The following is a 288,358-nucleotide window of genomic DNA, read 5'->3' as shown; positions in this document are numbered from 1 at the left end:
TCTATTGGCTGGATGAGAATGTTTGATTTGCTCTACATTCCATCCATCATCTGTGTGTCTTTTGCATATATCCTCTGTTGGCACTTTGTGCTTCGTGGTGCTCTTTTTACTAAAATCTTTAAAATTGATTATTTCTGGCCCAACTAATTGGATTTTTGTTCTTTTTGTATTTTTGTATTTTATTTTTTGTTTTGATCTTGTTTTATTGATCAAAGAAGGTTTTATTGTGATGTTTCCACTTTATTACTGCTCAAAGTACTGCAAAAATACCTCACACATTGCCTCCGAATTGAGTTTGACTGCTCTATGACTGGCTACCAGAGGGTTGAGCACAGGTTAAGTGAGGGTTGACTTGTGCCTTACCCTGACAAAAGGTTGCTGCTTCCCCAGGCTCACATCCCAGCAAACCAGCAACCTAATTGTTCACAGAACACATTCAAGTAAATAACCAGAACATCTTACTAACTTATGTTGTGGTCCTGGTCTGGGGATAGAGCTTGTAAAATAGAAGGGCAGATTCACTAACATTTCACGCAGTGCCTTGCGTGAAAGAAAGCCATCAGAAATGTGCCATATTTACAAAGATATGTTGCATTTCTTCTGCCTCTTTACGCTAGTGCACTGAGTGCTGGCAAGCATCAACACAAGCACCCTTTTTTGTAGAGGAAGGTACACCTTCCTGCACTACAACAATCCTTAAAGGCATTTTCCTCTTTCTGTGCCAGAGAATGCATTACACACAGAGAGAGGATATAATGAGGAGAAATTAAGATATTTCTCCTTGTTAGATCTTGGTCTGGAAGGTGTTACATTTTGACAAATTCTCGGGCCTACAACCCTTTGTAAATCGGGAAATGCACCAAAATCCATGGGTACGTCCACACTCCACTCATGAAATGACTTTCTGCCGCAAGGTGGCGCAAAGCAGCAAATTGTGCTGACTTGCGATGCCTTTAATTTAGTAACCAGGCAGAACCACACAAGGAGGCTAAGGGCCTAAATTGTCTTGTGAAACAAGGCAATCACAGTTAAGGACTTTCAAGCAATACAAGCCTTTAGTAAGTCTGGCCCATAGTGCATTTTCTTGCATGCTATAAGCTGACATGTATTGCCTCTGCTCCTATCCATGACACCTCTGTTTATGTCTATGATTCCACATCACCAGGATTACACACTGCTTTTGATTTCTAAAGTCTGTGTCCATTTTGTGGACAGAATATATGAATTCCGAGGGTCCAGGCATTTAAGGCGAGAGTTGTGCAAAAGAGGTTCTGGATAGGACTCTGTAGAAAGGTCCTGATGGCGTTTACAGGGAGTGATATGTATGAGGCAGTAGCAAAGGGAGTGTATGGACGATGACAGGGCCAGTGCAGAGATAGGCTGTGTTAAAAACAATGCAGAAGAAGACGTGAATTGGGCATCACAACTCGTGGTCTGAAGGTGGCGAGCATTAAATGGTTCCTGATTTTCTTTCCTGGGTTCTCCAAAGCTCTCCAAATTATAAAAAAAGGAATCAAGAAGAAACAAATTCTCCAAAATGTATTCATCTCACCTTTTGACCAAAAGGAGTTTACAAACAAGGATAAGGAGTCAAGACCTTTGTATTGTATTGTATTGTGGTATATTTATATAGCGCAAGCCTGTCACCACCAAGGGCATCCTGGCGCTTTGAACATTGATCCAGCGAATTCAGCAGCTAGCCTGTCCTAGGGAAGAGGTAAGTTTTCAATGCCTTTCTGAAGGCTGAGAGATCTTCAAGACTCCTTAAGGATATTGGCAAGGAGTTCCAGAGTTTGGCCGCCGCTACTCTGAATGAACGACCACCCATCCTCACTCTCTGGAACCGCGGGACTACTAGTAGCCTGGATGAAGAGGACCGAAGAGCTCGAGATGGAAGATACCAGGCAAACATTCTTTGCAAAGGGATCGGGCCCAAGCCGTGGATAGCTCTTAACACAATGCATGCTGCTTTATAACGAACACGCAGATGGACCGGGAGCCAATGGAGTGCCTGTAACGCGGCCGTAGAGGAACTGTGGTAGGGGCGGGATAAGGCAAGTTTGGCAGCAAGGTTTTGTACCCTTTGGAGCTTGCCCAGAAGTGTTACCGGGGCTTCCAGAAGTAGTGCGTTGCAGTAGTCGAGTCGACTTAAGATGGTGCTCCGCACTACTTCAGGTCTGGCTTGCTCAGGGAGGAGGGGTAAAACCTTGCACAGCATGCGGATAAGCATCATGCACGTTGACGTAGTCTTGTTTACGTGCAGATCTAACTGCAAGTTGGGCCCAAAAATGACACCCAAATTACGCGCCGATAGTGCGGCTGACACTGTATCTGAAAATGACTGGGGCCAGAAGTCGTTAGGGAGATCTCTGGGAACTCGGTCATTAGAGCAGTGCAGGACCTCTGTCTTAGTTCCATTGAACTGTAACGAGTTCAATCGGAGCCATTCCGCTGTAGCCTGCATGCACCGGTGGAAGGTCTCCAGCGGGACTGCATCCTGTCCCTCGAGTGAAAAGACCAGCTGGGTATCATCTGCATAATTGAATGCGGAGATCCCGAAAGATTTAATGAGCTGGACTAAGGGGCGGAGGTAAATATTAAAGAGTATAGGGCTGATGGCTGAGCCCTGAGGTACTCCTTGTCCTACCCTCCGCTCCTCTGAGCTAAAGGGAGGGAGCGAGACCCGTTGCTGACGGTCGTCCAAGTAGGAAATTAGCCAATCCCTGGCCTTATCTTTGACCCCGCACTCTTCCAGCCTCGATATTAAGGTAGAATGGCTGACCGTGTCGAACGCGGCCGACATGTCGAGCAGCACCAAAAAGGCTGCTCGACCACTATCGACTCGCGCCCGCAGATTGTCTAACACGGTCACTAACGCGGATTCCGTCCCATGAGCTGGGCGGAAGCCGAATTGCGTCTCATCCAGCCAGGCGTTCCCTTCTAAGAAGCCGGACAGAGTGCGGGTGACCAATTTTTCCATGATTTTGACTGGAAAAGGAAGCAGGGAAATTGGCCGGTAATTGGAAAGACAAGCAGGGTCAAGCATAGGTTTTTTTAAGAGCGGGGATACCACTGCCTTCTTCCAACAACCCGGTACAGTTCCTGTTTCGAACGACTGGCAGCAGATGGAGTGCAAAGGCTGAAAAAGTTCCTCCTGAAACAACCTCCAAAATTTTGGAGGGAGAGGATCGAGAGGCGAGCCAGATGAGATCGTAAGGGCTAGGCTGCCAAACTCCTCCAAGGAGGGAAGGGGAAAGCTCCTCAGCTGGGGTCGACTGGCCTCACTCGCCGGAGCTCCCAGACTGAAGGCCTGGTCCGAGGAGGGAAGGGAAGAGCTACTCAGCTGGGGTCGACTGGCCTCAATCGCCGGAGCTCCCAGACTGAAGGCCTGATCCAAGGAGGGAGGGGAGGAGCTACTCAGCTGGGGTCGACTGGCCTCAATCGCCGGAGCTCCCAGACTGAGGGCCTGGTCCAGAGCGGGAAGGGGAGAGCCACTCAGCTGGGGTCGACTGGCCTTAGTCACCGGAGCTCCCAAGCTGAGGGCCTGGTCCAAAGCGGGAAGGGGAGAGCCACTCAGCTGGGGTCGACTGGCCTTAGTCACCGGAGCTCCCAAGCTGAGGGCAAAGTCCAAAGCGGGAAAGGGAGAGCCACTCAGCTGGGGTCGACTGGCCTCAGTCACCGGAGCTCCCAAGCTGAGGGCCCGGCTCTCTGGACGGGATCGACTGGAAGGCGTGGCCGGAGCTTCCAAACAGAGGTGAGTAACCCTCTGCGGGGGTCGACTGGCCATCACTTCCGGAGCTCCCAAACCAGGGGGGGAGTTAGCTGGGTCCTGCAGACCCTCCAGGATTCTGCAGATTTTCTCCTGAAAAGCATCAGCAAGTGAGTCACAAAGAGCTTGCGATGAGGGGACGAAGCTGGCCACACACGTAGGGTGGGCAAGGTCCCTAACGATTTTGAAAAGGGCCTGTGCCTTATTTGAGGCCTGATTCAAGGTCGCTTCAAGATGGGTCGCTTTGGCCATCTTGATCTGGGCCTTATATTTTTGTAAGGCGGTCCGGAACACAGTTTTCTCCGACTCTAAATACTGTTTTCTCCACGCCCTTTCTGCACGTTTACAGTCGAGTTTAAGCTGGCGTAGTTCACTCGTATACCAAGGGCTAGCTCGATTCACCCTCCCTCGTGACTTCCGGAGGGGTGCCAACTGATCCAGCGAGCTCGAGATAGACTGGCAGAAGAGAGTATAGCTCTCTTCAGCTGTATTGCCAAGCTTAAAGTCCCTACCTAAGATATTTGGTAGTGGAGAGGTTTTAAGGATTCGGGACCAAGGTCTCTCTAGCTTAGCTTGCGGTAATCCTACCTCACGCGAGGTGTGATCCTCTGAACACAGAGAGAACAAAATCAGAGAGTGGTCTGTCCAGCACTGGCACTTAATATCCTCCATTGAAACCCATTGAGGGTCAGCAAATATTAAGTCCAGGATATGACCATTCCGATGCGGAGAGGCATTCACCAGCTGTTCCAACTTAATGTCCAAGCAGGCTTGACTAAGGGAGAGAAGTGCATTGTCCAGTGAACCACCTGCCCACAAATTAAAATCACCAAGAATCAATAGCTTGGAATGGGAGCTAGAGAGTTCGTAGATCAGATCAATAAGGAGCGATATGGAAGGTGCCGGTCCCGGGGGACGATAACACAGGACACCCGAACAAAGCATCAGCTCCTGCTGTTTGACTGTAAAGCCCATCAGTTCGAATCCAGGTACCTCTCGGATCTTTAGCTGGGAGAGGGTCAGCGAGTCTTTGTAAATGAACCCGATTCCCCCTCCCCGATGGAGTGGGCGAGGGGTAAGGCTGATTTTATAGCCTGAGGGGCAGGCTAAGCCCAACTCAACCTCACAGTCCTCCCGGGTCCACGTTTCTGTGAGAAACAGGACATCGAGTTTTTCTGATTCGATTAGGAAGGCAATTTCCGTGTAGTGCTTGCAGAGGGATCTGACATTAAGCAACCCACAGGAAATTCGCCTGTTAGTTGGCTGCCTAGCCGGGTTCTGGCAAGGTCTGAGCCTGAGTAGCTCCGCTCGAGAGTAGGCAATACGAAATGGGCCGGAGGGGCCAGAGGCAGCGGCCCTAAGCGCATCCGTAGCGCGAACGGGCGCAAACGGGCTTACCTCTGGCGCACCTCCGGCGCGCCTACGACGCGCCCGCTGCGCGCGAGCGCTGCGCGTCGATCTATCCATCCTAAAGTACTATTACGCTGAGCGGAGGACCACCTACTAGCCTCTTGCCTTACGCAAGATGGCCGCGGAGTGCCTCGCCTCACTACCCAACCAAAGATGGCGGACCCGACTAAGTCTGTCTAACCCCGCCGAATGCGAGGAAGTGAGCAATTATGTGCCGGTATGCCTCAAAAGATTCCCCGGCCTACGGACGCCGACAGAATAAAGAATGGTAAGGGAGATCTGACCAAGAGGGTGAGCGCTAACAAGGTGAGCGTTAAAGCGCCGCGGGATCTAAAATGCAGATACAGATAGACTTAAAATTATAGCGAGTACTAGCAGGTAAAAAGCGCGGCAGCAAATGCGCTGGTAGACCTTAGGGGCCGATTATGAGTCGGAGGATCTCTTCTGCACCCATTCACAAATGCCCCAATTTTATCAGCCGGGACTCTTTCCCCTGCGGCACTGGACCACTTTATACTGTTTTCTGATCTTTCTTTGAATAATTAAACCTAGTTCTTTCAATTCAGCAGAATCGGCATTCTCATACATCAGTATGTCGAACTGATTGTATACATTAAACACTGTGCATATTCGCACCATGTCTCAGTCCTAAAATTATTATATGTTATGCGATTTACATTTACTATTTCAAATCAAACATGAGAATACATGAGTTAAATACAGTTAGCTAGGGCAGAGTCAATGCAAGAACCCAACTTTCTTCCTCTGCATTCCTTATATGTCACCACCACCACCAATGCTTCAGTCTGAAGATATTTAACGGCCCTTAAGGTCGTAAGGATTCCATTTGACCACATTTTTCCCACAGCAGCTTTCTGCTAGGGTGATCAAAGGCTTTTAAATAATCTAAGAAGCATACTTACAACACCCCATTCTACCAACCATTTTACCATGTAGGCATTAGCTATTGTTTCACAGGCAGCTTTAAAGCCTGCTCTCCCTACTATTGCCAATGCAGATAATTGTACCAAAAAAGGTTTGGCATAACATGTGCCTTCTAAAGTCAGTGAAGCTAGCATTCTGGAACTAGATGCAATGACTCTGTATAACTCCCCCCTTCACTCCGCATATCTTCAATGCACACATATAACAAAACCTTGATCCGTAAATATTGCTGTTGCACTCATTTAACACGGTTCTACTTATTCGATCTCTATATTGCACTATTATAACACCCCTGTGCTGCTCTTCCCTGTATCTTATAACACTGCGCTGATCTCTGTATCTCTTGCATTGACATGTAGTACAGCCCTCTCTCAGCATCTCTTTGTTGCACACATATATCACTACCTGCTCTCTGCATCTCTTTATTGCACGCATATACCACTACCCTGCTCTCAGTATCTCTTCACTGCACACATATATCACCACCCCGCTCGCTGCATCTCTTTTTTGAACACATATATCACTATCCTGATCTTGACACCTCTTCATTGCACACAGATATCACTATCCTACTCTCTGAATCTCACTATTGCACACATATATCACTACCCTGCTCTCTGCATGTCTTTATTGCACACATATATGACTACCACACTCTCTTCATCTCTATCTTGCACAAGTATATCACTACCCCACTCTCTGCATTTCTTCATTGCACACATATATCACTACCCCACTCTGCATCTCAATCTTGCACACGTATATCACTATCCCACTCTCTGGTTCTCTATCTGGCACAAGGTGCTCGATTGATGCGGAGGGGGACTGTGGTAAATAAATAAATAATACCCTATTTTTGACTAGGCATATATCATAACAGATAGCTCAATAAATAAGAGTCAAGATTCGAGGTAGTAGGAGTTTGCAGGTTTAATACAGCATAAGGACAGGAACAGGACGACCTGCACGGGAACAGGATGACAGGGCCCGGCAGGACAACTGGGGCCCAGCAGCTGCTGGGGCTGGGTCTGGGATGAGCGCGCTAACTTGTAATAACAATACATGAGCATTTATACATAACGCAAACACATAGCATTACATTGCAGTAGGCGTAGCAGTGGGTGGAGCAGAAGACGTGACGCGTAGCAGTCGCGAAAGATAACAGTAAAAGTAGGTGTAACTGGGCGTATACATAGACATGTGATGCAAACGTAACAGAATATGTCATGAATGGGGCGGAAACATTGGAGGGGGTTACCTAAGGAGCCGGGACCTCTAACCTGGTGGTGCGCGCAAACTGGCAATGACGTGTTACTAGGAGAAGCTGGGGGCTATGAACTCTGTGCTAGGAGCAGAGACTAAAGTCTGGAGGGTCGGAGCGACATGTACCTAAACCCTATCTAGTATCTGATGTTTAGGGAACATGTTGATATAAACTAGAAGTCATGAGGGAAAAGGCTAACTGACTCTAAGACTGGACCATGCATTATTCTACATGTAGTGCGTGATGAAGAATATTAAACGACCAGTAAATGCAGTATTTCTCTAACATGGAGCCGAATAGGCTAGACAATGACGGAAACTATTGATGCAGTTCAGTAGCTTAGGAATGCAGAGAAGGAGGACTGAACTGATAACTGGAACTATAACATACTTTTGGCAGACTCAGAGGCAGAGCCAAGCTGCACCGGGCACTGCGAGGCAGGAAGTAAGTGAAAGGTCGAGGATACAGGTGGGGGCTGTATCGCTCCTTAGCGAGGCTTCAGGAGACAGGAGCTGAATCTGATGTCCAGGCCCTTTTGAGGCCTAGAAACGGGGACTTTATAATGGAATAATGTGCACACTGGGAAACGTGGCAACGTAGCTTTACATAGGCCTGGTATTCGTAGTATTCACGAGAACTGGAAACTGGCATACTAGAGGTGGACACAACTGTAATTGCGCCTTGAATCGGACATGGGGAGTACATATGCATATTGGTCATGCACACATAACATATGATGGATGAGGCGTAGGGACACAGAACATGACAAAATTTACTTTTCCACATTCCCTCCTTGTCACTACGTTTCCATCAGGAAACATCAATATTCATGATACCATCTATCATTTCATACAGTATCATTTGCTCGTCTCGAATTATCTTGGAACGGGATTTAGAACGGGGCTTGGGACTAGGAATACAAGAGGTAGCACAAATGCCGCAAATCGCAGGGCCACATTGTATACAGAGGCAGCAGCTGAATATGATCGCTACTGCAATACTTAGAAAGGACAGGACTTTCCATCCCCATGCGGAAATTATATTCCAGAACCAACCGGACCATGTCCAGGTGCCTGGATCTTGGTGTAACAGATGGGCAATTTTATGGAGTCTGGTTATAGCTGAATAAACAGACGGCGCGTTATTTGGAATGAAAATGCAGCAACTAGATCCGAGGACTCTACAGGCCCCGCCCCTATCGGCCAGTATGACGTCAAGGACGAGACGATTCTGTAAAACGACAATTCTCATAAAGGATTGCTCTTCGGTTAAGTTACCTAGAGCGGAGGCAGTCTCATCTACTACTGCTTCAAGGGTTCTTGTTAACCTACGGATTAGCTTACTATTTACAACTGTACCTAAATAAGGGAAAACACCTTTATCAATATCAATGAATTGTTCTGCAGCAGTTTCAGTATAATCGACAATCGGGAGATTTCTCTTGTGTCTAGTATGTACTAGGAAGGAATTCCTATGGTAGTCAGGTGGAGCTAGAAAAACAGGTGGCAGTAGGAAGGCAATGTAACAGGTTCCCTCCCAATCGAGGGGCAGACGAACATATGCAGTTTGACCACAAACAAAATATGAATGACGTGAAGCTTCGAAAATAGATTTCCCACTGTCACTATACTTGACAACAGTAGTACATTCACTATGTCCTACATGTACGGAACCCTTATTTCGGACACATAATTCGCCTTTGACTGGTAGTACTGAAATAGCAGGTAAGTCTGGAGTAATATCAGACTGAACATTCAGGACCATGAAATTCGACGAATAATTACCTAAATTATACACTTCATTTTCTAGATCTAAACCTGTTCTGTGGAGAAGACCTTGTTTGTATGGGAAACATGTGCTGTTAAGAAAAGACATATCTGTTAAGGATGACGTTAACGTGGACCATGCTCCACACGAACCATTATGTGAGAATGGATAAGGAAAAAGTGGCAGGACTCCCTTCGGTGTCTGGAAAGGGGGGAGTTGACCACACACCCAACAATTAGTGGCATTGCTGGTCTGGTGTGAGTAATGTAACATACGGATAAATGAATTGTTACGCATAGCGAGGCGGTAGGAATATTCGTGAGGAGGTAGATTACTGAACGTGTGCTCTACTGTAACATTAGCAGACTTATTTACATGAGGAACTGGAAAATACAGGAAAAATGCGTAACTGGTGCAGGAAATCAAAAGGCTGAGAAATAATATGAAACTTAGAAAAACGATACATTGAATTGAGTTTTGACTGACTCTCTCACTATGGGGGTCTATTTTATACATGTCAGGAACAGTCTAACCGTTTCACCTAGGGGAGGACTTAGACAATCAAACTGACTGACTTATTTTACTAGACCGTAGTTTTAACTTATACTCCTGCTGCGGAGTTTTCTCTAACAAGGGAGGGGTTGTAGCAATGTCTTTTGCGGGACAGTCCTTTAAAACAATATTTTGGCAATCCTTCGAATCCTGGGAAATGTTCTTGGAAATGTTTTTAGGTTTTAGTCCGTGAAATGTTTTAACATGAGACAGGTGGACCCACCCCTTCCTGCCTTCCAGCTTGACGGCAGTACGGGTGGTCAAGAGGACAAGCTTCGGCTCCTTCCAACGGGGCTCCAGCGGACTTGATCTGTCAAAGTTTCGGACCATCACCATGGAACCTGGAACGACTTCATGCGGTGCCACCTCGGTATTGTCTGGGAATGCGGCGGCAACCTGTGAACGACATGAGTTGAGGGCAGACATCAAGGAAGCTAGGTAATCTGTCAGCATATTACATGAAACATCAGTAATACTTCGGGGTCTAGGAGTACCCCACATGTTAGGGGGGCGGCCGAATACGACCTCATACGGGGACAGACCTGATCTGGAATGTGCGACCATGCGCATATAAAACAAAGCGACTGGCAGAGCTACTAGCCAGTCCACACCCTTTTCTTTACAAACTTTGGCAATGCGGATTTTCAGAGTCTGATTATGTCTCTCGACTAGACCGGCTGCTTCAGGATGGCGTACACAATGGAACTTCCACTGGTACCCTAACAAAAGGGAAACGTGCTTCATGAGTTCAGATGAGAATGGCTGGCCGTTATCAGAATATACGACTCTAGGGAGTCCATATCGAGGGAAGAATTCACGAACCAACTGCTTGGCAGTGGTCGCGGCTGTGTAATCTGGGACTGGATATGCTTCTGTCCATCTGGACAAAGCGCATACAACTACAAGGACATACTTGAAACCTCGACATCGCTCCATCTGAATATAATCCATCTGGAGAACCTCAAAAGGGTGGTCAGGAGGCTGGAATCCACCTTGTTCCACCGGGACACTTTTACCTGGATTGAACTGACAACATATCATACAGGTGCGGACTTTCTGCTTAGCTGCAGCTCGTAAATGCTTGTTGAACCAAATGTTCTGGATACTGTCTAACATAGCTTTTTCTCCTAAATGTGCTGGACTATGTGCGGTATTAATAATGACTTGAACCATAGAGTCGGGGAGAAACCATGCGGCTCTACCCTTCGTTAACCATCCTTGATCTGTCTGGACCCCTCCTTGTTCAGACCATTTCTTGATTTCATCGGGAGTAGCATGTAACTGGATATCTATGACATCCTGTGTAGGGTCCCTAACTGTCATACATGTAGTCGGATCTGGAGTAAGTGTCATGTTAACTGGACTGTCTGGAGTCTGGGCTGTAAGCTTGGCTGTGCGGTCTGCTAGATCATTACCTTGAGAAATAATGTCAGTAACTTTCGTATGTGCTTTGCACTTCATGATAGCAATAGATGTCGGTAAATGTATGGCATCTAACAGAGCTTGAATAAGGAAACCATGCTGAATCTTGGTTCCATGAGAAGTCATGAAACCTCTCTCCTGCCAGAGCACTCCGAAGTCGTGTACAACTCCAAATGCGTAACGTGAATCTGTGTAAACATTAACTTTCTGGTTCTTGGCGTGTATGCAGGCTTGTGTCAGAGCAACTAGCTCTGCTGCTTGAGCGGACAGAGTGTCAATGCGGTGTGTTTCAATAACTTCGGTGTCAGTAGTCACTGCATATGCGGCGACTAATTCTCCTGTACTAGTTCTCATACATGAACCATCCACATAAAGTGTCAGGTCGGGATCTAGTAACGGAATGTCTGTCAGGTCTTGTCTTGGCTTAGTCATAATGTTAACTACTTCCACGCAATCATGTGTGGCTGGATTTGAATTAGCTGATGGTAACAGTGTAGCAGGATTCAGGATGTTGCAGCGTCTGATTTCTATGTGTGGCTGAAACAGTGTCAATTCATAACCTGTTAAACGTGCAATTGTCAAGTGCTGTGTTTGTGTTCGGTTTAAAAGAACTTCCACGGAGTGTGGGACTTGTACTGTCAGGGAATGTCCTAAAACTATGGAATCACTTTGTCTGATAGCTAGTGCTGTGGCTGCAACTGACTTGAGGCACGCAGGCAATGCCTGGCCGACTGGATCTAGTGTGCTCGAAAAATAAGCACAGGGCTTGTATTGTCCTGCTTGATCTTGTGTGAGAACAGATAATGCTGTACCTTCACGTTCAGTAACGAAAAGTGTAAAAGGCTTACTGTAGTTCGGTGTAGCTAGAACTGGAGCTTGGCATAAAGCTTTCTTTAACTCGTTGAAACTAAGTGTATGTTCAGATGTCCAAGGGAGGACAGTCGATACGGCTGCCTCCTGTGTCGTTAACTGTATCAGTGGCTTGGCTAGAAATGCATACTGGGGAATCCATTGTCTACAATAAGAAGTAAGGCCGATAAAGGCACGTACCTCCTTCTGGGTTCTGGGCTGGGGAAGACTCGCTATCAACTGGATACGGTCTGGTGTCAACTGCCTACCCCTCTTGGACATCAAGTGTCCTAAGTAGACCACTAGCTGGACACAGAATTGAAGCTTCGAAGGGGACACCTTGTGCCCCATCTTGGCTAGGAAATACAGAACCGTGAGTGACGCTCGCTCGCAGTCACGTTCAGAACGGGCTGTGATCAGTAGATCATCGACATACTGGAGCAGGGCAGTGTCAGTTGGCATGTGGATGTTGTCTAGTTGTCTCTTGAGTGCTTGACTGTAAATACTAGGGCTTTCTGTGAAACCTTGAGGAGCTCGTGTAAACATATAGCTCCTTCCATTTAAACAAAATCCGAAAAGAAACTGGCTGTCTGGATGGATGGGAACACTAAAAAATGCATTCTTGAGGTCTATGACAGTGAAGAACGTGGCTTCGGAATCAATGGCTGTTAATAGGGAAGAGATGTCTGGGACAACTGGGTACTGAGGAACAATACATTTGTTAAGCTCTCGTAAGTCAATCACTAATCGATATACTGGGGGTGCATTTGGATCAGTACGTTTCATGACTGGAATGATCGGAGAATTACATACATTGGAGTCAGTTTCTACAACTACTCCTTGAGCCATGAGCTCGTCTATAATTTTGGATAAGGCTGCTACAGCCTCAGGTGGCAATCTGTACTGTCTGATTCGTGGTAACACTACACCTGGTTTGAGAGTCACACGATAGGGTGTGATTTGCATATAACCTACATCAGTTGGACCTTGCGCCCATAAATGCTGCGGAACATTAGACAGTCTTGAATCAAAATCTCGTAATACATAGTGACCCTTAAAGTCACGTAGGAACAGACGTATTCCCTCTGGGGAACAGCATATGACTGCACCCAACTCTTTCAGTGTTTTAATGCCTAATAGATTTTCTGGACATGACTTAGTAAGTAACAGATCAGTAGTACGGGACAATGGACCTACTTCTAGGGTAACTGGCTTTGATATCTCGTTAACGATAGGTTTTCCTGAAAATCCAAGGGAAACATTTCTTGAGCCTGAGAGCGGAGCCCCTGGAACCTCGGCATGACTAATTGTGGTCCTACTTGCCCCTGTATCAATCAAAAACTTTCTGTCTTTCCCTAATACTTGACTGTGAACATAGGGACCTTCTTGATCTACAGGTATCTCGATGAGAGGCAAGCCTACCTCCCTCTCTAGGCTGTTTCATGAATATGGCTGGTACTCTGGATACTCAGACTGTGCATACTGGTACATCTGCGATGTAACATGCTGTGTTGCAGCAATAGGCTGCGGTGCTGTAACTGTCTGTGGTGCATTCTGTGGCTGAGGAGACTGTGAAACTTGTTCTTGTCTAGGCGGACGTGGTCTTTCTTTAGTCTTACCAGTAGCTATGTTGTGTTTCAGAACTGCACACTCGTTTATAAAATGACCTGGCTGTTTACAATAATTGCAGTTCCCTTTAACGGGAGCTGCAGGATGACTGGCTTGATTCGGACCCCTCTTCTGACTGTCTTGAGGAACAGATTGTGCAACTAGTACTTTCATTTTCGTGTCTTTCATACGTTTTCTTTCGTGTTCTTGCTCTTCCCTGATTCTATTCTGGTGATACTGGAGCATCTGGAGCATCTGGGACGGAGTATTAGCTTGCCAGGTGCTTTCGACTTTCAGAACTCGGTTTTTAATTGATGGACTTGAATTCTCAACTAATTTAGTAACGAAAAGGTGAGGGTATGACTCACTACTTGTCTTGAGACCACTGTTGATACTAAAACATTTTTCAAACCTAGAATAAAAATCACTAATATCTTCATCTTGCTTCTGTTTACAGGCTGAGATTGCATCCCAGTCTTCTTTTCTAGTTGTCAATAATCTGGGTAAAACTTGAATCAATAATTCCGGTAATTCTTTACATTTATCTCCAAGACCGGTACCTGGTACTCGTGCCTTGTCTTCAGCTTCTAGAACTGCCCAATCGATCTTTTTCTCTCCCACCTCCCATTCTTTTTCCTTTAGCTTTTCATACACCCCTGCGGGCAGCAGAACCTTTAACATTTTAATGATATCTGGGTAAGTATATTCTCCCATACGGAGCATGTCTTTTAATTCTCTATGGAACCCTGCTGGATCTTTGTCATGACAGGGAATTAATTTCTTCATCTCGAGAAGTTCCATCTTTGTTATTGGGGTGTAAACAAACACTCGCTGCATTTCGCCACCCGTTCCTTTAACTGGGTGGACTTCTCGTAACGGATTCTGTCTGTCTATGTAGAATGATTTACTTTCTGGGGGTGAGACATGAACAAAATGCGGGTTCAAGAATGTTCTATATTTGTGACGCTGTTCTAGAATGATACTAATTAAATCGGTACCTAGACCTCTCCATCTATACTGGAGTAACTCGTTCAGGATATCATGTAACGGGCCTGGATCAGAATGTTGACCCTCATACAGAGTAATGAGGTGCTGAATCATATACATACCCGCCAGTCGTTGCTCGGCTGGGGGCATTTTCAGAAACATTTGTGCCACTATTTCGTCTGGAAAAGTGGTAGAATCAGTAATCCATCGGACTGCTGATCGGGCTAGTTCCTGCTCATGCATAGTACTTAACTCACTATAACCGATTCGTGATTTCAGAATGTGATCGGTAGCTTGGAATACTTGTTCTAGAGAACCTTGTTCTGGTGCTGGATGATGAAAAATAGACTTGTGTTCTAGGCGTAAATGGCGGTCTGGAAATCTAGATTTTCCTACATACGCTATTCTGGCGGGATTCTCGTCGTCTTCCTCTTCAGGATCAGAGATACTTTCTTTCTCGCTTACTTGTGCTGCTTTACGCTGTTCGTGTATCTTTATTATCTCTCTACGGATTTTCTTGTACATACTTTCCATGGCACTAATGGTATTGTGCTTTCCTTCGGCTATATTATCACTCCACTTTGTCAGGAGTTTCATTTCGGCTGGATCTTTAGACGGGTAATCTTGTTCTCTTATTAGACAATTAATTAAAAACTTTAATATCATGCGCTGAATCTCGGCTTTCCTTTGAGACATGGCATCACTAATACTTTCTGGATCATCCCCTGTACGGATGAAACGATATATTCTGTCTAGATCTTCTTTCATATTCGGCAAGGTGACTAGATACTCGGTCACTCTCCTTACGCGTACGGAATATAAAACCATATTAAACTCGCCTGGAACTGGGTCATAGACACATTCGCCAAGGGCTTGCCTGATTTCTGTAACAGACTTATTACTTTTAGGAGTACGCTGTGATGCTTGAGCATGTAATTCGAGGGCTGATAAACGCTTGTGTGGCGGCGGGGTTTGAGGAAGACCTCCTCCTGCGGCCCCTAGACTGGAATCATCAACTGATGCTTTTCGTCCTGGCAGGGTCGGTAATTGTAACGTGGGCTGGACTTGTATGGCGGGCTGACCCGGGGGGGCTGTTAAGGGCACCCCGGTGTCTGGAGGAGCAGGAATTACCTGATTTACAGGGACTGGCGGAGCGTGAACAGGATTTGCATATTCGGGGACTGTGTCGTCCAGATAGGACGAAATAAAAATATCAGCTGCGGTCGGTTTGTGACGTAGCTTGGTCGGGACTAACGGTGGCGGGAAATTACTGGATGCCTCCGGGGTCGCTTTTGGCAAGCCCTCAGCAAGAAGAGGATACATACCCTTAATGAGGGCATGCCTCTGTCTGTCTGACTCTTCGGCTTTGACTCGTTCACCTATCTCGATTAATTCTTTTTCTTGGGCTCGTTCTTGGGATTCTCTACTTAGTTCTGACTTTCTGATTTCTTTTTCGGTTCTTTTATGAGCTTCTTTGCGCCATAACTCGATGGCATCTTTCTGTGACTGTCTGGCTTTCTTTTTCCATAATGCTTCTTCTACTCGCATGATGCACTCGGCATCCCATGTACCCGATACGGGCCATCTATACTTTTCTTCTAACTGTTTGGTATAATCTACCCATAAATCTAGATATAATATGGCGCTTATGCCATGCTTTTGATACATAAAATGACCTGGACTGTCCCTGGGCGGGACAGGAACTGCTTCCTCTAACAAACCCTTTCTAGTTTTTAACTGACGTAATCTCGAAAAGAGAGACATTGTAAACTTGAATCGGAACACAATACAATAAACGAGGAACAATAACAATTGGGAGAACAATTCAGGCATACCACGACATTGGACTATACATTGAACAACATCATAACATTACAGTTTGGACAGAATATTACCTGGAATACTGAGAACAGAAACACAAGAATTTCTCGAGAACAGAACAGACTAGAGTTACTGGATGCACTGCTGTAACAGTACGGAACATACCGGTCCCATAAAGGGACGCATCAAGACCCGTATCCACCTAGGTGAACACTTCGTTTGTGGGTCTGGGTACCACCAACCCACGGACCAGGAGTCAATTTAGACTGACCCTGTCTAGATACTACCCCAGTAATGGTACTCACCGGGCAGCAAGAACGGAAGCTTCGGACTGGACTGGACTGCTACGACGACGGACGACGAACTTCGGACTTCAGTTACGGGTGGGCCTCCGGATACCTCGGACCTTGGACTCTTGGCTTGGGCTCTGGTCGGGACTCGCCGCGTTCCTCCACCGTCTCGTTTGGATGCTGGACCGCCTCCTCCGTCTCCTCGGGGGCCTGAGGGATACTTGAAGCAGAAATATCTGCCGGTGCACGGTATGGTTCCGTCACGACTGCAGAGGGTCAGGGGGTCGGCGTGGCTTCACCGACGCGTGGGGAAAGGGCAGGTCCCTATTCGGGCGCCATTATGTGGTAAATAAATAAATAATACCCTATTTTTGACTAGGCATATATCATAACAGATAGCTCAATAAATAAGAGTCAAGATTCGAGGTAGTAGGAGTTTGCAGGTTTAATACAGCATAAGGACAGGAACAGGACGACCTGCACGGGAACAGGATGACAGGGCCCGGCAGGACAACTGGGGCCCAGCAGCTGCTGGGGCTGGGTCTGGGATGAGCGCGCTAACTTGTAATAACAATACATGAGCATTTATACATAACGCAAACACATAGCATTACATTGCAGTAGGCGTAGCAGTGGGTGGAGCAGAAGACGTGACGCGTAGCAGTCGCGAAAGATAACAGTAAAAGTAGGTGTAACTGGGCGTATACATAGACATGTGATGCAAACGTAACAGAATATGTCATGAATGGGGCGGAAACATTGGAGGGGGTTACCTAAGGAGCCGGGACCTCTAACCTGGTGGTGCGCGCAAACTGGCAATGACGTGTTACTAGGAGAAGCTGGGGGCTATGAACTCTGTGCTAGGAGCAGAGACTAAAGTCTGGAGGGTCGGAGCGACATGTACCTAAACCCTATCTAGTATCTGATGTTTAGGGAACATGTTGATATAAACTAGAAGTCATGAGGGAAAAGGCTAACTGACTCTAAGACTGGACCATGCATTATTCTACATGTAGTGCGTGATGAAGAATATTAAACGACCAGTAAATGCAGTATTTCTCTAACATGGAGCCGAATAGGCTAGACAATGACGGAAACTATTGATGCAGTTCAGTAGCTTAGGAATGCAGAGAAGGAGGACTGAACTGATAACTGAAACTATAACATACTTTTGGCAGACTCAGAGGCAGAGCCAAGCTGCACCGGGCACTGCGAGGCAGGAAGTAAGTGAAAGGTCGAGGATACAGGTGGGGGCTGTATCGCTCCTTAGCGAGGCTTCAGGAGACAGGAGCTGAATCTGATGTCCAGGCCCTTTTGAGGCCTAGAAACGGGGACTTTATAATGGAATAATGTGCACACTGGGAAACGTGGCAACGTAGCTTTACATAGGCCTGGTATTCGTAGTATTCACGAGAACTGGAAACTGGCATACTAGAGGTGGACACAACTGTAATTGCGCCTTGAATCGGACATGGGGAGTACATATGCATATTGGTCATGCACACATAACATATGATGGATGAGGCGTAGGGACACAGAACATGACAAAATTTACTTTTCCACAGGACAGACATCTTTGCTTGGGGGACTGCCTGCCTCGGCTGATACATCCACTTCTGGTTGCAGGAGGAGTGGCTAACATCTGGGCAGCAGGCCAGGGATTACCGCCAAGGCCGCTATTTAATCAAATGGAAGGCGCGCCAAAGGCAAGCCCGTCTGCGCACGTCCGCGCCTAGGCGGGGCCTAGGGCCAGTCATCCTGCCCAGTTTATTAGTTTTACATCTCTAGAATTACGCTAATTGGCACCTAGGGCAGATAAGAAAATTGAACCTATTCTCAAATATAAACTTGAACGGTATGGAATCTTAAACCCCGAGCCGGTCGCACCTCCGCTGCCCCTAACAACATTTGAAACCCTGTATCCTACTAAACTCAGGCAGGCGACCACTAATATAATGACCCTCGTTCTTGAAGAGCTTAAGGTAGTCTATTTAAACACACGCTCTATGGTCAAGCATCAGTTGGAGATTTTTAACCTTTTAGACACGATGGCCCCTGACATACTTTTGATTACGGAAACATGGGTGACCATGGAATCAACGCCCAACATCCTTGCAGCCCTCCCTAATACCTACTACTTGATGCAGGCTAATAGACCTGCTGGAAAAAGAGGAGGAGGGGTGGCTGCTGTTATCAAGAAAGAACTGTCAGCCTCTTCTATAGGCTCCTTTGAAATGAGTTGTTCAGTAGATAGTCTCACATTAAAACTCGCTTTGCCCAAGCTCACCTTAGTGTGCATACTGATATATTGATATATTGATCCCCCTATTGCTATGGGAAGGTTTGTCACTGAATTAGCTAATTATGTTACTTCACTCACCATAGACTTTGCCAAAGTTCTGCTAATCAGAGACTTGAACTGTTGGCCTTCTGAGGAAGGGGAGAATCAGGGCTCTAGAGAGCTCACTGACTTATTAACCAACCTGAATTTAGAAGGGCATATAACACAGCCCATCTATATCAAAGGCCACGCATTAGACCAACTATGGACCGCTAATCTCTCGGTCCTTGATCTACTGGTACAGCCATGCACTTGGTCAGATCACTACCTCATCTATTTCGTAATAAATGGGTTATCCACAGTTCAACCTTGGAGTGATACAATACCTATGACCAGAATTTGGAACCGGTCTCGCCTACCGGATTTTCTTAATATGTTGCAGTCCACTCACCCGCTTATTACGAAAAATTTTATGGAGATGGAGAGAGCCACCTTTAACTGGCTATTTTAAGCTTGTAAAGTGCATGCCCCTCTACAGCGGCAAGAAAGGTCCCTGAGGCGGCATGAAACCTCCAATTGATTCACAGAGGAGTTAAACATTGTTAAACCTAAAACGCATCAGGCAGAACGGAAGTGGCGGAGAAGTTATACTCCGTCAGAAAGTAAGAAGTATGATAAAGCACCTATTGAACACAAAGTGGCCATAGTAGAGGCAAAAATGGCCTACTATTCTTCTTGGGTGCTCAGCTCTAGCAATAAGTCCAGAGATATTTTTTACATTTTCAGAGAGCTTTCTAGTCCTGACCGAATTACCTTGGCTATCACACCCTCCCAGGTTTTGTGTGATGAGCTGAACACATTCTTTGTGGAAAAAAATCAAGACCATCCAGAACTCAATTTCCACAGGCCATTTGGAATGGAAATCTTATAAGTCATATGAAAATCCTATTACGATGACTAACTTCCAAAAGATCACTCTTGATCGACTGGAAGAACTCAGAAACAAGGTTCAGTCAGGTTCCCCCAATGACATTTGTCCTGTTAGGATACAAAAATAACTGCTCTCTCACTTCCCAGCCACCTTCCTTTCCCTTCTAAATACCTGCCTGGAGCAAGGGATAGTCCCACCCACCTTCAAAGAGGCAGTGCTACTGCCATTACAAAAGAAGGTGGGAGTAGATCCTAGCGTTCTGAGCAACTACAGGCCTATCTCGCTCCTTCCATAACTAGCCAAATTACTGGAGGCACATGTGACCAAACTCCTATGAGCCTTCATCGAAGACTCCAACTTCTTGGTTTCCCATCAGGCAGGTTTCATACTATTGCACTCTACAGAGTCAGTTATTCTAAGTGTCATGGATGACCTCAAAGAAGGTGCAGACAGGGGGTGCACTCAGGCCTTGGTGTTATTAGACCTGTCCGCTGCCTTTGATACCGTAGACAGCCCTATCCGTGCGGACAGATTGGCAGCAGCAGGTCTGAGAGGCACAGCCCTGGAATGGATGCTTTCATTCCTAAAGGAGCGCTCCCAGTCCGTCAGACTGCTACCTTTTAGTTTATCCCAGGTGAATACTACATGTGGGGTACCTCAAGGGTCTTCCCTCTCACCTCATCTGTTTAATATATACATCTGTCCCCTGATTCATGGTCTTCAAGAAAGAGGAGTGAAGGTATATAATTATGCAGATGATATGCAGCTGATCTTCCCGCTTGATGACACAAATGACACCCAGGGCACATTCCAACATACTGTGCTTTTCATCAAGGAGTGGATGACTCATAATCATCTCAAGTTAAATTCTGATAAAACTGAGAAAATTATTTCAAACAACAGAATAGAACAGTTGACACCAGCACACTGGCCAGCTGCATTGAGTATACCCCCGATACCCAAAAACTCAGTGAAAAGCCTGGGAATTAAGATAAATGCTAATATTTCCATGCAGGAACAGATTAGCCTGGTCTCATCTACTTGCATGTATTAATTGAGGATATTCAAGAAACTCAGGAAATTTTTCTCCAAGGAGGCAAGCATAGCTATTTTGCCGGCACTAATAATGTCCCAGTTGGATTATGCCAATTCCATATATTTAGGATTCCCTGCCAGCCAAATTCATAGGTTACAGCTCATTCAAAATCAAGCAGCTAGGTTTGTCCTTCAGCAACCGAGACCTTGCCACACCAAACCAATAATGAAGCAGCTTCATTGGCTTCCTGTAATACAGCGGTCTATGTTTGAGACCAGTTTTATGATTTGTAATGCTCTCCGTGAATCAGGAACCACGTTCATAACCTCCAAGATCTCAAGCTAGGGTGATCAAAGGCTTTTAAATAATCTAAGATGCATACTTATAACACCCCATTCTACCAACCATTTTACCATGTAGACATTAGCTATTGTTTCACAGGCAGCTTTAAAGCCTGCTCTCCCTACTATTGCCAATGCAGATAATTGTACCAAAAAAGGTTTGGCATAACATGTGCCTTCTAAAGTCAGTGAAGCTAGCATTCTGGAACTAGATGCAATGACTCTGTATAACTCCCCCTTTCACTCCGCATATCTTCAATGCACACATATAACAATACCTTGATCCGTAAATATTGCTGTTGCACTCATTTAACACGGTTCTACTTATTCGATCTCTATATTGCACTAATATAACACCTCTGCTCTCTGCATGTCTTTATTGCACACATATATGACAACCACACTCTCTTCATCTCTATCTTGCACAAGTATATCACTACCCCACTCTCTGCATTTCTTCATTGCACACATATATCACTACCCCACTCTGCATCTCAATCTTGCACACGTATATCACTATCCCACTCTCTGGATCTCTATCTGGCACAAGGTGCTCGATTGATGCGGAGGGGGACAGACATCTTTGCTTGGGGGACTGCCTGCCTCGGCTGATACATCCACTTCTGGTTGCGGGAGGAGGGGCTAACATCTGGGCAGCAGACCAGGGATTACCGCCACGGCCGCTATTTAATCAAATGGAAGGCGCGCCAAAGGCAAGCCCGTCTGCGCCCGTCCGCGCCCAGGCGGGGCCTAGGGCCAGTCATCCTGCCCAGTTTATTAGTTTTACATCTCTAGAATTACGCTAATTGGCACCTAGGGCATATAAGAAGATTGAACCTATTCTCAAATATAAACTTGAACGGTATGGAATCTTAAACCCCGAGCCGGTCGCACCTCCGCTGCCCCTAACAACATTTGAAACCCTGTATCCTACTAATCTCAGGCAGGCGACCACTAATATAATGACCCCCATTCTTGAAGAGCTTAAGGTAGTCTATTTAAACACATGCTCTATGGTCAAGCATCAGTTGGAGATTTTTAACCTTTTAGACACTATGGCCCCTGACATACTTTTGATTACGGAAACATGGTTGACCATGGAATCGACGCCCAACATCCTTGCAGCCCTCCCCCCTCCCTAATACCTACTACTTGATGCAGGCTAATAGACCTGCTGGAAAAAGAGGAGGAGGGGTGGCTGCTGTTATCAAGAAAGAACTGTCAGCCTCTTCTATAGCCTCCTTTGAAATGAGTTCAGTAGATAGTCTCACATTAAAACTCGCTTTGCCCAAGCTCACCTTAGTGTGCATACTGATATATTGTTCCCCCTATTGCTATGGGAAGGTTTGTCACTGAATTAGCTAATTATGTTACTCCACTCACCATAGACTTTGCCAAAGTTCTGCTAATCAGAGACTTGAACTGTTGGCCTTCTGAGGAAGGGGAGAATCAGGGCTCTAAAGAGCTCACTGACTTATTAACCAACCTGAATTTAGAAGGGCATATAACACAGCCCATCTATATCAAAGGCCACGCATTAGACCAACTATGGACCGCTAATCTCTCGGTCCTTGATCTACTGGTACAGCCATGCACTTGGTCAGATCACTACCTCATCTATTTCGTAATAAATGGGTTATCCACAGTTCAACCTTGGAGTGATACAATACCTATGACCAGAATTTGGAACCGGTCTCGTCTACCGGATTTTCTTAATATGTTGCAGTCCACTCACCCGCTTATTACGAAAAATGTTACGGAGATGGAGAGAGCCACCTCTACCTGGCTATTTTAAGCTTGGAAAGTGCATGCCCCTCTACAGCGGCAAGAAAGGTCCCTGAGGCGGCATGAAACCTCCAATTGATTCACATAGGAGTTAAACATTGTTAAACTTAAAACGCATCAGGCAGAACGGAAGTGGCGGAGAAGTTATACTCCGTCAGAAAGTAAGAAGTATGATAAAGCACCTATTGAATACAAAGTGGCCATAGTAGAGGCAAAAATGGCCTACTATTCTTCTTGGGTGCTCAGCTCTAGCAATGAGTCCAGAGATATTTTTTACATTTTCAGAGAGCTTTCTAGTCCTGACCGAATTACCTTGGCTATCACACCCACCCAGGTTTTGTGTGATGAGCTGAACACATTCTTTGTGGAAAAAAATCAAGACCATCCAGAACTCAATTTCCACAGGCCATTTGGAATGGAAATCTTATAAGTCACATGAAAATCCTATTACGATGACTAACTTCCAAAAGATCACTCTTGATCGACTGGAAGAACTCAGAAACAAGGTTCAGTCAGGTTCCCCCAATGACATTTGTCCTGTTAGGATACAAAAATAACTGCTCTCTCACTTCCCAGCCACCTTCCTTTCCCTTCTAATTACCTCCCTGGAGCAAGGGATAGTCCCACCCACCTTCAAAGAGGCAGTGCTACTGACATTACAAAAGAAGGTGGGAGTAGATCCTAGCGTTCTGAGCAACTACAGGCCTATCTCGCTCCTTCCATAACTAGCCAAACTACTGGAGGCACATGTGACCAAACTCCTATGAGCCTTCATCGAAGACTCCAACTTCTTGGTTTCCCATCAGGCAGGTTTCATACCATTGCACTCTACAGAGTCAGTTATTCTAAGTGTCATGGATGACCTGAAAGAAGGTGCAGACAGGGGGTGCACTCAGGCCTTGGTGTTATTAGACCTGTCCGCTGCCTTAGATACCGTAGACAGCCCTATCCGTGCGGACAGATTGGCAGCAGCAGGTCTGAGAGGCACAGCCCTGGATTGGATGCTTTCATTCCTAAAGGAGCGCTCCCAGTCCGTCAGACTGCTACCTTTTAGTTTATCCCAGGTGAATACTACATGTGGGGTACCTCAAGGGTCTTCCCTCTCACCTCATCTGTTTAATATATACATCTGTCCCCTGATTCATGGTCTTCAAGAAAGAGGAGTGAAGGTATATAATTATGCAGATGATATGCAGCTGATCTTCCAGCTTGATGACACAAATGACACCAAGGGCACATTCCAACATACTGTGCTTTTCATCAAGGAGTGGATGACTCATAATCGTCTCAAGTTAAATTCTGATAAAACTGAGAAAATTATTTCAAACAACAGAATAGAACAGTTGACACCAGCACACTGGCCAGCTGCATTGAGTATACCCCCGATACCCAAAAACTCAGTGAAAAGCCTGGGAATTAAGATAAATGCTAATATTTCCATGCAGGAACAGATTAGCCTGGTCTCATCTACTTGCATGTATTAATTGAGGATATTCAAGAAACTCAGGAAATTTTTCTCCAAGGAGGCAAGCATAGCTATTTTGCCCGCACTAATAATGTCCCAGTTGGATTATGCCAATTCCATATATTTAGGATTCCCTGCCAGCCAAATTCATAGGTTACAGCTCATTCAAAATCAAGCAGCTAGGTTTGTCCTTCAGCAACCGAGACCTTGCCACACCAAACCATTAATGAAGCAGCTTCATTGGCTTCCTGTAATACAGCGGTCTATGTTTGAGACCAGTTTTATGATTTTTAATGCTCTCCATGAATCAGGACCCACGTTCATAACCTCCAAGATCTCAAGATCTAAGCGACATGTACATTGTCGCTTAGATCAGCGACAATGAACATGTTGACTATTCCAAGATTTAAACAAAAGAGAATTGGTGGCATTGCGCTTCTCGGTATTAGGCCCCACTCAGTAGAATTCCCTTCCAATTGAAATCAGACTAACCTCAGAATATTCCAGCTTTAGAAAAAAACTTAAGACATGGTTATTCACCCAAGCTTACTGCTAGGGCCTGAAAGATAGCTCTCCTCTCCCCTTAGCGCCATGAGACAATTGGTATACGAGCGCTTTACAAGTCCCATAAACATAAACATAAGTACATCACTACCCCACTCTCTGCATCACTTCATTGCGCACATATATCACTACCCCACTCTCTGCATCTCTTGATTGCACATGTATATCACTACCCCACTCTCTGCATCTCTTCATTGCACAAGTATATCACTATCCCACTCTCTGCATCTCTATCTTGCACAAGTATATCACTACCCCACTCTCTGCATCTCTTCATTGCACTCATATATCACTACCCCACTCTCTGCATCTCTTCATTGCACACGTACATCACTACCCCACTCTCTGCATCGCTATCTTGCACACGTATATCACTATCCCACTCGCTGCATCTCTATGTTGCACAAGAATGGTATGCAACGGTTACCACGCATTTTTTACAACGCGGTACCGTTACCACGCTACTTTTACCACGCAAGTCGTTACCACGACTTGCGCTGGGGGGCGCTCCAGGATAGTAAATTGTTTAATTTACTATCCAACTCCTTCCCTAGAGTCCACGGGGACTGGAGTTGGAATAGTAAATTAAAAAATTTACTATCCAGCGCCCCTCCACGCAAGTCGTGGTAACGACTTGCGTGGTAAAAGTAGCGTTGTAACGGTACGCGTTGTAAAAGAACGCGTGGTACCGTCATACATCCCACAAGAATATCACTACCCCACTCTCTGCATCTCTTCATTTCACACATGTATCACTACCCCACTCTCTGCCGCTCTATCTTGCACAAGTATATCACTACCCCACTCTCTGCATCTCTTCATTTCACACATATATCACTACCCCACTCTCTGCAGCTCTTCATTGCACACATATATCACCACCCCACTCTCTGCATCTCTTCATTTCACACATATATCACTACCCCACTCTCTGCAGCTCTTCATTGCACACATATATCACTATCCCACTCTCTGCATCTCTTTATTGCACACATATGTAACTACTCTGTTCTCTGCATCTCTTTATTCCACACATATATTACTACCACACTCTCTGCATCTCTTTATTGTGCACATATGTTACTAACCCACTCTTTCATTGCAGACATATATAACTGCCCCACTCTCTGCATCTCTTTATTGCACACATTTATCGCTACACCACTCTTTGCATCTCTTTATTGCACACATATATTACTACCCTACTCTCTGCATCTCTTCATTGCACACGTATATCACTACCCCACTCTCTGCATCTCTATCTTGCACACGTACATCACTATCCCACTCGCTGCATCTCTATCTTGCACAAGTATATCACTACCCCACCCTCTGCATTTCTTCATTGCACACATATATTACTACCCTACTCTCTGCATCTCTTCATTGCACACGTATATCACTACCCCACTCTCTGCATCTCTATCTTGCACACGTACATCACTATCCCACTCGCTGCATCTCTATCTTGCACAAGTATATCACTACCCCACTCTCTGCATCTCTTTATTGCACACATATGTAACTACCCTGTTCTCAGCATCTCTTTATTCCACACATATTTTACTACCCCACTCTCTGCATCTCTTTATTGTCCACATATATTACTACCCCACTCTTTGCAAGTCTTTTATTACAGACATATATAACTACCCCACTCTCTGCATCTCTTTATTGTGCACATATATTACTACCCCACTCGTTGCAAGTCTTTTATTGCAGACATATATAACTACCCCACTCTCTGCATCTCTTTATTGCACACATGTAAAGCAACACCACTCTTTGCATCTCTTTATTGCACACATATATCACTACCCCACTCTCTGCATCTCTTCATTGCACACGTATATCACTACCCCACTCTCTGCATCTCTTTATTGCACACATACATCACTATCCCGCTTTGAAAGTCTCTATTCGGCTAAAATAACAGTACATTATTCTCATATAACATACTTGCGTTGTTAGTGGGACCCGAGTAGCACATTAGACTGTAAAATGAATTGTGCTAAACCCCCTCATTGACGGTCTGTCTTGAGACCGCAAAACATTTGAATCTGTCATTTCCAGTTAAAACGTTAAATCTGTTGACTTTTGGCTAGCATATTTAAACAGACTACAGGTCAACCTAGAAGGTCACTTCCCGAGAAGTAATTTTGCAACATGATTTACGTAGTAGGAGCCTGCCGATTGGTTACTTGCTGTCAGCTCTGGACCCCAGCCAGTTAACCCAGTCCCACAAAAGCTGAAATCCTGACTCCCAGAAAGAAAATCAACTTGGAGGCAGACGAAGAGCCAGGCATCGCTCTCAGTGCACAGGTGGGTGAACACATTTCATTTTACACCAGAGAGGTCAACTCTGGGATATCTAAAACTTCTAAAGTAAATAGTGTTTCCGCAGATGCCTGCGCAAGAGGCACAGGTCTGCACCTTCTCCCTGCTGGACCTCCAGTGCACAGACACTGGTGTGCTCTTGTGCGCACTCGTGTGACCGGGTCTCCGTGATTTGTGGAGTGATCCTCAGCGGAAACTAATTTGAGGGAATGAGTGAGCGTAACATAGAACAGTGAAACTGAACGTTTATCAGGGACATGCTGGGGGAGCCAAGGTCAGTGAATGGGTCATTGCATTATGTTGCATTTTCTAGCATTACAGTTTGTAGTTTGCTGGAAAAAACTAAACGAAATAGTAGATTCTAAGCACATTAGACTACTTTCAACAGTCGGATAAAGAACAAACATTAGAGGCTGTCCCTTTCTCCCTTTCCAAGAAGTGGGGGCAAATTGGTGATGCATATTCAGCTGACTGGAGAAAACATAATAGGGCTCTGGACAATATATACAATTGTATTGTATTTGAAAGAACGTGCATACTTGCATATATTATAAACCGAACTGTATTGTATTTGAAAGAACATGCATACTATGCACATATTATAAACGAAATTCTATTGTATTTGAAAGAACATGCATACTGTGCAAGTATTATACATGAAATTGTATTTTATTTGAAAGAACATGTCTATGCACATATTGTAAACTAAATTGTATTGTATTTGAAAGAACGTGCATACTATGCACATATTATAAATGAAATTGTCTTTTGAAACTGAATCAGGAGTAGTGAAAGCTGCAGATGAGTAATTGCAAGAAGAACCCACTCTTCCAATTTGCCAATAATTGTTTCTGAGTGAAGACCATGTGTTTGTCAAATATTTACCAGAGCACGGCCTGAAAGGCGCTTGTTGCAAGGTGGAATATTATGTGGCATGGCGGGGGGGGGCCTTACTATACACAGTGTATGAACCTTGGAATCCACAACAAGAATGCTTAGCTCAATCCTGGTAGTGCAGCAAAGAGCAGTCAGGCATTACTGGGGGAACATGTGTTTAGTATTATATAATAATAATAATAATAATAATATTCAGTATTATATAGTACAATTATGGTTCATAAGTAATTGAGACAACTCAAAAGAAATCTGACACCAATATATAAAATATAGAGTGTATGGTTACATACATATAGATACAAATACTAACTTTGTATCATATATACAACCTGAGTTGTGAACTTTTAAATAATTCAAACATAGATGCCTTTAAAATCAGACTGGTCCCTTTGAAAAGAAGGGGGGGACACTGGGAGTACTGGACCTCCTTCCTGCTCGAGCCTCTGTCTCCATTGTGGGGAAGTGCTACCACACCCCACTAGGAGGGCTGAATCTTGTCTTGGTGGAAAACGGCTTGGGGAAACCCATCAAGGCACGGGCGCTGTGTATCCTGGGGGGCACCCACGCAGGGTGGCATCCATGAGCTTTGTTCTAGCTCACTTTCGACACAAGAATTATGTGGTGGTGAAAAAGCACTGTGTTGGACACCAAACATGACACAATTTGATCATTCCATAACAGAACTGGCTATCTTGAGTTTCGTCGGTAGCCAGCTCATGTTACTCTGTGGCCCGCCGGTCACTTGCAGTCAAACCTTGCTTTACAGGGTTACTCTAGGAGCTTATAAGGGGGCAAAGAACCTTGCTGAATATGTGTACCAATTACAATCACTTTTAGAGGAAAGAGCACAGGCACTGAGGCCTGGTAAGCAGGTCCCAGTGCATTATCAGAGTTCAAAAAACAGCATCTAGCAGTTCTAATGGGGGCAAAAAGTGAGGAGGGAATCTGCAAAGAAGCCCAGTTTCTATCAGCTACGGTAACAACAGCCCTCCAAGCATTGCAATGTGTAGTGTAGCACAGACTGGCAGCAGATAGTATCACTTGTTTAGTATTTGGCTCGTTTGCCTTCCTGTAAGCTGTGGCCTAGGCAGAGGTTAAGCTTCTGCCTATATCAATATACCTACATTTTACAGCATTCATTATGGAGAACTGTCTCTTAGTAGTTAAGTTGTCTTCAAAGGTAAGATATTCTTCAAACACAGACGTACCTTCAGTATAAGTGGTTCCTTTTTCTACAGTGGCTGTATGATTATGCGTCACAATCCTTTACCATGCATGCTTTTACCACCCAGCCTTTACCACACATGCCTTTACCAAGCATCTTTACCACACATGCCAAGTATTATAAGGGAAGTAAAAACCCTGTATACACATATATGCACAGTATTGCCATCATTATTGACATAGAACATGTCATGAGTGATGTATTATGTGAGGTAATTAGCAGTGCATGGCGAGAGTGCGAGTTATAGTTACTTTAGGTCACAAGTTATAGTTACTTGAGATAACGATAACTAGTGAATTTTAATGGTTTTATTAATTTAAAATGATTTGTATTAAGTGACATTTTCACGTAACTATAACGTAACTATAATCTGTGGGTGGGGGGTTTCTGTGAATCTCTATTTTTTTATGTAACTTAAGATATCTAGCCCAGTGCAGGCGTGGGGTTGGCCATATACCCGGGCTTGAGGGTGTTGGGCGCCTACTCACCACACAGTATGACCTCCCCACCACGCAGGCCTGACTATGTCATGGAACAATATATAGGGTGTTGTTTTAAGTAGGGCAGATCTACTGGCTTGGTCACAGGGTCAAAATATAAAAAGTGTTGGGCCAGTTGGTTTTATCATGGGGTCAGCACATGAACATATATTAAGCAGACCTACTGTTTTCTTCAAAAAGTCATCAATCTCTGTAATCAAACCTAATTTAATAAATTTACATATTCCAATATTTAATAATAGAGACGGTCACAAATTATGTTGTGATCCTTGCACATAGCAGTGAATAATAAATGAATGGCTCCTACCACTCATTTATTATTCCTTTTAATAATTATTTCTTTTTTTTTTTGGGTGTCCCTGTTCTACCTAGCACACCCACAGTTTATATTAAGTTTGGGGACTTGATGGGTTGCTCCAGGTCCCTGCCGCTGTTCCACTAGCACCCATTCTGAGTGCAGTAGGAGCCGGCTCCATTCCTTTGTTCCCATCTAACGTGAGAAATGTTTTTCTGTGCTTTCACCAGGAAGGAGCAAAGTTGGCTTCCCTGTACGGGAGAGGGCAGACAGGGAATAAAGTATACACCTTAAGCGCACTCTTCTGGGCAGGGAACACAGTAGTGTCCCTGGAGATGAGGTCTCCAGGACACTACTTTTATAGCGTCCTGGGGCCAGACGGAGGCTCAGGTAGGGGGTCGTGATGTCCCTTTTCCTTAAAATTATTGGCCAAGGTTGACGGGGCTGTAGCTCTTCTCCCCAAAACTATTTGATTGGGCCGAGAGAATTGGGTCCCTGGGGCCCTGAAGAGACTCAGGGAGGGGTGGCGGTGTAAGTTCCCCTCCCCAAAACTATTACTTAGGGCCCAGGAGATGAGGGAGACAGGCTGAATGCCCCCTCCCCATAATAAAACAATTGATTGGAGTCCTTGGGGACACCTGGAGGCTCAGGAAAGGGGACACATGCCCCCTTCCTCAAATATAGGTTCCACCAACCCCCAGGGACCCTAGCCCCCACTGGGGGGGGGAGTTAGGGGCATATTTACAAGCCCCTATCGACACAGGAGCGTCACTTTTTTGGTATTCCTTGGGCAATACGGGCTTTGCCTGATTTACAAGGCAGTGTTAAGCCACATAAACAGCAAAACACCATGCATAATTGTTTATGTGCAGGAAGGGGCCCCTTCCTGCACATAAACAATCATTTTTAAAATGACGAGTTGCAACTTCTATGTTTGCTGCAAAAAGCAGCATACATAGAAGTTACAAATCGCCTTTTAAGATTGTTTATGGGAAGAAAGGGACACCTTTCTGCACATAAACAATCATTCCCACAATGAGGGCACCTTCGCACTATGGTGCAATGGGGCCTGCATTGGCTCTAGACAGATGAAATTTGCACCGGTGCAGAAGGAAACGCAGGGCTGCACCGTATTGTAAATGCGGTGCAGCCCTGCTTTACAGCAGTGGCGGAGTGTGGGGCACTCCGTCACTTCTTTATAAATATGCCCCTTATTTTTCCAAAGCTCAGGAGCATGCCCTTTTATGTGGATCCTCCGCAGATATGCATTTACTGTTAAAAAATTGCCATTGGGAGGGACTCGCCTGTGACCCCTGGCCTCCATCAGGCCTGTGGGTGCTGGGTAACCCATATTTGTTTTCCTTTTTTACAGGAGAGGGGACTGTGTCCCTGAGTCCTAAAATGGCTTCCGCCACATCTTTGTTGATATGGTGCAGCAAATCATATCTTATTTTTAGATGTGTCGGCTCTTGGTTCTTCTGTGGCATGATATGTACATGCATTATAAATCTTCATTTCTCAAAAAACTACTTAACTGATTTACACAATATCACACTTTCTGGACCAAGATATAGCTTTCTGCCAAATTTGGTGTAATTCCGTTCAGACATTTTGGCTGTAGCCATGTCTAATTTTCCTATAGAAAATTGCATTGGGAAAACAAGTTTTGGGGCCATCCCCTTTTTCTTAACCCTACTTCACGTATCTCTATGAAACTTTTGTCCAGGAAGGAGCTGAGGTGGACTAACTTTTCTTTATTAAGTTTTGTGAGGATTAGTCGGACGGTGCCACAGTTGCTAGTTAACAACAAAATGCCTTCCCATGCTAACGGGGATCTCCTAGCCTTACTATTATATAATATTATATATATATAGCACTAGCACTTTGAAACCCATATGCACGAATGGAATGGAATCAAAAATTAGAACTATTGTGAATTAGCATGTTGCAGAGCACGGGTACTTTTCACAGAGGTTTAATAAGTAGGAGTGGCACACAACAATAAAATGTGCAATGAAAAAGGTTTATAAAACATGTTAAACAGTAAATGAAAATTAGAAGAAAAAAGTGCAAAGGAGATAAAATAGAAAAAAGAGTGTCTATGATGTTCTTGAACTGTGACAAGGTATATATGTGGCAAGAGGAATGGCACTCATTGTGTGCGAACAAGACAGTAAGAACTGTTGAAACATGTTAAAATTGTGCAGAAAATCATCCTCGTGATGTCAGTGCCTTTTTCTTCAGGAGAGACTGGAATTGGTTGATATATATTGGTTTAATATAGTTATACTAAATATATGAAATTACTATGAAATTACTATTATATAGACTTTTAAACTCCTAACCTGCCTTTTCCAATACCCAGCTTTAAAGCTTAAAATTACCCATAACTTCCTTTACCGCTATCCACCCCTAAACCCAAAAATTACCATTGCCTCCTTTTACCACTCCCCATTACTAAACCCTAAAATTACCCATGCCTCGAAAAATCTTACAAATGTTATTAGACCTGCAGATCTGGTAACCTGAAGAATCTACTCAACCCACATGCAGTGTACTTGACCTAGTGAACTAGTCCCACATTTTTTTTAAACATTAGCAGCGACCCAAGTTTAACAGAGCACAAGTTTGGGGAAGAGGAGAGCCTCCCCTGAAAACCGAAATGTATTGCCATTATTCCTATGGGTGGAAAGCGCGGAGACAGGACTTCATTTAGAAATTGAAGGAACTTTATTGAAGGGGATGCTGATGAATTCTTTCAGAGCACTGCCATTTGGTGCATGATGGTGTGGCTGTAGGTTCTGTTGTAGAAGATGAGTACGTTTCTTTGCCAGGACTGTTCTTTACGGATATCCTTATGGTTCAGGAAGGACAAGGGGAAGAGATTTCACACTTAATCATTGTGCTTATGCTGTGGGTGCTCCAGATTGGAGCCAGATTCAGTGTTCCCTGCTGTGATAAGCATAGGTTTACACAAAGGCTGTGTGTCCGCAGACAGCATAAGCAGGACACTTGAATGAGAACAACTCCAATCTGCTTCTGCAGCAGGCAATAGTGTAGGCAAGACTGCATAGCGGTGGGTGAGCCACTGAAAGCCCGAGCCCGATGCCGGCCTCTGGTTCAGCTCAAGCACATGGAACCTCGAACTGCGAGCGAGCTGAGCTTTCACGTGGCTTCTGCCTGCCACCTTCACTCTGCCCTCAAGCACAAGGAGTTAAAACCAAAGCATTAGCGTGTAAGTCAAAAAAGATAGACAAATTCACACCCATTTAGTGTCTGATTTGTGCAAAATAAAATTAATCCCGGCTTCCCAGCTTCAACAAACTGTGTGATTTTAGGCAAATATTTCATTTCACCCATCCCCTACTATTTCTTTATTATCCCAATATGAACACCGTCAATTATGTTCAGTCAGAATAGGAGCTGTACAAACGGTTTCTGTTGTCGTTTTAGTTTGATCTAAAAGACTTGAGTGTAGCTCCTGCCATAAGACTTTCATCTGGTTATCTCTGGCTCCGTATCTCTCCCTTTAACACCCACGTCGACTGAGCACAAAATTACAAGGACAAATCACACGCACACTGGCATGAACAAAAATGATCCAGAGTGCTGCAAACATGCGTACAGCACACTTACAAACGACATGCACATCACCGCGGGCATACACATGTAGACTCCCTGGATGACGGGTCCAACACAGCAACACAAATAGGTCCAGCAGAGAAACAAACTGTGTTTCAGGTTGCACCTCATCCACAAAGGTCAGGGAAATAGGGGGAACTAACAGGCATCCCTCTGCAAAACACTGGGCCTCGGTAATATGCCACCACTTCACTAGGACCAAACCTGAGGGGGGCACTCAAGATTATTTGGAAGGAGGTGTGAGAGGCATGATTCGGATTCAAGCATTCCGTGCATTCACTACTATGGGCTTCTTTGTAACCCTGTCTGTTTTCACTTTCCTTACCGACACTATAGTATTTTCACCACGATTTCAACATGGACGACTCGACTTCTTGAACACAATGACTTGTCCTCCAGGTCACCCAGGTGCTGCACTAGCAGTTCTAGCACAAGTTGGTCTTTTGACTGTTAACCCGTAGAACCAGCAAGTAAGAGTTCTAATCCGGTTTGCTCTGTGCACTGTGTGATCCTGTGCAAATCAGTATTCTGGGTGCATTTTACAGGGTGTTGCTACCCAGCTATTTCTACACTCCCATATATAAGCAAAACGTGTTTATACTAGTTACAAAATCTCCCTGTGGTGTGAAAAACAACAATTCAAAATGTTGCTTGCAAAATGTTATGATCCGTGACTCCAGCCGTGGCCGCAGCTGTTACAATTACTCGGCAAAGCACCTGGAGGGAAAGGTTATTGGGCGGGAGCTAGTGACCCATCCTAACCAGAGGGACGTGCCCAGTGTGGAAAGAGATGGTACAGAACCCGCTTTGAGGTGCAAAGACGCAAGCCAGGGGCAGGGGCGTATAATATTATATTTCAAAAGCGCAGCCTGAGGCGCATGGAGGTTTCTGAGGTGGGATCTTCTGAGGGGGGTGGGAAGCAAGGACCCCAGACAACACTGGAGGCTGACTCTCCGACAGTTCTGTCCAGGCACAGAGTCACTGCAAGCAGGGGCTGACTGTGGCAGTGCACGCACACTCCAAGTTGCAGATCCCGACCAGGCTGATTGTAATGAGCACATGGGAAGCAGCAGAGCATGAGATGGAAACACACCAAGTTATGATGGATGGTGCTTTAAAATCACAAATGTGAGCTGCCCTCTGGTTAATTGCAACCCGGCTCTGCTGTCTGAGTCAGCTCTGCAATCAGCCAACCAGAACACCTGTCCTTTGTTTGTATTTTACATGGTTGAAGGTTTGGCTGCTCAACAAGGGCCTCCAGCCACATTTAGTGAGTTTGGAGTAAGAGGCTTTGAGTTATTGTGGCAGTTCAGGCTTCAGTTTTCTCATCATACAGTGCAAGTAGCTCTGAAAACTGGCTCTCCCTCAAATAAATTGTATCGCCATAGCAAGTGGGTGATTAGGCTTTTCAAGGGCTGTTTCCCGTACCTTCCTTTACCACTATCCACTCCTAAACCCTAAATTTGCCCCTACCACCCTTTACCAAAACCCACCCCTAAACTCTCAAATTACACTGACAACCCTTTTTCACTACTCACTCCTAACCCCTAGAATTTTTAACACTGCCCACCCCTAAATCCACAATTTACCCTTACCACCCTTTACCACTACCCAGCCCTAAACCATAAAGTTACCCTTACCACCTTTTACCACTACTCACCCCGAAATCCAAAAATTAGCCATGCCACCCTTTATCACTACACACTCCTAACCCTAAAATTACCCTTACCACTCTTTACTACTACTCACCCATAAATCCCCAAATTAGCCTTGCCACCCTTTACCACTACCCACTCATAAACCCTAAAATTACCCTTACCACCCTTTACCACTACGCACCCCTAAACCCACAATTTAGCCTTACCTTCATTGTTATAATTCCAGATTCAAAACTCACATGAGGCTTTGGCTGAAGTAGCAGCCAAGCATCATTTCCAGTTTTTTTTCTTCTGACATTATGGAACGTGCAATGCTTCCTCCTCACTAAACATAGTTCTTTTCCCACCGGTACTCTTCGTCCACTCTACCACAGCTAGAGGTCATGCAAATCCTGACATGGTTTGATATCCCTCTATGACTGAATGCTACAGAAAGAGGGACTTACAACTGAATGAGGATGAGATATCGGCGAAGAAGAAAGGCCTGATACTCCTGACTTTTTGAACAAGTGATGCCCCAACAGCTGTTAAAGGATTACTACATGCCAGAAGTCCTCTTCCGTTTGTTGCAGACATATTGTGGCTTACCAAGAACATAGAGGGGCCTGGAGACTGCCCATTGCTTTTCATTGGTTGGGCTTCCTGTCCCACACATTTGCTGCACTTTATTCGGGCCTGAGCTTATCAATCTTGTGTTTGCCGCTCCCATGGAGCATTTCCTCTTTACCATTTTTATTCAACTGTAGCCATGCTGCAGAGCAACAGGGAAGCTGTGCAGTGTAGCTAAAACCATTGGCAAAACCTATAAGTTGATATGTCGCAAACCTTTGACAAATCTTGTTTGTAGGATCGTATCACATTATAGGTTTGTATCCCACTTTTTGTCCCACTCAGCCTGAAGAATCATAGGAGAGGTAAATGCTGCCCTCAAGGAATGTGAAACAAACCAGTGGCCAATGTGATGTCCCAGCTCAGTGACTGTTAATGCGGCATGTGCTTGGAAAGGCTGCAGCATACAAGGGATCCTCATACCTTTAGATATGTTAATAGACAACAATGTGACCAATGGTACAGAAGACACCTTGAAACAGCAGAGGAGCTGCCATATTAAGCTAATGCCTAGTCAGCCTCTGAATAGTTAGGGCCTGATTTATAGTTCATCAGAGTGGGTACTCCCTCATCTTTGTGACAGAGTACCCTCTCCCCAAACTGAATGTACGCCTGTCTCGTTTACAATTGGGTAGACCATCATTATGTCAACAAAAAAGGCTAGTCTATCTCCGGCGCTGACTTAACCCTCCAGCAGCTCCACAGGATAAGGGAGGTCGAAGGTTTTGCCATGTGGCTGCCCACCTGATCAAGATTGTGCGAACACATCGTTATTTTTCACTGTCCATCACCATCAGGTAAAACATGATGGTAAGTGGCAGTGAAAACTGTAAAACGCCTCCCACACAATGACAGAAAACCTTTGTGACAAGGGGGGCGTTGCTTTTGTTTTATTTTTCAAAACCAAATTCCTCTTTGGGTTTTTAAAAGAAAAAGATTGTAAGAGTGTTGTGCGGCTCCAACATGTTGACATTAAACTTATAATGAATTGGCAGGCACTGCTGTGATGCCAGTGCCAATCTCAACAGTTGGCAAGCAGGGACTCTATCAGGGCAACAGAGTACTTTACACCATCGCACTAACAGAGTATACTCCCATCCGCCAAACTACAAATGAGCCCCTTTATTCATTTAGTTTTTTCCACAGTGAATTGATGACAGGCAATAGCATTTTTTTTTTGTAAGACCTTTATTACAGCATTTTGCATATACACAGCATCAGGCCTACAACCCTGAGGGCCGGCCGCAGCATTGGTAATCGCCACTCAACATTGTCATAGAAACACAGCCACTTAGCCGACAACCCGTGGTCCGGCGGCGTAATACATGAAATGTATACATAACCAGCATTACCTATGCAGCAGAATTTACCGTCTTACTGTTCCTTTTTTTTGTGTTTTTTTCCCTAAATATGAAGTGTTTGGTAAAAACTTTTGGTAAAAAAAAAAAAAAACGAACACAGGGGCAATACACAGTCGTCTGCATTTCAATTCACTCTTAAGACACATTGGGGTATCAACATATGTTGTATCAATGTATGAGGCAGGTAAGGCATCTATCATAACTATGAGGCACTTTTCTGTAGTAAACCGCATTATGTACCCGAAGTGTCTGTTGTATCCCTCTCTCTCGCATCTGGGAGTCACCAGCGAGGCACCGTGCATAGGGCACATATCAGCCACAGAGGCGGCAAGATGTCTGGAATCACCTTTTAGAGAAGCCCGGATCTCAGCACAGGACCCTCCGAGAACTTCTAACGTATACAGGTATATCTAGGTTACATCTGTCCCATTGTTAACGTTCTGCAGCTCACCATCCGCTACGTCGTTGTCCTCCACCCCCCGGGCTAAAAGATAGGTAGTCAACGGTACCCAGATGTCTTTAGGCCTACTGGCTACGGGCATGATCTCGGAAAATATTGCAGATTGCTCCTGACAGTAAGTAATATCCGCAATCCACTCTTTGAACTTAGGAGCCCTGCCCCGGCCCCATCGACATGCCACTCGTCGTTTCGCAAGGAGCAATGCAATATCAAGAAATTTTCTACAAGTTTTAGGGAAAGACTTTGTGTAACCGAGAATCATCAACAGGGGGTCAAAGACAATTGACACTCCTACCATCGCTTCCAGTGCACCATGCACCTGCAGCCAGTAATCCTGAACCCCGGGGCATTCCCAGGAGAGATGAAGGAAGCCAGCATGTTCTACATGACATCGCTCGTATCTGTCATTGTCAGATAGACGAAATCTGTACTTCTTAACAGGCGTATAGTACAGTCGCTGCAGGTGTTTATAGTGAATCATTTTAAGCCTACAACTTGCAGATATCCTTGCCGTAACGTCACAGCAGTAGAGCCATTGTTCGTCAGTGAACTCTTTTGCCATGTCAGCGGCCCAGTAGGAGCGGGCAGAGCATGGTCGGCGACTGGCTGCCGCCCCCCCCAATCCGGCACCCAACACCCAGAGACATGAACATGAGGCCTGTTTATCTTTGGAAGGCGGGGGCTAGTCCCCCGGCCGTATTTATTAAGATATGAAATTAAAAAAGGTTTTAATTGCATGGTCAACAATTTATACAAAAATCAGCAGGACATTAGATACAATATTGTCAACAAGTTTGAGAGGCTAACCTTAACAAAAACTCTAATACATGTTGTTTCCTAACCGAATCTAACATCCTCATCTTGATTTCTGTACATTTCTGGCCATATGGCAAGGTCGCTAACCGGTGTCAGGTCCTACAAGCTGCGCCTCACCTAGAGCTGTGCGCATGCGCAGCCGTGCCCCGGTAATTGCCCGGTCTACGCCGTGAACTCCATTTACCCACTAAAGGAGGGCCCTTACTCTGCGCCATCCGGTGACGTCATGAGTATGCGCGCGCGGGGTGGCTACCAGCCTAAGGAAAGCGTGACTACTCCGACCCGCGCCCCTTTGAAGCATCAATTACCTTGCCCCTGGAGTTCTAGGAGTGGCCAATGGCCCCTCCCCCTGGGCGGGAGCCTCCATAGGATGATGCCCGCCCCCTCAGACCTTAAAATATGTGCTCACCGGTCATGACCTTACCGCCACAGGCCAGCATTGTTAACCGACGATCTGGCCTCCCCCCATCTAGACCCAATTCAGGAACGCGCCTGTTTGGCAAATCCCTCCAACCAGGCCCAGAGATTGTCAGACCACAAGACATTCCCCGCCTCATTCAAGTGAACACCATCCCCCAAGTAGTACTGTTCACCCCAGATACACCCATGAGGTATCGTCTGCAACAGGGGGGCTCGAAACAGCTTGTCTAACTGTGTGTTGATCCTCTTTACCGAGTGATTCAACGCCCTGACCGAATCCCCCCCCCCGCCACTGCCATCGAGGCACGAGTTGCGACCATACTACCATGCAACCCGGGCAGGTCCTGGCCAGCCACCCCGCAGTTGAGATAATCTCTTCAATCAGAATGCGCCTCCCCAGTTTGGCCAAATCATTCTCCCCCAGGTGAAGTATCACCACTGACGGGGGGACGTGCCGGCGCGCTAATAGCCCCTGGTAGAAGTCCCTAAACTGGTTGAGACATAAACCCCCTCTCCCGAAGAATGAGATGTCAAACCCCAGTTGGGCAGCCCTTTTCTTACGGTCACCTGAAAGAAAAACACATTCGGCCCGTCTCACATAGGAGTGACCCACAATCCAAACAATTTTCCTGCATTTATCCCGATGGTTGGTCCGCGATGATGTAGGTCGTTGCTGCCCGACGGCAAATTCCTCCCCTGCGTAACAGGTCTGAGAAACTGCAAGAAACGGAAAACAACCAGGCGTACCATTTTATCACAACATGTCAATCCGCACATATCGTTTGTAACATTCTGAGGACCCTCTCCCAATTTTCTTCACTCTTTCCACTGGGAGGCCCCTTGCCACTGCCTCTGTTGCTGCCCCAATTCTAAAGGAGTGAGTGCCAAACTCTTTGGGGTCAAGACCTGCTTGTCTGACAGTGAGCTCCAATGCCCTCCTGAACTGGTACCTAGTCAAGGGCGTACCGTCGGCGTGACAGAGCAGTGCCCCGCCCGCCGCGCCCCCCAGCCGCCCCTGGAATACTTCCACGTGCCTCACTGGGCAGCAAGGATTTGTAAGAGCCCGGTGGAGCACTATGGTGTGACCCCGTGACTCCTGATCGGTCTTTGATTTCTGAATGGTCACCCACATGGTGTCCTCCTTGATCCTTACACCAGCCCTTTGTACGCCGCCCTGTAGATCAGACTTGGACCCTGCCACTAATTCACCAACTCTCAGTGCCCCATAAAATGCCAAGGAAAATGCCGCTTTGAAAAGAAGTACCTCCCACTCCGAGCTACAAACACTGTCCAGCGCGACCAGTAAAGCCGTCAGCCGTGTTAGCCCGATGGGCCTTCTCTTATCCACTTGGTGACCTTGTAAACGGCGCCAACCCCTCAAAGCCTTGCGCACCATAAAGGTGTTAGTAGGATCACGCATGCCCCTAGCTTGAGCAAAGAATGATATCGCTGCCCTATGCCTGTTCGCAGCTGCCACTGAGCGTCCTTCCTTATGCATCCATTCTAAGTAGGCCGCAAAGCCGTCCTCCTGCGCCCATAGCACCTCCCATTGCTGACCCAAGAAAGCACAGTAAGACAAAAACGCCCCTTCATAAGCCGTCTTGGTCCTGGGGGCTAAGCTAGCAACCACGAGGTCCTGTAATCTGGGGCACCAATCTGCCAAAGTACTGCTGGGAAGTGCGCTGGCGAGGGGTCTGCTGTAGGAAGATGTTCCCTGAAAACCTGCATTTTGAAGCGAGAGAGGGAGTCAGCTGCATCATTGAGAATGCCAGGGACATGCTTGGCCTTGAAAACTACATTCCATTTTAGGCACTGCAACACAATTTCTTTTATCAGACGTAGTATGAAAGGACATTGTGCCCCCTGTTGGTTTATGCATTCCACTACTGTCATGTTGTCTGACCAAAACACCACTGATTGATTACATAGGTGTTCAGGCCAGACCTTCAATGCCACCCATATTGGGAAGAGTTCCAGGAAGCCAATGTTAGTGGTCAGACCCCATGTTCTCCACATTTCGGGCCACCGTTGAGCGACCCACCTGTTCCCCAGGATGGCGCCGAAGCCCACACTACCAGCAGCGTCAGTCCATAAGCCCAACTCTGCTGATGTTGCGGGAGGACCGGGCCAGAGCACCCTGCCATTAAAACCCTCCAGGAATGCCATCCATATAAGCATATCCTGGCGAATCTCAGACGACAGCCTAGTGCGGTGATGTTTCTCTCGTAACCCTTTCTTTGCTTGGGCGATGGAGCGAGAGAAAGGGCGAGCCATAGGGATAACCCGCAGCGCGAAGTTCAGTTGCCCTACCACCTCTTGTAATTGCTGCAAACTAACCTTGTCTTTGCGCAAGCATAGACGTAGCGCTGTTCTGAATTTATCTACTTTGTCCCTGGGCAATCTGAAACATCCTTCCACTGAATCAATCTCAATGCCAAGAAATTCCAAGCAGGTTGTCGGGCCCACCGTCTTCCCGGGCGCAAGCGGGACACCAAAAGCCCGCATGAGCACGCAAAATTCCCGCAATGCCCATGCACACTCCTGAGATCCCGCCGTACCCAGGAAAAGAAAATCATCTAAATAATGCATGACCTGCTGGTGGCCCGTCGCTTGTCTCATGGCCCATTTCAGGAAAGAGCTAAACATCTCAAAGTATGCACATGATATAGAACAGCCCATGGGCATGCATTTATCCATGTAGAACTTGTCCCCAAACGTAAAACCTAGGAGATGATGATCCGCTGGGTGAACCGGGAGGAGACGGAAAGCTGATTCAATGTCTGACTTCGCCATCATCGCCCCGGGCCCCACGGCTTGCAACAAGTTAACCGCCTGGTCAAAAGAAGCGTACTTAACGCTACAAATACCCTCCTCAATGGCATCATTCAGTGACGCGCCTCTAGGTGCTGACAGGTTGTGGATCAATCTGAACTGACCCTTCTCTTTTTTGGGAACTACTCCTAACACCGATAATTGGTTCTTGCAGTGTGCGCTGCCTGTGTATCCTCCCGCAGGGATCCTAAAGCCTTGGGAGAAACCTTCCTGGAGTAGGGTGGCCGTTGCGTGGTCCGGGTATCTATTTAACCATGGGATCATTGCTAACACATCTACTGGCGTGGGGGTACCTAACTGGTTTGTGTTACAGCGGCTTTCCCCTACCCCTCTGACCTGTGTTCCCGTGTTTGGACCTGCAGGATGTTTCTGGGTGTGAGGGGTGACCACAGGACGAACCTGCATGTCTAAACTTACAGGTGCTCGGGGCCCTTGTGCAGGTGCGCCTATTAAAGTCCCAGCACACCCCCTTTTTCTCTGCCCCGCTGGCCCTAAACTTCCCAGGTACCTCACGCGCTTGGGGGGGCCGAAAGGGCTGTTGGGGTCTCGCGGAGAACACTCTGACCGCACTGGTGAACTGAGGGGGGGGTGAATTGTCTGAGAACTGCTTATGCCATGACATTGAGTCAACCATATCCCATGCCAATGATGGATTAAATTCTAATGCTTTCCTGAAATTCAAATCGTACCCTTTGCACGCCTCCCCAGAATACTGTTCACTCCATCACACAATCCTGCTCTGGTAGCATGCCAATGGCGCCTGTATATTGGGAGGTCGTTCGGCCTTGATAGCCGTGAATACTGCAAAAGCCCTGATCCAGTTGAGCAGCGTTTCCTCCACCCGAAATCTAGAACACTGAGCCCTCCATTCACTTGGATGCATCCACTCTTTCAGTGTCTTAGCATGCTCCATTTCCCTATTATCCAGTAACAATGAATAAATATACACATATTTATCTGCCCAAATCATCTCCTTCACAGTCTGCGACACATGTTGCGCTAAATTCTCACTCCTGGAAGGTAATGAACCATCCCCCAAGAGAGGCAGAGCCACCTAATTACCATTTGCGGGCACCGGGGCCGGCTGCCCACTAGCTCCATTCGGCTGGGCAAGACTGGAAACTGCAAGGGGAGAAAATGAGGGCACTGCAACACTGTCGGCCACTGCCGCCGATTTAATCTTTTCCACGAACCTCGCTGCTTCTGCCGCATGATCTGCAGAAGTCGGAAAAGCCCCCCCCTTCTGCAGCCACGGCATCAAGGCCGTTATCTGAGACAACAATTCAGGGGGCATAGAATCTAAGTTCCCTGCTGGGACAGCAGGTGCCACTGGGGTTATGCCCAGTGGTACTGCCGTAGTAGGCAGCAAGCCTGTAACCGGGATCGGGGCCACAGGTGAGGAAGCAGACCCTGCAGCTCCTGGCGGTATGGCAGGTACCGGCGCCGCGGGGGCTGGAAGTATAGGCATTGGTGTAATAGGGGGTTGGATGACCGGTAACGGCGTGGCTGGTACCGGCACTACTGGCCCTGTGGCAGGTGCAGCATACCTGGGTTTCTTGGGCTTAGATTTCTTAGGCGGGGTAACAAAATCGCCCCTTGGCAATGGTGCCGCCTTTTGGCGAATAGGCCTACCCGATGGGCCAGGGGCATCATCAAACCTCTCATTAATCAGTGCCTCCAATTCATCAACCTTCCCTAGCCGCTTATTAATTTCGCCCATTTCACGCATCATGGCACGCATCATAACTTCCATCTTGGACCCACCTTTACCACCCCGCAATCCTGGCATTTTAAAACTCCAAACAAAAACCCGCCGCCTACTCTCCTAATGTCACAACTGCCCAATTGGGTACCTTTCCAGATGGAGGATCTCCAGGGGGCTTTCAGCACCATGCAATGGCACCCGCAACACCACCGGCTTGTCCGGATATGTAAGGGGTGAGTAAACCTAGTGTAGACCCACCCGGCGGCTACCAGGAGCAATGAAATGCTAGCCCCCCGTTCTCCTCTTACCGATCAAGTCCTGCGCGTGTCCAGGGCCGGTGTTGAGTTCGCGACCACCGGCTACTCCTCTGGGCTCACTGTGCACAAGATGCCACGTTACCGTATTAAAATTGCCTGTAATAGAAAAAGTATTAGTCTCTGGGGATGGCACACTCACGCCGCTACGAAATAAGGTAAAACAATTTATTCACACTTATTTACGCCCCCCCCCCCACAAACCCCCAGAGCCTTGGCACAGTGTAGCCCCCCAATAATGATTGAACCAAAATGCAATCCTTATAAGTGTTAATTTACTTAAAGCAGTCTCTCCCCCTGAATCACCCAAAATTCTGTAGGAGCATCAACATGAATCTGACCCCCAAATTTAATTATGTTTTTCTCAGTAACAAAATACAGGCAACGACATGAATCTGACCCCAAAATTTAATTAGGTTTCTTTCGTTAACCAAATACAGGCAACCTTTCCTCCTGGTCTCCCATCCAGGGCCTGCCCTGGTCGACCCTGCTCCGCCACTTATTTAAACAAAGAGACAGCCGGCTAGACTCATCACGCGCTGCCCGTGAGAACTGGAATGCGATAGAAATAAATCTGAGGAGCGGGGAAGGCGGGGGCTCGGCGTGCCCACTCCGTACGGAGCACCACCAGCAGGCAAATAACACGGGCCGGGCAGCGGAGAACAAAGAGATGGCTCCCTTACACCCTGATCCGCTGAAACGAGAGGCAAGTCCCTCGTCGACCTGCTCTGCCGATGTGCAGCCCACCCCCCGACAAATACCTGGCACAGTTCTGCACACCGCCTCCTGCGACCTGTAACCTGCTCCCCCCGCCGCACGAAATCCTTCGATATGCTCTAAGATCCGACCGCACGGTTCCTCCACCGACCCCCTCCGTAGCACCGCTGCCGTCCGTATTAAGAAGCGGGAAAAAACACAAAACCTGAAAGAGAAAGGGGACAGAAAATTACAAAACAAAGAAGCCCCGAGCGCGGGGCACACCGTGCTGTGGGGGAGCGTCCAGGGACAAGGGGGTCTCCCGGGCGCTCCCCGCCTCTTTATTCCCAAGGGGCCAGGCGGGGTGGCGACGCCCCCCCGCCCCGCCCCTCCAGTAGCCCGCCCCCCCTGACCCGGACATCCTACACTGGTATCCGGGTCAGGAGGGCCGCCAGCCAATCGGTGGTGGGTCGCGCCCAAGGGCCCGCCCCCACCACCGAGAGGCACAAAGGGGGGAGGGGGGAAGCGGTCGCCGCGCCGCCATGCGGGCGGGGGGGCCGAGGGCCCCCCTTTTCATTCTCTTCGACTAGTCCGGATGCCCTGATTAGGCTATACATACCCGACACCAAGTGCGAGCCGTCCTGCGAGCATAGCATATACTGTAGAGGGTTAGAACCTCCGGTTCATGAGGGAAGTCCGGCAGGATCTCCTTCATCCCTTGGCGCAGCCTTAAATAATAAAATACCTTGAGCGGAGTAGGGCAGTATGTGCTAAAAAACAGATCCCTGGTGTTAAATTGGCCATCTGTGAAGAGATCGCCCCAGATGGCCACACTCAAGCGTTGACACAGTTGCTAAAATCCTTTTTCCTGCAGGAGTGCCAGCTTTGGGTGATACTTCAGGGGCATTGGTGCTGAGTATATCATAGTATGACCCAGCATTCTAGCTATGCGCCGCCATGCGTCTATCGTGCATGTGACCGTAGTAAATGGCGTCTCAATGGCCGTCACTGGACACAATATGAGCCTGGCCAGAGGCAGTGGGTGAGCTATCCAGCCTTCGACCGCCAGTTGTGGCATAAACGGTGTGGGGACTATCCAATGGTATGCGTAGTGCGCTTGGGCACAAGCATAGTAGGCTGCAAAATCAGGAATATCAAACCCCCCTTTGTCATACGGCTGTGTCAATATTGACCACCGTAGTCTAGGTTGTTTGCCTCCCCAGAACAAGCGGCACAACTCAGTCTTCAGTGTTTTGAAGAAAAAAGCACCCGGATAATAGGGAATGTTTAAAAATAAATATAAAAACAGGGGTAATACTATCATCTTTATAAGCAACGCTCTGCCCGCCATGGATAGAGGAAGAGACAGCCAGCGATCAACTGATTCGATAAGTTTCGTAATAGCCACCCCATAATTCAGCCGTATTGTCTCATCCCTATCTCTGGAAATTTGGATGCCAAGGAAAAGCAGATCCGAGCGACACCACTCCAATGGGTAGTCTAATGGAAAGTCACTGACCGCTGGTGTAAGAGGATAAAATTGCGATTTTGCCCAATTGATCTGCACTCCAGAAAGTCTGCCAAACACCACAAATTCTCGTAGCAGAGGGTTCAGATTGCTCATCGGGTCTGTAACAAACAATGTCATGTCGTCTGCAAATAGCGACACAGCGATGGGACGCTGATAGCAGTGAAAGGCTCCTTCCGGGTGTAATTGGTGCAGTCGGCAGGAAAGTGGCTCAATAGCTATCGCGAATAGGAGCGGAGATAGCGGACACCCCTGTCTAGTGCCCCGTGTGAGTGTAATCGAGTGGGATAAGCGACCATTAATGAGTACCTTAGCTGTTGGTCGTGTGTACAGTAATTGTACCCAAGATATAAATAGTTTGGGGAATCCCATGCGGATCAATACTGTAAATAAGTAATTCCATTCGACTGAATCGAATGCCTTAGTGGCATCTAAGAATATCGCCGCAACAGGGAAATCAGGACGCACGGTACGAATCAAGGAGAACAGGGTGCGAAGGTTGTGGGAAGTGGAGCGTCCAGGGACAAACCCTGACTGATCAGGCAGTACTATTTTCGTCATCAGGAGGGACAGTCTGGTGGCTAAGACCTTGGCTAAAATTATTACATCACAATTTATCAACGATAGCGGAAGGTAGGAGTCGCATGATTGAGGATCTTTACCGGGTTTTAAAAGGGATGTAATCATGACCTCATGCATTGAACTGGGCAGCATCCCCTCAGCTAAGGATTCAGTAAAGATCTCCCAAAGGACAGGAGCCATAACATCTATGTAAGTTTTATAAAACTCAGCTGGAAAACCGTCCAGTCCAGGGGCCTTACCATTTTTCAGCGACATTATCGCATCTCTGACCTCGTCAAGTTCAAAAGGCGCACTTAGAAAGGTTCTATGTACATCGCTGAGCCAGCATAATGCCACCTCCCCCAAGAAAGCATCATATTGTACATCATTGTCAGTGGCAGTAGTGTATAAGGCCCGATAATGCGTTGTGAAGCGGTTCATGATGCCTTCTGCGTCTCTGACAATCTGCCCTTCATCCCCCGTGACTTCTAATATCGTGTTTTGTCGGCGGGGGTTGCGAGTCAAAATAGCCAAGGCTCTGCCAGGTCTGTCACCTTCACTATACCTTCTTGCAGTCCAATACTTCCCTTTGAATTTAGCCTCTCTGGCCGCCTCTTCCTCGTATAGTGTTAGTTTCGCTCGGAATTCAGCATGCGTCTTTGTGTTTTCCCCAGCCACCATTTGGCGTTCCAATTCTTTCAAGTCCCTTTCGAGTGCATATATTGCGCGTTGTATATCACGTAGAACCCCAAAGCTTTTAGATATGTAATACCCTCTAATAGTTGCCTTGAAGGCCTCCTAGATAACCTCTATGGTAGCCACCGTACCCTTATTGCGGGGGAAGAAGTCAGTTATTTCTTCTCCTAATTCCGTTTGAAATACACTGTCCAATAATGCCGCAGGATGCATCCTCCACGGAGGTCTGGGAGCATCCCAGCCAGGTATCTCCACATGCATCAAGACTGGACTGTGGTCCGAGTAGGTCCTTGGTAAGTGTGTTGTCTTTATAAGGCCAGCCCCCAACCCTCTAGTTAATAAGAAGTAGTCAATCCGGGCCCATGTACCTGTCGATGAGGTGAAATGAGTACCCTCCCTCTGTATTGGGTGCAGGGCTCGCCAACTGTCTATCATGTCGCCCTCCTCCATCACCCCGAGCAACGCCTCCCGAGACCTGGGCTTGTACAATGGCGTACCGTCCGCTCTATCCAGATTAGGTACTAGGGCTAAATTAAAATCGCCCCTCCAGATGATGTGTTGAGAACCTATATTGAAAAAACGGTAATGAGGGTGTGAGGAGCACTCCTAATGTGGCAGTTTATCAATCTATTCTAATGGTGCTGCAACTGCTAAGGTTTGTCACGCCTGTTGAAAACCTATATTGACCACTTTTCCCCATAAGATCGTGAAGAAGATTGGTGTATCCACATTCGGGGCATAACAGTTCACTAGGGTGACGGTATCTCGTCCTATCCTACCCCATAATATGACATATCGACCTTCAGCGTCATGGGCCTCACCAACCACCTGGAACACAACGTTGCGCTTAATCAGAATAGCCACCCCTCTAGCATATGTAGAATATGAAGAGAAGGCCCAAGCCATAGCCCATTTTCTGGCAAATGTAGCCCGGATTTGCGGTGTCAGGTGTGTTTCTTGCAGCATGGCAATTTGGACCTGATGCCGGTCCAGGTAGGCAAGTACATTACGACATTTACGTGCATTATTGAGGCCTCTGATGTTCCAAGACATGCATGCCAACAATGCCTCATTTACCTTCCCTGCCAATCCCTTGAAAACAGATCAATGCTTTCATGTGCTGTGTGCATGTCTTGCACATATACATTCCACAGACAACACATGGCCCCATAAGGAACCTATTTCAGTCCCGCCCCCTCTGTAAAACAAACAACCCTACCTGTGGTGCCCACCCCCCCTCCCACCACTGCATCCCAATCATGCCAGTAGCCACCTACCTCCTCCCATCCACCTCCCCTCCCTGTGTAGCAACCCCAACTCGTTGGAATACTTCTTTCCCTACCCTCCCGCCCAACTTCCCTCACATCCCAGGAGGCCCTGAAGTTAGAATCCCTTAACAGGGGTATACCCATCGAGGAATCAGCACAGAGTACGCACAACCACACCCCTCCAAGCCTCACAGTCCTTGGCACTCCCGGACGAGGCTAAGGAGGGATGGTGGTCCCTGGAATATCTCACCTCTGGAAAAGACTGGACAGGTCCCAATTCTAGCATCTGGTCAGGGACTGCAATTGTAGAATACATAAATTCCATACATCACGTGTACCATTGGAATGATAGGTTCTACTGTAGCATATCCAGTTCATACGCCCCCAGTAGCGTCCTGCAAGTTCTCTTCATCCTCCGCATCTCAACCGTGTCCCCCTCTCTGCTTCTTCCTAAACGCCTTTAAGTAGTCTTCAACTTTCTGCGGATTAGTGAAAAAGTACTGCTTTCCTTGGTGTGTCACCCGCAGTTTCGCTGGGTATAACAGTGCATAGTCTATTTGAGCTTCGCGCAGTTTTTTTTAACACCTATGAATTTGCTTCTCTCCTCTTGCACCATCGGAGTGAAATCCGGGTAGATGGAAAATGTGACACCCTTGTAGGACAAGTTCTGGCGTGTGCGGGCCGCTTGCAGTGCTACATTGCGATCGCGATAGTTCAGCAATCTAGCTATGATGGGCCGCGGTGGCGTTCCCGGCTTTGGCATTGGGCCCAGTGATCTGTGCGCCCTTTCCACAATAAATTGTACTGAAAAAGCATCCTCACCAACAGAGGCCCAGAGCAGTTTCTCCACATACAACTCCATCCTGCCCGTGTCTGTTGACTCCGGCACGCCCGTGATGCGTACGTTGTTGCGTCTACTGCGAGCCTCCAACTCCTCGTTCTTGGCCACTATGACCCGCAGCAAGTTGTCCATTCGGGCAAGTTGGGTAGTATGAGATGCGGTAGTATCATCATTGTCCGAGATACGTTGTTCTGTTGTTGTTATCCGTTCCTCGTGTTGGTCTACTTTGTGCACTAGGGCATCCATTCTCGAGGACATTCTGTCCACTTTATCTACTACCGTGGCAAATCCTTGCCTCATCTCCTGCAGGATTTGTTGCATGTCTAGCTCAGCAGGAGGGGGGTCTTTGCTGGCAGAGTCCGCTCCGCTCACTCTAGATCTTTCCGTCGCCATCGACAGCACTTTCTTGGCTGGTTCGAAATTAATCTTCGGTTGACGGTTATCCTGTCGCACCATCGTGGCGCCTCTCTTCATCCAGCACCCTATATTTAAGTCCAGTATACAGCTCTCTCGCACTATTGCCTTGCAGTGATCTCACAGCTGAGTGTGTCACATCTATACCTCAGCGCAGCCTCCACTGAAGCCCTAGACACAATTGTATCTTCACTTACACAACCTTATGCCGAGCCTCCCACTGTTCTGTGCAGTCTGGATTGAAGATCTTGAGGGATATCGTACGCTATGTGGTCTTATCCTGCCACCCGCTCTCACGCAGCTGCTTTCGGCACTCCCGGCAACTGACTGTCTTCAATCAGTAATCATCGCATGTATCACGTGTAAAGAGATATGCCGGTACTTCGAGTAGTTATGGCAACCCTGACCCTTGTGAGTGCGCTGGGTATGTGTATTTGAAGTGTCCCACTGTCCGACAACAGTTGTTAGTCTTAATTCACCAGCACCAAATGAACGTGAGGGAGCCTCGTGGCAGGTAGGGCAATGGCGACTCCCATTGATTAATACAACTCAGCCTCAATGCCAGTTGTGCGCCGGCTTGCTTGACATCAGCTTCTCATGCTAGTTCTCAGCACTGCGCGTTCAAGTGTGTCATGCCCTTCAATGTGGTTCAGAAGAGTACCGCTTGTAAGTTGCTGCATCGGTCGCTCCCACGCGCTGCAACCGCAGCCCAGCCGTTGTGAAGCACTTCACCCGTCACCGTTACATGGCGCGGCTGCACGTACCGGGTGATTCTAGTGCGCCTCCCTGGAACTCGCTGTGCCTCTCCGCAGGCTTCGTCTCTCGGACCCTTGGAGTCGCCGCTACTGTTTATTTATACTGCCCGTGAAGATGTTTGCGGTACTGCCCGGGGTGTCCCAGCAGCAGCGCGGCTGTCTCCTCTTGCCCCCGACAGTACCAGGATCAATTGCCGCAGATACCACGCTGTCCCCGGGCATGGAGCACTTGAGGGTGATCCGGGGGAGGGGTCTGTACCTCTTCCTCTGCACTAGAAGCGAGCTCTGCAGCGTCCTCAGCAGAGTCCGGTGGTCAGGGCCTTCCGCCTCATGGCGATCCCCAGCCTGTCGTAGTGTCCGCTGCTCGTCGTCTACCTCCCAGCAGATCCGGCGCCAGCTCCGGGGATTATTTGCGAGGCTTTTGCTCGGGCACCACTGCACGGATTCTCATCAGACTCGGAGCGAGTCTAGATCACTAGGCGAAGTACAGGAAAATCTACTTTTGTGACCTTCAGCTCACCAGTAAGGTAGGATTTTTACAGGATATATGCTCCAGGGAACAGGAGCCTCACCGTTAGGCGGCCATTCTGTTTGTGCGCTCTCTAGCGCCCCCGATGACAGGCAATAGCATGGGAATAAGCATCAACTTTTAACTATCTATAGAAAAACAAAAACTTTCTGACTTTAGGGATCTCTGCCCCATGCATGCTGGCAATGAATAATGAAGCAATACCAAAGGGGAGCTCCAGGATAAAATGTATAATAATGGAACATGTTAAATAAACAAAGGTGAGGTGAGCTTTAGACAGCTTGGCTGGGTACTCTAGCACTTTATGAGGAAGGTGTTGGAAAGATGCGAATAAGGGGCGGAATTCCTGAAGTGGGTTGCTTCCTCTATAAGGACACATCAGCACAAGGGAGAACTAGCAAACAGTGTAATATACATTTTGTCTGGCCTAAACCTTTCTTTTTAATATATATTTATGTCACCCCTAGGGTAGGCCTTAACAGAACAAAGGGCAGGGTGCAGTATATTTTAAATGTTGCATATGCACATTGACGTGTTACATGTCCTGGTAGAAAAAAAACTCCTAAATAATTTTTTCCCTACTGTAAGGCCTACCTCTCCCATAGGATAACATTGGGTTACCTTATTACAGTTAATAAGTGGTAACGTTTGATTGGGAACAGGTAGGAAAGTCGTGTGCATACTCAAACAAATTGTAATTTAAAAACCCTCTTGAATGGTAAAGTCAGCTTGTAAGTCAGAAATCTGAAAAAATGGCACTTATAAAAAGTTGTAATTTTCTTGTCCTAATCAATGGTGCCAGCAGCCTGTATCCGGGGTCACATGACTAGGTGGAGTTGGCAGTTGGCTTTTGTTTATTCCTCCCAGACAGTGAGACAAAGGGGGACTAGGTGTTGTCAGGATGAGCCATCCTGTTAATATGGGAAGCAGGGGTGCAGCTTAGGCAGTAAGATTGAGGGGGTGTAAGCTGCAGATTTCTGAACAATCACTCTAACATAAAATGGTAAAAATACATTTTATGAGCAGCAGGACATGAGGATACATAAGAATGCAAATTGTTAGGGTGTAATTAAAAACACAAAAGTTTTCAAAATACCAGGTTGTAAGGCAGAGACAAGAGAGAGAGGAAAAGAGAGAGTTTGTGGGCCTTATTTATGAGGCCTTGCGTCAGTTTTGCGCTTCCGATGCGTCACTTTTTGTGACGCATTGGCGGCGTAAAACATGCCTCCTGTTGCGCACTATTTACAAAGTGACGCATCTAAGCAGATGCGTCACTTTGTAAACCCCTGCGCTACATTATACCTGCATCAGGTATAATGTATGCAGGGGGGGCGTTCCCCCACAAAAAGCCTCGTAGAAGTGACGCAGTGAAATCTATGAGATTTCACTGCGTCACTTCTAGGACGCCGTTGCGTCGAAATCTTGCGCCTGCCTCACAGCAGGCGTAAGACTGATGCAGGCCCTTTCACATGGGGCTTTCCCAGCAATGCGTCACTTTTGAGCTTACAGATACGTCAGAAATACTAACATATCTGTAACTCCTTGCGACATAATGCGTCATACATTAAAAATATTGCATCAGGTATGTCGCAAGGAGTGCGCACTGAGAAGTGACGCATCGCTGCTTTCACGCAGCGATGCGTCATTTCTCATTAATGAGGACCTGTGTTTTTGTCACTGTGGTCATGTTAAAATCGAGGGTGATATTCGACAGACACCTCACCATACCTGTCTAAAAGCACCTGTACCCAACTATTCACCAAAGAATACATTTTGCAGTGGGGTGTAATGTTCCAAATCTTCCCTCCCCTGAAACTACGCATTTGATGGGAGGGTCAGAGCTGTTCTCTGCCCCAATTAAATTTGAAAGAGCTGCTTCAGCACAGTCACAACGAACTTGCCACCAGGCTATTGTCACTCCAGATGCCTTGGAGCCCAGGCAGGGGATGGAAGAGAATTCCAGATGTGGGGGAATGTATAGATGTTTCTTCCACTTCAAAACTAGCACTAGGTATATATATTGCACCCTCAGACCAAACCTTCAGAAAACTCCAGAACCTGTATGCACTACAGAAAACTACCCTGCTGCCAGAGGACTGCGCTGTTGCTGGAGGCCTACCTGTTCACTGTGAAGGAGGGCTGGACCTGCTCACTTCATCCCAAGTTAGCCTGCGCGACTCCAAGGGTCTGTTGGCTGACCTTCTGTTTCAAACTACTGTATCATAACCAGCCCCAGGGGACTCCCTGCAACTGGCCAGCTAACCTAAAGCAGCAGCACCTCCTGTACCTGGAACTGGATCTGCCTAAGCCCTGCAGGCTTCTGGTGCAGTCAGTCCCTGACACCCAAAAGGTGCCTCCCCAGACCTTGGGCCATTGGAAGGCATCAAGATGCACTCCTCAAGTGAAAAAGAAGAAACCCTGAAGCTTCAGTCTCTTCGCGACTGTGAACAGGCCCATTCATGCCAAGATATTTCCGTTTGCAATGACCACCAAAGCAAAGCTCTGGTGAACCTGACTCTTCAGGCTGCAGGGAACCCTTTTCCCTACCGTACTCTGGGAATAGTCTTTGTCATCCAGGCCTGGCCCTCACTGTGCTGAGGGGAACCTGAACCATTTATCTATCTATCTATCTATCTATCTATCTATCTATCTATCTATCTATCTATCTATCTATCTATCTATCTATCTATCTATCTATCTATCTATCTATCTATCTATCAGGAGTTGGCACAGTTCTGTAAAATAATTACTGAACATGTGCCACTGCCAAGGCAGTGAGAGGCCTGAGGTGACAAATGTCCGAGATGAGAGGCAGTGTGTCCCTTCCCCTCTTTCTGTTTAAAAGGTTCCCTTGAACCAACTAGCTCTCTTGGGATGCACATGTGTGCCTGTGAGTGGTACTGCTACCTGTGAAGACTTGGTAAGCATTTCCAGCAAACGCAGATGACTTTTCATTTCTCTCTACTACTTCTGCCTTCTACTGATAAAGGGCTAAACCAAGAAACATGTGTCTAGTGATAACAGCACTATCTGCACCAACTGTGGAAAAAAACTACAGCAGTTTTAAAATAAGCTTTCTGCATTTACCAGAATGTAATGGGCTGAACTCTTCTGGGATGAGAGGCAGTGTGCTCCTTCCTCCCTCTCTTTTTAAAAGGGTTCCTTGAGTCAAAAAGCTGATAAGCTCCCATGGTATGCACCTGTGTGCCTGTGAGTGGTACTGCAAACTGTAGAGACTTGGCAGCATTTCCACAAACCCAGATTACATTTCTTTTCTCTCTACTACTACTGCTGTTGTACCGCTTATACTTTCTCAATAAGAACTGTGTGTTGGTTGAACAACACAAAGTCAGGATTGTGTGAGTCTGATTCCACGCACACCCTTAGGATATGTTGGCCATAAGTCCTGCTAGCTCACAGTGCACCATCTATACCCCTAATCTGACAAGGTAACAAATGAATTGTGCAACCTCAAAACATGACAATCCTGACTCCACAAGGAAATGTGGTAACAGATTGAGTATACTTTTGCTTAGTAACTCATGCACCCAAAGAGATACACAAGAGATACATAACATGGCGTTTCAATATTTATTAAAGCATTGTGTTTCTTGAGTATAAGACATGTGCTGCGATAATCAATAGAGCGAAACAGAATAATGTGATCAGCATAACGAAAATGGTGAAGAAGGTGAACAGTTCAACCATTGTGCTGTAACAAAGAATATATGCTTGCATATAAGTACTATAATATTATGTACTCCTACTTAGCACTACCTATCCTAGTATGTTTAGGGTGAGTGAATCAGCCAAATCCATGTACGGTGATCTAGCTTTCCCGTTACCTGAAGGGAGCGTGTCTTGGTGCAGAGCTGGGCAGCATCCTTCGCTGAGGTGAACAGGAATTAGCTGGGCTAGAATTCTGACATGGGCTCTCCTAAGATGCACCTGTGTGCCTATGAGTGGTACTGGGAATTGTGAAGACTTGGGCAGCATTTCCAGCAAACCCGAATGATGTTTCTTTTCTCTCTACTACTTCTGCTCTCTATTGATGGAGGACTAATCCCAGAAACACATGTCTAGAGACAACAGCACCCTATGTACCAACGTGGTGAAAAAGTACAGCAACTTTGAAGTAAGCATACCACGTTTACTAAAATATAATGGGGTGAACTGTGCTGGGATGAGAGGTAGTGTGCTCCTTCCCCCCTCTTTGACAAAAAGCTAGTGTTAGGTTTCTTTGCGCGTGGTGAAGGGAAACCCTTTCCATGTGCAAGTCTGGCAGGTAACACCTTTGCCCCATTCATCCTGTCAGGATGGCCCATTCTGTCCACACCTAAGCCCTATTGTTGTACTGTCTTAGAGGAATACACAAAGCCTAAGAGCTGGGCAATATGACTCTGAACACTGGCAGCAGGTACTAAATGGTAAGGACAAAAAAATGCAAAATTTCTAAAAGTGGGATTTTCAGAATTATGGCTTATGATCCGATTTTACCAGTAAAGAAGATTTTAGATTGCACTTCATTTGAGACCAAACATGATATGTCTACCTCTTCCCAATCAGAAGTTAACACTTATTAAAAGTAATAAGGTAAGCCAATCTTATCCTATGGCTAATGTAGACATTACAGGAGCGCAAAACATTTTAGGAGTCTTTCACTACTAGAACATGTAAAACTTGAATGCACCACCTCCCTTTCAAGAAACAAAACAAATTAAAAAAACTAAAGAAAATTATGAAGTTTCATGTTATACGAAATAAAAAATAATACATAACAGCATCAGTCAAAATCATTCAACTTTTTAGAAGGTTTTGCATTGAGCACAATTCTACTACCTCTTGAAGATCATTCACTTAGTAAAGTATTGATGTTTGGTGCACCTAAAAAATATTGTTATTCACATTATTCACATAACTTCCTACTGAATCAAAAACAAAATCTGGCACATAGATTTCATCAGCATTCACACACACATCTTTGTTAACTTTAGAAAATCTTGGTTCCAGCATGAACCAATATTAGGAAGACAATGGCGACGTTCCATGCCTTAGGTCTCCCTTGATGCCATGTCCAGGAATCTTGATCTTGACACAATCTCCAACTTGCAAAGAATTTGGCCTTGCACACTTGGAATCCATGTATTGACAATTATCAGATTTGTTGCACAAACGCATTACATTATCTATTGCTTGGTATAAATGGCTCAAACGGTGCTACCAGTAAGTCAACTAGGATTTAGTCCTTGTCTCACCTTTCTTCCTTTCATTAAAAAGTAAGGTTAAAGCCATTAGATGTATGAGGGATACAATGGTATGACCAAATTAACTCAGAAATATGTTACTTTACATCAATTCTAGACTTGCTGGATAACTCAACACCTTCCACAATCAATGTATTCAACCCTTCCACTAAACCATTCATGTGAGGTAAATACAAAGCTGGAATTTCCTCCTTTTTAAAACCTTATTGTAAAAATGTAATGACGTCATTATTATTGAGTGTAGAAATTCCTTTGGGTTTTGCTCTCTTGAAAAATAGTCAATAACCACTAAGGCATATGATTTTCCTGGAACAACGCCGTCATATGGGCTCAAAAGATCTATAGCCAGGTCCTTCCATGGCTCACCGGCCATCACTCTCCTAATATTATAGTCACTTAGGGGCAGATTTAAAAGGCCCATTGCTCCAGTTTTGCGTCACTTTTCCCATGGTAAAAGTGACGCAAAAGTGGCACAAGGGGCTTGTAAATCTGCCCCTTAATTTCTTCAAAACTTTATCAGAATTCTGACATAAATTAAAATTCTTAACAAAACGTACAATGTGAGCATCCATAATTGCTCATCAAAAAAACTCTCTAACCTTTTTAATGGCACCAGATTGCCCCAGATGGCCTAAATGTGCATTGCAAAAATGTCATGTCTGATATTTTTAGGTGGAATAAAATATTGGCCCTTCATAACTAACTCTTCAATGGATAGATCATTTTCGATCTTCCAAAATACTTGTAGTTAGATAGAAGCTCTTCTGAAGGTCAACTTTCCACAATGTATTTTCGAAGAGAATTAAGTTCCTCATCTTTCAATGAAGCTTCAATATATTCAGCTGTAGTAAGAATATGACCAACCAATAAAAACAGCATCATCAACAGATGCTACAAAACACTCTTCCACATCACCTTCATCAACTGGTTTGTCTTGACTCTTCCACAATCTTGATAAACAGCTAACTCCTACATTATGAATACCTGGCAAATATATGAATATAATTTAGCTAGGATTCTTATAACTCTTGACAAAGCCTTTTCAACACCATTCGTGGACAGTAAAGAAATAAGACGTTTATGATCTGTCCTCAGTTGAAATGATTTACCCCAACACATGTCTTGAAGACTCCTGTTTAGCAGCTGTAAACTTACATTCCGCAAAAGCTAAAGCCCTTGAGGCAAAAGTGATAGCAAATTCAACATCACCTTTAAACTAACTCAAAATAGCACCTAAACCATTAGCACTGGCATACAACAGTCACAACGTTGCCTGCTTTGCAAGACTATGCAGACAAAGGTGAAGAATTAACAATCTGTGTTTTCAATGTAACAAAGGCTTGTTCTTGTTCTCCACCATCTTCATATTTGACAACTTTTTAAAATACTAACCATAGAGCCAAAGAAATGCCACGAAATATTTTTACACATCTGGAATAGTACTCGCACGTTCAAAAATAAAGATCTAAGTTGATCTTTATCGCTGGTAGACTGAAAAGATGTAATTGCTGTTAGAAACTGGGTTTCTGGTTGGCAGAGTTATGCATCCTGTCCATGCAGAAACCACCATCCAAGCCACAAACACAGCCTAAATTAACCTGTGCTCACCCTCCGGAAGCTTGGTGCAGAGTAGTCAGGCTTAACTTCAGGGAAAATTTGTAAATTATTTGTGCAATACTTTAAACAGTAAAACAGTGAAAACACCACACAAAAAGAATCCACATCAGTTTAGAAAAAGAGAATTTAAACAAATAAATAAAACAATACCAAAAATGACAAAAATCCAATAGGTAGAACTTTTAAAGAATAACTGTAAATTAGCGCTTAGAAGCAATAGTATATCTGGTCAGGCTGGTCAGGGCAAAGTCAATAGTTCAGTCTGATGGAGCATGGGCCAGATAGAGGGACCTGCTTGGGCCTCCTTAACAAAAGTGCCTTGATCCTGTTTTGCATCGACATGGAGAAAGATTTGGAGTGCAGCTGAGGCACTGCTTTGGTCCTGATCCCACAACAGAGGTGAATACATTGGTTCTCCCCATGCAAAGGCAGCGATGCATTGGTTCAGAGGGTGATGCACTCGTTCCAAATGTGATGCGTTGGTTCTGCTCCTGTAGAAGAAGATGCATTAATTCTCAGGGTTTGGGGCTAACCCTGCAGAGAGGGACATTTTCCAAATTTTACTTCAAGGTTATCTTCCTTTGGTGAAATATCAGCATCAGAAATTATATGACCCAAATAACCCACCTCCGACCGTAAGAATTTACTGTAAGAATTTACACTTGTCCAACTGAATAATAATGCCCTTCTCTCACTTTCGCAAATATTTTCTGAATGTGTGGTAATAGATAGTAATCCACTACAATCTGTTTATTAAAATACTTGAGATATACACATATCCTCAACTTGCCTGTTTCCTTCTAAACTAATAGAATGGGAGAAACCCATTCAGCTGAATCCACATATCCAATAATGCCTCTTTGCACATACCTTTTATCATCATTGAAAATTCTTCCTTAACAGACAGTGGCACATGTTTTTGTTTATGTTTAACAAGACAATCATTATGTATAAGCTGAATCTGAAGTGTGAAACCAATCACTTTTCCTAATGCATAAGGAAATAATTGCTTTGTGAGTATTTAACAACTTTTCCAATTGATCATGCTTGAATTTTAAACTATTGGCTGTTTGCCCTCCTTTAACAAATAAACACTGTGGATTTTTATTTTAGCATTAGAAATTAATGGTATTGCTAACTTTCCCTGATGCTTCCAACCCTAATACCTGTTGACCATCAATAACTACATATACATTGCATAAAATAGCCCTGTGCATAAAACTAATCTCAGCCACAAAATACCCAATCATATTATTCGCTTTTTCACCAAAAGCAAAAACTCTTATTTAATTGGGTTCAAGTTTTATGGTAAACAGACTTTTATTTTAAAAAAATTATGTTGAAGGCGACCCATAATCTGGCACGACTTCTATTTTTTCCCTCATTACCAATCTCACACATTGGCGGAACATAAGGTTCCTCATCAATTGCAACCAACTTAACATAAACATTTCAATCATTGGACAAGATATGCTCATTCTCATCAGTGACCACATTTACTTTGTCCTATTCTACCCCACACCCTACAATATTTCCCCAAATTTCCCCTAATTGGAGATGTGTGGACCAGCTGGCAACTTTATGCCTAGGAGGGATGATTAAGATACCCCTCTTACTTGTGATACAGAAGATATTCGGGGCTTACTGCCCTATCCTAATGATGACCTCACATTAACGCGAGACCGAAATGCAGTTGACAACAGACACCTATAGACTCCATTCCTTCCACTTCAAAAATGAAGGAAAAAAACAGTAGTAATGTGTCTTTTTTAGCTCTTTTGATGCAATGTTTTTTCACTTGTCACTTATCACTGCACACTTGTTCAAATTTGTGAGCACTTTATCATTTGGAACATACTGCATAAAGTCACTTCTTTGTACTGCAAAAATAAAAAGATTTACAGTATAATCAGTTCCTGTCTTATAGACATTTAATTCGTTTTGGTTAATATGGGTAACATATGTACTATGTATAATCTAATAATATAGGTAACACTTACTATGTATATTCTAATAATAGTAAAAATACCTTATTTCTGATTCTCTACATATGATAGAGACATTACTTTTTTGCTGTGGTTAATTACATAATGAACCCCTGTTCCAAATGGTATCACCCCAGGTACTCAAACATGTTGTTTTCAACATTGCATACAAATTAAGCACTTTGGCTTCAACAGTGTTAGTTCATGAGTTGAGGGGTTATATCCTGAAACCCTTGCTCATTCTTACTAATAGAAGGTGGATGTGAGCATTCACAATAAGGAAGTGGTGGTTACCCATCCTATGACCACATGATGATTATTATCCAACGCAAAAGTAGTACATCAACAGATGAACAACTAACTTCCCGGCGCTTCTAGCCTAGATTCAGTCAGTTATAATGGTCCCTATTATTGGAAGCAATGGTCTGTGAAGACAATGATCATACACTTAATAGGTAAAATGACTTTTGTCCAGCCGGACAAGAAATTTTTTTTCAATTAATTAAAGGAATACTTTAAGAGAATGGGAGAACCATTCAGTGGCTCAGATAACAAACGGCTCAATGGCTGAATTTGTGCACCGTAACAGCAATGGCGAAGGGCAGATCTGCCCGTCGCCATTGCTGTTACGGTGCACAAATTCAGCCATTGAGCCGTTTGTTATCTGAGCCACTGCGCCCCACTCTTATATGAACGGAAATTCGTCCTCCTTGCAGTACATACTGCGTGCTGAGACTATAATCGCCCTCTGAGATGTCACAAGTATCATAGTGCACATGAAGAAACCATTCATTACTGTGACTAAAGCCATAGTGTAAATAATGTTTTAGACAACAATTGTCATTCCTTGTCCTGATGATGATGCCCTAGATCTTAATAAGGCATTGAAACGTCGTCGACCTTTGAACCCCCAAATGCAATATATGACAGAATTATTTATTGTAGTGGTGTGATGTAATGAAATTCAAAATCTGTAACAACTGACTAATAGTATACAGATGCAACTTTTGCTTTGCCTTATTGGCCACCAGTTCTTTGTTGTCTTGTCTTGTATTGTATAGGTCACGGCTGTGCCCGCTTGACACTGAATGGTTCTCCCATTCTCTTAAAGTATTCCTCTAATTAATTGAAAATAAATTTCTTGTCCGGCTGGACAAAAGTCATTTCACCTATTAAGTGTATGATCATTGTCTTCACAGACCATTGCTTCCAATAATAGGGACCATTGTTTCTTAGAATATGTTACTGCCCAAGGTCCCTTTGGCATACCTTCTGGGTTCCCTTGTATTTGTGTAAAAATAGATTCAGTCAGCAGCAGGGACCCTGCCCTTTTTTTCCACGGAGAGAAATTCCAAAGTGTGGGATCACTGTCTACCTGAAGTTCCAACACTCATCGCTTAAGACCTGTAAGATGGTGCCATATCCAAACCTACCTTCATTAAATACACATTTATTGCTGATGCTGACAACTGAGGATGGATTATTCCATACATATACTCCCATGTTCGAACGGAACAGGAGATCTCAAGTCATACAGTTTATTGCACATAATAACACTTGCCCTTGATTCTCCTGCAGGATGGTGGTGATCCGTCAAGCGGTGGTGTTTGTCTTCGCGCTTCTTCTTTCGAGTCATGGAGTTGAAACTTCAGGTAGGAACACTTTCTGTTGCAAATTTAAAAAAATGTGTGAAGCAGCAGTGCGATGGGGCGTGAAGCAGTGTTCTGCCTTACCTCAGAAGATAACTGAGACCTCCAACTGCATTACACTGTCTACAAATCTCTCAAGTATGTGAGCAATACCTGCCAAAATCCAACAGATTCCTTTAAATTCCATCCTGTTTACAAAAAGATGAAAGACCTAATTCACTGAGCTATGCCCAACGCAGATGCCCCAATAAAATAAGCTGCAAGGCAAAATGTCAGCACTAATTCACAGCATCAGACGTGGTTGGATCTCATCCTCATCAATAGGTCTACTTACACAGATAGTATACAAGTTAGGAGGATTTTCTTTTGAGCAAATCTAGTTGCAGGGGCGTGGGCCTTCCAGTCACCAACAAACACGTATGGTTAAGGAACCACAACCATTTGCAGACAGTTTCTCTCCCCAAAAAGACACACAAATCTACTCCTCTAAAGAGAATAAATAGATTAGCTTTCAAAATAGGAAAGAGAAACCAGTATCATCGATATAGTTTGTGGTATACAGGAATTTATTCCTACAGAGGCAAAATGTGAACACCTTGGAGAAACAAAAATAAAAATTAAATATACTGCATATTTTGGCTTAGAGATACTTTTCGAGTAAACTTTGCTACCAGTAGACTTAGAGAGACTATGGGGTTCTTTTCTGGATGATAGGTGATTCTATAAGTGTTTGATTAGGCCCTGATGAGGTGAATGGTTTTATAAATACCATGGCGAAACACACAGTGGCTGCCTGTATCTATCACGCAGAGCTAATAAATGTCAATTGGACCATACTCAGCTGATTGTGATTATTAAAGTGTTAAGATAATACCTCAAATACTTGTGAAACTGGGTAACTCCAGGTGTTGGAAGGTGTCGTCCTGCCTCCTTCCACCAAATGCGGTGCACCCTAGTGCTTGTTAGCCTGGATAGAATTATTGATATATAGAGTGGTGGGGCGGGGAGGAGGAGTGAGAAATGAAAAATATATTTTTTTCAAAACCCACCTGGAATTGCGCTGGCGGCCGCCTCTACCTAGTCCACTTGGTCTTGCTCGCGTCCGGCAGTAGGAAGCACCTAGGCTCCCAGTCTCCCATAGCCAATCACAACACTGCATTGCAGTGCTGAGATTGGTCTTAGACAGGGGCTTTGGGCCTGGGCATGTTCTTCACCCAGGCTGTAATGCAGCCTGGGATGAGAACATGCAAACATGCAAAGTGCGCATGGACCTAGACGGCCGGCCAAAGCGTCATGCACATTTACAGAGTACAGTTACCACTTACCACTCCTCCCTCTGCAGTGCTCTGACGTCACATAGCCTAGCTCCCCCCAACTGAGCCACTGAAGTAGGAAAAATAAATGAGAACAACGCTTTCCTCTTTCATCTGCTCAAAGAGGTGGGCCGATGCTCCTCCGCCTTTGGAGGAGCCGCCTCTGGATGTAATTGAAGAACAAAAAGGGTTGCCAGTACTGATCTGAATTGTTCACAAAATTAGATACCTATCCTATACAAGAAAAGAAATTCCAGAAAGGGAAGTGCTAATTAATAGCTTTTTATTTTATCAAATCGTAGCATCAATAATTAAATACATTTCTACAAGTTTTTATACACAACAACAAAAAAGTTTTTTGTTTGAGACCAAGAACACATGAAACATTAAGGTGTGACTGTACATTAGTCATTCATCCAAGGTTGCACACATATCACATTCAAACATTCTACATTCAAACTATCAACGACATGGTGTATAATACAAGTTATCTACATTCAAGAAAACACAGGAGGAAAGAAGGGGGGCCACCGTCTGCAGCAAATTAACAAAAGATGAAGGAACTAGTTAGCTAAAGTAGAGTACATTCCTGCATGTTATCTAACTAGAGCAACGCTCATTTGAATTTTTAGTCCAAGGTGATGTACACTTTAAACTGTGGCAAACATTCAATAAATGCCCAACAGTTCTTGCAGACCAAACTGTGGCAGGGCCTCCGCGTTTCGAATCCCGCCGAGTTCTTGGGGATTCTCTTCAGGGCCTGGTGTATTTTCCTAAGTGTGCATTATGACTTCCTAATTTAAACAGTGTCCAGTGGAACACGGTGGATGCTGGGATGAGGGCTTGGGCCCTACGAGTTGGATGTGGACTCTTTATTTATTCAGTTCCTCCTCAAAAGGGTTTCCGATATTGAGCCCCTGTTTCACGGAGGATACGTATAGATGACAGGTCAAATCCTAGGCGCGTGCCTTTTCAAAGTGAATGGCACCTCTAAGTCTTTGGGTGCTCAGTCTACAAGTGCTCGATGTGGATGGACGGTTTCATGCTTGTATAGCGGTGGGTAATTGAAATGCCCCAGTTCTGAAGAAAGCTTGAATTCGGGGTCCTTGAAAGTAAAACGTCCATATGAACGTGGCGTTCTAGCCGGCACTGATCTGTGGCGCATGCGTCCTAGTGCCAATATCGGCGCGCCCACCATCCCTCCAAATACACGAACCCCCATCAAAATAATTGGACAAGACAACTTGTTGTTGGGAAAAGTAGTCGCAGGTTTATTAGCATATCATTGCTAAAACATGGTGAGTTAACTTACAGATGATCCAAGGCAAGCCGCCCCTCGCAGCTTGCCACCTGATAGGCCAAGTAGCCCGCGGCCTTGGCCTTGCGGTGCTTAGCGGTTGATGGTGAGAGGGTAGCCCCTCACCTGTCCGGTGAACCATTGGTCCACCCTCTAGCCCACGCCCCCCCCCTACGAGGGGCGGAGCGTTCAAGCAACCCCCGGTTGTCCAGGTAACCAACCGCCCGTAGGATAACGGGGCGCCGTCGCACCCCCAGGGTCCACCGCACGGATCTCCCAGGGATAATAGGCCTCAGCACCCTTTGTGCTTCTGCATAGGGTACTCCTAAGTACCTTTCGCCTCTGGATCATCATGTAACTCCTCCTGCAACACAAATAACAATTCATTACATCCTAAACCCCCCTTGCCACCTGAGATGTAGGGTAAGCGGCAGGGAGGGCAACATCGAGGGCAGTGAAGACAAAAGAGACTGCTCAGGGGCGTGTAGGAGACCTAAATACCTTGTCCCCCCACGCCCCCCAATAAATACCGATGACGTCATGGCCCGGGCAGCGGCCTCCGGCCACTGGACCCCAGAGGGCTGGTGCGCCGGTTCTCCTGTGGCACTAAGGTGCCCGCCCTCTTATGAGGGTCACCTGCGGCTCCGTGTCGGGCGGCCTGCATAGTGCCAATATCGGCGCGCCCACCATCCCTCCAAATACACGAACCCCCATCAAAATAATTGGACAAGACAACTTGTTGTTGGGAAAAGTAGTCGCAGGTTTATTAGCATATCATTGCTAAAACATGGTGGGTTAACTTACAGATGATCCAAGGCAAGCCGCCCCTCGCAGCTTGCCACCTGATAGGCCAAGTAGCCCGCGGCCTTGGCCTTGCGGTGCTTAGCGGTTGATGGTGAGAGGGTAGCCCCTCACCTGTCCGGTGAACCATTGGTCCACCCTCTAGCCCACGCCCCCCCCTACGAGGGGCGGAGCGTTCAAGCAACCCCCGGTTGTCCAGGTAACCAACCGCCCGTAGGATAACGGGGCACCGTCGCACCCCCAGGGTCCACCGCACGGATCTCCCAGGGATAATAGGCCTCAGCACCCTTTGTGCTTCTTCATAGGGTACTCCTAAGTACCTTTCGCCTCTGGATCATCATGTAATTCCTCCACAGCCCTGTATGTGGCGACCGTCACAGGCAGGGCCCCCCACCATATCTACCTCCTATATGCAGCCCGAAGAGCTTAGTGCCTCCTGAATGTCCAGCAGAAACAAATCCATGCCTACGTTGGACAAGTGGACGCCTTCCTCGTCCAGGCAACCTGGGGCTTTGGCATGGAGTTCCCCGTGTCGGATAAAACCAAAGCCCATCAGCTCAGCGAATTTACGCATAGCGCAGTTTACTTTCCTTCGCGCCCCTTCCACTGCTTGCCCAGAGCGAGCACCTGCCCAACACCGGCGTGGTGTGATTTCCGACCACCAAAGATCACAAGGACCCAATAAATTGCTGATTTTGATGATGTTTACTTTCATGTCCCTTAAGAGAAATCTCTTCCCTAGGCAAGGTAGGTCGTTCCCTCCCACGTGCAGGATGAGCACGTCTGGGGGCTGAGCGTTCCCTTTTAATTCACGTGTCAGCAAACCAAGCACCCCGCTCCATCGTAAGCCAGTGACTCCATGCCAAACAAAACGAGTTCTGCTAAACCCATGCTTCCACTTTCTCTTCTCCGCCCACTGGGCCAACCTGGAAACCCCCTCGTGTCCCATCACCCAGACCGTTGTTCCTGGTAAATGAAGAGAAGTTTTGAATGTAACTATTTATTAAACACACAAAATCACACTGTTCATATTACCACACTTTAAACCAACAGTAAAACAAAATTACAGGTGCATGGCCCCGGGTGCCTCCTTATACAACTTTGTTTCAAGACCCAATGACCACATATCCCCCTCACATGTGCTCCAGCCCATCATCTGTTACTTTCTGGTCTTATATATCTCTTGTAACAATCAGAGGACCATCTCCCCAATTGCTTGATCCCTTCGACCTGTACCCCCTCTGCGGCTGCAGTCGTGGCTGCGCCTATGCGGAATGAATGGGAACTGTACTTTTTGCCCACCTTCGAGACACCTGCTGCGGCTAAGCATGCGTGCATTACCTGTTCTACCTGAAATTTGGTCAGGGGGGTACTATCTGTGTGTAAGAGGAGGTACCCCACCCCATGAGGCCGCATGGCCAGGTAATCCGACAGGAGGCTTACGGGGCAAAATTTTGGCGCGCCAAGGCTTTGAAGGCACAGTTCTATCCCCCTGCCCCTCTGATCAGTCTTGGATTGGCGCAGAGTAACAATGAGTGTGTCCCCCAAAACCCTCACATCCGACCTAGCCAATGCTACCCCTGAAACGTCATGTTTAGATTTGGCGACCAGTTCAGAGATCCTGAACGCGCCGAAGAAGGCAAGGCTAAAAGCAGATGCGAACAACGCAGCCTCGTAAGTGGACGAAGTGATCTGAGGCAAGCACAGTATCATCTTTTGCAGGGTGGCAAAGTCAATAGGCGATCTGCTATCTGGCACCTTGTGTTCCCTCCTGGCCCACCCTTTCAACGCTGCCCTGGTCACAAACGCCCTGGTAGGGTCCTCCTGGCCTAATAGCTTGGCTGTATGACTAATGGCCGCTATGTGCCCAGAAATCCAAGAGTGGCTCTTATTACTGTCTTTGGCCCACAAAATGAATGCCTGGACTTTCAATTCTGCCGCATCACCATCAGCCTCCCACTGTCCAACAGTATCACAAAACTTCCTTACACAGGCCTTGTATCGCTTGACAGTGTTCTGTGCCAGAGACATCTCCCCCAGAGCCCTCATCCTTTTCACCACTTCAGCAGGTACCAGAGGTGCGCGGGGAAAGGGTTCCTTCCTCTCTCGCTCTCGGCCAGGCTTCTCGGAACCGTTGCCACTGAAAACGAGAGAGAGCGTCAGCGGCGATGTTCTTGGTGCCCTGAATGTGGCGCGCCCTGCATTCAACATTGTTATACAAGCAAGTACGCACCAGTTCGCGCAGCAAACAGAGAACCAGGGGGCAAGAGGCCGAGTGGGAGTTGATGGCCTGTACCACTGCTAGATTATCAGACCACAGCAGGACCCTTTTGGCGGACAAGATGGTGGGCCAGAGGTGGAAAGCCACCACAATGGGGAAGAGCTCCAGTACTGTGATCTTAGCCGTCACCTTCTTCTTGACCCATGCGTTGGGCCACTTCTCCGCGCACCACTCCCTGTCTAAAATGGCCCCAAAACCGCACCTGCCCGAAGCGTCCGTGAACAGCGAAAGATCAGGGCTGCCGGCCCAGGGAGCCCTCCAAATCACTGCCCCATTGAAATTGCGCAGGAACTCCGCCCACATGGCCAAATCATGCTGTATTCCCTTGCTAAGCTTCACCATGTGGTGTTTGCTGGCCATGTTTGCAGTGGCCCTGGCAAGTCTTCTGGCAAAGACCCTGCCCGCTGGAATAATTCTAGCAGCAAAGTTGAGCAGGCCTAGGATGCCCTGGATGCAGCCCAGGGAAGCTTTGTCAATTCCTACCAACGCCTGAATCTTACTAGACAGGTCACGCACCTTCTCCTCAGGTAATCTGCATTCGCCTGCCACGGTGTCAATCTCTATACCCAGAAAGGTAAGAATTTGAGCTGGCCCCACTGTCTTACCAGGGGCCAGGGGGACCCCCAGGTGATCTGCAAGACGGACGAAATCTGCCAGGCCCCGTGAGCAATGCTGTGTCCCCTCGCTCCCGATGAACAAAAAGTCATCCAAGTAATGAGTCACCCCATCCACACCGAATGTGTCTTGGAGTGCCCATTGCAAGAAACAACTGAATGCTTCGAAGTACGCACAGGACACAGCACAACCCATGGGCATACATTTGTCAAAGTAGAACAATCCGTCCAGCTTGAAACCTAGCAGGTGATAGCTGCTCGGGTGGACTGGTAGTAACCTGAAAGCTGATTCGATGTCAGCCTTAGCCAACCAGGCCCCTCTGCCCGCTCTCCTGACCAGGTCCAATGCTACATCTAGCGTGGCATAAGACACTGAGCATGTATCCTCATCTAACCCATCGTTGACCGAAGCCCCTTTAGGGTAGGAGAGGTGGTGAATCAGTCTAAAGGCCCCTGGTTCTTTTTTAGGCACGACCCCCAAGGGAGATACAACAAAGTTCTCTAAAGGTGGGTGCAAAAACGGACCTCCCACCCTGCCCAGTGCCCTCTCTTTCTCAACCTTTGCCCTAACCACTTCTGGCTGGTCCCTTGCATATTTTAGGTTCTCAGCATTCCTGTTCCCCAGGGGACCGGAGTAAGGGATCCTAAAGCCCTCGTGGAAACCGGCTAACAACAAGCGTCTGTCTGCCTCTAAGGGGTACCGCCTCAGTAAAGGGGTAATGTTGTCAATGCTCACTGGGGACCCTCCCAGGGGCACCGTCCGGTGCGTACTTGTAGTGGGAGAGGCAGAGGCTGTGGCAAGAGGGCGCCCGGGAGGCTCACTGAAAGGCAACGAGGGGGGAGAAGAGAGCGTGAGCGGAGGAATCAACACCAGGGGCCTGGGACCTGACTCAAACTTACTGACTACCCTTGCTCGCTGGCTGGGAGGTCTGCTTAGATTGGCAAGAGGCTGAGGTTGCGGGGTGGGGCCCCCCGCAGGTGTTACAGGCGTGGACAAACTTACATGTCTTTCCCCAGGAACAAGACCCATTATTGAACAGACGGCAGGTGCCGGGGGGAGAACGCTTGAAGCCACCTCTGGCACCGCCTCCTCTGCGGCCCCCTCGAAAGGAATGCTTACCCTTGCCCCGAAAAAAGGAAGCTCCCCCCGAATAAGCCTGACCACTGGTACTGCTGCTAGCTGGACCCGCAGGAAGCTGGCCACGTGCTCCCATGTGCTCCATCCAGAGTTGTACCTCCTTCTGGTCCCAGTTTAACTCCGGGCACTGTGACATTTTCCTACGAAACTCCCTATCATAATTGATCCACCCATTACCACCCCATTTCAAGGCCTCGTTATGGATGATCCTGGAGTATTGAACAAGGCCTGGGCCCTGCTCAGGGAAACGTTCCATAGTAACGGACGCTAGGATAGAAAACGCTTCAAGCCAATTACCGATGTTCTTCTCAGGCCATGGCTGGTACTTGACCTTCTTCTCCTCTTCCTTAAACCCAAGCTTTCTAGCGTCCAAGCCTTCCTGCCCTAACATTAGAATGGTGAAAATGTCGATGAACTCCCGTCTCCAGATGGCCTCTTTAGCGGCCTGGGGTACCTGCCAAGCCAGAGAGCATCGCCCCGAGAGGAGTGGAGCATTGGAGATCGCGGGGACAGGAGTAGGCACGGGAACGGGCAAGGAGCTGGCCGCTGGTGGAGCATTGGAGATCGCAGGGACAGGAGTAGGCACAGGAGCCTTGGAGATCGCAGGGACAAGAGTAGGCACAGGCAATGGCAACGCGCTGCCGGCTGAAGGACCCCCAGAAGTGGCGCTAGCAGAAGCGGAGGGGGAGCTAGAAACCAACGCAGTGGGCGCAGCAAGTGGAGCGGGGGAGCTCGCCGGCGGCGGGCCACTAGGGGCCCCCAGAGATATCGTAGTAGCCACCGATGGTGAAACAACATTGACTGAATCCCCCTGCTTAGCAGCTTGAACTGAAGACCAAACAGGGGAGGCTGCCAGAACAGCACTCCCGCTAACCATGCCACTACCCCCAGCTGTTGTGGCGCTAAGGCCAGGTGCCCCCCTTTGAAAACGCTCCATGAACATGTTCAATGAGTCCAAAACCTTTGTCAGGTCGTCTTTGGTAGCAAAATTACCTTGCGACCCCAGAGTGTCCTTGGGGGGGGCGGGAGGCGGTGGAGTAGCACTTGCCCCCGGCGACGGGACCTCCTTGGAGGTCGCCACAGACTTGCTGTGAGTCAGCGGCAAAGCGTCCATGGGGAAACCCCTAACCGTGGGTTTTCTGATCCGCTTGGGCCTGGAAGGAGCCGCCTCAGCATTGTTCGAGTTGTCGGCCGCTGGGGATTCTGCCGGGCACCCCGAATCCTCTGGCTCTGGCGTGCTCATCAAGTTCTGAGCCCAAGCCAGGCCCTTCAATTTTGCCATTTCAAAAAAGTCAGCCCACACTGCGTCTTGGGAGGTCCCTGGCAACGAGTCCTCCACCTGGGTCGCTTCTTGGAAGAGGGGAGGGGAACTCTGTCTCTGGCTGTCCATTCTGCTTTCGCAACACTTGCTCTGAATCTGGGGATAAAAATTAATTGGATCAGCCACGGATACACCATAGGTGAAAGAGCCTGTCCCTCGTGAACATCCCAGGTGCGTAACCCTCACCCTCCATACTTACATCCCAGTGATGCGACCAGAAGACCCCAAGTCCCGAGCGATACGAAGTATTCAGAGCGTGCGAGTGCGAAGTGGCTATGGAGGGAAAGGCGGACGTTAGCTGCAGTGCATGTGCAAGGCATTTCTTTGGACCAACACCCATGTGATCACTTTCCCCTGCCGCCTGCCTGAGGTCTCCCTCCCATTCAACCCCAAGCTGTTTCTTCTCCCAGTATACCTGTCTCTGTACACCTACAGGCAACCTGGCTCGCTTCACCGGTCTTCTGCTGATTGATTATTTATTTAGCAATCTGTAAAACAAAGGACACAGTTACAACGTTCCTTCAAATTCCTTTTAATGTACTCCTTTGTCCGTTGTGATCCGTCCGCCTGTAGGCGTCTTGCAGCTGTATTCCTGTTCCTCTGCCTCCCTGCTTCACTAGCCGACTACATTCATTCCTGTAAAATATGAATATTAGTGTCACATTAAATTACCAGAAACCGCGCCTGGAGAGAAAGGCGGCATGTCTGAAGTCCCTGCACAACGCAATTGTGGTATATAAATAAATAATACCGGGACTATTTTTGAATTACATTAACAATAACAGATAGCTCAATAAATAAGAGGCAGGATCCGATGTGTCCGAGTCAGAAGGATTTATTCAGGCAAAAGGGAAGGGACTGGAACGGGACAGCCTGAAATAAAATAGGAAGGAAGGAAGGCAGCTGCACCATTTCATCGACAGTGTAGCATATATATAGTACAACATTACATTACATTACATACAGTAGGCGTAACTTGTGACAAGCGTAAGATAAGAACACATGGGCGGAAGAAGAAGGCGTGCACAGGGCGTGCACTGAGACATGTGATGTGAAACGTCATAGAAGTGTCATGAATGGGCGGAAACATGGAGGGGGCTACCTGAGAGTAGCTGGGACCTTTAACCTAGTGGTGCGCGCAAACGGGCAATGACGTGTTACTAGGGAGAACTGGGGGCTATGACTTCTGCACTAGAAGAGGAGACTAAAGTCTGCGGGGTCAGGACGACATGTACCTATAGCATATCTGGTATCTGGTGTTTGGAGTACATGTTGATAGAATCTAAAAGTTATCAGGGCAAAGGCTACTTGACACTAAGACTGGTGCATGCATATATTCTACATGTATTGCGTGTGCTATGAATATTAATACAGTATCTCTCTTACATGGAGACAGAAAGACTAGACCATAGCTGAAACTGTTTATGCGGTTCAGTAGCTTAGGAATGTGAAGACGAGAGGCTGGACTGATAACTAGAAGCATAACATACTCTTGGCAGACAGGCAGGCAGAGCCAGGCCGGGCACCGCGCTGCGCGGCAGGAAGTAAGTGAAGGGTCAGGGATGCAGGTGGGGGCTGCATCGCTCCTCGGAGTGGGTTCAGGAAACTGTAGCTTGAATCTGGTGTCCGGGCCCTTTTGAGGCCTAGAAACGGGGACAATTCAATGAATTAACGTGCACACTGTATAACGTGACAACATAGGCCTAATACTCGTTGTTTTCATGAGAACTGGATACTGACATACTAGAGTTGGACACAACTGTAATTGCGTCTTTAATCGATCATAGGGGGATACATGCATATCGATCATGCACATATGGCATAGGATGGGGAACACGTAGGCACATATGGCAAGGCAAAATTTACTTTTCCACATTCCCTCCTTGTGCCCTACGTTTCCATCAGGAAACATCAATATTCATGATACCATCTATCTGTTCATATAGCATCATTTGCTCGTCTCGAATTGTCTTGGGACGGGATTTAGGACTAGGAATACAAGAGGTAGCGCACATGCCGCAAATCGCAGGGCCACATTGTAAACAGAGGCAGCAACTGAATATGATCATTACTGCTATACCTAGGAATGACAATACTTTCCATCCCCAGGCAGATATGATACTCCAGAGCCAACCGGACCATGTCCAGGTGCCTGGATTCTGGTGTAACTGATGGGCAATTTTATGAAGTCTGGTTATAGCTGAATAAACAGACGGCGCGTTATTAGGAATGAAAATGCAGCAACTAGATCCGATGACTCTACAGGCTCCCCCTCTATCGGCCAGTATGACGTCAAGGACGAGACGATTTTGGAGCACAACAAAACGCATAGCAGATTGTTCTTCAGTTAAGTTACCTAGAGCGGAAGTAGTGTCATTCACTACTGCTTCAAGGGTTCTGGTTAACCTACGTATTAACTTACTATTCTGGACAGGACCTATGAAGAAAAAGAAACCCTTATTGAAGTCTTGATATTGTTCTAGAGCAGTTTCAGTTTGATCGACAATTGGGGACTCGGTCTCCCTTCTATGTCTAACGTGTACTAGATGTGTGTTTCTGTGATAATCGGATGGGGCTAGGAAAACTGGTGGCAGTAGGAAGGCAATGTAACAGGTTCCATCCCAATCGAGGGGCAGACGAACATATGCGGTCTGACCACAAACAAAATAAGAATGACGTGAGGCTTTGAAAATAGATTTCCCACTGTCACTATACTCGACCATAGTAGTACAATCACTGTGTCCTACATGTGCGGAACGATTCTTTCTGACACATAATTAGCCTTTAACTGGTAGAACTGAAATAGCAGGCAAATCTGGAGTAGTATCGGACTGGACATTCAAGACCATGAAATTCGAGGAATAATTACCTAAATCATATACTTCATTTTCTAGATCTAACCCTGTTCTATGGGAAAGACCTTGCTTGTCTGGGAAACATGTTCGATTCAGAAGGGACATATCAGTTGAGGATGACGTTAACGTGGACCATGCTCCACACGAACCATTATGTGAAAACGGATAAGGAAAGAGTGGCAGAACTCCCTTCGGTGTCTGGAAAGGGGGGAGTCGACCACACACCCAACAATTAGTGGCATTGCTGGTCTGGTGTGAATAGTGCAGCATTCGGATAAAAGTATTATTACGCATAGCAAGACGATAGGATAACTCGTGAGGAGGCAGATCACTAAATGTGTGCTCTACTGTAATATTAGAAAACATATGTACATGTGAAATAGGAAAACATAAATGTAAAGCATAACTTATGCATGTAACCATAAGACTCAGGAACAATAAAAAGAATAGAGTAACGATACATCTTTTAGAGTTTTGACTAACTCTCTCACTGTGTGGGTCTATCTCATACATGTCAGGAACCTGTCTAACCGTTTCACCCGAGAGGGACTTAGACAATTAAACTGGCTGACTTACTAGACCTCAACTTGGATTTATACTCCTGCTGCGGAGTTTTCTCTAACAGGGGAAGTTTAGATTCATTGTCTGGGCAGTCCTTGAGAACGGGGCAGTCCTTGAGAAAAGTTTTAGCTTTGAGTCCATGGAATTTCTTGACGTGGCTCGCGTGTAGCCACCCTTTTCGGTTTTCCACTTTCACCGCAGTCCGGGTGGTGAGTAGGACGAGACGGGGCTCCTTCCAGCGGGGCTCCAGCGGACTTGAACGATCAAAATTGCGGACCAGCACGAGATCCCCCGGAATGATCTCGTGTGGTTTCACGTCGGTGTTGTCTGGAAATGCAGCGGCAACCTGTGAACGACAAGATTGTAGTGCAGACATCAAGGAGGCAAGGTAATCTGTCAGCATATTACTGTCAACATCAGTAATGGTACGGGGTCTAGGTGTACCCCACATGTTAGGGGGACGACCAAACACTATCTCATAGGGAGATAGACCTGAATAGGAGTGAGCGACCATTCTCATATAAAAAAGGGCAACTGGCAGTGCTATTATCCAATCTACACCTTTCTCTGCACATACTTTGGCGATGCGGATTTTCAAGGTCTGGTTATGTCTCTCTACGAGACCGGCTGCTTCAGGATGGCGTACACAATGGAACTTCCACTGGTACCCTAACAGAAGGGAAACTTGTTTCATGAGCTCGGATGAGAATGGCTGGCCGTTATCTGAATACACGACCCTAGGTAATCCATAGCGGGGAAAATACTCACGAACCAACTGCCTGGCAGTGGTCGCAGCTGTGTAATCTGGAACTGGATATGCTTCTGTCCACCTGGACAAAGCGCATACAACTACGAGGACATACTTGAAACCTCGACATCGCTCCATCTGAATATAATCCATCTGGAGGACTTCAAAAGGGTGGTCAGGAGGATGGAATCCACCTTGTTCCACCGGGACACTTTTACCTGGATTGAACTGACAACATATCATGCAGGTACGTACTTTCTGCTTGGCTGCTGCTCGTAAATGCTTGTTGAACCAGATGTTCTGGATACTGTCTAACATGGCTTTTTCTCCTAAATGTGCTGGACTATGTGCGGTGTTAATAATGACTTGAACCATAGAGTCGGGGAGAAACCATGTGGCTTTTCCCTTCGTCAACCATCCTTGATCTGTCTGGACCCCTCCTTGTTCGGACCATTTCTTGATTTCATCGGGAGTAGCATGTAACTGTATATCTATGACATCTTGTGTAGGGTCCTTAACTGTCATACAAGTAGTCTGTTCTGGAATGTGTGTCTGTGTCGTGTTAACTGGAATGTCTGGAGTCTGAGCTGTAAGCTTGGCTGTTAGATCTGCTAGATCGTTACCTTGGGAAATGATATCAGTGACTTTCGTATGTGCCTTGCACTTCATGATGGCGATGGCTGTCGGTAAATGTATTGCATCTAACAGAGCTTGAATGAGGAGACCATGCTGAATCTTGGTTCCATGAGAAGTCATAAAACCTCTTTCCTGCCAGAGCACTCCAAAGTCGTGTACGACTCCGAATGCATAACATGAATCTGTGTATATGTTAACTTTCAGGTTCTTGGCACGTATGCAGGCTTGGGTCAGAGCGACAAGCTCTGCTGCCTGAGCAGACAGGGTGTCTATACGATGTGTTTCTATAACTTCGGTTTCAGTAGTCACTGCATACGCGGCTACTAGTTCTCCTGTACTTGTTCTCATACATGAACCATCCACATAAAGTGTCAGGTCGGGATCTGGTAATGCAATGTCTGTCAAGTCTTGTCTTGGCTTTGTCATGGTGTTGACAACTTCCACACAGTCATGTGTGGCAGGATTTGAAGTAACTGACGGTAACAGTGTAGCTGGATTTAAAATGTTGCAGCGTCTGATTTCTATATGTGGCTGAAACAATGTCAGTTCATAACCTGTTAAACGTGCAATTGTCAAGTGCTGAGTCTGTGTTCGGTTTAAAAGAACTTCCACAGAGTGTGGAACTTGTACTGTCAGGGAGTGTCCTAACACTATGGAATCACTTTGTCTGATAGCTAGAGCTGTGGCTGCAACTGACTTGAGGCACGCAGGCAGAGCCTGGGCCACTGGATCTAATGTGCTAGAAAAATAAGCACAGGGCTTGTATTGTCCTGCTTGATCTTGTGTAAGAATAGATAATGCAGTACCATCACGTTCTGTCACAAAAAGTGTAAAAGGCTTACTGTAGTTCGGTGTTGCTAGAACAGGTGCATTACATAAGGCTTTCTTTAACTCATTAAAAACAAGTGTATGTTCTTGGGTCCAAGGGAGGACAGTCGTACGGCTGCCTCCTGTGTCGTTAACTGTATCAGTGGCTTGGCTAGAAATGCGTACTGAGGAATCCATTGTCTGCAGTAAGAAGTGAGGCCGATAAAAGCTCGTACCTCCTTCTGTGTCTTGGGCTGTGGAAGACGTGCTATTAACTGGATACGGTCAGGTGTCAACTGCCTACCCCTCTTGGACAGTAAGTGTCCTAAGTAGACCACTTGCTGGACACATAATTGTAATTTGGAAGGGGACACCTTGTGCCCCATCTCGGCCATAAAATACAGAACTGTAAGTGACGCACGCTCGCAGTCACGTTCAGAACGGGCTGTGATCAGTAGATCATCGACATACTGGAGCAGGGCAGTGTCAGTTGGCATGTGAATATTGTCTAGTTGTCTCTTAAGTGCTTGACTGTAAATGCTAGGACTTTCTGTAAAACCTTGAGGAGCTCGTGTGAATTTATAGCTTCTTCCATTTAAACAGAATCCGAAAAGGAACTGGCTGTCTGGATGAATGGGGACACTGAAAAATGCGTTCTTGAGATCGATAACTGTAAAGAATGTGGCTTCAGAATCAATGGCTGTTAATAGTGAGGAAATATCAGGGACTACTGGGTACTGGGGTATGATACACTTATTAAGTTCTCGAAGGTCAATCACTAATCGATAAACTGGAGGTGCATTTGGATCTGTACGTTTCAGGACTGGAATGATAGGAGAATTACATACATTGGAGTCAGTTTCTACAACCACTCCTTGAGCAATAAGTTCGTCAATAATTTTGGATAAGGCTGCTACAGCCTCAGGTGGCAATCTGTACTGTCTGATTCGTGGTAAAACAACACCTTGCTTCAGGGTCACACGATGGGGTGTGATATGCATACAACCTACATCAGTTGGACCTTGCGCCCATAAATGCTGTGGTACATTCAATAATCTTGGATCAAAATCACGTAATACATAATGACCTTTGAAGTCACGGAGGAACAAACGGACCCCTTCTGGGGAGCAGCATATGACTGCTCCTAATTCTTTCAGTGTTTTAATGCCTAACAGATTTTCTGGGCAAGATTTCGTTAGTAACAAGTCTGTAGTTCGGGACAATGGACCAACTTCTAGAGTAACTGGTTTCGATATTTCATTAACAATAGGTTTTCCTGAAAATCCAAGGGAAACATTTCTAGAGCCTGAGAGTGGAGCCCCTGGAACCTCGTCATGACTGATGGTAGTCCTACTTGCCCCTGTATCAATCAGAAACTTTCTGTCTTTCCCTAATACTTGACTGTGTACATAGGGACCCTCTTGATCTACCGGAATCTCGATGAGAGGCAAGCCTACCTCCCTCTCTAGGCTGTTTCATGAATATGGCTGATAATCTGGATACTCGGACTGTGCGTACTGGTACATCTGCTGTGTAACATGCTGTGTTGCAGCTATAGGCTGCGGTGCTGTAACTGTCTGTTGTGCATTCTGTGGTGGCTGGGAAGTCTGTGAAACTTGTTCTTGTCTAGGCGGACGTGGTCTTTCTTTAGTCTTACCAGTAGCTATGTTGTGTTTCAGAACTGCACATTCGTTTATAAAATGACCTGGCTGTTTACAGTAATTGCATGTCCCTTTAACGGGAACTGCAGGATGACTGGCTTGATTCGGACCCCTCTTCTGACTGTCTTGCGGAACAGACTGTGCAACTAATACTTTCATTTTCGTGTCTTTCATACGTCTCTTTTCGTGTTCCTGCTCTTCCCTGATTCTGTTCTGGTGGTACTGGAGCATCTGGAGCATCTGTGACGGAGTATTAGCTTGCCAGGTACTTTCGACTTTCAGTACTCGATTTTTAACTTGTGGACTTGAATTCTCGACTAGTTTGGTAACAAAAAGATGAGGGTACGACTCACTACTCGTTTTCAGACCACTATTAATAATAAAGCATTTCTCAAATCTAGAATAAAAATCACTAGTATCTTCGTCTTGTTTCTGTTTACAGGCTGAGATGGCATCCCAATCTTCCTTTTTCGTGGCTAGTAATCTTGGCAAAACTTGTATTAACAATTCGGGCAAAGCTTTAGCTTTATCCCCAAGACCGGTACCTGGTACTCGTTTATTATCTTCAGCTTCTAATGCTGTCCAATCTATCTTTTTCTCTCCCACCTCCCATTCTTTTTCCTTGAGTTTTTCATATATGCCCGCAGGCAACAGGACCTTTAACATTTTGATGATATCTGGATACGTGTATTCTCCCATACGGAGCATGTCCTTTAATTCACGGTGAAACCCTGCTGGATCTTTATCATGACAAGGAATTAACTTTTTCATTTCCAAGAGTTCTATTTTTGTGATAGGGGTGTAAACAAATACTCGTTCTAGACCACCACCCTCTTTCTTGACTGGATGTACTTCTCGTAACGGATTCTGTCTGTCTATGTAGAATGATTTACTTTCTGGGGGTGAGACGTGAACAAAATGTGGATTCAGAAACGTTCGGTATTTGTGGCGCTGTTCTAGAATGACACTAATTAAATCGGTACCTAGACCTTTCCATCTGTACTGTAGTAACTCGTTCAATATATCATGTAGCGGACCTGGATCAGAATGTTGTTCCTCATACAGTGTAATGAGGTGCTGAATCATATACATACCCACCAGACGTTGCTCGGCTGGGGGAAGTTTCAGAAACGTTTGAGCCACTATTTCATCTGGAAACGTGGTAGAATCACTAGTCCATCGGACTGCTGATCGGGCTAGTTCTTGTTCATGCATTGTACTAAGCTCGCTATACCCTATTCGTGATTTCAGAATGTGATCGGTAGCTTGGAATACTTGCTCAAGAGAACACTGTTCTGGTACTGGAAGAGGAAAAGTTTTCTTGTAATCTAGGCGTGAATGTCGGTCGGAAAGTCTAGTTCTACCTACATACGCTATTCTATCGGGATCCTCGTTGTCTACCTCTTCAGTAGAAGAGTCATATTCTTTCTCGGTTGCTTGTTTTGCTTCTCGTTTCTCGTGTATACTTATGATTTCCCTACGAATTTTCTTGTACATACTCTCTATACAACCTTGTGTCTTGTGTTTTCCATCGGCTATATTGTCACTCCACCTAGTCAGGACTTTCAGTTCTTCTTGATCTTTATCTGGACAATCTTGCTCTCTTATTAAACAGTTAATCAGGAACTTTAAAATCATGAGCTGAGTCTCGACTTTTCTTTGAACCATGGCTTCGTGAATACTTCCTGGATTCTCTCCTGTACGGATGAAACGATATATTCTGTCTAGATGTTCTCCCATATCGGGCAGGGTGACCAGATAGCTGGCAACCCGTCTTAAACGTAATGAATATATGACCATGTGATCCTCGCCTGGAACTGGATCATATCGACAGTCAGTAAGACCTCGCATGATATCTACGTATGTAGACACTTTTGGCGTACGCTGAAGCGCTAGCTCATGTAGCGTCAGACGTCTTGGTTGAGGCGGGGTACGAGGAGAACCTCCCCCCGCGGCTCCTAAACTAGAATCGTCGGTGAATACTGTACGGGCTGGTAGAGTGACTGGCATAACGGGTGCATGTACTGTGGGCTGGTCCGGGGGTGCTGTAACAGGTACTGTAACATTAACTGGACCCACGGGACCAGCGGCTGGAGGAGCAGGAATTACATTATTAACGGGAGCAGGCGGGATAGGATTTGCATATTCTGGGACTGTATCGTCCAAATAGGACGAAAGAAAAATATCAGCTGCGGTCGGTTTGTGACGTAGCTTAATCGGGACCAATGGTGGCGGGAAATTACAGGGTACTTCCGGGGTTGCTTTTGGCAAGCCCTCGGCAAGAAGAGGATACATACCTTTAATAAGGGCATTTCTCTGTCTGTCTGACTGTTCTGCTCTAACTCGTTCACCTTCTTCGATTAATTCCCTGTCTTGGGCTTTTTCTGAGGATTCCCTACTTAATTCTGTTTTTCTGAATTCTTTTTCGGTTCTTTTATGAGATTCTTTGCGCCATAACTCGATGGCATCTTTCTGGGACTGTCTGGCTTTCTTTTTCCATAATGCTTCTTCTACTCGCATGATGCACTCGGCATCCCATGTACCTGATACGGGCCATCTATATTTCTCTTCTAGTTCCTTAGTATAGTCCGCCCATAAGTCTAATATATTATGGCATCTAAGCCATGCTTGTGATACATAAAATGTCCTGGACTGTCCCTAGGAGGGACAGGAACTGCTTCTTCGAGTAACCCTTTTCTGGTCTTTAACTGACGTAATTTCGAGAACAGAGGCATTTCGGTAGTACACTTGGGACACAATACACAATAATCACAGTAATAGAATAGCAAACAAAACACTCATACCACGACATAAAAATACATAAATAACAGTTCGAACAGAATTACTACCTGATACACTGAAAACAGAACACATGAATTTCTCGAGAACGAAACTTACTAGAATTACTGGATGCACTGCTGAAACAGTACAGAACATACCGGTCCCATAAAGAGACACGTCGGACCCGTATCCACCTAGGTGAATACTTCTGACTGGATCTGCGTACCCAAACCCAACGGACCAGGAACAAACTAATGATCCTGTCTAGATACTTCCCCCGCGACGGTACTCACCGGGAAGCAGAAACTGGAAGGCCTCGGACTGGACTGGACTGCTACGACGTCGGACTACGAACTTCGGAAACTTCGGTTACAGGTGGGCCTCCGGATACTTCGGACCTTGCTCTCTCGGCTTGGGCTCTGGTCAGGACGAACCGCATTCCACACCGCTTCGTCTGGATGTCGGACCGCAGTCTCCGTCTCCTCCGTGGGCCTGAGGGAGACTTGAAGCAGAAATGTCTGCCGGTGCGCAGTAGAGTTCCGTCACGGCTGCAGAGGGTCAGGGGGCCTGCGTAGCATCACCAGCGCGTGAGGAAGGGGCTCGTCCCTGTTCGGGCGCCATTATGTGGTATATAAATAAATAATACCGGGACTATTTTTGAATTACATTAACAATAACAGATAGCTCAATAAATAAGAGGCAGGATCCGATGTGTCCGAGTCAGAAGGATTTATTCAGGCAAAAGGGAAGGGACTGGAAAGGGACAGCCTGAAATAAAATAGGAAGGAAGGAAGGCAGCTGCACCATTTCATCGACAGTGCAGCATATATATAGTACAACATTACATTACATTACATACAGTAGGCGTAACTTGTGACAAGCGTAAGATAAGAACACATGGGCGGAAGAAGAAGGCGTGCACAGGGCGTGCACTGAGACATGTGATGTGAAACGTCATAGAAGTGTCATGAATGGGCGGAAACATGGAGGGGGCTACCTGAGAGTAGCTGGGACCTTTAACCTATTGGTGCGCGCAAACGGGCAATGACGTGTTACTAGGGAGAACTGGGGGCTATGACTTCTGCACTAGAAGAGGAGACTAAAGTCTGCGGGGTCAGGACGACATGTACCTATAGCATATCTGGTATCTGGTGTTTGGAGTACATGTTGATAGAATCTAAAAGTTATCAGGGCAAAGGCTACTTGACACTAAGACTGGTGCATGCATATATTCTACATGTATTGCGTGTGCTATGAATATTAATACAGTATCTCTCTTACATGGAGACAGAAAGACTAGACCATAGCTGAAACTGTTTATGCGGTTCAGTAGCTTAGGAATGTGAAGACGAGAGGCTGGACTGATAACTAGAAGCATAACATACTCTTGGCAGACAGGCAGGCAGAGCCAGGCCGGGCACCGCGCTGCGCGGCAGGAAGTAAGTGAAGGGTCAGGGATGCAGGTGGGGGCTGCATCGCTCCTCGGAGTGGGTTCAGGAAACTGTAGCTTGAATCTGGTGTCCGGGCCCTTTTGAGGCCTAGAAACGGGGACAATTCAATGAATTAACGTGCACACTGTATAACGTGACAACATAGGCCTAATACTCGTTGTTTTCACGAGAACTGGATACTGACATACTAGAGTTGGACACAACTGTAATTGCGTCTTTAATCGATCATAGGGGGATACATGCATATCGATCATGCACATATGGCATAGGATGGGGAACACGTAGGCACATATGGCAAGGCAAAATTTACTTTTCCACACAATGCTAGGTCCCCCTGCCTCGGAAGTGAACACACCACTTACAATCACAAGCAATAAGGGTTCTGGACCGATGCTTTCCCGGATGACGTCTTCTGGGATTTTGAAAAATTCGTGACATCATTCACTGAATTTATTATAGGCCTTACCTAAAACTTGCAGAGAAATCACCATTTCCACGCCCCAGAGCTCCATACCATGCGTGCAAGGACTCGCCCCCTCTCCCCACTCATGTGAAACGAGGACAGTGTTTGAAATCGTGGCTTCGGGGAGCAGCACAGTAATTTACCGTATCATGTTTCCCCTATTTCGGACAGCCTGTCACCTTCTAAAACCTCCCGGCGCGCTCCTTGTGTGAGAATCCTCTCACCCGTCTTCGGCTGGTTTTAAGCGTTGTCTCACGTAATTAAGAGGCACTTAAGAAACCCCGTGGCTATGCTTTTAGCAGGACAATGCATACCAGAATTCTGAAACAGCGTGTACAGAGAGTTATACAGCCAAGCAGGCAAAATCTCTGCGAGCGCTACCAAGAGGGCAATAATAAAATTGAGATGCTGTGCATGCCAGCTGCGGGCCGGAGCAGAAGAGGCTTTAACACCGACGAAACCCTTATCAAAGTCGCCGGCCCGTGCCTACACATGGGGCCAGCTGACCCCGCGGTGCCCCGCCCCGCCAAGCATCCCTGTCCAAGTAAGACGCGAGCACCAGGCCAACCACAAAGTTCCGCAAAGTATAGGCCCCTGCACCACAGGGAAGGCCTGAGGTAAAGGTGAACAAAATGGCCACCCAACCCCGCCCCCCCATGTCGGAACTGACCGTTCCACCACAAAATGGCCGCTGGGTGCTTGACCCATATGTCCGGCAATGACCGTTACACAACAAAATGGCCGCCTGGGTGCTTGACCCTCCTGTCCGGCAATGGCGGCCCCGACCCAAGTACACTTACCCATTACATGCCCACTGTGAGGCACGAACTCACTACCGTCACCTTACGATACTGACGCGCCGCCCACTGCGCTCAGAAGGCTCTAATTGGCCACCTATCCCGACGAAGGACCACAGGCACCCAAAGCCCATGTCACCGTGAAATAATTCGCACACTGGAGCAACAGCGCTCATCAAGCAGGGTGAAGCCAGATCCTATGTACTGCATTCTCACAGTGACTCAAGCGTCTTTACGCCCTCCGTCCCATCACCGAAGAAAATAACTGCCCCGAGGGATCTACGAGCAACCACTCTCCGCTCATACTGTGGGGCCGAATCACCGAGTGGAATGCCCATCTCGCTCGCGGGAGCATGCCAGGACCCAGCACGCGACAGCCAACGACCCGCAGAGAAGGTACCTCAAAGTGAAAAGTTCCCTGACCCCGCGAGTCAGGTCAGGCCTGCTGCCCGCAGTCCCCCCACCCCCAGCTCACTATTCCGGGGGAAATACCAAGCCCGGGAAGGACCAGGCTCTCTGAAGTACCCTGGCCCTCCGGACCCCGAGGCAGACGCGCACCAGGGTTCCGCAGTTGCATGCTCCGCACAAACCCGCCCCGCAATAGGGACAATTAAACAAACAGAAGCGCACAAGGCTTCCACAGTTGCATGCTCCGCACAAACACGGCCCGCAATAGGAACAATTAAATAAACAGAAGCGCACAAGTATTCAGCAGATGAATGCTCCCCACAAACCCGCCCCGCAATAGGAACAATTAAATAAACAGACGCGCACAAGTATTAAGCAGATGAATGCTCCCCACAAACCCGCCCCGCAATAGGAACAATTAAATAAACAGACGCGCACCAGGATTCAGCAGATGAATGCTCCCCGCAAACCCGCCCCGCAATAGGAACAAATAAATAAACGGACGCGCACAAGGATTCAGCAGATGAGTGCTCCCCACAAGCCCGCCCCGCAATAGGAACAATTAAATAAACACAGACCAGGTAGCGGAGCACCCAAAATAGAAACATAAAACTGCTGCACAGTAAACCGTTACCAACAGAGCACCACGAACATATTCCCCGCTAAGTGAGAAAACCCCGTGGCAAACAAAACCTCCCACATAGACGGACCCAAGCCCCCCAACGGCGCCCCCCCAGCAGGATGTCAGCCCCAAAACGGCTCTCACCTTAAGTCCGTGACGTCCTGGGCGGCAACCAACATCGAGGGCAGTGAAGACAAAAGAGACTGCTCAGGGGCGTGTAGGAGACCTAAATACCTTGTCCCCCCACACCCCCCAATAAATACCGATGACGTCATGGCCCGGGCAGCGGCCTCCGGCCACTGGACCCCAGAGGGCTGGTGCTCCGGTTCTCCTGAGGCATTAAGGTGCCCGCCCTCTTATGAGGGTCACCTGCGGCTCCGTGTCGGGCGGCCTGCATACCACTGGATGTAAGGCAGACTTTGGCAGCACGCGACACCAGTTTCGCTAGCCACTCTGCTCTATCAATTAAAATAAAACTATAATTTTTAAAAATCTAGCGCCACCTTTGCCCATGCAAAAACGTACACCTGGAGCAAATTCCTGTGCGTGAATGATTACCAATGCTGCTACTCCTGTGAATCTGCAACTGCCAGAGATCCCCTGGAGTGCAACGGAAATCCGTTGTAAATTCCTAAAAAGTCACACATTTACTTCAAACAGAGGCCAAGGCATATTGGAATAAGTGCTTTAACATTCAAGGAGCTGACTTGTGGTCATATATGTTGCTGTACTGTCGGTTGCCCTATTAAAATCTATTTTTGTGAAACTCGTATTATCAGTATATCGTTGAAGCATTCCCTATGTATGCAAGTAAAAGAAGAACAAGGGAGTCCTCTCGGATAGAATAAAGTGGTCAAGTGTAGAAAAAAGAATTTCAGTCTCAATTGCTAAACCACCACATTTGTTTCCAAGAGGTTAAATGAAGGATAATTAAATTAATAAGATACGTCTATAATTTTACTTCTTTTACATATAGTTAGGCTTAGCTAATATTGCCGAGGTAAAGCCATACACAAAAAGGGACAGGAAACATGTCAGCCCCTCCCAGCCCTGGTGTTTGCTTTATTCACATATTAATCTGCCCTCATGTATGTAGCTACTGCAGGTGCTAATTTGTGCTTGATTTTGAATGTGCTCCAAGTTAAAAAGGCATTGACGAAGTCATTAGGTATGACTTTTTGATCAGAGAAAGTTCTAGTAATGGATGAGCGAGTTAATGTGTTTAGTTTTAAGTAAGAGGGAGTAGTGAATATCAGTATGAATCAATAGGTGGATGAATGGATAGATGAGTGTTATGGTGTAATCAATGGATGAGTGCGTGTATGGATGGACAAATGAGTACATGGATGGGTAAATACATGGCTCCTGCTAGAGCCTAGCACGGCAAACCCTACGCTCTCAGCCTGTACTCGGGGTCCATTCAAATATTCAATTTGTTGGAGAAACATTACAAAACCCCTTTTTAAAGAAAGCATGTAGATTGCTGAATGGAAGGGATTCCATCTAGTGCAAACATGGATAATGTTTCAAGAAAGGCAACATGCGCCCCCTGGAGGGGTGGGATACATCAGGGCAGAATCCTGGCATGGGAGAATATTCTAATTGTGTTTTCTTTGGGACAAGGGGAAATTCCACCTTGGGGCCTTGGTTGATGAGAAAGAACCTATGCTTTGTGTAAAACAATGGTGATGTCTGAGGTCCTAGATCTCACTCTGGCTACCACTCCTCCCTTTCCCAGTAAACCTCTCCTATGTGCTCAACAGCTCATCTTGTTTTGTAGGTCAACTTGGGCTCACTAGTGGGGAATATTCAAACAACAAGAATCTGGCTATCAGGGCACTGTTGAATCTTTTTAGTAGGACCGGTATCGTGTGTTTTTACCTCAACCCAACAACTGTTTCAATAATTACACAGTCTAATGCGGTCCTCTACGCCCAGAAAAATACAACATATAGAAATAACATTAGAATATGTGTCCCACCAAAAATGTGTGTGAAAAAGAGAAAGTGCCTCACGTGCGCACCACCAGAGGAGCTATTGGCAAGTTCTCACCTGCTTGCCCACGAATTAATCATCAGCGGCAACTTTCTCATGTAAAGTGAAAAAGATGTATAGTGTCCAGTAAAATAAAATAAATGTGTAGAGGTGTGCTTAGTGAAAGAATCACTAATAAGAAAAAATAAAGAAGAAAAGACCCTGTGAAATGCAAGAGACAAGAATGTCTCAACCAAATATTAAAAATCTCAGGGCTTTACGAATTTGCCGTAAAGAAATACAGGCAATGAAACATGTTGGCCTACTTAGAACGGGTATATAACATGCTGTGTTAGCTCAGTTTTAATATTTGTTTGAGACATTCTTGTCTCTTGCATTTCCCGGGGTGTTTTCTTCGTACTTTTTCAAGCTATTGGTAAAATACACATTGTCATAGAAAGAAGATGCTCAACCATTTCAGTATGACATTTTTTGACTGAAAAGACATTGATCCCGGTTCCTTTCATCTGTTGAATCCTACCAGCATGGTGTTCTAAGGTCCTCTGCAATGTCTGAACCCCAAGTGCAAATTGTTCAGTATTGAAGAAGTATTTAAGAAACTATTGAGCAGTGAGTAGTATTGTGTATAATTCATCTTACAACCTCCCAATCAAATATGAAAAACACAAAAGGCCTCTGATTCTTAAAGGGATTTTATTAAATTGGCACAGTCATAGTAATGTCTCACACTCAAGATAAATTTCACTTATTTGACTGAACTCTCGCCCACTAAGGTGACCTGCTTCTTAATGGGGTCCCCTCCTCATGTTGGATAAGACATTGTTTAACCAGGGTTGCCTCCAAATAGGAGCTCTCTGTAGGAGACTTACTGGACTTTCAGTTTCCAGCCAAAAAATGTTTGTGCATACATTTACTCCTTTTTAGATCGAACCTAGCGTTGCAGTGCAAGCGCTGCTCGCTCTGCGAGGCATGCTATAGTAGGGTATGTTTTAAAAGTGGTGTGGAAGCCCCGCCCATATTTCTCATTGGCTGGTGTCATTTTCCATGGTAAATGCTGGCTTCCGATTGATAATGAGGCTTCTTAGTCCCTCCTTGTTACCGCCCTGTCTCCTTTTGCGACCGCCCATCAGGACTGGATCTTTTACTTGCGGCGTTACACAGTTTCCTTCGTTCATCGGTAGACACTTTCTTTTTCATTTCATTCAACTTTTGCAATGGTGGCCGGGTGTTTATATTTGCGAGTGCTGTGTGGTCCGGCAGCTATTGTTAAAGTGAAACAAGGGGCTGCCTTTGCACAATGGCGATAGCTTGTTTATTTTTGCATCACAGTTTCACTTTAACAATAGAGGCATGCAAGCACTTTTCTCGGAAACCCGCCTAGGTGTAGCAGTTGACGGCTGGCTGTCTTTCTTTACTTCCGGTCCCCCCTCAGGCCATGGAGGCTCTCTGTGACAGCTGTGTTTTCAGTTCTCAGCTGGGGCAGCTCTTTCCAAACTCTTTTGGGCCCTTTGTGGATTCGCACGGCTACAGAAGCCGTCTGAGTCTGTGCTAGGCCACGGGGAGATCCAAGTGTGGGAACCAGTGGAGCGGTGGGGGCAGGAAGGTGAGGTTAACCCTGTGCTGGCGGGTGCTACGGATATTGAGCAGCACATCGACAAGGCTATCTTTTATTGTGGGTAAAAGGGCATTTTACCGACGATTCTTCAGTCAGACATATCTAGGATTCACTTCCTTGTAATGTAGCCAAGTTGTTGAGCCCTGCACCACTTGGCCTGAGGCTTGTATATACCCATATTCTGATTGACGTACATATCCCTTAAAAAAAGTACCTCTTGTATTCAGCCACAACCTCCCTTCTGGTTATTCTGGTATTTCTTTCTATTGAAGGGAGTTAGAATGGTGGATTTACACGTGTTTCCTTGGGTGCTCATGTTGCTGGGCGGCTGAAAGGAATATTGAATACAAAATATGTTGTGTTTTTATATAGAGGAGAACCTACCCAAGTGCTCTTCAAGGTATTAACATTTCTGAAACTACAGTGTTCGAGAGAAAGCAACAAATCTGGTATCTTAAGACAGTTAACTACGTGTGCTAGTAAGCTGTGTAACACACTGGTGGAGATTTCAGCTGTACAGTACACCCATTAGCATTTTATAAGCCCTGCAACTATAACTATTTTCTCCTGCGGTCTTGAATCCAAGTAGATAAAGAAAACAGGTTATTTGTCCAAATTAGAATTTCCTGTTACCCCTACTCCCAGCGTTTCCCCTCACTTCCCTTCCCTACAATAAGTTAATTTGTCATTGCATGTCTCTTTTCCTCATCTCTTCTTCTCAGTGCCCCTTATTCACCGCTTCCTGTGTTAAAGGTCGGTTATCTTGAGACATTCAGCATTCACCCTTGGAATTTTTCATGTGTTCTTCTTCTGCATATGTGATATGGGGAGGATGATCATGATTCTTGGAATGCTTCCCCATCAGTCACTAGAACTGGCAGTGTTTGCAGCTTTCACAGGCATTCCAACTGAGGCCAATGAAGTGCAGATCACGGTTCATTCATTTTAATCTTACTTCACGGATACCAATGCAAAATCCAAAATACTATTTCAAAGCCTGGGAGGACCAGAGCAGCACACAATATTGTTTGTTCTAAAGCCTAAGTCAAATCTTCCTTGTTTAAATCGAACATCAATCCCCACTATTTATTCATACTTTCCTCCACCTTCCCCTCTGTGAAATTTCTCCTCCAGATTCTTTACCTTGTTTTATGTTTCAGTTTTAGGCTATTGATATCGTTCCACCATGGGGACAGTAAATTGAGATTGCAACACTGCAACTTATGCAATTGCCAGAACTGCGCTGGTGTTGGAGCACAGCCAGCTTGTTAGGAGCGAGAACCTGAGTACATTCCCGATTATTCTGAAGTGCCAGTTTTGGGTCAATTGCAACTTGGACCTTGGTAAGATCTTAGATTCAATTTCAGGGTTAAAAGTCAAAACGGTTCTGTGGCACTTTCCTTTCAACTCGAACTTCATCAATTGCAGAAGATAAAAGAAATGACTACATTATATATCCTTTGGATGCTGAAGTACAAGATCTTTGGCATACAAAAAAGGAACAAATTGTTTAATTGACGTTCAAACACCACACGTTTGGGTTCAAGCTAACTGAAGCAGCTCCTTGGGTTTCCAAAAGACCACCATCCGATCAATATACCTTTTACTCCAGTGCCTCGCGGGGCTGCTCCTGAATATTTTAACAGGAACCAGTATTTGTGTTTAGAATAAATCTACGTTTATTCCCCATGGGTCTTTGGATAATTCTCGGTACTCAATGTGTATACAAACTTCGATCTAGGGTTACTTTGCCAAACCCGGCCTCAGAGCATTTGAGATATGCAATAGCTATATCATGGTTTTGAACCTTGGTCTCAGTAGTAGTCCCTATCAGAAAATGGTTCCAACCACTGTTGGGTCAATGCAGCATTCAAGATTATTACGATTCCTTTTGAGGGCCCCCATTTATGGGCGACCTCACTGAATCTGGAAACTGGAGGCACCCATCCACGTCGGTAATACTCACAACCTGCTTAAGAACCACAAATCCCAAACTTATCTCTGCCGTCTCTCTGCACATCAGGACTCGAGCAGTGTATTCCAGCACCAGCCAGATAAGGCAACTGACGAAAGGCCAAAACTTGTTCCCAACCCTCAAATGTACTGTCAAATTCATGTGTTCCTTGCCTCTGGGTTCCAATATGCTTTGTTAACACCTACTGTATGTTGTCATTTTAACCAACACTGTCGACCGTAACACATTAAGCACTGTTAGAGCTGTCCTCACTTTTTAAGTCGAGCCTGGGCAACACATGTGTTGCACTGCGAGGCATGCTGTATTGGAGTATGGGACTGTAGCTCCGCCCACTCGCTGCCCATATTTATCATTGGCTTGTGTCATTGTCATTTGTAAGTGGTGGCTTCCGATTCATTAATAGGGTTGTTAGTCTCTTCTTAGTACCGCCTTGTCTTCATTTGTAACTTCCCATGAGGACTGGCCCTTTTGCCTTTGTTGATACATAGTATGTCTTATTTAGTCTGTAAGCACTATTTTGTTTGAGTTTCTCCTACTGCAGGCACTACATGCTTTCCTGCAACATTCAGCACGCCATGCACGCTTTCACTTTCAAGCAGCCGAGGACAATGGCGGCTGATTCTTTGAAATTAAATAGGTCCCACATTTACAAGAGTTGTAAATGTAAATGTAAATGTAAATGTAGTATACTTGTAAAGCGCACAGCTGCCCCAGCAACGGGGCGTCCCGGCGCTGTATAACTCTGGGGAACCCGTCCTGGCTTTCCCTGTGGGATGGTCCCTGCTGGGAGTCCCCAAGGTGGAGCCAGGCATCCCCGGAATTGGTGGGGCCGTTGTGGGGATTAGGCAAGCTAATGCCCAGAGTTGCCGAGTGTGATCTCTGATTAGAGTAAGCACCGAAGCGAGAATTATCGAGTCCGCTGACCAAGGTCCACGACCCTGCCGCGTCGGGAATCGAACCCTGGTCCCGGGCCGACTTCTGCTCTCGGGTCTGCCGCCTCTAACCAGTGAGCCACACTACTCCACAGTTTGAGCTATTGGCATTGTAAATGGCAATGCCTTTTATTTATGTGTTAAACGGATAAATAAAAGGCATTGTCATTTACAATGCCAGTAGCTTAAACCCTAGCAAAAGCGAAACCTATTGCATTGCAAATGGTTGTTGATATCTTCAATTGAGAATGCCACTGAAATGGCTTACTTTGATCCCAAGCTTCATACAGAGGCTGTAGTTGTGTCAGCCCTGTCAAGTTCGGCACAATCCTTGCACAGCCTTGATTGTACTGAACTCGGGCAGTGAACTAATCTGTGAGAGATATGAGTGAAGAATGTTTCTTAATTGAAGGTATTTGTAAAATTGTGTACAGGACAATGCAATTGTAGCTCGAAGTTACTGATAGGTGTGCATGTGTGTCCCTGAGTAAACATCTCGCAGTTGGGAGATCCTAATGAGGTCCCATCATCCAAATCCCTGTAAGGACACCACCTCTCACAACCAGATACCTTGCCCTGGAGGTGTTTGCTGCACGAGTGTGGCATTCCATCAAGTATGTCGTAAAGCAGCTTTCCAAGCTTGTAGGGCCACCTTGGTCGCTGAAGGTGTAGAGTTAGGGATGGGCGAGCCATATAGCATGGACCATATTTGGAGGAACCCCAGTAGGGCCAGCTCCAGTCTATTAGCAGGGTCTGATCATCAACCATTAAACCAATCATGGTTGACCAGGAGATGTGATGCTAAGTAGTAGAGGTTGGCCATCCCCAGCCCGCCATCATAGGGGCCTCGTTGGAAATGTGCAGATGCAAGCTGTGCCAGAAGAATGAGATTGCTACATGTAGGAGGCTAGCTTAGTATATGGTTCACACTTATTTAAGTGATGCACCTTGCACTAATGTAGGTAAACCTTATAGTGATTTTAGTGTTTTTTGATTACCATAGAACGCTTTCAAAGTGTTAGCTGTGGAGAGCAGCCTTCAGGCTTACCCTGAAGGAGTGTTAAGCAGCTTGTTTTACCAGTTTAATCATGTAGTGTAGGTTAAACGAAAAAGAACCACACATTGTTTACATTAAAAATATGGCTATTTATTAGAATACACTCATTAACACTACCCTGAGAAATCAAAATAAATACACAATACTTCAATTGCAATGAGGTAAGTAGCACAAATTACAGTGGTCTCCAGGGGGAGACCAAACCATATATTAAGAAAGTGGAATGCAAACTGCAGAAGAGGATGGGACCTGGACCAGAAGACCCAGAGCAGCCGGGGACACCTCCCAAGGTAAGTACACAGGAACCCCACGGAGGCTGTGTGCAGAGTGGGAACACAGCCACGTGCCCAATGAAAGTCAATAGAGAAGTCACTGTTGCAGTTCTGCAGAGGAAGTACCATTCCTGGAGGACTAAGAAGAATTTCCTTGGAGGATGAAAGTTTGGAGAGCCACCCCACCCGTGGATGCCTCTGAGACCAGGATACCTACACCAGGGAAGCCAGGTGCCTAGGGATGAAGAGATGTCAGAAACTTCAGTAGACGACAATGGAAGACTTGGAGAAAAGTATCTCTGGAGAGGAAGGTGAAGAAGTCCAGTGGAATCCAAGGGTGGATTCTGGAAGTGAAGTAGAGGGTACAGGGTCTATGCCACTCAGGAGTGACTAGGAGGCATGGAAGAGCAATGCTAACTGTAGTCAGATGGTTCAGACGAGTTGATGGTGAACATGCGCTGCAGCTGTGAGAACCAGGCAATGCTGAGGGAGACCAGGAGCTGTGCACAAGCTGTTTCATGTCAGATATCAATGACCAGGGGGTTCGCCGTCTGGCGGGAGCACGAACAAGCCTTGGTAGCCCCAACTGGTGTGGAGAACGAAGAAATGCCCAGGGTGCAGAGGATGCAGTGAGGATGTTGGACTTGGCAAGGAGAAATGCTGGTGGCTGGAGCTTCTTGTAGTCCCAAGATCTCTGGAGTGTAGAGCCAAAAAGCCTTGGCAACGGCAAGTCAATGTGGTGCACAGGGGTTCGGTCCCAGCGGTTCCAACGCGGGACACTAGCCTCAAAATTGCAGAGAGGACAGGCCAGCCCTTGCAGGAGTTGCCGAACCGCTAACTGTGTTTCTGAGCCTTTTGAAGTCTGTGGGACATCAGGAGCAGCAGACTGGACAACTTCATTGCGGTGCCTGCAGATGCAGGGGAGTGACTCCTTCACTCCTAGGAAGATTACTTTGGGTACCCTTGATCACCACATGTCTGGTGGAGATCCTGGAAGAAATATAGAGAGTGAAGAAGACTTGCAGAACAGTGAGACAATGAGCAGCAGGAGTCTTCCTTGGTGCAGTTTTGGTTTGCAGGCGAATTCCAAGTGTGCATACGGTCAAAAATGTATGTGGTTTCAGGCTTGAGTCTTGCCCCACAACAAATCTGCTGAGATACTCACATAAAATACCTTAAGTACCCTCAGGTAGAGTTATAATGGCTCAGGGGTTCCTCCCAGAGGAGTTTCTGGACAGAGGGGAGTATACTCCCATGTTCTTGGCCTAGTTTCACACCAGAGCGGGTGCCAAGGGCAACCTGAACTGGCTCAAACCTGAGTATGCAAGGAGGGAATCAAATATGCCCTTCAAAGACATCTGGTGGCTCTGGCAAGCACCCCCACCCCAGCCTAATTCACAAAGTCCTGTCTGCGAAGTGGTCAAACCTCCCTATGACAGGAAACCTAGTGTTCTACCGTCCCCTGCTTGGACTTGGCTCAACAACAGGAGGGCAGAATCGTGTCTGTGGTCAGCAGCAGCACTAGCTTGCTGCCAGACCCTCAAAGGCTGTTACCGGTAGTACAGGGGGGTACCCCTTCGGAAGCCCCCCAGTGCATCGGAATCATACTACCAACACCGGATTAGGTGTTGTCGTATGATTCCAACATGTTTAATACCAAACATATCGAACCGCAAACAGACGAACTAGAAGTCTCCAAAATTTTGGCCTCTTTTAATAAGGCATTTGTGAAAGCTCTAGACCTGACAATTCCAATAAAAAATATTCCTGGCTCAACACTACACCGAATCTCAGCACAATGGTACTCCACAGAATTAAGGCAGGAATCCTCCTGCAAACAACTAGAGGGACGCTGGCGAGTGAGCAAAACCTCCCAGAGTAGATTGGTGTACAAGCAAGCCCTGGCTAGCTACCACCGCAATGTTATGTTATGTTATGTTATGTTAATTATATTTTTATAGCGCGCTGATGCCCCAGCAAAGGGGCGTCCAGGCGCTCAGACAGGTACTGTAACATAACATGCAGAATAAAAAGGAGCAGCTATTCAGAAGCAGAGAACAGGAACGTTTTAATGGTGCGCCTAAAAATAGACAAATCATTCAAAGCTCGGATGTGCACTGGAAGCGAGTTCCATAGTCCCGCAGCAAGCACAAGAAAGGAGCGACAACCCATTCTGCTGAGTTTAAACCGAGGGCAGATCGCCAGATGCAGGGCCTCTGATCTTAAAGATCTCAGAGGTATGTATGGAGTAAGTAGATTAACAAGAGCCGGTGGTGAGGAAAGTTTCAAGATTTTAAAAGCCAGACAGAGTGCTTTAAACTTAATCCTCTGTCTAACCGGCAACCAATGGAGAGAAAAAATAGTGCCGGAGACAGAGCAATGTCTGGGAAGACCAACAATGGCCCGCGCCGCGGCATTTTGCACCCTCTGGAGTCTGGAAACCTCAGCCTGGTTGACCCCTAACATCAGCGCACTTCCATAGTCCAGCCGAGATAGTATTGAGGCTAGGACTACGAGCTGCCGAGTAGGAGGGTCGAAGTATTTAAGAACCGGCCTTATGCCTCGCAGTATACCGTAACATGTGGCTGCAACCTTCTTCGTATGCCCAATGAAGGTGAGCGCAGGATCCAGCCAGATCCCTAAGTTTTTGACTTCTGTTGCCGGTATAGGAGTAACGCCCAGTTCTGGAGGCCACCACTGATCTCCCCATAGCTCAGCATGTTTTCCTAGGACCATCACTTCAGTCTTAGTAGCATTCAATTGTAAACAATTGGTACGAAGCCAATTGGCTACTGCTACAAGTCCAGCTCGGAATCTGGGAGCCTCCACATCTGGGTCTCCACTCAGTGTCACCGCTAGCTGTGTGTCGTCAGCATATGAGGTCATCGTCAAACCCCACTGTTTGACGACTACCGCCAGCGGTTTCACATATAAGTTGAACAGAGTGGGACTCAACGAGGAGCCCTGTGGGACTCCCAGATCCAAGGGGTGGATAGTGGACTGGCAAGGTGGTATAGCCACTTTAAAGGTTCGATCTGATAGAAAAGATCGAAACCACTGAAGAGCGATTCCCGTGACTCCGGCTTCCTCTAAGCGTTGAATCAGTGTGCGATGGGACACAGTATCGAAGGCAGCGCTCAGATCTAATAAAAGGAGCGCTGCCGTACGCCCGGAGTCAAGCACCAGGCGTAAATGCTCGATAATGTGAAGCAGGGCGGTCTCGGTACTGTGTCCAGGGCGGAAGCCATTTTGACTAGAGTCCAGTATCTGATTGCGGGCAAGATGGTCAGATAGAATGGAATTGACATGCGCCTCGGTGACTTTAGCAGTCCAGGGCAGAAGAGATATAGGGCGGTAGTTCTCAGGCAGGAGAGGATCTAAATTAGCCTTTTTCAAAACTGGGGTAACCACCGCCTGCTTCCAAGAGGAGGGGACTATTCCAGTTGATAATGACAAATTGATAAGAGTCAGTATCGGACCACGGCACAGCGGAGAGAGCATACTAATGAGGGCTGGCTTCAGCGGGTCCAGAGGAGAACCTGATTTGATCTTGAGGCTAAGTTTGTTAAAAGCCTCCAGAGACAAGTCAGGAAGGAAGGTCAAAGTCTCATAACCCACGGAAATAGGGTCAGCTAACACTGGATCCGGCCGACACACGTCAAACCCCCTGTATATATTCTGCACTTTCTCCAAGAAAAAAACTGCCAAGTTCTCGCAGTGGGAGTCAGTGCAGATCTCTACCGAGGTAGCTCTCTTGTTCATAAGGTCTTTTAAGACCTTAAATATTAATTTGGAGGGATTAGTACTGGCTTGAAATTCCCGAGCATAAAATTTGGCCCGAGTTCTACATATTGCTCTGTGATAAGCTCTAAGTTGGGCAAAGTATGCGATTTTCAAAGCCGGATCATAAGATCTCCTCCAATTCCTTTCCGCTTTCCGGCAAGATTTTTTTTGCTCGGCAAGGGACTCATTATACCATGGGCTTGGTGCTTTAGAATAGAATCTAAAGTTAGCAAGACGCCTGTATATTCTGAATCAAATTGAGCGTTCCAGTAATTCCTCCAAAGCTCTCTTTGACATTGTCAGAGACTTTGTCTCACGCCAAGTGTACAAACAAACTCCCCTGGAATCTCAAGAATTCTGTAATTCCCTTGCTGTCTTCTTTCAAGAAAAAATCTCAACCATCTACTCTAATTTCCCATCATCGGCCATTCGAAACCTGCACCCGCTGGCCGGCCCTGAAGGACCCTTAAAGATAGCAGATTGCTCTCTTGACTGCTTTACACCTCCCTCACTGGAAGAAATAAGTAAAGCACTATGCCTGGCCAAATCGGGCTCTCCTATAGATACTTGCCCTCCCAAAATCATGGCTCTCCTGACTCACAGCTGCGCCCCGGCCATTCATAAATTGTTTAACGAAATCTATCCGATCTGGTATCATTCCTACAGTCTGGAAAGAAGCGTTCCTTTGCCCTATTCTTAAAAAAACCCTAGCAAACCCTCATGACCTTGGCAACTATCGCCCAATCTGAAGCGTTCCTTCGCCCTATTCTTAAAAAAACCCTAGCAAACCCTCATGACCGTGGCAACTATCGCCCAATCTCCTTGCTTCCATTACTGGCTAAAACTCTGGAAAGTATTATTAACAGGCAATTGAGTAACTACCTTGAAGTCAACACCATCTTGGACCCCTCGCAATCAGGGTTCCGCCCAGGTTTCAGCACGGAGGACGGTCCTACTAGACGTGACGGACTCCCTAAGAATGACAATAGACGCAGGTGGATCAGCTATACTGATCCTACTTGACCTCTCCGCGGCCTTTGATTCCATCTCCCATATAAGGCTCGCGGAGAGGTTAACCTCCTATGGCATTCAGGGAGTAGCCTTTAAATGGCTTCAGAACATTCTGGCGGATAGATCTCAAAGAGTTATCTTGCACCCTTTTCAATCGGAGAAAATACTACTAGATAAGGGTGTTCCTCAGGGCTCCTGCCTTAGCCCAACCCTTTTTAACATTTATATGGCTCCTTTGGCTAAGATGGTAGAAGCCCTGGGCTTTGAAACAATCTCATATGCTGACAACACCCACCTGCTGTTCACCATTGGCCCAAATCCTGAATCTGACAGGCTTCGTTTCTCCAAGGGTATATTGGCGATTTCCACCAAGATGACTAACAACTGTCTCCAGTTGAATCCTGAAAAAACAGAGGTCATGTTATTGGGAAATGCCTCAGCGGTATGGTCTAATGAGTGGTGGCCCCTACAGCTGGGTGTCGCCCCTGTCCCCAAGCAGAGTGTTAAGTACTTGGGCTTAAAGCTGGACCGATCATTGTCAATGAAAGATCACATAGCAGCTACCACAAGCTCTTCCTACTACAGCTTACGCTTGCTTCGAAATTTCCTTCCTTATATTCCGGCTGCCCATCGTAGAACGCTGGTCCAAGCGATGGTGATCAGCCGCTTGGACTACGGAAATGCCTTGCTGGCCGAGGCGGGTGTAACACTACTAAACAAATTACAGGTCATCCAAAACACAGCGGCTAGAATGATCTTAGATATGCCAGCAGGCTCCCCTTCCCTACCTCTGCTGAGAGACCTGCCTTGGCTACCTGTAAAAAAAAGACCCATCTTTAAAATTTGTTGTCTGTCATTTAATGCGTTAAACGGACGAGGCCCGCACTACTAACAAAAGAAATTGAAAAAACACATTCCTAGCCGTAATCTGAGATCTGGGTCCCTGCATCTGCTCTAGATCCCTCGCATCCGTCTTAAACGGACGGGTGGCAGGGCCTTTTCTTATCTGGCGCCCAAGTACTGGAATAGCCTGCCTAATGTCCTGAGGGATATTCCATCATATGGAACCTTCAGGAAACATCTTAAGGCTTTCCTGTATTAAATCACCATAGCTCAGGCCCCGCAACTAGTGATGTGTTTCTAGGAAGCGCCGAGATGCCCCCAGGTGATTCGTGCGCTATAGAAGAATCAATAACATAACACATAACAAACATGGCCGGGTTCGGTGTATCCACTATATAGTTAATACAAGTAGATGATGGACAGAACGCTGAAACTTTGCAGACACACACCCCCATTCACAGATCTGGGTCGAATCCATCATCCTTCTTTAGCTCACTTCACCACCCCAGAACAGAACCAGCCATATGCAAATCAGTCTTCACCCTGTTCCTCATAGGAACAGTCCAGCCTGAACTGCCAAGCAAGGTCTTCCCTCGACCGGAAACAAGCATCCTGGGACCAGTTTCGGGGTAGCACTTCTCATCAGCCAAGCTAGCTGGAATCCTGTGGTACAAAAGGGGGTGGTGATGGATGGAGCATCTGAACCAATAAAACACTCACAACCAGTCAACAGATCTGGGTTTAATCCATCACCGTTCTTCAGCCCACTCTGCCACCCCAGTTCAGACATGGCCATATGCAAATCAATCTGACCCTGTGCCTCATGGGAACAGTCCAGGCCGAAATGCCAAGCCATGCCTTCCCTGGACCGGAAACAAGCTTCAGAGGACCGGTTTCTGTCATTTCAGCCGTCTTCAGCCCGGCTTGCTTGAATCCAGTGGCAAAGTGAGCAAGGGACTCACGTCTGAGAATACCCTGCCAACTTACGGCGAACAAAGGGGTACAGAAGAGGTTGGTGATGGATGGAGCATCTGAACCAATCAAACACTCACACCCAGTCAACAGATCTGGGTTTAATCCATCACCGTTCTTTAGCCCACTCTGCCACCCCAGTGCAGACATGACCATATGCAAATCAGTCTGACCCTGTGCCTCATGGGAACAGTCCAGCCTGAACTGCTAAGCCAAGCCTTCCTTGGACCGGAAACAAGCTTCCGAGGACCGGTTTCTGGCATTTCAGCCGTCTTCAGCCTGGCTTGCTTGAATTCAGTGGCAAAGTGAGCAAGGGACTCACGCCTGAGCATACCCTGCCAACTTATGGCGAACAAAGTGGTACAAAAGGGGGTGGTGATGGATGGAGCATCTGAACCAATCAAACACTCACACCCAGTCAACAGATCTGGGTTTAATCCATCACCGTTCTTAAGCCCACTCTGCCACCCCAGTTCAGACATGGCCATAGGCAAATCAGTCTGACCCTGTGCCTCATGGGAACGGTCCAGCCCGAACTGCCAAGACATGACTTCCCTGGACCGGAAACAAGCTTCCGAGGACCAGTTTCTGGCATTTCAGCCGTCTTCAGCCCGGCTTGCTTGAATCCAGTGGCAAAGTGAATCAGCGTCTTCCTGCTGGTTGTAGGGAGTAAGTCCAGAGTTTTTTGCAAGCTCTTTAGGATGCCGTAGCATTTCCCGGCTACCCCTCTAGTGTGGTGTTCGAAGGACAGATTGACATCCAATCTCACCCCCAAATTTTTCACCTGCTCCGAGGGGCAGGGGCTAGACCTCAGTTCCGGCGGCCACCACGCTGAGGACCAAATGGAGGGAGCTTTCCCTATCACTAGGAGCTTGGTCTTACTCGCATTGAGGCACAGGCAGTTGTTACTCATCCAGGCTGCCAATTCCCCAAGACAAGCAGAGAAATTCGCAGCAGCCTCTTCTGGGGGCTGGGACAGTGTCACCCCCAATTGGGTATCATCGGCGTAGGACACTATCTCCACCCCATACGCTTCCACTGTCCTAGCAAGGGGTTCCATATACAAATTGAATAGGGTAGGGCTTAAAATCGACCCCTGCGGGACCCCTTGCCTTAGAGATCGTTCCTCTGATTTAAAGGGGGGACAGTGAACTTTAAATCTTCTGTCCGCCAGAAACGAGCACAGCCACTCATGAGCCGGCCCACCAATCCCCGCCTCCCTGAGTCGGGCGAGTAGTAGGGGATGAGAAACGGTGTCGAATGCCGCGCTGAGATCAAGTACCAGCAGCGCGGCCGTTCGCCCTTCATCTACTCTACCGCGCAACAGTTCTGTGGAGAAGAGGAGCACCGATTCAGTAGAATGGTTAGCCCTAAAACCTGACTCTGAGGGGTGAAGAAGTTGGCCCTCTTCCACATGTTTCACCATCTGGGCATTCACAATTTCCTCCACCACTTTAGCGCAGAAAGGTAAAAGTGAGATGGGGCGAAAATTGTCCAAATGCGCCAGACTACGATTAGTTTTTTTTTTATCGGAATGATGTGCGCTGTCTTCCAGTCCTGAGGTACATAACTGGCCTGGAAGGACAGCTCTGCCATATTCCCTATGTGATTTATGAGGAGTTCTACCAGATTCTTAAAAATCTTGGGTTGCGCCGCATCTTTAGAAGAGCCAGACCGAATGCTGAGAACTATCTTCCTCAGCTCCTGCTGATCGGGGACTACAAAGTTTCCTCACACAGGTCTGTTCCATAGGCAGCACCTCCGCTCCCTTCGGGAAAGATTTATATATCGCTTCGACTTTTTGAACAAAGAAGTCCGCAATCGACTCGCAGATCTCCTTGGAGTAAGTGTCCAGAGCTCGAGTCCTGTCCACCACAGTAAGCTCCTTATATATAGAGAAGAGCTCCTTAGTTGAACTCCCAGCTGCCTCAATTCTTTTATTTAAGAATTCTCTTTTAGTCCTCCTTACCATGCGATGGTACTCTTTTATACTATTCTTATATTCTATCTTGGCTGTCTCCTCATATTTTTTGCGCCAATTATGCTCTAAGCCTTTGCACACAGATTTGGCTACTCTTAACTCAGCGTTGTACCACTGTGCTGACTTAGAGCACTTTACCAGGTCTTTAATCGTCCACGGTGCCGTTTTATATAGGGCTTCATTCAGCCAGCACTCATACTCCTTCCATGCCATGTCAAGATTGTCCCTGATAGGGGGGCAGCTTGACCTCAAAGCAAGCTCTAGCTCAGCCTGATTGAACTTCCCCCATTTCCTCCGCTTAAGAGCCATAGGACTCACTCACGGGGGATTTTTAACCTGGCATGGTATAGAGAACTGGACCAGATAGTGGTCTGACCATACTACTTGGATTGGGGGTTGGATCTCCACTCCATCCCAATTAGCAAATATCGGATCCAGGAGATGACCCGCTTGATGAGTGGGCATCCGGGATTGGAGTTTGAGCTTGAATAGTTCCAGTGAGGTTATCATTCCTTGGGCTTCTCTGTTACCTTCCTCCTCTAGGTGAAGGTTGAGGTCACCCACGATTAAAAAAAAATTATAGCGCAGAGCCGGCTGCGCCACCACCTCCATCAGGCTTTCAACGAATTGTGCTGACACCCCAGGTGGGCGGTAAATCAGATAGCCGTTGATAGTCAAATTTGACCCATCTTTGATTGAGAACAAGCCTGCTTCGCTTTTCTTAATACTGGCCGCTTCAAGGGTACACATTAATTCTAACTTATGCACCACGGCGACCCCCCCCCCTTTGCTTCTCCCGATCAAGCCTTAGCATGCCATAGTCATGTGGAAGTGCTTCTAGGATTTCAGGTACGGACTCCATATCTAGCCAGGTCTCAGTTAGGAAGACTACATCAGGCTGTCTGTCCTGTAATAGATCGTACATTTCTAGTTTATGTTTCCTGAGGGAGCGACAGTTGATCTGAATCATAGTCAGTGTCTCTCCCATACCCTCCTGTCCCCTCCATTCCCTGAGGTTATATAGGCAAACCTTGCACCTTTGGGTCGTCTGTTCCACCCACAGCGAATGCTTACAGGCCTCATCCATCGGGGGCATAATTGTTCCAGCTGTTCTTTAGAGTATTTTATCCCTGGTGGGTGGTGAGGGGGTATTTGAGCAGGGGTTTTAGCCCCTGGCCCCGTCCGGCTGCGGACGGGCGCAGACGGGCTTGCCTTTGGCGCACCTTCGGCACACCCGCTGCGCGCGGCCGCTGTCCACTCTGCATTAAATAGTTGCAGGACGATGAAAACTAGAGCGCTAACCCTCCTTCCAGTCTACCCGGAAGTGGTGGGCTCCTCAACCCTCCGCAACAAACGCCCACAATGGACACGGCGGAACAGGGCGGGACTGCAGCGCAACTCCGATAAACAGTAAGTTTCCCCGGGCAACCCTTTAAAATTCTCCCTGACACCATAAAATTACAAAGTACACAATTTAAAAATCAACTTTTGGATGTGCAGTTGTTAACTCAGAGCGACTAGCGCCCCTGCACTAACACTGTTAGCTGTAGCGGTGGTGCTCGGGCCAAGTGAATATCGTCTGTCACTGCCACTGACAGACCAGTCCTCACCTTATGGCAAACAAAGTGGTACAAAAGGGGGTGGTGATGGATGGAGCATCTAAACCAATCAAACACTCACACCCAGTCAACAGATCTGGGTTTAATCCATCACCGTTCTTTAGCCCACTCTACCACCCCAGTTCAGACATGGCCATATGCAAATCAGTCTGACCCTGTGCCTCATGGGAACAGTCCAGCCCGAACTGCCAAGCCATGCCTTCCCTGGACCAGAAACAAGCTTCCGAGGACCGGTTTCTGGCATTTCAGCCATCTTCAGCCCGGCTTGCTTGAATCCAATGGCAAAGTGAGCAAGGGACTCACGTCTGAGCATACCCTGCCAACTTATGGCGAACAAAGTGGTACAAAAGGGGGTGGTGATGGATGGAGCAACTGAACCAATCAAACACTCACACCCAGTCAACAGATCTGGGTTTAATCCATCACCGTTCTTTAGCCCACTCTGCCACCCCAGTTCAGACATGGCCATAGGCAAATCAGTCTGACCCTGTGCCTCATGGGAACAGTCCAGCCCGAACTGCCAAGCCATGCCTTCCCTGGACTGGAAACAAGCTTCCGAGGACCGGTTTCTGGCATTTCAGCCGTCTTCAGCCCGGCTTGCTGGAATCCTGTGGCAAAGTGAGCAAGGGGCCACATCTGGGCATACCCTGTCAACATAGGGCGAACAAAGCAAACACAAGTAGATATAGTTAGACAACTCGTAAGGACTGATATCCATTATATGTATTAAAATGGCTGACCGCAATTACAAATTTTGGAGAATCTACTCCGCTGTTTTAGAGGCGTCCTTCTCAAGCAGGGTTACACTTATAACCAAGTACCCTGCCCTCGGGACTGAACAGCCAGCCATAGAGGAGACTCATAGGTTTTACTTGCAGTGACCACAGATATAAGGAAACTTATATCTGCCATGAGGGGTGCAAGCACCAACTCACACAGGCTGCAATGGCAGGCCTGTAGTCCCATAGGTGGCACATTACATGCTGCAGACAATGGGAGACCCCTGGTTTACCCATGCCCTGGGTACTTTAGTACCATATACTAGAGACTTACAAGGGTACACCAGTAGCCAATTGTGAAAGTAATTATCATGGTCGTATTCAAGTTTATTTTATTTGCTTTGGTACTCTACTGAGGACCACAAATTTTGTACGGTAAAATTCAGTTACAAATACTTTTAGAATTTAATATTAATACAAAGCTAAAAAAGGTTTTAAAAATTTATAAAAGTTATAACAAACTAATTCATTGGGGGGAGATTTACATACTGTGATCAAGTCCTTTACAGTAGTGATACGGCAGTTAATGTATATAGGATTCAGATGTTTTGTCCTTGCTGCCACTAGTTTTGGATTAGGGCATGTGAATAAAAGATGATCTACGTCCTGCTCCCCTCCGTAGCAGAGGTTACATAATGAAGATCCATTTAGGTGCCATCTTGATGTTATGGTTAGCACTAGTAGAATGCCAAGCCGTAACAGGATGATTGTTCTCCTAGCGCCGTGCGAAAGATTAAAATCTATGTATTGTTGCACTTGCTTAGGTGCAATTGTTTCCGCAAAGCTTTTGTACATAGTCAATTTGGCACAGTGTGAAAAATCAAGATCGTAACTGAGTCTGGGGGTTAAACATTTAAAAAAAGTTTCAGTTGTGATGGAGTCCACGAAAGCAACAGGTTAACATTGATCTCGGCTAGTTTAAATGCAGTGGACATGTTGCTGAAGAATACTTGTTTCGAAGCGTCACAGTCAAAGGTCTCGACTTTAAGTAGTGAACGGAGAGTTCCATCCTTTGCGTGCAGCAGGTTATATGCCCACCTGATGACGCTTGCGATGGCTCTTGAATATGAACTCGTGATTGAGAGTTCGAGGCGAAGAGCTTGCACCGGAATGGATTGTGATACCTTCAGCATTTTCCTCAATATCTTCCCTTCTTTTTGGTCCAAGAATGACCACTGTTTTATTGGGATGTATTCCAAAGCAAATGATAAAACTGGAGGTATCTTTGTACTATTGTGATGTATTCCTATAGGTTCTGTATCGATCCCCCTATTCCTGACCCTGGTCTGGTTAATAATTAACTAGCAGCCATCCCACGGTGCAAAAACCGTTATCTGATTAAGCCACACCACGGCACAGGAACGCGTTATCTGATTAGGCCATAACGCTTGCCATCTAATTAGGCAAGCACTATTCCTCCAGCCCCTGATAAGGCATACGGAGTTCTCAAAACAAATCAAACCTATGACAACCTGGGAAAATCCCTACAGCCATTGTTTTGATTTCACCGAGAACTTCAGTAAAGAATGTGCTAACGACCAGTTCGTATGACATCCTTATTGACGTATATATGTCCATCCTTACGTCAATCTCGGCACCTTACAGGTATAAATATTACCGACATTGCCTTAAGCAAACACACGCGGTGGTGACGAGATCGGAGCAGCGAGACTTGCCGAAGAGCCCAGCACAGAGCGAAGCCCACTGGCGCTGCCCCGCCTTCCTGAGAAGGAAACGCTGCCTTTCTCCTGCCGAGAAATCCAGCTCCGGCGCTTCCAAGCAGCCCTTGCAGGCAGCTGGAATATCAAGACCAAAGACGAGAGATACCAGCCCTCAACCATTCTAGATCTCAGGTACAGAACTGAATAACCCCTTGCAGAGAATTCTTGAGTCAGTCACTTGGCAAAACAAACTTAACTTAAACTGCTACTTATCTACTCCCGCCCACGTATTAGGCTTAGGTCAGGTACACCGGGGTAGGCGTAGTTAGAAGCACCAGTTGAGTACGATTAGTCAAATGTATATATGTATGTATCTATTTTATCCATTTTGAATATCTTATGGCTTAGAAACCATATCAATGCTTTTACAGTATTATTTTATAATTCTGCTTTTATTGTATGCACTTTACTTAACCATAAGTATTACAATAATATCGATTCATTTCTCTTGTACGAGAAAAGAGACTGATCAATAAATAACATTTTTTATTGAACACGCCCGTCTCTTCCTTTTCTCTACAATCTGGTGAAACTAAGAATGCACTGAACTGACTGAGTAAAATAAGTTGTCTTTTGTTTTCACACGACTCTAGAGATACACTCTTGAGTAGGGGAGAGCAAAGTTGTCATGTTCTATGGTTGTCAGAAACTAAATCCCTTCTTGTCTATCCAGGGAGGTTAAACTCCTCCTTGCCTATTCGAGAAAGTTTCTAGTGAACTCTGAGCTAGCTGGCAAACCCAAAACTTTAAGTCTAATATCGTCAGTAGAAGACCTAGTTAACCTCGGCCCTAGGTTTACACTATTGAAGGTATTATTCCAATGCGCAGAGCCTATTGGGATAATAGGAACTACACTACATGGCGCTCAACGTTTGGATAGGCGATAAAACTAACGCAAGACATTAGAGTAACTCAGTCGTGCTTTTTCACACAGAACCCCTTTTTCCCCATAATACTCCAAAGACGTCTGGAGTGGGTGAAAGGTCATATCCGCCAAACCTCGCAGGAGGAGACTCCTATGTATGGTTCTTGGTTTAGTCAACGTTGAAGGATACACTGTTCCAAAATAAGGTGCATCTAATCTTTGTTTCCATAAGAAACCTGATCTGCAAACAAACGGAAGAACCTTCCTGTCGGTAAAATGGTAGACAGTGAAGAGGAAAGAGAGACAGCTAGAATAACAGCTGAACTCATAGCAGCGGATACTACTCTGCAGGAAAATGACCCGGATATAATACTCATCCCGGTCAACATAAGAAAATCTATAACTTTAAAACTTATAGAAAATGGACTGACATCGAGAGGTGGTACAGTCATATTCGTAATTGAGGCACACGAATATCGGCAGACAGAGGTATTCTATTCATGGATAAACTTTCCAGCAGCAAACGCTGTAACAAAGGACTTCCACTATTACAAAACAGAGGAACCTCCTAATGAGTACACTCCTTTCGAGGAGGTGGAAGTACCACTCAAATTCCAAGAGCACCTGCTCTTGTTTAATGGCGCCCTAAAACATAATAATCACATCACCAGGCTTGGTCCACTAGGTAGACCAGGAGCAACGTGGCCGGTCCTAGCCGGATACACACCACATCCAGACATTGAAGAAATGCCTGCACCAGAACTTTTAATACAGCTAAAACAACTAATCGAAATACATAGACAATTAGTCCAATATGTAATGCGGACTTCAACAGTCCAACCAGCAATTAAAATTCCACAGCTGACCCCTCATCAGGGGAACACAAATAAAATTACACCACAGAACATACAGTCCTGCCTAGGTAAAGTACCAGCTAAACGGGAACAAATTCCATTCTGGTTAGCACAAAAAATCACTCAAATAGAGGCGGTATTTCCAGAAACCACTCCTCTTGAGAAACACAGGATTCTGACTATCTGTCTTCCAATGGGAATCGCACCACACGTGGAGGACTGTGACACTTGGGGTACAGTCTTTGCTTCCATTTACACAAAAACACATGGTGTACCATCCATGTCAGTAATACCAGATGTGCTAAAACAAATTCAAGATGAATACGGACCAGAATCCGCTTTAACTCTTGGTATGAAATTACTGAAAGACTTTAAGCAGGTCTCGGCAATATTACTAGCCAACATAAAGGGAGAAGCAGCGAATGTGGCGATCCGCCAGAGGTTAAAAGAGACAAATATAGCAGACCAACCAGCTGAAATTGCCAGAATTAGAGAAAAATCCTATGAAGAACTAGGTAGAGATAGTTTGGGTGGAATACCGGTAAAACCCCAACTAATTGAAAGTCCAGAAAAATTATTTATTAAAAATAATTTAAACACTCAAAAAAAGAGCTGGGATGGAAACAAACAATCCAATCCTAAAGAAAAAAGATTCCAGTCCAGAGGAAGGTCTCCTCGGCGGAGAGAAAGATCTCCTGACCAAGGACGCAAGTCTCCCCAAAGGGAGCCGTCTGTGAAAAAATACAACCTTAGAAATAGGGATAATATAAAGAAACCTGATAGATATCAAGATAATGATACACGTCCCTCTCAATCTTTTCAGACTTCCTCGCAGAAATCTGAAAGAAGAGGACGATCAGAACACAGGGAAGAGCACGTCAAGTCCAAAGACAAGGAACCTGCTCATCCAAATAAAAAGTTAAAATTTCCAAAAAAGAAGGTAGCCAGTATTAAAGTAATCAAAGATGCCGAGAATACTGAGGACACAGCTGAAAAACGGAGAATGGGCTCAGACAATGCTAGACAGCGCAGCAGAAGTGAGCATAGCTCGCAAAGTCCTTATGAATCATCTGGAGACAGTGGACACGAATGAATACATTCAGGTGGAAACTGCCGATACCAGAGTTAGCAAACCTCACAAAATATATGAAATAACATTACGTATAGAGGGGGATAAGACTAGAAAAATAAGGGGTCTATTTTGGGATAATCTCTCCAAGGGCTATGACATCCTTCTAGCTGAACGAGACTGGCCACCCGAGTTTGTCAGGGAGTGCCCTCATGGCGAAGAAATAATTATGCCTGCCTTCTCAAATCATATTCCAATTCATAAAAAATATACACTTGCAAGAAAGTGGGCAGTAGCTCTAGCTCCTGCTTTATATAAAAATCATGTAGGATGGGATAAGGACTCTCCTCCTCATAAAATCCAGTTAAAATCACAACCTACTGCACAGAGACAGTACCCAATTAAGCAAGAAGCTAAAAAACAGGTAAAAGAGATCCTAGATCAACTTGAATACCAGGGGGTGATTGAAACTTGCACCTCACAAATGAACAACCCTTTGTTTCCTGTCTCCAAACCAGACAATTCATATCGTCTTGTTTTGGATTACAGACACCTTAACTCATGTTGCAAAACTTTTGCAGTACAAAACTCGCATAGTGCTGCGCTAATGAATAACATAGTGCGCAAAAAATATAAAACAACTTTAGACATCTCTCATGGATTCTTTTGTCAGAACATAGCACCAGAGAGCAGATATTTGACTGCGTTCTCGGTAAATGGCTCGCAAAAAAGTTTCTGCCGTTTACCCCAGGGGCACAAGAACAGCCCAGGATTATTCTCAGCGAGAGTAACAGAGTTACTACAAACCTATGATGACGAGGCATTATCCTATGTCGATGACATTTACCTAACAGATGATGACTTGGATACTCACTTGAAGAGAGTGAACACCATAATACTTGGGTTCGCAGCAGAGGGTTACAAATTCAACTTTAAAAAGTCTAGAATTGCCCATCTAACAGTCCTGTTTTTAGGATATGAATTATCAAGTGAAGGCAAAAGCCTGGCTGACAATTTCCTAGAGAAATGTGCTGTACTCCAAGCACCTAGAACACTAAAAAACCTACAATCAATTCTAGGCTTCCTAAATTTCGGAAAAACTTACATTATAAATTACGCAGAAAGGGTCAAACCCCTTTATGATCTAATAAAACCAGATTTTAAAAGAATCAATTGGACTCAAAAACACACAGAAATTTTGAGATCTTTACAGACATGTTAATTAAAACAAAATTACAAACACGTGATAACACACGCAACCTTGTGATTCGAGTCATCCCAGGGAGATGCGGATTCACATACCTGACCTCTAATGAGGGAGAAAAGGTACCAATTGCATACAAATCACACTTGTACACAGAAGCTGAAAAGAAGTTCAGTATTAAAGAAAACATTGTTCATGCAGTTCAAACGGCTATAGCAAGAGAAAAAGACAAAGCTAACGGTAGACGTATAACAGTCAGAACAGCAGAATCAGCCTTTGAGGCATTAACAACCCCATGTAATTTACCAACAACAGCGTTGAATCCAGAATGGATACAATGGGTGAATTCTATTACAACGGACAAAGTAAAATACTACTTTGATCCAAAATTAAAGGAATTAAAATATCTAGAATATGAAATAACATACCCTCTGCCAATCGACATTCTGCCCTTACGACAGTACGCCTGTGTAATCTATACAGACGGCCATGCATAACCACCAGGGTGGGGAGAACGAGCGTACAACCCCACATGTGAAATTACAAAAGAAGTGTGGCACGGAGGGAAACTGAGACCTCTGCTAATAAAAACACACTCAGTAGAAACTAATTCAGAAGAACAAACTGAAATAATAGCATTGAAAATGGCGCTAGATAATGCAGATCGCGAATTCCCGACACTTATAGTGTCCGATTCATATTACTGCGTCAAATCATATAACAACGATTTGCAGAAATGGATTCAAAACGGTTACAAAGATGACACAGGTGCAACAATAAAGCAAAAAGTGCTTTGGAAACAAATAGTTCTTTTGCAGAAAGAACTACCAAAAACTCACGTGATACACTCACTGAGTCATCAGCGTGATGGCGTTCACGTTGCAGGGAATTCATTGGCTGAGAAAGCCACAACGGTAGCAACTGAATCGGCTTCCGTAGTTAGAAAAAAGCGTGCAGTAAAATACATTGACGGTGAAACAGTGCTGGCGGTGAAAACGTCATCAAAAGGCGACTGCTCTGCGCTACCGATCAACTATCCACTCAATTATACGTACATAATCGATGCAAACTCCGTCCCTTTTGCTCGAATCCCTGGAGTGGGGGATAGAGTAATTCCAAACACGGACAGGAGAGGCTTGTTAATAGCAGACGCATATATGGGTGAGGGTCTCAGACACCTCAAACTAAAAGATTCCCTGGAAGAATTACAATCAGTATACTGGTGGCCAGGCATGAGCCTGCATCATCACATCTTTGTAAAGAACTGCACAGACTGCAATAGAGATCGCAGTGGCGAGAGAAACGGTATATTACCATGGCGTTTCACTCCAGAATGGATCAACAATAAAAAATAATGCGTCCAATTAACATATAAAGACTAGTTTCCACTTGTAATGTAGACCCCAGCACTCGGCTGACGTCTGGACTGTTATAAAAAGATTTGCGAGTCTATAATGGCATATACGCTAGAAGCATGCTACGTTTGGCTAATGTTTTTTCCTCTTGCCCTAAAGCGTGTGGAAAAACATGGCCAAATGAGCATAGCATAGCGGGACTCTTCTCACTTCCTACCTGAGGGAACGGGATGGTGTAAAGAAAAAACCAAAGGCATAGAGCAATCTATAACAGCGAAGGTATTAGGTTCGGGAGCTGTGTGGGTCAAACATCTAATAAGTGTCCAACGTAGTCTAAACAACCTGCCAAGAAATTCTCTGAGGGGATTCAGTCTGTACGAATTATTGTTTGGGACCAGAATGATGATCTTAGATCTTGACAGTCAGACTTCAGTGGTTAAAGAAAAAAGCTTTGATATCAGAGATCGTTTGGCTATTTGCAGGACTTAAACGAAACAAGGAAAGACCTGAGCAACATAAAGTTGAAACAACAGCCAACAACCACTGAAGAAAAACCACCTGTCCCAGCAAGACCTGTCTGGATTCCAAAAGTCGGGGATCTAGTCAGAGAAAAGATCGCGGTAAAGAAGGAATTTGGGCCTTCTTACAGAAAAACAGGTCCTGTCTTGTCTATCAACGGGACAAGATCAGTAGTACTACCGCCTCTTGCTGGTAAAAAGGAGAACAGAGTTGTATCCATCGACCTGGTAAAACCACAATCATGTGGCCGATAACAAACAGTAGGCCAAGTGGACTCCCGATAAGTAGTAGAACACCAAGGTTTGCTACAAATACAGAGGTTCAAACTAAGAGGCTAATCACATTCGAAATGCCTACAGAACATCAACAAGGACTATGCAACAAAGCAATTGAACTTAAACCTCTGAAAACCCAAATAAAAACATTTAGTCGAGACACACCAACCTACAATGAAGTACCACATGACTATGCTGATGAAACAAAGGAAACTTCTAGAACAAAAACTAATCCAGAAGCAATTGGAACAATAGACAGAACAGCATCAGGCTACTTCATCAACTTCAATGATTCATCTGAAGATCTGAGTGAATCAAAGAAACAGACATCAACAAAAACTTTTAAAGATAGAGCTAAGGAACTTTTTCAACATCTGAAAGAAACCTATCTAATTTCTCCATGGATTGAATTTTGGGTGGCCTTAGGTGCATTTATCCTCATACTTTGGCTCATCATGGTACTATGTTTGGGACATTTCATTGAGGGAAAATATGCTAAAATGGACACAGCAAGCCAGAAAATCAACTTGGTCCTCCAACCACACACATCTTCACACGTCGAGAAAAGAGAACTTTCTTCAGTCAACTTCACAGCCAATCCTATACCCGGTGGGGTAGCATGGGACAATACTGATTATGAAATCTATGGTCCGGTTGAAATCCTGAAGTATCCACATCAAATTAAGATCTCATTGAGTGACTTTGTAAAACCAAGCTCATTTGCTGATGATTGGGACTTTGAAAGTATTAATGATATGATGTCTGATCTAGTGATGTCTGCTAAATTTACAAAACATGATTATTTGCAGGGTTCGTCTAATTATGATAAGATGTTCTGCTATAATCACTTTGGTAACCATTATCTGCATAAATCTGCACAACCTAGAAATGTTTTATATTATAATCAATGGGAACACTGTGCAACCCCTCCAAAAGGTAGCTCAAGAACTTTTTATGACAAATATTCATATTTTTCAGGGTTCAACACAAGTAATGCAGAAACATTTTATTTCAAATTGTCAAACAGGACAGGTACGAAGACCATGCTTACAAACACTAAATTGATATATTCAGACTCATTTTTTGAACAAATGAATACATTTGGTTTTGATTACTGGGACAAAAATGTTGAAGTAAAAAGTGTTTGGGGTACAAAAGAATGGCAAGTACAAGGTATGGAATCATTGTTTAGAGCCTGTATGATCCCAGAACAAATTATATTTTTGAATGACACTATTCAACAAACTACCTGTCATGGGCTAGCCAAAATCAAAGATTTAAACAAACCGTCTATTCCAAAGCCAACAATGAATAGTAATAGCTCTATAGATGAGGAGATAGACGTAAACCATGTATTAAGCCAAAACAGAACACATCCTGATTGGAAACAATGGTTGATCTGGCCCACAGATACTAATAACTGTCAAGACAGATTCCTGAACAAAATACAGGGGTTCACATTGACCAGGCCAGACCCTAGATATTCCCAAAGACAACACCCAGGGATAATTACCACGTACAGTGTGGGCAAGCTCTGCCTTCAATGGCTACAAACATCCACACTGGCAGAAATTAAGCAACACCTAACTTTACTTACTGATGGTGCTGACTTGCGTGATTTCATTATGGGACCGCGCAAACAGCGTCAAAAACGTTTCATAGCAGCCTCTGTATATGCAGCTTATAACGAAGCCTGGAAAATAACTCAAGTTGAGACAGCAGAGAGAATACGGGAAATTGACAGTATTAATTTGGAAAAATCACTTTCTGTAGTGGACAATGGGTTAATGACTCTGTCCTCCAGAATATACTCTTTGGACAGCATTGTGTCTTCAGCAATCGACATAATATCGCAAGACTTACTGTTGTTACAACACGGTCAGTCCCAATTGCGTTCTATTGTACAGCTTGGCTGGACGTTACAAAATGTGCCTTGGCGTTTAATTAACACAACGTCACTATTAAATATCTTTAACCTTACTGATAAACAAATCAGTATGGCACAGAAGGGTGCTGATTATACAATCCTGAGCATTGAGAAACTCGAGAGATTACCATTGACAATGTCAGAACAACCTGTCATTGAATGGATAATACATGGGATAATTAATATTCCAATATCTACTTTCAGGTTTCAATACTGCCAAAAATATATACAGGCTGGCATGTACGAAAAATTGGGAAAAGGGTACATTAAGTCAACATGGAACCTGCCCTATTCACATGCATGTGTCAGTAATAAAGGCCAGAAAGTGTTTCTTAGTGGCAATAATTGTGCGATGTCACTAAGCGGTACACTTCTGTGTAATGGTATTAGTTTACATGGAGCCTGTGAAGGGTCCTCAAATAACCTTTCATGTCACCAGCTAGGCACACCTGCAACACAAATAGAACCATTCTTTAGGAGACTATCGAACGGGAGTTACATTATGATTGTAGACCGCAGATGTTGTAGTTTGCTGCCCGGAACACCTTATCTCATAACTACGAATGCGAAGGTCATGTGCTGTGAACGGGTATTGTTCCCCAGCGCTTCACCAGACAGGGAGGCAAGGTTATGGCCCAAATTGAAAATTACTTCTATTCGAATTGATACTTTAAGCAGAATGAAGACAGTGCTCCTTCAGACGCCGACCAGGCTAACGTCATCAAAAGAAACGTATGATCTCCAAGTTGCAAGGACAACGGCAGAGATTCATTCATTGTTATCAACTAATTCCCCCATACATTTCGCAGAAATCCTGAACGAAATCTTAAATATTTCTGATACCAGTGGAGTCTCAAATGTATTTAAGACAGTGTTTTCGGGGGCTTTAACACCATTCAAAGCCATTCTGGGTATTTTTCCAGACTTTGTCCACTCCATCTTTGGCGGACTTCCACTCCTTTTGGGACTGGTAGCAGGAATCCTATTTTTGATCCTGTTATTTCGCTACGGCAACACCTGCGACAAGGGAAGAAACAATCCTAGCCATTGGATACCGGGACCGGATATCTAAAATCCTTGGACTATCCCGGCTTAGAGACCTAAACATGACTTGGTTTCTTTCATTTAGACCGATGTGGCAACGTTGTGTTATGCCTGTATTAAGGTGCTTGCTATGTGGCGAAGAATGCGTGTTGGACACCTGTCTGACACTACAATCGGATGTGCCAATGGACGCAGAAACCTTGTTGGGTCCGGTAACGGCTCATGCATTGTGCTGTCCCCAGTGGCTACCAATCCTGATGACGGCATTCGTGGAGACTTCACCACTACGATTGAGGGGTAGTGAAGTTCAAGATGAAAGCAGCATCGATCAGGTACGACCTTCTGTCAGCTATGCTGATCAAAACATCAATGAAGGCAATCATGCTCATGAATGCATGGTAACCACTTTTTCCGAGTTAGTGGAACTTTCACAGGAAGCTGTTGACAGCTTTTTCGACAGTCTAAATGATATGATGTTCTCACCAGAGCAGAAATAATGACTTTTGAGCAAGCTAGCACACGGCGTTCCCAACACCCTGAATTTGGCCTTCAACTTTGATAATAAAGTATCATGAACAATTTTTCTCCAGTTTACGGACAGCGAAACATAAATTTTTCAGCGGCCCCAAAATATTTTGCAATTTTTCGGGACACTTATCTTCTGCTTAAGGTAGAAACTATTCTTAGAGAACTAAAATTCTATTTTAGGAACTTTAGAGACATTAGCTGCCCTCTGGCATGTTCATAAATATTTTATTTTTGTGATGAAATGGACTCGCACCTTTGCTTCTGTATTAAGAGCCATTTCATGTGTTATTTTCATATCTTATTAATAATGATGTATGAATATGCGTAATTGATTTAGCATTACTATACTGCTTGAGTGCATATGGTGCATATAATTATCTTTTCGTATATTTCATGGTTTCAAAATGCATATGAATGTATTTTGGGGTGGTACGGTATACACGTGCTCTACTAGTATATTTACTATGCCTAGATTTGTAATTATGGACATAGTCTGCGTGGAGTGGGTGTGATGTATTCCTATAGGTTCTGTATCGATCCCCCTATTCCTGACCCTGGTCTGGTTAATAATTAACTAGCAGCCATCCCACGGTGCAAAAACCGTTATCTGATTAAGCCACACCACGGCACAGGAACGCGTTATCTGATTAGGTCATAACGCTTGCCATCTAATTAGGCAAGCACTATTCCTCCAGCCCCTGATAAGGCATACGGAGTTCTCAAAACAAATCAAACCTATGACAACCTGGGAAAATCCCTACAGCCATTGTTTTGATTTCACCGAGAACTTCAGTAAAGAATGTGCTAACGACCAGTTCGTATGACATCCTTATTGACGTATATATGTCCATCCTTACGTCAATCTCGGCACCTTACAGGTATAAATATTACAGACATTGCCTTAAGCAAACACACGCGGTGGTGACGAGTTCGGAGCAGCGAGACTTGCCGAAGAGCCCAGCACAGAGCGAAGCCCACTGGCGCTGCCCCGCCTTCCTGAGGCGCTGAGAAGGAAACGCTGCCTTTCTCCTGCCGAGAAATCCAGCTCCGGCGCTTCCAAGCAGCCCTTGCAGGCAGCTGGAATATCAAGACCAAAGACGAGAGATACCAGCCCTCAACCATTCTAGATCTCAGGTACAGAACTGAATAACCCCTTGCAGAGAATTCTTGAGTCAGTCACTTGGCAAAACAAACTTAACTTAAACTGCTACTTATCTACTCCCGCCCACGTATTAGGCTTAGGTCAGGTACACCGGGGTAGGCGTAGTTAGAAGCACCAGTTGAGTACGATTATTCAAATGTATATATGTATGTATCAATTTTATCCATTTTGAATATCTTATGGCTTAGAAACCATATCAATGCTTTTACAGTATTATTTTATAATTCTGCTTTTATTGTATGCACTTTACTTAACCATAAGTATTACAATAATATCGATTCATTTCTCTTGTACGAGAAAAGAGACTGATCAATAAATAACATTTTTTATTGAACACGCCCGTCTCTTCCTTTTCTCTACAATCTGGTGAAACTAAGAATGCACTGAACTGACTGAGTAAAATAAGTTGTCTTTTGTTTTCACACGACTCTAGAGATACACTCTTGATTAGGGGAGAGCAAAGTTGTCATGTTCTATGGTTGTCAGAAACTAAATCCCTTCTTGTCTATCCAGGGAGGTTAAAATCCTCCTTGCCTATTCGAGAAAGTTTCTAGTGAACTCTGAGCTAGCTGGCAAACCCAAAACTTTAAGTCTAATATCGTCAGTAGAAGACCTAGTTAACCTCGGCCCTAGGTCTACACTATTGAAGGTATTATTCCAATGCGCAGAGCCTATTGGGATAATAGGAACTACACTACACTATATACTTTGAGAAGGGATGAAAAATGTCTGTTACCTGAAGCCGTGTATAGTCTTTGAAGGGCTCCAGCATGCACCTCGGATTTCTTAGTCAGGTTATTAACATGTGAGTTGTTTTTTACTGTCTTAGTAAAAATCCTGCCCAAGTAGGTGTATTCGTCAGTTTCTTCTATTGTTCCAGCGCCGAGTCTCCAACGAAATTTGGTACTTCTTTTTCTTCCTGAGAAGGAAACTATTTTTGTCTTTGTGAGATTTGGAATTAAGAAGTTTTCCTGAGTGTATTTGTTCAGAGTGTCTAAAAGTCTTTGCAGACCAAAGGGCGTGAGATCTAACACTACAATGTCGTCTGCATATAAAAGAACGTGAACGTTTTGGGCAGCGATCTTTGGAGGCAGACTTGGCACTTGTTGCAGATGCTGAGGCAAATCACTAAGGTACAGTGAAAATAACAAGGGGGCTAGGAGACACCCTTGCTTGAGACCATTTGCTGTTGGAATTATGTTGGTCAGGCCTTTTTTACACCCCATTTGCACTTGGCACCACGTGTGTGAATGTAGTGTAATTATGATTTGTAATAATTGTTCAGGAATTCTTAGCTTCCTCAGTTTTTTCCAGAGAGATGGTCTGTCTACTCGATCAAATGCGGTAGAAAAATCGATGAAAGCTGCGTATACCGGTTGGGATTTTCCTACAACGTATTTGTCGAGGATTGTTTGTAATATCGCGATGTTATCAATAACCGAGTGCTTTGACCTGAAACCGGCCTGAAATAAGGGAAATAAATCCTGAGAAAATGCCCAGTTTTTGAGTTGGTCCAACACTTCAGCAGCGAAGATTTTCCCCGTGGCATTTAGTAATGCTATTTGGCGATAGTTGCCAGCCTGATGTCTTGATCATTTTTTAAATATCGGTATTATGATACTCCCCTTCCAGGATTTTGGCACTGTTCCTGTTTTAAAGATGAAGTTAAAAAGGGGAGAGAGCATCTTACTCCAACCCTTAGGGTCAGCCTGTAGGACCTTGATTGGTATTTGGTCTGGGCCGGAGGCTCCTGTGGATCTCGCCTTTCGGATATGCATTTCTATTGGGAACGGAGAGGCGTGTCCAATCGGAACGTTGTTTCCTTCACTATTATTTCCTGTGTTTTCGTCCGCTTCATTACTCGTGTTTACTCTGTACAAAGCTGTCAGGTAGATTTCCCATTCTTGAGGTGGGACTGGGATGGAGTGCAGGGCCTTTTTTGTTCCGGTTTCCTTTGCAATTAATGACCAGTATGATCGTTGGTTGCGCTTTTTTACCGCAATTTGTAAGTCGACCCAATTTTTGTCCTGCGTTATTCTTTTTAAACGACGCTTTTCTCGCTTGAGTTGATTTTTCAGTTTATTGATTTCTACCTGCCTTGAAATTGAGCGGTCCACATATTGAGCTCTAATAACTTTGTTTAGTCTTTTTGCAGTTGCAGAATTCGAGGTTTTATTTTTGTTTTTATTCTTTACTGATACAGCTTGTTGCAATTTGTTTTGAAAGACTTGCTTTAGATTCTCAATAATGGATTCAAAGTTTGTTATTAGGTCAGCGGAGTGTTCTATGGATAGAAGATGGTTTGTGTCAATTAAGGTAGTTATTTTGTCTAACATAGTTGAGTTCCAGTAGATCCGCCTTTGGTTTATTTTTGTCTCTACTGTACTATGTTTATACATGATTTGACTAGGTGAGCAGGTGCTTATTTTCCATTGCGTGTGTAATTGCAGGATTGCGTGGTCACTCTCTTCAGTGAAGTTGGTGCGAAGATGTGAAGCGGACTCAAATGACTCCATGCTGCAGATCATATAATCTAGGATTGAAAGGGTGCCATTTCCCCGTCTTGTGTGGGATGCAGGGATGTCTCCTTCCACGTTCCCGTTCAGTATAATTCCATTTAATAATGGAAGTGACGCTAATAGCATTTTCCCCCTTTTATCAGCCCTGCTTCTGGTCGGGAATGTCGGCACCGGTATTTCTAGAGCTTCATCTTTATACCAGTTCGCCTAGTTGGAGATTTCGATGTTTGATATTTTGCCGTTGAAATCACCCATGATCAGGTATGGGAGATAAGATTGAGCTTCGATTATTTGCTGAATGGCGTCAAGGGTTTCCTCAAATTGGACATCGTTCTTTGGTCCGGGGGGGACGTATACATTGAAAAGTAATAGACCTTTTTGAGGGTCTAAGGAATGAGTCTCCATCCTGATCTTTATACACTGGAATTGCTTAGAATTGGTGTCCAGAATCTCTTGGGCCCAGAGATACTCGTCCCTTAATAAGATAGCTATCCCTCCCTTGGCGTGTCCCCGTTTGGCTTCCTGCGCAGGGATGTCATAAACAAAATAACCGTCCTGGTTAAAAGTTTTTATTGACCAGGTTTCCTGTAATGCCAATATATCCGGTCGATTTTTTGTGGCTTCCGTCATTTTATCTGTAGTTTTCCCTGCCATGTTACAAGATGTTATCAAAAGGCCGTTGCTAAACGGATTGGGTCGTAAACTTCGCATTTTTCTCACCGTTCAGTGACTCAGAAATCCATGACCATGACTGGAGTATTTTTGCTGCTTCCTTTGCTTCCGCGTCTTGACTCCAAACTTCTCTTTCTCCGTTCTTTACCAAAATCCTTAGATTTTGATTTGGATTTGAATTTATTACTGAGTCATCTATGCTATAGGTAGTTTTGTAGTGAGTATGGGGTTTTCCCATAAGGCTCCTTTAAACCATTTTTTCGGATTGTTGACTGTGGTTTCCTGTATTGGGATCAAATCATAGCCATATTTATGTAAGGTCTCCTGTTCTCTTAGGATGATCCCTGGTAACACCGGTGACCAAAATACTACCACCGCTGTTTTGGTATTTTCTTTATCTGGGAATATTACTAAGGCAATCTCTTTACTTGTTAAGGTTTGTAACGGAGTAATACGTTGGAAAAGATTGACTATTCTACCACGATTTAGTGGGACACTATCTGTGGGAAAAAGCTCTGTTATTTGTAAATATTTTGACGATGTTTCTTCCCCGGGTGGGGCTTTTTTGTCGTAATCTTCTGGCCCTTTGAAGGGCTCCCTTGACCCTGAGGTTGTTCGATTGAGGTGACATTTTTTGGCTCTTGGATTTAAAGTGGTATTTTGTTGAGGAATTTTTATGTCTGCGGTTGCTTCCGTGTTTCAATTTGTTCCCTTTGTGGGAGTCGGTGTTTTTGTGCTTTCTTCATGGTCGTGCTGGGATGCAAGGGGGATTATTGCTTTCTGGAATTTGAGCCTACGCGCTTTCTTCTTTTTGATTCTTCATTGCGGTTTTCCTCTTTTTTTCCCTGCTCCTTCTTGGTTCTTCTTGGTTTTTTGTGTATCCCTCGCTTGTTCGCCGTCGAGGATGATGTTGGCCTTCTTTTCTTGATCAGTCACCGAATTGGACGTTGTTGGTTTATTTTTGGTGTTTGCAAAAATAGGATATTGGTTGTGGACGTTAATTGTATCTTCGCTGAAGAGTTTCTTTAGGGAATATATAATTGGCTCCTGATGGTTATTCTGAGATCCCTTCTTTGATATTCCTTTCGTTTGAATACTGATATCGCTTTTTCCCTGATCTTGTAGCGTGTTGTTGATATTGTTATTACTTGTTGCCTCTTGGATGGTTACTGGGGTTTCTTGTATTTTTATAGACTCGGTGTGGTCTTTTTTTCTTTTTTCTTCTACTAGGAATTTTAGAATTCCTATTTGGACATCGAGGGTTTGGTCTGAATTCTCCAGAATATTGCCTAAGAATGAAAGAACAGACTCTAAAATTTCTTGCAGGATGAGAAGTGACTTAGACACTGGTGTGTTGTGATTAGTTAGGCTGGGAGATTTAAACAAGTAGAGGTCTGGTGAATAATCGAGATCAAACAGGGATTTTTGTAGTGTACTAGTAAATATCTCCTCTGGCCTTATTAGCGATTCGAGCTTCTTATCGTCCTCCTTGACAATTGTTTCTGGACGTGAGTTGTTACAGTCAGTACTGCGTTGGATGTTTAATGGACTAGAGGTAATTAGGCCAGATAAGTCAGATTCCAAGGGGGATTCCTCTATAATTGATGGACTGGTTTTTTGTTCAGGATCAAATTCTGGGTTTGTTAGGTTTTGATCACTTGATTGGTCCTGTGAAACTCCCGATATATTTTCTCCACCCTCCTTCAACTCAGGTTTTATTCCTTCGTTTTGCGATTGACTTTCTGTTTGGTCATTGGTGGTAAAAGTGGAAAAATAATTAGTTATTGCAGGGGTCCTTGTTATCCGTCCACTTTTCACCGCTTTGTTGGAGGACTTCCTAATAGCCTCTTCAGTTCCCATTCGTTTCATAAAAATGGTACGCGACCTCAGTTTCTTGAAAGCCATTTCCTTATCTTCTTGGGGCGGCAGTTGTTCCGCCTTCCCGGGGGGTATTTATTTTAGGCTGCCCCACGTGTTACCTGGCAAGTTTGTGGGCTGTGAAGAGGCGCCAAAATCCCTCTAGGCGCGAGACAAATGGCTGAGTGGGCACTCTTCGAGCGCGCAGGGCGCTTTGGGGGGGGTCACTCGGGCTGGGAATTGCAGCGCTGACCGCTCAAATCACCACCACCCCCTTCCCCGAACCCAGGTGCCCCTCTCACCGTCCGATTATCGGAGGCCACCACTCAAGCTGGCCGTCTCCTTCCACAGAGTCCACCGGATCCCGGGGCTCCTCACCGACACCTCAAGCCACTTCAGTGCTGGTGCGCCACTGGCGCTTCGGAGCGCCGTCACTGGTCCTCTCCTCCCGCTCCGGTCCACCTCAGTCCGTTCCCCAATCTCCTCTGCTCCGCAGGTCGACGGTGGGTCTTTAACTGTACAGGTCACGTTCTCCACTAGGGCCGCCGCCGCCCTGCGTTTCACACTGTAGAGACCTGGATGCTCGGTCTCGCCTTAGGTATTGTCGGCTGATTGCGGGTTGTTGCCTTCGCTTGGGCTGCCGGCTGCACTTCAGATCGCGCTGCGGGTACCCAGCGGGTTGGCGGACAGGCGGGGTTACTTTCGGACGCAGAGTTGCCTACTAGCCTCCTGCTCTGCTCCTCTCTGCTCTGTGCGCTTGAGACCCGACTGCTTGGTCTCAGTTTTGGTGATCGCTGCAGGAGCGGGTAGGCACCGCTACTTGGACTGCCTACTGGTCGCATTGCAGGGGCCCCGTGGGCCGGCTGGCAGGCGGGAGTTCTTTCGGTCGTGGTGTTGAAGCAAGCCTCCCGCTCCGCTTCTGCTCCTGCTTCGCTCTGCTCTGCTCCACTCTGGTCGGCAGTCCGTCTCTCTGGTCTGCTCTCTTATCATGGTCAATTTAGGGAGAAAGCACAGTGACTGGGGTGCTGTTTAGGAGGATCCCAGTCAGACTAGTTAAAACCATACTGACACCAAGCAAAAAGTGGGGGTAAACATGAAAGCAGATCCTACTTTCCTATTCTACCCCAATTAGGGTCCGAAACCACCTCCATAGTATCAGAAGTGACACATTTTGAAAGGTGTAAACAAATCAAGGTAGGATCACCATTTTATAAAGGACAATGCGGCCCATGACAGTTAACGAGAGAGATTGCCATTTAACAAGATATGTTTTGGATTTCTGCAGCAGCTGTTCCAACTTAAGAGACCACGTGAACTTGGGGTGTTGAGCAACCCAGATGCCCAAATGCTTAAAGCTAAGACGACAGATGGGTATGTTATCTTGCCAATCAAAACACTCCTTGGAAGAGGCGAAGGGCACCAGGATTGATTTAGTGGGGTTGAACTGGAGGCCTCCACAAAGCAGCACAGGAGATGGAAACAGCAGGGTCCACTCGTTGCGGGGTTTGCCAAATAAAGCAGGACAAATATAGGGCTATTAGGTCTTCAAGGCCATTGCTCTATTTCCAAATATTTATCTGTGCATCTACTCAGATGAGCTGTGCCAGTGGCTCAGTCACAAGCGCGAATACGAGCAGGGACAGAAGACAACCCTGCCTGGTCTCTCTGCAGAAAACGTGTAAAAGGAATCCATTAATCTGAACTCTCGCCGTTGGACTGGAATACAGGGCCTGGACCATTCCACAAAATCAGGGCCCAAACCCAGCCCGCGCCAGTACAAGCCGGGTGTAGTTCCAGTCTACTGGGTCAAACGCCTTTTCAAAATCAATTAAAAAACCAAACCCAGGTCAGAAGATAAAAGATGATGGGGGGCCAGGCCCACATGAAGCTGGCGAAGGCAGTGTCGGGTACTACAAGTTGGCATGAAGTCGCAGCAATCTGGGGTAGGACTTGTTTGAGTCGGATAGCTAGTGGACCTTTATTGGGTGGCTAGGTCGCATTTGGCAACCATAAGGGCCATCCCAAGAAATGACCGGTCAGCCCCTGAACCCTCGAGGACACTTAACAGAGGCCTTAAAGGGGAAAGGTCACAAAGATCTTCACTTCCCGTTGATTAGGGATATTGGATGATATTCAACATAAGATTAACCCCGGGTGGAGCAGGAGGAGATGTTCTAGGGGCAAAAACTCAGTGGAGCTCCTCTCCGCGCCTCTACCCCCCACAATAAATATTTATGAAATAAAAATAAAAATGAAGGTAAATAAAACACACTTACCTTTATTGCGGCGCATCTGGGCTGCCCTCCATCTCCTCGCCGTGGTCCTGCAGAATCCCCTACATCAGCCGTATGTCGTGTAAGACTGCGCGTGCATGTGCAGTCCTACCATGATGTACGTCTGACATAAGGGATTCTGCAGGACCATGGCGAGGAGGGCAGGCGAGAGACGCTGCGATAAAGGTAAATGTGTTTTATTTACCTTAATTTTTATTTTTATTTGACAAAATATTTATTGAGGAGGTGTGGAGGCAGAAGGGTCCGGGGCTGGACTCCGCTCCGCTGCGGAGCCTGGAGTTTTGCATTAACTTCACGCACTCCGTGGAATGCAGAGTATGCAAAAATCTGCAAGCTCCGCCAGCGGAGCAGAGTTCCTGCCCAGGGTTACACATGATGTGGACGTAAGTTGTGTTTTAGGAATTAACACAATTGTGGCAGTATCAATCTCTGTGGGAAAGGCACCCACTGTACCCACCTCCTAACGGAGGTTTAGTGGACATAGGGTCAGGATGTCTCAAAAAGCCATGTAATACTCAGCAGGAAGGCCATCCGAACCTCTAGTCTTCTCTGGTTCCATCGCTGATAAAGCAATACTCACTTCTTCAGCTGAGAAGGGTTCATCCAGATCTCGAGCCTCGGTCTGAGAGAGGTGAGGGAAGGGAACACCTGTAAGGAATTACAATGAATAGTCTCTCCCAGGGTCAGTGTATAAATTATCGTAACAGAGGGCAAACGCTTCTGTGATCTCCAAGAACGGTTGGAAGGACGTATCATTACAATTGACGATTATTTATTTATAGTACTTGTATTGCGCAACAGCTACCCAAAGAGGGTTTCCCGGCGCATCTAGCCGCTTCTGTATAGATAAAAGTGTCTTTACTTATCAAACAGCCAGGTTTTTAGCAACTTGCGAAAGTTGGAGTAATTCGGCTCGTTTCTCATTGCAATGGGGAGGGAGTTCCAATGGTAAGGACCCAGGTAGGCAAAGGATTTTCCTCCAGTGCGAACACGCTTAAATTTAGGGATTACAAAACGGCCCTGGGTGGCCGATCTGAGGGTCCTAGTTGGGATATAGGTTTTAGCCTGAGTGCAGAGGTACTTAGGGGCCGTGTTGGCTTTAATTTTGTACATGTATATGAGTGCTTTAAATTTCACTCGATTTTCTACATTCAACCAGTGTAGCTTGCGTCGGAATGTAGAAACTGATTCTCTTTTTGGTACTTTACATAGCAATCTGACTGCCGCAATTTGGGCCATCTGTGAGCGGTGGGCCACTGTTTTATTTGATCCCAAGTAAAGTATGTTACCGTAGTCTAAGCGGGACGTAATTAAGGCATTTACTACCGTTTTTTTAGTTGACTCTGGGAGCATCCAGCAGATTTTTCTCAGCCACCTAATGATGGAGAAACAGGTGGCTGCGACTTTAATTGATTGTGCATGCATGCTCAGATTATCATCAAGGAGTATGCCAAGATTTCGTACTTGTGGTACTGGGATCGGGAGGTTACCCATTTTTTCTGGCCAATGTTTTTGGCTCCATAGGTGTTTCTGTTTTCCAAAGATACCTACCTCCGTTTTTTCTCCGTTAAGTTTTATGAAGTTATCTTTCATCCAAGTTGCGATGTTATTTAGTCCTGTTTTTAGCGTCGAGATATCATTTGCATTTTGAGTTGCAAGGGAGAAAATAATTTGTGAGTTGTCTGCGTAGGAATAAATCGTGAGTCCCGACTCCTCAGCTAACTCCCCCAAAGGCTTTACATAAAGGTTGAAGAGAAGCGGACTCAAGATTGATCCTTGCGGTACGCCATGGCTAAATGAGTGTGTTTCGGAGCAGGCATTTTGGGAGAAAACTTGGAACGTTCTGTTTGCAAGAAAGTCTCGGATCCATTTTAGGACATCTCCGCCTATTCCTATGTTGCTCAGTGTTTTTAAGAGCACATGATGTGAGATAGTATCAAAAGCAGCGCTCAAATCCAAAAGGATGAGCGCTACTGTTTCCTCTTGATCCACTGTCTGGCGGATTGTCTCCGTCACACCCAGGAGTGTGGTTTCCGTCGAGAAACCTGCCCTAAAACCGGACTGTGATGGGTGAAGTAAAAGGTGGGTATTGACATATTGTGTCAAGTGTGTATGAATGTGTTTTTCCAAGATTTTGGACAAAATAGGAAGTAAAGAAATGGGTTGGTAGTTTTTTGTATCGGATGTATCTGCATTTGGTTTTTTCAATAGAGGATGAATCATGGCATGCTTCCAGAGGGCTGGAACTTTGGCGTCTTTAATTGACGTGTTGAGTACATTGGTTATGTTTGACATCACTGAGTGATCAAGTTGTTTAAGAATATTTGCTGGGATCGGGTCCCTTGGAGATCCTGATTTAATTGAATTTAGTAAATCTCTTGTGATATTAGTTGTCAGTAGGGGCCAGTCCTTTAACAAATCGTCGGCCTTTACAGGATGTTTATGTGCCCGGTCAGATGTAGGAACTTCAAGTCTAGGGGCCTCGTCTTGTTGTGATCCGATTCCTCGATAGATACCGTCCACTTTATCTATGAAGAAACTCGCTAGTTCTTCACATTTAGATTTGGACAGCAGAGGTGGCTTGGCTATTGTATCTGAGCCTGCCAGAATTTTCACTGTATTGAATAGCGTTTTTGCGCAGTTTGAAACTTTGGTAATGGTTGAGTTCACAAAGATAGCGCGTGCCTGCCTGCAATCTTTGTGGTACTTACTCAGGGCAGATTTATAGGCTAGTTTGTCTATGGAGTCATAGTTTCTCCTCCAAGTTCTTTCTAAAACTTTGCAAGAAGATTTAGAATTTTTCAAGGAATCGTTATACCAGGGAGCAGGGGGGTGATGTGTATTTTTTTTTTTTGTTTCGAAATAGGGAGGCATAAATCGGCCGCTTCCATGAACCAGCTTTGTGTTGCGTTTGCTAAGGGGCCTATCTCTTGCTCCATAGGTGGTATGTGCTCTTCTAGACATTCGTTTAATTTTTTTAAGTCTAGCCTCTTCCAGTTTCTTTGTGAATTCTCCATGCTATTTACTGTGTTTAGAGTGCTTCTATTATAGGGTGACGTCAGGGAGAAATTAATCTGGAAGTGGTCATACCAGATTATTGGTAGGGCTGGTGAGCAGGTGATTGTGTCTAGATTGGTAAAGATTGGGTCTAGAAAATGGCCAGCTCGATGAGTTGGTCCCTCATTTACCAGTTTGAGATTTTGTGAGGCCATATCCGAGATAAGTCTAATGCTATTTTTGCATGTGACCTCTTCTAAGTGGAGGTTTAAATCTCCTAAAACTGTGAAATTTGCTTTGTTTGTTATCTGGAAGGAAATTTCCTCCATTAATGCAGGAATCCAATTAGCCATCTGATCTGGGGGTCTATACATGAGTATCCCTGAGAAAATAAAATTGGAAGAGAGGGTGAGTTTAAAAAGGGCCGCTTCACATGAAGTGATAGACAATTGATCAAGGGTGCAATGATAGGTTTTTTTTTAAATTATCGCAATTCCTCCTCCTGTCTTTTTGGTTCTGTCTACTCTTACTATGGCATAATCAGAAGGTAGGGCTGCTGCTAGATCTGGTCCCGAACTTTCTTGAAGCCAGGTCTCCGTAAGGAAAACTGCATCTGGTTGATCGTTAGAAAGGAGGTCAAACATATTGGTATGATGTTTGGGGAGTGATCGGCAGTTTGTACTTATCATTTTATAGGTAATGGATTTACTACCTTTGTTCCTATATGGTGTATTTTCAGTTTCCTTTGAATTTAATGAGAAACCGCAAGAATTACAAAGAAAAGGATCTAAAATGTTATGGGCTTTGGCACAAGTGGGCATAGCGGGTTTTCGGATGTTTTTTAGAGACTCAGCGGCGTAGTTATACGTCCCTATCTTATTCAGCTGTTTAGGCCTAAGTGGAGTTGATGGTTGCTCCGCTAAATTTTAGGCAGGGGTCCTGGCTCTGGGCTCGGGCCAGGCGCGGACGGGCGCAGACGGGCTTGCCTTTGGCACGCCCGCTGCGCGCGTTCGCTGCGCGAACGCTCTGAGGTGTCCATTTTGTGTCTGTAGTGCCACAACAACTAGCCAGCTGCCCGCTCCGATTCCCTCCCAAGATGGCGGTGGAAATGGGCGGCAGTTCCCGGTGGTGCTTACAACGTCCCCTGGACAGAACCTAATCGTCTGAGCTGGGTAAGCTGGGGCAAACATAGTGCTGACTCGATATTTTAAACTTGGCAAGTTTTGTTTAAAATTAGATCTTGTGCAAGCTCGTTATCAGACTTGGCAAGTTTTGTTTAAAATTCGATCTATGTACAAGCTCGTTATCAGCTTGAAACAATAAACAAGTGAAAGGGGAAAACAAAATAACTAAACAGTGCAAAGGAACGAGTTTAAAAAACTCCCGGCTTTCGGCCTCAGGAGTTTCACGATCTCTGGCACAATGCTGTTCACCTGCTCGTCGGATTCCATTCAGTACAGAAGTTTCCAATTTCTGTGTTCCCACCCATAGACCCTGCCATGGTGGTACGCCAAAGATCTTTGGCAGCTTCTAGAGATTGAAGACAAATGTCTTCATAAAGAAGGGCCAGAGTCTGTCTCAAGAGTTCTCTCTAAGTGGAGGGCGTGTGCCTCCAACTGTGTGATGTAAAGAGAGCAGGTACATTCCTGTAGGTGGATTCACCCTTTGGTAAACCCTCGCATAGTGCCTTATTGGTGGCCCATAGAGTGCCAATAGGGGTGACCAAGCCGTTGTTATTGTGGAAATACACTTGCAGTTCTTCTTGCAAGGCCTGGACATACATTTTTCTATTGTAAATACCAAGCATTCAGGCCCTAGGGGAATCAAGACAAAGAAGGATAGGAGTGTGGTCAGAAATGTCATGAGCAAGAATCTGGATGAGGAAAATTGAAGGGCAATCAAGGGTGGGCAGAAAGGCAGATCTATAAGTTAATGAAAATTATGCGCATCCGATGTATGCGTGTATTGGCAGCACCTTGGATGCCAAATCCTCCAAGCGTCACAGTCCCAGGGCAGTAGCACTGTCAGAAAGGTGATGGGCACCAGAATGGCAGGATAATGAGCGGGTTTCGGAGGCATCAGATTCTGGGATGCGAACCAAGTTGAAGTCTTCACCTATTACTGTTTGTCCTGATGAAAGATCTAAGGGGCCTTTAGACAGATCATGCAGAAAGATGCTATGGGCGGCAGGTGGGGCATAAACACACACCATATTAATGATATGACTCTCAAGCATCCCAGTGAGCTCGAGGAAGCAGCCCTGAGGGTCACGGACCTCAAAAGAGACCAAGAGGGAAAAAGAACGCCGCAACAAAAATGGCTACCCTGTGGGACCCACAAGTGTATCCAGTGTGAAAAACCCTGTCTTATCCCCTTCATGCCAGGACAGGGCAACGATTACCCATGGGTTGTGTCTCTTAAAGCAAGAGAGACGCAGGAAGGTAACGGTGGGCAAAGTTTTGGACCAAGGTGCATTTCACTCGATCCAGTAGGCCGTTAACATTCCAGGAAAGAATGTGAAATGAACTCATCAGGGAGGAAAGTAACAGACTATGGGGTATGATAGAGATGAGGGGATGTGCCCCCTTCGACATGAGGGCATAGGCACATATCCGCTGTTTATAAGTGAAGGCCAGGCCATGGAATGCAAAACATACAGAAAATGTGGGTGTGTTTCGGTGCTAGGGTGAAAACATAAAACACACAATATAACAAATTATTAACACCAATTGAAGCAACAATTGCATTGTAATGAATCCCCACCTCTAACTCCGTCCCCACCCCATAGTTCCATTCCAGAAGCATCTGTCGCCCTGTAGGAGAAAAACTTGAGAATACATTTATATTTAAAGAGGGTAATCTAAAATGCTAGACCCCCAGCAGATAACATATTGCTGATTGCCATCAGAATAAGTGAACAAACACCAATGAGAGAAGTGTTCAAGTCCCACAGATCTGGAAAAACCTGGTTGTCACAATGCAGGATTCCAAGAAAGATCTGTATCACCAGACTTTCAGCATGCAAAATGGTTGCTGTCCCACATAGAAGGTCTTGGACTGATGTGCCTGGGAAGGAGAAAGTTCCCGCATTGGGGGAGATTTGGAGGGTGATGCAAAGTGGTTGAAACAGCACCTCCTGCAGGAACGGGTGCAGTATTTTTGTAGTTTGGGTGTCAGTGAACTTAGGCCGGTGGTCCTCATCTACCAAGGTGATATCTTTGCAGGAATTTGCAGGGGTCGCTCCTCCATGAGCCATAGCCAGGATGACTCCAGAGTCTCAAAAAGTGGAAGTTGTTAGCACGTATCAAACGGAGCCTGGCAGGAAATAGGAAGCAATATTGGAAGCCCATAGCTCTGAGTTTCTGTTTGACCTCAGTATACGAGCAGCCCAGCTGATATAGAACTCAAGAGTAGTCAGGAAAGAGGAGAACTCTAGCATCCTCACAGCAAAGTTAAAGCCGGATTGGGACTCCCTGTGTCTGAAGTTTAAAATTCACCCAATCATTGGTCTTGTCGAGGCACCCGGAGGAGGCTTAGCGGTCATCGCTCGGTGGCCCATTTTGACTGCGACCTCGGAGGATAGTTGATCTGCGGGTATCCAGGACCAAATCCAAACCTCCAGGAAGTCTGCAACTCTTTGAGGCTCAGTCCCTTCAGGAATACCATTCAGCCCAAGCAAGTAGTCCAGGCAGTTTTTCGCAAATCACATTTCCTAGTCACTCCAGGGACAAATGAAGTGGCACTTGGGGCTCCGCTTCACCATCACCCCCCCATCACCACTCTGGCCCAGACCACCACACTCACCAGATGTCCCGCAGGTCAGGAGGGCCAAAGGAGTGTAGCACAATCATGGTCGGTAAGAGACCACCCCCCAAGCGCAGCGCCAGGGTCAAAGACAGTTGAGGTGACTGTCCCCACCTCAGCTGTGACAAGTGTCTGTAGTTCTGGGGGGCTATGGGTGCTGGAATTATCAACTTAAGCCCGGAACTCTGGCATATCCAGGTTAAGCCTCAGGCCAGGCCACCTCTACAGCCAGGCCCCACCATCCGCAGGAGCTGATCCGGCAGCAACCCAAGGACGCGCCTCATAACCAAGACCCTCCCTCCCATGGCAGCACCGCTGTCCTCCCAGGCCCCAGGAAGGTACTCCGCCATCAATGTCAGGCAGTGAAGGCCATTGGTCTATTGATGGGGGAGGGACCAGAGTGGAGTAGGACCGCTGTTGGCTGCGACCAACTGCTGGGCCCAGGCCCCAAAAAACAGCCTGCAAGCGGTCGTGAGGCCCACGCGATCACCGCCACAGCACCTCCCTAGTACAGTGCACTCAGGGGAGGGGGACCGGATGCATCATCCACAGCGCCCCACCTCCGTTGACGCTCAGTCTGAGGATCTCACCCCAAAGGGCCCACATGCATGGTAGACACTTCTCCGAAGCCCACGCAGCCCAACAGCTTCACAACTGGTGGAGCGGCACAGTAAGATGTTGTACCACTTCAAGCCACTTCCGCATCATCGCTCCACACTAGGGGTCATTAGGACCTTGGGGAGAGCTCCCGATGGTGAATAGTTGCACAGATGCACAATGGTTTCGAGGGAATCTTTATGGAGCTCCGTCAATGTGAATCTGCCATGTTGGCCTTCCAGGCCATGCCCCCAAAATGGAAGTTTTATACTTCACACAAAGACTGCAATGGCAGGCCTAAGACATGATTGAAAGGGCTACATAAGTGGGTGGCACAATCAGTGCTCTAGGTTTACTAGTAGCATTTAATTTCCAGGTTCTGGGTACAACAGTTCTACTTTACTAGGGATTGACATCATCTTCACACCCGCTCCCTTTGCTAAGTGTATGTGTGCCCTGTCCAGCCCCTCCTGCTCCGCTCACCCTATTCCAGTGCTCGCATTGCAATTGAGATCTTATTGCAATTGTCACCAGCACCGTTAAGCTGGCTAGAGCTGCAGTCTCCTGACTGTTTGGTGCTTCCTATATATGGCTGACTTGCTAATTGTCACCACTATGTTTCCCTAGTTACTTGTTATTCCCCTCAGTTATTTAGCATTTTTTTCTGGCTGTCTTTCTGTCCCCTTTTTCCCATTAGCCTCTTCCAGCACAGCTGCTCCCACTTCCCTTGCACTCACCCAGGACCTACTTAATGAAGGCCACATCACGGCTGCGCACAACGTGCACCCAGAGGCAAGCCTGTCTGTGCCCGTCTGCACCTCTTCCGCACCCAGCGCCAGGAACCTTGGCCCTCCGGGCACCCATAGGTACTCCACCAATGACCTCTGAGGCCTGGACCCTGGACGTCGCAAGAACTGCTGCCTTGCATTGCCTCATTTCACAGCAGGACCACTCACCTGCCACAGCTGTCTCTTCCCCTGCAACGTTGGACCTCCAGTCTTCACAGAAACCCACCCAACTCCCACTTTGTTGACCAAGACCATCCCTGAAACACTACGGTACCTCCTGATCAACCCTAGATCTCTCTGTAAACATCCCACTGAAGTCTGAGATACCATCTCCACCCTCAATGTGACCTTCTTCACAGAACCTGACACAACCCCTTCTCCCCCCTTGACATTGGAATGCCAACGACCAAAAGTTGCAAGATCGCGACAACAAACTCGGAGAGGGCTTTGCCATCATCCCTAAAGAAACTATCCGCTACACCACCACCAAAGACAACACCACACCGCTCATGGAAAATGTCAATTTCAACCTCCACACTGATGACAAAACAACCATCAAAGGCATCTTCGCCTACAGAACCCTAGAACCACGCACCTGCCTCTGTGATGCCATCACAGACTTCATCACCGCATTGCCACCTAGTCCAAGCACTACATCTTCCTCGTAGACCTCAACTTCCACCTGGACACCTCACGAGCACCAGCTTTGCCAACATCTTGGAACGAATGGACAACATCGGCCTTACCAACTGGTTACAGATACCAACACACAAAGCAGTACACACACTGGACTATATCTTCATGTCCAGCAACAGAGTCAAATACAGCCATGCCACAGAACTCACCTGGACAGACCACTCCATCATACACTTCATGATCGCAGGATCACCCGGCACCACCACAACCCTTCAACCCTTGTGCAGCTGAAACAAAGTGACACAGACCAAAGGGATGGATGCCCTCAACACCATCCAGCCCGACTCAGCAACTAACCTAATACGAGCAGTCCCAAACTTCAACACATGGATCACCAATGCTGCTGACCGAGTTGCCCCCATCAAACCAGCCAAAATGGCAGATCCACCAAACGAGCCAACTGGTACTCACCAGAACTGAGTACAATCAAATGCAGCAGCAAACAACTGGAGAGAAGATGGCGCACTGGTAGAGACTCTACAAACTAAGCCACCTTCAAGTTAGCCCCCAACAAATACCACCAATGACTCAAAGCCGTGAAAAAAGGCACCCATGCAGATTGCATCAAGGCAAGAACCACACCAAGGAACTCTTCACCATTGTCAGGGAGTTTTTCTGCCCTACAGCCACTGAGAACAGGATTCCTCCCTCATAGAAATGCTTCAACATTCTAGCAAACCACTTCCACAACAAGATATTCACCATCTACAGAAACTTAGAGCCACGACCCACCGACCTCCTCAGCCTGCTCACTCAAACTGAAGCCTGCCCTAACCTGCTTCTCATCGCATGGGAAGAGTTCACCACACCAGACACCACAGCCATCATGAACTCCATCCACTCAAGAGCACCCAGGGACCTCTGCCTCCACCTGGTCTTCAACCTTGGAAGCAACAAGATCAGCCGCCAACTCACCACCATCCTCAAGTCATCCATCGCCACAGCCTCCTTTCCTGACTCATGGAAACATGCAGCAGTCAGACCCCTACTCAAGAAACCCTCCACTGACACAAGTTAACTCCAGAACTACTGCCCCATCTTGTTTCTCCTTTTTCCCCACTAAAGTCCTGGAGAAGGCCATCAACCAGCAGCTCACTGGAAACCTAGAGAGAAACAACCTGCTAGATGCCTCCCAATCCGGTTTCTGTCCTGGCCATGGCACTGAGGCTGCCCTGATCACCACCATGGGCGACATCTGCACCCTACTCAACAGTGGAGAATTGACAAACCTGATCCTGTTGAACCTCTCCACAGCCTTCAACACTGTATCCCATTACACACTCATCAAGAGACTGCACCAGATCGGGATCAAGAGAGACGCACTCAGATGGATTGCTTCACACCTCACACATTGATCTGCTTCTCTGCCTTCACCTCAGAACCCACAAGTACCATCTGAAGTTCCCCTCAAGATTAATCCCTCAGCCCCACTCTTTTCAATTCCTACATGACGCCTCTACTGACATCGTCAGAGCCCACGATCTCAACATCATATCCTACGCAGATGATACCCAGCTTATCCTCTCGCTCTCAGCAGACCCCCCACCACCAAGACCAACTTCCACAACTGCATGAAAAATGTCCTAGACTGGATGAAGGACAACTGTTTGAAGATCAATCTTTGGCAACCACGCCTCCTTCTGGAACAACACCTGGTGCCCTTACGAACTCGATCCACTTCTGCAGCAAAAAACCACACCCGCAACCTAGGTACATCCTGAACAGCAAACTTACTATGAAACATCAGATCAACGCAGCCTCTTCCACCTGCTTCCACGTTCTCCGCACAGAATCTTCAAATGGCTCCCCAAAAGAATGAGAAAGACAGTCACCCAGGCCTTGATCACCAGCCTGCTGGACTGCGACAACCCACTGTATGTAGGAAACACCACCACACTCATGAGAAGGCTCCAGATGACAGAGCTCAGCGGCCAGACTGATCTTCATCCTGCCCAAACAGACCCAGATCACCCAATACCTGAGGAACCTTCACGGGCTCCTGTTCCAGAACAGATGCCAATTAAGGTTTCTGATACACCCCTACAAAGCCCTCCACAAACAAGAACCAGTATACATGAAGCTCTGCCTGAACTTCCACCAACCTTCCAGAAACTTCACTCTCCCTCCCATGCACAGACTTCACGCATCCACCATAGCCACAGCGGAGGTTTCTCCTTTTCCACACCTCACCGCCAAGTCCTGTAACCCCCTCACTCCACCCCCACCCCCTTCACCTCAGAACATCACCCTCACTTGGTGGACTTCGGTAAGAGACTTAAGTCCTTGCTGTTCTGCTAAGCTCAGTAGCCCACTGCCTGGATACCCTCAAGCTGCACCTTCTAAGCACTGATTGATTGATTGAAGCTAATTTACTCCCTTTTCATAATGAGGTCTATTTTTTGACATAACCTCCCAAATGTTTGCTGCCTCTTATGGTTACATTTGCAATTACTGAATAAAAACCTTCATTATAAATTATTTTTCTCAGTTAATAACGTAATTGAAGTTCGTAAATCATGTTAATCTAGTGTATAATATATGTTTGTCTATAAAACATTTTTTGTTATATGGTATGGTTAAATGTACACTGAGTGTGGGTAAGTATGTAGATTGGGTATACATTTTATTATGTAATACATGCATTTTGTTTAACTTCTCATTCCTATCTCAGTGTACCACTCTTTCACTTTACCCATATTTACTTTGGACAGACGTGATACATTAAAAAAAGGTTATTTTTCATTGGCACCTTATTTTTTAGTTTTAGTAAAGTAAATTGCTACGTTTAATGTTTATCCTAACTTAAGACCCCTGAACGAGTTTGTCACAAATATTTGTATTCTGAATTAACCTAACGAATGCATGTAACATTTAACAGCGGCAATTCAGAACAATGTACCTTTTCTTTATAGCAATAAAGTCAGTTAACCAAAATTTTAAATTCCACAGGATTGGTTTAATTTCATTTTATGCTTGAATACAGTGTGGGCCAAGAGCAAGATGCTGTTGGAGGGTGGGCTAGAAATAGAACAAGCATTTGCAATGCAATAGGTCTCGCATTAGGAAAGTTTAAGCTATTGGTATTGTAAATGACACATTTTTTATTTATGTGTTGGTTTTGAAAATAGCGAAATTAATAGCTTTGTCATTTACAATGCCAATAGTTTTAACTTTCGCAAATGTGACATCTATAGCATTTGTAATGCAATATGTGTTGTATTTACATGACTTAGATGTATTGATATTACAAATAACAATGGCTTTTAATTTTGATGGCAATGGGCAAATGGGTACTGGCAGTAATGGCGCTGGCACCTGGTACACTGGTGCTACCAAAGGGATTGCTGGTAGCTTCACACAGAAGTATATTACGGCCAGGGTGGTGGTTTGATATCGGCTGGGGGGGGGGGAAGGGGGAGGGTTACACACAGCTCGAAATGGACACAGAGGTGCTACAAGATCATATTAATGCCGGCCTTGCTCCAATGATTGTCTCCAGTGAGAGTTCATTTGCGGAATATTCAAAGTTATCATAACTCGCTCCTGCACTATGCGCTCTGATTATCTGTTCTTTTTTATGGCAGCTTTGGCAAATTCTTAACGGTGGTGCTCAGAGCATGCTCTGCTGCTGTCTTCATGCGATGGTGGTCTTTGTGTGTATTGTGGCGTGTGCACATTGCTGTGCTCGGTGTGTGTACAGGTTGTGGTGCTCAGCGCATGCTTGCTGCTGTCTTCATGCGATGGTGGTCTTTGTGTGTATTGTGGTGTGTGCATGCCACAGTGCTGGATGCAAGCTGCTCTCCAGTGTGCGTGTTTCTGTTATTCTTGGCATGGTTGTGTGTACAGGCTGTGGTGCTCTGCGCATGCTCTGCTGCTGTCTTCATGCAATTGTGCTCTTTGTGTGTATTGTGGCATATGCATGCTGCGGTGCTTTGTTCACGGGTTGTTGATTTGTGCGGTTACACTCGTATTAGCATAGAATGGCGTGCGCATGTTTTGCTACCGTGTGCAAGTTGCGGTGGTGTACCCACGTGATGGTTATGTGCGCGTGTTATGACGTTGCTCGTATTATATGCCAAGCCCTCATTTCACAACGTGTTTATATTATGGTGTGTACATAATAGGGTAATCGGCGTGTTTTTGGGGTGATGTGTGCATGCTAGAACGCTGGGTGTGCATGCTACAGTTGGGTGTGCATGTTACGGTGTGGTGTGCACTGAGCGTGTCACGTCGTGTATACTCAGTGCTAGGAAATTGCTCGGTATATGGGATGTCCAGGTCTGGGTGCAGAGACGCATTAACGCATGCACCCCCTGACCACAAACACACACAGGCGCTGCCGGGCAGTTATTTCTGGTAAACACCACTTTAGCACCATGAATTGGATTAAATTGATCCGGAGCAGGAGGTGTGTTATTGAGACATCACTGTCTCAGCTGATGGATGGGCGCAGCAACTGTCCCATGAGCCGTCTCTTACCTTCAGTTATTCCTTCTCTCCCTTTCTCTCCTCTCTGAACTTTCACTTATCTCGACGAACGCTTGTCCCGGATTGCTGACCTCTACCATCTGCCTCGACCTTTATTATGTCTCTCCTTTACCTCAAAATACTTGATTTTTTTCTTTATAAATCTGTTACCATTTCCGCGTTGGTTAGACTTGTGTGCGTCAGTCAGTGAATGAATGTGTTAGGTTAGTCTGGGAGGTGGTGGGGGGGGGGAGAAATGTACTATGTTGTGAGTTGAATTGACCTAGAGACATAAGAACCGAGTTAAAGGTGGGCGGCTCTGCCAAAAACTGGCACGTGACCTCTGTACACCCGGCCCCCCAGGAGTGCAAGCCCCCCTATCTAGTGCCTCATTAGGTGTGAGGCGCAAACTCCTGTTCCGTGGTAGATTGGAATCCCGGGGGTAATTGCCAGCTGCAGTCAGTATCGCACGCCTGCCACTTTGATCAGGGTCAGCTGCGGTCAGTGACGTCAGGTCAAAGCTGCCACAACATGTACCGGGGAAACCTTCAGGGTAATTACTGAGAGGTGTGCAACTTGGTACGGTTGCCACTGATTACTGCATGTTGTGCTGCATTTTAAGAGAAAACACTGAATAGAAGGTATTTATTGCACCCAATACCTCTCCCGCAGCGTCGGTCCTTGCCATATCTGTTAAATACCTCATTCCCACCTGGGGCATTTGTAATTGGGGCATTAGTGTGACAGGGGTAACATGTGCCACTTGGGAGACCCCTCTGTTTGAGTTCACTCCATGAAAAGTCCACGTGGGAGGGGGCACCTGTCCGTGGGCAAGCACAGGGCAGCGCTCTTCAGAGGATAGATTTTTGGTGCCCACGTTTGGACGTCTGTATTCTGCGAGCAGTGACGGGCACGGGTGGGTTTTCTACCAAAGGCTTGTCCCAGAAGTGGCTCGCATTCCGTGGATGCAGCCCCGGTGGTGCAGGAAGCTGTCTTGCAGCACTGAAGGTGGGTCAGATTTGCCCCTGCAGCCTGGGCAGAGATGGCAATACACCCATGCTGAGGGGGGCAAAGTCTGAAAGACAGCCTCTAAACCAAGCCCACTGTATGTTAGCACAGTTCAAATGCATGTTTAAATTTATTTATTTATTTATTTTATTTATTTAAAATCTTATATAGCGCGCAGCTACCCTTGGGCATCCCGGCGCTTTCCAGACAACATCCGATGGTAATGGGGACAAAGTTGACACATTATGCAGGAAACAGGAAGGTTTTGAGACCTTTACGGAAACTCAGTGTGCAGGGCTCAGCGCGTAGTTTTAGAGGGAGCGAGTTCCAGAGCTTTGCCGTATTAAAAGAGAATCTTCTCCCGCCCGTACGGGCCTTTTTGACTCTAGGAACTTGTAAAAGATGTTTCCCTTCTGATCGCAGCGTTCTGCTTGCTTTGTATGGGGTAACTAAGTTTTTTAGAATGAGGGGGCCTTTACCTGCGAGGATTTTATGGGCAGTACAAAGCGCCTTAAAAGTCACTCTCTCCCGCACAGGGAGCCAGTGCAGCGCCTTCAGTGCCGGTTTCGCTGAATGCGTCCTTGGAATGTCCATAAGCAGCCTTGCCGCTGCATTTTGGACCTGTTGAAGAGTCTTGAAGGTCGATTCAGGGGCGCCCAAGAAAATGGCATTGCTATAATCGAGTCTAGATGTTATGAGACCCTGAATCAGCAGCTTCCTCGATGTTGCCGGTAAGAGAGGAAAGATTTTACGTGCCGACCTCAGCAAGGCATAACACACTCCTGCTGTTTTCTTAGCTTGAGTGCGAAATGACAAGTCTGGTTCTAGCCAGACTCCAAGGCTCTTGATCGCTTCTTTAGGGGCCGGGGGATCACCCATACATCCCGGCCAGCTAAGCGACGGGAGAAGGGTGGTTTTACTTCCCAGCAGCAGTATTTCCGTCTTTGAGCCGTTTAACTTAAGGGAGGATTCTCCCATCCAGGTGTGAACATCTGCCAAGCAGAAGTTCAGGGTATCCGGATTGTCGGCCAGGTGGGATAGGGAAACCACTAGCTGCGTGTCGTCAGCATAGCTGACGATTTTGATGTCGTATGGGGATACTACGTCCTCCAGGGGGGCCATATAAACATTAAATAAAGTAGGGCTCAGCGAAGAGCCCTGTGGCACTCCACACTGGAGGGGGATAGGATTGGACCTCTCAGGGCCATCCCAAACCTGGAACGTTCGATTCGAGAGAAAAGACCTCAGCCACTGCAGGGCCACCCCAGACACCCCTACCTCAGCCAGCCGTTGAATCAACACCTGATGGCTCACGGTGTCAAACGCCGCGCTGAGGTCCAGGAGGATCACTGCCACTGACCCTCCTGAGTCCAGAATACGTCTCGCTTCATCAACGACCGCCAAGAGGGCCGTGTCTGTGCCCTGACCTGGGCGAAATCCAGTTTGTGATGGCCGAAGGAGTCCATTCGACTCCAAAAAAGCCGACAGCTGCTTGTTGACTAACCGCTCAGCAATTTTGCCGAGGCCCGGCAGCAACGAAATGGGCCTAAAGTTCGACAGGTCAGTGGGGTCCAAATTGGATTTTTTTAAAAGAGCCCTAACAACCGCCATTTTCCAAGTGGGTGGCACCACACCCTGGATAAAAGAGGCGTTCATTAGGTCTGTCACGGGAGCTGCGATGGACGCCGTTACCTGTTTGAGGAACTTCATGGGGACCGGGTCCATGGGGGAGCCACTTTTAATCGCCAATAGGGTTTTGGTGACATCGCTCACTGACACTGGGCCAAAGGTGTCGATATCAAAAGTGGTCATTCTGGCCTGAGTTCCCACCACCTGCTTGCCCTTTTCCTGAGATAGACCAGGCTGGTGCAAGGAGTCTAAGATCTTCTCAATCTTTGTGTGAAAGAACTCCGCTAGATCCGTGCTTTTTTGTTTGTCATGTGTGACTGCCGGCTCCGGAACTTTAAGCAGTTCTTTAACCACTTTAAAGCTCTCCCTAGAAGAGCTCGAGGCAGATTTGATGCGGTCTTCGAAGAATAAAGCTTTCGCGCGTCGCAAGGCGGACTTATAGCCCCTCATTGCCGCACGATATTCTTCTTTCCTGGAGACTTCCCAGTTCTTCCTCCATAACCTCTCCATCCTTTTACATCCCTTCCTAAGGGTGCGAAGATCTACGGAGTACCATGGAGCTGAGCCAACTCGTTTCTCCCTCTTTTGAACTCTCTTTTTAGGAATCAGAGCGTCCAAAGAAGCGGATAGCCAGTTGTTGATGTTAGCATCGGCCTTAACTGGGTCCGACTCAGGAAGAGGGGACGTGTCTTCCAGTTTAGAGGTCCAGTTATCAACCGATAATCTGGACCAGGCTCTATCCACTAGGAAGGCCTGTTTGGTACTTGTAGGTGGTGGGTCAACTTGCCAAAGTGCTGTTACCAAATAATGGTCTGACCATGGAAGGGGAAGGGCCGGCCTAGCTGTAAAGCGGGGAATGTTCGAGAACATCGGGTAAATGCGTGTTTAGTTATCTATAGCACCAAGAAGCTGGTGTAGCTGCAACAACGAAAACATAAAATGCTGGGGCAAATGTGTTAATGGCAATTAAAATCCCCGCTGCTGCTATATTTGGAGGTTTTGGACGAGAGGGCCTTTCTTAAAGCCCCCCAAACAGACACACAAACAAAGAGGGGCTGCAAGCACCAACTTGTCTATCTTGCCCCTTCTCCCGCTCTCTCTCTACCTCTGACTGCCCCTTCCTTGTCTTACTGCCCTTCACCCGTCATCCCCCGCCCGCCCTTCGCTCCTGGAAACACGTTGTTAATCGCAGACCGGAGCCTCGCGTTTAGAGGGCGCGGACCCAGATAAACAGGGCACGATGGCCCCGCCCCCGGAGCACAGACTGCACGGGGATTAACACGACGGATTTTAAGGACAATACTACAAATGTTAATTTGTTTCGGGGGAAGGAGGTCGACATCCGGGTATCGAAAACCAGCACCGGGAAACAGATGCGGCTTAGCTAGAGCTCGTGCACACAGGAGCAGTGTTCAATCCTAGTCCTCAGACTAGTATCCCAGACTATTCTCCAGTCTAAGGGCCTGATGTGGAGATTGGAGAGCCGGTTACTGCATCTCGAACGTTACGGACATCCGGCCTGTACTATTTCAGATCCACCATATCCAGGGCACAAGTACTAAAAACAAGTGACGTCAGGCGGGCGCACGCACTTCTGCGCAGGCACAGAGTGTTCTTGGCCGCGTCTCCGTCTCCGCCTGCTAATGGCATACAAGAGGTGATGGACGGCACTGGAGTCCCTGGCCGTTCCTTGCCGCGTCGCCCCCGCCCGCCGTAGCAGCACTGGAGCCCCTGGCCGCATCGCACCCGCCCATCCACTGGGAGCCAGGCAGAAGGAGCCCGCAAGAAAAGAGCCTGGTGAGGTAAGGGGGGGGGCGTGTGTGTATGCAGTGTGTGTGCGCTTGGGTCTGCGTGTGTGTATGCAGTGTGTGTGTGTGTGCGCGTGGGTCTGCGTGTGTGTATGCAGTGTGTGTGTGCCTGTGTATGGCTGTGTATGTGCGCATGCGTGAGTGTGGAGTGTGTTTGCGCAAGGGAATGTGGCACAAGAGGGGCACGGTGCCGTGCGCGCTCACGAGGTCAAATCTGAGCAAATCGGCGCTCGTGCACCCTCTTCTGTCCACATTCCCAGAAACGGGTGACAATAGATGTCTTCGCTGACTAAGCAATGCTTCGCATTGCTTACGTCTAGCTCGACCTAAAAATAGGATGCAGGCAAGTGAAGGATGTTTAACAGGAAGCAACAGACAGAGAGGAGTGGAGATAAAATGGGGAAGGAAGCAAGAGGAGAGGAGGAGGATTTAGTGAAAGCAAAAGAGGGAGATTTTAAGAGGGAAAGGAAATCGTAGGACGGAGTACAGTAGACACGCGTGGCAGCAGGCGGGAGGAAGGATTTTACAAAAGTAAATATGAATGAGGCAGCCAAGGTGGATACATTTGCAGCAACTCAAACCACTTTTTATGCACCAAAGCAGTACAGCTGTCATATGTGTGGCAAGCTGTGCGGTTAACTGAAATAAAAGCTGGAAGACATGATGTCATTCTTGGACAATTAATGCCAAAATAGTTATCAGTTTTTAAATCATGGGTTGATGCATTGACCATAGATCTTAAAAACATTCTCTCAAGAGAACTTTGCATTTGCCATTGCTTCACTGTACAAAGACTAGCCAAGTACTGTTCCATAATTCAATGTATACCAGTATGTGCACTGCAAGGCAGATCGAGTAATTGCTTCAGATTGTTTTCACTAATGACGGTGACTGGTCTCTGAAAATGTTATGTCTGATTTGGGTTTAGTTGCACTGCTTACGTTGATGCGCAGTCTTAATCTCTCAGAGTGTATAATAATGCTGTGTTATACATGGACCAGAAGAACACGTTCCACAATGGACGTTTTTTCCCCGGCTTCAATTGGAATTTAAACTGAAAAATCCTTAAATATCGATTCTATAACTTCGTATTTCGGACTCATTACTATAAATTCAACTTTTTACATATTTTGTAAGTCATACCTATTGTGCTAACCTTATACGTATGGCCTAGAATGTTATCATTACAAGACAAGCGCTAACCATAAAGGAAAGTACATTTCCTTTATTTAACAAAGAGATATACTTAGGTTAGGGATTTTTAAAATGAAGCAGCATTTCCTTAAGATTGTATGGTCACATTAAAAAGTATTATCACTTATGCATCCAAGTTATCTAATTTCCGGTTTTAACAGATGTTTTTAGAGTCGAAAGTCCCAGTCAATCTATTGAAGCTGCTGTTGGTGAAGATGTGGACTTCTTCTGCCCTCTAACCAATGAAGTTAGTGCTGAGATGATGGAGGTGCGATGGGTCTATCCTGAGCGCTGCTCGCCGTCTGTAGTCCACATATACCGCAATGGGCGCGATGACAACCTGAAACAGGACCCCTATTTCCGTGGGAGGACAGAGATCCTTACAGAAGATATCGGAAAAGGAATTGTTGGCTTGAGATTGAGGAACATCAGTGCTTCTGATAAAGGGACGTACTTATGCCAGATCCAATCAAAGGCTGCGTTTGTTGAGGCTGCCCTGCAGCTCAAAGTATCAGGTGAGGGGTTAGTTCAGCGTCTTGGTATTGCTTCTTCTTTATACATGTATGTATGTGTGTATGTATACATATATGTATATATTCTTTGGTTTCTCTAGAGCGCAAAGCTAGCTGGCTATCAACAGGTAAGTGATGGAATGAGGATATGTCTATGAACTTAACAAATACTTTTAGCACCTCCCCTTTGTCGAGGACATAAATGTGTGACCCTTAAACTGGATGTTCTCTTTATCTATTCGCTTGAGCTGGAAAAAAGTGCTAAAAGCAACATGCTGCTCTCTGCTCAGCTAAGGTTCCTTTCTTTCTTTATTGCTTTGTGCTCTGGTGATATCTTGTTTTAGCAGACCTTGTTTATCTACACTTAAAACCTTGACCTATCAATACAGGCTGAAAGCCTGAATATTCCCCACCCCCCGTCCCAAGTAGGACTGAAGTACTTAGACCCATGGTCCAATGTCAGTCACCCATCCCTGTTTATAGGGACTCCATAAATTCACCATACACTTGTCAAAACAGCCTTACATGCAGCTTGGAGTCTGGTCACAAGATAAAAAAACAACCATATATAACAATTCTGAAATGCATTACTGTTGAAGGTGGGCAAATGAAATTATCATGAAACACTCATTGGACACTATATAAGGACACCCTGAAACTGCAGCTCTCAGAAGGTGTCAAATTCCGAGTTGAGGAAACCACTGAACTCCTCTGTCTGTCCTGAATCCCTATAGCAGCACACATGCAGTAGAGAACACAAAATAGAGAAAAGGATAAGAGAAAAACACTGGACTTTAACCCCTAACTTTCTGGACCTTCCACGCACCCCCAAATGCTGAGCCTTTTATTTGGCTATTTGGGGAAGTTTGCACTTAGGCTGCCATACGTTTCGTTCATATAAGGTATCCATCCCAAAAGTGCATCCTTTTTTTCAAACATCCTAACAATTCTGCAGGTACCCACAGTTTGCAAATCCATTTAGAGGGGACCAGGGAAATAAGAAAAAGTTAGTAAAATGTCGAGTTTTGAGGGCGGGAAGTGCTCCAGATAAAAGTGCTTGATTTTTCCTAAAAATGGCCTCAACGAACTGTTTGCTTTGCTAAAGACATCAAAAAAATTCAAAATGTTTATTGTTTTAGTTAATTAAAACCATTACAATTTGTTCCCTGTATTATCTAAGTCAACAATAAAATTAATTGTAAAATTACTTAAAAACCATAAAAAACCTTTTGTTGTCACTTATTAGTATTCCAGTTTGTACAAGGATGTATGATAAACTATTAATGAGTAACTTAATAATAATTAGATATGTACAGAATTATATAGTAAACACTGAATAGATCAAAGCAATAATTAGTCCTTATTCCGATGAGATATTAAAAGTATTCTTTCAAGCCATGATTCTTGCTTAGAGTGTTGTATCTCTCTTCATTCAACCTTCCCGGTACACATTGCTAGGCGGTAGCTGGAGATTCAGTTTTTAATGCTTGCTCAAGTGAGGAGAGGAACTTTATCAGTTGACAGTTTATTAAGGTATAAGTTGGGTCAAACCCAGTTATGATAGCTGATCTGCACATCCTTATTCTTCTATTGTTCATTGCATTCTTTAATAAAGTGACACATGCGTTCGAAAGTTTTGGACATATACAGACTAGATGGATAAAGTCCTCTTTGCTGCTCCCACATAGTCTGCACTCTTTCGGCCCTTTGTGGACCCATGTTGGCTGATACACGATAGACTGTAGTTTGCCTAATCGTAGGGCCATCAGTTGGAACTTACGATGGGCTGGGAATCTAGTATTCAGATATAGGCTTGGGGTAAGGGTCTTTTAGTTAGTGATTACCACCCAGGCTTGACTTCTCTTACTGAAGATATCTTTATCTACTAGCAGGGAGTGGAGTTTTGCAGATTTATTTATGGCTTGTTTGGAGGATGAATAAGAGAGGTTGGTGTTCCAAAGCTCCCCTGTACAGGTTACTAACAAATCTTTTTGTCGAAATTGATTGTAGGGAGATTTTTTTTCCTTCTCTAATTCCTCCCACAAAGCTTTATTCAATTCTGATTCTGCTGTATTTTGCTTCAGTCTAAACCATTGCTTTATGGTTGCGTACATCCTCCCCAATATTTTGTTTTTTATGCCAAATTCTAGTCTCACCTGAGCTGGAGATGCAAACTGGTGGATTTGAAAGACCCTTTTATATATTGACACTCACAGTTTATTTAGCTGGTCTGAGTCTTTCCCGTGTAATGCAATACTGCCATATGATAACGTTGGTAGCATTTTGGCAGATATTACTGCTAGTAAGGGTTTAAATGATGGCCCCTTTAGTTTTTTAGCTTGGGTCCTAAAGTCAAACCATAGGGAGTTTGTTCTCTGCGTCATATATGCGTTTTGCTCTTGATGATTCAGTATTGCCGATGTATAAACCCAGGTATTGTAATTAGAGATTTCATCTAGCTTTTCATCCTCAAGTTGAAAATTCTGTTTAGCCAACGGGTATCCACTAACTAGCATTGTTTTACTTTTCGATGTGTTTATCTCTAGCTTATTGTCGGCTATATATTTCAGCATACCTGTGAGCGACCTACGAAGGCCAATCTTAGTTAGGCTCATCAGGACTACATCGTCCGCATATTATAGGTGGGCTGACGAAAGTGTGCCCAGCTGGGGTAGGTGGGAGTTGATTTTGTTGAGCTTATGAGCCAGGTCTGCCATGAAAAGATTAAAGAGGTGCGGTGCCAGCACACACCCTTGTTTAAGCTCTTTTGTGGTGGTGACCTTCCTTGATAATCTTGAACCGTCTCCCAGTTTAACTCTCATCCATGTGTTGGAATACTGGAGCAATATTCCTCTGAGTATATTTTCAGGGATTTTTCTGGCTTGCAATTTTTCCCATAAGATGTGACGATACACACTGTCAAAAGCGGCCTTTAAATCGACACAACAGAGGTGCAATTGTTGCTTCTTCCGTTTGTATTTGTCGGCAATCAGCGAGAGTGACAAAATGTTTGTGATTGTCCCAATTCCTTTTCTGATATCAGTTTTAGCTTGTCTAATTAGGTGATCAAATCTACCAGTATCAGAGATGCATAATACTTTGCGTCTACATCCAGTAGTGCAAATAATCTGTAATTGGACGGGGAAGATCTATCACCCCCTTTGTAGACTGGTGAAATGACTGATCCTTGCCAGCTCGGCGGGATTTGCTTTATGTTCTCCACTACTTCAAATACATTTTTTAGTCTCTCTCCCCAGAACTCTGGGGGATTCTATTTGGGCCTGGTGCCCCGGTTCCTCATCCCTTCAAAATTATTCTTTTTATCTCCTCTAGTTTATCAGTTCGACTTTCAAGTATGGTCCTTAAGCCACTATTGCTCGTGGCCACTCGATTCTTTTGTACTTCTTTAGCTTTTAGCGCAGTTGTAAGGTATCGGGGTGTAGTGCTGTTTGTTTCTTGTATAAAGGAGACGCCATTGTTCTTTTGTTTATTTATATCATTTGTCAAGCGCGCTGTTACCAACCGGTGTCCTGGCGCTGAAATGGTACCTCCCTGAATTTCAAGCTTGTTCAACTTGACCTCAGGCCTTTCCTTGCTCATTCTCCTTACCTACTTGAAAGTTCGTAAGTTTGATGTCTGTAAATCTTTCTGTTAGAAAGTTGGCCATGTCTTGTTCTTGTACGCTTGAGACAAGAGGATTGATGGACCGATTCAGATTGTTTATTGTTTCCCAGAATGTACTTGAGTTGATATTTTTATCATCATGTAGTAGTGTAGCCCAGAAAGTGTCCTCACATCATGGGGCCGATTAGGATGGCGGACGGACTTGCGTCCGTCCGCCACCCCTGAGTAGGAGGGACCGTCCGCATGGGCAGCGGCGGTCCCTCCATGGCAATTAGGATGTGACCGCCACCCTGGCGGTCACATCCTGTATGTTTTACATTGCGGCGGGTGCTGCTTGAAGCAGCACCCGCCGCCATGTAAAAAACGAAAGCTGTGCATTTGCATGCACAAAGCGGCAGGCACCGCGCGGTGCCTGCCGCTTCCTGCACGCAAAGGCAGGGGGGTACCATAGGTACCCCCCATGTGCACCCCCCACGCAACCTTCACCCAGGGGGCCTGCAACGGGCCGCCAAAGTGATTGTCCGTATGCTATTCCACGACGGAAAAGCCGCCGCGGAAAAGCATTACTTTCCCTACATCCTAATATGGCTGGCGGTGTCTGATAGACACCGCCTGCCATGTTAGTGCTTTTCCGCCGTGGTCGCCTTCCGACCGCGGCGGAAAAGCGGCGGACAGATTTTGAGACCCACCAGCCATCATGATTTGGCGGTGGGTCTTTCAGGCCTCCTCGGCGGATTTCCCGCATACTCCGGGTCGGCGGTGGCTTCCGCCGGCCCGGAGTATGCGGAAAATCCGCCATCATAATGACCCCCCATGTTTTTATGTTCCTATATCTTCTTTTCTGTATTCTTTCCTTAGATTACGTATGGCTTTCCATCCTGTAGTATTTAACTCAGTTCTTTTTTGTTCCTTTAGAGTTTTTTTTAGTTCTTGTTTCAGTCTGAGAGTGTAATTTGGTTTTGGTGTGTTTTTTAGTCTTGGGCCTGTTTTGATTTACTAATCATTATTGTTATTAGTTTATCCGTAAATTGTACCTACTCTTGTATCTTGTTTAGATTGCTTCTTTTACTTTCCATTTTGAACCCCTGTACTTTAGCTTGTAGTTCATCGATGCTCCATTGTCCATTCCAGCCTTTTCAAGTCAATTGAGAGTATGCTTTTACAGCTGTCGTGCTAAGTCAAGTCAAGTCAAGTCAAAGAATTTATATAGCGCACTACATACCCAGAGGGTCTCAAGGCGCTTAGGGAGGGGGAGAGGATTACCTGTCAAATATCCACGTTTTAAGTTGCTTTCTGAATGCTGGGTGGTTCTGGGTAAGGCAAAGGTAAGTGGGGAGTGAGTTCCAAGTTTTAGCAGCTAGGTATGAGAAGGATCTGCCTCCCATGGTTGTCTTGTTGATGCGAGGTACAGTGGCGAGGGCTTGGCTGGAAGAACGTAGTTGGCGGGAGGGGGTGTAGAAGGACAGTCGTGAGTTGAGGCATTCTGGTCCGATGTCGTAGAGTGATTTGTGAGCATGGGTTAGCAGACGGAACGTGATCCTCTTGTTGACGGGTAGCCAGTGGAGGTCTTTCAGGTGACCAGAGATGTGTTCGTTACGCGGGATGTCTAATATGATTCTGGCAGAGGCGTTTTGGATTCGTTGGAGTTTCTTCTGGAGTTTAGCGGTAGTGCCTGCGTAGAGGGTGTTTCCGTAGTCCAGTCGGCTCGTGACCAGAGCATGGGTGACTGTTTTTCTGGTTTCGGTGGGGATCCAGCGAAATGTTTTTTTGAGCATGCGAAGAATGTTGAAGCAGGATGAAGATACGGCGCTGACTTGTCTGTTCATTGAAAGTGAAGAGTCCAGGATAACGCCTAGGTTCCGTGCGTGGTCTGTCGGGATGGGAGCTTTTCCAAGGGCTTCCGGCCACCAAGAGTCGTCCCATGCAGAGGGGGATGTACCTAAGATGAGGACTTCTGTTTTATCTGAGTTCAGTTTCAGACGGCTGTGTTTCATCCATTCGGCAACTTCTTTCATTCCTTCGTGTAGGTTAGTTTTGGCGGTGCTGGGGTCATTGGTGAGAGATAGGATCAGTTGAGTGTCATCTGCGTAAGAGATGATGTTGAGGTTGTGTTGGCGTGCGATGGCCGCGAGGGGGCTCATGTATACGTTGAAGAGGGTGGGACTGAGTGAGGATCCTTGTGGTACGCCACAGATGACTTCAGTGGCCTCGGACTTGAATGGTGGAAGGCGGACTCTCTGGGTTCTTCCGGTGAGGAACGAGGTGATCCATTCAAGTGCTTTTCCTTGTATTCCGATGTTTCTGAGGCGTTGTAAGAGGGTGCTGTGGCAGACTGTGTCGAAGGCAGCAGAGAGGTCGAGGAGGATGAGGGCAACTGTGTCTCCATTGTCCAGTAGAGTTCGAATGTCGTCTGTTGCTGCGATGAGGGCGGTCTCAGTGCTGTGTTTTGCTCAGAAGCCAGATTGTGAGGAGTCGAGGGATTTGTTGGCTTCGAGGAAAGCGGCGAGCTGGTTGTTGACAGCTTTCTCGATGACTTTGGCCGGGAAAGGAAGGAGTGAAATTGGGCGGTAATTTTTGAGTTCGGTGGGGTCCGCTGTGGGTTTTTTCAGGGGGGCGGTGAGTTCGGCGTGTTTCCAGCTTTCCGGGAAGGTGGCGGAGTTGAAGGAGCAGTTGATGACGTCTCGGAGGTGCGGTGCTATGACGGAGTCTGCTTTGTTGAAGATGTGGTGAGGACATGGGTCTGTGGGGGATCCTGAGTGGATGGAGTTCATCAGGCGGATGGTGTCCTCAGTGGAGATTGGGTTCCAGTCGTTAAGGGTGTTCAAGGGGGTAGAATGTTCATCATATGGTTGGGTGGGTTGGTCTCCGGGTTGGTTGTCGAAGCTGTTGTGGATGTCTGCAATTTTGTTGTGGAAGAATGAGGCTAGGGAGTCGCAGAGGGCTTGGGAGGGGGTGATGTCGTTGGAGTTGGCCGAGGGATTGGTAAATTCCTTGACGATGTTGAAAAGTTCCTTGCTGTTGTGGGCGTTGTTGTCTAGTCGATCCTTGAATGCTGTTTTCTTGGCCTTTCGGATTAGTTGGTGGTGTGAGCGGGTGGCGTTTTTGAAGGCGTCCTTAGTGCTAGTGGTTGGGTCTTTTTTCCAGGTCTTTTCAAGGGAGCGGCAGAGTTTCTTGGATTTCTTAAGATCATCGTTGAACCATGAGGCCTTCTTGCTGATAGGTTTGCTTTGACGTTTTTTCAGTGGTGCTAAGGTGTCGGCGGTGTTGGATAACCATAGGGTGAAGTTGGCGGCGGCTTGTTCTGGGTTAGAGGAGTGGGCTGGGGTGTTTAGAAGGAGCGATGAGGAGATCTGGTCGATGGTGATTTTGTTCCAGTTTCTTTGTAGAGTTGGTTGGGGGTGGTTGATGGGTTTAGGCTTGTTGTAGGTGAAGTGAACGCAGCTGTGGTCAGTCCAGAGGAGATCCGTTGTATGGCTGAAGGAGACATGATTGCTGGAGGTGAAGATGGGGTCGAGTGTGTGACCTGCGATGTGGGTGGGGGAAGTGACCAGTTGTTTAAGTCCGAGGTTTGCGAGGTTGTCCAAGAGGGTGGCGGTGTTGCGGTCGTTGTTCTTTTCAAGGTGAAAGTTGAGGTCTCCCAGAAGGATGTAATCTTTGGAGGGGAGCGCGTGTGGAGTGATGAAGTCCGTGATGTCTTCACTGAATTTTGCGCGGGGTCCTGGTGGTCTGTAGAGGAGGGTGCCTCTGAGTGTGGTCTTGGGGTCGATGTGGATCTGGAAGTGAAGGTGTTCAGAGTTGGCGAGGTTGGCGTCAGAGCTGGTAGAGATGTGGATTGAATTTTTATGGACGATAGCGATTCCTCCTCCTGTGTGGCCGGTACGGTCCTTGCGTGTGATCTTATAATCTTCCGGGATGGCAATGGTAATGTCTGGGGCGGAGGAAGCGTTCATCCATGTTTCTGTTAGGAAGGCGACGTCTGGAGAGATGGTGTCTAGTAGATTCCATAGGTCAATTGCGTGTCTGTGGACCGAACGAGTGTTGAGGAGGATGCATTGTAGGTAATTGGGGTCGGGAATCTGTGGTGTGGTCGTAGCGGAGATGTTGTCGGAGCCGATGAATTTGCAGGAGTAGCAAGAGAAGGGTCCATGGGTGTGTCCAGGAGCGGCTTGGACGCAGTTGGGGGCGCGACCGGGGTTAAGGGCTAGTAGTGTGGCGGCATCGTAGGTAATGCGAGAGGGCTGGGAAGCGCGAGGGGCAGGGGGTCTGGCGCTGGTCGCGGTCCAGGCGCGGACGGGCGTAGACGGGCTTACCTTTGGCGCACCTTCGGCGCGAGTGGAGCGCGGTCGCTGCGCGTGAACGCTGCGCGCGGGAGCTACTGTCATAAATGGAAGGTGGAGGGGGAGGGGCGAGGGCGGCTCAGCTGGGAGGCGGGGCGGGCTCAGGAAGCACAACAACAACAACAACAGGGACAAAATGGAGGGGGGAGCAGATCAGGGCGCCGGGGGATAACGCGCAAAACGCAAACTACAATGCAGAAATGCTACAGGCAAGCGAGGCAAACACAAATGAAATTGCAGGCGAAAAACAATGGCACAGTTGAATGCAAATGAGCACAGCTTCTACGATACCGTGTCTCGGCAGAGAGACAAGGGAGCGAACCACTCAGGGCAGAGGCGATGAGGGGTCACAGCGCTACGAGGTCCGAGGGCGCCGTAAATAGCTAGTGGGAGGGCGGCTCAGCTGGGAGGCGGGGCGGGCTCAGGAAGCACAACAACAACAACAACAGGGACAAAATGGAGGGGGGAGCAGATCAGGGTGCCGGGGGATAACGCGCAAAAAGCAAACTACAATGCAGAAATGCTACAGGCAAGCGAGGCACACACAAATGAAATTGCAGGCGAAAAACAATGGCACAGTTGAATGCAAATGAGCACAGCTTCTACGATACCGTGTCTCGGCAGAGAGACAAGGGAGCGAACCACTCAGGGCAGAGGCGATGAGGGGTCACAGCGCTACGAGGTCCGAGGGCGCCGTAAATAGCTAGTGGGAGGGCGGCTCAGCTGGGAGGCGGGGCGGGCTCAGGAAGCACAACAACAACAACAACAGGGACAAAATGGAGGGGGGAGCAGATCAGGGCGCCGGGGGATAACGCGCAAAAAGCAAACTACAATGCAGAAATGCTACAGGCAAGCGAGGCAAACACAAATGAAATTGCAGGCGAAAAACAATGGCACAGTTGAATGCAAATGAGCACAGCTTCTACGATACCGTGTCTCGGCAGAGAGACAAGGGAGCGAACCACTCAGGGCAGAGGCGATGAGGGGTCACAGCGCTACGAGGTCCGAGGGCGCCGTAAATAGCTAGTGGGAGGGCGGCTCAGCTGGGAGGCGGGGCGGGCTCAGGAAGCACAACAACAACAACAACAGGGACAAAATGGAGGGGGGAGCAGATCAGGGCGCCGGGGGATAACGCGCAAAAAGCAAACTACAATGCAGAAATGCTACAGGCAAGCGAGGCAAACACAAATGAAATTGCAGGCGAAAAACAATGGCACAGTTGAATGCAAATGAGCACAGCTTCTACGATACCGTGTCTCGGCAGAGAGACAAGGGAGCGAACCACTCAGGGCAGAGGCGATGAGGGGTCACAGCGCTACGAGGTCCGAGGGCGCCGTAAATAGCTAGTGGGAGGGCGGCTCAGCTGGGAGGCGGGGCGGGCTCAGGAAGCACAACAACAACAACAACAGGGACAAAATGGAGGGGGGAGCAGATCAGGGCGCCGGGGGATAACGCGCAAAAAGCAAACTACAATGCAGAAATGCTACAGGCAAGCGAGGCAAACACAAATGAAATTGCAGGCGAAAAACAATGGCACAGTTGAATGCAAATGAGCACAGCTTCTACGATACCGTGTCTCGGCAGAGAGACAAGGGAGCGAACCACTCAGGGCAGAGGCGATGAGGGGTCTGATGCTTTGGTGGATTTAGGCTAAAGTAAATATGTTGGTACGAGTGGTCGCTCTTTGTTGTATATTCAGTGGTGAACCGGGTAAGAGAGGGCATTAGTGAAAGTGATAACGCTGTGTAGTCAAGCCTTCATTGCGATTTCCCTCCAAAGTAGGTATACATAGGTGGGTAGCCTTCAGAGGTTCTGCCGTTTATTATTCTCAAGCCCAGGTATTCAAGTGTTTTTACCAGTTGCTGCCCCGCAAGGTTGAAACGAGCCAACTTGAGCTGGCATTGAGGTTGTACATTCTAGGACTTATTGTCTGCTGCGAGTTTCTCATACTCTTCTGGTGTAAAAATTAAGTTTGAATTGAAATCTCTAGTTATGATGATATTCCAGGATGGGTTGGTGTTTCATATATCAGTGATTATGGTTGTTAATAAGAAAAAATTGGCTTTTTTTACTTTCGACGATGGATGTGCATAGATGTTGATTAACAATACCACGCTGAATTCCTCTTTCATTGAAAATGAAAGTTTTACCAGTTGTGCATTTAGTCCATAAAGAGGTATATGTTCTGCATGGATTTTGATTGCTGTTGATACATAAACTGCTAGTCCGCCTTTCGGGAGTCCGTATCTCCTGTGTTTTTCAGCTGGTGTGCTCAAGTATATAAATCCCGCAAGAGGCAGCTCCTACGGTGCCCTGAAGGGCAATTATGTCGCATGTCACCCAGTCTTGTAGAGTTCTGCCGTCTTCTAACCATTTCTTTGCTCCAGCTATGTTCCATGAGGTAAGGTGGAGGGTCCCTTCTCGGTAATTTGATGCCTGTTTGTAAAATGGTCAGTTACCTTTCTCTTTGTTCAGGATTCCCGGGAGCCAACTCCAGCGATCCATGTCGGGTTCTGTAAAAGCCTTTTTTCCTACGACGGTCTCATTACATCTTGTTGACATTGGGCTTTTTCCTTTCGCTTGCCAGAGGAACGAGGAGGCCTGTTTACTTGTTGCCCAGCTCTGTCTGGCATTTTCCTCCTGGGTGTTTTTTTCTCTAAAGGGTCTGGATATCGTGGTTTTATGGATTTAGACAGCCTTATGCCCCATGTGTCAAATAGAGGGTTTTGACTCATAATTTGTTGGGCAATCTCCTCTGTTTGCCACGTTGTAAGTGTTTGTTTGTTGATGTTTCCTTTTCCCTGCTGGCAAAATTTCGCTGTCAATAAGTGGGTTGAGTTTAGATGTTTTAGCCCTGGAATAGTTATTAGCAGTTTTAAAATGTTACCCCTGTTTAGGGTGTCTTGCCCCCCTGGGACTCGTACTCTGGTGACCGTAATATTTTGTTGCGGTAGTTGTCCATACTATCGAGGTTTGGTACTGTTGTCAACTTCTTGATCTTTTCCCCCCCTCAATCGATCTTTGTATCATACGTTTTCCGTCATCAGTCTTAGTATTCTTTTTGGCTTCTTGTGATGAAGTAACTAATGTTGAATCCAGTTTTTCTCCATACCTCTTGGCCGACTCCCATGATTACTTTCCAGGCGGGGGGCTACATTCTCCTTGTTGTGTATGTTAAATATATGATTTTCATATGACTGAGTCCCACTAATTGTATGTCTGGGATTTAAAATCTTCGAACACTGGATTAAGGTGATGTTATTGTCCTTTTCTTGGAGATATATTTCTGTGTCTTCGTCAATCCCTGGCTCATAAATTGCTTTTTTTCCTTGGGTTTCACGTGTCCAACCTAGCAGGATTCCGTTCGTGGTTCTTATATCCTTACTCTGTTGTTGGCTAGATCCTTCTTTCGTATTAGTTATTCTTTTAGTCCAGTCCTTCAGCTTCTGTTGTGTGACGCTGTTTGTGAACAGTTGTGGTATCAAGTTCATGGCTTGCCCTTCCTTTTTCCCTTGTTGCTTCTTTTCTTGGGTCTCGGTCTCCTCGGAGTGGTCACTTCTTTGTTCCTTTCCCATGTCCCCTTTTTTGGACTTGAGTAGAAATCCCTCTTAGTTGGGTCCCTGCTATGTGACGCTGTCGTTTGCCCTTTTTGTGCTCGGTGATCTAAGACCCCGTAGTACGTGTTACTGTGTTTTTCCTTGGTCTATGCTCTGCTGTGCTACTTATATTGTTTTCTCTTTGTCCCCTTAATTCATCTACCTTCCTAACTGCTGTAGCCATAGACCACTCCTTATGGTTAGCAAATAATGTGTCAGTTGTTCCCTCAGAGGACCTTGTGGTATTGAGTATGTCACTTGTTCCCCTTGATGCACTGAATATTGGGTACAGTTTAATTCTTTGCTCAGTGTTTCTTTCTGATTGTTTATCCCTTGCCTTCCTTTCCCGTTTTGTTTGTCTTCTCGTTTGTTTGGTTAATGTGCACTCTTCCAACTTGTAATGGAAATAGTTTCTGTCTCCACCAGTGTTTTATCCACTTTACCTTCTTCTATCTTGACCTCCTGTTTAGAAGCGGCTGATTGTATTTTTTCATCAGTTTTTGTGAGCTTGGTGCATAGCGTGTTTTGCTGTCTAAGAGCTATTATTTGTTCAAGGAGGGCTGGAAGGAAACTCAGTTGATCAATGATTGGGCCACAGGTGCACCAAGTTTCCTCTAAAGTTTATTTTGATTGCGCAGATGTTATTAATTTATTATGTTGATCCAGTTTAGTGTTTATCCCTGCTATGTGTAATGCTGTAATATTCATTTGGTCTATTTGGATATCCAACATGTCTGATTGCAAATTCAGTGCCTTTACAGAAGACTGAAGTGTATCCAATAATGACCTAAAGATCTTCAAGTGTTTACTTGTATCACTGGATAATGATAATTTTCCTTGTGTAGATATCTGTTTACTTCTTGAGTATGGCTCTGCCTTTGACAAATGATTGCTGGCCGGTGTTTCGCTAGTATTCTGCTGTGTCTGAACAGATAAAGTCACAATTTCTTTTTTTTCCAATCCAGGTTTTCCCCCTCCATTTTGCTTAGGGGCTTTGTGGTCCTCTCTATCTAACCCCTCTGAAGAGGTAAAGTCTTGTGACAACACCTTGTTCGATATTGGGCTTAGGAGTGTCAGCCAAGAGTTTTCTGATTCTAGTTCTTCCAAAGCACTTACTTTGTCTGAATTTGTCTGATGAATTTGAGCCTCCGTTCTGTGACCCTGTGTAGTCTTGTGTGGCTTTACAGGTACTATAGGGGTTGTGGCCCTTGAGATAGAGCAAGATGCAATATTAGGGGTTGTACTTGGGTCTGATAGGCTGGTTTTTGCAGTATGCATCCTTCTTTCTTCACTCCGCTCTATTCCGTTCCCAGGCTTAAACTTGTCTGTCACCTTGGAGTAACCCCCAGTGGTGCTGTTTTTTGTTTTGTCGTCTGAGAGTATCTTAGGATGGTGGTCATCATGCGTAGATGTTACCTCTCTTGCCTTGCGTCTTGAGTTCATATCTTCCTTCTGACTACCCTTTTCATTGGCTTCCTCTTTTTTTTATTTTTTTTATAGATTTTATTTTTATTGCCAGAAAAAAAAATTACATACATTTTTCTTCACAGTGTATGGTGCATGATGCATACTTTTTCCATATATACAGAACCAAACATAATATCCCCCCTTTTTTTTTAATATAGATAAAGCGGCTAGGTGCATACTAAATTCTTGTTTCCTCTTGAATCCAGGAGTGTAAAGGTAACCAGATTTTTTTTCCCTTTGCTTTTTTTTCAGTCCTTTTGTTTCATAGATTGCTGATTCGAGGTTAAATTTAGCTAGTAGCCGAGCTCTCCAAATAGAAAAAGACGGTGATTCAGAACTGATCCACTCTTGGGTGATACATGCTCGAAACACAGACATCAAGATAAAAATCAGAGATTGATGTTCATCTTTGAGAGGAGCAGACGTAACCCCAGTTATAACCCATTCCGATGTTAATATGATTGATATGCCCAATATATTTGTAAGAAAACTCTGAATTTCACTAAGTATTTTAGTCAGTTTAGGGCAGCTATAAAACATATGTATTACGCCGGCTCCTCTCAAGGTACATCTATTACAAGATATGCCTGTGTTTACTCCCCATTTCATAACTCTAGCCGGTGTATAATAAAGATCAAACAAAACCATATAATGCTGTGTACGTGAACGTCCGGATAAAAAAATGGAATTTGCAAACTCTATTGATTTCTCTATCAAAACATTATTCACCACTAATTTTTCTGACCATTTCTGTTGAATCATGGTTAAATCATCTGGGAGCATTGTGATGAGTACATTATAAAAAAAAACAATCCTTTTTTTAACATAGAGACTTTCTATCACTCCAATCTTTTTTAGACCCTGTTGTTCAAAGGGTGTGATAGAGCTTAAGAAACTATATATCTGAAGATATTTAAAGTAGTCCTGTATTGATATATTAAACCGTACTTGTAGTTCAGGGAATGTAATTATGCGATTATCTTTCCACAAATCTCCGAGATGAGTAATCCCTTTATTCCCCCATTTTCTCATAATAGAATCCCTGAAGATTGGAGGAAAGAAGTATGGTGAAGATAAAGGAGTATATCTTACTAAATTTGGGATCTTTATAATTTTCTTAATCATTTTCCATGCCCTGTATGCTGCCACTATCACCTTAAATTTTAGTTTTTTTTATAGTAGCTTGGTTCTATAATGCTTAATAAATGGCCACGAGCTTCTGTACCTAAAGCAAATTCATAGATAGATGGTGTATATGCTAGAGATATTGGGGCTTTGACACCCACTAATAAAGGGGCTATAAATTGCAGTACTGCAGCAAGATAATAAAATAAAAAATGTGGGACACCCCAACCTCCACTAAGTTTTGGGACGATCATTTTTTTGTAAGCTCTCCGATTACCCCTATAGCCCCACAAAAATCTGCTTACCATCTTCTCCACTTGTTTAAAAAAAACTAATGGAAACTCCAGCGGTATTGTTCTAAATAAATATAAAAATTTAGGCAGAATTAACATTTTTAAAACATTATTTCTGCCATACAGAGATAAATGTAAAGGGTCTATACGCTCAAGGATAGAGTTGGCTTTTTTCAAAATTGGAGTATAATTTAGCTTTGGTATATTAGAAACTGGAGTTGTTAAGTTTATTCCTAAATATACAGCTTCTGAGACTAAATTGATTCGAGGTGGAGGGTTTTCACCTACAAATACTGTTTGTGTTTTAAGTAAATTCAGTTTATAACCTGAAAAAATTCCAAAAGTTGTTGCTAGTTTCTCGATCTTAGGGAGAGCTTTTTCTAAATTTGTCGTCACCACCACCACGTCATCCGCATATGCTAATGCTCTATAAGTAACACCTGCGACCCTTACTGGAATTATCTCTTCTGCTCTATTTAACTCATTCAAAAAAATATCTATATAAATAGCGAAGAGAAGTGGAGAGGAGGGGCATCCTTGTCGGGTGCCTCTCTGAATAGGAAATGAAGCAGACTTATTAGCTCCTAACTTAACACAAGATATTGGATTTAAATAGAGCGTTTTCAACGCTATAATTATACTTGGGCCAAGTCCCTTTAAATGTAATAGGTCCCATAGATATGACCAGGTCACCCTATCGAATGCCTTCTCAGCATCCAATAGGGTGATCCCGATGGATGTCTTAGTAGCTTCTGCCCAGTCCATTAAAGCGATGACTCTCCGAATATGGTCTGAGGTATCTCTATTTGGAATGAAACCATGCTGCCATCGAGAAACTGTTGACGAGATGATTTGTGATAACCTAAAAGCTAATACCTTTGAGTATATTTTGCTATCAGCATTAATTAATGAGATAGGTCTATACGATGCCGGATTTAGTGGATCTTTATCTTTTTTGAGGAATGTCATAATTGTAGACTGGGCCCAAGAAGACGGCGATGCTCCCCTCTGTGCTTCTAAAAAAGTAGTCAAAATGTCTTGTTTTAAAACATTTCTAAATACTTTATAGAATTCTAATGGGATGCTGTCAGGTCCCACAGCTTTACCTATTGCTAAGGATAACAAAGCTTTCTCAATTTCCTCCCATGTGATGTCTGCCTCAAGATCTTGCCTTTGCTCCTTAGTTAAGCAAGGAGACAAATTTGTAGCCCCAAAATTAAGCAGAAGATCAGAAGAGTAAGGAGAGCTGTCATGCTGATATAACTTAGAATAGAATTTGCGAAAGACCTCCAATATTGGCTCAGGTGTATTATATACCTGGCCAGCTTCATCTTTTATTGAACTTATAGCATTGCAAACCTCTTTCTGTCTAATTTTTCTAGCTAAGATCCTACCAGAGTTTTCCCCCATTTCATATATTTGTGAACGATAATTTGCCATCTGATTAGCCAATTTAGATGCAAAGCTCTCATAAAGCCTTGCTTTACTCATGGCTAATTTTGTTTCTATAGCCCCTGTTTCTTGTGAAAGTGATATTGCTGCTATTAGTTTCTTCTCCCAATTCAAAACCTGTCTATAATCTGCGTCCATTTTCTGATGTATAATTTTTTGTTTTTTAATTACGTAAGATAGTGATTCTCCCCGGACCCCCGCTTTAAAAGCATCCCACACAATCTGTGTTGATGCTGATCCTTTATTAAGTTCCAAAAATTCTTTTATCCATTTTGACATGTGTTCCAAATAAGCGGGATCTAACAATAGTTTCCTATCGAATGTCCACGTTCTAACTTGAGGTGTAGACACCGTGTCAGTTTTAATCTGTATCATAATTGGATTGCGGTCAGAGATTATGCGTGGATATAATTCAAATGTAATGTCTTTAATGAATGCGGGATCAGTAAAAAAATTATCTAAGCGGACAAATTTCTTGTGTGGAGAAGAAAAAAAAGTAAACCCAGGTGCAGAAGGATTTTTCAAGTAGGCCACATCATATAAACCATAATCCATTATCATGGATCGAATTGCTCTATATAATTTCTTCTTAACACCCTGATACGGTGAGTTGCCACGTATATTAAAACCATTTCCTAGGTGAAGATTTAGATCACCACATATTATCAAAGATGGCGACCACCCAGCTAACTCTGTATTTAGAAAATCGACCATAACTGGATCATCTGAATTCGGGGCGTATATTGAGCATAATGTCCACAATCTGTTATTGATATTAATTTCAGGAATTACCCATCTTCCGTATTGATCCACTTTACTACGTTTAAGGCAACCCAGGCCTTTTCTTATCAAAATTGCATTCGTAATTTCCCCATCTTTAATCAGTTCAATTTGCCGGCACTTTCCATATATATATTGCAGCAATAACGCCGGATCTACGACAAGACAGAGCATATTTAAACATGGTCAGCGACTAGCTGCCGCCTCCCCCCCAATCCGGCACCCAACACCCAGGAACGTGGACACGAGACGTGTTTTACTTTTTGGAAGGCGGGCGCTAGTCGCCCGGCCGTATTTATTAAAGTATGAAATTAAAAAGGTTTTAATTGCATAATCAACAATGAATACAAAAATCAGCAGGACATTCAGTTATACAATTGTTATCAACAAGTTTGAGAGCCTGACCTTAACAAAACTCTAATACATGTTGTTCCTAGCTTAACTAAACATCCTACACTTGATTTTTGTACATTTCTGGCCATATGGCAGGGTCACTACCGGTGTCAGGTCCTACAAGCTGCGCCTCCCCCCTAGAAGTGCGCATGCGCAGTGTTACCCCGGGAGTTGCCCGGTCTACGCCCTAAACTCCATTTACCCACTAAAGGAGGGCCCTTACTCTGCGCCGGTGGCGTCATGAGTCCACGCGCGCGGGGTGGCTACCAGCCTAAGGAAAGCGTGAACTACTCCTACCCGCGCTCCTTTGCATATTACCTTGCCCCTGGAGTACTGGGAGTGGCCCGCAGGCCCCTCCCCCCGGGCGGGAACCTCCATAGGATGATGCCCGCCCCCTCAGACCTCAAATATGTGCTCACCGATAATGACCTTACCGCATGCCCCATACCTAATAAATACGACGACCTATGGAAAAAATTCTAAAGGACAACTACACTGGCTAATAAATAACAGTATCCACGCATAGCTAAAAGGGAAAAAAGGCCTAACGACACATGGCATAAAATTACAATTCGGTTCACTCATGTTACTCAAAATCACAATATCAACGTATAGCTATAAAGGGAAAAAAGGCCTAAAGACACATATCTTCAAATACAGTTCACTTCACACATCACTTTTCTACAAAGGGGAAAAAATTCCTAAACAACAGATCACAAAATACACCAACAGCCTACTCTCTCCCGTGGTCCGTACCTTTGAAATTTATCATTAAACCGGACATAACGCTGCTTAAACTGTGTGCCAAGGGATGGTGGGTGGGAAACAAAGAAGCCCCGAACGCGGGGCACAACGTTCAGCGAGGGAGCGTCCAGGGACAAGGGGGTCTCCTGGGCGCTCCCTACCTCTTATTCCCGAGGGGCCGGGTGGCCCCTCCTATCGCCCGCCCCCCCCGACCCGGAACCACTCCATTGAATCCGGGTCAGGAGGGGCGCCGGCCAATCGGCGGTGGGCCGCGCCCCCAGGGCACGCCCCCACCGTCGAATGACACGAGGGGAAAGGGGGGGAGACGGTCGCCGCGCCGCCATGCGTGCGGGGGGGCCGAGGGCCCCCCCTTTTCATTTACATGGCTGATTTGTATGCGTCAAAATACTTTTATTTTTATCAAAGAAAAAGAAATCAAGCAATCCAGCACTTTTTTTGACATTGTTTGCACCCCAACTATCCCTCCCCACCCACCCTCGGCATGACCCCAGCCGACCCTCCCTCAACCCCCCAACCCAAATGAGGCAAAGGGACTTTCTAGTCCCTATTGTTGATGTCATGAGAAGCTATGAGTGGCGCCCGCCTACTAGCTCGCTTCTGCAGATATCATATATCAAGTACAACCTACACTAAGAAATCAAAATCAGAAAAGCGTAGTAATGATTAATAGGTTGCTTAAAAAAAAGAAGCCATAGCAGTTGAAAAAAGAAAAACAAAAAAGCTAATACAATGATTGAGCTCTAATTGAGTCATCCTCCTTAAAATCTAACAATACCATTCATTACTTGAGTACCATCAAAGATCACAATAGACAGTAGACAAAAAGTAATAGTCTATAGTCAAGAATTGGAGAAGAATCAAAATGAGTCTAATAGTTCCTTGGCTGCCTTTTCCGAGGTTAGGAAGTAAGATCGCTCTCTATGAATAACCTTTAATTTGGCGGGGTTAAGGGGAAAAGCTTGGGCACCCTTCGCTTGGAATGGAGAGATAAGCTGTCGAAATTGCCAACGCTGCTGGACCGTGGCATGACAATAATCAGGACGTACAAAAAAATCTACTCCTTTACCCTTACGTTTCCTATCGGGCCTAGCCAGATCATAGATAGCCTCCCTAGCCAAGAAGTTGTTTAGAGAAACCAGAATAGCACGAGGTTTGGAATCCGATTTTTGCCGAAGAATCCTTTGAAAAGGGAATCTGTGGGCTCTCTGAAGTTCGATCTCCCATCTCCATTGTGTTAATTCAGGAAAGGCTTCTGAGAAGAGTTCGATAACAAATTGCCGGACATTGCTAGTCTCCATTCCCTCTGGAATGCCCAAAATTCTAAGGTTATTCCGTCGCGACCTATTCTCCAAATCAACCAGTTTCCAGTTTATTTCTTCCTTAAGCCCCTCCATCGCCTGGATTTGAATCTTTTGTTGAGCCATATCGTCTTCTATTGTCGAAATCCTGCCTTCTGCCTCCGTTACTCTCACATTCGTTTCTGTAGATGTCTTAGCCAACTTCCTTAGATTATTTTGTAACTTTCTCACAGCACCCTGTGTGCGGAGATTCTCAGCTCTCGTTTCTTCCCTGTGCTGGAGCATTACCTGGTATAAAATTGCTAGTGTACTTTCAGGTGCTTCCGGACCTTCAGATCCTTCGAACAAGGGTTCCGATGAGCTTGCCAGTGGAGTAGCATGGGGGTTATTACCTTGTATTGTGATAACCGAGTTCCCCTCACTCCCCCACTCTAGCCTTTTTGATGAATCTTCAATATCGGAAACTTCCTCCTCCTCATCAACAGCAAGGTTCCTTATATCCTGCGCAGAACCGGTGTCACTCCAATCTTTGTCAAGATCAGTGCAGTCTGAATCCAAAGCATGAGACAAATCGTTCATGGAGTAAAAGTTTCCAGCCGAATCAATAGATTCTTCATCTTCCCCAATAGATTGCGTTTCCACCAATGTAGATATAACAGGTATAGTAGATTTGCTACTAATTACGTCATTTTGTATTTGAGGAGCCTGTAGCCGTGATGTTTCTGTCAAAATAATGGAATCTGATGAATCAGACCCTACAGTAATCAATGCACTAATATCAGAGGTTCCAGCTGTTTGTGGCTGCACAGCCTGCTCAGGGTGTATACCAGGTAATATTTCCAAATCTTTAGATAAAGGTATTAACTCCTTAGCGAGAGCTGAGTTCTTTTTAGAAAACATTCCTGGGATTTTTGGTGTGGTGCCTGTAGTGCCTGTAGTGGCTGTAATGCCTGTCCTACAAGTCCCAGAATTCAGTAGATTTGGTTGCTCTGGGTGTGTTAAGGCGTTATCAGGGGCACTAGTTATGCAGTCTGTAGATGGTTCAGCAGACACAGTCTCAGTAACAGCATTCAGCAAATTTAAAACAGGTACCTCACCATTAGGCTGCGTTGAAGCTTGTACCGTGGTCATTGTAGCTGTAACAGTCCTTGTCTTTTCATTGGCTTCCTGACCCAAGTTTTTACTAGAAGTTTGGTTGCTTGGGTCCTTTTGGTTTGATGTGTCAGCTGTGGATTTTAAGGCACATGGTTTACTCTTCTGTTCCAATAATGTATGCCAACCAGTGTGGGGTAAGCAGTGCTAGGAGACCCGATATGTCCCTAGGTGTTGAGAAAATTACTGCCCCAGGGTTTTTAAGAAATGAAAAGCCTGAACTTTTTCCCATTGTGCTCCTAATTTCCTGGTTCCTGAACAATGTTAAGATTGGTGATATTAGGGGGCTTTTCAGGTTAGCTTCTGTTCCTTTTACTGGGTGTTTTGTATTTTGTCATTTTTTCCCTTGAATTGTACCACTGGTTGTCTGGGACTTCTGGTTTTTTGAGGCTACTTTGGAGTCTGCCTCACTTTGCCTGATCTCATCCTTCAGTCACTATCCTGTTGTTATTACTGTTGTTGTTGTTGCTATTGTATAGTTGTTTAATACAGCTTTGGTGCAATTATACGTTGTGTTGTATTGTGTTGTATTTGCACTTATGCTTGTGTTTCTTCCTTGTGTTTCCTCCTATTTTCCTTCTTTTCTTTTTTTCTTGCTGTAAGTTGCTGTGAGTTATGATATGCAGGTGGAAAACTATAGGAGGCTATTGGAGGCTATATGAGTCCTAGAATAGATGCTCTTGGGTGCTCTTGGGTTGCCCCTAGTGTGAATGTTATTGTGAGGCCCTCTGTGCTGAAACCCTGCTGCGGTTAGAGTGGGTGTTACTGGTGCTGGAGCTGATGTGTACCGATATGGGCTTGATGGCCCCCCCCCAGGTCTTGTTTCCCAGTTACTTTCACTCGCTTTTGCCCTTCTTACCATCCTGCGCTTGACTTGGTGGTCTCTGGTGGTCACTGGTGGCATTTCTTGGATGGGGGAAGCTAGAAGTATGGACATTTCCCACTCGCAGACCTGCTGATCTGCTGTCGATCTGCTGTCGGTCTGCTACTCTGTGCCCCCTTTCAAGAGGCCTCTGATCGCCTAATCGCCAACCACCTGGCACCTTGCGCCTCCTGGCCTGGCCTGACCTTAATCACTCCTGCCGCTTTCCGTGGAGGAGGGGGGGAGGCGGCTGCCGTCATGTGCAGATCGCCAGTTCGTCCCTTATGCGTCGGAGCGGATGTAGATGCGGGTGTAGGTTGGCCTGCTCATGCTGTCCTGGACCCCGGACCCTGAGCTCTGACTCTGGGCTGGGCTAGGCTGGGCTGTACTGTCTCGCTGTCGCTGCCAATGCTGCAGCGTGAACCGGAACCGGAAAATCAAGAGGCAAATCTTTCCCTTGTCAGCTAAAGACATCATCTGCCCTGCTTTTGGCAACATGCAGAGCTGAATAAAAAACGAATATTTCACCACAGTTTTGGCATTTTTCAAAGAGGTTGCCTATTTTTCCTATTATTTATGCTTTTAACCTACTTTCAGTGTGTTCTGGAAACCAGTGTAAAACCCGCGGTTGATCCAAGAAAGCTATAGACTGCTGTAAAAATAGAAACTATTCCAAATTCAGCACAGGGTCAAATGTGTAGATCCCTCAAAGATTCCCCAAAGAAACATGGGGATCCATTAGGATTGGCGGGCAGGCTTAGTCCGCCCGCCATCCTACCGTGGAATGGGACCACCTGCAATTGGTGCGGGGGTCCCGTTAGTGACATTAGGATGCGCCCGCCACACTGGCGGGCGCATCCTGCATTCATGACATTGCAGCGGGCGGTGCTCTCAGCACCGCCCGCCGCAATGCCAAGAAGGCCTTATGGGTGGTGGCGATCCACCCGCAATACTAATGGACCCCTAAATGTTAAAAAAAAGGAATATTGAAAATTAGTTGAACAAAATGGCAATTTGTGACAACATTTTCCTCTGTAACTTTTTGTCATGATTGCTGGTGTACAAAAGCAATATACCATTACATACAGTAGACCCTTCTGTTTTCGAGGAAATATATGGTTTGTAGCTTCTCCAAGACCCTGAGGTACCCAGAGCCAACAAATGAGCTGCACTTTTCAATGTTTTTTCTGTTGTTCTGATGTTTTAGGAGCAGTGGTTATTTGTGCATCTCTGAATTTGTGAGTACCCATACTAGTATGCTGTTTTTACAATACTGAGGAAAATTGAATTTTGCCTTGTTATATGTGCCTACGTGTTCCCCATCCTATGTTATATGTGCATGATCGATATGCATATATCCCCCTATGATCGATTAAAGACGCAATTATAGTTGTGTCCAACTCTAGTATGCCAGTTTCCAGTTCTCATGAAAGCAACGAGTATTAGGTCTATGTTGCCACGTTTTACAGTATGCACGTTATATTCCCCGCATTGTCCCCGTTTCTAGGCCTCAAAAGGGGCCCGGACACCAGATTCAAGCTCCAGTCTCCTGAACCCACTCCGAGGAGCGATGCAGCCCCCACCTGCATCCCTGACCCTTCACTTACTTCCTGCCGCGCAGCGCGGTGCCCGGCCTGGCTCTGCCTGCCTGTCTGCCAAGAATATGTTATGCCTCTAGTTATCAGTTCAGCTCTCCGTCTTCACATTCCTAAGCTAACGAACCGCATAAACAGCTTCAGCTATAGTCTAGTCTTTCTGTCTCCATGCGAGTGAATTACTGTATTAATATTCATGAAGATTCATAGCACACACAATACATGTAGAATATATGCATGCACCAGCCTTAGTGTCAAGTAGCCTTTGCCCTGATAACTTTTAGATTCTATCAACATGTACTCCAAACACCAGATACCAGATATGCTATAGGTACATGTCGTCCTGACACCGCAGACTTTAGTCTCCTCTTCTAGTGCAGAAGTCATAGCCCCCAGTTCTCCCTGGTAACACGTCATTGCCCGTTTGCGCGCACCACTAGGTTAAAGGTCCCAGCTGCTCAGGTAGCCCCCTCCATGTTTCCACCCATTTATGACACTTCTGTGACGTTCTCATCACATGTCTACGTGCACGCCCTGTGCACGCCTTCTTTTCACGCCCATGTGTTCTTATCTTACGCTTGTCACTAGTTACGCCTACTGTATGTAATGTAATTGTGATGTTTCACTATATATACCTTGTACTGTTGATGAAACGTTGCAGCTGCCTTCTTTGCCATTCTATTTCAGGCTGTCCCGATCCTGTCCCTTCCCTCTTGCCTGAATAAAGCCCGTTCGACTCAGATACATCGGATCCTGCCTCTTATTTATTGAGCTATCTGTTATTATTAATGTATTCAAAAATAGTACCGGTAATTAATTATTTATTTACCACATAAATGGCGCCCGAACAGGGACGTGCCCTTTCCCCGCGCGCCGGCGATGTAACGCAGGCCCCCTGACCCTTCTACAGCCGTGACGGAACTCTACCGTGCACGTGCAGATATTTCTGCTTCTAGTCTCCCTCAGGCCCACGGAGGAGACGGGAACTGCGGTCCGGCATCCAGACGAGGCGGTGTGGAATGCGGTTCGTCCCAACCAGAGCCCAAGCCGAGAGAGCAAGGTCCGAGGTATCCGGAGGCCCACCTGTAACCGAAGCCCGAAGTCCGAAGCGCATGCGTAGTAACCAGACGTCGTAGCAGTCCAGTCCAGTCCGAGGCCTTCAGTTTCTGCTTCCCGGTGAGTACCGTTGCGGGGGAAGTATCTAGACAGGTTCATTAGTTTGTTCCTGGTCCGATGGGTTTGGGTACACAGATCCAGTCCGAAGTATTCACCTAGGTGGGTACGGTATGACGTGTCTCTTTATGAGACCGGTATGTTCTGTACTGTTTTAGCAGTGCATCCAGTAATTCTAGTAAGTCCGTTCTCGAGGAATTCAAGTGTTATGTTTTCAGTGTATCAGGTAGTATGCTGTTCGAACTGTCATTAATGTATTTCTATGTCGTGGTATGAGTGATTTGTTTGCCATTTCATTACTGTGATTATTGTGTATTGTATTCGTAAGTACAACTCAGCCATGCCTCTGTTCTCGAAATTACGTCAGATAAAAACCAGAAAAGGGTTACTCGAAGAAGCAGTTCCTGTCCCCCCTAGGGACAGTCCTGGACACTTTATGTATCACAAGCATGGCTTAGATGCCATATTATATCTAGACTTATGGGCGGATTATACGAAAGATCTTGAAGAGAAATATAGATGGCCTGTATCAGGTACATGGGATGCCGAGTGCATCATGCGAGTAGAAGAAGCATTATGGAAAAAGAAAGCCAGACAGTCCCAGAAAGATGCCATCGAGTTATGGCGCAAAGAATCTCATAGAAGAACCGAAAAGAATTCAGAAAAACAGAATTAAGTAGGGAATCCGCAGAAAAGGCCCAAGAAAGGGAATTAATCGAAGAAGGTGAACGAGTTAGAGCAGAACAGTCAACAGACAGAGAAATGCCCTTATTAAAGGTATGTATCCTCTTCTTGCCGAGGGCTTGCCGAAGGCAACCCCGGAAGCACCCTGTAATTTACCGCCACCATTGGTCCCGATTAAGCTACGTCATAAACAGACCGCAGCTGAAATTTTTCTTTCGTCCTACTTGGACGACACAGTCCCAGAATATGCAAATCCTATTCCGCCCGTTCACCCTCAGCCCCCTGTTAATAATGTAATTCCTGTTCCTCCAGCCACTGGTCCCGGGGGTCAAGTTAATGTGCTAGTACCCCCGGACCAGCCCACATAAAATGTACCCGCTTTGCCAGTCACTTTACCAGCACGTACAGTATTAACTGACGATTCTAGTTCAGGAGCAGTGGGGGGAAGTGCTCCTATCACCCCGCCTCAAGTAAGACGACTGACGCCGAGAGACGCAGCGTTACAGCGTACGCCAAAAATAGCTACATACGCAGACCTCAAGCGACTTCTTACGGAATGTATATATGATCCAGTTCCAGGCGATGATCACATGGTATTATATTCAGTACGTTTAAGACGGGTTGCCAACTTTTTGGTCACCCTGCCCGACATGAAGGAACATCTAGACAGAATATATCGTTTTGTCCGTACAGGAGAGAATCCAGGAAGTATTCACGAAGCTATGGCACACAGAAAAGTCGAGACTCAACATATGATTTTACAGTTCTTGATTAACTGTTTAATAAGAGAACAAGATTATCCTGATAAAGACAAAGACGAGATGAAAGGTCTGACTAAGTGGAGTGACAATATAGCCGAGGGAAAACAAAAGACACAAGGTAGTGTAGAAAGTATGTACAAGAAAATTCGTAAGGAAATTATAAGTATACACCAGAAGGAGGAAGCAAAAAGAGGAACCGAGAAAGAGTATGACTCTTCTAGTGAAGAGGTAGACAGCGAGAATCCCTCCAGAATAGCGTATGTAGGTAGAACTAGATTTTCCGACCGACATTCACGCCTAGATTACAAGAAAGTTTTTCCTCCTCCAGTACCAGAACAGTGTTCTCTTGAACAAGTATTCCAGGCTACCGATCTAATTCTGAAATCACGAATAGGTTATAGCGAGCTTAGTACCATGCATGAACAAGAACTTGCCCGATCAGCAGTCAGATGGACTAGTGATTCTACCACGTTTCCAGATGAAATAGTGGCCCAAACGTTTCTGAAACTGCCCCCAGCCGAGCAACGTCTGGTGGGTACGTATATGATCCAGCACCTCATTACACTGTATGAGGATCAGCATTCTGATCCAGGTCCTCTACATGATGTATTGAACGAGTTACTCCTCAACAGATGGAAAGGTCTAGGTACCGATTTAATTAGTGTCATATTAGAACAGCGCCACAAATACAGAACGTTTCTGAATCCACATTTTGTTCCGGTTCCACCCCCAGAAAGAAAATCATTCTATATAGACAGACAGAATCCGTTACGAGAAGTACATCCAGTTAAGGTAGAAGGGGGTGGTCTAGAACGAGTATTTGTTTACACCCCCATCACGAAAATAGAACTCTTAGAAATGAAGAAGTTAATACCCTGTCACGATAAAGATCCAGCAGGGTTCCACCGTGAATTAAAGGACATGCTCCGTATGGGAGAATACACGTATCCTGATATCATTAAAATGTTAAAGGTCCTGTTACCTGCGGGCATATATGAAAAACTTAAAGAAAAAGAATGGGAGGTGGGAGAGAAAAAGATAGATTGGACCGCATTAGAGACTGAAGATAACACACGAGTTCCAGGTACCGGTCTTGGGGATAAAGCTAAAGCATTGCCCGAATTGTTAATACAAGTTTTGCCAAGATTACTAGCCACGAAAAAGGAAGATTGGGATGCCATCTCAGCCTGTAAACAGAAACAAGATGAAGACACTAGTGATTTTTATTCTAGATTTGAGAAATGTTTCATTATTAATAGTGGTCTGAAAACGAGTAGTGAATCGTACCCACATCTTTTTGTTACCAAACTAGTTGAGAATTCAAGTCCACAAGTTAAAAATCGAGTACTGAAAGTCGAAAATACCTGGCAAGCTAATACTCCGTCACAGATGCTCCGGATGTTACAGTACCACCAGAATAGAATCAGGGAGGAGCAGGAACATGAAAGGAGACGTATGAAAGACACGAAAATGAAAGTACTAGTTGCACAGTCTGTTCCGCAAGATAGTCAGAAGAGGGGTCCGAATCAAGCCAGTCATCCTGCAGCTCCCGTTAAAGGGACCTGCAATTACTGTAAACAGCCAGGTCATTATATAAACGAATGTGCAGTTCTGAAACACAACATAGCTACTGGTAAAACGAAAGAGAGACCACGTCCGCCTAGACAAGAACAAGTTTCACAGAATACTCAGTCACCGCAGAATGCACAACAGACAGTTACAGTACCGCAGCCTATAGCTGCCACACAACACGTTACACAGCAGATGTACCAGTACGCACTGTCAGAGTATCCGGATTATCAGCCGTATTCATGAAACAGCCTAGAGAGGGAGGTTGGCTTGCCTCTCATCGAGATTCCTGTAGATCAAGAGTGTCCCTATGTACACAGTCAAGTATTAGGGAAAGACAGAAAGTTTCTGATTGATACAGGGGCAAGTAGGACTACCATCAGTCATGACGAGGTTCCAAGGGCTCCACTCTCAGGCTCTAGAAATGTTTCCCTTGGATTTTCAGGAAAGCCTATTGTTAATGAAATATCGAAACCAGTTACTCTAGAAGTTGGTCCATTGTCCCGAACTACAGACTTGTTACTCACGAAATCGTGTCCAGAAAATTTACTAGGCCTCAAGACTTTGAAAGAATTAGGAGCAGTAATATGCTGCTCCCCAGAAGGGGTGCGACTGTTTCTGAGAGATTTTAAAGGTCATTATGTATTACGTGATTTTGATCCAAGATTATTGAATGTACCACAGCATTTATGGGCGCAAGGTCCAACTGATGTAGGTTGTATGCACATCACACCCCATCGTGTCACCCTGAAGAAAGGTGTTGTATTACCACGAATCAGACAGTACAAATTGCCACCTGAGGCTGTAGCAGCCTTATCCAAAATTATTGACGAGCTTATTGCTCAAGGAGTGGTTGTAGAAACTGACTCCAATGTATGTAATTCTCCTATCATTCTGATTCTGAAACGTACTGATCCCAATGCACCTCCAGTTTATCGATTAGTGATTGATCTTCGAAAACTTAATAAATGTATCATACCCCAGTACCCAGTGGTTCCCGATATTTCTTCCCTATTGATAGCCATTGATTCTGAAGCTACGTTCTTTACTGTTATCGATCTCAAGAACGCATTCTTTAGTGTCCCCATTCATCCAGACAGCCAGTTCCTTTTCGGATTCTGTTTAAATGGAAGAAGCTATAAATTCACACGAGCACCTCAAGGTTTCACAGAAAGCCCTAGCATTTATAGTCAAGCACTTAAAAGACAACTAGACAATATTCACATGCCAACTGACACTGCTCTGCTCCAGTATGTCGATGATCTATTGATCACAGCCCGTTCTGAACGTGACTGCGAACGTGCGTCACTTCCAGTCTTGTATTTTCTGGCCGAGATGGGGCACAAGGTGTCCCCTTCCAAATTGCAATTCTGTGTCCAGCAAGTGGTCTACCTAGGACACTTACTGTCCAAGAGGGGTAGGCAGTTGACACCTGATCGTATCCAGTTAATAGCACATCTTCCCCAGCCCAAGACTCAGAAGGAGGTACGAGCTTTTATCGGCCTCACTTCTTACTGCAGACAATGGATTCCTCAGTACGCATTTCTAGCCAAACCACTGATACAGTTAACGACACAGGAGGCAGCCGTATCGACTGTCCTCCCTTGGACCCAGGAACATACACTTGTTTTTAATGAGTTAAAGAAAGCTTTATGCCAAGCACCTGTTCTAGCAACACCGAACTACAGTAAGCCTTTTACACTTTTTGTCACTGAACGTGATGGTACTGCATTATCTGTTCTCACACAAGATCAAGCAGGACAATACAAGCCCTGTGCTTATTTTTCTAGCACATTAGATCCAGTGGCCCAGGCTCTGCCTGCGTGCCTCAAGTCAGTTGCAGCCACAGCTCTAGCTATCAGACAAAGTGATTCCATAGTGTTAGGACACTCCCTGACAGTACAAGTTCCACACTCCGTGGAAGTTCTTTTAAACCGAACACAGACTCAGCACTTGACTATTGCACGTTTAACAGGTTATGAACTGACACTGTTTCAGCCACACATAGAAATCAGACGCTGCAACATTTTGAATCCCGCTACACTGTTACCCTCAGTTACCTCAAATCCTGCCACACATGACTGTGTGGAAGTTGTTAATACCATGACAAAGCCAAGACAAGACTTGACAGACATTGCATTACCTGATCCCGACCTGACACTTTACGTGGATGGTTCATGTATGAGAACAAGTACAGGAGAACTAGTAGCCGCGTATGCAGTGACTACTGAAACTGAAGTTATAGAAACACATCGTATTGACACCCTGTCTGCTCAAGCAGCAGAGCTCGTCGCTCTGACCCAAGCCTGCATACGAGCTAAGAACCTGAAAGTAAATATATACACAGATTCACGTTATGCATTCGGAGTCGTACACGACTTTGGAGTGCTCTGGCAAGAAAGAGGTTTTATGACTTCTCATGGAACCAAGATTCAGCATGGCCCCCTCATTCAAGCTCTGTTAGATGCAATACATTTACCGACAGCTATCGCTATCATGAAGTGCAAAGCACATACGAAAGTCACTGACATCATTTCCCAGGGTAACGATCTAGCAGACCGAACAGCCAAGCTTACAGCTCAGACTCCAGACATTACAGTTAACACGACACAGATAGACATTCCAGATCAGACTACTTGTATGACAGTTAAGGACCCTACACAAGACGTAATAGATATACAGTTACATGCTACTCCCGATGAAATCAAGAAATGGTCTGAACAAGGAGGGGTCCAGACAGATCAAGGATGGTTGACGAAGGGAAAAGCCACATGGTTTCTCCCCGACTCTATGGTTCAAGTCATTATTAACACCGCACATAGTCCAGCACACTTAGGAGAAAAGGCCATGTTAGACAGTATTCAGAACCTCTGGTTTAACAAGCATTTACGAGCAGCAGCCAAGCAGAAAGTGCGTACCTGCATGATCTGTTGTCAGTTCAACCCAGGTAAAGGTGTCCCGGTGGAACAAGGTGGATTCCATCCTCCTGACCACCCTTTTGAAGTCCTCTAGATGGATTATATTCAGATGGAGCGATGTCGAGGTTTCAAGTATGTCCTCGTAGTTGTATGTGCTTTGTCCAGGTGGACAGAAGCATATCCAGTCCCAGATTACACCGCTGCGACCACTGCCAGGCAGTTGGTTCGTGAGTATTTTCCCCGCTATGGTTTGCCTAGGGTCGTGTATTCAGATAACGGCCAGCCATTCTCATCCGAGCTCATGAAACAAGTATCCCTTCTGTTAGGGTACCAGTGGAAGTTCCACTGTGTACGACATCCTGAAGCAGCCGGTCTCGTAGAGAGACATAACCAGACTCTGAAAATCCGCATTGCCAAAGTATGTGCAGAGAAAGGTGTAGATTGGATAGTAGCACTGCCAGTCGCCCTTTTCTATATGAGAATGGTCGCTCACTCCCGTTCAGGTCTGTCTCCTTATGAGGTCGTGTTCGGTCGTCCCCCAAACATGTGGGGTACACCTAGACCACGTACAATTACAGATGTTGACAGTAATATGCTGACAGATTACTTGGCCTGCTTGATGTCTGCACTACAATCTTGTCGTTCACAGGTTGCCTTTGCTTTTCCAGACAACACCGAAGTGAAACCGCATGAGGTCATACCAGGCGACCTGGTCCTCGTGAGGAATTTTGATTGTTCAAGTCCGCTGGAGCCCCGCTGGAAGGAGCCGCGACTTGTATTACTAACAACCAGGACCGCCGTGAAGGTTGAAGGCAGGAAGGGGTGGTTGCACTCTAGTCATGTAAAGAGATTCCATGGACTCAAACCAAAGACTTTTCTCAAGGACTGCCCCGTTCTCAAGGACTGCCCAGACACTGAATCTAAACTTCCCCTGTTAGAGAAAGTATAAAGATAAGCTTCGGTCTAGTAAGTCAGCCAGTTTAATTGTCTAAGTCCCTCTCGGGTGAAACGGTTAGACAGGTTCCTGACATGTATGAGATAGACCCACACAGTGAGAGAGTTAGTCAAAACTCTAAGAGAATACGTTATCAAAAGAATCTTCGAAGTCGATGCGTTGTTACTTTGTTTTTTATGATATTTCTGAGTCTTATGGTTACCTGCATAAGTTATGCCTTACATTTATGTTTTCCTATTAATTCACATGTACATATGTTTTCTAATGTTACAGTAGAGCACACTTTTAGTGACCTGCCTCCTCACGAGTTATCTTATCGTCTTGCCATGCGCAATAATACGTTTATCCGAATGTTACACTATTCACACCAGACCAGCAACGCCACTAATTGTTGGGTGTGTGGTCGACTCCCCCCTTTCCAGACACCGAAGGGAGTTCTGCCACTCTTTCCTTATCCGTTTTCACATAATGGTTCGTGTGGAGCATGGTCCACGTTAACGTCATCCTCAAATGATATGTCCCTTCTGAATAGAACATGTTTCCCAGACAAGGAAGGTCTTTCCCATAGAACAGGGTTAGATCTAGAAAATGAAGTATATGATCTAGGTAATTATTCCTCGAATTTCATGGCTTTGAATGTTCAGTCCGAGACTACTCCAGATTTGCCTGCTATTTCAGTTCTACCCGTTAAAGGCGAATTATGTGTCAGAAAGAATGGTTCCGCACATGTAGGTCATAGTGATTGTACTACTGTGGTCGAGTATAGTGACAGTGGGAAATCTATTTTCAGAGCTTCACGTCATTCTTATTTTGCTTGTGGTCAGACCGCATATGTTCGTCTGCCCCTCGATTGGGATGGAACATGTTACATTGCCTTCCTACTGCCACCAGTTTTTCTAGCCCCTTCCGATTATCACAGAAACACACATCTAGTACACGTTAGACATAGAAGGGAGACCGAGTCCCCAATTGTCGATCAAACTGAAACTGCCTTAGAACAGTATCAAGATTTCAATAAAGGTTTCTTTTTCTTCATAGGTCCTGTCCAGAATAGTAAGTTAATACGTAGGCTAACCAGAACCCTTGAAGCAGTAGTGAATGAGACTACTTCCGCTCTAGGTAACTTAACTGAAGAGCAATCTGCTATGAGATTTGTCGTGCTCCAAAATCGTCTCGTCCTTGACGTCATACTGGCCGATAGGGGAGGAGCTTGTAGAGTCATCGGATCTAGTTGCTGCATTTTTATTCCTAATAACGCACCGTCTGTTTATTCAGCTATAACCAGACTTCATAAAATTGCCCATCAGTTACACCAGAATCCAGGCACCTGGACATGGTCCGGTTGGCTCTGGAGTATAATATCTGCCTGGGGATGGAAAGTATTGTCATTCCTAGGTATAGCAGTAATGATTATATTCAGTTGCTGTCTCTGTTTACAATGTGGCCCTGCGATTTGCGGCTTGTGTGCTACCTCTTGTATTCCTAGTCCTAAGTCCCGTTCCAAGACAATTCGAGACGAGCAAATGATGCTATCTGAACAGATAGATGGTATCATGAGTATTGATGTTTTCCTGATGGAAACGTAGGGCACAAGGAGGGAATGAGGAAAATTGAATTTTGCCTTGTTATATGTGCCTACGTGGTCCCCATCCTATGTTATATGTGCATGATCGATATGCATATATCCCCCTATGATCGATTAAAGACGCAATTATAGTTGTGTCCAACTCTAGTATGCCAGTTTCCAGTTCTCGTGAAAGCAACGAGTATTAGGTCTATGTTGCCACGTTTTACAGTATGCACGTTATATTCCCCGCATTGTCCCCGTTTCTAAGCCTCAAAAGGGGCCCGGACACCAGATTCAAGCTCCAGTCTCCTGAACCCACTCCGAGGAGCGATGCAGCCCCCACCTGCATCCCTGACCCTTCACTTACTTCCTGCCGCGCAGCGCGGTGCCCGGCCTGGCTCTGCCTGCCTATCTGCCAAGAATATGTTATGCCTCTAGTTATCAGTTCAGCTCTCCGTCTTCACATTCCTAAGCTAACGAACCGCATAAACAGCTTCAGCTATAGTCTAGTCTTTCTGTCTCCATGCGAGTGAATTACTGTATTAATATTCATGAAGATTCATAGCACACACAATACATGTAGAATATATGCATGCACCAGCCTTAGTGTCAAGTAGCCTTTGCCCTGATAACTTTTAGATTCTATCAACATGTACTCCAAACACCAGATACCAGATATGCTATAGGTACATGTCGTCCTGACACCGCAGACTTTAGTCTCCTCTTCTAGTGCAGAAGTCATAGCCCCTAGTTCTCCCTGGTAACACGTCATTGCCCGTTTGCGCGCACCACTAGGTTAAAGGTCCCAGCTGCTCAGGTAGCCCCCTCCATGTTTCCACCCATTTATGACACTTCTGTGACGTTCTCATCACATGTCTACGTGCACGCCCTGTGCACGCCTTCTTTTCACGCCCATGTGTTCTTATCTTACGCTTGTCACTAGTTACGCCTACTGTATGTAATGTAATTGTGATGTTTCACTATATATACCTTGTACTGTTGATGAAACGTTGCAGCTGCCTTCTTTGCCATTCTATTTCAGGCTGTCCCGATCCTGTCCCTTCCCTCTTGCCTGAATAAAGCCCGTTCGACTCAGATACATCGGATCCTGCCTCTTATTTATTGAGCTATCTGTTATTATTAATGTATTCAAAAATAGTACCGGTAATTAATTATTTATTTACCACATAAGAAGAAGATTAAAGCATATTTTGGATATATATTGACTGGATGGACTAAATCATTTTGGAATTTCCTAATTGTGGTGCACTTCACAGTCGTGATAGTACCCATACTAGTATATGATTCGGACAGTCTTCTTTTGTTCAAACTGGCATACAGTTGGAAGGCGCAAATGCATTAAAATCCAATTGGTAATAACAAATGTTCCCACATGCCCTCCGATAAAAATGCTGCCTCACACATGGAGAAGCGTGGTTCAATGGTTAGAGCGAAGACCCTGATGCAGAGGTCTGGCCCGGGACCAGGGTTCAATTCCCGCCTCAGCGGTTCTTGGACTCAATTTCCCCGGACCTGACAATTCTCGCCTCGGTGCCTAGTCTAATCATGGGTCCCACTCTGTGACTCTGGGCAATAACTTGCTTAATCTCCACAACGGCCCCAGCAGCGCTTGGATGCCTGGCTTCACCTTAGGGGTGGCCAGGAGTGGACATTTCACAGGAAAGCCAGGATGGGTTCCACAGCTGTATGACTACAGCGCTATGAGACCTCTGGGTAGAAGTGCGCTATATAAATACAAACGCATTTAATTTACATTTACTTGTGTGGGTAGGCTGGGTGCTCACAATAGGAGATAGGCCAAAACACAACATGGATACATTACATTTTTCCACTGAAAATACTCTTTTTTCCAGTGTGTGTAGCTGTGGATTTTGGGCCCAAGCTAAGACGGCAACTTTTTTAAAACTAGACAGCGGGGGGAATTCAGGGTGGGGTGACTTGTGTGGCTCTCACGAGATGCTTGTACACAAAATCCCTTTAAAAATTCAAAATTTAACCAAAAAAAGCATTTGTTCACAAATTTGCGCGATGGGAAGTTCTGGAATCTGCAGGGACCCACACATTCCCTCTCACCTAGCATTACCCCAAGTCTACCAATGATAATGGTACCTCAATTGTGTGGGTAGGTGTAGGAAAGGTGGAGTATTAAGTGGTGATGCTGGTTAGGCGTTACCATGCAGTACTATCACAAACCCCAAAGATGGTCCTTGGATTCACAGTATCAAATCCTTAGCTCAGTCATGGATGTGTGGCAAAGAGCAGTTAGGCTTTACTATAGGAACACGCGTTAAGAATTTCTGAGTACGATAATGGACGATAAGTAATTGTATGTATGTAGTTGAGCTTATATAGCGCACAGCTACCCGCAGTGGGTTTCCCGGCGCTTGCTTAGGGAACCCGTCCTGGTATTCCCCTGTGAGATATCAGAGTATCCACAAGGTGAAAGTCAGGCATCCCACCGCGAGGGGCCGTTGTGGAGATTAAGCAAGCTATTGCCCAGAGTCACAGAGTGTGAACCCGTGAGTCGAGGAGGCACCGGGGCGAGAATTATCGAGTCCGTGGAATTTTTAGCCCAAGACCCGCCAAGGCGGGGAATTGAACCCTGGTCCAGGACCGATCTCAGCTTCCAGGTCTGCTGCCTCTAACCCCTGAGCCACACTTCTCCACTTGAGAAGAATCGAAAGAAATCCAGCACCTATTTATACAAATAAAGCATATTTTTATATTCATTTAGACGCCAAAATGAATGTGATCAGATGCATATGGCTGGTGTTATTGATTTTAGAAGAAAACATGAATTATAGCAATTCAAAATTGCTGAATCTTTTAATTATGGTCAACAGGAAAAAGTGGTAGTGCCAATCAGTCACTTGCAGGTCGAGTTGCGTGGAACCCAAGGAGAGTAAAGGTGATGTGGGTTCCAGGACCAGGCCACGGGAGTCAGTTCAATTTTACCTGGCCCATGGAGCCTGGGTGCACAGTTGTTGAGGCTGTCCCTGGTGCCGAACTGCAGCTGTGGCAGAGCTACTTTTACCACTTACATGGTGCTGCGGGGAGCAGGATGCAAAAACAAAACAGGGGGCTACTACTGATATGAGATGAACATCAGATGGAGTTCCCTCTAGGTGTAGCATCGAGTGCAGGGGTCAGTTGTCTGACTGGCAACCAACAAGTATTGCAGAGGTAAGTACAGCAGTTGGATATTTCAACATCTGGTGGTCCCAGGGAACATGGTATGTGCCTGTTACTTTATGGCAGGCAGGATTACAGTTTCTACGATGCACTACACCATGTGGATTTGGGCGATCCCTCGAAGGGCCCGATGGTCTGCACATGATCCAGAGCATTGTTTTAACAGTAGTTTGCAGGTGAATAGTGCCACTAGTCCAGGAGAGTCTGAGGTTGCTTCTTGCTCTCACAGAGGTCCCTCTGTCTGGCTGATCCGACCTTTAGCCTAGGGCCAGCCTTCATCGAGCAGTTCCAGGAGTGTTGCAAAAGGTACAGAGTCTCCCCCTTTTGGTTTATGCAAATCCTGTTATCGTCGTCTCAGGTCTCTTCTTTGTGCTCTTCGATGCAAGTTGGATAAGAACTGAGGTTCTGATGTCAGTGGTGGCCCTTAAATCCTAGATTTATGGGTGTTAGGGGTATGAGTGCAAGAGACCAATGGGCCAGAAGTACACTCATAACCAGGAAGTGAGTCTGTGAAGATAAAACTCTGTTGTTCAGTGTAGTGTTTGTGATCATTCAGTGCCAAACGGTATGTCTAAGCTGGCTTACCCCCTACGAGTCACAGGGTTGGATCATGGTCAAATTAGGCAGGTGGCGGTCCACATGATTAAGTGACCGCTGAGGGGTTGTCGAAGTATTTTGTCTATGTTAATGAACCAGGTGTTTGTTGTCAATCTTAATTTGCACAGTATTTAAACACTCCCATTGGTAATTTGATGCCATGTGATCAAGGCTGTTGCAATACAGCCGAAACGCGTCATGCTGGTGGACACGGGGAAAATAAACCACTAGATATCTACAAACGCTTTGTGTCTGAGTGATCCGTACCTTGGTATAACGCAGCGTTGAAGGCTGGGGTTACAGGACTTTGAATCGATACAATTTGGGCAGAATACGGCTGTTTCTGCCTTCACGGATCCTCCACTCACAACGAGCTGCCGGGCTGAAACGGCCGACACCGCGGATGCGGATCTTTGACTTGACCCGGAAGGAGTAATCGAGTCGGCAGCTCCCCGCACTGGAAAGAAGGATCAGCTAGCCACCCCACGGAGGAACGCAGGTTTCTGAAGCAGCACCCTACAGGAGTCACAGGACCCCGAGGGACTACGAGGTTTCTGCGGTAAGCTGGAGAGAACACGCTGACACACACGTGTGTGGAACATCCACTTGTGCGGGTGAGAGGATAGAGACACTACAATAGTAAGGCTCCTTGTATTGTGAATCAGATAACGGTCAGGAGCAGTGGATTGTTAATTTCCCCTGAAATAGTTATGTCCATACCAGCGGAGGCTTTGAAAAACCGGGAGGCACTAGCGGATGCTATGTTTGTGAACCTTCCTGCGTTAAGAACCGATAAAGAAACCACGGAGGAAAATAGCTCCAGCACTGATTTAAAGGGCAAACTGAAGAAATTGGAAAAGCTGTTAAGAACAGAAACCACAAAGTGGTGGGAAAAACGCTCGCTTGAAAAGTATTTGGAAGTGGGGAGAGTTCCGAGGGGATTGAGGGTTCTCATAGCTCCATCTTTTGAGAACCCCAATCCCCTCATGTTGAAAGAATGGGCAACCAACAACTTGGAAGCTTCCAGGAATATGTTATGCATATTAATAAAGTATGCGGAAATTGATAGAAATGACATTTTAAAACAAATAGATGCATTGGTTAATGAATTGGACATGCATAAAGACAAAGAATATATTAAAAAAATACAGAGAAGACATAGATGCCAGACTAGCCAAACATCAGGAAACAATCAGTACCCGCAAACAGTATAAATTCACCCGGGATAAGCAGGACTATGAGACGGGCAGAATTTTTACTTTTGCGCGCAAATACGATACAATGAAAAGACAAGCGCTCATCCCCAAAGCTGCGATGCAAGCACCTAGTAAAGGACCAGAGGCAGGTCTTTCAGAGGCAGAATTGAGTTTAACCACTAGCAGTGTGTGTTCAGATGATGAGCAGACGGGGGCATCTATGCGAGCACAAGTACCAACTCACTTTGCACCATCCGAGGAACTGGGTTTTTTAATCGAGGACAGGTTCAAAACCCTACGACCAAAGACCCAGCAACAGCGGAAGATAAACGGAAATGCAAAAACAACAAATGCAACGCAAGGAGGAAACGCCGGAGGGAGAGGCTACGCAAAGAGAGGCAGAGGAAAGAAATGGTAGAGACAAAGCAAGATATCACTGATGGTGAAATATCAGATAAGGATGAAACATCTAAAGGGAATCTCATTTCCAATGAAGAATTTGACACCACAGTAGTAAACCTCTCGGATGAAGTGTGGCTCACCGATTAGAGCGGCAGACCCTGAGGCAGAGGTCTGGCCCGGGACCAGGGTTCAATTCCCGACGCGGCAGGGTCTTGGGCTCAATGTCCACGGACTCGATAATTCTCGCCTAGGTGCCTACTCTAATCATGGGTCCCACTCTGCAACTCTGGGCAATAGCTTGCTTAATCTCCACAACGGCCCAGAAAGCGCTGGGGTGCCTGGCCTCACCTTGGAGGTGCCCAGTAAGAGGGCATCTCACAGGGAAAGCTAGGAAGGGTTCCACAGCGGTATACAGCGCCAAGATATCTTTCAGGTGATAGTGCGCTTTACAAGTATACACACATTTACATTTACATTTACATGTTGTCCTCTCCAAAGCGGAAACGCAACTGTTGTCGCTTGGTCTATCTTTCTGTCCAAAAAACTCCTATAATTATGTACAGACCCGGATTGATGTTTTTAAATGTAATCGGAAATTAAAGTTGAAGAAACACTTTAAATTAGCCAATGTACAGGACGAGCAAAAAACATCATGAGTGAGTCCCAACCCTCAACAGAGTTTCAGGTTTCTGACATTAGAGCTTTACAAACTGCACACGAATTGGCCTTGGACGAAGATCTGGGGGCCTGTTCAACTCAAGTCAGATGCAACAAAATGGGGGTTAACATAAATGCATTCTGTGAAACGCATTTCAAGGCATCGTCCACCTTTATACCCTTTATGCCTAAGGATGCAATAGACACATTCAATGATATGGTTACAGAGGATCTGAAGGAATTACACATTAAAGTCTCCAGAAAAACCAAAAGAGTTAAGTATATGGAGCAACAATACTTTAATTTAATGAAAAAATTGAGAAGTAATTCTGATTTGATAATTAATAAAGCCGATAAAGGAGGCAACATTGTCATCTGGCCAAAGACCCAATATATGGAAGAAGCCCAACGGCACCTGGCGGATACATCATGTTACAGGAAAGGAAATTTTAATGAGATCCGCAACCTAAAAGAGACTGTACATAAGGAGCTAAATCAGTGGAAAAGAGAAGGACTACTGACCAAACAAGAACTGGCCTTTTTAAAGAAGGATTTTCCATTAATTCCGACTTTCTATCTCATTCCCAAAATTCATAAACTCATATCTCCTGTACCTGAGCGACCTATCATTTCAGCCCAAGGTAGCCTTCTGGAAGCCATTTCTAAATATGTTGACTATTTTTTCCAGGATTTTGTTGTAGAACTTCCCTCTTATATCAAGGACACGGGACACTTCCTAACGAAATTGAAGGAGGTAAAGTGGGAATCTGAATACATTTTAATGGCTCTTGACATCAGCACTTTATACACTAGTATAAAACATGTAGATGGCCTGAATGCTGTTAGGTATTTCTTGAACCAACGCAATATGTGTTTTAAGAATCATAATGATATGCTGATGAGAATGATACAGCTATGTTTGATGAATAATTACTTCTTATTTAACAAGGAAGTGTACCAGCAGCTCCAGAAGAGACTCCAACGGATCCAGAACGCCTCAGCCAGACTCATCCTCGACATCCCACGACACAGCCACATCTCCGGACACCTAAGAGACCTGCACTGGCTCCCGGTCAACAAGAGAATCACCTTCCGTCTCCTCACCCACGCACACAAAGCCCTACACGATCAAGGCCCGAGCTACCTCAACAACCGCATCAACTTCTACGCTCCCAAACGACACCTCCGATCAGCCAGTCACGCCCTCGCCGCCGTCCCCCGCATCCGAAGAACGACAACAGGAGGAAGGTCCTTCTCCTACCTGGCTGCCAAGACCTGGAACTCCCTCCCGACCGACCTGCGCCTGACCCAAGACCACCTCGCCTTCAGGAAGAAGCTCAAGACCTGGCTGTTCGGGCAGTAGCAGCACCCCCCCCCCTAGCGCCTTGAGACCCTCCGGGTAAGTAGAGCGCTCTATAAATGTCTATGATTGATTGATTGAGCAGCAAAGGGGCGTGGCTATGGGGACATGCTTTTCCCCAACCTATGCGTGTTTACACGTTGGGTGGTGGGAGGAGCATGTCCTCAGGAACATACACAATCTTAGTTTTGCCAATAACATCATTCACTATTGGAGGTTCATTGATGACATCTGCAAGGTGTGGAAAGGGTCAGAGGATTCAGCTAGGGAGTTTGTGAAAACTTTGAATATCAATGATCTAAATCTTAGATTCACCTCCCAAATAAGCACAACCCACATACAATTTCTAGACGTGGAGGTTTATGTCCTTGATAACACCCTTGAAACTAGGTTACATAGGAAGAGTACTGCGGGTAACTCGATTTTACACGCCACCAGCGCCCACCCGGTTCACTTAATAAAAAGCATCCCTTATGGGGAATTCATCCAGATGCGTAGAATCTGTAGCTCACAGCAGGACTTGGAAATTTGCCAGAGCGAGGCTTTCAAGAGATTTTTGGCACGTGGATATTCAGGAAAAGAACTCACAGTAGCCAAAGACAAAGCCAATAGCAGAAGTAGAGAGGATTGCCTGGCAAGCCGAGTAGAGAACAGTGACACAGAGGGCACTCATAACCTAGGCAAGGAGGAAATGAAAGTAAGTTTGATTACCACTTTAAACACAGAGGAACGCAAAATAAGGGGAATTTTAAAGAAACATTGGCCCCTGTTAAAAACTGACATCAGCCTAGCACCCATGTTACCGGCAGAGCCTTCCCTTATCTTTAGGAGGGCACTCTCAAAGAGGGACACTTTGGTCAAAACAAGCCCAGAGTTTATAAGTGGAAAGAAATGGTTTTCTAACAAAAAGGGCTTCCACAAATGTATCTCGTGTAGGGCATGCAAATTTGGGGTGAACACCTCGGAATTTTGTTCATCTTTCAGCCCTACTCCTATTCAGATCAAAGAGTTATACACATGCCGCACAGAATTTGCGGTATATGTATTAGAGTGCTCCTGCGGGTTAAAATATGTTGGTAGCACCAAGTTGCAGGCATTCAATCGCATCCTTCAACACCTGAGAGCGATTGTTAATTCAGATGTGACCTATCCAGTTGCCCGCCACTTTGAATTGGTTCATGCCAAAGACCTGAATCATTTGAAATATTTCATTATTGATGCTGTGCCCAAGAACATACGGGGAGGGGACCGTGAAATACAATAGAGGCAATTAGAAAGCAAGTACATTGTGCTTCTAGATACCAGAATCCCCAATGGGTTAAACAGGGGGGAGGACCTTCAGGTTTTCCTTTGAGGGGCCTTTGATCTTTCTTCAATATAGCCTGCCTCAAGGGTCTCAGTACATCTTAACAAGGTGATGACCTAGGTCTATGACGAATATGAGAAACTTAGACAATGCATACCATGCTAGTCCCCCACACATGGAGAACTTTTCAATGATGGAGTTAGATTACTTAAGGTATATGAGGTTTTTCTCATATAGATTTATATTCTATTTACCTTATAGTCTTGCTTTTCTCATTTAGTACTTTTTGCCCCTTTTTTTAATTATTTGAATTATTCAGATAGTAATAGCTCTGCAATGTAGTAGGTTTGGGTTCTTAAATCCGGATATGCATATACATCTATAAAGATTGTCTTTATGAGAGGATGGTGCATATTCATTCAGTCACTATGGCTGAAATAATGTTTTCATGATCTGCATCCACCTATCAGTGTTTACAACTGTACATATATGAATTTTAACATGCACTTTATTATTTATTGCACTTGCACTTCATTTTGATGTAAAACACGGGTTCATTTTCAATGACCGGGAATAAGAGATGGTATTTACACACTTGTGGAGGGATGTGGCTAGATGGTTGTCATTGTACCGGCAGCGTTCACTTTAAATAGAAAAAAGTCTATTATTGTGTACTCTAATATAAGCATACAGATTGTGTCTAACGTTTGTTATGACTGACCATCAGAATTACGTGATCTGTTTGCAAGAATCCACCACAGTGATTACAATAATAGTAATATTTATTGGGATATTAAGTTTTTATATTTTGAATTGTTAATGAATTAGTTCTCTTTTCCCTCATGTAAACCATCGGGTTGTCGAAGTATTTTGTCCATGTTATTGAACCAGGTGTTTTGTTGTCAATCTTAATTTGCACAGTATTTAAACACTCCCATTGGTAATTTGATGCCATGTGATCAAGGCTGTTGCAATACAGCCGAAACGCGTCATGCTGTTGGACACGGGGAAAATAAACCACTAGATATCTGCAAACGCTTTGTGTCTGAGTGATCCGTACCTGGGTATAACGCAGCGTTGAAGTCTGGGGTTACAGGACTTTGAATCGATATATATCTATATATATATATATATATATATATATCTATACTACTATTATAAAGGAAGAACTTTGCACCTTTGAGGCGGGTAAACTCGGGAACCACAGCGCCAATCCACACACCTGATACATCATTGTAATCGTCAGGGTGTGCAGATGGACATAGGCTATATAAAGTATAAAAATATGCGTTATTTAAAAAATTAACATAAAAAAAAGTAGTCCCTTCGAAGCAGCGCCGGCCGCAACCTGCGTGCTGATGTCAGGAGCGCGGGGAGGAGCGGCGTCCAGGAACGCGAGGAGGAGCGGCGGACATGGCGCGGGGGAGGAGCGGTGACGAACGGAGGAATGGCGGTGAGGACCGGCGGACAGGCGGGAGGAGCGGTAAGCGGCGAGGAGCGGCGGAGCGGAGAAATGAGGAGCGCAGGGGAGGAGCGGCGGCTGAGGTAAGGCTCTGGGCAGGTGGGGGTCGGGGCAGGTGGGGGTCGGGGCTGGCGGGGGCCCGGGCTGCTTGACAATGTCGGGGTGGGCGGGGGGCAGGACTGCTGCACAATGCGCGGTGAAATGAGGAGCGCGGGGGAGGAGCGGCGGCTGAGGTAAGGCTCCAGGCAGGCGGGGGTCGGGGCAGGCGGGGGTCAGGGCAGGCGGGGGTCGGGGCAGGCGGGGGGTCGGGGCAGGCGGGGGACGGGGCGGGCGGGGGCCTGGCCTGCTTGACAATGTCGGGGCGGGCGGGGGGCCGGGCTGCTGCACAATGTCGGGGTGGGCGGGGTCGGGGAAGCCTGAATGCTCCCAGACAAGGTTGGGACGGGCTACTAGTATATATGTATATATGTATATATATATTCACTGAAAAAAACCATAGGTTTCAGCCACTTTATTGTTAGGAATTAGCATTTAAAAAACCTTAGAAATTCACAGAAAAAACCATAGGTTTCACACATGTTATAGTTAGCTGGATATTTCACTCATACAAAACCATTGAAATTCCCCGGTTATAGTTAGTTCAGCTAACTATAACTCGTGCGCCCGCAGTGCACTGCTGATGACATCACATACTACATCACTCATGACATGGTTAGTGACATCACTCATGACAACACTGATGACATCTCAAATGACATCACTGATGACATCACTGATGACATCATCCTTGTGAAAGAGTGGCGCACCTCCTCTCACCCTAATATAACCTTTGATACACACATTTAAAAATAGAAACTAATTATTTTCAAAACAATGGGGATACCAACACTAGTTAGAACAACCTATTCAGTAATTCCAAAATTTACATACACATATACTCATTCACCAACAGTTCTATATAGTCACTCATACATGTAGGATTACATGAGCAGACCCATACCTCTGGTACTCAGCAGTAGTGGATCACATTAAGTTCTGCACAAGTTGTCAGCATACGAAAGTGCCTTATTAAACGCGCCAGTATCAGAGGTGGCCACAGCTGCATATGTGTTATGGGTTGAATGTGCGAGGATCATTCCGAATAACAGACACAGTATCCAAGATAACCTTGATGTTCCATGCTCTCACTATACACACTAAACTAGCGAGGCAGTCTACAAATGTATTATACCAAATTATCCTCATGTGAAGCAAAATACTCAGCCTTCTCTAAACAATATCACAAGTGCGTGTCGTGTGCAAAGCAGAGCAGGAAAGGAAAAATGGCATTTAAGCTTCTAATAAACCCATGCTAACTTAACACGGTGTGAGTGCATGGCTCAGCCAACGACACCCTCCCTCGATCGAAGCACGTGATATAAACGTGGGCGAATTAGGAACGCCTGAAAAGCAGAGTCAAGTTCAAATTTGCAACAAAAATATTCGCTGTTTGATAGAAAACAGTAGCTAAATAATAAAGAGAGGTACAAGAGTCTTATTCCAACAGCGTATAAGCACAGTATGTAGCTACAGCCTCCAACAGGAAGTCATTGTTCTCATCTGAAAAAATGTCAGCCATCCAATTCAATAGTGAGAATGAACATACATGTTCCTCAACGATCGGAGCCTCTATCACCATCGGAGGAAAACTCGGGTCATCTTCAATGTAACTGCGTGCCAAGAACTCAAGCGCCGCTGCAAAAACATTACAACATCCCATTATTACATGTATCGCTGCTAAGGCCATAATCCCGCCACCAGAACAGAGCAAGTCATGAACGTCTAAGGGGCTCATCAGCTGGTCATAATCCGCGTTAGGAGACACCGTACTGCAGAGACACAAATCCAGGGCCCAGTCGAAATCGCAGCTCAGGCAATGGAAGACAGGTTGAACGCATGTGAAAAAGGAAAATCGAAACGATAATCCATAAGCTGCACTCAATGTAGCCAGAGGCAGGGCTCCGTAATAACTAAGCATTCGGTTGTGGAGCAGCAACAGCCGGGAGATATTGTCGTCTGCTGCAGGATGTTTATCCATATTTAAGTAAACAAATTAATAGAAGCACGCCGGCAACTAATGCAAGCATTTAGGGGAATCCACCAAAGATGCTGGAAAAAATCTAATGAAAAAATGCAGAGAAGACACCAATTATAGTTTGAAAAGAAGACACAAGGCCACTGCTTCTAACTTTAAAAAGGTAAGGTAACCCCGTAGTCAAGGACGCATTAAAGATACTCTAAATTAACTCCCAAAAATTCAGGAGCACGTCTGTATTTAATAAATCATGCACCTCTGTGCGGGTGTCTGCTACATGAAGAACAAATGTTTTTGTAGCAGATGTAAGAGCGACCTCTTTATGAGGCAATAGCGCTCTTATACGGCTCATTTGGTTGACTCTGCTTTCAAGGTCGGAATCGACGGCCAGATGGAAACATCCAGCTTCCCATGCAGAGGAGTAAACACAACTTTTTTTTATAGGAAACCACACACTCAGTTACCGTAATCATGTAAGCGATGCCTGCTAGCATCGCACAACAATCTGCATTATTTCAAAGTAAATAACTCCCGTTTCCAGTAAACTGAACGTTGGTATGATAGCAGGTGTCGGAGTGCCTTTCAAAACTCAGTCCAAATTAGGCGCATCTTCATTACAAGAGCCATGCAATTGTATGTGTCTACAAATTAAGGAATGATCTGGTGCTATTGTGCAATCCTTGCCATTCAGATAGACTTCTTTTCCCTCCCTCAGGCACATATATTTAAAATGATAATAACCAAGCTTCATGGAGATAAGCGCTGCCTAAAGATCCATATCTGCCTTTAGCATAGTATTTCATGCAAACGTTAGACTTAAACAGGCTAAAAAGTAACGTTATGATACCGTGGATAAGCCACACAAATGAATCGGATCTCCAATGGCTGACCACTTCTAACCATTCTCATAGCGCGCCCTAAGCTCTGATTTGACTGTGAGAGAGTGATCGCACCATAGTTTGTACTGCTAATCATTCTCAGCATACGCTACGAATACGCTTTCACGTTACGCGTCGCATCAAAGCTTCCGTGTGACGTTATGTACGGCGCCCCGTACGCAAAAGACGCAAATGTTTTTAATTGTTTAAAAACATATATTTATGTATTTAATGAACATACTAACAGAAGACATTATCTAGGATAATTATGAAATATTTATTTTTAAGTTTCAATAATCCTATATTACTTTTAAAAGCAATTACATAAATCGCGGTGGAACGTCATGCGTACCACCCCCTTTTGTACCGCTACTCGCATCGTAAGAGCACGGTAAGCACAGCGTAAGCGTACCCAAAGCCATGTGACTTTAAAAGAAGACATTTGATTGGTTCATAACAATTCCTATTACAACTGTTGAAACTTCCGTCCCATTTTAATCATTCTACTTTCACTTTCTAAGAAGAAGCAACTCTTCTGAGAATCTTGACAAATAGAACGAAGTTTACCATAATAACAGCAATGGACTCACCTTCCAGCCAATCTTCAGAGGAATATTTCATTCCTGAAGAACCTCCAAAGAAGAGGAAAGAAGCTCTAATTTAGCAGTTTTTTACTTTTCCAGAAGGGCAAAAAAATGATAATGCTCCAAAAGTAACCTGTAAAATTTGCCAAACAACTCTTTCAAGGGGTGATCCATCTAAAAAATACTCCTTTGGCGTAGCAAATATGGAGCGACACGTGAAGAACACCCCAACAACTTTGCTCGAGCTCCAACACGGACATTGAAGGACAACCCACCTGCTGCTGCACCAAGCACATCAACTGCTGCTCCAGTATTTTCAGCAAGCAGTCCACACCCACAAATTAATCCTGATTTTGCTAAAATCTAAATTCTATGCATTTATTGCAATAAACTTGTGTTATGGGGAACAGTCTATTGACCTGATAAAACGCAGGAAGCAGGAGCATCGCTGTCCTCGACATACTTTTTTTTTCTTCATTCTTTTGTTCCTGTTGGACACTTCCAAGCCTCCTATTATAGGAAAAAATTAACCCCGGGATTTGGCCTCCCCTGGAGCTAATTAAGAATAAAACAGACATCTAGTTTGCGTACGAGAACCATACGCTTACCCCGCGTTGTTTTTATTTAAAAATAAAATAAAATTTGCACCTAAAGATCCATGTGGGACCCCCTGAGTAGGTCTAGAGGGTCAACATGTTTCTACCCTGTCTCCTTTCCTTATTTTTCAACTTTGTTTTACTGTTTTCTTCTGACTCGGTGCTACTGAGGCACAAGATGACTACCAACACTTTCTGGCTTGGAGTGTTGACAGACAGTTGACATCCAATTAGCATGCAGCTCGGGCTCGTAATTGTACGGATTTTGGTACGCACGCCGTATTCATCTCTAGATATCGCTATGATTTTACTTTTGATTTTCCCAGGAACTACTAAACGGAATTACACCAACCTGCGTACCGAACTCTACCCCTCTGCCAAATTTGGTGTAATTCCGTTCAGCCGTTCGGGCTGTAACCCTGGCTAAAGGTCTCTATGGAAAATTGCATGGGGAAAACACGTTTTGGGACCTTCTGTGAAATCCTGAAAGGTGTCCCTATGAGTGAATTTAAATCTACAATATTGAATTAGTCATTATAGAGTTTGCTTTATTATTATTTTTTTTTATATATTTACTGTTCAGTTCATAACATACAAAACAAAAGCTGAAGAAGAAAGAGAAAAAAACACTTGACAAGCATGGGTGACCGTCCTGTGCCTAACAGAAGAGGTCGCTCCTGACGCTGCTCCCCGCTCTGCCTGCCACCTGGACCGCTGTGTGACATCTCGCCTCGCTCCCACACGTTCACCTGACTGCTCGTATATCGCAAGTAGACAGTAGCGCTAGCCTGATAGTCTGACAGTTTACTAATTTGTTGAACGATTTTAAATCATAGCGCTTCATTGCCATAGTACGCTTTACTTGGTTTTAGCATTTAGCTGCGCTGCCTGTGACAATTGAGTGCTGCCTTATATTGATTGCTGCCTCCGCCATTTGCTTCGCGTTTAGCGCTGTTGGAGCCCCAATACTATAGCGCTTTTGGCTCGCGGCCATTTTCCTGTTGTTGTTGTGGATCACCCACCGGAACTCCGCCCCGCTCCCGCCTCCCAGCTGACCCTCCCTCGCCCCTCCCCCCACTATCCGCATATGACAGACGCTTTTGCGTGCAGCGTTCACGCGCAGCGGTCGCGCCCCAGTCGCGCCGAAGGTGTGCCAAAGGTAAGCCCGTCTACGCCCGTCCGCGCCTGGACTGCGCCCAGCGCCAGACCCCCTGGCCCCCGCAAAGCGCACTCCACCCGCATAACGTATGACGCCGCCACCCTCCTAGCCCTTAACCCCGGACGCTCACCTCCATGTTGCGTAGCTGCCCCAGGACTCACCCATGGACCCTTCGCCTGCCACGACTGCAAATTTATCAGCATCAAGACCCATACCACTACCACCAAACGCAGCTCCGACTATAACCACCTGAAGTGCATCCTGCTGAACACCCGCTCGGTCCACAGACACGCCACCGAACTCTGGGAACTACTCGACACTACATCACCAGACGTCGCCTTCCTTACTGAAACATGGATGAACGCATCATCAACACCCGACATCGCCATAGCCATACCGGGCGCGTACAAGATTATCCGAAAAGACCGCACCAATCAAACTGGAGGAGGCATCGCCATCATCCACAGGAACACCATCAAAATCACGACCAGCTCCGACGACAATCTTGCTACAGCCGAACATCTCCACTTCCAGATCCACTCCGACCACAGGACCACACTTAGAGGCACCCTCATCTACAGGCACCCGCACTCAATTCTGCGATGACATCACGGACTTCGTCAGCCCACATTCCCTCGCCTCCGAGAACTACATACTTTTAGGAGACCTCAACTACCACCTTGAAAACAAACACGACAGCAACACCACCACCCTTCTAGACAACCTGACCAACCTCGGACTCAAACAAATTGTTGACACCCCCACCCATGCTGCCGGACACACACTCGACCCTATCTTCACTTCCAGCAAGCATATCTCCTTCGATCGCACCACAGCTCTCCATTGGACGGACCACAGCTGTGTCCACTTCAGCTACAAAACCACCCTGAACAACAACTGCCCACAACCTATCCCTCGAAGAAACTGGAACAAAGTCACCTCTGACCAACTCCTCACATCACTCAACCAAAACCCCCCCACCCTCTCACTGGACCCAAACCAAGCGGCCACCAATCTCAAGCAATGGATCACCCTCAGTGCGGACAAATTAGCACCCCTGAAAAAGCACCAGATCAAATCAGCCAACAAAAAGGCTCCCTGGTTCAACGATGACCTTAAAAAATCCAAGAAGCTATGCCGCACCCTGGAGAAAACATGGAGAAAAAACCCAACCACCGGCAATATGGCCACCCTCAAGGCAGCCACCTGCAAACACCACCAACTGATTCGATCCGCCAAAAAATCAGCATTCAAGGATCGTCTCGACAACAACTCTCACAACAGCAAGGAACTCTTCAACATCGTCAAAGAATTCACCAACCCCACCGCAGCATCGAACGACATCACGCCCTCCCAAGATCTCTGCGATGCGCTATCCTCCTTCTTCCACAACAAAATAGCCGACATCCACAACAGCTTCGAGAACACCCCCAGCGATCAGCCCTCCCCACCCCCCTCAGAGCCTAATCCGCCAACTAACATCCTTAGCAATTGGAACCCAATCACCACTGAAGATACCACCCACCTAATGAACTCAATCCATTCTGGCTCGCCAACCGACCCCTGCCCCCACTACATCTTCAACAAAGCTGACTCCATCATCGCACCCCATCTCCGTGACGTCATCAACTGCTCGTTCAACTCTGCCACCTTTCCAGATAGCTGGAAACACGCCGAACTCAGCGCCCTCCTGAAGAAACCCACAGCAGACCCCTCGGAACTCAAAAACTACCGATCCATATCCCTCCTCCCATTCCCGGCCAAAGTCATTGAGAAAGCCGTCAATAGCCAACTCGCCGCATTCCTTGAATCAACAACTCCCTCGATCCATCTCAATCTGGGTTTCGAGCCAAACACAGCACCGAAACCGCCCTCATCGCAGCGACTGACGACATCCGAACATTACTTGACAACGGAGAAACTGTGGCCCTAATTCTACTCGACCTCTCCGCCGCCTTCGACACAGTCTGCCACAGCACCCTTATACAACGCCTCAGCAACATCGGCATACAAGGAAAAGCCCTAGACTGGATCATCTCCTTCCTCGCTGGGAGAACTCAAAGAGTTCGACTTCCCCCATTCAACTCAGAGGCCACTGAAGTCATCTGTGGTGTACCACAAGGATCTTCACTCAGTCCCACCCTCTTCAACGTTTACATGAGTCCTCTCGCCTCCATCGCGCGTCAACACAACCTCAACATCATCTCTTACGCCGACGACACCCAGTTAATCCTGTCCCTCACCAAAGACCCCAAAACAGCCAAAACCAATCTCCACGAAGGCATGAAAGAAGTAGCCGAATGGATGAAACATAGTCGCCTAAAACTCAACTCAGACAAAACCGAGGTGCTCATCCTAGGTTCTTCCCCCTCTGCCTGGGACGACTCTTGGTGGCCCCCTGCACTGGGCACAGCACCCACTCCCACAGACCATGCACGTAACCTTGGCTTCATCCTAGACTCCTCTCTCTCGATGTCCAGACAAGTCAACGCAGTCTCATCCGCATGCTTCAACGTACTTCGCATTCTCAAAAAGATCTTCCGCTGGATCCCCCTCGAGACAAGAAAGACTGTCACCCACGCACTGGTCACGAGTCGGCTGGATTATGGAAACACCCTCTACGCCGGAATCACAGCAAAATTACAGAAAAAACTCCAACGCATCCAAAACGCATCAGCGAGACTCATATTAAACGTCCCCCGCCAAGATCACATCTCCGGACACTTAAAAGACCTCCACTGGCTTCCCGTCAACAAAAGAATTACTTTCCGCCTTCTCACCCACGCACACAAAGCCCTCTACAATATAGGACCCGAATGCCTCAACACTCGACTGTCATTCTACAAACCCACCCGCCAACTAAGATCGGCCAATCAAGCCCTCGCCGCAGTCCCGCGCATCCGAAGATCCACCATGGGTGGCAGATCATTCTCATTCCTTGCTGCCAAGACCTGGAACTCACTCCCCACTCACCTCCGCCTTACTCAAAACCACATCTCCTTCAGAAAAGAACTTAAAACATGGCTATTCGACAAATAATGATCCCCTCCCCAAGCGCCTTGAGACCCTCTGGGTGAGTAGTGCGCTATACAAATGCTTGAACTTGAACTTGAACTTGATAGTGATAAATATGTTACAAGCACTCATAACTAGATCTACCAAATATATAATTACACAATAGCGACATTATTATTGCAGCAAGATGTCTAGGTGTTGAAGCATAGGCTCCCATACTTTCAGTCCTAATTGTTTCTTTTTCAATGACTTAAGACGATACAAATTATATTCCAAATAAAATATATTGTAAAATTTGGCTCGCCACATTTCATACGTTGGTGCCTCTGGTTTCAGCCACATTGTAGCTATACACTGTCTAGCTTCCGCCATGGCCATAAAAATAAAATAACGATTAGAGTAGTTATTCAGTATTAATTCTGTCCTATTACAGACCCCAAAAAGCATCATTTCCCGATTTATTACACAAGGCACCTGAGTTGTTTCTAGCAAAAATCGTTCAATGCATAAAAAAAGCTGATTTAATGCATTGCAATCAAAAAATATATGAACTATATCAGCTTCCTCTATTTGGCATCTAAAGCATTTACCATCATACATATCAGTTTGCTTTAGATGAAGTAGGAATCTTGAACTGTATGCATACATTGACATTAACAAAGTAATGTAGATGCAGGATATTTAAGCAGGAAAGATGTTCTCTTGACCATCTACTTGTGACATGCCTTCTTATAACTAAACTGTGGGATGATAAAAATTGGTCATAAATAAATGTTTTGATAATGAGGAAGGTAGGTCACAAGAAAACGAAATGGGAATAGCCGAAAGTCCATTGACATGACAGAGGATGGTGCTGCTTCATTGGAGAGCTATAAAAATAGCAAAAATGAAGGATTACATTGACAACCATAAAAACTGTTACCTACAATACAAGAGCAAATGAAGATATTTCTGAAGCAACATGGGGTAACATAATTGACTTGTATGCAGAATGGTAATGGTCTGAATAGTGTTCTCAATTGCGTTTCAGGTCATGGTACACTTGAATGTATCCGGAATTGCACTTAGTTATGCAATAGAAACTAAAGTAATGCCAGTTACGACTTTGATCTTTTGGATCAAAATCTGCATCCAATAATATAGAATTTGAACTGGATATTGTTGGATTGTGATTTATTAGTAGGTGAATATAGGTACCTATAACTAGTAATAACACCACAATCACAAAACATGTCCAGTCACGTCTCAGTAAATTAATCTTTTCTCAACTCTTGGTAGCTTTGCTGATGAGCAGTCAGGCTTAACTTAGGAGACAGGTGTGTAAAGCATGTACAAAAAACCAATACAGTAAAATGTATAAAAAAAGGAAAAAAAATTATGATTAAAATGTCAAAAAAATGACAAAAATCGAATGCAAGAAATCGCAGATATTAATTTTAAAAGATAAAAAGTAAAACTATTGCTTAGAAGCAAATATAGCTCAAAGGGTTAAAAAGAAAGGTCACACTGGACTGGGACAAAGTCAGGAGTCCTGGCCGCCTGCGAAGTAACCCTTTTACACTTACTTCCTGAAGTGTTTTATGATATAGGAAAGTTGTCCTTAGCACCAGCCAAGGTTCAGAAGCTCTGGTTTGCCTCTTGGGGTCTGGGACTACAACTCCCAATACACCTGGTACATTCTAATAAAATCCAGTTGAAGCTTGTCAGCAGGAGTTGTCCTTGTTGTTGATGTTGCAGAGAGCTCTTCCAGCTCTTTTCTACCTGTTACTGATCAGGGAGTCAATTCCTTATCCTTTAAGACAGGCAAAGTCCTTTGTTGTGAAGACTTGTGAGTGCAGCAGGTGAAGTCCTTATGAGTGCAGACATCTCTTGCACAGTCCAAGGGTCCATCAGGACAGTGTTTCTTCTCCAGTTGTTTCTTTTTGAGTTTTTGAGGGTCCACATTATAAAAGGTTCCAGAAGCTCTGATTTGCCTTTTGGAGACTTGAGACTACAATTCCCCCAATGCGCTTGGTCACATTCTTTAAAGTCCATGTGAAGCTGGTTGGCTTTGCCTGTCTTGGTGGAGTTGATGCAGGTGACTTCTTAAAGCTTTTTTTCTACCTGTTGCTTTCAGGGAGTTGTTAGAAATGGTTTTTTTTATTGGCTATGGCTTGCGCCTAAGTCAGGCAGAAACAACCACTCTAGTAAGGGCAAGGGATTTACACGCTGAAGATAACCACTGCTCACCCCCTTGATAGCTTGGCAGAGCAGTTAGGCTTATCCCAGAGGCAACGTGTAAAGCGTTTGTGCAACACAGTCACACAGCAGTGACACACTAGGCACACCACAAAAGAAACTCCATACAAGGTTATATCACTATATCACTTATTATTACTCATAATACGCATTAGAATATAATCACATATATACACTGTGCCACCTTTACAGGGATTATATGCACTACAGGGCCAATCGGGCCACTATGATCACCATCACCATTCACAGTTAGCGAAACAAACCAGTATCTACAGGTAAAGGCGTGACTAGCACACCACATTAGGCATCAAACACGAGGCATGAACATAATAGCACTTCCTAGTATAGCATGTTATGCAAAACATAATCAGCAATAGTGATGTACATCATCACAACCCTGCCCACCATCATCAGCAGTGCACGGTAATCACTTACTAGGTGCTCACATTACCACCACAGTATAAAAAGGAAACATTATGCTGAGACACTATCACTGCACATAGGGTGTAACCCAGAACAGTGGTTAGCACACTGAGGAGCGGCACTCCTGCTACCTGTACTGTAGCAACTGGTTTCCCTGCATAGGCTCCAGGGCTTCCTGTCCGCCTACTACAGGGGATGCAGCAATTTTGTGGAGAGCCTTTCTCCTCTGGGACCTGAGTGCCTCCATCCAGGTCTTGCCTGGGTCTAATCCCACCAAAAATGGTACCGGGGCCTCACATCCAGATCCGATGGTGGGGGTGCCACACGCACCAGGAAATGATCCCGCTACTCCGCTAGAAGCACCAGTGCTCCCGTGCTGATTGAAATGCAGCTTGATAACTGCAGGGGAGGTAGGAAGGTCCTCCGGGCCCTCCGAAGGTTGCTCCTCCATCCATCATCCCCTTTGGTATGCTTTGTTCGCCCTAAGTTGGCAGGGTATGCCCAAACATGGGTCCCTTGCTCACTTTGCCACTGGATTCAAGCTAGCCTGGCTGATGACGGTTGAATAGCCAGAAACCAGTCCCAGGATGCTTGTTTCCGGTCCAGGGAAGACATGGCTTGGCACTTCGGGCTAGACTGTTCCCATGAGGCACAGGGTCAAACTGATTTGCATATGGCCATGTCTGAACTGGGGTGGTGGAGTGAGCTAAAGAATGATGATGGATTAAACCCAGATCAGTTGACTGGCGGTGAGTGTTTGATTTGCTCAAACGTTCTGTCCATCATCCCCTTTGGTATCTCTTACTTTTAAAAGTCGCATTTCTAAAATAGTGATAATAAATCTGCGAACACCATTACGAAGCATTTATTACCACTATTCTAAACATACCAAACTTGAGCATGCTACTCTTCTCATATCAGGAATTATCACTGAAACACATATCAGGGAATCCCCAATGCATTTCTATGAGAGGGCAGCCTCACAGTAGTGAGAAACCAAGATGGCTGTTTTTCACTACCAGAACATGCCACACAGTTAAGGCACATGTCCTACCTTTGGAGAAGTGTGGCTCAATGGTTAGAGCGGCAGACCCTGATGCAGAGGTCTGGCCCGGACCAGGGTTCAATTCCCGCCTCGGCGGGTCTTGCGCTCAATTTCCCCGGACCTTATATTCTCGCCTCGTGCCTATTCTAATCATGGGTCGCACTCTGCAACTCTGGGCAATAGCTTGCTTAATCTCCACAACGGCCCCAACAGCGCTAGGATGCCTGGCTTCACCTTGGGGGTGCCCAGGAGTGGGCACTTCACAGGGAAAGGCCAGGAAGGGTTCCACAGCGGTATGTGCACAGCGCCTTGAGACCCCTTCGGGGGTGATATGTGCGCTACATAAAAAAATCTACATTTACATTTACCTTTTATCCACATTGCACCCTGCCCATAGGGCTAGGTAGGGCTTACCTTAGGGGTGACTGATATATCATCATTCTTGGGGACTTTAATTACTGGCCCTCGGATACTCTTGAGAGCAGTCTTTCAGTGGAATTCTCTGACCTCCTGCTGGGAATGAACTGTTCTCAGCATGTTCATGTAGCCACTCAAACCAAGGGACATATCCTAGACCAAGTTTGGACCTCGAATATAGACATCTCTCCCCCTCTCATCTCCCCTTGTCCTTGGTCTGACCATTCTTTTATTTCTTTTACCTTGGCTCATATTTCCCCTACCCCCCCCGACTCCCGCCAGCAACCTTGTGGCTCGTAACTGGAAACGTGCCAACTCTTTATTGACTGCCTCTCTTCCCAGTGATCAAGCCTCTGTTTCTGATCAGGCCTCTAGCCTAGAATCTTGGCTGAAAGTAGCCAGTGATAAGGTCGCCCCTCTGAGGAAAATAAAAATTAAACATCCCCACGACGCCCAACGCTGGTTCACCGAACAATTAAAGAGGGACAAATTGGCCCTCCGCCAGGCGGAGCGCCGCTGGAGACACTTTTATACCCCTGAAGAGAAATCTACTTATGTTGCCTTGCTAAAACAATATAAAAATTCCATTCTTCAGGCTAAAACAGTATACTTCTCACAAAAGATCATGGACTCGGCCTCTCGGGCCAAAGATATCTTCTCCATCGTTAATGAACTTACGCTGCCCGATTGGGGTGATCATTCAATCCAGTCCCTCCCAGACATTATGTGATTCACTTAATTCCTATTTTATTAATAAAATAGCTACTATAAAAAATAACATCCCCACTCCTTTTTCCTCCGCTACCCTGGTGTTGCCCAGCAAGAACTCATTCTCGTAGTTGCCTTTCCTCCGATTTCCAAGACAGATTTTGAGGCTCTCCTGAACAAAGTAAGCTCGGGCTCACCTCATGAGTGCTGCCCTCCTCAGATCCTTAAGGAGGCCTTTCTTGCCTGTCCGGACCCTCCGCTTGCCTTGCTTAACAATTCCTTAGCAACTGGCATAGTTCCAGACTCGTTCAAATGTGCAGTAGTGGTCCCCATTCTAAAAAAGCCCAATGCCGACCCTTTAATCCTAAGTAACTTCCGCCCTATCTCGTTACTCCCGTATCTCGGGAAGATTCTGGAGGCCCATGTCACTCATTGCCTAAGCTTATTTATTGAAAACTCTCAGTTCCTTGACCCTCAGCAGGCAGGCTTTAGGACGGCCCATTCCACCGAGGCTGTCATCGTGGCTGTGATGGAGGAGCTTAGGAAGGGCGCTGATAATAACATCTTCCAGGCTCTGGTGTTACTGGATTTATTGGCGGCCTACGACACGGTCGATCATGAACTCCTGATCGACCGTGTCAACAATGCTGGCGTCGAAGGCCTGGCGCTGAAGTGGATTAGATCTTTTCTGCATTAGCGCTCCCAGGCGGTTCACCTTTCCTCCTTCGCGGCATCCCACTCCAATCTGACCTGCGGAGTCCCTCAGGGCTCTGCTTTATCACCCCTCTTGTTCAATCTTTACATGCACCCCCTGATATCCTCCCTCTGTAATAGCCCGGTCTCCGTCTTTAATTATGCAGAGGACCTCTAGCTAGTCTTCAAACTTGACTCCACCTTAGCATCCCGCACTAACTTTCAAAACCACCATGCTGTCTATTAGCGACTGGATGTATCATAGCCAGTTGAAGCTTAACCCCGATAAGACGGAGCTCGTTCTAACTGGAGGGCATGCTAACCCTTGGAATGCTAGCTTTTGGCCTTCCCCTTTGGGTTCTCCCCCCCACCCTGCGGACTCGGTTAAGAGTCTTGGCGTTATCATTTGCAAAGATCTTTCTATGAAACCTCAAATTAATGCTGTTACCTCTTCCTGCCTTTTTCATCTTCGCAGAATTCGCAAAATCAGTAGGTTTCTTATTCTTGTCATCATGGCCTTAATCACCTCTCGTATTGATTACGCCAACGTTCTTTATGTCGGCATTCCTGCTTACCAGCTTCATGCAAAATCAAGCTGTCAGGCTTGTTGTCCGCCAGCCTAAACATCAACATGTCTCTCCACTACTGAGGAACGTTCATTGGCTCCCGGTGGCCAAACACTGCATCTTTAAACTAGCGTGTGCTATTTTTAAGGCTCTCTCTGATCAGGGCCCTGCCTTCATTGCCTCCAGAATCCATCCCTAAGCCCCTTCTCGTGCCCTTCGTTCTTCCCACCATAACCTGCTTGTTATTCCTACATATAAGCGGAAAAAACATAGTGGCCTTAGATTCTCTTTTTTGGCTCCCAGGCTATGGAATTCATTTCCGAGTGAACTTAGACTCTCCCTCAGTTATGTCTCCTTGAGGACACTTCTTAAAACCTATCTGTTTCGGCAAGCCTACGAGTAATTCACATGTCCATTATTACCTCTTTGTCTCTAGCACCATGAAACCGCCTGGTGTCCGTGCGCTGTATAAATGCTTTTAACATAACATAGTAAAAGGGGAGTCACAGACGTGGCACCCACTTTATGTGCCACGTCACAGTGGCAGTAAACTGCGCGTACAGGCATTGCAATCGCAGAGGCCTGAGACAGGTTTGAAAGGCTACTTTGGTAGGTGGTGCAAGCAGCGCTGCAAGCCCACAAGTAGCATTTAATTTACTGGCCCTGGGTATATGAGATACCACTTTTCAATGGACTGATAGGTAAATTAAATACGCTAAACAGGTGTAGACCAATCTTACCATGTTTACAATAGAGAGCACATGCACTTTACACTGGACAGCAGTAATAAAGTGCCCAGAGTCCTAAAACCAGCAACACCAGGTCAGAAAAATTACCAGGAGGAAAGACAAATGTTCAGGGATGACCCTGCAAAAAGGGCCACGTCTAACAGGTGTCCACTCATTAATCTTTTTAAGACAGGCAAAGTACTCTTTTGTGAAGCTCAGAGTGTACAGCAGGTGCAGTTCTAGTGAGTCCAGTCTTCTTGTGGTGCAGACCAGCGGTTCAGCAGGACAGTCCTACTCTTTCAGGCAGGGATTTGAGTTGCTGGGCAGCTCTCCCATATTTATCCAGACTTCTGAGCTGGCAAGAAGAGGGGCACACCTGACCAATGAAGTGCAGGGTTCCACCCTTTGTGATGACCCCGTCCTCCAAAGTGTGGTATATTTTTGTCTCAAAAAGCACTATCACAGAAAAATCAAAATGAAGATCATCGCTCATGAATCTTCAGGTCTGGCTAATCCAACCGAGAGGTGTGGCTAACTTTCCTCTACACTCCCATTCCTGTCTTTTTTCTTATTTAATTACAGGGGCTCCCATCTGACTGGGGGTGCAAAAAGTGGACTTGGCCCTGGTTCTGGTCCTTACTGTCATTCTCCTTCAGAAGACCAGTTTGGCAACCCATTCCCCTTCCTGTTCTGGCATCTACAGGCAGCAGATCTCCTTCCACCAGAAGTCTAATTTGTCTCAGCCCAGGCCACTTCACACCTAATCAATAGTGCTTGGCTCAACCTGTCAATGGGTAGCTATTCAGAAGAGGCTGTTTACAGGGCTGAAGTGGGTAACTTTAGGAAAGTAGTTCTATAACTTTTTTCCTATTATAGTTATAATAAATCCAACCCTGGCAAGTTGCTGGATTTATTTGTAACTATTAATTTAACAAGTTGAAATATTACTTTAGCTCATTCACATGTTAGACTTTATTAAAGCTAAATAAAGCCTTCCAATGTTATCTCATGGAGTTAATGTACTACAAGGGGGAAAAACTAAATTGGCAGTTCTTCCCTTGCCAGGGCATATGAAACATATTTTATAATGTCCCTGCTTATTTTAACATGGTGACTTATATGTTAAAATAAGGTTGTTTAAGGCTTTGAAATTACCTTTAATTCCTAAGCTGAAATTGGACACAGTTTTTTTTTAAAAAGCAGTCTGCAATGCAGGGCTGACTTTTAAAATGACAGCAGGCAACGCAGCGTGCAAACTTAAGAGCATTAAATCTACTGGGCTTCTAAACCTACATGCCCTACCATATACTAGGTACTCAGAACCAATGATAATTAAATCTAATTATCATATATCTTTTAACAGAGCACTGTCCCTGGACCTGGTTAACAGAGTCCAGGGAACAGTCAGAGTCAGTAACCACCAGTATCAGTCAAACATGGCGGCAGAAAGCACACCCTTGTTTTTCACGGATATTATAGAGTACAGCATTGAAAGCATCCTAATTTGTGTATAATAATTAAATGTTATTATTTGTGTTATTATATGTTTGCATGTTAATGCCTTGTTATATTTTCGTTATTTATTTTATGGGTTGTAGTAGTAATGTAGCTAATTCATATGCTATTGTATATGCACAGGAGAAATAAATACATTATTATTAAAACAAACATTGGCATAGCCAGTAGGTCTCGCCTTTGGGACCTTATAAGTGTTTAGCAATGCAATGGTTGATGTTGTTGCGCCAAGGATATTGTGCAGCATAACTAAATACTTATAAGTAAGTATGGGCAGAAAATTTGTTTCGCTCGCGGAATTTACGGATTTTTGGCAATTTTCGCGATCTGCGAATTGCGCAAAATTGCCAAAAAATCCGCAATTCGCAAGTTGGCGAAAATTCTTTTTTCTTGTTCGCTCTTCAAAAATACAATCTTGCGTGCGCTGCATTGACTTACCATGATTCTGTGTTCACTGATGAGTTTTCCTCCCTGTTCGCGTGCACTGCGAGATTTTGGTAGCTGGCCGAGCGATGCCGCGATCGCGAACATGTCATTGCGACCCGAAAAAGATATTGCGAACGCGAACACGTCATTGCGACCCGAAACAGGAAATTGCGGACGTGAACACGTCATTGCGACCCGAAACAGGAAAAAGGCATCGCGAGCAGGCCGGTTAAGTGGTAACAACATGTACGCGACGGTTGCGACCGCATGCGCAAGTTTGCGTTCCCGAACTGGTAAAAAATCTCGCTAACTCGCCCCCAAAAAAAAATTCACAAGCTCTGGGAATTTGGCGGATTTTGTGAATCGCAATTACGAATTTGCGCGAATTCGTGAATTCGCAAATTCCACCCTGCATGGCTTCTTGCACTCAGCATACAAGACATCTACACAGAATTAATCACAAAAATACCCCAACACTGGTCCCGGATGCTTGTTTCCAGTCCAGAGAGGACCTGGCCTGCAGTTCAGGCTGGATTGTTCCCATGAGGAGCAGGGTCAAGACTGATTTGCATATGAAGTTGGAGATGAATGTCCTGTTATGTATGAAACATGCAATTGTGATGTGACGTTGGCTGAGATAACTACCGCTGTCATGTATCCTCATGTTCCTTTTCAATAAAAAGATGTTTGCATACGGCTAGGTCTAAACTGGGGTGCCATAGTGAGCAAAAGAAAAATAGATTCAACCCAGATATTTTGACTGGGGGTAAGTGATTACAAGGTTTCAGCACTTTGTCCATCATTTTGTTGCGGGGACGCACTTGTTAGTGCAACCATGCGCTTTATAAAAATAATTTGATTGATTGATTGATTAGCTATGTTTTCCCTAAGTGGCCAAGGGTAATCCCAGATGTGAGTCTCTTTGCTTGCTGTGCCACTGGATTCAAGCTAGCCTGGCTAATATGGGGTGATATCCCGCAACCGGTCACAGGAGGCTTGTTTACGGTCCATGGAGTACCAGGTAATGCTGCCAGATTTGCTGGACCCTTTGTCCCACAAAATTATCTCATATTGAGGCTACGCTGGCCAAGCTAGAAGAGTCTATTATCAGTATTCCCACTCTCCATCGAGGTGTCCGTTCATGTGGGGATACTGGTATAGACACAGCTGCCACAAAGGAATTGGGTAATAAGTGTGGCATTTCCATTGGTAACATAGCATCTCATAATTTTCAATGCCCTACTACATCGAGCAAGAGACTCGAAAACCCAGATTAACTGGTCCCTTACACCAAAGTATAACACCTCCTTCATCTTTACGCCTAGGTTCACAATCTAGTTCAACCCCCCCTAAAGCTGTACAAAGATTATTAGCAACCAATGGGACGTCTAAAGTAGGGGAGAGTTCGAGTCACCCGACAACACAGAAGATGCATAGAATAAACAAGGGACTTGCTACAAAAGTAAATGAGAATCAACATCTTCCCCCAGAGGCAACCCCTTATGTAGTTATCTTGGCAAATGTTACACGTTTAACACCTAATGCACCTAATCTCCCGGAACATTGGTCAACCTTGAGGAACAAAAGCTTGCACTTATTGGGTACCTGGACAGGCCTTAAAGACATCCTCTTTACAGAGTTTAAAATGGTGCAAAGAGTGGGGTGGGTCAGAAATTCTCACAAGGCCTGATTATAAGTTTTGAATCTCCAGACTTGGTGCAGGTAATCCTGCATAGGGCCGGTAATAGTAATATCATAGCCCAGGAAATAAATATTCTCCCACTTGGATATTTTTTTGCCAGCCACCCAGAGATCATTGGCGTATGAGGGAGGGGCAGATGTTCTTAGGGTCTAGCCAGGGTAGAGAGATGATTACAACTGAAGCACCATGGCAGTCGAGTGGAGAGGGGTCAAATACTCCCCAGGGTTAGACAGGGCTGCGATTATATCCCACTTAGTAATCACTACGGAATGTTTAATTCACTTGAAGGAGTTGATTGGGCAACAGTATGGCCCACTTAGGAGAATATTCAACCAAGCTGGAGCTCACCCCTAAGTTACTACGAGTGAACATCCCCTATAGAGATTATTCCATCTCTCTTAAACCTCATTTAGCGGTAGGTATTCATTCAACTTTACAAGCTTCCCCGGAACATGGGGAAGTTTCTGGAGATCATAGAAACATGCAACTAGGAGAACCCCAGAAAGATCTTAACTCCACAACCCCAGACGAGATTGAGGTCTATGAAGATGTTCACCTTCCATCTACAGAAGCTCCAACTAAGTTACGGGAGATGAGCGTTGAGGCAACCTGCAACTTTGCCTTGTCGAATATTGCAGGCCTACGATCTAGGATAAGTAATCCCATTCGGTGTGAATCCATAACATTTTATCATATCGTATCCCTTCAAGAAACCTGACTGAAAGCTCCAATCCACATCATTGGGTATAAAACTCTCCACACTCCGGCAGTGGAGGGTCTAAGTGAAAGGGCGAATGGTGGCCTATGTGCTTACATTTCAAACACATTAAATGTAAAAAAGATAGAGAATCATCTTGAGGAGACCTATTATCAATTAATTACAGTGGATTTTGATAAAAGGCAACGCATGTTAATGGGTAATCTTTATAACAATATTAGAGACTTGGGATTGATAGTAACAAAGTTGACTTTGGATGTGAGGAGTCGGACCATATGCAGCAAAATCATGAAAGATACAATGGTAATTCGCCTGACAGAGATAGAAAGAGATCGGTAGAAGCATCTGGAAGCCGCTGTCGCCGCCCTGACAGAAAGTGTGACCGAGAGCCAGCCACCCCCGAGCGACATCTACCTGTCAGTGTGGTTTCAGAGCACCCCCACTCGGACAGGGCCCCAGGCTGAGATCTCCGTGGATTGCGTAGCGCGGCACAGCGGCCGTCCAGAAACCGAGCGCCCCAGTTTACGCCTACAGAGTTGACGGCACATGACCAGGATGAAGCAGTTTTTTATAGCACTGCTGGTTTTCACCAGCGCCTTTGCGGATGAGGATGACAAGAAGGAAGAAGTTGGCACTGTGGTTGGAATAGATCTTGGTACCACATATTCATGTGTTGGAGTTTTCAAAAATGGACGTGTGGAAATCATTGCCAATGACCAGGGTAATCGCATTACTCCATCCTATGTGGCTTTCACTCCAGAAGGTGAATGACTTATAGGTGATGTGGCAAAGAATCAGTTGACATCAAATCCTGAGAATACAGTGTTTGACACTAAACGCCTGATAGGCCGCACATGGAACGATCCCTCTGTCCAGCAAGACATCAAATATCTGCCCTTTAAGGTTATTGAAAAGAAAACCAAGCCATAGATTCAAGTTGACATTGCTGATCAGATGAAGTCATTTGCCCCTGAAGAGATTTCTGCAATGGTCCTGACAAAAATGAAGGAAACAGCTGAAGCCTATCTCGGAAAGAAGGTTACTCATGCAGTTGTGACTGTACCCGCCTATTTTAATGATGCTCAACGTCAGGCTATCAAAGATGATAGTACCATTGCTGGATTGAATGTGATGAGAATCATCAATGAACCAACTGCTGCTGCTATTGCATACGGTTTGGATAAGAAAGACGGTGAAAAGAACATCCTTGTGTTTCTTTTGGGTGGTGGCACCTTTGATGTATCTCTGCTTACTATCGACAATGGCGTCTTCGAAGTTGTGGCTACAACTGGAGATACTCACTTAGGAGGAGAAGACTTTGACCAGCGTGTTATGGAGCACTTCATCAAACTATACAAGAAAAAGACTGGGAAAGATGTTTGTAAAGACAACCGAGCAGTACAGAAGCTGCGACGCGAGGTTGAGAAAGCCAAGAGGGCCCTGTCGGCACAGCACCAGGCCAGAATTGAAATAGAGTCCTTCTTTGAAGGAGAGGATTTCACTGAAACACTAACTCGCGCCAAGTTTGAGGAACTAAATATGGATCTCTTTCTTTCAACCATTAAGCCTGTACAGAATGTTTTGGAAGACTCCGACTTGAAGAAGACTGACATTGATGAAATCGTGCTTGTAGGTGGCTCCACCCGAATCCCCAAACTTCAGCAGTTGGTGAAGGAGTTTTTTAATGGGAAGGAGCCTTCACGTGGTATCAACCCAGATGAGGCGGTAGCTAACGGTGCTACTGTCCAGGCTGGTGTACTTTCAGGAGATCAGGATACGGGTGAACTTGTTCTCCTTGGTGTGTGTCCACTTAATCATGGTATTGAGACTGTTGGAGGTGTCATGACTAAATTGATCCCAATAAACACTGTTGTGCCCACAAAAAAATCTCAGATCTTCTCCACTGCATCTGATAACCAACCCACTGTAACCATCAAAGTTTACGAAGGTGAACATCCACTAACCAAGGACAACCACTAGTTGGGTACTTTTGATCTGACTGCAATACCCCCAGCTGCTCTTGGTGTTCCACAAATTGAAGTTACCTTTGAGATTGATGTGAACGGTATTCTTTGTGAATCTGCTGAGGACAAAGGTACTGGAAACAAAAACCCAATCACCATTACCAATGATCAGAACCGCCTCACTCATCATGAAATTGAAAGGATGGTCAATGATGCAGAGAAGTTCGCAGAGGAAGATAAAAAATTAAAGGAGAGAATCAATACCAGAAACGAGCTGGAAAGTTATACGCATTCTTTAAAAAATCAGATCGGTGACAAAGAAAAATTAGGTGGTAAATTATCATCTGAAGACAAGGAAACAATAGAAAAAGAAGTTGAAGAGAAGATTAAATGGCAGGAAAGCCACCAGGATGCTGACATAGAAGAATTCAAGGCAAAAAACAAGGAATTGGAGGAAATCGTACAACCAATAGTCAGCAAGCTGTATGACAGTGCAGGACCGCCTCCCCCTGGTGGTGAGGAGGAAGCCGAGGATGAGTTGTAGGTCTTCTGGATTAGTTTGAATGCTGTAACATTGTACATATGTACTAAAGAACTTCAGTTGAATATTGAATGGAGAAACTTCTCGAATGTGTGTAATCTTCACTCTGAGTGGAGTTAAAATGCTAGCCTGGAATGGCTGTTTACTGCTTTTCATTAACAGTTGTCACTAAAGTCTTGGGTTTATTTTTTTTGGGAGAACGGGGTGCCGAAGGGTGGTGGGCGGTGGGTGGCATTGGTAAAGGTGTCTGACAGTTTTTGGAAACATTGCGTTCACATCAAAAGCATTTATATTTATTTGAGAAATGCTCATGTTCATTCTGTGTAGAACTTTTTTTCTACCATATTTGACCACAATGGTAATTATGTTAGGGGATTTTAATTGTTCATTATGCTCTAATGTTGATGGAAAGCAGTGTGGTTATTTATATGAAGAGGGCATTAGCAATACTCATTTTTGTCACTCTGTATTTGGGGACTTTAGATTTAGGTTTCGCAAATGAAATCTGTGATTGACCAGCCCCTTCAATAGAAGAGGCTTATACAGTACCATAGACTATGTACTTCTGACAAATAATCATGCTTATAAATTACGTCGTTTCTCTGTTGATGATATTTCACTTAGTGACCATTTTCCATTATGTTATTCCATATCACTGTCAGTAAATAAGAAGGTGGGGAATGATAATATTGACCAGGCATTATCCAATATTCCACTGGATAAGACAAATGGGTATACCTTACGTTGGCCATTAGTTGATTCTTTTATGGTTATAAAAAAGTGATACGGAAATGTAAAATAGCTGTTGAGACTTGTTTAAGTGACTCAGCCTTTTCAGCTAACATATTGACCTCCTTTCAGCTAATCTCAGAAGCGGTGAGGGAGGCATTATATGTGCAAAACTCAAATAGAAGGAAAAGCCAGGGTTGGTTTGATATATATATTGTACTCAAGCTTATAAGAACTTTAAAAAAGCACAACATCAGACTCCTAGAAATCATAACGCCGTGAGACAGGAGAGAGTTGATTATAGATTAGCCTTCAAGAAGAGAAACATTGAAATACAAAATGAAGCTTGGGAAGCTTTGCATAAAGCCTCGTCACAGGGAGACAGTTCGGCTTTTGGAAAGCTGTTTAAGCACCTTTTCTGAACCCAAGAGATTGCCCGTCAATGGAAATCGCTATCAGTGAGGATCTTTATATTGACCATTTCACTAGGGTCTATGAATCTGCTGATAATTTTGAAGCCGCTACTGAGCAAACCTCATTGGACCCTAATATGCAATATTTTTAACCTTGAGTTTTCCCTGGATGAAGTAAACTGAGCAATCACTGCAAGCCTTGAGGGTAAAGCACCCGGCCCAGTCTGGGTCCCGGTAGATTTGTTTGAAGCTAATTTGTTTTTATTGGGCCCTATTGTCACCCAAGTTATTGATGCCTGTTGTTCTGCTCCCTTTTTGGCTACCTAGACTGAATCAGTGATTGTGCCCATTTTTAAACAAGCATTTACAATGCAATGGTCTCTGCATTATTAAAGGTAGAGCTATTGGCATTGCTCATTACTTTTTTTTTTAAATCATAAATAAATGGCATTGTCATTTACATTGCCAATAGCTTAATCGTTAAATAAATGGCATTGTCATTTACAATGCCAGTAGCTTAATCGCTCACAAATGCATGACCTATTGCATTTACACCCACACAGAGCCACACACACACCCAGAGCCACACACACACGCAGAGCCACACACACACCTAGAGCCACACACACACACAGGGGAGCAAGCACAGCCAGGGGGCAGGGAAGCAAGCACAGCCAGGGAGCAGGGAAGCAAGCACAGCCAGGGGGCAGGGAAGGAAGCACAGCCAGGGGACAGGGAAGCAAGCACAGCCAGGGGAGAGGGAAGCAAGCACAGCCAGGGGGCACGGAAGCAAGCACAGCCAGGGGGCAGGGAAGCAAGCACAACCTGGGGGCAGGGAAGCAAGCACAGCCAGGGGGCTATGCTTGGGTGTTATGCAGCATGGGGTTCCAGAACCAGTGTGTTTTTATAAGATGACTGAAGCACAGAAAGGAGGTGTTATCCCCACTAGAAGAGTTTTCCCCAGAAAGGTCTGTGGAAGCTGCACTTCTTGAAATGTGGGATACAGCGATTTTTTTTTCTTTGTAGGATTGCGTGTTTCGAGAACTTTCAGCCAAGGATAACTTCTGAGAACGGTAAATGGGAGGGTTAACATGTATCTAGATAGCTCTTTTAATTATAACATAATTTGTGGCTACATCGAGGCAAAAGGCTGCAAAGGGGATGGCACTGTATAAAAAACACGCATAACAAATCAGCCCTTTGCATTTAAGGGGCAGATTAGTAAAATCACATTTTTGCACAAAAATTAGGTGCTTTATATCAACACCGAAATGAGGTAGTCGAGGTTGCATTGTACCGGTAACATTAGGGCTCAGAGGGGGACTTCCTTCATCATGTTTGCAGATTCTGTCCAGTGCAGCCTTAAGCAGGCCAGCTGAGAGGTTAAAGTCAGAAGCATGAGTGCCTGGCTGTACTCCCCATTAGTGCTTTTACTGCTGAGGTCACTTGAAAGCAAGTTGGGAGTGGACCTGCTTCCACTAGAATTATGCAATTCAGTAATGTTCACACATCTTCAACCACAGACAAAAAAGGAGGTCTACCTAGGAACGAGTTGACAATTTGAAAATATAATTAATTTGCACAGGGATGATCTGGGAATCTGATGCAATCGCGACTTGTGGTCTATGCAACCAGGATTCACACTCTGGGTGTGCTGCGCCTGCCTGGACGGAGGAGGGCTGCGGGCAGAAGGAAGGGGGCGAGGAGAGAGGAAGGAGAGCTGCGGGATGAGGGAAGGGGGTGCAAGGAGAGACCAAGGAGAGCTGCGGGCAGAGGGAAGGGGGGCGAGGAGAGACCAAGGAGAGCTGCGGGAAGGGGGGGGGCGAGGAGAGACGAAGGAGAGCTGCGGGCAGAGGGAAGGGGGGCGATGAGAGACAAAGGAGGGCTATTGCTTTACTAAATGGCTACCTACTAAAATTGAGAACATTCGGATCTGTTACGGTTTTTCAGGACATCCACATAATATACCTATATACACATAACCTTAAATGGAGTCTTTCACAGAGTCGAAATGGTAATTGTGCTGTTACAGCTCTCCTGGATCTATTTGGACACCACGGCTTTACATGATTAAACAGAGAGAATGTGTGCTAAAGAAGAGGAAATTCACAGCAGTCTCGATGAGAAACGCGTCAATTCTTGAAACAAAGTGAGTGCCGACGATGAGAATAACCTACTGGTCACAATATACTTCGGTTTATTTTTTTTAGGGAAGGGGGGGCGAGGAGAGACCAAGGAGAGCTGCGGGCAGAGGAAAGGGGGGGCGAGGAGAGACCAAGGAGAGCTGCGGGCAGAGGGAAGGGGGGGCGAGGAGAGACCAAGGAGAGCTGCGGGCAGAGGGAAGGTGTCAGGTTTACCTCCACGGGATCCAGTTGATGCACTAAAGGTTCCACCTCCAAATCTCACCAACACCCCGAGCTGAATATACAGGGTGTTCGAGCCATTAGGTGAGGGAAAAAATAACAAACTAAAATAAAAAAATAAAGAAAGGGAAAAGGAAAGGGTCTGCAGGGAAAGGACACCTGTAACAAAAAACAAGACACATTCAGTAACCGCTAGACTTCAACACAAAGCTACACTCATAAAGTCTCGCTAGACATGCACATGTATACCTGCTTATAAGGGAAGGAAAGACCTTTGATAATGAATCAATCTAGTCACTCCAATACTGCCTTTGGGATTTCCTATGGAAAACATAAGTAAGATGTGAATGTGGCCTTCACCCTGTTTGGCATTTCCAACAATACTGTGACTCTCAACCAACCACCTACTACATACCAAATGGCCGCACAGAGGACATGATGTATTTGGGGGTCCAAGGAGTTAAAAGAAATCAAAGCAGTTCCAGACAATGAGCCGAGGATACGGAAGTGTGTAGGAGGCAATAATCACAACACTCCGCCCCTCCACACCCCTGTCGAAGATTACATATCCACAAACAAAGACGTTAAACAGTAACGCGTAGTTGCGTCCACCACGGCGTTCTGTTACTTCCAGAAAACCATTCCCTTTGTGATTCACGGTAACGCGTAGTTAACCTCACTACCGCGCTCCTCTACTAAGTTCAGGGTTTATATCTAGATATATATATGAGAATGCCAGGAAATCACGGTAACATGTGGTTTCGACCGCCACTGTGCTCCGCGACTACAAGTACTACCTCCAAACTCTGTAGACACACAAGCGGTAGTTCGTAAAATTATACTATCCTCGTATTATTGTAGAAAGGAACAAAAGCAAACACAAAAACAAGCCACTGCCAGCCGCGGCTGAAAAGTACCCGGTAAATAGTTTTACTGATACAGTGAGCAAGGTCTTACCACTGTAAGGAGAATCAGCACGATGGACAAAGGAACTCCCCTGTCGAGAGATTCTACCATTGACTCACCGATACCAATGAGTGGAGAAAGAGGAACCAGGAACTGGCGTGCAGAGCAGCTGCTCTCACGCCGGGGACGGAATCAGAATAACACGCACCCGGAAGCGTGTCTCCACCTCTGAAGTACTTCCTGGGGAGAACCAGGGAAGGATCATTGGAAATGTAGTTTCATTGTCTAGGCAGGCGCAACACGGCGGATCCTGACAGTATGTCCTCCTCCCTTGCGCCTCCTAGGCCCAGACCGCAAGGGGCACCTACGATGGAAGGAACGGATCGCAGCAGGGGCATGCACATTCCCCACAGGCTCCCAAGTGTCGTCCTCTGCTAGTAGCCTTTCCAAGACAATAGGTACCACAAAACGCCCCTACTCCACTTCGAGTCTTTGATGCTCCGGACCTCATACTCACCACCCACATCCCCTACCACTGGCGGAGGGGCCCGTCTGCTAGCAGAGTGAGCCGGTTTCAAAAGGCTACTGTGAAACACCGGATGTATCCGTAGTGAACCAGGCAGTTTCAGTTTAAACGCCACTGGATTAATCCGTCTCACAATAGAGTAGGGTCCTATGTAACGAGGATGGAACACACTGCGCAACTTGAACTTGATATTGCGAGTGGATAACCACACCCTATCACCCACCTGGTAAGTGGGACCCTCTACTCGATGTCGATCTTCCCATTTCTTGTATTCCACCTTAGCCCTCATCAAATGCACCCGTATCCGCCTGTGTATGGTACGAATCTTCCGCATCTGTCCCATAACCGTAGGCTGTCGAGACACCTCCTCCGGGATGTGAACCGGAAGGATTCGTGCATCAAAACCATAGGTAGCAACAAACAGAGAGCCCCCCACTGAACTATGCCAAGCGTTGTTGTATGCTACTTCAGCCATCCACAACATTGAAACCCATGACTCCTGGGCGTCAGCTGCGTAACAACGAAGATATTTCTTCAGCGTTTGGTTCAACCGCTCCGTTTGTCCATAGGTCTGCGGGTGAAAGCTGGTGGAGAGCGAGGATTGTATATGCAACGCCTGACACCATGCTTTCCAGAATCTTGCAATAAAATGATGGCCTCTGTCGGACACAATAACCTCTGGCACACCGTGCAATCGAATGACATTGGTTAACAGTAATTGAGCCGTTTGGCCAGCAGTAGGAAGATTCACGCATGGGATGAAGTGTCCCAACTTAGTGAGACTGTCTATGACCACTAATATGGCTGATTTACCCTGATCAAGTGGTAGTCCCGTGACAAAATCTAGGCTGATGTTCTGCCACGGTCTTCTGGGATAAGGTAAAGGCATCAGCAGGCCTTTCTTCTTTCCCGTCACGGTTTTTGCGCGTGCACAGGCCTCACACTGTTCTATCCAGGTGGTTACATCAATCTTTTCAGTATCCCACTAAAAATGTCGTTTCATGAGCTGTACGGTTTTATGTATTCCCTGATGACCAGCCAAGGGAGAATCATGACACCAAACAAAAGCCTTCTTTTGCAATTCCGGAGTGGGGAGGTACAACCTATTGTCCTGAAAGGGTAGATCTTGCTTTAGTATGCGATTGACACCCTTTGTGGCCCAAAGAACCCATGCATTATGATCCTTGGTTTTACGGATAACATCCAAAAAGGAATTAGCCTGGATCGCACAGATCACTTTTTCCGGACTCACAATCGCCACCTTTGTGTCTTTGCTCCCGATTTCCTCAACCTGATCTCGACGGGAGAGGGAGTCTGCTTTTGGGTTATCTGCCCCAGGTCTGAAAGTGATTGTGAAATCGTACTCTGAGAAAAATAGCATCCATTGCATCTGTCTTTGCGTGAGATGTTTGGCAGTCTTCATGTACTGAAGATTTCTGTGATCCGTGAAAACGGTGACAGGGAATTTGGTCCCCCAAAGGTACTGTCGCCATTCTTGGAAAGCCCTTTTTATCGCTAGCAATTCTTTCTCAGCGATGGTGTAATTCTTTTCGGGTAGGCTCAACTTTTTTGACAGATAAGCTACAGGGTGGAGTTGGCCTGTATCCTTATCCCTCTGAGACAGGACAGCCCCTATGGCCTCATCAGAAGCATCGGCTTCTACGATGTAGGGGTATTCTGGTTTTGGATGAGCTAGAATCGGGGCGGTTGTGAATGCCTTCTTTAGGTAAGCAAAAGCCTCAGCGACTTCAGAAGACCACAGGAACTTGACACCTTTCCTAAGCAGTCTTGTCATAGGTACAGCCACCTGAGAGAACCGCAGGATAAACCGACGGTAATAGTTCGCAAAGCCTAAAAAGCTTTGCACTTCTTTCACGCATGTGGGTGTAGACCATTCCTGTACTGCTTGTATCTTTCTTTCGGACATTTGTAGTCCCTCATGACTTAGCATGACACCTAGGAACTCCACTGTGTCCACGCCAAATTCGCATTTCCTAATTTTGCAAAACAGCCTATGTTCTCGTAGTTTCTGTAGCACTTCCACTACATGTTGTGTATGTGCAGTGGTGTCCTCTGAGTAAATCAGGATGTCATCTGTGTACACCACTGCGCTGATGTCTACAAATTCTTTCAAAACGTCATTCAGAAAATACTGAAATGCCGCCGGGGCGTTACACAGGCCAAACGGCATTACAGTGTATTCATATAGCCCGTATCTCGTTTTGAAAGCAGTCTTCCACTCGTCCCCCTCTCGGACGCGGACCAAGTGGTACGCCCCCCTAAGATCCAGTCTGGTAAACACCTTGGAGTTTCTTACCTGGTCCAGCAATACTGAGATAAGGGGTAGTGGATACCTGTTTCTTACGGTGTTCTTATTTAACATCCGGTAATCCACACAGGTTCTCAAATCCCCGTTAGCCTTTTTGATGAAAAACAGGGGAGAAGCGGCAGGAAATCTGGATGGCCGGATAAAACCTATGTCGACATAATGATCTAAATACTCCTTTAAGTGTGTCGTTTCTGGTTCGGACAATGCGTAAACTCTACATGACGGAATCGTGGCCCCCTCTAACAGATCTATTCTACAATCATACAGCCTATGCGGGGGAAGTTGCTCGGCCTTACTTTCACTGAAGACATCCCTGTAACTCTGATATTCTACAGGAAAACACACTGCTTTTTCCGCTGCCGTAGCCACCAACAGGGGAATACGCGTGGGTGAAAACAGAGCAATTTTATGCCCTTCCATATGTGTCTTAATGTCGGCGGACGTGAACTGTACAGTTTTTTCCTTCCAGTTGATTGAGGGATTGTGATGGCTGAGCCAAGGCATCCCTAAGATCACCTCATACTGGGGGGCTTCAATGATATTAAGAGTCAGCTCCTCCCTGTGCCTGCCTTATTTTACGTCGACGGACAGGGTTACCCTCTCTGTTTGTTCTGTTATCAGACCTGAAATCAATGGTTTCCCGTCTACCTCTAGGACTTCTTCAGGTGTGTCTCTGGGTACTCTGTCCAATGACAGGGACAACACTAAACCGCTATTGATAAAATTCCCAGTGGCCCCTGAGTTGATCATAACCAGTACTTGGTGTATCTGTAACTGACACTCCAACCTCATGGGCAACAAGATATGGGATTCTGATTCGAGCAGTGCTAATATCGTCAGTGATGGAACTTTCCAGGGCTGAGCATCTCTCTTGTTCCCTTCAGCCATCCCACTTGTCTCATCCTGAGCACTCAACGCTGTGATGGCTACTCTCTTGTTTCTGTTCCATCCCCCTGAGGTTTTAGGTTTGGAGGGACATTCCCTGACATAATGGCCTTTCTTGCCACAGTACCTGCATAGGCCAGATATCCTACGACTTTCTTTTTCCTCTCTGGTTAACGGGGCCCGGACCGCCCCTATCTCCATAGGTTCGGTGGTAGTCTCAGTAGAAGGCAAAGCCCTGCGGGGAATCCATTCGGATCTAGGAGGGCCCATATCCCACCTTCTCCTGTCCCCTCCTCTGTCTGCCATTCTACCATCCAGTCTCAGGGTTAAATTGACCATGTCAACACACGTGACTGGTTGGGGATGACATCGTTGAGTCCATCCCGTAACCCTTGGTAATATAAGGACATTCTCTTTTCCTCAGGCAACGAGGTCTCAGCCACCAGCCTGTTAAACTTGGTTAAGTATGTTATCAAATCAGATCTACCTTGTCTTAATTCCAGGAGTTCTCTATCCGCACTTAAGGTGGTGGCCCTTCTATCGAACACCTTCTCAAACTCTGTGCGGAAAGCCGACCAATCTGAAAGGATAGGATCATCATTTCTGACCAAGGGCACCGCCCAGTTAGCTGCATCGCCTATCAGATAAGATATAGCAAACGCCACCCTCGAATGATTGTTCGGAAATGAGGCTGGCTTGCAAGAAAAATGGAGCATGATCTGCGTTAAAAATACCTGAGTTTTTGCCGGATCCACTGAATACCTCTCCGGACTGGCCAGAGGGATGGGGGGGGGGACCGTAACCTGTAACTGTGGCGAAGAAACATCAAAGGGGTTCCTAGACAACCGTTCTACTTTCTCCCTTAATGCAGTGGCTTCCGTTTTGGAGGAGGCAAGCTCCTGTTGAACCAAAAGCAAAGCCTGCATGACATCATCCATGGTAGCCATTACGCAACAACTGGACCAGGCAGAGTAACGTTCGTGGGTGTGTTATTCTGTCAGGTTTACCTCCACGGGATACAGTTGATGCACTAATGGTTCCGCCTCTAAATGTCACCAACACCCCGAGCTGAATATACAGGGTGTTCGAGCCATTAGGTGAGGGAAAAAATAACAAACTAAAATAAAAAAACAAGGGAAAGGGTCTGCAGGGAAAGGACACCTGTAACAAAAAAAAAGACACAATTAGTAACCGCTAGACTTCAACACAAAGCTACACTCATAAAGTCTCGCTAGACATGCACATGTATACCTGCTTATAAGGGAAGAAAAGACCTTTGATAATAAATCAATCTAGTCACTCCAATACTGCCTTTGGGATTTCCTATGGAAAACATAAGTAAGATGTGAATGTGGCCTTCACCCTGTTTGGCATTTCCAACAATACTGTGACTCTCAACCAACCACCTACTACATACCACATGGCCGCACAGAGGACATGATGTATTTGGAGGTCCAAGGAGTAAAAAGAAATCAAAGCAGTTCCAGACAACGAGCCGAGGATACGGAAGTGTGTAGGAGGCAATAACCACAACACTCCGCCCCTCCACACCCCTGTCGAAGATTACATATTCACAAACAAAGACGTTAAACAGTAACGCGTAGTTGCGTCCACCACGGCGTTCTGTTACTTCCAGAAAACCATTCCCTTTGTGATTCACGGTAACGCGTAGTTAACCTCACTACCGCGCTCCGCTACTAAGTTCAGGGTTTATATCTAGATATATATATGAGAATGCCAGGAAATCACGGTAACACGTGGTTTCGACCGCCACTGTGCTCCGCGACTACAAGTACTACCTCCAAACTCTGTAGACACACAAGCGGTAGTTCGTAAAATGATACTATCCTCGTATCATTGTAGAAAGAAACAAAAGCAAACACAAAAACAAGCCACCGCCAGCCACGGCTGAAAAGTACCCGGTAAATAGTTTTACCGATACAGTGAGCAAGGTCTTACCACTGTAAGGAGAATCAGCGCGATGGACAAAGGAACTTCCCTGTCGAGAGATTCTACCATTGACTCACCGATACGAATGAGTGGAGAAAGAGGAACCAGGAACTGGCGTGCAGAGCAGCTGCTCTCACGCCGGGGATGGAATCAGAATAACACGCACCCGGAAGCGTGTCTCCACCTCTGAAGTACTTCCTGTGGAGAACCAGGGAAGGATCATGGGAAATGTAGTTTCATTGTCTAGGCAGGCGCAACACGGTGGATCCTGACAGAAGGGGGCAAGGAGAGACCAAGGAGAGCTGCAGGCAGAGAGAAGTGGGGGCGAAGAGAGACCAAGGAGAGCTGCGGGAAGGGGGGGCGAGGAGAGACCAAGGAGAGCTGCGGGCAGAGGGAAGGGGGGGAGAGAGACAGAAACTCGGGATCAGGCTGGATGCTAATGCCAAGAAATAGATCGGAGAACGAGGCAATGGGTGAGCTGGAACTACGTGAATGGTGTGTCAGCGGGCGGTAGAATGGGTATGTGTCTACAAGGAATTGAGCAGCGGTGTTAGGGACAAAATATAGCGGCTTCTTTCATTTTACAATTAACTGGAAGCCGGACAGTGGCGCCCGGAGCAGAGGAGATGCCACAGAGGAGCCGCTGTACAGAAGCAGCGGATCGCGTAAGACACAGTCAGGTCGGGTACAGTCATCGCGTAAGACACAGTCGGGTCGGGTACAGTCAGGTCACTGTAGGGAGGGCGCTGGCGGGTGTCAAAACTGGAAGTCTGCCTACTTGGAGAACACTGGACACCAAAAGCGAGGAGCAGCAAGGGAACAGGGACATCTGGGGCAAAAGTCGGCAACGGCAAAATGGCGGCCGAAAAGCTCAGAAAATTTCTGATTCGGGGGTGTTTTTTGGCGTTCTGAGTGACGGGTGATGTCACAGGGCGAAAGAACGCCAAAAACACGCCCTGAATCCGAAAGAAACGGGCCTTTATTGGAGTGACTCCCTTCTCCTCCAATGGCTGGCCTCCGTTTAGGAAGCCAGCCAATGGAGGAGAGACGGAGGAGAGAGGCTGGTTCAAGCCCTGAACTCAAAGACATTAAATCTCCGACCGGAGACTGCGCAAGCGCAGCATTTAGGTCCTCGACCTAAAAAGGTAATTGCCAAGACTCGGATTGTTATAGGCCTATCTTACTTTTGAATTCCCGTGTTAAAGCTGTGGGTCGAATTGTTTCAGAACGATAACAGACTTGGCAAGAGGAAAACAAAGTCCTTTCTGATTTCCAATATTGTTTTCGGGAGAGATTGGTAACAATTGAGCAGAGCCTAAATCTAGCCATCCTAATCGGGAAATATACATGGGCGAAAGGGGGCAGGATGTTTTTAGCCTTCATAGATCTCACTGCTGCATTTAATTCGATTCAACACGAGAAGCTCTGGGAGATTCTGAAGGTGATGGGGGTTGAAGCTTCAATAATAATTTTTTTCAGGCACCTATATAATAATGCTCAAGGCCGGATTAGATTTAGTCTGAGAGGAGATCTTACTGCCCCATTCCCCATCAAGAGGGGGGGTCAGACAAGGTTGCGTTCTAGCCCCCTTTCCTTTTTACCTTACACATTAATGGTCTAGAACAAGCATTAATCAAGAATAGCTATGATTTCCCCCAGATAGCCGGACGTCCTAGTCCTGCCCTCCTTTACGCAGATGATGCGGTTTCAATGTCCCGAACGCAAGTAGGCTTATAGAGGGTGCTTGACAATTTCTACAACTTTATAAAAGGTCTCGGTCTTAGGGTAATTATTTCCAAGACCTTCATTATGAGGTGTGGGAGTGGTAGTCAAAGGTGCAAGGACATGTTTGTGGATAGACAAAAGATTGATCCCACAAAGATAATCTCGTATCTTGGAATACTCTTTGACGAAAAAGATTTATGGACTCAAGCTGTATCAGCAAAAAAACGTGCTTTTGCAAGAACCACTACTGCCCTTGTGCATTTCTCTAGGAAACTGGGTAGGAGACCTCTTGTGGAGCGTATTAAGATATATAAAGCTAAAAGTATCACCACAGCAATGTACGGAGCGGGGATATGGGTCCTTGCAAACTCCTACCCGATGCAAACTGTAGAAAATACGTTCCTGAGATATATTCTATCCGTCCCATCTAGCACATCCTCGTATGTCTGTCATGCGGAACTGGGCCTGCCTCACATATCAGATCTTATTAAACTTGAGTCTATTCTTTTGTGGCATAGCCTGTGGCCCAGCTAAATAGAGACATTCTGCTGGATAGCCTGTAGCTGGAAGGGGCCTTAAAGATCTCCTGGCTAAGATATGTCCTCAATTTAATGGAGGATTTCGGACATCCCGAGTATTTTTCCGACTGTAGTAGTTTACTTAAGGTCAGGAGAAAGGACCTAAAAAAAGAGGGTCTCCAACATATGGAAGCCATAACATTGCCGTCTGAGATTTTAAAACCCAGTGTTCAGCAGAATCAACAGATTTTAATTACTTTTAACATTCAACCATATTTGAAAGTTGTTCCTGGGGGTTATGATCGATTTCCATTAACCAGATTCAGACTTGGAATCTTCCATAGAATTGTGAGTCTACCAACAATGAATGACTGGACCCGACAATTGCAATTGTGTACATGTGATAATCTTTCAGAGCAAACCACCATACGTGTGTTACTGTTCTGCAAATTTTACAGAGAACTGAGAAAGGTGTGGATTCTTCCCATTCTAAAATGCTTTGGGATTAGAAAATGTAGGCCAGCTTTTATTGCTTTGCAATTCTTAGATAATGTACATATTACCTGGCAATGTTTTTAAAGCACGTAATTAATCTCAGGAAAAGGAAAGTAATACAAGTCTAAGGGCAATAGGGTAGCAAAAGGTACTGATGAATTTAAGCACTTTATGACCCCAGTTTCTTATTGCTATTTCTTTTAACATTTTATCTAGTTTTTAACGGTTTTTTACTTGGTGTATAAATCGATTAAATTAGCAATGTATATATATGAAGTTACTTGTCTTCTTAACTATACATATGTTTTGACATGTGCTTTTATGATTGTATGAAAGAGCAATCAAATAAAGCTGTACTTGATTTGATCTCATCCGAGCAGTTGGAGGTTATTAATATTAGGTTTATGTTCAGCACTAGTTTTCGAAGGACTTAAAAACTCTATTTAAAAAACAAAAATGTTGTGTTATGTTAGTGCAGTAGTGCTTCACACAGTATTGTGTATCATTATAGAATTGGCTTATGTTGTCATGGTAGTACAACCATACTTCATATGTGATGCCATGTTATCTTTATCTATGTTATGTTAGTGCAGCCATACTTCATGCATGCTGCAAAGTTGATGGGCCGCCATGTTATGGCTGATACAGCCTGTTCTATGTTGTTATTTAAGTTATTCCAGTTGTATGTGTTACAACATGGTGGTGTTTCATGCCAGACTTTCTTAATGCCAACAATAGTCCAGTTGAACCCATTAAACTGCCCGCATTTGTAAAAGTGATCTCATATAGTGCATAAAAGTGGCATTACCCATCCAATCTTATCAACCTGGTGTATGTGCATATCCATTTCCTGAAATTTGAGTATAATTTGGTCATTTGGTTTCAAAGAATAACCCTGGTCAGTAGTAAGGTTTGTTCACTACCACATATTTTATGGAGAAATCCAAATTAATTAATTAATTAATTATGTGCTTATATAGCGCTGGAATCACTCCAGAAGGGGTACCTCCGCGCTTCGACCGCTGCGAAACCCTTCCTGGCTTCCCTGAGAGATGGTCCCTTAATGGGTATCTCCAGGGTGAGACCAGGCATCCCCGGCGGTCTGGTGGGGCCGTTAGTGAAGATGAGGCAAGCTAGTGCCCAGAGTTGCCGAGTGTGATCGCTGATCAGAGTGGGCACCGAGGCGAGAGAATTATCGAGTCCGCTGACCCTGGTCCAGAAACCTGCCGCGTCGGGAATCGAACCCTGGTCCCGGGCCGTCCTCTGCTCTCGGGTCTGCCGCCTCTAACCAGTGAGCCACACTACTCCACATCAGAGGCAGAATTATCCAAACAGAGTGAACTTCTCTCTTTCTCGAGTTGAAGGGGACTCGGATTTCGTCCCTGCATTTTGGATGAAAACAACTGCCGAAATAACTTTTCCCCGGTGCCGATAAAATTCTACGCACGCACTTCACAAGACGCTGTGTCTTAAAGAGACAATGAACCCTTCCTTAGCAGGTCTAAATAAAGTGTTTGTTTATTTACGTAACCATAACATTTTTACAAAGCATTTTCCATGAAAGAGAAATATTTCGAGTCATCCTCCACAGAACTTCAAAGCGTCACTTAAAAGTTATTCTGTTACGTCATTTAGGTACGTTTTTTTTATGTTTAGTTGAGTCAATGCATTTGCACTATGCCATGTATTGGTTTCGGTTGCAATTCCTGTCCCGGGATTTTGATTTGCGTTGCAAGGAAAAGATGTGCTGGTGCGATCTCCGTCTGTCTTTTGCAAACGTGGAAAACAAAACCAGCTCGGGAGTGGTGCGCGTGCATGCGCGCGCTGTAAGGAATGCAGCAGCCATCGAAACATGGCACCCTGCATGCTCCAGAGACCCCAAGGCCGTGGGAGTGCTAGTTTTGAGGAGAGGCGGGACCTACATGAGCCTTTGGCCATTTGCATGCTTTCTTATGTGGAAGCCTTACACAATGGCCAATCAAATGCGTGGCAGTAAAAAAAAAACACGAGCAAAGCGCTGGGAGTTGAAGTCCTTTTGGAAGTCCTTACTAGAAGCCTCACAAAGCAGCCATGTGCTGGCTCAGGCGAGACCTAAAAAGAACATTGCTTTCAAACAGTTCGTCCTAATGTCAGAATTTCCCTGCAGACAACAATTCTGAATCTTTCATACACTTCCCCCACACCAGGTATATGTAAATATATATTTTATTTTACCCAAGGTATTCACCCCTGCTGACATAACAGCCATTGTCAGCATGTTTCCACGTTATACTTAGGTGAGAACCTCCTCGTTTATTTTGACTACAATACAATCATATAATTTTCCTTACTGATCACTTAAGTCATAAAAGTTATTATGGTGACATAATATGTCGTATCCCATCTTTTCCTTAAAACTGCAGACAACATATGCTCATGCATGTTCTTCAATAACATGTAGTGGCATCCTAGCCTCATCATTTACATTAAGGAAAAATTCAATATAGCAGCGCTCAGTGCAGCAGGGTTCTGATGTAGGAAACTTTGCTTTTCTTCTGTAATGGCCTTCACCAAAACCTCTTATAATGAAAAGGTAGCATCATTTTCAAAGAATACTAGGGACTTAATTTACCAGTCGCGGCTGGAGCAGGTAAGCGTGGTGGGGCAGGGAGTCGACAGATGATGGAATAAGGAAAATAAATAAATAAAACCAGTTACCTTGCGCTCGCCGCATTGCCGAGTCAGTGATGCGGCAAGCGTACGGTAATTGGTTTTGTTTATTTATTTATTTTACCTATTCAGTTGCCTGTCGCCTTCCCCCCCCCCCGACCCGCCGCGCTTGCCTGCACCGGCCGTGACTATGATTTTCTAAGGACTTGTATCGACCTTGCATGACGCAAGTCATCACAAGGCAATGCAAGTCCTTAACTGGGATTTACAAAGCCATGTGAGGGCCAAGTTGCGTGAAATGTAACGTAATGCAATTGTTTCGGGTGAGTTGGGTTACATTACCTTGGATGGAGTATGAACGTTTCCGTGCATCTACCCATTGATTTTGACACAATCTCAGATGTAATAAGGTCAGTAAACCTGGGATTGCACCAAAATGCTACGTCTCCCTGATCCAAGGTGCAAGGATGCCTCCATTTCGCACGCCTGCACACAGTGCACCAGCCCTAGAAGGCTGCAGAAATGCGGCATACCTTTGTAAATATGTTGCATTTCTGCTGTTACCTTTTCACGGGCTGTGCTGAGTGACATCTTGGTAAATCTGGTCCTCGATGCTCAATATAGCTGCATACACTTTATAAAATATGCCAGCGAGGCAAGTCATTAGTGTAAGTGCCTGCCTTTTAGCACATTCGTGCCTTTGTGTGCACGATCTTCATAAATAAGGTCTATAGAGGGGCTGCAACATTATTTACTACAACCAGGTGATATTATTAGTAATTGTCCCTCCCCATATTGACGGATAATGAGGAATAGGGCACTAGCAAGCATTAGTGATTGAGTCATAAGCCAAAGATGGTAAAAACATGAGAATGTGCCTGGTTTGCTCTCCCATCTTCTTTTTATAATTAGCTCTCTGTTGGGAGAACTAACTATCTGAATATGTTTTCTCACCACGTCAGGGTAAAAAGCTGTGATACAAATGTAAATTCCATGAACAAGGATTTGAAGTTGGAAATGTTTTGAAAACTATTAAGCTGAAGCAGTTAGCACTATTTAGGAACGTGAGGCAAAGCAAACAATACCATGACTCAAATGATGACAGGTACATTAATATAATTTTCCATTTGACAATTGTTTTTTTTTTAGATTTTAAGGATCCACATGTTTCCAGTTTTTACTCACACTTCATCGAAGGTCTTCACCCTTCCGGGGGGTTAAAGTGCACTCCGAAGGGCACCTCCTTCAAGATGGATAACGGCATGTACTGGAGCTCAGTGCCGAATGGGATCCGAGGAAAAATAAAACGAGACCACACCTGTTGGTTTCAGGTGTGTCAGATGAATGATGGGAATGTGGAAATCACCGACTACAAAGGCAACTATCTAAGTTTGGACCCACATGACTACCGTAAAAGCATCAAGACAGTAAAATGCAGGAATCAACCCTATTCTCAATTTGAAGTTCAATATGAAAATGAGAAGGTGCTTTTTAAGGCATCCAACGGACTCTTTCTGTCCAGAATTTATTACACTGGTATTGAAAGACACACTATAGAGGCCCAAAAGAACCCAAAAGATGTTTTCAGTCTCTTTGACCTGGTCAGTGCTTATGCATAGATCCCATCTTAGATAATGGGAAAAGGGTGTTATGTATACTTTAGTGTAGTGATTATATGAAACTTCAATAAACATATGGGATGTAATTGTAGCAAAATATAATACAGTTATTAATGAAGAATAATGTTATTAAAGCATTGTAAATGACTCGTAGTTTAAAAATGTATCAGAGAAATAAACAACAGTCCAATATCAAATCATGATGCGACAAAATTGAGCTCAGATTATTGTCTTCTTGAATATCTATCTATCTATCTATCTATCTATCTATCTATCTATCTATCTATCTATCTATCTATCTATCTATCTATCTATCTATCTATCTATCTATCTATCTATCTATCTATCTATCTATCTGTCTATCTATCTAGCTATCTATCTATCTATCTATCTATCTACAGTTATATTACCACAGGCCGTTGCCAGTAGGTAGTAATAATTAGGATCTAGTTTCCATAGGAAAAGCATTTATTGTTTTGCCAATAACTTTTGTGCCGTGAGACGAATCTTCACAAAATGTTAAAAATTAGTACAACACTCAATTGAGCTTCTCTGTTGAAAGTTTCGGGGTGATTTGCCAAGTGGAGGCCGAGAAAAAGGTGTGTCCCAAAACACTTTTTCCCAATGTTAATTCCTATAGATATTTCAGAGGCAACTACAGCCCAAACTGCTGGACGGAATTACACCAAATTTTGCAGAAAGGTAGCTCTTGGTCCAGAAAGCGATTTATTTAGGTTTTGCCTGCATGTTTGTGAAATCTAATGCATTTATTATCAATCTTAAAAGGGGCTTACATCCCGCCCTTGCTTTTTATTGGTTTGTGTGCTTGCTACTTACTTTTCCTCCATTTCTTTTGGCTGTAGCATACTATTTCCTGTTGTTCCTCATGTGTTTCTTTTTTCAGTCTGCCTTTGTCCAAACACTCTTTCAATCTGCTTTGCTGGAACTTTTTTCAGCTCGTTAGCACCCCTGTTGTCACTGCAAGATCTACACCCTTGCTTTGAAGCTACAGCACTGGCTGAATGCCGTGCACTTAGCATGCTGTGCTGGTCTCAGTGGAGACCTCATAATCCCAGTTCTGGTATGGCACTCACCAGTCCCCTCAGTGCAATGCAGTCCTTCCTGGGGCCGCTTTTGTTGCAGAGGTCGCCGCTTGAAGAGACCACACTGCTGTCATATCAAAGGTATTTGTTCAACCGAGCACGCAGGAAGTGTGAGCTGCACCCCTCACAGCTGTATGCCTTGCTTCACTTATGTTTATTTTGCATCATTTTGCAGGCTCTCTCTCCAACTCTCTTATCCCATCTGCATGTGTTGCTGTTTGTCGAGTCCTCCCCTCAGTCACCCTCCCTTCGCTGCTTGCCATAGTTACAAATCTCACCTCCCCCACCCCCCCACCCCAATGACTGGTTTTGTACTTTTCCCTTTTTGTAAATGTAAATTCAAACGCATGGCTTATGTCCATGAATGCGTGTTGTAGTTTATCAACTACACAGTTTATACCTTTGCATGTTTAAAAATCACACTTACAAATTGTGGTAGAACCATGGTACTTGCTATGAGATTAGTACAAATGAAATAGTGATGGGATTAGTGCATCACCAGGCAAAGTAGAGCAGAGTCCTTTTGCATTGAGCAGGGAAGGCCTGGGGACTGGGAATTGTGCAGGAACTACAAGAAAGCTCGTTAGGTGAAGCAGGCTGTTGAAAAGATGAAATCATGAAGGTCTACACCAGGTAAGCTGAAGAGCTTCTTTATTTCGGTCATCCACTCTCCACAAGTGACAGAAAGCACCAACATTCTAAATGAACTCCAAAAGGAACATTCTATTGACAACAGGGGAGTGTGGGGGAGTTTCAGGAGGAAGAAACCAAGGGAAGAAAAGGGTAACGGGCAGAGAGAATAAAAAGACAGATTACAACACATCTCCCTTATATAGGGAATATCATGTTACATTTGCCAATCTGTCCCCTTTTGTGGGTTTCTTTACCAGTACAGAGTTCCCTAACTCCAGGTTGTGTCCATTTAGGATGTATGACATTACAACGCATGCTTTTACCACGCATGCCTTTACAAAGTGGTTTTTACATCGCATGCCTTTACAACGCATAGTGCTTTGGGGCGCTGGGTAGTGAATAGTTTAATTTACTATTCCAACTCCAATCCCCGTGGATAGTAGGGAAGGTGTTGGATAGTAAATTAAACCTATTCCCTATCCTAGAGGGCCCCCCAGCGCAATGCGTTGTAATGGTTTGCGTTGTAAAAGTTGAGACGTAAAGGCACTGCGTGGTAAAAGTTGCGTTGTAAAGGATGTTTCCCATCCATTTACACCATGTTTCTGGTCATACCAGTTTTTGTACCTCAATTGGTGCTGTTGAACTTTCTTTTGACATTCTAGACCATTGGTTATAACACTCTTCCCACCATTTAACCACATAGGGTTCATTTTGGTGGTTGCCTCTCTTTCCCTAAAGGCAACAAACAGGGACGCTCCTGTGACAAGATTGGGTGCAGTGTGGTATGCTCAGACACATTCTCTAAGGGATTAATCCACCCTGTGTCCATTAGTGATCGCAAGTTGGATATGATCCTTTATCATGCGATTTGTTCTTTCAACAAGACCGTTTGCTTTGGGGCAATATAGAGCAGTTGATTCATGTTTAATATTCAATTATTTCAAGAACTATTTCATCTCTTCAGATGTAAATGGTGCACCGTTATCTGTAACTAAAATAGCTGGAATACCTTCATTACAAAAAGCAGTTTTTTAGAATGCAATGAGATTGTTTGTTGTTGTAGAAGGTGTGAACTTGAAGTTTATCCAGTGGGAGGCATAGACCAGCAGAATGAACATGAATCTCCTGTGGAGTCCCAGACTCTCCATGGGACCAATTATGTCAATAGCTAGTTTGGACAATGGAGTAACCGGTACCTCCACAGGAGATAATGGAACTCTACGCAATATTTTACTCTTGTCACTCCTAGCACAGTCAATACAATCTTTTACTTTTCGTTCCACCATAGAATCCATGTTGGGAAACCAGAAGCATGCTCTTACTTTATTTTTTGTGATGCTCTTGCCCAAGTGCCCTTCGCGAGTTAGATCTGTTATTTTATTACAGAGATCAGAAGGTGGAACAACTTTCTCATTGCAATACACTTTGTTGTCTATAATTGTCAATTCAAATCTAACCTCCCAAAATTATTTCATTACGTCATTACAACACTACGCTTTTCAGGGCAGCCATTCACAATTAGGTTCTTAAAGGTACTCATGTTGGCATATTTCTTCCTGCTCACTTCCAACTCCTCCACCGTCAAAGACGGAACCTGTATGGCAAGGATGGGAGTATCTAAGTTTTCTTCTTGGGGAGGTACAGTCAATTGGGCCCTTGACAAGTAATCTGCCAGAATATTTTCTATCCCAGGCAAGTACTCCACTTTAAAGTAAAACTTTTCCAGTCCTAGGACCCACTTGGATACAAGTGGCGATCTGTACTGCACCTTTTTGGAAGAGAAAATAAATGTTAAAGGCTTATGGCCAGTGCGGATGGTAAATCTGGTACCCCACAGATAAAAATTTAAATGATTAGCAGCCCAGTAGCATGCTAATGCTTCTCTCTCAATAACAGAGTAGTTATAATCGTCTGGAAATAAAGATCAGGAAGCAAAAGCAATAATGGTTTTGCCACTCTCTCCTTTTTGGGATAATGAGGCACCCAAACCTTTGTTGGATGCATCCGTGGTCATTATTATCTTCTTTTTAGGTTCAAAAGATCCCATAGCTGGAGAGGTGATGATCTCCTTTAATTTGTCCACCAACAAGCAGTGTTCTTTTTCCCAATAAAATTCTTTGTTTTTCCTCAGGAATTCATGCAGGCCTTCACATTTTTCAGAAAGGTTTTTTACAAACTTGGCTATATATTCAATAAGGCCCAAGAAGGATTTGAGCTCCTCTTTATTCTTGGGGTAAGAAGCATCTTTAAAGGCTTGGATGAGATTATGTTTGGATCTATAACCTTCCTGAGAAATGGTGTGGCCCAGGTAGTCAACCGAACTCACTCTGATTTTTCACTTATCGGGTTTGACTGTAAGGCCAGCATCCGAATGTTTTTCACATACGGCTCTGAAGACGCTGTCATTATCTTCAACTCATGACCCATAAATTAGGATGTCATCCTGAAAACATAAGGTGTTAGTGACGCCTTTGAGAATTTGTTGCCACATTTTCTGGAAGACAGCTGCCACAGAGGCCACACCGAAAGGCATTTTCATAAACATGTATGTCCCAAAAGGAGACGTGAATGTGTTTTGTATTTATATAGTGCCTTCTACCCTGAGGTCTCGTAGCGCTGTTTTCATACAGCTGTGGAACCCTTCCAGGCTTTCCTGTGAGGTGTCCACTCCTGGGCACCCCCAAGGTGAAGCCAGGCATCCAAGCGCTGCTGGGGCCATTGTGGAGATTAAGCAAGCTATTGCCCAGAGGTGAGACCCATGATTAGACTAGGCACCGAGGCGAGAATTATTAGGTCGGGGGAGATTGAGTCCAAGAGCCGCTGAGGGGGGAATTGAACCCTGGTCCCGGGCCAGACCTCTGCAACAGGGTCTGCCGCTCTAACCATTGAGCCACGCTTCTCCACGTGGAAGCTGTTAGTGGTCTGGACTCTGTGTGTAGTTCCACTTGGTGGTATGCCATGGATAAGTATATAACACAAAAAACGTTGGCCTTCCCCATTGTGCTCAACATCTCATTTATATTGGGGAGGGGAAAACTCTCTACTCAAATGTTCTAATTAATGCTACGTAGATCTACACAGAGGCGAATGCCTTCCCGGCTAGATTTGGCTGCTATGACGATGGGCGCCAACCACTCAGAAGATTCTATGGGTTGGATGACCCCCATCTCACACAATTTATCTAACTCCTTTTTTAGAGAACTGGGCGAGCTCTGTGCTCTATAGGTTTGGCTCCCTGTTTCAGTTTGATCCTATATTGAAAATCTTTCAACAATCCAAGGTCATTCACAAACAATTTACGGAATTCTTTACCCAGTTTACTTTCATTATTAGATTCCTCAACAAGTATAACTTGGTCTTTGTTGTTAGGGTCTTGTATGATACCCAACTCCTCCTGTTGTTGCCAACAGACAAGGTTGGAACCCTTTCCCACAATGTATACTTTTCCCACTGTTGAATGATCTGCCTTTGAAATTTCCATGAACTTTTATCATGCCCACCAGGGGAATAGGATCTTTAGTATATCCTTCTGGAGAAATGTCAGGCTTACACATTCTTATCCCTGAAGTGCCCAGCACGTGTTTGAAATCTGACTGATTGAGTTGGGTAAACGGGGAACAGGAGTCTGCAAATATTTCTATTGGCTTGTTATGGAGTAAAACCATACATGGGGTAGTCTGGTTTGTATGTACTCTCCTCATCTTTCACTTGGAACACAAACTTTTGACGCTGCTCACTCTCCGCATTCACCAATTTAACTTGCTTGTTTTTCCCATCCATGCATACTCTTGCAAAGTGTACCCTTCTATTACATTTTTTACAGGTAACATTGCAAGCAGAACATTGTAAACTGTTGGCCAAGTGATTATTACTTCTACATCTGAAACATTTTAAACCACTACTTTCTCTAGTAGGTTCATTAACAAAGGTATCCTTATTTTTTACTTTAAGGACTTCATTGTGTACCTCTTGTAATTTAACTGCAGCAAATATTTCCTCTTTAACCTTCATTTCACGCATACATTCAGGCATGTGCTCAATTGATTGTGCTAAGGTGACTGCTTCTCTGAGTCTCTGAGTATTGGGTTTTTAGCAAGCAACTTTTCCTGAATCCTGATGTTACTCGTACATCTAACCGATTGGTCTCTTATGAGAGAGTTGTTAAGTTCCCCATACTCACAAAGTTGAGTCAGTCCCCTCAATACTGCAATGTAATTACTAACAGATTCATGTTTACCTTGGACGCGACTAAAAATCTTATGGTGTTCAAGGACTACATTGACTCTGTCTCCATAATGAATTTCTAATTTCAATAATGTATCATCATAAGCATCTAAATCTTCCTCATCTTCAATTTCCGGTTCAGGTAATGTCTCATATATTTTGCGACCTTGTATGCCCAAATTATGCAGTAGGATACGTTGCTCACGTAATGCCAAAAATCCTTCACCTCCCAATGCAGTTACATACGATTTGAACACCTTTATCCAATCTTTCCAGTGGATTGCAGGCTCCCCAGACTCATTTAGGAAAGATGGGGGTTGACACATTCCAGTGGTTGCCCGGCTGAAAAAAAAAACAGGAATGAAATGACCTAAATATACTATGGACAAGAAAAGGTCTAATGAGAAGATGGCTTAATGAATTGGAAAGCAGATAAGTTCAACAATAACAGAAGAATTGTCGAAGGAGTGCGATAAATATAAGTTTGGTGTGCGTATCACCGTGAGGAGAACGCAGATACTGGCAAGAGAACAGTATTACTGTAAAAACCTAGAATTGCGTATTAGGGTTCCAAGTACAGAGTATCCAAGGCCACAGATGCGAAAGGAAAGTGACACGCAATAACTGGTGTGCGTACCATCGTGAGGAGAAGTGAATTGATGGCAAGAGTATATATTGTAAATTTACTGGAAGCTCGTGTAAAGGTAATGGTACAGGGTACCCTATTAGACCTGTCAGCCCTAGGGTGGTCTTTCCCTATTTTTTTCGCCCTTGCCTCATTTTTCCCACCTTCTTTTTTTGTTGGCCTTAGGTGTCCGAGCACCTTCCCATTGCTAATCAATGCTGAGGTGCAGTTGCTCTCTTCCTTCAACATGGCTGCCACTTGCCCCTGCTACTGCAGCGTGGTCTTTTTAGTCGCACTCTAGTTGCCAGGAGCTGGCTGGAACCCCTAAACATTGTTGCCATATCAGCCTGCCTTGCCTGTCCATAGCTAGAGTAGGGAAGCTCCTGGAACCTTCTAGAATAGGGGTGGAGTCTGTTTTTGCCGCCTTAGAGGGTGGTCACCTGACCTGGGCATGTATAAAGAAATGAGGGAAAGTTTTGAGTCAGTTGGGGCATCACTGACCTGGGGGACCCTACGCAGGAGTCTTAGGTGGTAGGGCCTAGTCAGAAACCTATACCACTGGGTGTGACAGGGTTTAGGCGCTGCCCACCAAGCTGTGTGAAGAACACTGAACTAGCCCACTGATCTGGCCCAGCGGGAGGGGAACCCAGGGGCCACCTGCAGTGTCCTGCTGAGGAATCCTGTCAGCAGCCTTCAACTCAACCCCCCCTTCCAAGAAACCAAGAAACTGTTACCTATCAAGGGCGCAGGAACGACCAAGCGCCAAGAAGAAACCTAACTGCCACAGGACTCCTGGGGATCAACCAGGTACTGGACTGTGCTACCCCGGATTTCACCTCGGCCCCTGCGCTGTCGTGCCTATCTCCCCCTGACTAAACTGCCTGTACTGCCAAGCGCTCATCCTTCGTAGCGCTAGCCCCCTGAAGCGCTGTGCCTGAGAAGCACCATTGCTGAGACTGCCCAAGCGCTAAATCTGCTGAGTGCTTCTCTACTTTGTGCCCTGGCGCGAAGGCCTTTGAGCGCTGTGTCCCCAAGAGCGCCGCCGGACTTACCGCTATACCGTGGGAGCCTCTGAGCCTGCCTGCCCCCGCTGTGGCCCCGCACTCTGGGAGGCGCCGATGTCACCTTCATCTGCCCCTCCGCGGCCCCCGGTGCCAGGAGAGGGCCGCAGCCATGTGCTGTGGGCCGCGCCAGGACCAGAGAAGTGGGCGGGAGAGGCGCCATCTTCCAGCGCACCCAGGGGCCGATATCACCGCCGCAACCCGGCCCAAGAGCAAAGAATCCCCGCGGCGGCCCCTGGGGCCTGAGGTAGGCCGTCGCGACTGTGTGTAGGCCGCACTATGCCCTGAGGCCGCCATCTCCACTCACGTGATGGGGGCGCCGCGTCATTAGCCGCGCCCCTGCCCCTACTGCTGCCTGATTGGCTCGCTGGGCCGCACCCCCTCAGGCGAGGCCGCTGATTGGCCTGACGTTGGGAGAAACCCGGTCGGCCTGAGAATCCTCCCGGAGGGGGCCCGGAGTAGCGAGAGCCCCCTCCGACGTGCTGCAACCCTGAGGCTTTTGAACAACAAACAATATACCCACACCTCCATTCATTTTATGATTGCAGATTCAATCAAAAAGCAGAAATAGACTAAATTAATTGTGTCTATTTTGGCAATAATGATTAGCCTTTTTTATTTTGAATTATTTCATAAAAAGGAGATCATTTTTCAAGGCTGAATTGAGAAACACATTATCGACCGTACAGACGACCACATTGACATTTTAACAAATATACAAAAATCAATTAATACCACTTGTGCGTAAATTTTCACATAATTTGACAATACATTCAAAACAGAACACAAAATCGTAAAGAGATAAGTACATGAACACATTCAAAAATTTGTCAAAAAGAGCTGGTTTGCTTTGCACTGTTTACATATATATACAATTTTGCAGCTTTACGCTTTAAGTCATGCAAAATGTAAGAAAATTCCTGTTTTTTGGCAAGTAATGAATCCTCATATTGCACAAAGGTGAAGCAAAAAATCTTCACAGAGCCGACGCGTTTCGAGTTCCGGCCTTATAATTTACCGAACTCTCATCAGGGCAGCATTAATCCTGTCTTTGACAGCTAGTTTTGACAAGAAGGAAAGAAAATAAAAGTTTTTTTAGAATAGCTTCTACAGCCCCCTACACTCTCACATGGCTGCCACTATCTTACGGAATCACATACCTGTTTTGTTAACAGTGGGGAGTTTCTGTCATTAATTTCTTGCGGACAGCTTTTCAGTCTGCAACAAAGTATCGTTCTCAATTTTAGAGTCAAGTCCGAAAACATTTTAACGAACATCTTTTTAACAAGTCAACGTGTGCATATGAAAAATTAATAATGTCTTACGTGGATGTCAATGGTTCAACACTGACTGGGTGCACGTTCGGTCACAGGTGCAGAGTTCTGTAAAAGTAAGGACTATTTTAACTACCAGTTCCATTATCGTGAAGGAGAGCAATACAGTATGCGGGGCCATTACTCACTAGGTTATCGGCGTTCGTATGCCGTTTGTTTTCATGTTCTCAAGCTTCGTTCTTTTATCAGGAAACTGTGAAAAGGAAAACGGGTTGAACTTAAACCCCTTGTAAAAAGTGCATCACGGAACAAATTTTCTGTACGAGAGCGGGGCTCACGTAGAACACTTACCTAATTCCGCTTTGTGCGCACAGCATAAATGGGGGTCTGTTACTTGCAAGAGCAGTCTCAACTGAACGAGGAGGGCCTCATTGCGATTATAGTTCCAGGTCAAGAACAATCACATGACCTACGCGCACCTTCATGGAGGGAGGGGCCACTTCTCAATAGAATGCTGAGACTTGTGGTTCTTTAAATGCAAATGAATCATTAGTGTGTGGATTTCTTGATGCATGTGTGACACTCCCTGTTAGATTCTGTTCACTTCGCTCATACAGTTGAGCCCATTGTTAATGCTGTCAAATTTCATAATTAAATAGGCTTCCTTGCGTAGTAGTGCATTTTCAATATTTGGAGACTGGTACTTTGAACTCATTGAAGCCAGGACCGTCCACTGGAAGTCATTTTCAGAGTGGTTGGCAGATATAAAGTGCTCAACCATGGGGGCAGTTAGAATTCTGCGCCTGATACGCGATCTATGTTGTGTGATGCGCACGTTGACTTGTTGGCAAGTTTTGCCAATATATACTTTGTTGCATCTGCAAAGCACTGCGTACACAACCCCTGAGGCTGGCTGTATCATCGGCGCTGGGGCCCGGGTAGCCCGGCTGCGCCCTGCAACCTGCCCCCACAGCGCCAGCCACACCGAAGAGCTCTAGAAAGAGCACAAGCCCTCCCCTAGCACGCCGAACCTCCGCAAGTGCCCGGGAAGGGGCGAAGAAACCAGGTAACCCCCGGGGAGGAGGGCAGAAGGCCACAGGAGGCCCCGAGTTCGCCCCTCCCCTGGGGAACACTGTTGTTGGGCCCTGTTGGCCCTAATTAGCCAAAGAAGGCCCCTGAACTTGGGGCTAGTTGAGTTAACCCCTGCCTGGGAGTAAAGTTGACTGCCAGACACTGGAGCTTATGCAGGGTTTATTCCGGAATGCTAATTTTTACCTGATGCACTGTTCTCTTTGCTTAATGAAATGATGCCTGATCTCCAAATAGTTTTACTTGCCTGATGAGATGATTATCCCTGATTAGGGAACTGTTATTTTGACCTAATGACATGCTCATCCTTGCTTGATGATTCTATTGTCCTTGCCTAATGAAAGGATTAATGTTACCTGATGAAATGTTGGTTCATACCTAAGGAAATGTTTTTCAGATGCTCACTGGAAGATTTTACCAATGCTCAATGAAATGTTTTAAACCTGTCTCATGCAGTGTTTCCCTGAACGCCTACAGGGATATGATGAGATGTTTACTGCAGAGTAATGAAGCCTTTATTCCCCTGATGCAATGGTTATTGATACATGCATTGATGAAATGCTTTGATGAAATGTACTAAGGAGATGCCGATGCCTTGATTCCTGATTTCCCTGCACCTTGATCTAGATAAAATGTATTGATTTGAGTCAAACCTACTGGTGTGGTGTCAGTCATTGCGTGCGTTTTATTGTCTCAGTGGATGTGTGTGCTGTGTAGTCACTTTACACCTAAGCTTCGGGTGCCTACCTGCTCGGGCCAAGCTACCCCCCGGGGAACTGGTGACCCCAGTTCCTACACCTCAACTATACTTTTTGAAAGAAAAATGACACGCAATACTGGTGTGCGTATCACCGTTTGAACGTGGTATGAGGAGATATACATATAAATATGGAGGAAATAGTCCTAAGGATTACTCAAAAAAATAATATGTCTTACTTGTGGTAACCAAGGAACAATAATGATACTTCCCCAAGGCACGATGACACTGAATCCTGAAAAGGCAGGATGGAAGCTGGAGCCCCGGCACAGACAGAGATCTCCTCAGGAATGAATGCCGCAGGAGGCTGGCATCACTTGAACAGCTGAGAAGAGGAACACAGGTTCTCACAGGAGTCTCTTGAGGACGGAGCGGCGCTGAAGGATGACGTCTTGAGGCAGAAACAACTGAGGAGGGAGGAGCGCGGAGGTACGGAGTGGCGCTGGGCGGTTTACGGAGTGAAGATCATCATCTTGAGGGCAGAACCAGCTGAAAGGAGGAGCTTAAGCTCATCAGAGAATTCACGAAGGATGGAGGAAGTGTAGCTCTTGGCAGGGAAGGCTCTTGTGAAAAGATCCACAAAGCTGGCCTATGAGGTGTGCCCAGATTCACTAGTGCTGGAGGAGGTGTGCACTGGCAGTCAGGTGTGCACTCATCTCATGTTTGACACGCTCACTGCATGTGGTGTCTGCCCTTACCACCAACATGCGCAGACTTTGCTGTTCCATCACACTGCTCCTGTTCTTTGGTACCGTGGGGCTGGCGGATCCGCTGCGGAGCTCTGAGGCAGTTGAGCTCACTCCTTTTACATATTTTACACAAGACCTAGAGATGCAGCAGAGTCTGCAGATGTGCTCTGCCAAGCAGGCTGTTTGGAGCACAAACTCACGCTGTATGGAAATGCTATATATATGCCTCTGTCTCCAGCGTATGTGGAGCGGGCATTCACAGAGGTGTCACTCCAATCAGGAGGCTTCCTTACAGTCAGCAAACTTCCTGGTCAAAACAATTACACAGCCATATATGCCAACACCACAGCAGCAAACAGGAGGCAACGCAGGGTCAAGAGTCGCTGTAATAAAAAGACAGCAACAGGAGTGCCTGTCAAAAGAAGAACAATAAAGTGTCTGGAATGGTTCACCAAGCAGCTGCAGAACACACAGTGCAGGAATCCAATCTGTAATCTTGGAGAAAGTTCTGAAAGGTGAGATGACCAGCTGCCCCATGCGTAGAATCATCGCCAGTATTGAAAAGAAGAAATCATGAAGTTCTACACTAGGTAAGTTGAGTTGTGTCTTTATTTCTGTCATCCATCTCCACAAGAGACAGAAAGCACCAAGATTCTAAATGAAGTCCAGAAGGAACATTCTATTGACAGCAGGGGAGAGGGGGTTCCAGGAGAAAGAAACCAGGGGAAGAAAAGGGTAACGGGCAGAGAGAATAAAAAGACAGTTTACAACACAGACCCATAGACCATATGAGGAGTCAAATATTTTCAACAACGAATTTGTAAAACTGCCAATCAAATTAATTGAATGACATTGCTCAGCGAGAACGCTGAATAGCTTGGGAAAAGTTTTACTATTCATGAATGAGTCACTTCGCTCAAGGATGTTTTTTATTAAAGCTTGCATTTGGACATGGTCAAGAGAACTTTCAGCTTGATGCTTGAAAAAGTTTTAAAATTGTAATTTTTTTGTGGGTGCCAATGTGAATATCAAGTTGTGCGGTGTCATTTGTGAATAGCGTGTGATGCTTTTCTTTGCATATTTTTAGGTGGCTGTGTTGTCTTTTCTTATTGTACATGTAGACCTAATAACTATCAGAATGTAAACAGAAAAAATAGGGTTCGGGGAGTGCCTCATGATCTAATGCAGTAGCACACATTGTGATATCTTGCATAGTTCAGGTCTTACATAGAGATCTCCAGTTCAGGGACATCTTAAGGATTTGGGGGGGCTGGACCAAATGTATTGTGGGGGTCCCTGTTTGGAACAGCTTTGAATTTATGATCTAATTTCAGGTCTTTCGTGCCCAGGCCAGGTCACAGCAGCAGCGCACTAATGTTACTGCAAATAATCGCAGTGGCACCCTTCCTTTTCTCATTTATGAGGTCCTGTTTTGATTTAAAAGACACTTTTTTATGGATGTTGCATAAACATAAATAAAAGTTTGCCCATGCCTTAAAACATCTCTGCTCCAGTTGTCTCCTCTCAGGTTGCAAATACCAAATTAGTCTACATTTTTGTTTTGTTACATTCTGGATACAGTGCGAAGGTATGTTATAGTACCAGAATATACAAAGGGGTCAATTCTGATGTCGTTCAGAAGTGCTCCAAATCGAATTTGGCAAGCACGAATTCGTGTTTGCCGAATCTGAACCGGAACCCTGGTTCCGACCGAATCGTACACACCGAGTACAATGCCTGGAAACCGGTAGGGCTGTCCGAATCGGTTCTAAAAGTAATTCGGACAGGTCATATCTTTCGGAGCAGAATCGTACAGCTCTATGGACTTGGTTTCTGAGTGAGCGAGTATGATGACTGATGCTGCAGCTGTTCCGAATCGGTTTCTCCAGAATGAATTGGCTGCCAGAATCTGTCTTTGGGGGACCATAGTAGGCCCCCCTTTACCTGGGGGCATCCGAATTGGGCATTTGGGGGTACCCAAAGGACCTTCCTTTCCAACCATGCACATTGTGATAGGCACCATGGGGTGCCTGCCACAGAGTGCAAGGTTTTCCCCAGCAACACCTTTTTTCTTCGCTCGGAATGCAGGCTGCCATTGAAGTCAATGGGAGTCTGACCGAATCTTATACGGAAGCTTCCGGATACATCCAAATCCGCCGATCCGAGTCGTCCAGAAAGCATTCCGGAACCGATTCTGTAGGAATGCTTTCAAAACGACATCGAAATCGACCCCAAAATATTTCCATATACGAGAGTAGAATCCTAGGGAGTGTTAAAATGTTAGGAGGGGGAGAGAAAGACCATGCTTTGGAAACAGGTTGGGCCCAGAGGCAGAAATTCACCCTTGCACCACTTGGGCTACTTACTTGGTATGTTCACATGTCCATTCTTAGAGGGAAGGGAAACAGATGGTTCCAATCTTTTTCTCTAATTGCTGTCCTCATTCACATTATCTTTCTTTACTTTAAGCTAACTGGCATTTGCATATTTTGTGCAGTTCAACTATTTGGAATTGCTATAATAGGGATAACTAATTATAGCAGGATAAGGCTAAACTTTCCCATTAGTTAAAGTAAAACATACTTTTAGCTGGGAAAGCCTAAGGTCATATGAGCAATGTAGAACAAACTGTAACAGTGATTGTTCCTTTCACTACCCCCTCCTGCTCTCTTCTCGGGTACTGCATCACTCTTATTCGTAGAATTTGCACACCCGTACTGTGCTACTGAAGGTTTACTTTCAAGCATGCACTTCCTGTGTGTTATCTGCCCCTTCCCCCGTAGCTCCTAACATGATTTTTATACAAGCATAAGCACAGTCCTGGGCACACGTGGTGGGGATACAATGATGGTGCGGCAGTCTCGTAAATGGTTCAAAAGTTTCTGAGGTTGACACCAGTGTAGTCTTAGGAATATTTAATCAGGAAAGTCAAAATGAAATCAAACAATCAGCCAATACGTGTTTCGTCACAGTGCAGTGAGCCTATGCCTCTTCAGGGCTACGTAATGCTTGATAGGTATGTGAATAAGGACCCTCAGAGCCGGTGATAATTCAAACCTGGCCTGATGCTGTGGAGGAGCTTGGTCGTATGGAGCGCCTTCTGTGGTGTTCAGTTAGGCTGGTAGAGCGTGGTAGTCCAGTGTCTCAAGAAAATGTAAATGTGTTGGACTTGTAAAGCACACAGCTGCCCGTGAGCGTCCTGGCGCTGAAGACCGCTGGGGAACCCGTCCTGGCTTTCCCTGTGAGATGGTCAATTCTGGGTATCTCCAAGGTGAAACCAGGCATCCCCGGCGTCTGTGGGGGGCCGTTGTAGAGATGAGGCAAGCTTAATGCCCAGAGTTGCCGAGTGTGATCCCTGGTTAGAGTAGGCACCGAGGCGAGAATTGTCGAGTCCGCTGACCCTGGTCCACGACCCTGCCGCGTCGGGAATTGAACCCTGGTCCCAGGCTGTTCTTTGCTTCCGGGTCTGCCGCCTCCCATGATGCACTGGGCCAGGGACAGACTAATTTGCATATAGCCAGGTTCTGAGCTGGGATGGGGCAGTGAGCTAAATAACGGTGATGGATCAAGCCCTGATCTTTGGACTGGGTAAGAGTGGTCTGCTTAATTCAGACACTCTGTTCATCACCACCCCCTTTTCTGAATCGTTTTTGGCCACTATAGGTGTGGCAGGGTATACTCAGACCTGAGTCCCTTGCTCACTGCTCCATCAGGATTCAAGCAAGCCGGGCCGACGACGGCTGAAATGCCAGAAACCGGTCCCCGGAAGCTTGTCTCCTTTCTGGTGAAGAATTGGCTTGGTAGTTTGGTCTGCCCTGTTCCCATGATGCACTGGGCCAGGGACAGACTAATTTGCATATAGCCAGGTTCTGAGCTGGGATGGGGCAGTGAGCTAAATAACGGTGATGGATCCCGCCCTGATCTTTGGACTGGGTAAGAGTGGTCTGCTTAATTCAGACACTCTGTTCATCACCACCCCCTTTTCTGAATCGTTTTTGGCCACTATAGGTGTGGCCGGGTATACTCAGACATGAGTCCCTTGCTCACTGCTCCATCAGGATTCAAGCAAGCCGGGCCGACGACGGCTGAAATGCCAGAAACCGGTCCCCGGAAGCTTGTCTCCTTTCTGGTGAAGAATTGGCTTGGTAGTTTGGTCTGCCCTGTTCCCATGATGCACTGGGCCAGGGACAGACTAATTTGCATATAGCCAGGTTCTGAGCTGGGATGGGGCAGTGAGCTAAACAACGGTGATGGATCAAGCCCTGATCTTTGGACTGGGTAAGAGTGGTCTGCTTAATTCAGACACTCTGTTCATCACCACCCCCTTTTCTGAATCGTTTTTGGCCACTATAGGTGTGGCAGGGTATACTCAGACATGAGTCCCTTGCTCACTGCTCCATCAGGATTCAAGCAAGCCGGGCCGACGACGGCTGAAATGCCAGAAACCGGTCCCCGGAAGCTTGTCTCCTTTCTGGTGAAGAATTGGCTTGGTAGTTTGGTCTGCCCTGTTCCCATGATGCATTGGGCCAGGGACAGACTAATTTGCATATAGCCAGGTTCTGAGCTGGGATGGGGCAGTGAGCTAAATAACGGTGATGGATCAAGCCCTGATCTTTGGACTGGGTAAGAGTGGTCTGCTTAATTCAGACACTCTGTTCATCACCACCCCCTTTTCTGAATCGTTTTTGGCCACTATAGGTGTGGCAGGGTATACTCAGACATGAGTCCCTTGCTCACTGCTCCATCAGGATTCAAGCAAGCCGGGCCGACGACGGCTGAAATGCCAGAAACCGGTCCCCGGAAGCTTGTCTCCTTTCTGGTGAAGAATTGGCTTGGTAGTTTGGTCTGCCCTGTTCCCATGATGCACTGGGCCAGGGACAGACTAATTTGCATATAGCCAGGTTCTGAGCTGGGATGGGGCAGTGAGCTAAATAACGGTGATGGATCAAGCCCTGATCTTTGGACTGGGTAAGAGTGGTCTGCTTAATTCAGACACTCTGTTCATCACCACCCCCTTTTCTGAATCGTTTTGGCCACTATAGGTGTGGCAGGGTATACTCAGACATGAGTCCCTTGCTCACTGCTCCATCAGGATTCAAGCAAGCCGGGCCGACGACGGCTGAAATGCCAGAAACCGGTCCCCGGAAGCTTGTCTCCTTTCTGGTGAAGAATTGGCTTGGTAGTTTGGTCTGCCCTGTTCCCATGATGCACTGGGCCAGGGACAGACTAATTTGCATATAGCCAGGTTCTGAGCTGGGATGGGGCAGTGAGCTAAATAACGGTGATGGATCAAGCCCTGATCTTTGGACTGGGTAAGAGTGGTCTGCTTAATTCAGACACTCTGTTCATCACCACCCCCTTTTCTGAATCGTTTTTGGCCACTATAGGTGTGGCAGGGTATACTCAGACATGAGTCCCTTGCTCACTGCTCCATCAGGATTCAAGCAAGCCGGGCCGACGACGGCTGAAATGCCAGAAACCGGTCCCCGGAAGCTTGTCTCCTTTCTGGTGAAGAATTGGCTTGGTAGTTTGGTCTGCCCTGTTCCCATGATGCACTGGGCCAGGGACAGACTAATTTGCATATAGCCAGGTTCTGAGCTGGGATGGGGCAGTGAGCTAAATAACGGTGATGGATCAAGCCCTGATCTTTGGACTGGGTAAGAGTGGTCTGCTTAATTCAGACACTCTGTTCATCACCACCCCCTTTTCTGAATCGTTTTGGCCACTATAGGTGTGGCAGGGTATACTCAGACATGAGTCCCTTGCTCACTGCTCCATCAGGATTCAAGCAAGCCGGGCCGACGACGGCTGAAATGCCAGAAACCGGTCCCCGGAAGCTTGTCTCCTTTCTGGTGAAGAATTGGCTTGGTAGTTTGGTCTGCCCTGTTCCCATGATGCACTGGGCCAGGGACAGACTAATTTGCATATAGCCAGGTTCTGAGCTGGGATGGGGCAGTGAGCTAAATAACGGTGATGGATCAAGCCCTGATCTTTGGACTGGGTAAGAGTGGTCTGCTTAATTCAGACACTCTGTTCATCACCACCCCCTTTTCTGAATCGTTTTTGGCCACTATAGGTGTGGCAGGGTATACTCAGACATGAGTCCCTTGCTCACTGCTCCATCAGGATTCAAGCAAGCCGGGCCGACGACGGCTGAAATGCCAGAAACCGGTCCCCGGAAGCTTGTCTCCTTTCTGGTGAAGAATTGGCTTGGTAGTTTGGTCTGCCCTGTTCCCATGATGCGCTGGGCCAGGGAAAGACTAATTTGCATATAGCCAGGTTCTGAGCTGGGATGGGGCAGTGAGCTAAATAACGGTGATGGATCAAGCCCTGATCTTTGGACTGGGTAAGAGTGGTCTGCTTAATTCAGACACTCTTTTCATCACCACCCCCTTTTCTGAATCGTTTTTGGCCACTATAGGTGTGGCAGGGTATACTCAGACATGAGTCCCTTGCTCACTGCTCCATCAGGATTCAAGCAAGCCGGGCCGACGACGGCTGAAATGCCAGAAACCGGTCCCCGGAAGCTTGTCTCCTTTCTGGTGAAGAATTGGCTTGGTAGTTTGGTCTGCCCTGTTCCCATGATGCACTGGGGGAGGGACAGACTAATTTGCATATAGCCAGGTTCTGAGCTGGGATGGGGCAGTGAGCTAAATAACGGTGATGGATCAAGCCCTGATCTTTGGACTGGGTAAGAGTGGTCTGCTTAATCCAGACACTCTGTTCATCACCACCCCCTTTTCTGAATCGTTTTTGGCCACTATAGGTGTGGCAGGGTATACTCAGACTTGAGTCCCTTGCTCACTGCTCCATCAGGATTCAAGCAAGCCGGGCCGACGACGGCTGAAATGCCAGAAACCGGTCCCCGGAAGCTTGTCTCCTTTCTGGTGAAGAATTGGCTTGGTAGTTTGGTCTGCCCTGTTCCCATGATGCACTGGGCCAGGGACAGACTAATTTGCATATAGCCAGGTTCTGAGCTGGGATGGGGCAGTGAGCTAAATAATGGTGATGGATCAAGGCCTGATCTTTGGACTGGGTAAGAGTGGTCTGCTTAATTCAGACACTCTGTTCATCACCACCCCCTTTTCTGAATCGTTTTTGGCCACTATAGGTGTGTCAGGGTATACTCAGACATGAGTCCCTTGCTCACTGCTCCATCAGGATTCAAGCAAGCCCGGCCGACGACGGCTGAAATGCCAGAAACCGGTCCCCGGAAGCTTGTCTCCTTTCTGGTGAAGAATTGGCTTGGTAGTTTGGTCTGCCCTGTTCCCATGATGCACTGGGCCAGGGACAGACTAATTTGCATATAGCCAGGTTCTGAGCTGGGATGGGGCAGTGAGCTAAATAACGGTGATGGATCAAGCCCTGATCTTTGGACTGGGTAAGAGTGGTCTGCTTAATTCAGACACTCTGTTCATCACCACCCCCTTTTCTGAATCGTTTTTGGCCACTATAGGTGTGGCAGGGTATACTCAGACATGAGTCCCTTGCTCACTGCTCCATCAGGAATCAAGCAAGCAAGGGCCGACGACGGCTGAAATGCCAGAAACCGGTCCCCGGAAGCTTGTCTCCTTTCTGGTGAAGAATTGGCTTGGTAGTTTGGTCTGCCCTGTTCCCATGATGCACTGGGCCAGGGACAGACTAATTTGCATATAGCCAGGTTCTGAGCTGGGATGGGGCAGTGAGCTAAATAACGGTGATGGATCAAGCCCTGATCTTTGGACTGGGTAAGAGTGGTCTGCTTAATTCAGACACTCTGTTCATCACCACCCCCTTTTCTGAATCGTTTTTGGCCACTATAGGTGTGGCAGGGTATACTCAGACATGAGTCCCTTGCTCACTGCTCCATCAGGATTCAAGCAAGCCGGGCCGACGACGGCTGAAATGCCAGAAACCGGTCCCCGGAAGCTTGTCTCCTTTCTGGTGAAGAATTGGCTTGGTAGTTTGGTCTGCCCTGTTCCCATGATGCACTGGGCCAGGGACAGACTAATTTGCATATAGCCAGGTTCTGAGCTGGGATGGGGCAGTGAGCTAAATAACGGTGATGGATCAAGCCCTGATCTTTGGACTGGGTAAGAGTGGCCTGCTTAATTCAGACACTCTGTTCATCACCACCCCCTTTTCTGAATCGTTTTTGGCCACTATAGGTGTGGCAGGGTATACTCAGACAAGAGTCCCTTGCTCACTGCTCCATCAGGATTCAAGCAAGCCGGGCCAACGACGGCTGAAATGCCAGAAACCGGTCCCCGGTAGCTTGTCTCCTTTCTGGTGAAGAATTGGCTTGGTAGTTTGGTCTGCCCTGTTCCCATGATGCACTGGGCCAGGGACAGACTAATTTGCATATAGCCAGGTTCTGAGCTGGGATGGGGCAGTGAGCTAAATAACGGTGATGGATCAAGCCCTGATCTTTGGACTGGGTAAGAGTGGTCTGCTTAATTCAGACACTCTGTTCATCACCACCCCCTTTTCTGAATCGTTTTTGGCCACTATAGGTGTGGCAGGGTATACTCAGACATGAGTCCCTTGCTCACTGCTCCATCAGGATTCAAGCAAGCCGGGCCGACGACGGCTGAAATGCCAGAAACCGGTCCCCGGAAGCTTGTCTACTTTCTGGTGAAGAATTGGCTTGGTAGTTTGGTCTGCCCTGTTCCCATGATGCACTGGGCCAGGGACAGACTAATTTGCATATAGCCAGGTTCTGAGCTGGGATGGGGCAGTGAGCTAAATAACGGTGATGGATCAAGCCCCGATCTTTGGACTGGGTAAGAGTGGTCTGCTTAATTCAGACACTCTGTTCATCACCACCCCCTTTTCTGAATCGTTTTTGGCCACTATAGGTGTGGCAGGGTATACTCAGACATGAGTCCCTTGCTCACTGCTCCATCAGGATTCAAGCAAGCCGGGCCGACGACGGCTGAAATGCCAGAAACCGGTCCCCGGAAGCTTATCTCCTTTCTGGTGAAGAATTGGCTTGGTAGTTTGGTCTGCCCTGTTCCCATGATGCACTGGGCGTGGGACAGACTAATTTGCATATAGCCAGGTTCTGAGCTGGGATGGGGCAGTGAGCTAAATAACGGTGATGGATCAAGCCCTGATCTTTGGACTGGGTAAGAGTGGTCTGCTTAATTCAGACACTCTGTTCATCACCATCCCCTTTTCTGAATCGTTTTTGGCCACTATAGGTGTGGCAGGGTATACTCAGACATGAGTCCCTTGCTCACTGCTCCATCAGGATTCAAGCAAGCCGGGCCGACGACGGCTGAAATGCCAGAAACCGGTCCCCGGAAGCTTTTCACCTTTCTGGTGAAGAATTGGCTTGGTAGTTTGGTCTGCCCTGTTCCCATGATGCACTGGGTCAGGGACAGACTAATTTGCATATAGCCAGGTTCTGAGCTGGGATGGGGCAGTGAGCTAAATAACGGTGATGGATCAAGCCCTGATCTTTGGACTGGGTAAGAGTGGTCTGCTTAATTCAGACACTCTGTTCATCACCACCCCCTTTTCTGAATCGCCTCTAACCAGTGAGCCACACCTCTTCACTTCAAAGATCGGGATATCCTGACTTCCTGTGGGGAAGGTGACAGACCATCCACAGTCTGGTGCCTGTGCGGAAGATGGTCCTGAGTGGAGCGTGTACGTAAATCTACTGCCTGTCATATCCGGAAGCATGTTATGTTATGTTAACAGACATTTATAAAGCGCGCGTACACCCTAGGGTTTCATGGTGCTGAAAACTGAAGCTGATACGCTCGAGATCCTAAGCATCAACCTTGAGTTACTGGCCATGGGCTTGTTTGAATAGCCATGTCTTCAAAGATTTTCTAAAGCTGTGGAGGTTATTACAGCTTCTAAGTGCAAGAGGGAGGGAGTTCCAAAAGCTGGGGGCAAGATGGGAAAAGCGACAACCTTCCATGCGCTTCCGTCTGAAAGACGGAGTGGTAAGCAAGAATTGGTGTGCAGACCGTAGATTACGCCGTGGAGTGTATTTAATGATCATATTCTTTATGAATTTAGGGCTTTTACCATATACAGCCTTGAAGGCTAAGCAGCCAGTCTTAAAGGATACACGGTGAGCTATCGGGTGCCAGTGAAGTTGATCTAGAAGGGGTCTGGCTGATACCCACTTGGGATGTCAATGGATCAGTCTGGCTGCCTGATTCTGGAACATTTGAAGCCTTTTTTTCAGGCCTACATGAAGGCCCAGATAGATAGAGTGGGAAAAATCAAGCCGCGAAAGTATTAATGCTATAACCACCTGGGTTAAAGCAGACTGAGTCAGCAGGTAGGCTATTTTTCAAATTTTTCGCAGTTGGTGGATACTAGAAGAAATCACGGTTCCCACCTGCCCACGGAGTGACATGTCAGCATTGATGGTAATCCCTAAGCTTTTTACAGAAGCAGAGGGAGTGGGAGGGGGCCCGAGTTCTAGTGGCCAAAATTGCGGGCCGCAGCTACTCTTGCTGTCCCCAGGCAGGACCAACTCTGTCTTGCCCGGGTTGAGTTTGAGGTGGTTAACTTCCATCCAACGCTGAATATGGAGCATGGTGGATTGAAACTCACTCGCGGCATTGGGAGAGTCAAGAGGGAAGATGATCTGAAGATCATCTGCATAAGTAAAGATGGTGATATTCCTGCTTTTTAATGATTGTATTAAGGGTCTTATATAGAGATTAAAAATCAGTGGGGACAAAGAAGAACCCTGTGGGACCCCACATGTGGAGGAAAGTTTGGAGGCAGTAAAATTGCCAAGCCTGACTGCCTGCGTGCAGTCAGCTAAGAATGATTTAATCCACTCCAGGGCAGGGTCGCGCAGGCCGGCCTGCAGTAACACCAGCGCCTGTTGAACGCCCCTATCTACATTGGCTCTAAGGGTGTCCAGGACAGACAAAATCACTGCCTCAGTGGAGTGCGCTGGGCGGAAACCGGCTTGATTTGGTTCCACATAGTCTGAGCCTTCATGAAATTGGACACACAGTAGGCTACGTGAGGCTCCAGTATTTTTGCCAAAAACGGGAGATGGGACGATAATTGACTGGGTTACTAGAGTCTGCCCCAGGTTTTTTTTATAAGGGGGACTACCGTAGCGTGCTTAAAGGCGCTCGTTACCTTACCCTCGTAGAGATTCGTAAGGAAGGGAAGCACGCTCTGAGGTAAGGCGGTAAATATCTCTTTAGAGACTTGCGGGGGACAACAGTCGTCGGGTGATCCAGATTTAACCCGGGCCATAAGTGCCGTTAAGGTTTTCGATGCATAGAGGTTGAAGAGTGTATAGAGTGCTCTCATTCTCTGAGATATCTTAAAGTGGTTCCCAGTTGGTGGTGTTGGGAAGGCAGGCTTTAATGGAAGAGATTTGATCAAGAAAATAATGGTTTAAAGTGTCGCAGAGTTCCTTAGTAGGTGTCTGCGTTGACCAAGTTCTCGTGTCATTGCATAAATCATTTACAATTGTAAAAATGTCTTTTGATTTATTTTGAGCATTGAGGAGTTTAGCTGAAAAGTAAGCTGATTTGGTAGTGGAGATGGCTATTTTATAATCTCTACGGTCTAAAATGAAGATCTCCATTTCCTTTCAGTTTGACGTAACCCAAGTTTTTGTTGTTTGAGGTCTTTAGAGAACCATTTATGTGCCTCGAAATTGCGGGCCCGCGAGAATTTGACAATAGGGGCATGAATGTTGCTAGCGGAAGACAGCCATTCTGTAACGTTCCCCTCCATGATGTTGCCATCACGACAGAAGGTGGGTACTGAGTTCTCCAAGGTTTCGATAAAATCTACTTTATTTAAGGAATTCCATTTCCTGGTTTCACCCCCCACCCGTGCGACAGACTTTTTATGGGAGTTGGCTGAAATAGTAAATTGTATCAGATGATGGTCTGACCGGATACAGGGAGAGATGCTGGATATAAAGAGTGAGATATTATGGGTCCAGATATGATCTAAAATGTGGCCCTTTCCATGAGTAGGATTATGGACGTGTTGAACTAGGTTTAAATTGGACAATAATTCAGAGAATTCAACAGCTTGTGGTCCCCCAAAGTCGTCGTTGAACCAATAGTTCATGTCCCTGGCCAAGAGCACCTTTGCGTGGTTTATCACTAACGTAACGATTTGTTCACTTAACGTAGTGAGGAAGGTAGGCATTATCTGGGGGGGGACGGCAGATGAGAACTAGCACCAGCGAGCCTGTCTCCAGATTTAATTTTATAACCAGGTTCTCTACGTCTGGGAGTACAAGAGGGGTTATGGTCATGAATTTAAAGTTTTTATTGATTATAGCAGCAACTTCACCTCCAGCCTTCCCCGAAGCCCGGTTTGCTGATAAGATGTAATAATCAGAGGGGAGGGCCGCTAAGATGTCGGGTGAGGAATCCTGGGTTAACCAGGTTTTGGTGAGGGGAAGAATATCTGGCTTATCTGTTGTGAGCAACAGGAAGATGTCTAGTTTATGTTTTGCCAATGAACGCGTGTTAAGATAAATGAGGTGGAGAGTATTTTGTTTACGGTCTGCAATATTGGTGGCTACAGGAAGTTGTAGAGTAGAAGTGAGGAGGGTATCCCTTTCGGGAGAAGGTACAGATATGCCATTTGTTGTAATGTAATCAAGAGTGATGGGTGTCAAAGTAGTCAGGAATTTCCCAGAGGGTCTCAGTGATAGTAGCGTTTCAGAGGTGTAACTGATGATTTGACCATGGTCCTTGGCCCTTGGGCCCGACCTGGCGCGGACGGCCGCCGGCGTGCCCACTGCGCGCGTCCGCTGCACGTTCTAGGAGTGGACCATTTTTCAAGCCCCAGCGAAGAAGAAAGAGGCTTGGCCAAAGAAGGCATTGCTGGGAAGGGCGTGTCTCGCTTCACCGGTCCGCCCTCCACACAAACAGCAGGCAGCTGCGGTGGACCGGGGTCGGAGCGGGAGGCGTACGGCAAAAGGTAGGCAGAGCAGCTTTTGCCACAAAGTAAAAATTCAAAATTATGTCGACTGAAAGTCAAGGTTTGTCTTTTTTAAAAGCTATGATTACACCCAGCCCAAGGCGCAGCCTGCGGTAGCGCGACTCGCAATGCTTCAGTGCTTCAGATCCAGTGTCCCGCTACCTCCGTGTCTGATTAATCAGACTGGCGCACCCGCCATCCTGAACTCAAAACGACCTGGAGCACTGACGCCACTCATCCGACAGGCAGCAGATTTATATACATGCTCCACTTAGGACCACATCTTCCGCACAGGCACCAGACTGTGGATGGTCCGTCACTTTCTTCACAGGAAGTGAATGCAGACATCCCCAGGTACCTATATTAGGCTACCTTTTCCAACGTTTCTGAACCCAGAAACCATGTAAACCCTATTTTCTTCCGACCAAAGCAAAGAATCTTTGTCTTGTCCATAGTGACAACAAGTTTTTTTTTAACCACAATATTCATTAAACCTATTTAGCTTTCTTTGTAGGCCGATCTCTGTTTGATCAATTATAACAAGATCGTCTGCATATAATAGACATGAAATGTGTTTCCCATCTACTTCGGACTTGCTCCCCTTTCATTACCTAGAAATTAGGGCAAAACTGCAATAAATAAGGAGAAAAAAAGGGGGCCAATTCGCACCCCTGCCTCAACCCATTGCCAATGTGTATTTTCTGAGCTAGACTCCCCTCTGCATCTAGAACTATCTGGGCCCAGTTATCAGAACGAAGAGCTTGGATCAACCCTAGTAAATCCCTTGGAATGTTATACCCAATCAACGTCTCCCACAGCAGCTCACGGTTCACTAGATCGAATGCTGCGTGGAATTCCACAAAACAGCAGAACAGCCCTCCCCTCTGCTCTATTGACTTTGGCGCGATGGACCAGAGCACAAAACAGTGGTCAATCATTGAGTGTCCCTCTTTAAACCCCCCCTGTTCCTAGGGGCACAATCTGATTAGCTTCTACCCAATCATTCAGCCTTTCCAGAATTAATTTGGCGAAGACTTTTTCGCCTATATCAAGCAGGTTTATTAATCTGTATTTCTTTGGGGCTTTTAAGTCACCTTTTTTAGGGATTGGTCTTATTAATGCTCCTTTCCAGTTATCTGGTATAATGCCTGTATTAAGGATCCCCTGATACATTTTTGCAAAGAACTCAGCCCACCACTCCGACCTTGATTTTATAATCACTGCAGGCAAGTTGTCAGGGCCTGCGATACCAGTAAGATTTAGGCTAGATATAACTTTTCTAATATAACTGGGCTTAAAATACTCCTTTATTTCCTCCCTCACTCCTTGCCAAGGCATTATACTCACTCTCTCTATCAAAGACCTCTTTCCATATATTTCACCCAAATAACTCACCCACTCATCTTCCGGGACAACACAAAGCGAGGACCCTAGTGTTTTACCGGAACTTTCTTTGACCAAGTTCCAAAATCCTTTCACATCTTTAGACTCTGTCCAACAGCTATCTGTATAAGTACTTTTTTTTATTCCTAATAATAATTTAATATTTTCTCCTTAGTTTCCGGAGAGTGCAAGACATTCCAGCATTAAACATTACTCTTAATGTTCTTTCTCTAATACTTGCTTTTACTTCGCGACATTCATCGTCAGACCAGGATTGCTCTTTACTATGGGTTCGATTTTTACTTTCTACCCCATGTTTTCAACATTTAATTTCCACCTTTAGGCATTCCACAAGTTGTCTCATTGTGTTTTCAAACCATACATTGCCTCTATTAGTCTGAATGTTTTCTAGAGGTAGGGTCTGCTGTACAGCAACTAATTTTCCAATAAATTCCTCCGATATATAAGGGTTGTGCGCCGCCTTGGGTAGTCCACATGTACCTGAAGAGCTATGTCTCTTTGTTTACCCCTTGTTCCATATAATTCTAACTTAAGAGGATAGTGATCGCTACCTTCGACACTAACCACCTCAAAGCACTTAATTAATTCAAAATTCTAGGCATGTATGAGCACAAAATCAATGGGACAAGCTTGCTGGCCTTTCATAAATGTGCGCTTTGCCGGTTGATCAACCTTCATTCTTCCATTCGCACATACTAAATCCTTAGAGCCCAGTAGTTGTCCTAAAGACATATCTTGGGCTGAAATAATACCCCTAGGGAATATGGCCTCCTCTATATAATAGTAGATCAAAAATAGCTCACACCGTGGATCTATTCTCTGGGGATCTAGTTTATGGTTAAAATCAGCCAACACAATGAGAACTCCTTTCTGGTAGTTGTCGGATACAGTCATCAAATCTTCTTTTAAATTTCCCATTTCCACCTTTTATTCATCCTCCCTCCCCTTCTGAATGTATACATGTTAATTCTGGGGGTCTCTAGTTGGCAGAGGTAAGTACCTTTGTCCAAGTAGGGACCCTTACTTCTAGTCAGGGCAAAGGGGTACACACTGTTGATAACCCCTGCTCACCCCCTTGGTAGCTTGGCACGAGCAGGCACACTTATCCCTAAGGCAAAGTGTAAAGTATTTACACAAACACGCACAGTAACACAGTGAGACACCACAAATGTACACCACACAGGTTGTTTATAAAAATATCAATATCTTTATATATAGTTTAGCTCAGAACTGTTAGCAAAAAAAATGCATATACATATATTACTTGTTTTCAGGAATGTCTTTGTTTTAGTCCCAAAAGCGGGGACTCAGCAGTTCAGTTTTTAAATGAGGCACAGGTGTTCTGTTCCTGCAGTTAGTATTTGAAAAGCTGCCCTCGGTCCACCAAAAGGACTCGGATCTTTAATATGGCCCCTGCTGCCCCTTTCTCCAATTAAACAGGACGCTGCCTGTTGCCGTTGTCTCCCAATGCACAAGTACTAGTACGGGACTCAAGAGCAACCTCCGGCCCGTCGGCCCTGAGAGATTCCTGCGGTAGGCGCAAGCTTCAGTAAGAGAACCGGAGTGAGTTACCTATCAGGCGGCCGCTGGGCAGTCTGTTGAGACTCAATGTGTTTTCTCTGCAAGGCAGGTTCCTCTTCTGAGATGCTTCCCGGTCTCCGGCACAGCTCTGCTTCCTGGTCTAAGTGTGGGGAAGCCCGCGAGGTTGAGCCAATACCAGCGTGGCAGACCGATGACGCTGTAGGAATCCCTTAAGCTGGAACCAATCCCAGGGCGGCACGCCGATGACAACGCAGGAATCCCTGGCGGCTGGGGCTAATCCCAGAGCGGCACAGCGGTGACGTCAGCGCTCTTCTCTTCTCGGCGAACCCGGGCCTCAGACGCTCACACGAGGTGTGGCAGTGATCTTTTTGGGCACAGCACTGTAATGGAATTAAAAGCACTTCTCCCAATAGTTGTCCTGGGCCAGCGGCGCTGATTCCTGCCCCCTTTTGCTGACGGCCTTGGGTAGTGCACAGAGGCGCACTCTCGAGCGCCGGATTAACCTGATAAAGGCATGGAAATCCTCAACCAGCCCTAATCTCTGCCGATCGCACACTGAGCCCCAGGACCACACGGGCAGGCAAAGGCAATCTTCAACAAGAGTCCAGGCTTTGCGCAGAGACACGTGCACATCTGTTTGCAGAGTGTTTCTTTGGGAACCTTGGTATCCCTGTGTTCCCAACAGGAGGCCAGCTCCTATCAGGCCCTTGGAGATTCTTGCTCTCCATGTGTTAGGGGTCTAGGATCCAGTCCCAACCAGTTCTGGGTGCCCTCTGCCAGGGCATGTTTTCTTCCTTTGTGAGGGGAGGCCAGGGCCATCAGACACACCGCAGGAGGTGGAGCCAGCATTGTAGAAGGCAGGCACAGTCCTATTCAGGCCCAGGTACAACTCCTCCCACCACTCTAAGTGTAGTGCTGATTCCCCCAGCCTCTTGCAGCCACCCCAGCCCCTGTCACTCACAAACCAGACAGTCAATACACAAACAGGCAGAGGCACACACAAAGGTTGAACAGGAAAATAGCCACTTTCTAAAAGTGCTATTTTCGAACACGGAATTTAAAAACCATCTTTCCTAAAAGATGCGTTATCAAATTCTGAGTTCAGGAATACCAGACTCCATATGTCTATCTTGCCGCTATGGGAAGATATGCAGGTAAATATGATACACAGCATTTCCCATGTTAGCCTAGGGGCAAGATAGCCTTTCAATAGTGAAAAACAAATTTGGCAGTATTTTACTATCAGGACATGTCACTCACACTAGTACATTCCCTACCTTTCACGTACACTGCACCCTGTCCAGGGGGGTTCCTTGGGTCTACCATAGGGGTGTCCAATGTGTAAGAAAAGGGAAGGGTCAGGCCTGGTCAGTGTGTACACTGGCCAAGACAACATGGCAGTTCACAGACTGCGGAAAGGCACTGAGGTGGCAGGCCTGAGACACCATTTTAGAGCTACTCAGGTGGGTGGCACAATCATTGCTGCAGGCCCACTAGTAGCATTTGAATTAACAGCCCTGGCACACTTAGTGCCCTTTACTAGGGACCTGACAGGTAAAATAAATATGTCAATCACGGTTATCCAATCACAGTAATAATTTAACCAGGGAGCACTTGCACTTTGGCACTCATCAGCAGTGGCAAAGTGCCCAAAACATCTAAACCAGCAAACAAAATCAAGCACAGTGTCCAAAAATAAAGGAGGTAGAGGCAAAAAGTCAGGCGAACCACGCCAAGGATGCCAGGTCTAACATGTGTCCCCTCCAGCTGAAAAGTGGGGAGAACTACCCACCCTCTTGGGAGTTCTCATCACTAAGGCGAAAGAACCTAGACAGACCATCGGCATTGGCGTGCTCTGTGCCAGGGCGGTGTTCCACCGTAAAGTCCATTCCCTGTAGGGAGATGGACCACCTAAACAGTTTTGGGTTCTCACCCCTCATTTGCATCAACGATTTGAGGGGCCTGTTGTCTGTCTGAACCCGGAAGTGAGTCCCAAACAAGTAGGGCCTTAGCTTCTTCAGCACCCATACCACAGCAAAAGCTTCCCTTTCAATCGCACTCCACCTCTGTTCCCCGGGAAGTAGCCTCCTACTAATGAAGGCTATGGGTTGTTTCGAGCCCTCGTCATTCAGTTGTGAGAGTACTGCTCCCACTCCATGCTCTGAAGCATCTGTCTGCACCACAAACTCTTTGATGAAGTCACGCGCCTTAAGCAAAGGTGCTGTGCACATGCCAGCTTTCAGGGCATCAAACGCAGTCTGGCAGGCATTGGTCCAGATCACCTTCCTGGGCTGCTTTCTTGAAGTCAGCTCTGTCAAGGGGGCAACAATGGTGCCGTATCCCTTGACAAATCGGCGGTAATACCCAGTGAGTCCTAAAAAGTCTCTATTGAAAGATGATACTCCAAGTTAATAAACAAGTACCATTTATTGCAGCACGGTAAGGTAGGTACAAGTATCTTCAAGCTCCAAGCTTCAACTGAGCCTAACAGTAGATTATAGCATTGCTCAAACAGATGGAACTTGGAACATAATTGAAACAACATGTTGCATGCAGGAGCACGCGACCAATTGACAGGCAAATTTAAAGGAACAATACATGTAATACTAAACATGGGATGTAACAGGCTCTCACCTCTGTCTGGGTCTTGGGGGGGTTCCCAAGCCAGAATGGTATCAATCTTTGCTTGGAGGGGCGCCATCTGGCTGCTCCCTACCTGTTGTCCCAAGTGCACTACAGATCCCTGCCCTATCTGGCACTTACTATCCTTGCTAGTGAGGCCTGCCCTTTGCAGAGCCTTCAACACTTCACAGAGGTGTTGCAAGTGTTCTTCCCAAGTGGAGCTGAACACAGCAATGTCATCCAGGTATGCAGCGCTGAATTCCTCCAGGCCGGATAGTACCTGGTTGACCAGTCTCTGGAAAGTGGCAGGGGCGTTCTTCAACCCAAGGGGCATGACACGGAACTGGAAGTGCCCCTCTGATGTTGAAAACACTGACCTCTCCTTGGCCCCCTCAGTTAAGGCAATCTGACAGTGCCCAGATGTTAAGTCAAACGTACTGAGGTACTGGGCAGCGCCCAACTGATCCACAAGCTCATCAGCTCTGGGGATGGGGTGTGCGTCAGGTTTGGTGACCGCATTAAGCCCACAGTAGTCCACACAAAACCTGAGTTCTGGGGTGGTACTGGGTGCAACAGCTTTTGGTACTAAGACCACTGTAGCCACCCATGGGCTGCTTGAGGGCTAATATTACCCCTAGCGCAAACATCTTGGAAACTTCTTCCTTGATGCTGGCCCTGACATTGTCAGCTACCCGGTAAAACTTCTGCTTCACAGGTAGGCTGTCCCCCGTGTCCACATCATGGATGCGCCAATCGGTGACTCTTGGTGTCAGGGAGAACAGGGAGGAGAACTGACCCAACACATGGCGACAGTCCCTCTGCTGTTCTGGGGTCAGTGTGGGAGAGAGGTTTACCCCATCCACTGACCCATCCTGCTCCTTGGCTGACAGGAGGTCAGGAAGAGGGTCACTTTCTCCATCCCATCATCTGTAGCAAGGAGCATTGTCACATCAGAACTTTCAAAGTGTGGCTTAAGGCGGTTCACATGTACGACCATCAAATGGTTCCTGAGAGACTGCAAGTCAACCAGATAGGTTACATCGCTCTTGCACTCCACCACCTCATATGGCCCAGTACACTTGTCTTTGAGCATGCACGGCTCCGCTGGTGCCATCACCCACACCTTCTGCCCAGGTTGAAATTCGACCATAGTGGCATTCTGTTCATACCATCTTTTAATTTCTTCCTGGCTAGTTTCCAGGTTCGCCTGAGCGAGTTTCCTGAAGCACTGAGTCTGGTTGCTGAAGACCAGCACATAGCTGACCATATCCTGGGTGTCTTAACAGGGGATTTCTCCCAACCCTCCTTCACAAGACTGAGAGGTCCTCTAACAGGGTGGCCATACAGGAGTTCAAAGTTACTTAACCCTAGGAACTTCTGAGGCATCTCTGTTTTGGTACGAATATAGGACCCTAGTGTAATTTTCCGGATTCATGCCCATATATAGGTATAAATGACCCGATCCTTATATAGGCATAGAAATCATTACCATATTTAGACTGAGCCTATGCAGCCCAAATACGGCATGGCTACTCCCGCTAAGTTCCGAGAATCAACAACGATTTCTTAGAAAAACCCACCATCAGCAGCTAGGGACTTCCCCTTGCCTGAATACTAATTTATCTAGGAAATCATGAAGTTTTCAAAGAACTGAGTCTTTGATGATGTTATTATGTCCAATCATATGTCAAACTCTGCACCGTCAAGGTATAAATATGCCTAAATTTGCCCAGACAAACACACAGTGGTTTGGAGCAGTTCGACTATCTACTTGTCCGACGCGCCCTGCAGCAGCAAGTGCCGAAGGAAGCCGACCCTCCAGCTGACTCACTGAGAGACGCTGTCTTTTCTCCTGCCGAGAAATCCAGCTCCAGTGTTTCCAGGCTACCCTTGCGGGTTGCTGGGAAATCGAGTCCTGAGACAGAGATACAAGACTTCCTTCATTCTAAAACCAAGGTACGGAGCTGATTAGACCCTTAGAGAATTCTCGGAATAGATTCTTGGCAAAGAATACTAAACTTAAGCTACACCTCACTTACTTCTTCCCTTGTACTAGACTTAGGTTAGGTACACCGGTGTAGGCGTATTTTAGAAGCACCAGTTGAGTACTTTTAGTCATTATTTATCACTGTATGTATTTTAGGTATTTCATGGCTTAGTAACCATATCATGCTTTTACAGTATTACTTTATAATACTTTTCGTATTATACGCCTTGTACTTTATAACCAGTATTACGATTGTAGCAGTACATATCTTATGCTTGGGAAAGAAGACTGTTCAATAAATACTTTTTATTGAAAACGCCCGTCTCTCTATTTCTCAGCACCTCTGGTGAAACAAAGCATGCACGATTGACTGAGTAAAATAGTTATTTATTGTTTCTGCGATTCTAGAGATTGATTTCTTATTCTTGGGAAACAAAGTTGTCATGTTTATGCGGTTGTCAGAAACGAATCCCTACTTGTGAATTCGAGAAAGTTTCTAGTGACCTCTGAGCTAGCTGGCACTCACAATTAAGTTTAATATATTCGGTACAGACCTAGTCGACCTCAGTCCTACGTCTAAACTACAGGATATATTATTCCAATGCGCGGAGACTATTGGGAATTTAGGAACTACACTACATGCGCCCAACTTTTGGTTAGGCGATAATTTAACGCTAGATACTAGAGTAACTCAGTCATGCTTTTCACACAGGCCCCTTTTTCCCGTAAAATACACCAACAGACGTCTGGAGTGGGTGAAAGGATAATATCCGCCAAAACTGAGTAGGACGAAAATCCTATGTGTTAGATTTTGGTTTGTTCAACGTTGAAGGATACAGTGTTCTAAAATATTGTGCACCTAATCTTTATTTCTTTGAAACTTGCTCTGCAAACTTTCGGTCAACAAAATGCCGGATAGTGACGAGGAATTAGAAAGAGCTGCAGTAGAGCACTACAAAATGGATGTTATAATCATCCCAGTAAATGTAAGAAAAACTATAACTTACAAACTCATAAATAATGGGGTACCATCAAGGGGTGGTAAAGTAATCTTTCTTATAGAGGCACATGAATATCGGCAGACAGAGGTATTCTATTCATGCATTCAGTTTCCTCCAGCAAATGAAGGAACACACGAGTTCCACTACTACAAAGTGAGAGGAACCCCCAGAGGAATACTTTCCTTACGACGACGTTGAAATTCCATTAACTTACCAAGAGCATCAGCTCTGGTTTAAAGGGACCCTACAACATCAAAATCACATTACCAGGCTCGGTCCACTAGGTAGCCAGATATACACCACTTTCTGACATAGACAATATGACAGGTCGAGAACTGTTAGCTCAGCTGAAACAGTTAATTAAAATACATAGACAATTGGTTCAATATGTCATGCAGACTTTAACAGTCCAACCAGCTGTAAAGATTCCACAGCACATCCCTCATCAGGGGAACACAAACAAAATCACACCACAGACTATACATTCAGTCATTGGTAAATTACCTGCAAAAAGGGAACAAATTCCGTTCTGGTTAGCACAGAAAATTACTCCATTTGAAGCAGTATTCCCTGATAGTACACCTCATGGGAAACACAGAATTCTGACAATCTGCTTACCAATGGGGATAGCACCACATGTGGAGGACTGTGATACTTGGGGCACAGTCTTTGCTTCAATCTACACAAAAACACATGGTGTTCCATCTATGGCGGTATTACCAGACGTCCTAAGACAGATTCAAAATGAATACGGACCAGAACCTGCTTTAAATCTTGGTATGAATTTACTAAAAGATTTCAAACAGGTCTCGGCTATACTATTAGCCAACATTAAAGGTGAAGCAGCTTCAGTGGCAATCCGCTAAAAGCTAAAAGAAACAGATATAACAGAGCAACCATATAAATTGGCAAAAATTATTGAAAAATCATATGAAGAACTGGGAAGAGATAGTTTGGGTGGGAAACCATTAAAACCACAACTAACTGAAAATCCTGAAAAAGTTTTTATGAAAAATAATCTCACTACTCCTACGAAAAAGTGGGAAAACACTAAACAAAGAGTTCCTAAAGAGAAACGTTCTCAGTTCAGAGGAAGATCTCCCCAACGTGGAGGTAGGTCTCCCCAACGGGAGCCCTCTGAAAAGAGGTACAACCTCAGAAATAGGGATAAATTGAGAAAACCTGATAGATATCAAAATACTGATACACGTTCCTCTCGTACCTTTCAGACTTCTTCGCAGAAATCCGAGAGGAGAGGACGATCAGAACAAAAAGAAGAACGCGTGAAGTCCAAAGACGAACAGCACGTTCCTAAAAATAAGAAAACTCAATTCACCAAAAAGAAGGTAGCAAGCATAAAGATCAGAAATGCCGAGGATCTTCAGGACACAACTCAAGAACGAGGAGTGGGCCCAGACAATGCTAGACAGCGCAGCAGAAGTGACCATAGTTCGCAGGATATTGAAGGATCATCTGGAGACAGTGGACTTGAATGAATGCATTCAAGTTGAAACTGCCGACACTAGGGTTAGTGTACCCCACAAGTTATATGAAGTAATACTCCGGATGGAGGGGGACATACCTAGAAAAAAAAAGCACTCTTTTGGGAGAAGCTTTCTAAGGGTCATGACATTTTTCTAGCTGAACAAGACTGGCCACCTGAATTTGTCAGGGAGTGTCCACATGGCGAAGAGATAATTATGCCAGCCTTCTCAAATCATATTCCAATTAATAAAAAATACTCATATGCCAGGAAATGGCCAGTAGCTCAGGCTCCAGCATTATACAAAAATCACGCAGGATGGGATGAGGATTCTCCTCACCATAAAATCCAGTTAAAAACTCAACCTACTGCTCAGAGGCAGTATCGAGTTAAGCAAGAAGCTAAAAAACAGGTCAGGGAGATTTTAAATCAACTTGAATACCAAGGGGTGATTGAAACATGCACCTCATCTATGAACAATCTTTTGTTTCCTGTCTCCAAACCAGACAATTTATATTGTCTAGTGTTGAACTACAGACACTTAAACTCTTGTTGCAAAACATTTGCAGTACAAAATGCACACAGTGCAGCACTGATGAATAACAGTGTGCGGAAAAAATATAAAACCACATTAGATATATCAAATGGGTTTTTCTGTTCAAACATAGCACCAGAAAGCAGGCATTTGACCACTTTCTCAATAATGGGGACCGAGCGACAATTTTGTCGTCTCCCCTAGGGATTCAAGAATAGTCCAGGGTTATTTTCAGCCAGAGTAACAGAATTACTACAAATGCATGATGATGAGGCATTATCTTATGTCGATGACATCTATCTTACGGACGACGATTTGGACGTGCACTTGAAAAGAGTGAACACCATAATACTTGGGTTCACCTCCGAAGGATACAAATTCAATTTTAAGAAATCACGAATTGCCCACCACAATGTCCTATTCTTAGGATACGAACTTTCAAGTGAAGGCAAAAGCCTGGCAGCAAACTTTCTAGAGAAATGTGCACTGCTCCAGTCTTCAGAGATGCTGAAAAACTTACAGTCAATTCTAGGCTTCCTGAATTTTGGAAGAACTTATGTTCTTAATTACGCAGAAAGGGTTAATCCTATCTACGAACTAATCAAACCTGATTTCAAACGAACAAATTGGACACAAAACCATACAGAAATTCTGCGTTCAGTGAAAACAGACATGTTAGCAAAAACACAGTTAGAGACACGCGACAATGTGCGCAATCTTGTGATCTGAATCATCCCAGGGAGATGCGGATTCACATACCTGACCTTTAATGAAGGTGAAAGGGTACCAATAGCATACAAATCACACTTGTACACACAAGCTGAAATAAAATTCCCTTCTACAGGAAAAATTCTGACAGCGGTTCACACTGCAGTAGCAAAGGAGAGAGCTCTCGCGCAGTGTAAACGCATAAGGATCGTTACACCTGTACCTGCCTTAGAGGCAGTGACGAAAGCAAGCATTCCCAAGGGTAAGGCTTAAATCTGAGATGGATACAATGGGTTAACTCTCTTTCTGCAACAGACGTTGAATATGTCTTTGACCCCTACTTGAAGACACAAGAATTCCTACAATACGAACATGAATGTTCTCTGCCGACAGAGATTCTACCTCTAGAACATTACGGATGTATAATCTATACAGACGGATCAGCACAGCCTGCAATTGGATGTAAACCGGCCTATAGTGCTGCGTGCGCAATTGTTAAAGGTCGCTGGCGCGAAGGTAAATTTCGACCTCTGGTCACTAAAACTCAATCACTCGGAGACTGTACAGCTCAGCGAGCTGAACTACAGGCTTTCAAGATGGCGCTTGAAAATACCGATCGCAAATTCTCCACACTCATAGTGTGCGATTCGTATTATTGCGTTCAATCTTACAATGAATATCTGCAGAACTATGTTCAAAACGGTTTCAAAGATGCAAAAGATGGCACAATGAAGCATAAAAAGCTTTGGGAACAAGTAGTTCTTTTGCAAAAAGAACTACAAATGACTCACTTGATTCATACACTGAGTCATCAGCGTGATGGCGTTCACGTTGCAGGGAATTCATTGGCTGATGAAGCCGCGAAGGCAGCTGTACAAACGGCTTCCGTAGCGGCAATCACTCTTTCAAAAACGAAAATAGACAGCGAAATAATGCAAGCTGTCACTGCTTCAGTAAAAGACAGTGGTAAAACACTCCTGAAAGGTTTCCCTTTAAAGTACTCTCATATATCTGATGCAAATAATGTTGCTTTTGCTCAAATCCCTGGAGTGGGGGATAGGGCAATTCCAAACATGGAACATAGGTTAGGACTGATCTTAGCAGCACACGAAGGGCTAGCCTCTGCACATGCAGGAGTTTCCGACACAGTATCATTATTAAAACAGAGATATTGGTGGCCGCGCATGAGGAAACAAACTAGAAATTATGTTCTAGAATGTGAAATCTGCCAAAAAATGAAAGTTTCTACAGTAAAACGTCCCGCGCAGACGCCCCTTCCAATATCAGATAAACCACTAGCATGTGTTTACCTGGACCACTGTGGTCCCTTAACGAGGGATGGCAACTATAATTATATCATGGTCGCAGTGTATTCCTGCACAAGATTTATTTGGAAGTGGCCCCAGCGCTCGGCTGACGCCAGAACTGTTATAAACGATCTGCGAGTCTTTATCGGCACATACGCAATCGGCACGCTACATTCTGACCAGGGTCTGCGTTTACCTCTCGAGCTTACAAGGAGGCCATGGCTAGCTTGGGCGTTGCATTGCGGTATCCTAATCCCTTCCATCCTGAGGGTAATGCGGTAGAGGGAAAAAAAAACGTGGCATAAAGCAATCCATAACAGCTAAGGTATTAGGTTCAGGTGATGGGTGGGTCAAACATCTAATAAGTATCCAATGTAGTCTTAACAATCTGCCAAGAAATTCTCTGAGTTGAATCACTCCATATGAATTACTGTTTGGTACTAGAATGATAATCGAAGACCTCGATTGTCAAACTTCAGTGGTGGAACAAAAACCCTTTGATGTCAAAGATTGTTTGGCTGTTTTACAGGACTTGAATGAAACAAGAAGAAGTCTGAGTAACTCAACACAAAAGCCAACAGCCACTGAAGAAAAACCACCTGTCTCAGCAAGACCTGTCTGGATTCCAAAGATTGGGGATCTAGTCAGGGAAAAGATTGCGGTGAAGAAGGAATTTGGGCCTTCTTACAGAAAAGCAGTACCTGTCTTAGCAATCCACGGAACAAGATCAGTGTTACTATCGCCCCTTGCTGGTAAAAGGGAGAACAGAGTTGTGTCCATCGACCTGGTCAAACCACATCATGTGGCCGATAATAAGTAGTAGGCCCAGTGGACTCCCAAGATGTAGCAGACAACCAAATCTTGCTACAATCCAAGAGGTTCAAACTGAAAGATTTATCACCTTTGATAAACCTACAGTGAGAAAAGAAGGACTTTGCAACAAATCCATGGAACTTGTGCCTCTTAAGACCCAAATAACAGTTCGTCAAGAAACTCCTGTCTACAATGATGATCTTCTCTCTGCCTGACGCTTTGTGTAGGACCCTAGTGTAGTGGATGTGTAGAAATTAGGACATCTTTTCCCTATCCAACTCCTCCATCTGGGTTGTGTAAGCGCCAAGATACTCCTTGGAGTGATAGTAGCGCGGTAGAAATGTCCATTACATTACATTACATTACATGTAGCGTCTGAATACACAAATATGACAAAGGAAGAAGCAGCACCAACAATTCCAAACAAACCTGATGCTATTCCAACAATTGACAGAACTGCCTGTGGCTATTTCATCAACTTTGATACCTTTTCTGAGGATCCCAGTGAACCCGAAGCAACGCCAGCAAATAAAACTTTCTAAGAAAAAATAACAGAACTCTTTCATCAACTTGAAAAACATATCTGGTTTCACCATGGGTTGAATTTTGGATTGTGTTAGGCGTACTTTTCCTCCTGCTCTCACTCATACTTGTATTCAGTTTGGGAAGGATGATAGATGGAAAATACATTACAATGGACACAGCAAGTAAGAAAATCAACTTGCTCCTGAAACCTCACAAATCATCCCATCGTGAATGAAGAGACCTGTCATCAGTGAACATTACAGCCGTTTCTATACCTGGTGGTATAGCATGGGACAGAACTGATTATGACATCTAAGGCCCGGTGGAACAGCTGAAGATTCCACACCAGTTTAAGGTTTCTTTAAGCGACTTTATCGCACCCAGCACATTTTCTGATGAATGGGACTTTGAAACTGTTAACAACATGATGACTGATTTAGAAATGTCAGCTAAATTCACAGAACATGAATACCTAGAAGGTTAATCAGATTAGGAACAAATGTATTGTTTTAATCATTATGGTCACCATTATTTGCATAAATCTGCAACCCCTAGAAATGTTTTTACTTACAATCAAAGGGTAGCTCAAAAACATTTTATGAAAAGTTTCCGTACTTCTCAGGGTTTAATGTTACAAATCCAGAAATGTTTTATTTTAAAAATGTAAATAAGACAGGAATGGAAAACAATGTTGACCAATACTAAACAAATTGATTCGGCAAACTTTTTTGCTCAGCTGTCTACATTAGGTTTTGACTTTTGGAATGACAACATTGAGACAAAATCTGTCTGGGACACAAAAGACTGGCAGGTGCAAGGTTTAGAAGCCCTGTTCAGAGCCTGCATTATACCAGAACAAATAATGTTTTTAAATGACACTGTTCAACAAACTTCTTGTCCTGGCCTGGCTAAGATAAAAGATTTAAACAAACCGTTTATACCTAAGCCTACATCTGACTGTAATGATACTACAGAAGAGGAGGTAGACGTACCGTATATTTTGAAACAAAACAGAACTAATGCTGATTAGAAAAAATGGTTCATCTGGCCCACAGACACGAATAACTGTCAAGATAGATTCCTGAACAAAACACAAGGGTTCACAGTGAACAGGCCAGATCCAAGTTACTCCCAGAGACAACATCCGGGGATAGTAACTACTTACAGTGTAGGAAAGCTATGCCATGAGTGGCTACAGAAATCTATACTTCCAGAAATCAAACAACACTTATCTTTACTTAAAGAAGGCAGTAATTTGCAAGATTTCTTATTGGGGCCTCGCAAACCACGTCAAAACGTTTCATATACGCCGGTATATACGCTGCTTACAATGAAGCATGGAAAATAACGCAAATGGAAACAGCAGAAATAATACGAGAAATTGATTGTATTAATTTAGAGAAAAGCCTCTCTGCAGTGGACAACGGGTTCACGACTCTGTCCTCCAGAATATATTCTTTGGACAGCATTGTATCATCTGCAATTGACATAATAGAGCAAGACTTGCTAATGTTACAACATGGCCAGTCTCAATTACGTTCTATAATGCTAATAGGCTGGACGTTACAAAATCTCCGTTCAGGCTATGTGCCATGGCGTCTAATCAATACCACGTCATTGTTTACTGTGTTTAACCTTACAGATAAACAAATCTCGTTGGCACAAAGAGGAGCAGACTATACAGTTCTGAGCAATGAAAAACTGGAAAGATTACCATTGGTAGTTTCTGAGAAGCCTGTCATTGAATGGATAATACATGGCACCATCACGATACCAGTGACGATTTTCCAATTTCAGTATTATCTACAGCATATACCAGCAGGCCTGTATGAAAGGTTGGGTAAAGAATACATTAAGTCAACCTGGACTTTACCTTACACACACAAATGTTGGAATGGGGGAAAGGAGGTGTACCTTAGTGGTAAAAATTGTAAGAATTCACTAAGTGGTACACTTTTGTGCCAAGGTATTAATCTACACGGAGCCTGCGAAGGTTTTGCAAATAACCTCTCTTGCCACCTGCACGGTTCACCCTCCACAGTGAAAGAACCAATTTTCAGGCAGCTATCCAATGGCAGCTATGTTATACTCAATGACCACAGCTGTTGTGGCATGTTGTCAGGAAAAGCGTATCTAGTTAGTGTGTCATCCAGGGTCACTTGTTGTATGCAAGTATTGTATCTAAAAAGCAAGACAGACAGGGAGAGGGAGTATGGCCTTCACTGAATATCTCTTCTATACAAATTGATACTTTAAGCAGAATGAAAGCCATTCTTTTACAAAAAACTGTGCCACTGACCTCGTCTAGAGAAACGTATGATCTGTAAGTTGCAAGGACTTCTGCAGAGATACATGCATTATTATCAACAAACTGCCCAGTACATTTCACAGAAATGTTAAGTCAAATCTTAAATATGTCTGATACCAGTGGCATCGCACATGTATTTAAGACGATTTTTTCGGGACTGTTAGCACCATGTGAAGCAGTCCTCGGCATTTTTCCAAATTTTGTGCACTCTGTGTTCGGCGGCCTGCCTCTCATCTTGGGACTCGTAGCACGAATTTTATATTTATTCGTTCAGCTCCGATATGGCAAGTCCAGTCACCAGCGATACCCAGACTACCATGGAACAAGCCCTCCTTGCCATGAGGTATCGTGAGGGCGAATTTTGCAAATTCGTAATTTGCGAATTTGCGTATTTGCTTATGCACAATCCGCAAAATTTGCGAACTCTCGCGAATTTGCGGATTTTTTATATTTTGCGTGTTCGCGAGTGTTCGTGGGGCGCTTTGCGTGTTCGCGGGGCGCTTTGCGTGTTCATGGTTTTTTTTTGCCTGGTTCATCACTGCCACCCTCTCGTTTTTTATGCCCTTCTGCCCTCTGTACCTCTTGTTTTTGTGCTTTTCTGCCCTCTGCCCCACTCTTGTTTGTGCCCTTTTGCCCTCTGCCCCACTGGTTTCTGTGCCCTTCTGCCCTCTGCCTAACTCATGCCCTCTTTCCCACTTTGTGCCCTTCTGCCCTCAGCCATAAGTCAGCTTCAACAGGAAGCACTAATAGATAAAGTAAAGCAGGTGTTCGAGTTGAAGGTCAAATTAAGTTACACAGTCATTAATCACCCCAAGTATGGGGTGATTAATGATTGAGTAACTGAATTTGAGCTTCAACTCGAGCACCTGCTTTACTTTATCTATTAGTGCTTCCTGTTCAAGCTGACTTTTAAAACTATTTTAGAGGCTCTGGCAGCATGCCGGCGCCATTCTAAAATAGTTACAAAAAGTCACCTTGAACTTTTGACCCAATCCGTTCCGCTCGTGGATTTTGCGGGGAATTCACGAATCTCGCGGATTGCGAATTTACCGAAAATCTGCAAAATCCGCGCGCGGAACGGATTTTCCGCCCATGCTTAAGAATTACTCAGATTCTTGCCTTGGCTCGTTTAAGGGATCTGAACACAACTTGGTTCCTTTCGTTCAGACCAATCTGGCAAGATTGCATCTTACCTGTTCTGCGATGCCTGCTTTGTGGAGAGGAATGCGTGTTGGACATTTGTCTTACACTTCCATCAGTCCTGCCATCGGATGTTGACGCTTTGCTAGGTCCGGAAACGCCTCATGCATCGTGTTGCCCCCAACAGCTGCCCATTCTGATGACGGCATTCATTGAGGTCTCACCGGCAAGTCTAACTGAGGGTGAGATACGAGACACTACAGGCACACAGGTATCACCTACTGCGGACATTGCTAATGCATCAAACGTTGATGGCGATGATCCTCATCTATGCACATTTGACCTGCTAACTGAAGTGGTTCCACTTTCGCCTACTATGGTAGACGGTTTCTTTGCCAGCCTAAACAATCTGATGTTTTCTCCTGACACCGAGAATAACTTTTGATTCATGCACACAGCGTTCCCTGAACTCTGAAATTCGGCCTACGTTTTTTTTAAAACAAACCGTCTAACAATTTGAACTTTTTCCAAAATATAACTTTTTGGCACAGAGTAATCTGCTTAAAGTAGAACTATTCTTAGAGAACAAGATTTCTTTTTTAAAAAATAACTTCCTAATGACAATATTTGGCCTTGTCCTAAAAATGAAACAGTTTAAATATTATGCTATGGGATAGTCTCAATTTTTTCTGTACCTTAAAGAGACATTTCATGAATGTAATTTCGTCTTTCATGAATGTTAGACTGTATGCTCTGATACTATGCTTCATATCGGTTGAGACATATTTTTTCATACAGTTTATACTCATTTCATGTGAACAAACCTTTTTCAAATGCAATTTATATTTTGGGTGGGATTGTAAACACTTGCTTTAAATATGCTCACTGCTTATACATTTAGTTTTATTGAACTTAATATCGTGGAGTGGGTGTTATGTACAAATCTAGGACCCTAGTGTAATTTTCCCGATTCATGCCCATATATAGGTATAAATTACCCGATCCTTATATAGGCATAGAAATCATTACCATATTTAGACTGAGCCTATGCAGCCCAAATACGGAATGGCTACTTCCACTAAGTTCCGAGAATCAACAACGATTTCTTAGAAAAACCTGCCTTCAGCAGCTGGATACTTCCCCTTGCCTGTATACTAATTTATCTAGGAAATCATGGAGTTCTGAGTCTTTGATGACGTTATTATGTCCAATCATACGTCAAACTCGGCACCTTCAAGGTATAAATATGCCTACATTTGCCCAGACAAACACACAGTGGTTTGGAGCAGTTCGACTATCTACTTGACCGACGCGCCCTGCAGCAGCAAGTGCCGAAGTAAGCCGACCCTCCAGCTGATGCACTGAGAGATGCTGTCTTTTCTCCTGCTGAGAAATCCAGCTCCAGTGTTTCCAGGCTACCCTTGCAGCTTGCTGGGAAATCGAGTCCTGAGAGAGAGATACAAGACCTCCTTCATTCTAAAACCAAGGTACGGAGCTGATTAGATCCTTGGAGAATTTGTGGAATAGATTCTTGGCAAAGAATACTAAACTTAAGCTACACCTCACTTACTTCTTCCCTTGTACTAGACTTAGGTTAGGTACAGCGGTGTAGGCGTAATTTAGAAGCACCAGTTGAGTACTTTTAGTCATTATTTATCACTGTATCTATTTTATGTATTTTATGTATTTTATGGCTTAGAAACCATATCACGCTTTTACAGTATTACTTTATAATACTTTTCGTATTATACGCCTTGTACTTTATAACCAGTATTACGATTGTTGCAGTACATTTCTGATGCTTGGGAAAAAAGACTGTTCAATAAATACTTTTTATTGAAAACGCTCGTCTCTCTATTTCTCAGCACCTCTGGTGAAACGAAGCATGCACGATTGACTGAGTAAAATAGTTATCTATTGTTTCTGCGACTCTAGAGATTGATTTCTTATTCTTGGGAAACAAAGTTGTCATGTTTATGCGGTTGTCAGAAACTAATCCCTTCTTGTGAATTCGAGAAAGTTTCTAGCGACCTCTGAGCTAGCTGCCACTCACAATTAAGTTTAATATATTCGGTACAGACCTAGTCGACCTCAGTCCTACGTCTAAACTACAGGATATATTATTCCAATGCGCAGAGCCTATTGGGAGTATAGGAACTACACTACACCTCCCTGTTGGCAAACAAAAGGCATGGTAAGAAGACGTCCCACTTCCGTCTCATGGGCTCTGGAAGGCCCATTATCATGCCTTTCAAGGTTCGGTTGAACCTCTCAAAAAACCCATTTCCTTGACGATGTTAAGGAGTGGTAAACTTGTAAGTTACCCCGCACTCCTCCCACAAAGACTTCATGTACTTCGAGATGAAGTTGGTACCGTGGTCGGAGACCACCTCTCTGGGGAACCCCACATGGGAAAAGATCCCCATCAATCCACGGCCCACCACAAGGGCTGTGATTGTCCGGAGAGGGACAGCTTCCGGGTACCTGGTGGCATGGTCCACCAAGACCAAGATGAACATGTTGCCTAAGGTTGTCTTGGGTCCCAGGGGCCCACTATGTTGATGCCCACCCGCTCAAGAGGTGTGCTCTCCAGGGGAAAGGGTTGGAGGGGAGCCTTATACTTCCCTCCACTCTTGCCACTTGCCTGGCAAGTCTGACAAGTTCTGCAATAGGTACCAATGTGCAACTTCATCTGGGGCCAGTAAAAGTAGGTGACAAGCCTTTGGTAGGTCTTGTCATGCCCCAGATGACCTGTGACAGGCACGTCATGAGCCAGACCCAGTAGGAAGGTCCTGAAGCACTCAGGTACCACCAGCACACCTGCTGCACCGGGCTCAGTGAACTTAGGCTCACTATAGAGTAACCCATCCACCCAGTAAATGAGATGATTCTTGGAATCACCACCTGTTGCCGCATACCAATGAGAGTAGGGCATTCTCTCTTCCCCTTGCAGAACTCCTCCCTGGAGGGACCTCCTTCTTGCTGCCAATGGGTCAGCTCAGGCAGGTCTCCCAGTTCAGCTACCTGTTCCCCTGTAGGTTCCAGGGCATCCCCCTCAGGTTCTGCCTCCTCCTGGACTGTAGGAATTGTGGGGCTGGTTTCCCATGCCCCCTGCCATTCCTCTTCCTGGCAGGTATCTGGGCCACTGTTTCAGGCTCCAGGTCCGTTTGGTTACCCCCACCGGCTGCCATGGTCACACAAACCCACTCAGGAAGACCCAACATCTCCAAATGAGCCTGGTGTTCCACCTCCCTCCAGGGGGAACTCTCCAGGTCATTTCCTAGCAGACAGTCTACAGGCATGGGTGGAGGAACAACAACCTTGAAGGAACCTGAGACTCCCCCCACTCAAAGGGAACTTGCACCACTTTGCAGTAGCGCACCGAGTTGTCAGACGCAACTATAGGGTGAAGTGCATTGGGAATGACCTGCTCCTCAGACACCCAGTGACATCTCACAGATGTCACGCTGGCTCCTGTGTCTCTCAGAGCCTCCACCCTCCTCCCATTAATGGTCACCCACTGCCTGTATTGTTTAGTGTTCTCAGGCAAGTAGGATTCTTGGACCATCTCTATGTCTCCCAAAGAGACATGGGTCATGACTGCTTGCTTCTCCCCCTCACTGGAAAGTAATTCCGCCCCCAAGGCTACACTCACTAACCCAGGTGTCTGAGCACCAGTGGGTGCTAGGGACTTCTTGGTGCACCTAGAAGCAATGTGACCCTTCTCATTACAGTTATAACACCTGGGGGGACCCTGAACATGGTTTCCGCCCTTAGGGGCAGCGATATTTTAGCTTGGGGGCGTTGGGACTCCTTTCCCTCAGTCTTGTTTTGGGGCCCTTTAGAGAACTCCTTTTGATTACCCTTGCCCCCCCACTCTTCTGCTGGGGACCCTGCCCAACTTTGGCTGTGGTACTCACAATCCACCTGTAGACCCTGGTGCTAGTAAAATGGTCCGCCTCCTTGGCAAGCTCACTGGGGGTCAGTCAACTTGCTGTCTAATAGATGCTGTCGCAGCTCTGGAACACATAGACTGCTCAAGTGCTCCCAACTAATCAGATGGCACAACCCCTCATAATCAGTAACTTTGCTGCCCTTCATCCAACCGTCCAGTGTTGGGTGTAACTGCTCACATATTCAACCCAATTGTCTGAATCATTCGTTTTTGAATTCCTGAACGCCGCTCTGTACTGTTCTGGAGTGAGCCCATACTTGAGGCATAAGGCCTCATTAATTTGGCGTAAGTCAGGGCACCCTCCATTTCTAATGGTGTTAACACCGCTGTCCTTACTGACTCAAAATGTTTCCACAGACCCATCACCCAGTTCTTTTCAGGCAACTGATGCATTCTAAAAGCAACCTCATATGATTCAAAGCATGCATAAATATCCTCTCCCTTCTTGAAATTCTGCACTATATCTTTGGGTATGTATAACTTACCCCCTTGCACTGGCTGTTCGCTGCCACTATCTGAGCTGGACTCCAGTTATTTGGCCTTTAGGTCCAGCTCCCTCATGCTCACTTCATGAGCCACAAGCAATCACCACTCTTCCATTTGATTCTTGAGCTTCAACACTTCCAGCTCTAATTATCTGGTTCTCCTGTAATTCCTCTGGAGAGAGTCCCCTACTGGAATGGCTGCTGCCAACCCCTGAGGCCAGTCTGCCTACTGGCAGATCCTTTGACCTGAATCCATACCTCCTATGGTTCTCCCCTCCATTGTCAGCATCTGCATCCTCTGCCTCTTTGGCCTCCCACCAGGCCTTCAAGGCTTCCTGAATCTCCTCCTTCCTGGAGCTGCTTCTCATGGCACAACCAAAATCTTTGCAAAATTGTCTGAGCTCATCCTTTTTGTAAAAATATAGATCCTCAATATGAAAATCCAACTCTGCCTCCTTATTTGTTGCACTCCGCTTCTGAGACATGACGCTTCCTGAGTGTTACACAAAAATAGAACCAAAAACCAAAAGGTTCAGTATGTGGTTGCGTAGTGATTTGCGCTAAACTAGTGATGTTCACCAATCACTGTGGGTCAAGTGCAAACACAAGTTCAAATCTTCACTGCTGACCAGCAATGTTAGATCTGGGGGTCTCGAGTTGGTAGAGGTAAGTACCTTTGTCCAAGTAGGGACCCTTACTTCTAGTCAGGGTAAGGGGGTGGACACTATTGATAACCCCTGCTCCCCCCTTTGGTAGCTTGGCACGAGCAGGCAGGCTTATCACCAAGGCAATGTGTAAAGTATTTGCACTAACACGCATGGTAACACAGTAAGACACCACAAATGTACACCACACAGGTTGTTTATATAAAAAAAATCAATATCTATATATATAGTTTAGCTCAGAACTGTTAGCAAAAAAAATTCACATACATATATTACTCGTTTTCAGGACTGCCTCTTTTTTACCGATTTGTTTTAGTCTCAAAAGCGGGGACTCAGCAGTTCAGTTTTTAAATGAGGCATGGGTGTTCTGTTCCCACAGTTAGTATTTGAAAAGCTGCCCTCGGTACCACCAACAGGACTCAGATCTTTAATATGGCCCCCGCTGCCACTTTCTCCAATTAAACAGGATGCTGGTGGTGGCCATTGTCTCCCAATGCAAAAGTACTAGTGCGGGACTCAAGAGCAACCCCCGGACCGTCGGCCATGCACTGAGGGAATACTGCGGTAGGCGCGAGCTCCAGTACAAGAACCGGAGTGAGTTACCTGTCATGCGGCCGCTGGGCAGTCCGTTGAGACTCAATGCGTATTCTCGGCGAGGCAGGTTCTGAGATGCTCCCCGGTCTCCGGCGCTGCTCCACTTCCTGGTCTGAGCGTGGGGAAGCCCTCAAGGTTGAGCCAATTCCAGCGCAGCAGACCGATGGCGCTGTACGAATCCCTTGAGCTAGAACGCATCACAGCGTGGCACGCCGATGACGACGCGGGAATCCCTGATGGCTGGGGCCAATCCCAGTGCAGCACAGCGGTGACGTCAGCGGCTCTTCTCTTCTCAGTGAACCTGGGCCTCGGTCACTCACTCTTTTTGGGCACAGCACTGTAATGGAATTAAAAGCACTTCTCCCAATAGTTGTCCTGGGCCAGTGGCGGTCATTACGGCCCCCTTTTGCTGACGGCCTTGGGTAGTGCACGGAGACGCACTCTTGAGCACCGGATTCACCCGATAAAGGCACAGCAACCCTCAACCAGCCCTACCCTGTTGCCTGTCGCACACCAAGCCCCAGGACCACACGGACAGGCAAAGGCAATCTTCAACAAGAGTCCAGGCTTTGCGCAGAGACACGTGCACAGCTGTTTGCAGATTGTTTCTTTGGGAACCTTGGTATCCCTGCGTTCCCAACAGGAGGCCAGCTCTTATCAGGCCCTTGGAGACTCTTGTAAGACACAGCACACAGCAAAGTCTTTTCCTCAAGCTGGTGGGGGGGAACACAGCACACAGCAAAGTCCTTTTTTCTCTCCTTCAGTCGATACAGCAAACTGCAGGTGAGCCCCAGAACACCCAGCCCCTGTCACTCACAAACCAGACAGTCAATACACAAACAGGCAGAGGCACACAGAAAGGTTGAACAGAAAAATAGGCACTTTCTAAAAGTGCTCTTTTCGAACATGGAATTTAAAAACTATCGTTTCTAAAAGATGGGTTATCAAATTCTGAGTTCAGGGATACCAGACTCCATATGTCTGTCTTGCCGCTATGGGAAGATATGCAGGTAAATATGATACACAGTATTACCCATGTTAGTCTAGGGGCAAGATAGCCTTTCAGTAGTGAAAAACTAATTTGGCAGTATTTCACTTTCAGGACATATCACCCACACTAGGTCATGTCCTACCTTTCACATACACTGCACACTGCCCAGGGGTGTACCTTGGGCCTTAGAAAGGGGTGTTCAATGTGTTAGAAAAGGGAAGGGAAGGGTAAGACCTGGTCTGTGTGTACACTGGCCAAGACAACATGGCAGTTCACAGACTGCGCCCAGGCACTGCGGTGGCAGGCCTAAGACACAATTTTTGGGCTACTCAGGAGGGTGGCACAATTAGGGCTGCAGACCCACTAGCAGCATTTGAATTACTAGCCCTGGCACACTTAGTGCCCTTTACTAGGGACTTGACAGGTAAAAGAAATATGCCAATCATGGATAAGCAATCACAGTAATAATTTAACCAGGGAGCACTTGCACTTTGCCACTGATCAGCAGTGGCAAAGTGCCCAAAACATCTAAACCAGCAAAACAAAATCCAGCACAGTGTCCAAAAATACAGGAGGTAGAGGCAAAAAGTCAGGGAAAACAACGCTGAGGATGCCAGGTCTAACAATACGTTAACAATGACTATCCCTTCATAGCGTGGGGAGGGGGCCAACAACAACATTCTGCACCCTAATAGCCCTAGGGTGGTCTTTCCCTATTTTTTTTCACCCTTGCCTCATTTTTCCCACCTTCTTTTTGTTGACCTTAGGTCTCCGAGCACCTTCCCATTGCTAATCAATGCTAAGGTGCTGGTGCTCTCTACGTCAAACATGACTGCCACAGGCCCCTGCTACTGCAGCGTGGTCTTTTTAGTTGCACTCTAGTTGCCAGGAGCTGGCTGGAACCCTTAAACATTGTTGCCATACCAGCCTGCCTTGCCTGCCCATAGCTAGACTAGGGAAGCTCCTGGAACCTTCTAGAATAGGGTTGGAGCCTATTTTTCCCACCTTAGAGGGTGGTCACCTGACCTGGGCATATATAAAGAAAGGAGGGAAAGTTTTTAGTCAGTTGGGGCATCACTGACCTGGGTGACCTTACGCAGGAGACTTAGGCGGTAGGGCCTAGTCAGGAACCTATACCACTGGGCGTGACAGGGTTTAGGCGCTGCCCACCAAGCTGTGTGAGGAACACTGAACTAGCCCACTGATCTGGCCCAACGGGAGGGGAACCCAGGGACCACCTGCAGTGACCTGTTGAGGAAACCTGACAGCAGCCTTCAACTCAACCCCCCCCTTTCAAGGAACCAAGTATCTACTTCAGAAGGGCGCAGGAACCATCTAGCGCCAAGAAGAAACCCACCTGACTGCCATAGGACTAATGGGGATCAACCAGGTACTGGGCTGTGCCATCTCTGCCCCCTCTGTCTGCACCTGTGGCCCCAGCGCTGTCCTGCCTTGTTTAACTGCTTGAGAAGCGCTCTTCCTTAGCGCTGTGGCCCAGACCTGTCTAATTGCTCCTCAAGAGCTCTCCTGGTGCCACCAGAGAAGCGCTGGCCTTCCCCGAGCTGCGGCACCCTTACAAGCGCTATATCTCGCCCCAGGCGCTGGACTGCCACAAGCTACTGTGCCACGGCACTGCCCACCCCCCGCGCCTGAAGCGATGTGGCGCCCGAGACTGTTGGTGCCCTGTGAAGCACTGTACCTGCAAGCGCTGTATTTCCCCCTCAAGCGCGGGGCCTCTGATATCTGACACGGGCCTGAGCGCCGCTAGCACTGACGTCATTGCCCCGGAAGCGCCATCTGTGCACTCACCGCCGCAGCCCAGTGAAGCGCTGCCTGCTGTCCCTGGTGCCGTTGTGTAGCGCCGCTGCTGTCCCCGGTATAGCGGCCCCCACCTCTGCCTGCGGACACCATCGCGGCCTGGCGCTTGCCTCAGGACCCCCCTCCCCGCTTCCAAACATTGTGCGGCAGCCCCCGGTGTGAGGAGAGGGCCGCCGGAGTACGAAGAGTCTGCCACAAGAAATAAGGTCACATACTTGTCATGTTAAAAAACTGTTTTTATAACTTAACCTGGGCTCAACCCAATACTGGGTATGATTTGTTTTTTAGCATACATTACTCTATGACAATATGACTAATGGGCCGTCCACCTCAGTACAAGTGCCTTAAAAATGATTGGACTTCTAATTACATGTATGGACTATATGTCACATTGTGATAGAATAGCAATGCTGACAAAAAGAAGTTCTGGTCCATTGCGTTGTATGAAAATGGTACTCTTTTTCAAACATCAAAGTATACCCTGCACCCTTAAAAAATCAGTCATTGTTAATGTCAAGTGCACAGTGATTTTTTTTAGGCATTTAATCCATTAATCGTTGAAAAGGTAACTTCCACAGCCAGGGCCTGTGGTGTATGGTACATACTAATTCATGACATTAGATATTACATAGACCTTAAAAAATGGTACAGTCATATATTTTTCTAATAAAAATATTTACTTTTCTCACACCCTGAATACAGTCCACCGAGGCACAAATCGTGACAGGCAACTTGGGGAAGGGAGGGGTCTCCTGTATCTACCGGTCCTTAACAAACAATACTCCCAATACATTAAACCGACTCAGGGACCAGTGGGAGGGATGGATCGGGCCTCTGGAGGAAGAGGACTGGAGAGACACACTGATGGCACCTAAAACAATCGCCACCTCCACTAGACTCCGTCTGGTCCAACTGTACTACCTACATATTGCATATTTAACACCGAAACGCCTTCACAGTGCAGGGCTAAGACCAGATGCATAATATCCACGCTGCAGCCAACACCAATCTGATTTCTTCCACATGGTATGGCTCTGCCCCGTCATTACACGATATTGGGATTCCATAGAAAAGGAACTCACAGAAGGTCTAGACTGGGAGGTCCCACATAAGCCATTAAACGTGCTCCTGGGTGTTGCGGATGGGTTGGATGGACCTAGAGCCGACAAACCATTTATGAACACAGCCATGGTGGTGGACAAGAGGGACATTGCGGCTAGCTGGTTGAACCCTGCTACACCCACCATAGCAAAATGGCACAGAGGGGTGGACTGGTGAGTGGCACAAGAGAGACCTATGTACAAAGCTATGGCATGCCCGGTGAAATATCGTAGAATCTGGAGCAAATGGTTGGAGGTACTAGACGGATAGCACTACACTTGTGTAACTATGAGCTCGGTGCAAGACTTTACTCTATCCTCTTCTTCGTAATTATGCCTTTCAGATGCGATCACTGTATGGTAACATGATGATGTCATATAATTGCTGTATACTATTGCCTCTGATTACTGCTGGTTTTCTCCTGTTTCAAAAGCCAATCAAGTTGATTATCAAAAAAAAAATATACATTTACTTTTGGTATGGCATTGGCTTTTAATTTTAGGAGCTGGACAGTCACCTCTTTTTCATATTCCTAAGTTACAAATATTGTGAATACAGTCATCAAAATGACATTTTATCTACACAAGGTAAACTTAATATGTGGTTTTGCAGTAGGTTGTGTGTAAATCCCAAATTACCACTTCATAGGATTATAAATAGAGGGGCATATTAGCAAGAACCTCGTTAAAATTATTGCCGTTTTAGCAACATGCAGGACATCTAACCTGGGCTTCTATTGGAATTCTATAACGCATATTAGCAAGCCCATTATCGCCGTTTTAATGGCAGTTTCCTGCGCTAAAACGGCGATAATTTTAACAAGGTTCTTGCTAATATGCTCCAATGTTCGTATGGTGGATGTTACTTTTAAAACAGGATCCGAGAGTGAGGTCACACAATCATCTCAATACCTAACTGAATATAAATGTAGTACATTTTATGTATTCAGCTTTCCTGATTCTCTGCTTTTCCAGACAGCTGGCTGCAGTTAGTCATTGAAGCTGAGGTCCCTGTCGCTTCCTCATTTAGCCTTGCTACATCCTAACTGACGAAAATGAGCAGCAACATTTGAGTAGGTCTGCTATACTTGATGGTGAGGTATCAAATGTGTTAATGGCATTAAAAAAATGTGAATGCCAACAAGACAGAATTTCTGTCAACATACACTTGAAAGTGACTATACTCTTGAAAGTGACTATACATCTCTGGCCTTTCAGCTGTGTCTTTTCCCCCTGGTTCTGTCTGCGAGCGCTGGGACGCCCCGTTGCTGGGACAGCCATGCGCTATATAAGCTAGATTAACATAACATAACATAACTTACCAGACGAGCAATAGTTTCCGACAATCACATGTCAATATAACAAATGTGGGGCCATGGATGCCTGGAAAAACGTAGCTACAGGTAGCTACAAGCTGCACTTGGGTGACCACCATCAATAATGGATACATCAGGCATCCGCCATGTTTGATCTGCCATTCAAAACCAAAGTTGTTAGCATAGGGTATACCAAACAGCAGTAGTGCACTATTGATGGTAGCATGACATTGCTGCAGTAAATAATAACTAGGTAGTACAAATTACAAACAATACATATTCATTAACTGCTGTGTAATCCATGGCGATCTCGACAGAATTTTCAGCAAAACACCTGATTGGCATATTTAACTTACCTGTAAGCCCCTAGTATATGGAACAAACTGTACAAAGGGCTAGTAAGTTAAATGTCAAGATGACTGCAGCACTGTAGTCACAAACTAAAATCATGGCTCCAAGACATTCATTGCAGCCTATTATTATCATTATTATTAAATTCGTTTTGTAACGCGCGCAGCCACCCAAAATGGGTTTCCGGGCACCTAGTCAGACAGCTTTTAAAATGCAAACTTGCCCTGGCAAAATAAATTTTTGGACAAATTCAAATCTTCCTTTTTAGGTTTTGCCTGCTTGTGAAATCTATTGTGTCAAAATAAATCTTAAAAGGGGCTCAATTTCCTTGCTTTTCATTGGTTCCTGAGCTTGCCTCTTACTTTTCCTATACATCTATTGGATGTAGCATTATACTATTTCCTGTTGTTCCTCTTTGTGTTTGCTCTTATCAGTCCAGCGAGGCCCAAGCACTCGTTTTCCATCTGCCAAACTTTGTTGTTTTGATATTTATACCAATTCATACACAACTATATCATTCAACAAGATAAACAAGGGCAATCAATCAGAATATTTCATTAATGCAGAGATTTAAAAAAAAAAGCAAATTAAAGTCAGGGTAATAGCAGTGGTTTAAAATGCATGGCAGACTATATACAATTGGCTCCCGAAAAACCTTTTAGGAAGATGCACAATAGATATTTTAAAGTGCAAACAGTGATGGATTCTTAAAAGCGTTTAAAACAACCTTGAATTATGAGCACTGCATGTAAAAGCATTCAATATCAGAGCTGTAAAACTAAGAAGAGTGTTTAGATCAACGTAATCCACTCATAAATATCATTCGGCAAAATACAAAACAGGCCTAAATAAAACAGGATAAATGTCAGAGGGTCCGGGTTAATCCATCCAGTCACCAGACATATTTTTGCCATAGCCATGGCTTCAAAGATCATGTACGCTCGCCCTCTAGACAGATTCACATCCTCACTAACTCCCAGGAGAATTACTTGTGATGTAATATTATGTTGATTCAAGATCGTTCCCCAAAAAAAAGGGAAATTTCTTGGAGATAATTAGCCACCGGGGGCAAGTACTAAACATGTGCACTATATCAGCCTCTAGTACGACATGTGGCATTTATAAGCCAGCCTCCTCCCCATTTGAATCATTTTTTGGTGAGTAGTATGACTCAAAAGCCGTTTTATAATATTGGCTCTTGAGGTTGGCCATCAGAAGTGTGGCCTTACAGAGATCCAGAGATGTTTCCAAAAGCGGTCCCATTGATCCTACCCTTACTTCCCACTTCTGGTTCTGTAGTTCGATATCATCTGGATGATCACTTATCAGGGCCCTAGAAATAGGTCCAATATATCCACCCTGATCGACTATATCTATTATTTGATACTTAGCACCTGACCATGGTTATCATCCAGCTTGCCGAAGGAGTCATGAATCAGCTGATATTTAAAAAAAATCTCCTTATTTAGACCAAACTTTGCCTGCAGCTGTGTAAATGAGCAGAGCTGTCCATCATCTAAACGATACCCACATTTTAAAATAACACAACCTTATATCGATTGCACATGCCATCTTGAAATATACTGGGGAAAAATGATGAATCACACAGAGGGTTGTATTGATTTATTTTGGTGATATGAAATGCTTTTTGTTCTGACACCTTAGTTTAAAGGCCGCATCAACTTTTTCGAACTTAGTTTTTTGTAGTGACTCTTCTCTATATTCCTCAGGAAGCATCCTCTCACATCTGTACCCGTGAGCTGATATATTGATTGTATTTCAGACTGGCATTTCTCCTGGCTGTTGCCAGTTATTAATATTGCCAAATATTGCATCATACAAGCTCAAAATGTATTACCATACTAGAAACTCCCTTCACTTCCTGGTCGGTGGGTAGTACCATATATTTAAATCCTGCCTCGGTTCCTTAAACTGCCATACAAAGCTATTAAACAGTCTATCCAGCTTAGTTGACCAGCTCTTATGAATCTCCAAGGGTATAGTTCTAAATAGATAAAGATATTTCGGGAGTACCACCATTTTTAATACATTGTACCTACCATCCAGAGTTAGCTCTATATTATTTATTCTATGTAAATCCATCTTCATTTTATTAAATAATGGAGCCAGATTTAATTTGACTATCTTTCCAGCATCAGGCGTAAGAGCCACTCCCACCCAGCGGTTCGTCCTTGGTCTACCTTCCAAACTAACAATTTGTGTTGTTGAGATGATATCCAGATATTACCCCAAATCTGCATGCCTCACCTTCTATCTGGTCTATGGCTTTGCCAGAGTCTGGCGCTACCATGACCATATCATTGGCGTATGCTAATACCCTTTGAGATGAGATTACTGGCTGGATCATCGAATTCCCCCCCAATCGGCTTAAAAATGGACCAATGTACAGAGCGAATAATAGGTGTGAGCAAGGGCACCCTCCCCGTGTGATGCTAATTTGGTTTGAGCTCTCACGCTATATCTGTATCCTGGCTTTGGGCGCCTGATATAAGGCCATGATAGACCTAACAAATCCCCTACTGAGTCACTTCCATTTGAACACCTCCCACAGATAATCCCAAGAGACTTGGTCAAAGGCTTTTTTAGCATCTAAAAATACTAGGCCCAGGAACGATTTAGTATTTTCAGCTACATCCAGCAGTGTTATCACCCTGCGTACATGCCTCTGCCAGAAATAAAGCCATGTTGATGGGGGAGACCAAAGTTGCTATTACTTTACTTAGTCTTTTTGCCAGCATCTTTGCATATATTTCCCATCTGCGTTTAGACGATGAATTGGTCTATACGACCCAGGGTTTAGTGGGGGCTTACCCATTTTTAAACAATATCAGTGTCTTCCCAGGATGGTAGTGTTACCTCTTTCTCCTGGGCATTCAAACATTCAAATAGACTAAAGATAATATTTTGATGAGTTCTGGGAGAAATACTGCATAAAATTCCAATGGAATTTTATCCGGCCCAGCTGCTTTTCCCCTTACCATGTCTTTTACTGCGGTTCCAAATTCCACTGTAGATATGGGTAGCTCCAAGAGTTGCCTTTCCTCTGGATCTAATCAGTGCCCCATAATAGTACTAAAGAAGTTGTGAAAGGATTCTGGAAAGAGAATGTATCTTCTGAATACAGATCTGAATTGTACTCATGGAAGACATCTACAATTTCTGTAGGTACTTCCTTTTTTCCCCTGTTTGCCCTTGATAGCCTCCATCCCCTAGCAACCTCCTTTAGACTAATACGGTGTGCCAGAAGCTGGACCATGCTTTCTCTGTATTCATAGCACTCTGCCCGGTCGTTTTGATATTTGGCAGCAACCTCTTTGCTAAAATGTTCATTTATTTTTGCCCTGATTACACCTATTTTCTGAAATACCCACTATGCTGCGTCCCCAGTTATCCAAGCAAGATCTGACTCATATCTCAAAAGTGTGTCATAAAGTACCTGCTGCTGCTGTCTGCTTTGTTGTTGTTTAGCTGGGCTCTAGCTTAATGTCTCTCCCCTTACTCCTGCTTTAAGCGAGTGCCATATGATCCCAAGAGTGGTCGTATCCTTATTTATCCGAAGAAACCACTCCAGCCACTCCTGAATATGTCCCTGAGCAGCTTCCTATCAAATGTCCAGGTTCTAACTTGTTTTTCAAGCTGCTATTTCATATTCTAATATTAATGGATTAGGATCTAACATTGTCCTTGGATGGCATTTGATTCCAATTTGCCCAGCTAAAGAGGCAGATACAAAAAAGAACAAACCTATTGTGGGGTAGGAAAAAAGTATAGCAGAATCCGAATATTTCAGCCCCTCCCCACCAACTTCTACCGGCCCATGGTCACTGATCAATTGCTGAACTGCTTTAAAGAGTAATGGTTTAGAACCCCTGTAAGGGTCTATTTTTCCCAAATTTCTTGTCACTTCTAGATGAATAAGAGGGGCAGGCCATGTTGACAATTCCATATTGAGGGTGTGAAACATTTCTGGGTCATCTAAATTAGGGCCTTAGAGAGAACAGACTGTGACTCTCCCGGTACCAATGCGAATATCTGCAATAGTCCATCACCCTACTTTATCCATCTTAGTTCTGATTACCGTACCCACTGCTCGATTTGCCACCTCCTGATACCTGTATTCAGCCTAATCCATCAAGAAACTCTTTTGCTTTGATCTCTGATGAGAAATAATGCATTTGGTCTCTTGAGATAACTAAGTTTTGTAGGGTTGAGTAAATATGCCTGTGCTCCCTTAGCCTGCATAGGTTGGGGTAGTTGCCCAAGTGACTACCGTCTCTCCACTGTAACATGCTTGAAGTCTGTCGGACGAAGAAGGAACAGTCATTCACTACTCTCCTTGAATCTGGTCTTGCTTTATCAGAGATAGCCTGACGTAAAAGAAAGTTATCAACATATACCAGTATTGATCTGTGTCTATTGTTTGCTGGTTCCTGCTGCCGATGTTGTTTGAAGGGAAACCTGTGGGCCTTCTGAATCTCGCCTTCCCAATTCCAGTCCTGCAGTTCTGGAAAGGCTACTTTAAACAAGTTGTCAATAAGCTGCCGGACATCTTCTATTTCTAAGCCCTCCGCAACCCCCAGGACCCTAAGATTATCCCGCCTTAAACTATTTTCGAACGCTTCGAGTTTCCATTGAGTGTCTGTCAGGCGCACCTCATGACCTTCAACCAGATTTGTCTTAGCTGTGGCTTCTGCTTCTAGAGTGGCCACTTGGCTCTCCACTTCTGTCGTTCTGGTTGCGTACTCCATGCATGTCTTTGCCACTTTGCTAATAGCTACCATTAGTTTCCTGTTGCTGTTTGCATCCTTCGATTATCCAGCCTGGTCTAATCATGATGGGCTATTACCCCCTGATATATGGTCTCCAGTGTGATCTCCTCTGGCTGTATGACTGGACTAACACTCCCCCTTAACACTTTCCCCCATAACCGGGGCATTGCTGAGTAGTCCCATTTAAGAACAGTGTCAGATCCTCCTCCCTTAGATGGCATGCCGTATTTGTTGAATTTTCCGGTTTCCCACCTTCCTTCCTTTTCTGCACCTGATGCACTAGAGCCACTCAGCAATCCATCATTCAGGTCATCTTGCAAATCTCGAGACGTGTTCTACCACTTCTGACACTGCCACATGGTCAGTTGACTTAGATCTAGTGGTTTTGGGAGTCCTGGCTTTAGTTACTCTCTCTTTTATGACACTAGCAACTTTAGGAGCCAAATCATCCACTTTCCAACTTGTAGCTTTCTGAAATCCATTGGTTATTTGATTTTCATCATTAGGCAACTCTCTAATGTCTAACATTCCTGCTTCTCTTGAGACCAGCTTCTCCTCCAAATGTATGACAACTGGAGGAACAATTGCTTTGCCCCCCCTCTATTGTTTCATTTCCAAGTCAATATTCACTGATGTGGGGGGGAGGGGCGGAGGCTGGTACCCTCTGGATTATAGGTTCCTTAGTGCCCCTCCAATCCTGTAGGGTACCTTGCTGTGTGCCTCCTTTTGGGGGGTAGTCTAATTACCCAGTAAGGGTTGTTACCTCCCCTTGGTCTGGTCTCTTGAACAAGTTCACAACTTTATGGCTGGGTTGGTCTCCACTGGTACCAACTTCTATTTTTCGGCCAACTACCCAACTCTCCCTTTCATTACAAGACATTTATGATTCCCTGCTGTTGTCCCAGTGCTGCCCATGCCCATAGCTCCTTGGTGATTTTTGGGCCCAGCTTGTAGCCCACTAGCCTGTGTCGCTCGTGTTGCTAGCTGAGGGTCCGCCGCCATTTGTCAGTTTGCTGCCATGATACCAGTGTTAAAATTTGGAGAAGCCTCTGACCCCGGTGCTCAAACCTGAATGTCACAGTGCGGCCGAGCTGCATCGCTTGTTGGGGGAGGAGCTTCTCTTCCGGCTTGCATGTCAACAGGAGGGTGAGGCGGGAGGATCCATACAACCGTGGTTACACTGCCCCCATCATCGTGCCTTAGGGAGAATCGCAAAACTTCTTTGTGAGGCTGCTCTCTCGATGTCAACCAAGGTCAGCGTTCCAATGTTATTGCTCAGTTGCTCTCCTTGTGCACCTCGGCTACACAGCACTCCCTGTTTCTACCACCCATATAATCTCCGGCTGTACTAGAGTACTCATTAACCCCTTGGACGCTCATGACGAGCTCAGCTCGTCATGAGTTACGCCTCTCGTACGCTCATGACGAGCTGAGCTCGTCATGAACCGCGGGTTTTTGAAAAAGTTAGCGCACAGCGGGAAAACCCGCAGCGCGCATGGGGTTAAATAGAGCTAGGGGCGTGGCTAGTGGGCGGAGTTGGAGGCAGAATTAGACATGATACACAGACACTTCAATTGAGTGTTCATGCTGTCCTTGCATTGTCCTGGATAGTGGTCTCAAACTTTCCATATGTGCAGATTAACTTTTAAAACCCTGAATGAGCCAAGCCATCTACTGTACTTTTAGCACGTTCAGGCTAATAATCAATGTGCTCTAGGACGAGAGAGACTCTGGCACTTAAACCGGTTGCGCAACAGAACAAAACATGTGAGAAATGTATCAGTCCACACAAAATGTATTAACTCATTATACAAAATGAAGGTGAAACACCAAATGTTCATGTTTCCTTGTTTTGTAATATTTGCAGATTCTTAATATCATAATATTTCTAATGTTCCTACCTGGTTGCATTTGGCCCAATCCTTAAATATTGAAGGTTGCACACAAACAAACAAGAATTCCATGCATTTCTTTCAAACACCTCCTGATTCTATTCCTCTCAAACAACACTCTCTATTTTCACATCTCTAAGCTTGAGATCCCTCCAGCACTCACCTCTCTCCCGTTTGTAGCTAATTCTGTCCCACTATTACCTCAATGGTAGCCTATCGCTCTCTTTCATCACTCTTTCTATTTCTAATCTGTCGTCTCTGCGCCTCTCTACCTCTTTCCATAGCATCTGGATCTCTTCCATATCTCTGTCTGCGGCAGGCTTAATTTGAGCCGGAGCTTGCCGGTGCTTAGCACCGGCACCTAATTATTAGGGCCGGGTCTACAGTCACGCTGCATTAAGTGCACCTGCCGCCAGTAATTGATTTATTTATAATGAGTTGTGCGTGGCACTGGCACAGAGAGCGTGTGCTGTGCTGCTGTCACTTAGTTTTTAAGTTCTGTTACGTGTACTGGTTGTTGACTGATGTGTAAACAGTACACTTACTGTCTAAATGGTTATGGTGACGTGACTGTCACTGACCAGCTCCGATTCTCAATTTCTCTCCTCCTCCTCACTCGACTTCAAGACTGTCTTCCGGCCCAGTTGGCGGGACACCGTAGAAGTTGTTGGGCAGGGCTTTGCCTGGGCTGGTCTTCTTCTACGGGGGTTGGGGCTGTGCGCAGCAGAGATAGCGACGCGTGCGCAGATTTGAATGCGCGCGCATTGACCATTCGCTGTTTTAATTTTGCCTCGGCATGCCCGCCCCAGCATATCTGTACGGAAGGTGATATGTTAAAATCAGATCTGATTTGTGTGTGTTGGGGGTGGCTTTGTAATAGATGTGGGGCAGTCAATTTTGACACGACGTGCCCCGCCGAATGCGCTAAGAGTGCCCGTCCGTGGCGCCTCAGTCTTGTAATGAATGAATTAGCCTTTGTATAGTGAAGAGATATTTACTAAGCTTCACTAACGGATAATTCATGCATTGAATGGGCAGCATCAGGGGTGCTGCATTATATGAAGAACAAAAGCATCCATTACTAACACAAATATGCTGCTATCTGTTATACACTGGCAATATAAAAAGCCTAAACTATTGGCATCACAATGTGACTTAAAATAGTACGTCTAGCCGGTTTCTAGCACTCCGAGCTTTGTTAGATATCAGATGAGCGATACATTGACACAGCTGACCAGGGCAGGAAAGCCGGATTTGATAAAGTTGGATCAAGAGCCAGCATTAGTTACCAGGTTTGTAGATTTCAAAGTTGCGAATGGTTAAAACAAACCAATCATAATACAAATATTTATAGGTGAGTTACACACTGGCACTACTTTTTCTTTGACGTAGCAATTGGTAACACAGTTGAGTGGCAGTGTAAATGGTAGTTTTTAGGTCTCGCCTGTCGATGCGCATGCGCATCGAGCTTGCGAGACTATTGGGGCTTAAACAGTCTTTAACCAACTTGCAAGGAATCGTGGCGATTCCTTGCAGTGCCCGTGAAATTGAAGCTTAATGCGCATGCGCTTAAAAGCGCGTGCACATGCCCCCAGCCGCCTGCCTGCCCCTGCTGCTTTCACACCCGCTCGCCGTCTGTTCCCCCTGCTGCGTCATCAAAGGCTTTCACGGCAGCCGGCCATGCTTTCAGTTTCACTGCCGGCCGGCCGTGTAAAGTGCACTTCAAAGGCCGCTCTCCCTGCTCCGCCCCCAGTAAGTGCTCTTGTTTTACTCGTTTACTTGTTTTTCGAACATTTCTCCCACCCGTCTTCCTTCTCTGTAATCCATCCCGCCCCCTCCAGCTACACGTTCTTTGTTTCCCAGCCTCTTGTTTAACTTATCCCATCCCCTTACTGTTTCTTCTACCCTGTCCCTGTTTTTCCTGCCACCTCCTATACGTGCCCCATCCCCCTTCCCCACTACAGAGCGCCCAAAGCAAAGAACCATTTGCCACCCCCTCCCTGCTGCTGCTCTTCCCAGCGCGTGCACTACACCCCCTTCTCCCAACGCTCTCAGCTCCTTGGCGCAGGTCACGGCTGAGCACACAAGCAACAGACCCTCTGTATTGTCCGTTTGATGCTGGCCTCTGGCTTTCCGTCTCACTTGTTATGTTTCATTGCCTGCTTACTCCTGTTTATTTAATCTTTTAAACTATCTACACTTCTAAACTCCTGCTACATTAACGTTTTAAATTACAAATTAAAGCGTGCGCTCTGCCTCAGGCATCTGAGCCGTCCCTACGCTCCCCACCCACCCCCATCCTTCACACCCCCTGCTTCACAGCCATCTGTTCCTCTCTCCCCGCACACAGCCTCTCCGACTTCCCCTCTCTGCTGCCAGCCTTAGGGCCGCCTCTGGGTTCCCATCCTCGGCTCTGCTGGCATCTCGTCTCCTCTCGCTCCCACCGCTCCTTTCCCCCACTCCTTGTTACTTCTGAATTCCCCGATATTACTGCAGCATAAAGGTGGTGTCTGTCACACACAACCATGAAGGGGCTCACTCATTTTTCACTTGTTTAACTTATCCCATCCCCTTACTGTTTCTTCTACCCTGTCCCTGTTTTTCCTGCCACCTCCTATACGTGCCCCATCCCCCTTCCCCACTACAGAGCGCCCAAAGCAAAGAACCATTTGCCACCCCCTCCCTGCTGCTGCTCTTCCCAGCGCGTGCACTACACCCCCTTCTCCCAACGCTCTCAGCTCCTTGGCGCAGGTCACGGCTGAGCACACAAGCAACAGACCCTCTGTATTGTCCGTTTGATGCTGGCCTCTGGCTTTCCGTCTCACTTGTTATGTTTCATTGCCTGCTTACTCCTGTTTATTTAATCTTTTAAACTATCTACACTTCTAAACTCCTGCTACATTAACGTTTTAAATTACAAATTAAAGCTTCCCCGTGCGTTTTAACCTCTATAGAATCAGAAAGATTTGCCTGCCTGTTTCTTTTATGTTTTCACCTACCTCTCTGTTTATTAAATATCCTCCTTCCCCACATGGTTTCGCAGGTTTGCTGTTAATATAGTTTTACATCATAAATATTTGCTTTCCCGTCCTGGTTCATTTGTGTCCTCCGGCATAAAACCTTTGTCTGCATGTTTCTCTTTAATTTCCACTGCAGCCAGGTAATTTCTCATGTTTCCTGTTGATTTAAACTTTTACATTATAAACATTGTATTTCCGGTTACATGTCCTCCTCCTCACAATACCAAAGCAGTGCCTGCATCTTTTCTTAACTTTGAAGCCTTTGCTGCATCTTTTGTTATTGTTTTTACTACTCTCTGGGCTCTTCAACCACCAATCTGCGCCTCTTCTGTTTATCACGTCATTTGTGCCCTACATATTCATTAAAGATGGACATACCTGCTATGTCGTACGCCCGTTTACTCCTAAACATAACACATTATAAATCACAGCCCTTGCCGCCCGGTTTCCACTCCATCCATCCCTCCCCCCACTCCATCATCCCCCCCACTCCATCCATCCATCCCCCCACTCCATCCATCCCCCCACTCCATCCATCCATCCATCCCACTCCATCCATCCATCCATCCATCCATCCCACTCCATCCATCCATCCCACTCCATCCCACTCCATCCATCCATCCATCCATCCCACTCCATCCATCCATCCCACTCCATCCCACTCCATCCATCCATCCATCCATCCATCCCACTCCATCCATCAATCCCCCACTCCATCCATCCCCCACTTCATCCATACATCCCCCCACTCCATCCATCCATCCATTCCCCACTCCATCCATCCATCCATCCCACTTCATCCATCCATACATCCCACTCCATCCATCCATCCATCCATCCCACTCCATCCATCCATCCATCCATCCATCCCACTCCATCCATCCATCCCCCACTCCATCCATCCATCCCCCACTCCATCCATCCATCCATCCATCCATCCATCCATCCCCACTCCATCCATCCATCCCCCCACTCCATCCATCCATCCCACTCCATCCATCCATCCCACTCCATCCATCCATCCCCCCACTCCATCCATCCATCCCCCACTCCATCCATCCATCCATCCCCCCACGCAACACCACTCACACACGCAACACCACTCACACACGCAACGCCACTCACACACGCAACGCCACTCACACACGCAACGCCACTCACACATGCAACGCCACTCACACACGCAACGCATCCACGCAACCCCACTCATCCACGCAACCCCACTCATCCACGCAACGCCACTCATCCACGCAACG

The 288,358-nt window shown here is 45.7% G+C and overlaps 1 protein-coding gene across 1 annotated transcript; it reads left to right on the top strand.

The window, feature by feature from the left end:
• Positions 1–61,890: 61,890 nt before the first annotated feature.
• On the top strand, positions 61,891–224,568 carry LOC144756194 (butyrophilin-like protein 9). Its single transcript, XM_078645798.1, has 3 exons — positions 61,891–61,964; positions 142,365–142,718; positions 223,902–224,568. The coding sequence occupies exons 1-3, from the start codon at positions 61,892–61,894 to the stop codon at positions 224,369–224,371; spliced, it is 897 nt and encodes a 298-aa protein (XP_078501924.1). The 5' UTR covers position 61,891; the 3' UTR covers positions 224,372–224,568.
• Positions 224,569–288,358: the final 63,790 nt, after the last annotated feature.

Source organism: Lissotriton helveticus, chromosome 5_1, assembly GCF_964261635.1.
Source record: "Lissotriton helveticus chromosome 5_1, aLisHel1.1, whole genome shotgun sequence".
In the NCBI taxonomy this organism is placed as follows: domain Eukaryota; kingdom Metazoa; phylum Chordata; class Amphibia; order Caudata; family Salamandridae; genus Lissotriton; species Lissotriton helveticus.
This window is presented reverse-complemented; position numbering and strand designations above follow the sequence as displayed.

Excerpts from the sequence above, each read along its gene's own strand:
- LOC144756194 (XM_078645798.1), top strand. The coding sequence starts at position 61,892 with ATGGTGGTGATCCGTCAAGCGGTGGTGTTTGTCTTCGCGCTTCTTCTT. Across the intron at positions 61,965-142,364 it reads TCATGGAGTTGAAACTTCAG|ATGTTTTTAGAGTCGAAAGT; the intron begins GTAGGAACACTT and ends CGGTTTTAACAG. Across the intron at positions 142,719-223,901 it reads CCTGCAGCTCAAAGTATCAG|ATTTTAAGGATCCACATGTT; the intron begins GTGAGGGGTTAG and ends TTTTTTTTTTAG.